This window comes from Myodes glareolus, chromosome 13, assembly GCF_982192425.1.
Source record: "Myodes glareolus chromosome 13, mMyoGla1.1, whole genome shotgun sequence".
Taxonomy (NCBI): domain Eukaryota; kingdom Metazoa; phylum Chordata; class Mammalia; order Rodentia; family Cricetidae; genus Myodes; species Myodes glareolus.
Window position 1 is genome coordinate 71,783,808 of NC_142038.1, and position 276,674 is coordinate 72,060,481.

General features: G+C 45.2%; 1 protein-coding gene across 3 annotated transcripts; it reads left to right on the forward strand.

Moving 5' to 3' along the window:
- The first annotated feature begins 21,607 nt into the window (after positions 1–21,607).
- On the forward strand, positions 21,608–223,392 carry Kctd1 (potassium channel tetramerization domain containing 1). Of its 3 annotated transcripts, none has more exons than XM_085700101.2 (5): positions 21,608–21,747; positions 176,850–177,028; positions 202,952–203,096; positions 217,851–218,156; positions 222,471–223,392. In XM_085700101.2, exons 1-5 carry the CDS (start codon positions 21,739–21,741, stop codon positions 222,627–222,629), a joined length of 798 nt encoding a protein of 265 aa, XP_085556227.1. In that variant the 5' UTR covers positions 21,608–21,738; the 3' UTR covers positions 222,630–223,392. The 3 variants fall into 3 exon arrangements, with proteins under 3 accessions (XP_085556227.1, XP_048303876.1, XP_085556226.1); XM_048447919.3 differs by lacking the exon at positions 21,608–21,747 and adding an exon at positions 119,935–120,266; XM_085700100.2 differs by lacking the exon at positions 21,608–21,747 and adding an exon at positions 120,296–122,402.
- Positions 223,393–276,674: the final 53,282 nt, after the last annotated feature.

The following is a 276,674-nucleotide window of genomic DNA, read 5'->3' on the forward strand; positions in this document are numbered from 1 at the left end:
CACACACACACACACACACACACACACACACACACATGCAATTGGTTAGAAAACAAAAGAAATAAAACCCCAAACAACAAAAAGCTTTCAATGTGTGTGTGTGTGTGTGTGTGTGTGTGTGTGTGTGTGTGTGTACAGTGTAATTGTGTGCGCGTGTGAGAGTGGAAGTAAGAGGCTTTAAGGAGTCAGTTCTGCTTCCCCTCATTGGGGCTGGGTCTCTCTGTCCCAGCACTGGTACTCCAGGCTTGCTGACTAGTGACCTTTAGCTGCTCCTACCTCTGCCTCCCTCTTCTCCATAGGAATACAGATTACACTATCCAGCTTCTTATGTGCATCCAGGGAGAGAGCTCTGGTTGCCAGGCTTTCTCTGGCAAACCCATTTACTTGCTGAGCCATTTCCTTGGCTTTATATGGTTTTCTGAACAGTGTTATACTCTTCTTGAGTGACCTGGAATTCACTATGGACCAGCTCATAACAATCTTCCTGTCTTGGCCTCAGAGTATAGGAATTACAAGAGTAAGCCGTTACATGCCACCAACCCAGGAGTGAGCCGTTACATGCCACCAACACAGGAGTGAGCCATTACATGCCACCAACCCAGGAGTGAGCCGTTACATGCCACCAACACAGGAGTGAGCCGTTACATGCCACCAACACAGGAGTGAGCCGTTACATGCCACCAACAGGAACCTTTTAACCACATCAGACTTTGACAATCTTCTAGCCATCCCAGCCACATGATGTGTTATGAATACTAAAACTAGAGACTCATTGAAGGAAGTCCAGCACAGTCCCTTCCTAAGAGCCCCCACAGCCGGGAGGTTCTGTGATTTTCCTCATCACTTTAGTCTCCACGGAATGTAATGGAAAACACGTACACGCATAGCTGTTCTTTGTCTCAATCTTTCGGACTGTGTGTTCCACAGGAGTCCTGAATCCCTGAGTTTTACTGACATTGACTGAACAAGGCTCTCAACTGTCTTGTAAGAGGGCTAGGTGGAAGCATGAGAGACGTTGGAACTGGGGTGCTTGGGGCTGAAGAGATAGCTCAGTGGTTAAGACCACTGACTACTTTCCCAAAGAACCCAGGGTTCAATTGCCAGCAACCATATGACAGCTCATAACTGTAACTCCAGGATCCAACAACCTCACGTAGATATACATGCAGGCAAAACACAAATAGAATAAAATAAAATAGAATAGAATTGAGGTACTGAGAAGCTAGATTAAACCCAGCGTTGTGAAACACCCACCCCAGGGCCAGGGACCCGAGGTCAGGGGCCCAAGGCCAACCATGTGTGCCTAGCAGACAGAGCTGTGGGTCTATCCACACACTGCTATTTCTAAAATCTATGCAGGCACACTTGGACTTGACAACACCAAGTGGGAGAATGGTAAGAGTCAAGCTCAGAGTACGGTTGCCAACTGATTTAGATTTTTGTGTATGCATGAGATATAAATGAGAGAAACCAATGCCAAAACAAACTAAAGAATGTTTTTCAATAAGTATCTAATGGTTTCAATTTCCAGCACCTACTTTTTCTAATTTAAAAATCTAAATGGGGGACTGGAGAAATGCTTCAACAGTTAAAAACCCAGGCTGTTCCTCCAGAAGGCCCAGGTTCAATTCCCAGCACCCACATGGAAACTATCAACCATCTGTAATTCCAGTTCCAAAGGACCCAGCACCTACTTCTGGCCTCTGCTGGCACCTGGCACACAAGTGGTGCACAGTTGATCATGCAGGCAAACTTACAACCATAAAATAAATCACATACATATACTGGGTGATCATGGTTTACCTGGTAGAGATGTCTTCACAATACTCCTCCACAACCCATTTCCCATCATGAAACACTGCTTCACCACAGACCCAAAGACCATGGGGCTGAGTGACTATGGACTAAAACCATAAACCAAAATAACCCTTCCCCCATGTTAAGATGACTATCTCAGGCATGCATTGTGTCACAGTGATGGAAAGCTGACAGGGAAATAAAATACTGTTATGCCTTAGGACTGATGACATCTTGGATCTCTAATGTCCTACTTTATTACCAGGTCCACAAGGACAATCTCTGGCCCCTAAAGATATTCCCAGACACTCTTGCTCACTTCACAGCTGAGAAGAGGCTTCCAATGAGACCAGAGTAGGAGGCTCTTCAGAGGTTAAAACTTTCACTATTAGGTTAAGAGATGCAGTCCACCGTACACCCATGTAGTGGGTAGAAGCTACGATGGACAAGTTGGTTCATGTGTATTTTGAAACAAGAAGGCAGCCCCCACAACTGTTTGTCTCCCTTTTCACCCCAAAAGTGAGTGTGCAGCTTCTCTGAACCTGCTGTCACAGGGCAAAGGTTGGCCCAACTTCTCTGCCTTACAGCCACATGAGCAAACTAATCGAGAGAAGTTCTGGGCATCACACGGGGACTCCTTCTTAGAGACATTTCACACATAGGGCCAGTCCTAAATGATTCTTTCTTCTGACAATTCTGCTAAAACTTGAGCCCAAGTTAATACAGGATTGAGCTTACCAAGAGAAAAGTAAACAGAACCAGTATTCTTTGACTATAGAGAGGTATATATAACCCTGACCCTTTCCCAAGAGCTGTGGTGCCCCTTTGATGCAAACTTGAAACCATTTATCACTCAATTTTCATTTTTAACTCTGGGGAATGAAACTGAAGGGCTCGCACACGCTGATCAAGTGTTCTACCACTAAGACACATTGCCAGCCATCTTCCAAATCTTACTTTAATAGCCTTACTTGGGCCCTTTCCAGATATTTGTAGAAGCAACTGAAAGAATAAGTAATGAACGAATAAATGAGATCGAAACCATATTCTCAAACCTCTAAAGTCTAGGACGGGGCCACTTTGGAGGAGAATGCCCAGAGTCGGGTGTTCTGGGAATAAGTAACTTTAGGCTGTATATACAAGGCCATGTTCACAACTACTGTAGCTCAAATAGTAAGCTCGAAATTTCCAGAATATTCTCTGGTCCTAAGAATTCCAGTGAAATCCTGAAGAGTGTGTGTGTGTGCGCGCGTGTGGTGTGTTTGAGTAGATGCTAGGATGGCAAGAAACCTTAAGGCTGCTTTGTTGTTGAGTGTCTTCCAGAATAAAAAAGAGTGAGGAACACACCTGGAGAGAAAAAATAGTTCTTTCTCTGAATGAGATGAAATGGACCAGCATCAGGAGAGAAGGAAGTGTACACACCAAAAAGTGACAGTGAAATACTCACTGCTAAAGGGAACGTGGATACCACCCCGTCCGAGTCTCACAAAACATTGGAAAAGAAGGTGGAAAGAATGTTGGAGTGGGAAGAAGGGGTGGAGTTGTGGAACACTGCCCTCCAGGTACGCCTGACTATTGCACTCTGGAATGTGCAGCAGCTCTAATTACCTGCTTAAGAGCTACAGAAGATGAAGCCCATCAGCGTTTCTTCGTGGACTAGGAGAAGGGCTCGCAAGTCCCTGCCCTTCCCCGAGAACCTATAGGCAGTTAATAGTTGCTGGGAGAAGTAATGACATTTTCTTCTGTGGTGCAGCCAGTGGCATAAAAAGGCATAGATGTTAAAGGACTCATGGGGAAAGAGAAGGGGATCATCATGAGGGAGAGGAGAACGGGAGTGGGCCACGTGGGTATGTGATCAAATGCACCGTACACATGAATGGAATGTCATCGTGAAATCCATTGCATGATCCATGTGTAATAATATAAATGTCTGAAAATAACTAAACACAGTTGGGATGCTGAGTGGGGGAGGACCAGCTAGGAGGAAGAGAAAGAAAGCCTGGGGATACTAGAGACACAGCCCCTTCAGAGGAGAGAAGAGAGAAAAGAGGGAGGGAGGCAGATGGAGAAGGGAGGGGGAGAAAAATCCCTGCAGAGCGACCTGTGGTTTTTATTACCCAAGGACAAGTACTCTGAAGACCAGTCCAAGCTGCATGCATCTCAAAGGTGAAAATAACTCCCAAAGAATTTTATCTAAGTCACTGGGTTTCAACCAAATACCCAAAGACACTGAAATAAAGTCTTTAAGGAAAATGCCTCTTTACTGAGTAACAACTGAGGGGCTGTTCTGTTGCTTCTGCTTTATTTGCACCTTTGGGGATCAAACTAACAGCCTTGCAGATGCTAGGCAAGCACTCTACCGCTGAGCTACATGCTCAGCCCTGAAATTGTCAAATCAATAGGGATTAGAATGACAGTCTCTCTGGGCCTTTCCTTGTAAAGCCCACTAGAGGTTACCAAGAACATGATGGATGTATGCTTTCTTTCTTCCTTTTCCTTCCTTCCTTCCTTTCTTCCTCCCTCCCTTCTTTCCTCCCTCCCTTTTTCCTTCCCTTCCTCTCTCCCTTTCTCCTTTCCTCCCTTCCTTTTAGTGTGTGTGTGTGTGTGTGTGTGTGTGTGTGTGTGTGTGTGTGTGTGTCTGCGTGTGATTATGACCTGAAACTGGAATTGCAGGTGGTTGTGACCTGCATGGTGTGGGCACCAGGAACCACACCCAAGTCCTCCACAAGAGCAGCATGTACACTTAATCACTAAGCCATATCTCCACCCCGAGGGATGGATGACTTATAAAGGCTCTCACTAACACAGCACATGTGGATACTACCAACGGAGGGAGGAATCTACAGAATCCTGTAGAGCTGAAGGAGACAGAGGGTGAGACCTGCAGAGGGCAACTGGGTCCTTGCCAGGGTTGAGTAAGACCCACACAGGCTCATGTGTTTGAACACTTGTCCCCGGCTGATGGTGCTGCTTGGAAGGATGTGGAACTTTAAGGCAGTGGAGGCATGAGGAGGCTCACTGGGGAATGCTGTAGACTGCCCGCTTCCTAACTATTCTTTGCATTCTTGCTGCAATGCCTTTCCTGCCACGATGTGCTATACCCTTTTTTAAGTGATGAGCCAATAACATTGTCCCCTCAAGTTGCTGCTTGCCAGGTATCCAGGCTTAGTACTGAGAAAAGTAACTAAGGCATTGCCCCGCCCCCAGCCCATGCAGTAAAGCTTGATGTTATCAGGGAAGATGACTCTCGCGAGAAGCTCAATCATTGTGAGCTTGAGAAAAAGGCGCAAGCTCCAAGAAAAGGGTTAATAGCAGGATGAAGGACCAAAAGGTCCTCAGAGGAGCTGCAGTGGGAGAGAGAGAGCCGGGAGAGTCGTGGTGGAGGGGGGTCTGCCTGCCTCTGAGCACACACCCATGTGTGAATTGGAGGCAGGAAGAGTGCAGGTGGTGTGTAAGGGCAATGTTGGATGTTGAACACTTTATCACAAATGGATCAAAGAGACGGTCCCTTTCCCTCATCTTCCTAACTCCCTATCCCATACTTAATCAAAAGAAAAGATAGGATCCTAAGAAGTGAAGGGTGGGAGAGAGGGGAAACAGGAAGAGAGGTGATTTCTGTATTTGAAGACAGAATCCTACAGGTGAGACTGGCGGCGAGCGTTTCCAATTACAGGGAAAGGTGAGAATGGCAGAGAAGATATGAAATATCATATTTGTGTCTGTTCTTTACCAAAAATGAGCCTCTTCCTACCCCAAGGACAATTTTCACAGAGAGCAAAACACACTGTGAGGGACGATGGTGTCTCTCTACAGATTCTTGCAGCCGCTCAAATAGGAATGCACTATCATAATGGCCCTCCTGCAATACCTGGTTCCTCACCTGCTGGGTAAGGCCCCCAAGACTCCTTTACTCCAGACACTGACATCCACTGCATGCCAGTTAAAACAGACTCCAGCTAGATCAGACCCACAAACACACAGAGAGATGTGTCCATTGGTAAAGGATTGTACCATTGAGCTGTGCACTCAATACTGTGATCTCATTAGCCCCAAACCCCCCACAGGTTCTCCACTTCCCATTTTTTACTCCTTTTCCCAAATCCATGCATGTTCTCGGTGCTTTCTGCTACCCCGGGGAGGCCATGGGCTGGCTGCCTCTAGATTATCTTTGATTTGACATGCTGCTCCCCCTTAAATGACTGGCTTTTGTTCTTCATCCCATCCCATAAGTGTCCATGTATGTTTGTTCTCTTCCTCACTCAAATCTATGACCACATAGTTAGATTTGAGAATCTCCTTTTTCTCCACTCCGGCTTCCTGTCCCTGTCTGCCAATCAAAACAGCACACTCCCTTCGATTTGCCTTGTTTCTGTGTCTCTATGTGTATCTGTGGCGTGTGTGCAGGTGTCCAAAGAGGACAGAAGTTGGATCCCCTGAAACCACAGTAACAGGCAGTTGGGAGATGCCCAGTGTGGGTGTTAGGAACCAAACTTGGGTCCTCTGCAAGAGCAGTACATGCTTTTAACTGTGGAGCCGTCTGTCTGGCCCCCCATATTTTTGGAAAAATTCACTTCTTTCTTGTGTAGATCTATTGAATACATTTTCTGTACTGTGAGTTACTTAACTTTCCCTTTGCTGTGACAAAATCCCCAACAGAACAGTTTAAAGGGGAAGGATTTGACTTAAAGGTCCAGAAGTTTCAATTCACCTTGGTAGGCTACAGCAGAATGCTCAAATCACACACACACACACACACACACACACAGAGAGAGAGAGAGAGAGAGAGAGAGAGAGACAGAGACAGAGACAGAGAGAGAGACAGAGAGAGAGAGAGAGAGAGAGAGAGAGAGAGAGAGAGAGAGGAGGAGGAGGAGGAGGAGGAGGAGGAGGAGGAGGAGGAGGAGGAGGAGGAGGAGGAGAAAAGAAGAGACCAGGGTGGAGAAAGCCTACTCTCTGGTCATTTTTCTTAAAATCTTTTATTTTATTTCGGTCACCAGAATGCGAGCTATCCCCATACACACAGAGGGTAGGTCTCTCCTCAGTTGAACCTCTCTGGAAACAGATTCACAGACACACCAGAGGTATATAAAAGCAGGCTGTTCTAATGTCCCTGGTGCTTCTCACATCAATAGAATTGACAATTAAGATTAAATTTTTCATACTTGATTGCCCATTTAAGTGTTGAACTGAGTGACAGTTAATGCATTAGCAATATTGAGTAAGCACCATCATTAGCCCCTGACTATGACCGTCCATCAGTTCCCACAGAAGCGTGAGTTCCAACAACACTCCTCCCCTGCCCATGCTTCCTCCCTTACTCACCCTGTCCCCTCTAGCCATGCCCTCTGCTCTCTGGAGGATTCACCTTGTCTTAGTCAGTGTATATATCACTTAGTCTATACCATGACCTTGGCAACTTTCATAAAAGAAAGCTTTTAATTAGGGATTGCTTTACAGAGGCTTAGTCAATTATCCTCATCGTGGGGAATATGGCAGCACACAGGCAGACATGGTAGCTGAGAGTTCTGAATACAGATCCGCAGGCAGCAGCAAAAGAGAGAGACACTGGGCTTGGCTTAGGTTTCTGAAACCCCAAAGACCACCTCCAATGACTCACTTCTTCCATTGAGGCCACGCCCACTCCAATAAGACCACACCTCCTAAGCTCTCTCAAGTAGCGCCACTCCCTAAGGACCAAGCATTCAAACATGTGAGCCAATGGCAGCCAATGAAGCCACCACACACCTTTCTTGGACCTTTGGCACAGGTGACGTCATAGACACTGTTCCTGGCTGGCTACTTTTATTCCCTTAGTTTTCAAAGCTCACTCATGTTTCAGCACGTGGGTTTGGTATTTTCCTGACTGCTGTGGCAGAGCACCAGACAAAAGCAGCCTGGGGAAGGAAGGGAGTGTTTGGATCAGGGTTTGAGGGTGCAGCTCATCATGCCGGGGATGGTGTAGTGGCGGGGGAGGGGGCAGCTATCATGTCAAACCTGAAGTCAGGAAGCAGAGAGCCAGATGGGCATGCTGCTGCTCAACCTGCTTTCCTGTCCTCAGGTGAATCTTCCTCTCCATTAAACCTATCTGGAAACAGCCTCACAAACACGTCCAGAGGTGTGTCTTCTAGGTGATTCTACATCCGGTCAAATTGACAGTCAAAAGCCATTATAGTATGCATCAGTACCGCCTTCATTTTTACTGTGAATAATACTCTCCTATGCAGATATGCCACATTTTGCTTGTCCAGTCATCAGCTGGTGAGCATCTGGAGGAAGCCCACCTTTTGGCTGCTGCTGAAGTATTCAGGTTTATGTTTCATATTACACAGAATTTTATTTCTGTGTCATTTTATTATGACACAATTGTTGTGTCAGATAATAACTTGACATTTTGTAGTTCTTAACTTTTGTGTGTCTCTGCATCAGATGCATACCTGAGGCCCACAAAAGTCAGAATCAGCAACCCCTTGGAACTGGGGCTACAGATGGCTGTGAGTCACCATGTGGGTGCTGGGAACTGAACCTGGGTCCTCTGCAAGAGCAAGTGTTCTCAACCACTAAGCCATCTCTCTAGGGCTAATGCCATCCTTAATACATTGAGGAACTGCTCAATTTTCTTTTCTGTCCAAAGCGACTACATCTTTTCACATCCCCTAAATAGGTGTAAGGATTACAGATTTCCTACATTCTTGCCACTTTTTGCTATTTTCTAAGACTTACATTTAGTGAGATACACCATTATGCCATTTTGCCAATCTTTCATTCTAGATCAACACCTGCTTCCCTCTCTCTCTCTCTCTCTCTCTCTCTCTCTCTCTGTGTGTGTGTGTGTGTGTGTGTGTGTGTGTGTGTGTGCGTGTGTGCATTTGTGTGTGTTTCTCTTATTCAATATTTAAAATATACACATATATTCCATATAATTTATCTTGTTTAATCTTTACAATACCTTGAGAAGCAAGCATCTTTTTTCTTATTTCACAAATGAAGTATTAGTGGTTGTCAGAGGCACAATAAACAAACAAACTAGCAGCAATCCTAGAACAATGGTTCATCCCTCTACCTTCCTCCAAAGCCCGTTTCAGGTACCACCCAGGTGCTCCCACAATGCCTTTGCAAGCAGAAGTACTAAATCATGTGTCAGATTTTTTTTTCCTTTTTAAAGCTGAATAATGCTATTTCCTGTGTGAAAGAAAGAACTGTGTATTCAAGAGCAGCAGGGGTGCAGCTCTGCATGTGAGTGCACCCATTTGTGCACATGAGGCAGGGGTGCAGCTCTAGGTGTGAGTATACTCATCTGTGCGTACGAGGCAGGGGTGCGGCTCTGTGTGTGAGTTCACTCATCTGTGCACATGAAGCAGGGCTGTGGCTCTGAGTGTGAGTGTATTTATCTGTGCACACGAGGCAGGGGTACGGCTCTGGATGTGAGTGTACTCATCTGGGCATATAAGGCAGGGGTGTGGCTCTGGGTATGAGAGCACTCATCTGGGCACATGAGGCAACAGAGGAGGATGGCAGGTGCCCTGCTCTATCAATCTGCTTATTCCTTTGAGACAGGGTCTCTTACTAAACCTGGAGCTGGGCTGGGCCTTAACACTCCCCAAGTGATTTTCCCGCCTCCGCCTCTCCCCAGTCTCAGTTCACGTTTGTGTTGGAGTTACAGACACATGAATGGCTACGCCAGCTCCTGATATAGGTGCTGGGATCCACATGCTGGTGCTCACACCTGTGCTTGCATAGCAAGTGCTCTTCCCTGCTGAACCAGCTCTCGGGTACTTTATAAGACATCCTGTGTAGCCCAGGATGACCTGACTATCCTTATGCCATTATCTCCAGGGTACTGGGTTGCCAAGTATGTGCTGCCACCCAGGTAGGCAACTTACTATCCATCCACTCACCTGTGACACTTAGTATCTACCCATCCACCTGTGACACTCAGATGTGGACACTTCTTATCTACAGCAGCTCTGTGAGCTCAGTGTACAAATATACAGCCGAGTCTCTGCCTCCAACTCTTCTGAGTGGGGCCTCAGGTTTTAAGATTCATTCTCAGGACTTTGGAAACCGAAAGCAAAGCCCTGTCATGCCAGATCGTGATATCACCAAATGGCAATGACAGTCTTCCCTGGTCCTTTCTGCCCCATCTAGTCGCTTTCTTGATGACTTCTTTGCTTATGTCATTCATTTTCTCATCTACTCAGTCAATGCATTCCTTCATGTCACATACCGGGCAGCAGCACTTTGCTGAGCCTTATGTTAGGTGCTAGAGCCACTTCAGAGAGAAGGCAGACATTGTTCTTACCTTATGGAAGCGGAGGATGAGCCAATCTCCAAAATTCATAGGCATTGGCTGGTTTCTAGTTTAAATGGAAAAGACTAGCCAACTACACCAGCTGACTGTACTAGAGAGCCCTGAGCTGGCCCCAAGGGGAAGGAATAGGTGTTTGAGCGGAAAGATGGAGAGGAATTCGACAGGGAAGGGGAAGAACAGTTTGTATTCAGGTAAGGCCTCTTTTGTAAAGGCCCTGCGGCAGTGAATAAGGTAACTCAGAAAAGCTATAGAGAAGAAAAGGCAATCCAGAGTCAGGGGGCTAACCTCAAAGAGATGGGCAAGATGAGGCAAAGTCTTGAGAATCTTTAGAGACCTGTTATTAACATCAGGTGCTAAGGTGCAGATCCCATCTATGAGCAGTAGGAGTCCATGTCCTCAGCAAGCATAGGAAGCTACAGTCTCTGTCCCTGCTCTGGGGTGAAACTGTTCCTGTGTGCAAAGGGGGAACTTGACTCCTCTACAGGACATAAATGAAACACGGGCGACAGGCTCACTTTCTATATTGGAAGTCAGTGGCATGGGTGCAGATTCTTCTCGGACTTTCTTTCGATTTCCCAGTGTTAGACTGCCTGGCCACAGATGAGTACTGAGAATCCTATGTCAACAGGGTCCTTTGTCAACCACCAAGGACATTTGGAATTAAACAAGCCACGGGTAATCAATTCGGTTGCTTTAGGCTGTGAGACCACCCGTGGGGCTGCAGAGAGATATTTCCTGTTGTATATAAAATATACAATTGGCTTTGTGTGCCGCTGGGACTTACTCCCCTGGCCCTGACGGATGGCATTGTGGTCTCTGCCGGAGGCAAGTTACCTGACTCCCCAGAGCAGGGTCCAGTTCAGCTTTGGGAATCTTAGATTCATTAAGAAATAATGGAGCTTGTTTTCATTTGTGGGAACAATTTCCTTTTTCTTCTTCGGGAAGAAATGTAAAGCTATGTGTGGAATTCAAAGGGGCATTGCACAGAAAGACAGACTGGACAGAGAAAACTGAGACAATCTTCCGGCTTTTAAAGGGATAAACTTGGACACCCTCCTCGTCAGACTTTCAAGTGCTTTCCACATCTGAAGTACATATAACTGGGCAGAGAATGAAAAGCCTTCCTCTCGCACAAAGTGCAGGTTGAACTGAGGCTGGGGTTTGGGAGCGTAATTGCAAAGGAAAGTGCCTGCACTTTCCTTGGGACTGGGCAGTGTCTTGTGAACACAGCTTGCCTGGGGGAGGCAGTGGCTGCAGTCCCATTAGGGCTTCCTAGTCTAATTAGGAAACATACACAGCTAGCTAAGCTCCTCACAAATTAAGAGCCAGCTAATTAGGCTGTAAAGATCTTTCTCTAGAACTCGCTTCGGTTGGGAAACAGCTTCCTTTTATTTGTTAGGAAGAGGAGGTGAAAGGAAATGACAAAGAGGAAAAGAGCAGGAGTAAAGAGACTAGGAAGGAAGAGAGAAAAGGATGGAGAGGGAGGGAGGAAGGAGAGACGGTAGGAAGGAAAAAAGGGAGGTGAGGAAAGCAAGGGAAGGAAAGAAAAAAGAGAAAGGGAGGGAGGGAGAGAGGGAGAGAGGAAGGGAGGGAGGAAGAACCAGGATGAATGGGTCATCCAGTGAATGCAAACCTGTATGCCCAAGTCCTATCTCCATTCATTCAGTTCCCAGGCACCCTGGTTGGACCTTGGGATTCCATGCAGCCACAGAGTTTGGGATCCAGCATAGCACTGCCCAGGAATTTATTAGCATGGTTACCCTGGGAATGTTTCTGCTCCTCCTCCGCCTGGCTGCCTTCCTGCTCCCTTCCTTCCAGAGATCAGAACTCAACCCCACCATGAAGAGCTTGTTACTCATCCTTCATGGAAAAGCCAGCACTTTGCTGCTCCCAAACAGGACAAAGGTCTTATTGGGGTTCCCAAGGCCAGCTGTTTCTTGCTACATGAAGAGCAAGCAATTCCAGAGAAAGAGACTCTGTCTTCAGAGAGATTGGTGCAAGACAACTAGACGAGGCAAAGTCTTCTTGGAACCAAAAAGAACCAAAAAGGAGCCTCAATCTCCTAACTACTGTTCCTTGACTTGATTGCCCTCTCTTACTTGTTGGGTAGTGTGGTGCAGGTTAATTAATTATTCAAAAACTTGTGTTGACTGATTTAACTTAAGTGTGCTTGCTATAAGAGTCCATTTGCTCTCTGGAAAGCCAAAGATGCAGGAGAGAGAACAGGAAAGCCAGGGGACTGGGTGAGGGCTGACTAGGTATCGGTGTGGGCAGTCCTCTTCTTGGAGTTAGGACGCCTCTTCCTCAAGCTGTGGACTTAGTGAAAGTCACTTTTTCTTCTCACTCATTTCCCACACAGTGGGGATGGGAGCCCTGGGGGAAGTGCACCGTAAAGTCCTGGAGGTAAGATTACCTGCTAATGACTTCTCAGATTCTCCCTCTATTAAAGAAAATCATAAACAAAGAGAGCTGTGCTAACAAAACAAGCAGAACTGAGTGAAGAATGTCAGAGGCAGCCGAGATGAAGCACGTGACAGCTCAAATACAGACTGGGATCTGGGTCGAGACTCATTGAGAGTAAATGTGATCTCGAAAGCTTTGCTTGATGCTGCCATCTTCATCTGTGTCTCTCCAGAGGTAAGAAGTTTTGACACCCCAAATCCCAGAGAAGGGAGTGGTGGTTCTGTATAGTCAATACCACTCAGCCCTGGTCCTTGTCCCCTAACCCTGAAGAAAAGCCGGCTGACTGTGTGTTATCCCTTAAGTTGACAAGTATCTCTTTAACAGTTCTTTTGGTAAGTTTCTACCGTCGACTTGATTCTTCCTAGAAGCCTTCTCAGTCCTTTCAGGGTTTGTTTGATCTTCTTCTTTCCTTTGCCCTTCCTTCATTTCTTACTTTCCCCTTCCCTTCCTTCCTTCCTCTTCTGTATTTTTGAGGGGAGGAGGCATAGCTGGGAGAGACAGGGCCTCTTGTAGCCCAGGATGGCCTAGACCTTATTATATAGCCAAGAATGATCATGAATTCCTGATCCTCCTCCCTCCATCTCCTGAGTACTAGGATTACAAGCACACTGGGTAAGAGGATTTTTTTCTTTCTTTCTTTTTTAAGATTTATGATTTTAATTTATGTGCACCTGTGTGAGTGTAAGCGCAAGTTTATGCTTATCTTCAGAGGCTAGAGGAGGGCATCTCCTTCTCTAGAGCTGGGTTACAGACATATGAGTCACAGACATGGGTGCTGGGAACCAAACTCGGGTCCTCTAGAAGAGCAATAGGTACTCTTAACCACAGAACCATCTCTGCAGCCTTGTTTTTGAGACAGGCTCTCAACCTGGCCTTGAACCTACTGTATAGCCAAGAATAGCCTTGAACTCTAGACTCTTGGCCTCTATATCCAAAGTTGGAACCATAGAAATGTTCTAGTATGCCCAGAAAGTAACAGAATTATGACAATAGTCTATCAAAATCTTCAGAAACCTAACAATAAAATAAAATAAAAAGCTAATGAGTTCCCATCATTCTCCTATAAGCCGCTCATGAAGGTTCTAGAGATGTGCAGGCCAACTTGTGTTTTCCCAGTAAGAAATGCAGTGTGCTTGGTACAACATATTTTTTCCTTTTTAAAGAATTATTATATCCATTATAATTAATTAATAATGGATAATAATAATATCCATTATTACAGAGTAACCTTGCAGGAACAGGCTGAGGGCTGTGTTTTAGAATTTCCTATCTGCTTTTCACCGCCAGACGGTCTATATGCAGTGGAGGGTCCCACCATCACACACAGTTGCTTCTTACAGCTGCTGTGGATGGTCTTCTTAACAACTGTGCTAGAACCGTTTTAAAAGTCCTTGTAGGTCAGCTGCCCCATGCTCACTTTAGCTAATAAGGCTTAGATTCATTAGTCCCGTAGAAATTTTCTTTTCCTCTTAACTTTAAAGAAAACTACATAGATTCCTACTTCCATTAGTGATTTTTTTTATTAAAGGTCTTAATTCAGTTTGGAGATTTATTACTTACTTATTACATTTTGACCAAACAGTCGGTGTGCACATGAAGACTCGCACACGTGTGTGTGTGTGTGTGTGTGTGTGTGTGTGTGTTTTAAACTAGAGTACATTTGCCATTCTTTTAAATAAATTGTGTTTTTAACCTTAACATGATTCCATTGGATAAGTTTTACACATTTTTTTTTGCAGGGGTGGAGCATAGAGAGGTTTTTTAAAAATTGAAATATGACATCCATATCATTAGGGTTTTAAAGTTAGTAATATGCTTAAGGCAGATTTTTTTATGGTTAGCAAATCTGAGAGGTTCTGACACCACGGGGCGCAGGCGGAGATAGCTTACATAAATGTATATGGTCCCCCGAGGGGCCACAATTGTATTGCGGGGCTTCTCATGAACAACCCAGCTTCCGCGGAACAGCCAAGCAAAGCTAAGTAGTTCTGAACCGGATGAGCTGTCCATGAGCCGAGTTATGGGCAAATGGAAGGAGCTTGGATGCCGGCCCCGTTCCTATGAGGCGCTGAAATGGGAAAGCGTGTGCATCTAATGAAATGCGTATCTTATTAAAAGTGTTTCTTTTAAAACGGCCACTGCATGACTTGAAAACCGGTACCCTAACAGATTTACCCAACACAACCGGAAGATGATAAGGTCTAAAGTCTAGGAAAGGAATCATAAACCTGGAGGTGGAACAGAAACTGACTGGTGGGGCACCTTAGAAATTGGAGTCAGTCCCAAAGCTCAGTTTCCCCTAGTTACAAAACTGTACTATCTTTCCTTTTTCTTCCTTTCTTTTTCTTAAGGGGCTTTGTAATTTCTGAAAGGCAAAAGCAAAAAATACAAAGAAAGAAGTTGTGAAAGAATTCTAGTCAAGTCTTGCTTCTTACTCAGTTATACAAAATGCTTAATTAAATGTTTTATGTGCATGAGGCGGTCTTGTCAGAATCAAGTGTGCTCAAAGGAACAGACAGGAAGTGTGCTCGCTAGGAGGCAGCATCATAAAAATCGGATCCTCTACCCCCAACTCTCCGAGTCCTCCCAGCCCTCCACCCTTGCATCCCTGCTCTTGCTTCGTTGACTAGATCTTAGTACACAATCTAGGTTGATCTCAAAGCCCCACCTTAGCATCCTGAGTTTTACATGTATGTGCCACCATGAGTACCATGTATATTTTCTCCTGACTAGGATTTACCTCATGAGGGTTCTCATCATTCCTCATTATGTTTCATATAAAAAGATAAAAGATCATCATGACCTTATTATTTGTCATAATAACCAGACAAAGACAATTCTTCCTTTGTGATTTTAATTTAAATAGTGGCACTTGGCTATCTCTCTCTCTCTCTCTCTCTCTCTACCTATATCTATCTACCTACCTATCTTTATCTATCTGTCTACCTATCTATCTATATATACATTTACACATACACACACACACACACACACACACACACATATATATATATGTATATATATATATACAGGATCTCCCTATATAGCCTTGGCTGTCCTAGAATTCATTATATAGACTAGGCTAACATCAGACTCACAGAGACTACCTACCTCTTCTGAGATTAAAGACGTGCACCACTATGCCCAACCTCTGCCTCCTTCCCAACCACCCTTCAAAAAAACCAAAAAACCAAAAAGAACCCACAGCAATCATGTTGAAACTCTGCTTCAAAAATAAGTAAGTAAATATTTCATTACTTTTTGCAGTGCTGGGAATTAAACCCAAGGCCTTGTGTGTGTTAGTTATGTCCTCTTCCACGGAGACACCCCTTCCCCAGCCTCCTCTATTAAAAACTCTGGTTTTCAGATAAGGTTTGCGATATAGGCAGGCTGGCCTCAAAATCCAGGAAAGCCTCCTGCCTCAGCCTTCCAGGTGCTGAGATTGCAGGTCCATGACACCTTTACTGAATATACATCTCTCTTGTGATCAAGTATGTTTTCCCACTACTACTACTACAATTGGTGGTTTGACCATGATTGTATGTGATTTCTTCTTGCATTATCTGTATTGCTTTATAACGAGAGTTCACATTGGGAAGTCAGAGAAGAAACTCTGACAAAAGATGGCATTGATTTAAGGGCCTCTGTAGGAGGCCTTGGTTATGTGTCAGAAATCACACACAAGTGGAAAATGACCCATCAGCGCATTTATAAGTGGCAGAAGATCCGCCTTGTCAGAGAGAAGCTATCACCAACCGGTGCAGAACATACCCGGAGAAGCAAAAAGCCATGTTGCTTTGCAAAGGCTAATTATAAACAGGTGGTGGCTGGGGCCGAACTCCAGGAATCACAAACGCATTCTGCTCAGTTCATTAATGCTTCTATTCAACTCCAAAAAAAAAAAAAAAAAAAAAGAAAGAAAGAAAGAAAGAAAGAAAGAAAGAAAGAAAGAAAGAAAGAAAGAAAGAAAAAAGCACATTCCACAGCATTACAGGGAGTTTCAGGTTGGCTGATAAAAACCAGGTGATTTCCAACCCCTGACCCCTCGCCGACACAGGGGTAAAATAAAAGAGCAGAACCGCTCTCCCTGTGTGGTAGGACCTCTTGTGGCATCACAGGTGGAGGCTGCCGGAGCAAGATCTTCATCCAGAGAAGGTGCCAGTGAGAAAGGCTGGCCATGCAGCCCCAGCTAGTGAGGTCTCAGCACAAGCAGGGTGAAGACGAGTTTTGAGGTCTGTTTGCATTTCCTAATATGAAATGCAACTGAACTCTTCAGTTCCATCTGGGTCTGGCTGCTTCATTGGAGGGTTCTTCAATTTCACATTTCATCTCGGCAGCTAATGTCCACATCTTGTCAAATCGCCACCAAGAAGGCACCTCGGGGCTGCCCTGGACAAAACTGCAGCATTCTGTGGGAACTTGTGATTTGAGGGCTCAGTGACTATGCTGCGACCAAATGGTCCGCCCCACAGAGACCCTGGGAAGCGAGGCACACACTCCTGAAAGGACATCTTATTTTCTCTCCCACAACCATCATCATGCTCAGTTTTTTCAGCCAAGTTTCTGGCGGCAATTCAAAATAGCTTTTTGTTTTGTTTCATTTTGTTTTATGATTTTCACTACTAGTAGAACTCTTTTGACTCTAAAATCTTGGAATGGTCATGGAAAGGTCTGAGTTTGTGTCCTCTTTGCTTTTTTTTTTCTTTGTATTTTTTATTTTGTTCTGTGTTTTGAGGCAGAGCAGGCTGCTCTCACACTCACAGCAGGTTCTTTAGTCTCCTGACTTTGGCTTCTTGAGCACTGAGTGCATTACAGGTGTGCACCACCACCCTGGCTGTTTGTTTACAAGTGTGCACCACCACCATGGTGGTTTAGAGGTGTGCACCACTACCCTGGCTGTTTGTTTACAAGTGTGCACCACCACCATGGTGGTTTAGAGGTGTGCACCACCACCCTGGCTGTTTCGTTGCTGACAAAAGCAGTAACCATTAGCTGTTGCTAATGATTTGTCTACTGCTGATTTTTAATTATTTGTGGATAGTAAGAGCTTAGGAAGAGTTTGAATACATTCCTCTTTTCATTTGTAATTGAAACACATGTTCACACACATGTTGCATAAACTCTAAAGGAGCTAAAATTCATATATGGTATGAATTACAGAAAAAAAGTATTTCATTTTTTTTCCTCTCCCTATTTCTTATTTCCTTTCCTTTTCTTTTTCCTTTTTTTTCTTTTTCTTTTCTTTGAGACAGAGTTTCCTTATGTAGTCCTGGTTATCCTAGAGATCTTTATGTAGACCAGGTTAGCCTAGGAATTACGGAGATCTACCTGCCCTTGCTTTCAGAGTGCTGAAAAAGGTATTTTCAAGTCATTTTGTGATTGCAAATATAAATTAAATTGGCCTCAAGGTAAGACAGGGCCTGGCTCTTCTCATACTGTTTTATTAGTAACCTGTTTGTTTATCAGGAAACAGGTTTTATAGCCCAGGCTGGTCTAGTGCTCCCTGAGTAGCCTAGGATGACTTGAACTGGTAATCTGCCTGACTCCACCTCCCACGTGCTGAATTACAGGTGTACTCTCATGCTTAAATTTTAAAATTTAAAGTTCATCATCTTCAGAGGGCCTGAAGTTTATTCATCTATTTGCATTGCATAAAATAAAATGCATTTTCAAGGTAATGAAATGAGAATTTTCTGGAGACTGCCTGCCACTGGAACTGCCACAGATTTGGAGATCTGTCCAAGGACCTTGGACCAGCACAATGGCTCAGCAGGTAAAAGGTTCTTGACTGAGTCCCAGAGCCAAGGTGAACCAGCGCCTCACCACTGTCCTCTGACATCCACACATGTGCTTCCCCGCTCATCCGGCACAGACACACGCGATAATAACCAACAAAAGCGAAACCTTTGAAAACAAGTAGACAAACTGCTTTACTTCCCACCTTCATCTCTGAAATGATGATGACGACATAGGAGCCTGCCAAGGAGCGTCCAGCTCTAACACCCCAGGATAGCAGTGCATTGTTCTCCACAAGACACGTGGGGTTGAGAGTTGAGGGGGAAGTGTTTCTGTTTCTTAATTAATATTCCCTCTAAGTCATGGCCTTAACAAACAGGTTGAAAATCCCTGATTCCAAAACTCTGAAATGCTGTGCCTTAGTTTCTTATTCTGTTACTGTGATAAAATGACTTGCGAAAGCAGCTGAAGAAGGAAGGGTTGGTTTCACTGGCAGTTCCAGGTTTGTCTACCATAGGACAGGGAAGTCACAGCATCAGGAATCTGAAGTGTGAAGAAGTCAAATCACATCCACAGTCAAACACAGAGAAAGAAATAGATAAGGAAGGGAAGGGAAGGGGGGAGGGAGGAAAGGAGGGAGGGAAGAAAGGAGGGAGGGAGGGAGGGAGGGAGGGAGGGAGGGAGGGAGGGAGGGAGGGAGGGAGGAAAGCCTGTGCTTGGCTTGCTGTTTCTACTCTGCACAGCTAAGGATACCTGCCTACGAGATGCTGCTACACACATGGGTTAGTCTTCCCACTTCACTAACGTTATCAAAATAATTACCCATGGACATGTTCAACCTGATCTAGACAATTTGTCATTGAGACTCTTCCTAGAAGATTCTAGATTCCGTAAATTGACAGCTAAAGCTATCACATGCTCCAAAAGTTGAAAGTCGTTGAGTAGCACTGTGATTGACGGCGCAAGCGGAAAACTCCACACTGTGAGACTTCGTTTGAGGCACAAGATTCTCGAATATGTTGCACAGTGGCAGGGAGATTGGCTCAGCAGAAACTCTTACTCTTCAAGAACAAGTACAGCAGCATACATGTGTGACACCAGAGCTGAGAGGCCAGAGGTGGGCGCATTCTTGGGGTTTGCTGGTCACTCAGTCTAGCTGGATCCGTGAGCTTCAGTAAGAGATTCTGTCTCAAAAATCTAAAGCAAAAGAAAAACACTAGATGTTGACCTCTGGCCTACACACACACACACACACACACACACACACACACACACACACACACACGAAATTGCATCTGCATACATACACATACATACATAAACACATGCATCGACACCCCACACAAATGTGTGTTTTTACCTTCAGGCTGTTCACGGAAGGTATTACGTAAGACATAAGTGAATGTGATGTTCTGGGCTGGATCCCATCCATTCCTGTCTCTTTATGTATATGCTTTATTTGAAAATCTGAACTCTCCTTATTCTAGGTGTTTCCAGTAAGAGATCCTCACATTGCTTAAGTTTCCATATCAAATGACTGGGCTTTTTTTTTCTGCTGAGGCCTCTTCCTCCTCACTTCTCTATGTTAACAACATTTGAAAAATGAACCATTAATTCTGTTGAATTTAGCTTTTTGTAGTGAAGTTAAACATTTTATTTCAGCTTACAGAATATATTTACCAAAGACAATATGCAAAAAAACTATGGGTCTCTTTGTGTTGCTTTCTAACATATCTTTGTTTTCTTCTTCCAAAGGAATGATGTTTTCAAAGCAAATGCCCATATCAACACACTTTCACACTACGTATAAAAACCAACCACCATCCCTAGTTCTCATCGTAACATCAGTCTCTTGAGTCATTGCAGATTGGTTTGTTGGGGCCTATTAAAAAAAACAAACAAAAACCGTAATCCTTTCTTTTTCTGCTGACATTGAAGCACTTCCTCACCCCATGAGATAAAATGAAGGGTAAAAATCACTTCCTGTAAAACGCTGCCAGCTACAAATATTTGCAAGGCATATCTGGTTCTGTGTCGGTTTTCCTGTTTCTGTATCCTTGGCTGTACAGGCTGTACAACCACCCCATCCCCCTGCCCTCCTCCCTCTCCCTCCCTCCTCTGTGTTTGTGTTTATACACATGCTTATGTATATATACATGTATATATATGAAGTGTCAGCAAAGTCTTTGAATTAATGAACTGTGAAGCACTCAAAAACATACCATTTCAAAATGTGTGCTGCAAAGATTTAACACTAATGGGAGGTGACCCTTGAGTTTACAATCAAATATCCCACTCTAACTGAAAAGAATTACTCTAAAAGACAGTCTTCAGCAAAAGTCTTTGAACAAAGACCTAGAGAGGAAGAAGAGATGGAGGAGAAGACAGTCAGAAGTCAGAGCTGCAGCTGGGGAGATGTCTTTGCCTCCATCAAATAATGAACTCATACAAATTCCCTACAAAGGTACCAGGGGAAGCAGCGAGAGAATACAGGAGGTTTGTTCAGAAGGTTGATAAATAAATCTAAATGGTAGGTATGTTAGGTTTTGTTTTCTGTTAATTTTGCCACTAAAAAAAAAATGCAGTGTAACTCCTTCAATCTTTTTACAATTCTGCATGGTTGAACATTTGAAATGAGTTTGTGTATCACCCTCAGGCACTGATTCAGACTTGATTGGGGCAAAGCAGGCTGCATGTGCTTATTTTTATCCACGTCATTTGGGATATTTATGTCGCCAAAGGAACCAAAACCATGCTGTTCTATGGCCAAATTATCACCTAGCCTTTGATCAGACAGGGCGGCAAGACTCATCAACAAGTTGTGCGACCTTTCTGTAACAGTAACGTCAGGTCAACTCGAGAAAGTGAAGCGAGAGCCCTAAACACAAATAAAAAGAAACAACCAACAATTCTTGTAATTATCATCATCTGCTGCATTTCCCTCTTTTGGCAAAGAAACACTCCATCCATTTGTAGAAATCGCCTGCGGACACGTTACATCAAAACTAATCACAACGATTAAAATCAGCTTTTCTGTGCAAGAGGAGAGTAAAAAGCAAGTTGGGGGCTGAAATGAGACTGTTTTTCCAACAAAAAAATCGGAGGAAAATTTCTATATGTATATTTCTCTATAGTCTATGTAAGTCTTTATTTTTGAAGATCAACTGTGAGCCCTGTGATCGGTTAATTTGATTTAAGTTTTATTTTGGAGATTTGGACTAGAGGTAGAGGCGCGAGCTAATTGTATCCTGATCCTTGCCTTGAGGGGTTTCAAAGCCCTGGAGCAACTCTCCTCTGTATTTTGTTCTGTCTACCTTAGCCAAGCTATTGCATTTCTCTCTGGTGTGGCGAGGCGAGCAGATCGCTGGGAGAGAAATCGGAAAAGGGGGGAGAGGAAAAGGAAAAGGGGACTTGGAGAGAGACTTTGTGCTTCAATGTTTCAGGTAAGATCTGACGGTTTGGGTTTGTTATTATTTGCTAAGGAGGGTATGGCTGGGACTTTGGGCGCAACTCGCTTTTACGCATGTGCCAGGCATGGGGCGAGAGCGCGGCACACTCGCACACACGCAGCCGGGCGCGGACGGCGGCTAGGGAGCCGCTCGCACCGGCTGCGGCTCCTCGGTTTTCTTCCTGGCAGAGGGAGCCGAGCGGGCGCGGGCGGTGGCCACGGGAGTCCGAGTCGGGGCTCCGCGGGGTCGGTAGCCTGCGCGCCGACCGGGCTGGGGCGGGCGGAGGGGGGGTCCCCACGGCCGGGTCCTGAGTCTCGGAGCGCAGCCCCGCGGCTCTCGAACCCCTCGCGGCCCGTCCGTGCTCCCGCCTGCCGCGCAGTCCATTCTTCCCGGGGCGCCCCGGGGCTCGGCGCCTATCTCGTGGGGGTGGGGATCGTCGCCCAGCTCGCAGCCAGCCTTGGCGGCGCCCCCCGGGACACCCGCTCAAAGACGCCATTGTGGCTGCTGAGCGGATCGGGGCCCCGGGGCGCTTTATTTATTTATTTATTGATCCCTTCCCTTTTCTCCCCGGCCGAGCCCTTTTGTGAGCCGCGGCTAGTGCCGAGAGCCGGCCCGCGTGCAACCCGGGTTGATCCAGATTCATCGCCTCCGCCCACTCGGGCGCCTTTAAAGCCCTTTCCCATCTCCTCCCATTTCCCCTCCCCCCCTCTCTGGGTGCAAATGTTTCATTTATTTTTAAAAAGCGCCGGTTCCCCTTCCTCTCCACCTCCTCTCTCGTTAGTGAGCTGGGATTAAGAAGTCTCCTTGGGAGGCAGGCGCGGACTTGGGCGCTGGGGTGGGGGATGGCTGCAGATGCCGCAGGTAACGGTGGTGGCTTTTGGCGTTCACCTCCTCTCCCCGAGCCAGCAACGCCGAGTCCAGAGCCCGGTCCTTCCCTTCTCCTCCTCCTCCTCTGGCGGCCACTGTTGACTTAAAGGGACAGAGTTTCCTGGTCGCCACCGGTGTGCGCGGTCTGAACCGGTGCTCCGGGGCGCATGGGTGGGAGGAAGAGAGTCAGTTTGGCTCTTTTCTGACCTCTTTCCTCCCCACCCCCAGCCTGCCTCCCCTCTTGGTGGAATTGTGGTGTGCGCTTCCTCTCCTGCCCCCAAGAGGGACCTGGCTGGAAAATAAGAGTCCTCACGTCCTGGAAAAAAGAACGGGGAGGGTGACACGTTGTGGTGAATTGCTTCCTAAGTGAGGTGGAGCCTCTGAACGTCCTAGAAGGGTAGGGAGAACCTGTGGTGCGGGGACTCCTTGCCTGGATGCCGGCCTGGCACAGGCGTCCGACATACAACTTTCTAGCGATCGCGGGCCGATAGGGATTGCCTTTGTGCTTTCCAACATTCAGGCTGTCGTGGAAATGATTTTCCAGTGTAAACACGTTTTCACTGTCTCTGTGCTTCGGGGTCCGGCTGGGCCGGAGAGGACAAAGTTAGCAAAGTTTCGATGGGGCGGTCGGCTTTGTACGTGGCGATTGCACGCGGGAACTGTCCAGGACCCCTTGGCTCTGACTTCCTGGCCAGGAGAAACACCGCAGCAGGCAGAAGTAATTTGGTCCAAATATTGTACAAATATTATACTACCGTTTAGACCATAGGACTGGCTGCTTTGCCCACCGCCTCCCGTGTGTGTGTGTGTGTGTGTGTGTGTGTGTGTGTGTGCGCGCGCGCGCGCCTTGATGGCACTCAGAGAGACACACAGTTTAACATACTCATTCTTTAAGAAACGTTTGCCTTCTGTTTTCAATCAACTAAGCTGGCAGCCGGAGATACAAGTTTATTTGAGAATACCCTCTGGGTACCAAGCATGCTTGGATTGTTTTAGCAAATTAAAAATGAGCAAAATGCTTTTACCTTCTCAGCAGTAGACTCCTTAAGAGACCTCCTGTTTCGTGTGTTATGTGTGTGCATTCCAGGGGAAGCGTTTTCTGTGTGGATCTCAAATGTTTTTAATGTGGAAAAAAACGAAAATAAAGGATTTCTAAAGGCTGAGACTGATGTTGTGGAATGATCCATTAAATTTGGACCATGTATGATTCATTAAATCAAGAAATTCACCTGCTTGTCTGGGAGGCTGTGGGAGCTGATAGCCAGCCGGCTAGGCGAATTTTAAATAGCAGTGAGTTCATTTGTCTCGGGGATAATGGGCAAGATGCCGATTTAGATTTTGGTGGCATGTGGCTTCCAAGAAGGGGCTGTCTGTGTAGGATTGGCTGATGCAGATTGAGAAGAGCTGCTGGTGACAGTAAGAATAGCAGTAGGTTAACTGTTTACCAGTGAGGTGACAAAGGTGACCCTGGAACTTTATAACTTCAGATCAGAGAGAACTTCACGGAATGGGACTTTTGTGTGTAAGGAAAATATAACTGACTAGTCAAAAGTGCCGTAGGTTTACTGCGAAGAAATCTCTAGATGCATTAAGAATGAATGATTGTGTATGTGTGTGTGTGGGGGGGGTAATCTCCCAGCACGGCATGCAAAATGACTGCAGTGGTTTTTGCTCTATTAATTATGCCCGAAGCACAATATAAACTCCCCGAGCACACACTAGAGGTCTCTCTTCTAGCTGTACAATTGTTGGCTTTGTAATCCTTTACCAGACCTTGTATAATAAGAGTGTTCAGTGAAGGCCTAGTTCATAAGCAATTTTGCCTTCCTGGTTATTCTCCATATTTGGGGGAGAGTATTCAGCAATTACCGCCCATTTTATGCTGCCCAAGCATTTGGAAAGGAATTACCTTAAGAAAGACTTCCATGGACAGGTGAAAATGTACCACTCAGTTTGCACTGAATCCTGCATTTTAGGCTTGCCTGTATCAAATTATTTACCCAAAGCAATTTCTTTTAAAACACAAACATAAACAGTGAAAGTTGTATTTGTTGGAGAGTGTTCTGAAATTAGACTTTCGTTTGGCTCTGAGTTTAGCAATGCTTTCTAGTCTTTCTAAACTCAATGTGATTGCTGCAGCAGCCTGAAATGTGCTCAGATCTCCCCTTTATATCCTGGGTGAGTCACTCAAACAAGGCTTTCTGAAAGTTACCTTTTAAATTGCATTTCTGAACTTTTTTCAGTTTTATTTATTATTTTCCAATAAGCAAAACATTTATCCTGAAGATGAAGCATCACGGGAATATAATCTTTTGGATATGTGTGTGCGTGCTTGCTAAGTTTGAGAGCTTCCCCATGAAGGCTTGAGAAACAATTGGACTTCCCTTCCCTGGGAACAGCAGCAGCTCCCTGACTTCACATTCATGAAAATGTACTAGACGGAACTAAGGCTTTCTTTTGAAGAGTTTGGTTTAAGAGCTCTGGGAAGAGGAAGATGAGGTTAACTTTTAAGAATCATTTTCTGAAGTGCATGCATTCATTCACCCATTATTTATTAGCGCTGGCTGTACAGGAAACTCCCCACTAGATACTGGAGACACCATGGTGGTTACAGCATGCAGCGCCATGATTGCTTGATTACAGAGACAGACATTCACCGAATAACCGAACAACTGATAAGAGATTAGAGCTTTGGAAGAAACGGGAAATTTCAGTAGAATGAACCAAAGAGGGTCGAAACAGCCAGGACTGGGGTCAGATTTCCAGAGAAAGCTCTAGATTCTGAGATCTAAATGTTGGAGAGGCAGGTGGAAGATCTGGGCTGCAGGATGAAAATCTGGTTTTAAACCCTCAGAGTAACACCGAGGGGTAGGTGGGAGAGGCGTAGCATAGTGCGTGCATTGAAAGGACAGATCTGGAAGTACATAGGTAGATAACTAGACAGCCCAGGGTGGGTGATATGTAACCCTTGCATCGCCTATTACGGTGGTTAGGCACGAGCAGATGTAGCTAGTGACAGAACAGTGGTGAAAGAATTTGAGATCCCCTTAGAAGGTAAACAGTGTAGAACCCAGGGACAGGTTGGTTACAGGACCCCAAGGAGGGAGAAGTGTTGAATGTCGAGATTTGGGGCATGTTGTAACTCGGCTGTGAAGTGCCCTCCAAGGAGACAGCAGCTGGTGCTATAGATTTGGATGATTATGGACCCTTTAGGAGGTACACCTAACTTAAGGAAGCAGGCCACTGAGGGTGGGCTCTGAGCTTCATATCCTGGCCCTGCTTCCTGCGCACTCTCCGCTAGCAGTCCAAACATGTTGTAAGTGTGTGCAGAGTCCACCAGCATACGCCTGCCACCGTAAAGCCATGGCTACCATGCCTCTCCCTCGGAGATGGACTGTACTCCTCACACTGTAAGTCCAAGCAAACCTTTGCTTCCTTAAGTAACACAGCAGGAAACGTAATGGATTCAGGGCACGTTAGTCAAGTAGATGGTGGTGTTCAGGGTGCCGGCTTTGGTAATGAGAAGCCTCGTTCACACCCAGGGCATCTGAATTCACAAAGGCAGCCAAGGCATCTGGTCTGGTCATTCTTCAATTGCTCCGTTAGTTCTGCAGTCCTGTGCAGGGCCTGCGGTCCTTCAGGCCCTCGTCTGCCTGCCCTTCGCATCCTGTCCTCCAAGCCCCTTTTGTCTTTATGGCCTGCCCTGTGAGGTCTGTATAACTAGCTTAATAAGCTGGGAGTCATCGTTGAGTGAGTCTTGTGTTTAACCTACTGGAACAAAATCAGGTCTGTGTCTTATAACACACATTGTGTCAAGAATCTCATAAAGCCGGTGGTGTCGTGACTGGCAAGCTGCCTGTGTTATAAATAACTCCGCATCCATGCCCCTGTAAGCAAATCTAATTCACTTCGTTGGGTCACTGAAAACAATTTGAAAGTAGGAGGAGTGGGTGGGAAGAGGGGAGGCACGGGCAGTAGCTGAGCAACAAGGGAAGGAAATGGGGTGAATAGCATATATCATGTCAATGTATGAAATATGTTATTGCGCATAATACTAGTAATTTTTTAAAACATTAAGGCATTAAATGACTAGAAATGAATTGTTTAGTGACTGGAGAGATTGTTCAATGGTTAAGATTGCTTACTGCTCTTGCAGAGGACCTGAGTTTGGTTTCCAGCACCCACATGTTGGCTCACAGTGACTTATGATGTCTGTCTTCTGTGAGTTTCTACCTTGCATGTGGTGCACATAAACTGTAGCAGGCAAGGCACACATATACATAAACAAAATAAGTGAATAATAAAAAATTAATTTCAACTCCACCTTTTAAAGACATTTACATACAAATGGTATAATCATTGCATGTCATAAGGAAGGAAGGAAGGAAGAAAGGAAGGAAGGAAGGAAGGAAGGAAGGAAGGAAGGAAGGAAGGAAGGAAGGAAGGAAGGAAGGAAGGAAAGACCTGTAACTACACAAATAACCCTTACATTGTCTCCTACTTTGATAGATTTTTGTGCATCTGTCCTTTGTATAGGTGACTGTCTTGGTCAGTGTTCTATCGCTGTGAAGAGACCCCATGACCTTGGGAACTCTTGTAAAAGAAAACATTTAATTGGGACATACTTTTTCAGAAGTTTAGTCCATTATCAGCATGGTGGGAAGCACGGAGACACACAGAAGACATGGTGCTGAAGAGGTAGTTGAGAGTTCTTCATCTGGATCCAGAGGTGGCAGGAAGAGACAGACACTGGGCCTGGCTTGGGCTTCTGAAACCCCAAAGCCCGTTCCCAGTGGCATACTTCCTTCAGCAAGGCCGCACACCCTAATCCCTGTCAAGCTCCACTCCCTAAAGACTGAGCATTTGAAGCTATGAGCCTGTGGAGGCCATTCCTACCACCACAGTGACATTTGTGTTGCTGGGGGAAAAAAAAATCTAAGACAGAAGCAATTAGGAGAAGAAATGTTCATCTTGGTTCTTGGTTTCAGAGGGTTTCAACTTATAATGAGAAAGACATGGTAGGGAGGAAGGTTTGGGAGAGAGGTTCAGTTTGGGCCTGCAAGCTCCTGTGGGGGCTATTTATTTACATGGTGACTAACTAGGAAGTACAGAAATTGGTACTGGGGACTTCCTAGTGACCCATTTCTACCGCCTAGGCCCACCTCCTAAACAATCCACAGCCCCCTAAAATACCTTCATCCACTGGAGAACTCCAGACCATCAACCAGTTGGGGAATATTTTAAATTCAAACTATAATGATCCCTGCATCTCAAATTTGCTCTACTGATCTCCATGCAGCCTTTCGTATTTCTATATAAGTGAGCATTTTGGTACTTCTGATATCTTGGTTTTTTTTTTTTTCAGTTTGTTCTTATTTCTACAAAACGTATTCCTTGATGTCTAGATTCCTAAAAGATAGAGACCTGCTAGGAAATCATTTTGTCCAGTATGTTGTTCATTACCAACACAGCACTTACTACTGACAGTTGGCTGATTTTTAAGTAATTTAGAATTGGGCATTAAGTGATCTTGCTTTCAATATCAAAATATATTAGGAAGGGACTTTCCACTGAAGAAGCCTGACACAGATCTTTTATAATAGTATGTCTCTTTCTGCTTGTACTTCCTCCAAAAAATTCCAGGCTGGGGATCCTTCCAGAAAATTCAGGCTTCAGTTATTTCCAGGAAATAATGTGAATACCATTCTCTTCATGGGAGTTTGATACACAAATGAATTTCTTAAAACATTTTTTTCTTGCTGGTTCGCATGCAGGTAGTCTTGGGGGTGAGCTCTGATTAGATAAACATACATCCTTTCGGCCGTATCACCCGGAGTTCCATTCCAACCTCCCTTGTGTGGTTGCTAAGAGTATGCACATCATCAAACACCCCAAGGCATACACTATTGGAGGAACCAGCCCAATTCTGGAAGCTTACCCCTCTGCATGCTTGAATCCTACTGTGTCCTGGCTTCATGAGTGCCCAGACACTGGGAACGTCCATGGTTAAGAGAAGCAAATCCACCACACCTCACTGAACCCCTGGAATAACACTAGTTACAACACTTATAGGAGGTAGTGTAAGTCTGGGGTGGCGGTAAAGCAGCGATTCTAACCCAGTGAACTCGCTCTCAGATGTGGCAGGTGGAAAGTATTAATGATAAACTCAGAGTCACCAATAAAGTGTTGGTATTGAATTAAGGAAAAGAAATTATTAAGCTTCCCCTTGGTGTAATTTAACCAAGAGTGAAGCTAGATTTGAATCCTTTCTTCTGTCATTCCTGTTGTTGCATGAACTTGAATCTGAGCCTACCCAAATGCTGCCTTATCTGTCTCTCTGTCCCTCTCTCCATACTTCCATGTCTGTGTGTGTGTGTGTGTGTGTGTGTGTGTGTCCCCGTCCGTCCGTCCGTCCGTCCTTACATGTCTGCGTCTGTTCCTCCCTAACAAAGGGCTTTGCTCTGTGTTTACTTAACAGGACAGAAAGCGGGAAGGAATAGGTACCTTATAAAAATCTTTAACAGAGTTTCACAAGTCACTGACTCTAGCAGCGCTGCCCAGCACTATCCAAATGCTGTTTCCAGCGTTTGTGATGAGTGCTCGTTTATAAGGCTGCTTTCAGTCTGTTTTCTGTTTCCAGCATTCATTACCATCACACACACACACACACACACACACACACACACACACACACGTGCACACATACACATATACTTGGGTCTGGAGCAAGGAAGAATACGTAATTTAAGATTACAGCTATGCATTAGCTTAGGTTATAAAAGTTGATTATATGGGAAATCCAAGGAAAGTAAAGTTGGTTTTTACATTGTTCTTTTAAAGGCAGGTTAAATAAACAGGCTTACTATGCAATATGATAACAATCTCAAGTCTTACATGACTTTAAAGTATATTATTAACTTTGACTATGGGGTCCAGCAAAAGCTTTGGTCCCTTTGGATGTGTTATTTCATAATAATGCATTACCACAGCCAACCTTAGCATTAACCTCTTTATTGTTCCATGAACATTCCTAGCTTGCGCTCCAATCTAGGCTAATATGAGAGGCTTTTTGTTTGTTTGTTTCTAAGATGGAGGCTTTCACTATGTGAAAACTATAGTTTCACTAAGTGGAATTCTGTAGATCTGGTTAGCCGTAAACCCAGAGAGAGCCTTCTGCCTCTGCCGCCTGGTTCTCAGCATTCTGATAGGCACTCTGCAGTGTTCTGGCACTGCCATCAGCTCCATTCATTCTCTTCCCACACTTTTCTCCCACTGCTATGCCATTCATAAGAGAAAAAGCAAAGAGTCAAAATGGTTTGAAGTGGTGGAGAGATGGCTCAACAGGTAAAGGTGTTTCCTGCACACACACATGAGGACCTATGTTTGGGTCCCCAGCACCCACATAAAAGCCTAATATGGGGCTTCTCACCCGTAACTCCAGCAGTGAGGGGGGGGTAAGGAGAGGGGAGGCAGATGCTGGGAGCTCAATGACCAGCCAATCTAGCCGAAACAGTCAGCTTCAGATCCAGCGGAAGAGTCTCTCTCAAAAAAGAAGATGGAGAACCATTGAGGTGGACACCTGATAACAGCCCCAGGCTTTCTCACATGCCAACACACATATACACACCAACGTGCGTAACCCTTATATCTAAGTACACAACAAAGTGGTTTGTGATTGCTGCCATCAGAACATCCCAGTTGTAAAGCTCTTGCTGAGCAAAGTATACACTCACACATACTCCTCCAGGTCAATCAAAATGTGGGTTTGTTTTTGTACTCAGAGTGAGCTGCCAGTGGCCCCTGCTGCTGCCACAGGCTGGCACTAGGACAGAGCCTTCTGAGCTGGAGAGAGTGCTATCTGAAGGATTTCAAAGGCTCTCTAGAAGCGGGAGGTGCTTCCTGATGCTTCCTTCCTGTGCTGTCAGCATCACTTACTATTTGGATACTAATCTCACTTTGCTGGAAATCTGTAGCTAATGGAACAGAAAATGTATATTGAACCACAGACCAAGTATCTCTGAAAGAATCAAACACTACGTTGGTCCAGGGCATTAACAATTCTCCCCTAAACCTACCTGCTCCATGAGCCCATACTCACACCTGCCTCCATCAGTTTCTAACTGTATCGTCTTGATGAACTTCACTTTTCTAAGCCTTGGTATTCTGACTGTAAAGGAATTGGTAGCGGTTTCCTGTCCTGTGCCTGAGTAACAGTATGGGCTGACTATAAACACGACAGCAATGGCCTGAAAACTATTCTGAGAATCAAGTGTGGCACGCATGCCCGTCATGTGCTGGCCATCAGAAGAAAGCGAAGTCTAAGAGTAGAGGCTGTGTTTATTTTCCTCACCTCTTTTTGTTAGAATGGGTTTGGTTTTAAGTGTTTATTTATTTTTTTATTTATGTATGTCAATGTGTCTGTATGCCCACAGAGGCCAGAAGAGCTTTTGCTACTCTGTGGAGCTAGTGTACAGGTGTTGTGAGCAGCCCAACATGGGGTAGAAACCAACTTAACTCTTCCTCTGGAAGAGCAGCAATGTACAGCAATGCACCTAACCTTTGAGCTCCTACTTTTAATTTTTCTACAAAGTTTTATTTCTGTCTCTGTCTCTCTCTCTCTGTCTCTGTCTCTGTCTCTCTCTCTGTCTCTGTCTCTCTCTGTCTCTCTCTCTCTCTCTCTGTGTGTGTGTGTGTGTGTGTGTGTGTGTGAATGGATGTATTTGCCCTAGGTGGGGGTCTGTTGCCTGGAGGCCCAAGGAGGGTGTCAAATTATCTGGAATGGAGTTGGAGGTAGTTATGGACCTTCATGTGGGAGCTAGGAACCAAATCCAGGTTTTCAACAAGGACAGCAAATGCTCTTAAGAGCTTAGTCATCTCTGCAACCGTTTTGTTTATTTGTTTCTTCTTCTTCTTCTTCTTCTTCTTCTTCTTCTTCTTCTTCTTCTTCTTCTTCTTCTTCTTCTTCTTCTTCTTCTTCTTCTTCTTCTTCTTCTTCTTCTTCTTCTTCTTGAGTCAGGTCTCACGTAGCCCAGGCTGGCCTCTAACTTGTTACTAGTCAAAGTTGGCCCTGAACTTCTGATCGTCCTGCCTCTGCCTTCAAGTACTGACATTGCCAGGGCTTATGGCCATTCCCAGTTCTTTGAGGCAAACAGCGTCGATGCTCAATAAATAGTTTAGAAGCCAGATGCTGACTTTGCCTTCCTGGAAGCCCTTTCTGCTACTGACAAGAGAATCCATGTTCTGCCAGATGCCCTGACCTGATGGCTTTCGGCATTGTCTAATTAACTAGATCAATCATTTGGGACAGACAAACTTTGTTTAAAAGACAGTCCTCTTTTACTTTTTGCTTTGTTTCGTTTTTTAAAGACAGGCTTTTATGTAGCTCAAGCTGGCCTTAAACTTTGTGTGCAGCTAATGAAAACCTTGACCTTTTTAGCCTCCTGCTCTCACCTACTCGGTGCTGGGACAGCAGGTGTGCCACCACAACCAGTGTAAGACGAGCTGGGAGATCGAACCCAGCTTCGTGCTCACAGGAAATTCATCCTATGCAGATTCCGTAGGGTTACCAAACAATGCAGACAATGAGAGCCGGTGTTGGAAGACGGCAAATAAGCCACCCTGTTTTGACCCCGCCCTGTTCTGAAGTTTGTTACACTATGAGAGTCTCGGGAGCTGGTGCGATACCCATTCCATCCAGCAGATGGCAGTGACGCACACTCCTGATCTTGCCAAGCGTCAAATTTTTTACTTTCTGGCATTGAGAAAAGCTAGATTAAATCAACTTTTAAAACCTGCCTTGGCTGCTCCATGGGAACAACTGAGGCGCAGAGAGACAGCTCCAAGCTCGAAGCATCAGCATCTCCAAGTAGCCCATTTCCTCCTGGACAATGGGCCAGAGAGGAGACATATACTTGTGTTAGCATCCACGACTGTGATTTCCCAGATAATGAAATTATCTGGGACTGGGTTAAGATGGGGGGAAGAAGTGAAAGGGGGGGTGGAGGGGATACTGAATGCCTAATTAAATCAACAGAGGAAAGTGCTATTATGCCCCAGCATCGGACATATTATCACATGCTCCATTGAAAAGACTTGGGATTCATCAGAAATTAAGAATTAAATAAAGATGATAACTCAGTTTTAAGTATTCATGAGCCACCATGAAGGGAAAAGCGCTACATGTTACTGACTAGTAATTTGTAGTTCTGTCTTGTAGGGCACTGGAAACTTGGTTTTCCAGTTGCTCGGAGCCCTGAGTCTGCTGTTAACTCTTTGACCATACACCTCGCTTCATTAAGCACTTTCCAGACACAAATTCTTCCCAGCGACTCTGTAAAATGGGGAGAATAGTTATGTCTTGACCTATAAAAACCACAAGAAAGCCCTTCAGGACATGAGGGTGTTGCTCAGTGAGGAAAGTGTTTGCCTTGAGACCCTGGGTCATCATGAATCGGGGATGGTGGCACAGTCCTGTAATTCCAGCACTCAGGAGGCAGAGGTAGAATTAGAACTTCAAGGTCATCCTTGGTTACACAGGGGCGTTTGAGCCTGCCTGGGATGCAAGAGACCACATGGGGGTAGGAGAGAGAGAGGATTTCAAAAGAAGCATAAATACATTGGCTATATTTCATGCTCAGACTCCAGAAGACAAATCAATGGTGTTCCTACTGCAGAGTGAAAAATGAAGCTCTAATCATGGGTCCTTGGAGAGCCCGGCCTTGATTTACAGACACGGGAAATCAACAACGAGAGTGTATGGGCTTATGTTCTCGTTGTACGTGACACATCACATCAACATTTTAAAAAATCACTTTACATTTTTAATGAGGGGTCTTTGGACATTTATAGCCTTTAAGCTATTTTCAGAAACCTAAACTGCTAGCAGAGACCCTGGATGGCCCCACCCCCTGAGAGACTCCACTCCTAGTCTTGCTACTGGTCTTCTCCGGAGGAAGTAGGGAAAGTCAGGTGACTTGCTGAGTCCCTTTCTTTGCTACAGAGTCAAAGACGATTGAACTCCTGATCCTCCTGCTTCCGCCTTCCAAGTTTTGGCACAACAGGCCCACTCCACCACAGGGTCTTCCCTTCGCTTCTGAGGAACGGCCAGTAGAACAACTCCTACGCAGGCGTTCTGGCAACACACAAGGGTGAAGCAAGCCACCTGAAGCAGGCACTAACTTAGCCCTTCCTTGGCCCGGGGGTGGGGTGTAAGACACTGACCTTGGGACGTGGAGGCAGGAGGATTCTGAGCCTGTGCTACCTTTATCAAGAACCCTCTCAAAAATATACAGACGGATAAAGCAAATGCCCTTTGAAGTTTGGGAGGCAAGGTGGGTTCTAGGAACTGAGCTTTCGCGGGTTTGGACTCTGCAGCCTGTGCTATCATCAAACAAAGCCGTTAAACACATCAGTCTCTAAAAGAAAGCCAAAAATTCAGAATTAAGTCTGCTTTTTGGGTGGCTGAAATATTTCAGAGATCTGAAGGAACGAAGTGGTGAGTCATTCCCAGGTTTCATAAGACACCCTAGCTGCATAAAAAGCAGGGCTTTCTGAAGGAAAAACCAGATCTTGATCTAACCTCTGCCCGGTTCATCTGTCACTGCTGAGCAGGAAAAACCATGAGAGTTCACAACCGGTGGAATCATGGGTACCCTGGCAGACAAGCATGTTGGTAGATGAGTCAGAACTGAGAATGTGAGGTGGAATTGAAGTTCTACAACCTCCCACCTAAAACAATCAGGGCTATTTCTCATCATTTTTGGCCCTTGCAATCAAACCTTTATGTTTATGCAAATCATTGCACCATGCTATTCTTTTGCTTCTGATGTGTCTTTGTGTCCAAATGCATGAGAAACTATGAATATTTCTAGCTGAAGTTCAAATAATTTAAAAAGCACAACCAAGCCAAATAGTGGTGGCACACTCCTTTTATCCCAGCACTCGCGGGGGCAGAAGCAGGGGATTCTCTGAGTTCGAGGCCAACCTGGTCTACAGAGCAAGTTCCAGAACAGCCAGAGCTATGCCAAGAAACCCTGTCTGTTTCGAGAAAGAGAGACATGAGAGAGAAAGAGAGAGAGAGAGAGAGAGAGAGAGAGAGAGAGAGAGAGAGAGAGAGAAACAGAGACACAGACAGAGAGACAGAGGGAGACAGAGACAGACACAGACTAAGTGAGAAGGAGGAAGGAAAGAAGCTGAACTGGTTCATTCTACATAATTACTTAAGGAGTCTTCCATGGTCATCCCTTCACCCCTTCACCTTAAATACTGTGTCAGTCAAAATATATTTTAGGGCCCAGAGAAACGGTGCATGGGGTACAGGTGCCTGCCACTACCAAGCCTGATTACCTGCGGTCAGCCAGGCTGAACCTGGTGGGTGGAAAGAACCAACTCCCTCAAGTTCTCTGAACTTTAGAAACTGCCCTCATGCAAACATGAGTGCACACACCCCTAAAGACACGAGCAAATAAAACATAATACGATTTAAATGCATTTCAGACTTCAGACATAGATTCAGATTTTGCTTTTGAAAATGTGCTCCTAGATTTCTTTTCTTTTCGTTGTACAATTGCAATATTCATGTACTTCAGTTATTTTTGACAGTTCTTCTGCAAACTATAAATGCCTGGGAAGAACATTTCTAAATTACCCCACTAAGGAATAAGACAGATACATTTTTTAACAACTGAAACAAAAGCTACGTTCTGCTAAGTTTCAGCATTAACTCAGTGTCCTTATGGAGAAGGCACAGTGCTTCTCAGCTGTCTGGGGGACAAAGTTCTGCGCACACAATAGTTCCTAACCCTGGATTATGGATTTGTGTGTATGGCTGCCCACATGTAGGATCTGTTTGTGACTCTTCGAGAGCTCATAGTGGGGTTTACAAATGTTCTGTGTTCCAGGGCTGGGATGCAGCTCAGTTGGTAGAGTGCTCGCCTAATATTCGGGAGGCCCTGGGTTCAAGCTGTAGAAATGCATACCCTACACCCTACTGGCACTGCCTGCAGCCCCAGGGATTTGGTGGTACAAGCAAGTGCTGGGGTCATCCTTGGCTACAGAGGGAGCTCCACATTGGTTAGCGTGGCTTTTGCTTCTGCACCTCGCTGCTGCTTCCCTGTTAGTCAACAGCCCCTGCCCCTTATTCCTTCATTTCCTGGATCTCTTGGTCCTTCTTGGCTTTCTAAGGTTTCCTTTTCATCCTAGAGACATGAGAGATGATGGCAGTTTATCATATAATTCTTGAATTGGTGCCATTAAAAAAATTATCTACTTCTGGTTGACAAAATGGGTCTGTGAGTAAAGAACCTTGCTACCAAGCCCAAGGACCTGAGTTCAATCCTTGGGACAAATTCTCAGCAGGAAGCAGGAATCCACTCTCTTCCGATTGTCCTCAGACCTCTGCATGTGTGTTATGGCATGTGCATCCAAGTGCTCATAATCGATACATAAATGTAGTTTTAAACATGTTTTAAAATCATCTGTTCAATTAGACAGGATTTATATGCCTTGTTTTTTGTTTGTGTGGGTTCTTTTTGTCTTGTCTATGCCAGATGCTATCCCTAATCTTACAAAACAATGAGGAACAAGTCAGTGATCCAGGTGTTCATTTTTATTCTTGGGGTGACAGGATAGGAAGTTAATCAAGGTCTAAGGAATAGCACAGTCAGTAACGTGCTTGCTATGCAAGTATGAAAAACTGAGTCTGGTCCCCAGGAACCATATCAATAGCCAACCCCGACGGTACACACTGGTATCCCAGTGACAGGGAGATGAGAGGGAACCACATTAACAGCCAACCCCGATGGTACACACTGGCATCCCAGTGATAGGGAGGTGAAAGGGAACTACATTAACCACCAACTCCAACAGTAGACAATGATATCCCATGTCTAGAACTCACTGGCCAGTCAGTCTGGCCTACTGAGAGAGTCCCAGGCTAGTAAGAGGCCTTGTCTCAGAAGCAAGGTGACTAAGGAAGACCGCGAAGGATGACCACTGGCTCACACACACATGCACATATATGAACATGCATACAGACACATGCAAAAAGAGGTTAAGTGGGTGAAATTAAGTGCTGTGCAATAGTGTCTGGATGGTGTCACTATCACTGGACATAGCGTGTCCCTTGTTATGGCTGTGCTTGGCAGACTCTCTTACTGTCTTACCTCCTTCATAGGGGGGTTCTGATATCAAAATTTCCTTCTTCTCTTCAGTCCCCTTGATCTTGGCTTGAAACTGCTAGGCCATCCACATGTCCATGTCCTCCCAACCCTCAAATCTTTCTTCTTTAAACTCTAGTGTAACTGTATTTGGAGAGCTGGCCTCTAGGCATGCAGTTAAGGAAAAATAGAGTCATAAAGGCCTAGAGTCGTTACCTGGTCAGATTAGCTGTGAGATCTTTTTTCTCTGCTTAGGAGTCAAGAGACAGCATTAGTTACTTCAGACTTGCTCTTACAAATACCTGACAAAAGCAACTTAAGGCAAGAGAGGTTTATGGCAGCTCAAGGAGGTGGAGTTCACCATGGTAGAGCAGGCGTGGTAGCAGGTGTGTCCTGGTCTACGCGGGCTGAAGGGTGAGCAGTGGTCTCGCTTCTTCTGTGTCCAGGGAGCTCAGCACTGCGTGCTGGCTCAGCCTCTTTCCACTCTGAGACCTCAACCCTCAGATGTGCAACACCCACTGCAGGGTGGTTCTTCCCACCTCTGTTAACCCCCCGGACACACCCAGGGGTCTCTAGTCAGTAAGGCTTACCCACCAGAGGCTGCCGAGTACACAGCAGGCAGGTGACTGTCTGTGCACCAGGAACAGAACCCTTGCCAGCTCTTGAGGTGGCCAGCACCTTGATCTTGAAATTCCTGGCCTCCAGAATCATGAGAAATAAATTCGTTTAAATCTAACTGGTCTGAAAGTGTGTAATAGAATCCAAGCTGAATAAAATACACACTCTTAAAAACAAGACAGGTGTGCACACATACATACACACTCAGCTTCCCCTCACTCCTGACTCTTCTTTTCACATCATTTTCTTTCCTCGTGTGTTGTAGTAGCAAGGCCGAGCAGAACAGGATCCCAAACATGGATCTGCAGATGTTCCGCAGGGCTTTCTCTAACTTCTCTTCGAGTAGAGACCTCCCCTGCCTTCCAGTATCCCATGCTGCTTAACTGACCTTACAGGTCACTTTGGTCTCTGCTTGTCACCAAATCTCAGTCTAGTTCCTGATATAGTACTGTCTTTTTCTTTAACTGAATGGTTTTTTTTTTCCTCAAGTGATTTAGAAAAATGGGGAACTATCACTGAATTTCTTAGTATTCCACATAGGTGGTACCATCGGTCATCAGCCTTGTTCCAATTGAAGCAGAAATGCAAGTTTGGAATCAAACTTGGGAAGATGATATAAGGACGTGTTCCCTTCTAGACTCCACTGTGAGCTCTTTGTCTCTCTGTCTCTCTCTCTCTCTCTCTCTCTCTCTCTCTCTCTCTCTCTCTCTGTGTGTGTGTTTATCTCTGTCTCTCCCTCCCCCCTCCCTATCTTTCTCTCTCCCTCCCTCCTTTCCTCCCTCCCTCTCTCTCTCTCTTTCTCTCTCTGTCTCTCCTCTCTCTCCCCCTCATGTGTGTTAAACATCAAGATTTATATATGAAATTAGAATTCCAACCATGTTTATTTAATGGAATATTGTCACACCACAAGCCTGCAAGGTCCTTTAATCTCGAGGATAAATGTCATCACTTCCCCAAGTTAACTGTGACAGTCAAATTCTGGCGCTGTCTATGGGAGATGTGACAATAGGTAGAGATGAGGCTGTAGAACGTTGGCTTCTGTTGCCATGGTGACTTCTAGTTCCATGCTGGTCCTCGGCCCCCAGCACCCCCACAGACAGGACACCCTTTCTGTGTCGTGCACAGTGAATCAAGGCAGGGCCCGGGTTCCGAGCACAGGAAAGGCACCTGCAGGGCAAGGGAAGTAGTGAAGCAATCCAGAATGCGCTGTCCCTGACCTGTGGTCAGGGCTCAGACAGCTGCAGCGATGTCATCCCAACCTCTGTGAGGTACTTGTCACATCTGCGTACACACTCAGGTACACATATGCACAGGTATATGAGTGAGGTGCTTTTGTCCATCTTCTATGTAGTCCAGGCTGTCCTCAGTTGTGGTAATCCTACTGTCTCTGCCTTCCAAGCATTGAAATCACAGGTATGTACCATCAGTCTGGCCTTTCTGCTTCTAAATAGAACCTACTGGTCTGGTTTTATTTGTTTGTTGGTTTGGTTGGCTGGTTTGGTTTGGTTTGGTGTATTCAGTCTCCATAGCAGAGGACAACCTTGAACTTCTGACCCTCTTGGCTAGGGTTACGAGTGTGAGTCACTATACCCAGTTTATGTGGTGCTGTGGATGAAACGCAGGACCTCATGCTAAGCAAGTGCTCTTACAGCTGAGCTACATGCACAGCGCAGTTGTTGAAGGAGCGCAGGATGGAGCTGTGATAACTGTAACACGAACTATACCTCCTATTGAAGTTGTGGTAAAAAGCCATAGTATTTCGTGCCTAAATGGAGCACTGAGCAGAAGAAAGCCCTGGCCATCGTGATGCTGATGAGCTCCTATGGAGAGTCCAGTGCTCCCTGAGCTCTGGGGAGGAGGCTTCTCACAACTCAGGGTAAGGAGACTTGGGGGAAATCACGGTGACAGAGACCAGCAGGAGAATTTTTCAAAAAGCAAAGTGAGCAGAAAAGGAGGTTCATCTGTGGCCGCCCAAGTTACCAAATGCCAGCCTGACAGGGAGAGGGTCTGTCGTGGGAAGAATTCTCAAAGCTGTGACTAAGCTAAAAAGGGCAGAGGAGCTTCTGGTGAGGAGTGGGGTGTATTTTTAAAAATGCAAACTGTACAAGTGGATATTACATATGCTGTCAGTTACAAGCAGCTGATGCAATAGCGGCTGTTACCTGGCACTGCTGGGCTGGGAGAATGGCCCCAGCTCTCCAGGCTTAGGGTCTTGGGGGAAGAGAGTAGATGGCAGCTGGAGAGGGTGATGACCTCCCATAGTGTGGCAGAAGCCCAGCAAGGTCCACAGCTCACTGGAGGGAGCAAGGACCTAGAGAGCTTAGAGATGCACACAGCTGCACATGAGATGCACACAGCTGCACACGAGATGCACACAGCTGCACACGAGATGCACACAGCTGCACACGAGATGCACACAGCTGCACACGAGATGCACACAGCTGCACATGAGACGCACACAGCTGCACATGAGATGCACACAGCTGCACACAGAATGCGCACAGCTGCACACAGCTGCACTCAGCTATACACAGGATGCACACAGCTACATACAGGATGCATACAGCTGCACCCAGGATGCACGCAACTGCACATGGGATGCACACAGCTAGGACAGTGAAGCAGATAAAAGAAGTAGATCAAAGATAAATGTGGCTTTGACAGAGACAGGCAAGGGGTCCCGAGATGCTGTTGGCTCCTTCCTAGGATCTAGAGCCCACCAATTTGTCCAATTTACAGTTCTTGTCTTCTCTGGTTTCCCTGGGTTTCCTTGGAAGATGTCTCCATCCCAGGGAGTGTTGTGTCCCTTGACTCGCATAAGAACTATTTTCATCTGTGTGTCTCCGCCTGCCTTGGCAGGCAGACACTTCTGTGGAATCGTCAGGTGAGCCCACAACCTTCCTGCTCTCTGTGCCCCTCCTGCAGTGGCCTTACCATTCACCCACGTGTCCAGTGTAGAATCCTGTGGCTTTCTTTCTTCCTCTGTTACCCCCTAGACACAGAGTTACACATGAATACAGCTGTTCAGCACAGAAACGCATGCAGTGCTCGCCGACACACACACTAGATGGCTGCTTTGCCCCTCCCCTATAGGGATCACAGGCATGCACCACCACACCTGACAATAACGGTGAGACCCTTTCCCAGCCGTCAAACTGCTCTTGTCTTCGACATTCTATGCTTGCTTTAAAATATTCCAGAAACTCCCATAGCCTACGGGACATGACAGAAAAGCCTAAACCTGACCTAGGATCCATACATCCATTGGCCTTGGCCCAATTTACTGGGGTCCCCTCCCACCACCCCACTTATATGCCAGGTTAAGGCCTCTCTAGAGTCTTTGTCCCAAACTGCTGTGTCCTGCTGCCATCTTCTCTTTATCGTGTCCTTTGTCCTCAAGGACCCTTATCTCCTTCAGCTTTAGTACAGAAGCCATATGCTTGCTCCCTCAAGCTTGGAGAGCTTCAAGCCCAGGCCTCAGGTGCTGGCCTTGAGGGAGAGTGTAGATTGCAACTGTGTTAGCATCTCCCCCTTTCTGTCAAACTTCTCTGGTGTTTAAGGAGGACCAGAGATGGGGAGCAGAGGCAAAGGGAGGGGGGAGGGGTTCCCTAAGAGCATCACTAACTGACAAGGAGAGAATTGGGGAAGATCTTTTTGACTAGAAGGACATCCTGATGAATGGGACTTTCTGGAAGAATGGGTCAGTCGTATAGTTATCCTTGGATTCAGGCGCCAGGATTTTTGCTGGTACCAAGTCTACAGACACCCATGTCCCGAATAGGAAATAACATGGTGTCTTCCGGTAGCCTTCACAGTGCTCCCGTCCAAGTTTCTTCTACCACTGAGTGTGGTGCTGTGCTGTGTCATTTAGGGGAAGGTATTAAGGGGGAAATGTCTGTGCACACTTGTTACCATGCGATAGTCCCAGACTTTCTGTCCATGCTGGTTGGAGAACCTTTGCGTATTAGGGCTGACTTTAACAGGAGCATATATTGCGAGGAGGTAGTTGGCAGTGGTGCTGCAGAGACACATGGAACGGAGCTTTGTGCAGATCCAGCCATTTGCTATGGTGGCATGCTGTTGTCATGCTCCAAGTTCATGTTGTAGAGCTCCACACAGTCAAGTCACAAAAAAGGGAATCTCTCACAGAGTTGTCAGAAAAACCTTGGAGACAGAGTATTTATGAGGCTAGAAGAGTGTGAACTGTCCAGGTGTGGTGATTTAAATGAGAAATGACCCCCTCTACTCTCAGACATTTGAATACTTGGTCTCCATTTGGTGGCACTGCTTGGGAAGGCTTAGGAGGCATGACCTCGCTACAGGAAGCGTGCCGTGGAGAGTTTAAAGACTTGTAGCTTTGTTCTTGAGGTTTGTGGCAGTTTGAAAGAACATGGCCTTCAAAGGGAATGGCACTATTAGGAGGCATGACTTTGTTGGAGTGGGTGTGGCCTTGTTGGAGGAAGTGTGTCACTATGGAGGAGGGATTTGAGGTCTCATACTTGCTCAAGCCAGTATCTTAGTTCACTTCCTGTTGCCTTCAAGATATAGAACCCTCAGTTCTTTCTCCAGCATCTTGTCTGCCTGCGTGCCTCCGTGTCCTTCCTACCAAGATGACAGTGGGTAGCACATCTGGAACTGTAAGCCACCCCAATTAAATGTTTCCCTTTGTGACAGTTGCCATGGTCATGGTGTCTCTTCACAGTCATAGAGACCCTGACTAAGACAGGTTCAAGATGTGAGCACTCAGCTCCCTGCTCCCTGCTGCCTCTGTTCTCCCATATTACTTACTCTGACCCTCTGGCACCACAATCCCAAATCAACATCTTCTTCTCTAAGTTACCTTGGTTGTGGTGTTTTATCATAGCATAGAAAAGTAATTAGCGCAGAAGGACCTTGTGGAAGTGTAATCAGAGTGAATTTGGAACGGTTTGCTATTACCTGTGGAGAAAAGGGACTGAGGGTTAATCAAAGAAGCTCTATTACATAAGGGATGGAAAGACTTTGAACTTGGGGGAATGAAGGTATACAGTGGATACAGAAATTTTGGGTGTTATTAGTGGGTGAATTATCTACAAGCAGTATTTCAAAATATGATATGTATGAGAGAGACTTTCTGAAATAACACTAGGGGCCTGTGGTCCATTAACTCAAGCTGTCCTTAGCTCAACTTTGTGAGAGGAACGTAGTGGTGCCAGCAGCCTGCAAGACCTGGTACTGGGCCTGGTATCAGCATCATGTTCCTCACAGTCCACAGCAGCTACTTCAGGGTTGTTATCCCACCCTTCCGATAAGGAAACAGAAGCACAGAGAGCTGTATTTTATGTCATTCTCGTAGGATCACACAGCTTAGACCACAGCGGAGCAGAGATGCCAATCAGTGGACTCCAAAGCTGGGCTAGTGGACTAGATTATTTCCCGGCTGCTGTAACAAAATGCCCAACAAAAGCCAGGGATGAAAGGTTTACCTGGACTCTGCTTGAGGGTACAGTCCACCATCACAGGGAGGGCGTGGAGGAGTGTGAGGCCACTGGTCACATTGTGTCTACAGAGAGATGTGAATGCTGGTCCCAGTTCATTTGTTATTTAGTCCAGGACCCCAGTCCTTGGATGGGTGCTGTCCACATGTTGGGTGGGTCTTCTTACCTCAGTTTATCTAACCTGGACACTTCTTCAGCAACACATCCTGAGGCTTGTCTCTTTTGACCGTATTGATTGACACATGGATATTGCATCTAGGGTGGACTGGCCACTGCTCTCACACAGCAGCTTCCAGTACCAGGCCTTTTCTGGGTCACCAACCAGCTCCCAAATCAAGACATGGAGGCATTATTGGTCAGACATGCTCAGCTTTAGCGTTAGCCCATTTATGGCTAGCTTTTTTTTCTTTAACTTAAATTAATCTTCTCTTAATCTTCATTTTGCCTCATGGCTTTTTACTTTTCCTTCTTCAGTCCTCTGTGTCTGTTGACAGGTGGTGCGTGTGCGTGTACCACTCTGTGTCTGTTGACGGGTGGTGCGTGTGCGTGTCCCACTCTGTGTCTGTTGACTGGTGGTGCGTGTGCGTGTCCCACTCTGTGTCTGTTGACTGGTGGTGCGTGTGCGTGTCCCACTCTGTGTCTGTTGACTGGTGGTGCGTGTGCGTGTCCCACTCTGTGTCTGTTGACTGGTGGTGCGTGTGCGTGTCCCACTCTGTGTCTGTTGACTGGTGGTGCGTGTGCGTGTCCCACTCTGTGTCTGTTGACTGGTGGTGCGTGTGCGTGTCCCACTCTGTGTCTGTTGACTGGTGGTGCGTGTGCGTGTCCCACTCTGTGTCTGTTGACTGGTGGTGCGTGTGCGTGTCCCACTCTGTGTCTGTTGACTGGTGGTGTGTGTGCGTGTCCCACTCTGTGTCTGTTGACTGGTGGTGTGTGTGCGTGTCCCACTCTGTGTCTGTTGACTGGTGGTGCGTGTGCGTGTCCCACTCTGTGTCTGTTGACTGGTGGTGTGTGTGCGTGTCCCACTCTGTGTCTGTTGACAGGTGGTGCGTGTGCGTGTCCCACTCTGTGTCTGTTGACTGGTGGTGCGTGTGCGTGTCCCACTCTGTGTCTGTTGACTGGTGGTGTGTGTGCGTGTCCCATTCTGTGTCTGTTGACTGGTGGTGTGTGTGCGTGTCCCATTCTGTGTCTGTTGACTGGTGGTGTGTGTGCGTGTCCCATTCTGTGTCTGTTGACTGGTGGTGCGTGTGCGTGTACCACTCTGTGTCTGTTGACAGGTGGTGTGTGTGCGTGTCCCACTCTGTGTTGACTGGTGGTGCGTGTGCGTGTCCCACTCTGTGTCTGTTGACGGGTGGTGCGTGTCCCACTCTGTGTTTGTTGACGGGTGGTGCGTGTGCGTGTCCCACTCTGTGTCTGTTGATGGGTGGCTACCTGGCTGGCCTTGGGCGTCTCTCGCTTTCTCCCTCATTCTCTCCCTCATTTCTTCCCTCCTCTCATGCCTAGATTTTCCTACTTATTTTCTCTATAAAATAAGGATACTTTCAGTCAGATATAGTCACCAGCCCTGACTATCCCTTGCCTGCCTAGCTGTTGGCCATTCAGCTTTTTATTAGACTAATCAGGTGCTTTAGGCAGGCAGGGTGAAACAGCAACACATCTTTACATAATTAAACACATGCAGCATAAACAAACATAACATCTTTTACCTTGTTAACAAAGGCAGCAGAAACAAATGTAACACCTTCACACAGTTAAAGCAATATTCTGCAACATAAACAAATGTAACATATCTTTGCCTAGTTAAAATAGTATTTCACAACAGCTTCCTAATGCTTTTGTGTTCTAGAATCCTCTCCAGAGAGGTGAACAGGCCTCACCTCGCAGGAATGACTGTTTGCCTCGTCTGTTGGAAAGATGATAAGAGAATGAATGGAATTAAATCAGAGCTCAGCTTCTGTCTCGGTTCCTGGAGCTGGTAGAGTGGAGGTGACCACACTAAGTGGGCTGACCCCATAATAGAAGACTTAGCGCACTTCACAGCCCTACCCACATGCTCGCCACCTCCTCCTCACAGCTAACCTCAGCACCACCCCCAGCAATCTGGCTCGGCAGCCTTCTGCGGCCTGTCAGAGAGCTGCCTTCCTTTCCGGAGGCTTGGGGGGCCAGAGAGCTAGGGTGGGAGCTCTGAAGTGTCGCTGCCATCCTGAAACAAAGGGGGACTGAGGGGAGGAGGAGGCTCAGATGGAGCGCGCAAGACCCCCCAACCCCAACCCCAGCCCCAGCCCCAGCCCCAGCCCCAGCAGGAAGCAGAGCTAGGGAGATGGAAGGAACGGGAGAAGTTGTCAGAGAGATGAGTGCAGGTTTTCAGATGCTGGGCAGGAAAAGAGAGAAGGGCCAGCTCAGTGATTTACACACCCAGAGCAGTGCTGACCTCTGTGAACCCTGGTGAACTCTTCAACATTGAAGAGGTCATCATGAACGTGGACAGTAGCAGCTGCCCGGGAGGCTGTGATGAGTCCAAGCCTGGCTGTTGGTGTCCCAGGCAAAGAATTTCCCATTTGTTACAAAGTGTGTGTGTGTGTGTGTGTGTGTGTGTGAGAGAGAGAGAGAGAGACAGAGACAGAGAGAGAGACAGAGAGAGAGTGCAAGCTTGTGGATTCAAGTAGCATACATCTAGAGGCGAGAGAACACGCTCAGGTACCATTCCTCAGGCACTGCGCACCTTGTTTTGTGAAGCAGGGTCCCTCTCTGGCACTTGCCATGCCATCTAGTCTGGCTGGCCAGCAAGCCCCATGGATCTGCTCCTCGGTCCTGAAATTACAGCGCATGCCACCGCCCCTGGCTTTGTAATGTGCAGTGTTGGGGTGAACTCAGGTGTCCGTGCCGATGCAGTTAACACTTTACCAAATGAGCCCTCTCCTTAACTGCTCTAGAAGCAATTTGCGTCACTCCAAATTGTCAAGCCGGGACCCTTCCACCAACTCAATTTCCCACAGTTCTGTATGGGTGAATAGTGGGAACAATCTGGTTGCTAGGCTGTCTTACAATGTTCCGACACAAGGCCCAGAATAGCCATGTAAGCATGAGTCCTCCACAGGGCTTTGATCATGCTTGTGCTCAGTCTCTGAAGGGTGAACAGAACAAGGCCTGGATCTCTGTGTGAGTTCTGTTTGGGGTTTGGATATATGGGTAGGTTGTACCATCAGCCCATACTGGTGCTGAGAAAGAACTTAGAAAACTCCAAGGAAGTTGTTTCGGTCTAAGGAGCCTGACCGACCCAGATCAAAGAATAATACTGGCTGTAGCCTTCCTCAAGAAACACAGGTTTCATTCTCAGAATCAAAACAGCCCCCAGATAAGGTCACTCCATGGCGATGTGGGAACAAACCTACTGACAGAAATGGGTAGCTCAGGAGAGAACAATGCTGCAACACAAACAAAGATGTCCCTCCTGCGGCCAACCACACTCATGCTTCTGTATCAGTGTGACTTCCACCCATCCCTGGGGCTCATTTAGCCAGCCTAGCCCATTTTGCAAGTTTCAAGCCAGTGGGAAACTCTGTCTCAAAGTTAAGGTGCTCAACATCTTGGGGAAACATTTTATAAATGAGTGAATACTCCTCCCAGCCCCCATCATAAGCTATTTGAGTCACTCAAAATGGTCGTTGTGTTACCATTGCCCCCTCAATTCCCCACAGTACTGCAAAAGAAAGACTGTACTGTGGATGGTGGGGATAGCAAACTTGCCAGGCCATCCTACAGTGGGTCCAATCACACAGGCATAAAGAACAACATATTTAGGAGTGCATATGTCATACACATACATAGACACATTCTAAAAGGATGCTCTCTACCGTCCAGCTGACCCTGGTTTTGCATTTTCCCAGTCCGATACTAGCTTCCCTTCTGCTTCATTCTGCTGAGACACCCCCACACCCACCCCATAAATCCTCCCAACCCCCTGCCACCAAACTTTCCTTCTACATCCTTGCCTACCGTGACAGGCTGAGTAAATCTACTTCGTAAGAGGTGTGTTCTCGGTAGTCTGTGGCTGGTGGACATCAGCAGGGCTACTGTACCAAGCCTGGTGTGCAGAGTGCCGCTGTTGCTGGGGTCGCCTTCTGCCGCTCTGGTGACTTCTCATTACTCAGAGCCAGTGAGGCCTGGGGACACACAGCCAAGCCATGGCCTGGAGCTTATTGGGAACACAGGCTTTTCTGTCCCATCCCAGACTCTTGCTCACTAAGCACATGCTCTACCACTGAGGAGTTTGGTTTTGTGTCTTTTGTTTTATTTATTTATTTATTTTTGAAACAGGTTCCAATGTGTCCCCAAACTGGCCCCAAATATCATGTAGCAAGAGTACCTTAAATTTATAATATTACTGCCAATGTTGGGGCTATAGGTGTGGGCCACAGTACCCAGTTTGTGCAGTCCGGGGCACTGGACCTGGGGCTTCATGCATGGAGGACAAACACTCTATCTATTGATCCGCATTCTCAGCTCCCAGTGTGCTTTCGTTTTGAATTTTAGATTTTTGAATGATTTTTAAGTTTTATTGAGTGTTTTGCCTGCTCGTATGTGCACCACAAGCATTCCTGGTGCCCTCAGAGGTAAGAAGAGGGTATCAGATCCCCCGGAACTGGAATTAAAAAAGTTTTGAGCTGCCATGTGGGTGGCAGGAGTCAAGCCCAGGTGTTCCTAACCTCCGAGCCACTTCACCATCCCCCAGAGTGGCTCTGTAACAAGATTGTGGATGCCTGGGTGTCAGGGGGAGGAATCTCTCCTCTGTTCAAGGAAGCACTACTGTGGCACAAGAGACCTCACCTCCTGTCGCGTGCTCAGGCTGGGCTAGAGGGTGTGATTATAGAAATTGCTGCCATCTAAACAAAGACCAGATTCTTGGGGATTTCCCAGAAGTTGGTGTAAGGAAGCCAAGCTTGCTCGAGGAGTGTGTACAAGGCTAGAGGGCCTTACGTGCACAAGCAAGACTTCCGTTCAAGAGCGGTTCTAACATCAAGAACAAAGAAATGGCAGAGGCAATTTCATATCCACATCTTCACAGTTTCTTACCCCAGCCCTGTGAAGCAGCCCGGAGTTCATTGTTGTTGTTCTCATTCTGTGGATGAGAAAACTGAGCCTCAGAGATGTCAGGTTCTGTTCGGTTTCCAGAGGATGTCACTGTATAGGGACGTCAGGTTTGGTTTGGTTTCCAGAGGACGTCATGGTATAGAGATGTCAGGTTTGGTTAGGTTTCCAGAGGACGTCACTGTATAGGGACGTCAGGTTTGGTTTGGTTTCCAGAGGACGTCACTGTATAGGGACGTCAGGTTTGGTTTGGTTTCCAGAGGACGTCACTGTATGGAGATGTCAGGTTCTGTTTGGTTTCCCGAGGACATCACTGTATAGGGACACCAGGTTCTGTTTGGTTTCCCGAGGGATAAATAGGCCAGAGATCAGCACGAAGCAAGTGATGTATGCTAACCACCAGGTACAAAGTTTCCAGTCTGAAAATAAAACCCCCAGAAACTGCGATAAGAACTAAATGTTTTTATCATATGGGGTTGGGGTTTGAACCCAGAGTCTCACACAGGCTAAGTAAGAACCACTGAGCTACATCCCCAGCCCTTTCCTAATTTAACTTGGAGACAAAGTCGTGTGAGGCCTCCAGACCCATTCTTGCCTCAGCCTCCCTGGTAGCTGGGACTTTAGGAAGCCACAACTGTATCCTGCTGGGGATAAGCAATCTTTTAATGCAATGCTTTGGGAATCAAAATTAATGCACAGAAGCTATGAGGAACAAAATATGAAAATAATCGATAAAGAAAGGGTCTAAAGTAGCTGGAATTGGAGGAAGGAGGGAGGCAGGGGAAGTATAGGGTTCTCTTTTGTGTTGCTTTGAGTCGGGTAGTTCAGCCGAACTCAAAACCACTTGTAGTCAAAGATGATTTTGGATTTCTGATCCCTCTGCCTCCACCTCTGGAGTGCTGGGATTATAGGTGTGCACCACCGAGGGCAGTTTTCTACAGTGCTGGAGATGGAACCAGGGCCTCAGGCATGGCAGGCAAGCAGTCTACCAAGTGAGCAATGCCCCCAATTCCTAGAATTCTTTCTCTATTAATAGGGTTTCTGGTAAGCCTAGATTTTTAAAAAAAAATCACTTCATTTTTTATGTGTATGTGTGAGTGCCTGCATGTATGTATACACGTCACACTGCACATGCATGCAGTGCCCATGGAGGCCGGAAGTATGTCAGATCCCCTAGAACTAGAATCACAGCCCACCGTGAGCCACTGTGGGCGCGAGGAAACAAATCCTGAACCTCTCTACAAAAACAGCCAGTGCTGAGCCATCTCTCCAGCTCAGCATAGATATAAAACATAATAATTGAAGTGTTAATAAAAACTCAGAGAAAGAAATTGAGGTTCAACCTGAATATTCGAAAAGCAAAGCATCCAGTCACTGGCTCTTACCTCTACCTCAGTCTGTAATGGTGATCCTGCCTCCAGGAATCTCAGAATGAGACTGAGACTGAGAGCTGTCTCCTCCTGTTTTATAATGCTCTCTAGAGCTGGGATTAAAGACTTGCACCACTGGGATTAAAGGCATTCACTGCCCGGTTTCTATGGCAACTAGTGTGGCTACTGGGATTAAAGGTGTGTGTTACCACTGCCGGATTCGTAAGGCTGACCAGCAGGTCTGTTTTCCTCTCTGATCTTCAGGCAAGCTTTATTTATTAAAATATAAATGAAATGCCACTACAAATAATATTTGTATAGTTTTCAGATTCTCCCTCTTGCTTCCTGAGTGTTTTGAATCCCTCTTAAATATTACCACTGCCATCTCTGCTGCAGCTCTCAGAAGGTGTTGGGTGTGTGGCTTGCGGAGTTGTGCTGCCTGGCTTTAAATCCTGGGGTCCAAACTTTCCCACCGTGTTCTCCTGGGGAAGCCACAGACCACAGCTCCTGCTCCTCTGTAACACCGAGAGGAACGAGGTTCACCTTAGGGGGACAGTGAACACAGCAGTGCCCTTCACCTTAGGGGCAGTGAACACACACAGCAGTGCCCTTCACCTTGGGGGCAGTGAACACACACAGCACTGCTGTTAACCTTAGGAGACCAGTGAACACACACAGCACTGCCCTTCACCTTGGGGGCAGTGAACACACACAGCAGTGCCCTTCACCTTAGGGGCAGTGAACACACACAGCAGTGCCATCCTAGTGCAGAGCTCTGCTGTTCTTGTTCTCCCAGGACCAAGGCTAAAGCAGTGTAGGATGATAGACAGCAGGTTTTTGTTGTTTTGTTTATTCAGAACTCACATAAATTTTAATTCTGTGAATCACAAACACACCGTATCGCTCTGTTGGCTTTTCTCTCAGTGGGACGCCCCATTCCTCCTCTTTTGCTCTCATCCCCATGTCTTGGAACCCATGCTGACATTCCTGAACTGGACATGGCACATGCCTGTAATTCCACTGATGGGGTGCCGAAGCAAAAGACTCTGAATGTTAAGGCTAATCTAGGTTGTATGACAAAATACTTCATCAAGAAATTTGAAAATATGCACTAAAAAACTAAAAAAATCCAATATGTATGGCTTTATATTTCTCCCTCTATTTCCATAGCGATATATAGACATGACATACTAATGTGTATAAAATACACACACTCGGATATGAAGGTCAGGGACTCATGTTGCATAGAACAGGATGGTGTCATAGAGACTATTCTGAATTCTACTGAATTCTACCTAGAAATTCCAGCAGCTCCATCCCTGTCTGTCAGTGGCAGTACACAGGTCCTCAACACAAACTTAACCTCCCATTCCCTGTGGACGAGGCTGTACTTGACTTCTGACAATAGAGCTGCAGTCGCTGGTACTGATCGAAGGTTACGATGCTGTAGATTCATTCGCCCAGCTCTAGAACATGATATAAATGGAATCCCACACAGCCAGGACTCCGCGATGGCTGGATTATTTTGTCAGTGTAACGTTTTAGATTGAACCAATGCTTGTCTTGGTTCTTTGCTCCTGTTCCTGGGATCAAACACCGTGACAAAGGCAGCAAAGTGAAGGAGAAAGGGTTTCTTTTGGCTGACAGTTTGAGGTGACCACCCATCGCGGCGGGGGAGCCGCGGCATAGGAGCTTCAGGCAGCTGGTCACGTGGCATCCCCAGTCAGGAAGCAGACAGTGTGAGAGTGCGCAGATCATTTTCTCCTTATTACCGACCCACGGTCCCAGCCCAAGGAATTGTGCGCCCACAGTGGGAGGGTCTTCTCGCCTCAGTCTCCCTGTAAAGCCAATCCCATTGACATTGCGGAGAACAGCTTCCTAGTGGATCACATAGATGTTCAAGTTAACAGTGAAGATTAGCAATCACACTTGCATATATAATAGTTCTGGTCATTGTTGAGTGTCCTTCCGTTGTACTCATATGTCACAGCTCATTTTTAATGTCTATTATACATAAACATATCTATTCTAATAGATACTGCCTAGATCTTAACCCAAATGCCATAAACATCACACTTCTGACCACAGCATATATTGTAGGAAGTTTTTACTTTGGCAGACTTGGTGGACCTGGTGTCATGTGTCTTTACTCTACATGACTATGGCGAACTATAGCATCTTTTTGTACATGTGTCTGATTTATGACTCTATCCCATTTTCTTTCTTCTTCTGTCATGTCACCAGTTTCTAAAGCCACTTCCTATGTTATATAATTTTTTGTTACTTTAATTATAAATTTTTTAACCCCAAATCTATCATGTGACTTGAATTTGTTTATAATAACATTTACTACAGATGGGGTAAAGATTTTAAATTCTTTATCGTAATTTTCAAATAATGGTTGTATGTATTGTGGGATCATATAAATATGCCATCTTTATCTTTGTATGGCCTCTATGTTTTCCAGTCTTAAACAATTTTCTTGGTCTCCGTGTTATCTGTGAACTCTTCTCAATATTGCTGTAATAATTTGTTTTGTTCACACTTAATACTGTAATCTCTGGGCGATGTGTTTTGCAGAAGGTTATTTTATTTTGAGTGGACAGCCAGTTACACTGGTATCGTTCTGTGCACAATTTGTCTTCCCACTAAGCAGAACCGCTCATTTGATGTGTAATGTATGTTAAATTCTCACATAGCAGACTGTTCCTAGATTCTCTTTTCCTTGACCATTCTTCTTCCCATGCTCACATAACCCTGATTTCCTGTCATCTTTACACTGTGCTCCGAGGTCTGCGGAGACAATTCCCTTCTTTGCTATTTCTTTCCAGGATTTTTGTGCTGATTTTAAACAGCTATTCTCCCATGAAATCTTGAAATCATTTTGTGTAGGCTTCTGTCACCCTGTGGGTCACACTTTGGGAACCATTGCTCTGGACAAATGGTTTCTTCTTTTGCCCTTTGAAAAAACCAATGTCATTCTGACCTCGGACCAGCACAGATGATTCCTCAACGGGACCTCTCCTACAGTGTGCTTCTTCCTGCAAGTTCCCTCTCATCCTTGAGGTTCAAACTTATCTTTCACAGGTCAGTGCCTGGTTCAAACTTCTCTTTCACAGTGCCCCAAGTCAGAGCTGCCATTGTACACTGGACCCCAGTAAACCTCAACCTCACCACAGCTTCTACTGAACCTTGAATTACATAGTACTTGTATGTTTATCCACTGATACCTGCTTCTTGAAGAAGATCTGACCCCAGCCCTCTCTTCTGCTTCATACTCCCTCACTCAGCACATGACTGAACATAGTACCCTTGGTGGATGTTATTGAATAAATCAATGAGTGAAAGGCCTCTATGCCTGGGACCAGTTCCCTCCGCTTGGTTGCTACTGTGCTGAGGTGGTATCATGGGCTGCACTGTGCTGTAGGTACTTTCCCTGTTGCTTGATTAAACCCCTGACATGAACGATGAGGAAATCTTACTCCCCTCAGTTCCAGAGGTTTCCATTAGTGATGAGTGATGGGGAGTTGACGTGGCAGACTGGCAGAGACATTCACCATCACACCAGACAGGAGGCAGAGTGGAGAAGGAACAGGAAGATGTCAGATAGAGGCCCCAGGGCACAACCCAAGAGAACTCCTTCCCTCGATCTGAACGCCCCTTCCACAGTTCCACATCATCCCAAGTCTTTCTCAGGTCAAAGTCTTCAGGAACCAACTGTCTCTGGAAGAGTCCCACATACACAGGAGAGATGCACTTCATTCCCCACTAGACCATTCTCCATTCAATCCTGTCGACTGCCAAGATTCACCATTGTTTGTAGTGGCGCACCTGTCAGCCCCATGTTCGGGGCCACAGGAGGATGCAGGACTCCAGTGTCTTTCTTGGCTATATAGGAAGCTCCAGACCAGCCTGGGCTACGTCAGACCATGTCTCAAAAATAAAAACAGGCTGACCAGATGGTTCAGTAGGTAAAGGCACTTGCTGCAAAACCTGACGACATAAGGTTGACCCCTGGGATGCGTATTGTGGAAGGAGAGAGAATGGACTCCTGAGAACATTGTCCTTGACTTCTACATCCATCATGACCCTTGCACGCGCCCACACCCACCACAGATATAAGTAAACATATTAAAGAGTGTTTAAATAAATAAAGATCAACCATGATAACTCCCCCCTTTCCCTCCGTCTTTCATTCCTGCAGCTTTTATTGCCAACAAAGTGGGGTGGAGGTGACTAAGGGCAAACCCATCGGCTGATGGAAACTGTCCCACACTTCCTTCCTCACACTTTGCCTTGGGCTTCTCATCATCTGCGAGCCAGAAAAACAACCCCCGCTCCTCCTGTTCATCTGGGACAACCTCAGACTTCCTGAGACTATCAAATCTTATTTATTCACTCACTGAAAGTCCCCTGGTCCCTCAGCAAATACACACACTTTGCAAAGCTTGAAAAGTCATCAGAAACTCTCCTGCTGTTATGAGCCACACTTAACAAAAAAAAGGCCCACTCAGAACTCACAAAATTATTATTCCGCCCCAGATTTAAAGCCAGCTGCGGTGACTGGGGTGTACGTTCTGCAGTTCTGGCCAAGAGGGCAATTTAATTAGAAGCCTCTGTCTCTAGGCACCTGTAACTCCATCCCACCCCCAAAAATAATTCTTTAGGATGAAATTCATGCTGCTTCTCAGCCTAAAGGTATATTTTCTTGCAACGCATTGAGTAAGATTTCATTTAGGCTATTTTAAAAATTCTAGTAAAAGGGCAAAGGGGGGGAATTTCACCACTTAAGAAATCACTCAGATACTTTTTTGCTTTAAAAAAAAAAACTCAAAGTGATTTCCTAAGAACTTTCAAGTTGCCTTTCTTTGGTGCCTTTGGCACGTATAAAGAAATTCCGTTGAACCATAATGAAGTTGTTTCTCAAATGTATGTTGTTCCAATAGAGATTCATTTCCACTTTTTAAAAGCAACAGCGTAAAGATGATCCATGGGGAATTAGGCAAAAATCACATCCATGACAAGGGGCTGTATGTGTGTGCATATGTGTACTTGTGTGTGTGTTTGTGTGTGTACATGTGTGTTTGTGTGTACACATGTGTGTTTTTGTGTTCACATGTGTTTAAGGGGTGCGTGTGTGTATTGGTCAGCTACTCGGCTTTTGTATGAAAGCGACCTCAGAAGTCTGTGAGGGTCAGCCCTCATTTTGCAGGTGAGAAAACTCACGCCCAGAGAGTTGCGGGAGTGCCTTGGCCCGAATGAGAACATGAACGATGAAAGGTGTGCTTCACACAGAGAACCCAGTGGATTTTGGAGAGCGCCTTGCCCGGGGTGAGGCTGTAATCACACAGATCCTGGCAATTACGTGAGGGGATGTACCGCCCTGGCAGAGCATGTAAGGGGAGCTGGGAGGGGTCCAGGCAGCCTCCTGGCAGCCTGCCTGTCTGTGTGGGCCTCTAGTTTGCCTTCTTCCAGTCGTTCACTGAAAAGCTTTTCCACCACTCAATTCCCAGCCTCCTTGAGAAGCAGGTGCTTCTTCCCATGTGGGAAAATGAAGCTGAGACTCCCGCAAAGAGGCGCATGCCTGTAAGCCAGCCCTTGGGGGTAGAGACAGAAAGATCTGAAATCCAAGGTCACACTCAACTACACAGTGAGTTTGGGGCCAGCCTGGGCTATATGGGATCTGTCTCAAAAAAGAAAGAAAATGTGAAAATGTCCAAGAGCTAGGCCTAGTGGCACAAGCCTTTAATCCCATCTACTCAAGAAGCTGAGGCAGGAGGATTCAAAATTCAAAGTGTGCCTGAGCTACAGAGCAAGTTCAAGGCCAGCCTGAGCAACTTAGTGGGACTCGGTCTATAATTAACTAATTAATAGTTCTAAGGCCAGGTCACCCAGGCTTGAGTATCCCTTCCTTTTGTTCAACTTTATCACTAGAAATTGGATAGACATAAACCTAAATTAAAATGAAGCCTAAATTGCATAGTATTGAAGTGTTCCATTGTGGTTCTTTTGTTTATTGACCACAACTAATTAAGGTGACCAAAGAAATACAGCTTGATCATAGAGCAACCTTTCCACAGAGAGTTTTTCTGGAGCTGAGAGAATGGTAGCTGTGGACTGTGGTATCATCATACTACAATACGGATAGAACCGTAGGAATTTGCTGGTGTGCGGCTTTCTTCCGTATTTCTAGCTGTGTTATACGGGGTTGCATAAGGCCATTTTCACACAAACAAATGTGAAATGCACATTGATGTTCACACCCAAACCCTGCTACTCTTTCTTACCCCGACTAAGCCCCTTATTTCCCTAAACAGTTTGTTTCTATTTTCATGACGTGTGTGCACATGACTTTATGCATCTGTAGTGTTCAGGACGGACAAATGAGAGGAAGCACACCATGCTGGTTCTTCATAGATGAACTGAATCCTCTTACTACGGAGACCTTGATTAGATGCATTCCCCTGCAGAGAGAGAGAACTGTACTCTTCTGGGAAAAACGTCCAGTGTGTGTAATGCACCACACTTCCAGCAGCAAGGCTGGCACCACAGTGCTGCATGGTGTCCAGCGGCTGACCACAAAGCACATTGCAGCTCCATTTGTTTTATTCAAATGCGCCGTGTGCATCTGGTCGGGAACCTGTGAATCTGATGTGGATTACATACACAAAGATTTTGTGTTGAACAAACCAATAATATGAGATGCTCTCCAAGACCTAAATGTAATAAAACAAGGGGTGCAGCAAAATGGTTCAGTTGGTAAGGGTGCTTGCCTCCAAATCTGACAGCCTGAATTCAGCCCCCAGGGCCCACATGGTAGATGAGTGTACTGGTTTCTGAAAGTTGTCCTCGAATGCTACACCATTGCCATGGCAAGTGTACACTCACTCACTCACACACACACACACACACACACACACACACACACACACACAAATAAGTAAATAAATTTTAAAAAATTAAATCATGGGGAACATATATGACAATAGAAGGTGATACACTACTTTCCACATGAAGTTTGAAGTACAGAGCTGGGTTAGCCTGGAAACACTGTAGCCCAAAGAAGGGACCCTGGGATCAGTCAGAGAACGTCGCAGAAGGAGAGGGGATATAAATTAGGCCTGGAGATCACCAAAAGATGTATGGCTACCATGGAGCTTTCTTTCTGTTTCTGGAGTCTATCAAGTGACTTCCCAGGGCCTGTGATGGCTGCACTCTCTCCTCAGATGTTCTCTCCCATCAGTCTCAGCTCCTGTTTGTCAGTTAACGTCGGCCCCTGAGCAAGTCCCTGCCTGCCCACCCAAGCAGCCTTCCCCAAGTCACACCCTTTCCCCCATTCTGTTCCCTTTTCCTCCTAGACATCTCCAATATGTAAACTGCCTCCTCCAAACCCCGGGATGAGAGCACAACTCATGAACGAGGGCAAGCCTAGCACAGGTTTAGGCAGTTATAAGCAAATGAAACCCTCCTTGAACCAGCTCCAACAATAAAAGTATTTTCTTGGCCACTGATGCCCATTATTGAGGGAAGATCCAGTTTCTCTCTTTCTGTTTGCCACAGTGCCAGCTTTGGCTTAAACCTCAAGGTGGTAAAAGGACTGCAGCAGCTCCAGGCTTCACACTGACACAACATCCTTCATGGTAGAGGGCAACTCTTCCCAAGGATTCAAGGAATCTTGAATGATTGATCAGGCAGACTGGAGTCAATTCATGTGCTCTCTCCAAAGCCGTAGCAGTTGGTTCAGAGAGAAGATGTTGGGTTGTCTGAGCTGGGATAGAAGATGCAGAGATTTAAAAGAAGGAAATGCTGGCCCTGGTAGGAGGTGAACTGTGGAGAAGGATGCCCGCTAATCACACTGAAAACCTGAACACAGGAAGACATGTAGGGTCTTACTGCAAAGAGGCTGTTTTTGCTTTTTCTAAAAGGGTCTTGCTGTGTAGCCCCGGCTAGCCTCAAATTCATGGTAATCCTGCCTCAGCCTCCTAGCTGCAGGGATTACAGATGAGATTCTACACCAGCTGCCGCCGAAGACCTTAGAGGGAGTGTCTAGCCATCATTCAAGGAAAGCTTGATTTCTTCACAGTCTTATGAATGACGTGCCAAGGGGATGTTTGTAGGTAGATGTTTGTAGACTCTGTGACAAGAGGTGTCAGTGTGGGGAGGGGCAGGGTGGATTGTGGGGGACAGGGAAAGTCTGGAGCCAGGAAAGCCAGGTAAGAATAGTCTAGACAAGTGTGGGGAGGGGCGGGGTGGATTGTTGGGGACAGGGAAAGTCTGGAGCCAGGAAAGTCAGGTAAGAATAGTCTAGACAAGCGCACGGGTGAGATCATGAGAAGACAGAGCTGGGGCTGGGTACGTGGTCATGTGGTACAGAGCTTGCCCAGTACTTGACAGACCTGGGGGTCCATCCCAAGCACCCCATGAACCAGGCATGGCACATGCATGTAATCCCAGTACTTGAGAGGTAGAGGCAAGAGTTGAGGTCATTTAGGCTATGTGGTGAATTCAAAGGCATTCTGGGCTACATGAGACCCTATCTTAAAAACAAACAATCCAGAAATGTGTCCAAAACTAGTATGAACCAGTGTGAGAGTTGGCTAGACAGAGAAGCTGGCAAATCTCCTAGAATAAACAAGCTGTTGGGGGCCTGGAAGACCTGCCTGCCACTTGTCCCTGTGTTCCCTCTCTTCCCTGGTCACAGCCACCTTCTTTGTATTCCTGATCTACTCAGCTTGGTTCTTGACAAACCCAAGAGCCTGCAGGCACATTCCCAAATGCCACCACCTGTCTCCTCACAGCTGGTGGGTTCCTATACCTGCTTCAGGTCATACTTAAAAGTCACCTTCTTTGAGAATCTGCCACAATCCCAAATTAGCATGCACCCATTGTTTCTAGTAAGAATTCCCCTTTTCCGTTCTGGCACTCACCCCAGACCATAGTGGAAGGACTCTGGGCCTGTGTCCAGATGACTAGGAGGAAACAGTATGCCCCAGAAGGTTTGCCTAGAGAAATGGCTTTAGGGAAATATGATGGCTTTGATATGGGTGTCATTGATGTGACCGAATCTTGGACAGAAGTAACTTTAACTGAGAACAGGTTAGTTTAGCTCAGTTTCGTGGTAAAGAAGGCATGGTGGCAGAATCAGCTTGGTCCAAGACAGCAGAGCTTGCAAAATATCTTATACTCTTATACTCTATTGGGACTGAGAAACACAGAGCTTTGACCAGAGGTGGGCTATGCTATAACCCTGAAGGCCCACGCCCACCCAGTGACCCACCCGTGCTAGCCTTCCTCCTATCCTGGCATGTTCCAGAAACTTCGCAAACAGTGCCGCCAGCAGGTCACCAAGTGCTCAAACACATGATCCAACTCCCACCCCCTTCCCTGCACACGCCTATGCTGTAGTAGCAATGAAAATGGGGGAAATGACTGTTCTTGGATGCCTGCGGGGTTGAGATGACATAGCCACCTCATCCCTTAAACAGTAAGAATACAAGCCGCATGAACTCAAATCTCACTGGGCTGTAACGGAGAGGAAGTATGATGGACACTTTTCACGTTCATTATTTATTTATCAATTGCAAATATGGAGCACATAGTCTCTTTTACACAATCAGAGACAAAATCTATACAAAATTAAGAAATAAGTACTGCTTGGGGGATTGTTAGTGCTGGGGATTGTTAGTGTTGGGGTTTGTTAGTGCTGGGGGATTGTTAGTGTTGGAATTGTTAGTGATGGGGATTGTTAGTACTGGGGGATTGTTAGTGTTGGAATTGTTAGTGATGGGGATTGCTAGTGCTGGGGATTGTTAGTGTTGGGATTGTTAGTACTGGGGATTGTTGGTGCTGGGGGATTGTTAGTGCTGGGGGATTGTCAGGGACATGCTCACACAGGAAGCTGGCAGTGGGCATCCCAACAGAATCAACTCTACTTTCTCACTGAAGGAGCTGATTAACCTACTTAGCACAGCAAGATTCTCCCATGTTTTGGAATCAGCAGTAATGTGCATGCCATATAGGTCTAGACTGAACTCTGTCCTCTCCACTCATATTGGAAATTAGAGGACTGTGCTGAGCTATACCCTTCAGAGCAGTGTTTACTAGAGGATGGACAAGACTCTGCATTTGATGCCCAGGACTGTAACATCCAAGCACATCCAACCCAAAATGCCGTTCATCCTGTATAACTTCTCAGAGAAGAACACAGCTGCTTCAGTTCTAGTGGGGTAATAAGAGCCCTGATATGCACAACAGAAAACCCCCTAGAAGAGAATGCTAACCAGATCCACAGCACCTCACATTCTGTGCAGATCCACTCAGAACCAACCAACTCACTCAATGCTGAGCTCCCACCCTGTTCACCCTTTTCCTTGTCGTGGGACTTTGTGTGAGGAAGATGGAGATGGAGGTGCTCTGTTCTAATTTCCTTCATTCCTTGACTTGTGATTCCTGAAGAAGCAGGCTGGGTTTGCTACTCCGGTACTCCATGGCGGGGCTCTCCAACAACTCCTGCCTCACTGTCCAGGGACCCTGATGTTGCACAGTGGGTCAGTAGTGCCTATAATCACCGTTAGCATCCGGTAAGCTCAAGATCCCGAGTCTTTCCACTCGGGCCCCACCAAACGACGCCAACACTCATCTGCACAGCTGCATAGAAGAACCTTGTGCCACCTCTTTTGCAGATGAAAAAATGTAAGCTTTCAAAAGATAAAGTGGATTGTTTGCAGTCATATGGCTTTCCATGGCAGAGTCTCACCTCCCCCTCCAACCTTTTAACTTCTTACTCATCCAACTCTAGTGGACATTTTTAACTCATGACTATAGCCTTGATGCCCAGCATAGGAAGGACAAACAGCAAAGGAGGGATTATTTTCTGAGTTGGGGTACAAGCCATACTTTTAAAGTTCACATGGCCAGCTGACTTTCTTGTCTCCTTTTATTCTGTCTTTTCTGCCTCCCTCCCTTCCTTCTCTTTCCTTTCCTTCCTTCTTTCCCTTCCTTTTCTATTCCTTTCTTGTCACTTATTGCTAAGAGTTGAGGTTTAAAGATAAAAGCAAATGCATTAAGTTTTCTCTCCCATCCAATACTATATATATATATATATATATATATATATATATATATACATCGTGTATGTGTGTGTGTGTGTGTGTGTACCTTTCATTTCAATTATAAAATTCGGGAGATCTGCATACCACATTCTAAATGCCAAACCTGGCATAGTTTGAAAAGTCAAAAGCATTAAACTGATACCGTTGGTTAACTTAAAATACCTCTCATCATTTATAAAACATGATCCCTCTCTGCCTTTTTCCTATTTTTAGCTTAATAATAGAAGTATCTAGCAGGGCAAAAGAATCCTGCTTATCTTGATTTTCCTGTCTCATATTTCAGAAGCTAAGTTGTCAGTTCCCTCACTTCTAGAAGCTGTTTCTTCTCAAACAAACAACGTGTTTGGAGAAGCCCCATCACTGACACGCATCTGTGTACAGAGGTTGACAGCACATTCCTCCTGACTGACATGACCAGCCTGCTGGGTTATAGCAATGCCTGCTCACTGACCCCGAGTTCAGCAATACCCAGACATAAGCTATGCTTTGAGTGCTTGAATGGGCTTTGCTAGAGATGTGACCTTGGGGGCTATTTTGAAATGGCCAATTTTTTTTTAAATGGTTGTGCCCACCACTTATAGGTGTCAAGTGAGCAGATCATGACAAGCCCAGACAGTCCTGCCCCCTTTCCTTTCTGACGATGCTCGGCCAAAGTCAGAGAAAAGACACATTCCAGCAACAATCAATGGCAGGTTTTGCTTGTTCTTCGCATCAACAAAATACAGAGTATTGAACTTAAGTATCAAAGTCTGTAACATGAAGGGCCGGCTTGTTGGGGTTTCTGTCCCACCGGGTACCACAACAAGCCAGCAAGCCCCAATGAAAATCACAAGAGTCTATATTAGGTTATAAACTGATTGGCCCATTAGCTCAGTCTTCTTATTAACTAATTCTTACATCTTACAGTAACCCATAATTCTTGTCTGTGTTAGCCATGTGGCTCAGTACCTTTTCCGGGGGGGGGGGGGGTGTTACATCTTGCTTCTCTGTGATCTGGGCAGGAATGGAGGAATGGGCTTCCTCCTTCCTAGCCTTCTCCTGTTCTCATCGCCCCACCTCTACTTCCTCTCTGGTTGACCTGCCTATACTTCCTGCTGGTCAATCAGCATTTTATTAAAATACATGATTGACAGAATACAGATAATTCTCTCGCAAAAGTCTTTCGCTTTGTGATGTTCTCCCCAAAGCAAGCCAATCTCATGACCATCTCCCTGACCATGTGTAAGAAAATAGATGCCGCTGTAGGTTATGTTAGGTGTGGTCCTTTGGAGAAGAGGGCAAGATGGTTCAGTGGGTAAAGCCGATTGCCAAAAAGCCTGATGACCTTAGTTCAATGTCTGGGACCGAACAAACTCAACCCAAGAAGAGCCGCAAGTTGCCCTCTGATTTCTGCACGGCACACCTGTGCATAAACGCAATCAATTAATAAAAATCAATCAAAATGTTATAATTAAAACAAGAAGTGATGCATTAGGGAACTAGGAGGTTGGTAGAGCGCTTGCACAAAGCCCCGGGTTCAGTTCCCAGCATCAGTTAAAAGTCAAGCGTGGAGTCACACGACTATAATCCCAGTGCCTGGAAGCAAAGGTAGAACAATCAGAAATTCAAGATCACCCTTGGCTAAATGATAAATTCAATACCAATCTGGGATACATGACATCCCATCTCAAAAAGAAAATTGCATATTAAACATCAAAATAATGTTTTGGGTGAGCCTGAAAGGAATAATACAGACTTGGAAAAGAACGAGGCAGAGAACCTTACCCTGGTAGCAGTGCACAAAACCTGGCAATATCCCCATGACACTCCCAAGCAAGGTTGCCTGTGATGGGGGAGCGAAGGGGAACGAGGACAAAGACACTCAGTCTACCAATCCCTGCAGCACAAACCCACGGCAGTTCTGTTTGATGGGTTCTGTTGACTGAGAAGCAAGTCTCAGGATGGGGGTCTAGGGAGGGAGTGTTTGCAATAAGCATAATAGTAGTCTTTTCAACATACATGGGAGCTCTTTCATAAGAACGCATTCTATTGACTGAGAAATAGTGCTCAGAAGTCTGGGAAATTGCAGCGAAGTCTGGTTCTACAGAGTAGCAAAGGTCACCAGGTTATGAACGACATCCACTCCCAGCCTTCTGGGTGGAACACAGGTGCACACGTCCATTCCTTTGAAGAGACAGACATGCATGTTTATCATTCCTGGCTTTTCTAGTGTTTATGCATGAGCGTGAGAGCCTTGTGCCTTCTACACCATGATGTCCAGCCTCTAGGCCACTACACAGGCTGATCCCTGCTTCTCCACAGTGAAGAGCAGGGATTCGGAGGAGTCAGATAAAGAGATGGACTGGGACGGTTTTATGGTAAGCTGGTCAATAAGCCTTCTGTAAGTCCTACTCAGACAGGGAGATTATTGTAATTGATGGCCCATGAGTCACTATTCTGCCTTTCCACAGGCCATTTGTGATTTATCTGGTCACATAATCAGATCTAGAAGCTTCCTCAAGTAAGTGTTGAGTTCATTTTTAAACAGAAACATAAATGAAAATATGTGTCTTTTTTTTTAATTACCCAGTGAGCAAGCCATCAGTGAAAGTTTCTCATTATTCTTACAGTGTTGTGCTCTCAATACGTATACCTGCTGGTGGGACAATCAATCTTCATTATCAGTTTGACTGGGTTTAGAAGGACCTAGGTGATCGGGGGTGTCCCCCCCCCCAACCCGTGCCTAAGTGATGTTTTCAGACAAAAGGAACTGTCGGGGAAGACTCACCCTGAATGTGGATGTCTCCATCCTATGGTCCTGAGCAGAAGGAACAGGGAAAAGGAGAAAAACCAGCTGAGCAAAGGCCTTGCCCCTCTGTTTCTCATCTCCCAAGGGAAGACCGACACCTAGCACACATGCTGGCCTCTGCAGTTTGAGCAAATGTATGGGGCCAAGCAACCTCAGACCAAACCTTCTAAAACCACAAGATATGCTAAATCTTCCCCTCTTTAAGTCATTCTCTCAGGCATTTGGTCACAACAACTTAGAAGTAACCTGCTAGAAACACAGCACATTTTAAAATACTAACTTGCCTAACTCCTTTAAGATAAATTTTAAAAACCAACCGCTACCATGATCAGGCCCTTAGCTTCCAATGCAATCTTACCCCATGATCCACCCATGTAGATCCCCCCAACCCCATGTCCACAACATTCTCCCAACTCCTAGCGTCCAAATAGCTGCCCATTTTGTACCTTCAGACTAGACTTGTGCTCCCTTCTCTGCCCATCACCGTCTGGGGCAAAACCACTCTACATTTCCTTATCCCTTTCTCCTTTGTTCTTTGAAAGTATAGGACTTAGTGAGGTCTTCTGCACTGGAGCACCTTCCACAGACTGTGGTGTTTGCCTTCTGCCCAGAGGAAAAGTCCATGAAATAAGGGATGGGAGCCATTCACCGCCCAGCTTCTCCTTGGGCAAGAGCTGGCAGAGGCATCTTCACCAGTGCATCAGGTATCTGTCGAGAGCATCCTGGTGCTGCTCTAGGCACCGAGAAGGCAGCATGAGCTGCTTCCGTTTCCACGAACTACGTCCTGCAGAAGGCAAACGACAAATGCGCTAAACAAACAGCCAGATATATGCCTATGGAATGGTGACTGCCAAGGCAGAAGGAGCAAATGATACGTACAAGAAAAGACAGCAGAGTGAATGAAAGAAATGCCATGTGGATATGAGGGGTGGCTGCCAGGCTCTTAAGGGAAGGGTAGTCAGGAAAGAGTTCACCGAGAAGGTGACCAGCGAGCCTAGACCTGAATGAGTGAGTCCAAGAACCCTGTGGATACCTGGAGGAAGAGAACTCCAGACAAAGGAAGCAGTGTGTGGGCCCTGAGAGAGGAGCATGTCTAATAATCATTGCTTAAATGTGTAAAATGATATTAGAAGTCATGTTATTGTTTGACCTGGGGTGAAACTACCTCAGATGGGCCTTGAGTTGCCAATGCCCAAGGTGAACCTGAGGTTCTGCCCATCTCAGCTTCCCCCATCAGGGTCTGTGATGACAGCCCTGTGTGTTGCTACCACCGCCCTACTTAGGTGGTGCTGAGGATCACACTGAGGGCTGCTGGTAAGCTGGGCTGACCCTCTCCCTACTGAGCTACATGTCCAGAATGTTCTATCAGCAGTTTCTTCCATGAAAGGAAATCTCCGCTCTTTGATAAAAGTAGGGCAAAACACCCACCTTGTTAGTAATGTATTAATATTATGACTCCACCACATGACAGTCTACCATTTTTAACGTGTATAAGTGTTAGTTTGTGTTGTATAGTGTACCATGTGTGACCTGGTGCCCCCAGAGGACCTAAGGGGGCACTGGATTCGCTGGAGCTGTGAGCTGCAGTAGGGATGCTGGGAACCTGCGTCCTTCACAAAAGCACCACGTGCCCTTAACACCGAGCTGCCTCTCCAACCCCACTTGTGAATCTTAAAAAGCCTGTGATTGGCAAGCCCGTTGGTCTCAGTGGGTGTTTTTCTTTAGTAATAGCATAAAACCCCCAGTGAATATGACACTTCTCACTGAAAGTGAGATCGTCTCCAGTGCCCTCGGCACCTCTATCAAGGAAGGCGGGATCTAAAGAGTTACAGGCTTCTTTTAAAGAAGCAAGCAATGGCAACTGGAAATGTAGATGAACCCAGCAGGCTGTTCATTCTGCTCGGCTGTTGGGTGGTTTGAGACCCCAGAGATTCTTCAGGGCCCTGTGCTGTGGCACATGTGACTGTGAATTTTAGAAGTAAAAAAAGTGTCACTTCGTTGAAAACAAGAGAAGAAAAAAAGTATGTTCATTTTGGTTATTTTTCTTCCTGTCTTTTTTTTTCCTCTTTCTTTCTTTTTACTTTTTTATTTTTGAGACAAGGTGTCACTCTGCAGCTCTGGCTATCCTGGAACTCACAGAGATGTACATACCTCTGCCTTCTGAGACCTGGATCTAAGGCATGTACCACCACGACCTGCCCTCAAGCTATTTTTCACACTCCAAAAATATTAAGTGTAACAAAAAAATTTCCCATCCATTGATTTTTTTTTTTTGTCATGAGCTGATCTTTAGTGTGCTGAGCCAAAGAACCAAAAACTACATGTTCAGGTTAGAACTGTCCAGCATCGACTGGGAGCAGGGTACTACTCCAGATGTATTGATTGGTGCAAGGAATTTTATTTAGATATGGCCTCTGATTCAAAGTTTACAATCCCACTGGTGTGCTGTTTTGTATTAAACAGGAAATGCCCCTAGACAAGCTCATGGATGTGACTACTTATCCCTAGCTTTTGGTGCTGTCAGATGTGTGTGAAATCTTTGGAGTGCAGGGCCTCACTAGCAGAAGGTAATACCCACTTCCATTTACAGCCATGTCCCCTCTGAATCCTGTCTACTGAGAGGTGAACAAGCCAGCCCACAGACTCCGGCCACCACAGACCAAGCCATTCCCGCTGGCAGCCTTTCCCTTCCTGGCAGGCTGTATCCTCTCAGGTGTTCTCAGTACAGTTCCTCAGGCTAGGGTGACCTCCAAACCATCAAGTTATTTCGTTGCTACTTCATAACTCTAATTTGCTACTCTAGTGAATCATAATATAAATATCTGATATGCAGGCTATCTGATATGTGACCCCTATGAAAGAGGTCATTAGACGCCCCCCAAAATGGTCAAGATTCACAGGTTGGAAACTGCAGGCCACGAGTCAAAACAAAGCTCTTCTCTTTGAAGCTGCTTTTTCAAATATCTGTCATATGACAAGACGAGCAATCCACACACAAGTCAAAACAAGGTTGGTTCCAGGGTCGCAACTGTGATCAATACCTGGCATCACACAATTAAGAATCAAATGAGTGGGCAGTTCAGTCAATATGGTCCTTGTGATATAGGCATGAGTACCTGAATTCAGTCTACAGAACTCATAAAAAGTCAGGCATTGTAACACACTCCTATAATCCACTGCTGGGGAAACAGAGATAGGGAAATTTCTGGGGCTGGATGGTCAGTCAGTCTAGTAGAATGGGTGTGTTCCAGCCAATGAGAGGCCCTGTCTTAAGAAACAAGATGGACAGCATCTTGTGGAACAGCACTCAAGGCTGACATCCGGCCTCCACACAAAAACACACTTGCAAAGAAACTCATACACACTCAAATGCTAAAGTACACACTACACTGCAAGGCCAGAGGGCAAATCACGAAAGTCGATTCTCTCCTTTCACCACGTGGGCCCCATACAATGAACTCAGATGATCAAGCTTGGCAACAAATGCCTTATCCACTGAGCCATTCCTTGTACTATATATAAAAAGTATTCAGAATAGATTATAAGAAAATCAAAACTAGAACTTCTAATGGGTACCACCCAGGCAAGAGCAAATTGATATATTAATTTCAAAACTAAAAATTGCTCTCTTCAATTAAGACATCTAATAAACAACCCACAGATTAGAGGGTAATATCTGCAAACCATGAACCTGATCAAAGACCGGCATTCAGTGGCCCCCGTCTCTGATCAGGTCCTCAGTGCATGCTTGAGAATGCAGATGGCACAGAGCGTGCCCTTCAACCCTTTCTGTCTTGATTGGGCACCCAGCTCTGCTGGGCAGCACATGTCTCCTGGCAAAGAGAAAAAGAAGTGGTAAACACCTATAATCCAAGCACTTCAGAGGCAGGGGCAAGAGGACCAGGGGTTCAAGTTGCTCTCGGCCACTTAGTGAGCTTGAGGTCAGTCTGCACTGGTTTCCATGAAACAAAAAAGATGAAACACCGCTAACAATAGGGAAATCTAAGTCCCTTCAAAATACTTTGATCTGATCTGAACAAATACTTTACCAAAGAGGACACAAAGATCCAATGACAAAAGGCTCTCAAAAGTGACAAGTGAAAGACTGGCCATGCCAAGAACGGGCAAGAATGCAGAGGTGGAACGCACCTCAGTGCTGGGGACGTGGAAACCACAACCACTTTGGCAAATGATTTGGTAGTATTTCAAAAAGATAAAAAATGTGTCTCACCCAGGTCCCGACTATTTCATCCTAAGTATTTGTCAGAGAAATCAAGCTTGTACTTATCCAAAGACTTGGGCATGAATGTTTACGACAACTTTATTATAAAAGCCCATGCCAAGAATAATCCAAATGACCAACAGCAAGTGAAAATATTTTTAAAAATCGATAGTCTATACACTAGAATACTGCTCGGAGAAAAATGTGTGTATACAGCAATGAGTGACTGATGCAGCCTCATGAGAAGATTTCAGAATAATTAAGTTAGTGACAGGAACCAGACAGACTCGTACTGTATGCTATGTATACTGTTCATGGGACTCTTAAGATGTAGACTAGTTTACAGTGACCTCGAACAGATTAGTAGTTACAGAGTGGGAAGAGGTTCTAAGGACAAGACTACAAATGGGCACACGGAAGCTGGGGGGAAAGGAAGGACAAGCAGCAAATTGTGTGTTTCGCATATGTGCAGTATAGCAAATATCTATCCAACCTCAGTGAAGCTATTGTCTTGTGTTGTGTTTAAGGTGATGACTGTCTGTGTGGGTTAGAAAAAAGACAAGAGCTTGCAGACTATAGAGAACCGGGGTGGGGGGGGGGAGCTTCTTAGAGATGGAACTGACTTGTAGCTGGGGAGGAGAGCAATGACCTAGTGGCTGGGAAGAGACTCCAGACAAAATCATGACATATGCAAAGATCAGAGAAGAGACCCACTTCAGTCTATGTGGGCTGCTACAGATGACTGTAACAGACCAGGGGGCATCGAGATCAAGTTGCCTACCAGTCCAGAATCTGTTGACCAAGCTCATGGACACTTTTTCTTCACTGTGCTCACATGGCTGAGGAGACAAGGGAGTGAGTCTCCTGGAGTCTCTTTGGTAGAGACCCTACCCTTATGACTAGCCAAGGTCCCACATCTAGATTCACTTTGGAGGATAGATTTCAATACGGGGATCTGGCAGAAAGTGAAAGATAGTTTTCACTATCTTCATAGAACTTAGATGGTGTAATATATGTGCCTTCCTAAAGATAGCATTATAATTCACATTTTGTTGTGGTTTATACCTATTTTTAAACAGTCCTCTTTCCCCTTCTATATTTCCAATCTGCTTCTATATAAAGAACTGCCCCCATACTTAATATCTTTACACAGCATGTAACTCAGGGTTCTGCCAGTTTGGTGGCTTCTTCTGCCCTGTGCTATACTGAATGAGACACTGGGAAGGCAGCCACTGGGCAGAAGCATTCAAGATGGTACCCACACATGCAGAGAGCTTCCTGGGGCCTGAGCACCAGCTGCATCCTGATGTAGCATCCTATAGTGTGTGCATGACAGCTAGAGTCTGAGTGTGAACATCCTGAGAACAAGAGCCACCAACAAACCCAATGAAAAGGATACAGGTTCTGCAGCATTCTTTCAGACAAAGTAAGCCAGAGGCTTGGACCAAACTCAAGGTCAGAGGAAATCAACGCTGCCTTTTGCTGAAAGGAAGAATAAAAGATCGTGGCTGGGGCTGGGGAGATGGCTCAACCGGATAAGAGTAGACACTGCACAAGCAAGACCGCCTAAGTTTGAATTCCCAGCACCCCCATGAAAAGCATACATGAACATGCTGCCTTGTAACCCCGGCACCGTGTAGACCAGAGACAGAAAGATGGCCAGAGCTAGCCAGCCTAGGTCCAGGTTCAGTAAGAGAGACTGTCTCAAGGGAATAAGTCAGAGAGAGAGAGAGAGAGAGCAGGACACTTGGTGTGTACATTCTCTCTCACACATGTTCACATGCACCATTGCACCATGCCCACACACATTCACGTGTATACACACACACACACACATACAAGAAGCTGTGACGGTCTCTGATCTACTGCACTTCCTTCCCTGACCTTTGCCAACGTGAAAATCTTTGCTTATCAATGTGGTCACACGGTTAGCACAGATAATATCTTAGTGTCCTTATAAATATCAAGGCCTCCTTCTCTTGCCTCTCACAGGAAAAGTTTGAATGAAGCAGCTTTGAACGAGTGGTTGGATGGGTAGTAAATCCTCGAAAGAGCGGGCTAGTGTAGGGTTAGTCTGCTTCTCTATTCTGTGATTAACACTCTGATGAAGCTGACTTGGGGAGAAAGGGCCTCACAGTCACTGATGGAAGCCAAGGCGGGAACTCAAGGCAGGAGGCTGGAGGGAGGAACTGAAGCAGAGACCACAGAGGAGATCTGCTGATGATTCGCTCTTTGTGACTTGCTCAGCTGTTTTCTCACACAGCCTAGGACCACCTGCCCAGGGATGGCCTCGCCCACAATGGGCTAAGCCCTCCCACACTGATAATTCGCTTAGAAAGTGCCATGAGAGCCTGACCCACAACTTATCTTGTAGAGCCAGTTTCTCAATTAAAGTGGCCCTCTTCCCAGGTGACACTAGTGTGTGTCAGGCCGAAAGAAACTAGCCAGCCAAGTGTGAACGTTCGTGTTTCGCACCTCACAAACCCAACAGTAATGTGGCGCGGTTGTGCACGTCAAGGCGAATGTTTTGTTTACTTTCAGCCACAGCATTTTAGAAGTCTATCAGCGAAATTTTAACAAATTATCCCCCCTTCCTGGGAAACATAATTGAGTTTGCATTTGTAAAATTCATGTCTTGAATTTGCAGCATAGAATGTCACCAAGACAACGGTAAATAGCATTAGCGCTGTTTCAGCTAGAGTGATAAGAATCTGAGGGTTGGTCTAGCCAAGCAATCTTCAGAGTTTAGAGGGGAGGGAAAACCAATTGTCTAAAACATGAATTGAACCCAGAGTTACAAACAGCAAAGAACTGTACAGAAAGGCTTGCCTGTCCCCTGACCTGGGTTTGAGACCTGACTTTGAGACACATGGTACCACGATGCTAGGAACCTTGTAAAAGGACTTACAAGCACAAGTTGGTGCTTAAGAGAGAAGCCTTCTGAAACTCTGCTTTGTTTGACCAGCATGGCAGCATGCTGCATGGGAGGCCGGAGCTGAATTCATATTAAATTCATAGTCTGTTATGGAGAATTAGGCCATGGCGCATGACGGCCAGGCACTTGGGATGTTTACTCTTTTCATTAACTGTTTTTCTCCTTAAATAATTAATGCTTAGGGATTTTTATCTCCATGTAGTAAACAGAATGCAGTGGCTGATACGGCAGAATTTCTTTGTTGCATTGTATGAGCTATTGCTACTGTTTTAAAAGTTTATCCAGAGAGATCTAGTGGGCAGGACACAAGATTTATGACCCCAATTGTGACATCTTCCTTTGGACCCAAAGGCAAGTGCCACTCACCTCCTGCCTGTGTTTCAGCATCTGTAAGGCAGGCGTCACAGCTGCCGGAGCCCCACCAGAACACCATGAAGTGTGACTAATTAGTCTGCATGGCGGCCTGATGGGCGGCGATAAACGCTTTCGTTTAGTCTGTGAAATGATTGCTATCTTAGACTTCAGGAACAGCCAACTTGAAAGACCGAAAAGATTTGCCATGAAATAGAAGTTTGCAGCACACTTCTTGTTACTACAGCTCCTTCTCCAGGATGATTACAAACCTGTGTCCATTGTAAAGGCAGTGAAGCGGAGCTAGGCACAGTGGGGCCCAGGACATGATTTCTGTCGTCTTAGGGTTCCATGCCCACTGACATAACCACCCACAAGTGGATAATATCCCCTAACTCATATGTACGAAGCATGTAAGGACAATTTATTGTTCTTGTCATTATCCCCAAATAACAATAGCTGCTTCCTCAACATTTTCACTATTTAGGTATCATACCCATCTGGAGATTACATGAGACACAGGAGGATGCGCATACATTATATACAAATACTTGGACTTCAGCATTCTCAGAGGGACAGAGCCCACCCTCAGCAGAGACTAAGAACAGCTGTAACTATCAGTAAGATATTCTGAGACTATCATAAATCACACGCATGGGGCAAATATCAAATGCACAATGCGAAAGGCACTGGGAAGCCATGGACGGGGTGACGATGCAGAGGACGGGCAGCTGGCTACTGGAGGGAGGGCTTCTGTGTCTCCCAGTCTCCTCCTAGAATACTTCAATGACTAGCCAAAGGATCACATTGGGCCTCTCTTAGGTCTGACAAATAAGCCTTGGGTTAATGGGACAGCTCTAACTGAAGCCACAGGACACAGAATTCCACCTGGCTTCCAAAAGCCCATGGTGATAACAGCGTCCTTACTTGGAAAATACAATTAGTGAGTTCAATAAGCTGAGAGATCAAACAGAATGGCCGCAATTGACTCTACCCAAAGGGGATGGTCACACTTAAATATGCAACCTTCAGCTGCCTTAGGGAGCAGAACTGAAAAGTAAGTGGAATAATTGAGAAATGTTTAAGAACCCGAAAATCTCAGTCACATGACTACCAAATACAGGAAGTTGCCAATCAAAAACAACGTGGCATTGCATAGTCTCATGGAACTCACTCAGGAAGATGTCTAGTGTGGTCCCTAAAGTCTGTGTTGGAACCTTGACCTGGTGCATAACCTTGACATCCACTAAGAGGGATCTACCCACTGCTCTCATGAGTAGACTATTGTCATTCCTGTGATCATCTGTCCCTTCTCTCTCCAGAAGAGGTTTCTTTTAAAACAAGAACTGACCTCTCTTGACCTTCCTTTCTCAAGCCTTCCCTTCTCTTCTGAGGCATCCAGAAGGCCCTCCCAGGATGCAACCCTTTGGCCTAGGACAGCTCAACCTCTAGAGCCGTGAACCAAGTACATTTCTGTTCATTATTCTAGAACCTGATCTGTAGGGTTCTAGTAAGGAGGCCCAAAATGGATTAAGAAAACAAAAATCCAGCATCTACTAACATAGATGAGGGTGGGGTCCCAGTACGTACTAACGTAGATGAGGGTGGGACTCCACACCTCAGAAAGAACCCAGAAATTCAGGGAATGGCCTTCAGTTCTGAAGAAAAGGAAAGGGAAGAAAAAGGAAAGGAAAGGAAAGGAAAGGAAAGGAAAGGAAAGGAAAGGAAAGGAAAGGAAAGGAAAGGGCATTTAATTTGCTCTACACCCTACAAGTTGAGGGTTCTTTTTTCTAAATTCATGTAAATACTTTTGGTATACACAGTTTTGGGCTGGGCCTTCAAGCCTGAGGAGGAACGCACACAGAATATGATACTGCCTAACAAGCCTTGGCTAGCCTTGTGGCTTACCCCAGCAACTATTTATTATGTTTCAAGGGTCCACATGTCAGTCAGGCCATCCCTGATCTGTGCCTGGCCAGGCCTATCTCACGCAAGCTTGCTCACAGGTCAACAGGTGAGTCAGCTAAGGGCAGGATGTTCAGAGCCGGTTTTGGCTGGGCTGATTCAGCCGTAGCCCTTGCTTTCTCGTGGTCCAGCAGAAGACTAGCTCTGACTTGTGCTAATGACAGACCACATGAGGCTTCTTTAGTCTCAGATTCAAAACCTATACCCAGTTAGCTCTGTACCTGACTAGACAAAGCAAGTCACAGAGCAGCCAGAGTGAAGAAATAGATCTTATCACTTAGCCGAAATCAGTCACATTACAGACTGGGATGGGTAATCTATCTGCAACAGTTACAAAGATGTCAAAGAAATTGATTTGATTTGAGAAAGCAAAAATGTGATCTAGGGGTGACAAACAAGTTTAGGGGTTTAGTTGGTGGGGGCAGTTGCAAGATCATCATAGGATTGGATAATTTCATCTTATTTTAGAAGAGTTATAAAGGAAATATCTCAGAAGAGACTGGAGTTTAAAAACCAGTTAAGAAATTACTTGGGGAGAGATAGCTTAGTGATACAACACTTGCTAAGAGTATGAGGCCCTGGGTTCCATTCCCAGTCTTGGGGAGGGGAGAAGCCTGCGCTAATTTTGGTAAGGAATGATAAGGGTTGTACCAGGGAATCAGAAGTGGACAGAAAGCGGCTATGTAACTTGGGAGTCTGGGGGACGAATGTGTGGCGGTGCCCATTGTTGCTGTTGTCTCCTCACGCCTGCTGAGGTGATGGGCCGTGTTGGCTGAGAACAGAGACCTTGCTTCCCACCTTCCCTTGCAGTTAAGCTAGGTCATATGTTTTGGTTTGCCCTTCAAGTGTCCTAAGTGGACTTGTGTTTGAATACTGTGACCCAAGCTTTAGAAGGCCATAGAACTTTTAGGAGGTAGGGTTTCCCTGGTGGAAACAGTCACTGGGGATAGACCTTCGGTGGTCTTTGCTTGTGGTTCTGGTCAGAGTGTTCCGCTTTCTGGTCTGCAAGACATGACAAGCTTCTGTCACACACTTTGGTCTTTCCCACTGTCATGGAATGGAATCAGTCTTCAAACTGTGAGCCAAAATAAATCTTCACCTCCTTAAAGTTGTTTTTGTCATGAATTTGGTTACAACTAAGAAGGCATTCAGGCTGCAGCCAAGCGTCATGAGGTAGTTTCTCGAATTTTTGCTAAAGCAGAGTTGAGCTCACTGTCTGGCTACTTTCTCCACTCTCTGTCTTATTTCTTAGAACATAAACATTCATTTTGGGGGCCAGAAGAATAAAATCAATACCTGAAATAGCATGGTGAGATGGAGGGAGTCCAGGTTCCAAAAGCCTCTGTCGTAACTCTGCTCTGCCCGCCTACTTCCTGACTTACAGTTAAAAGAGAAACACAGCACACACACTGTCCAGAATGTGGAATCTTTGCTTGTGTGTTAGCCTTCTCTGAACTGCTAGGACAACCCAGGACTGTTAACATTTGTGAGTTCTTTCATAAATCTGGTTTATCACATCCATGGAGATACAAAGATTTTAACCCTAAGGTTCAGAGTTAAATGAAGAAAACCTGGATGAAGAACTGAGGCCTCTTAACCTGATGTGAAAACACTTTTTCATACATCTCTGCTATGCTGTCTGCTTATTTTACCCAAGCATAAATAACCAAATGTTAATACTTGACAAACACTTCTAGGAAATAGAAGAGAATGCTTCCCAGTTTAGCCTACAAATGACATCACTTTGGTATTGTTCAGATAAACACATCCAAGGCAGAAAAATGACATTGACGTTTCTTACAGATACAAATGCACTGATGAACTAGACACACACACATACACAAGTTCGTGTACATGCATGCAAACACACATTTATTTACTTATTTATTTATTTATTTATTTAATTTTTATTACAAATTTCCATCTTCTCCCCTCCTCCCATTTCCCTCCCCCTCCCTCCTCCCCCTCCCTCTTCAGTCCAAAGAGCAGTCAGAGTTCCCTGCCCTGTGGAAAGTTCAAGATCCTCCCCCTCCATCCAGGTCTAGGAAGGTGAGTATCCAAACAGACTAGGCTCCTAAAAAGCCAGTACATGCAGTAGAATCAAAACCCAGTGCCATTGTCTTTGGCTTCTCAGTCAGCCCTCATTGTCAGCCACATTCAGAGAGTCCGGTTTGATCACATGCTCCATCAGTCCCAGTCCAGTTGGCCTTGGTGAGCTCCCATTAGATCAGTCCCACCGTCTCAGTGGATGGGCACATCCATCGTGGTCCTGACTTCCTTGCTCATGTTCTCCCTCCTTCTGCTCCTCATTTGGACCTTGGGGGCTCTGACTCTAATTTCTGTTTTTAGATTTATTTATTTTAAGTGTTTAAATGTTTGCCTGCATGTATGCCTAGTACCCAAGGAGGTCAGAAGAGGACATCAGATTCTCTGCAATTAGAGTTATAGATGGTTGCAAGCCAACTCCATAGGTACTGAGAACCAAACCCAGGTCACCAATGAGAGCAGTACATGCTCTTAACCACTGAGCACATTCCCCAGCATCCACGCATACATTTTAAAAAGCAGTTAGAAGCTAGACAGCTAATAGCACCTGTTGTTTCTTGCAGAGGACCTGGCTTCAGTTCCCAGCACCCATGTCAGGTAGCTTACAGCTGTTGTAACTACAGGTTCTGGAGGACCCGATGTCTCTGACCTCTGCAGGTGCCTACACTCACACACAAGCACCCCTTACCCCATCCCACAAAAATGCATACACATAAACGGTTTTTTGTTTTTAAGTTTTTAGTTAAGAAGAAAAAGAAAATGAAAGCGCCTGGATTATAAGAGATAAAACTGCAGATGAGTCTGTGTGTGTGTGTGTGTGTGTGTGTGTGTGTGTGTGCGTGTGTGTGTGCGCGCGTACACACACACACAGGAATCTGTCTTCTGTCTATCTATGTCTCTGTGTGTAAAACACCAAGAAATCCACTAAAGAGTTGTCAAAAAATAAGTTCTGGAAGGTTGTAAAATACAATTTCCATGTTTAAAACAACACTGTATGCTAACAGTGAACGGTTCTCAATGAAACAATGAGATTAAACAGGAAACACTCTCTTAGTTAGGAACGGTGGCACACACTTACAGTCTTACACTCAGGCAGCGCATCGCGAGTTTGAGGCCAGCCAGGGATACACAGAGAATTTAAGGTAGCCCAGTCTAGAAAATGGAAAACCGAATAACAGAAACAAATGACCCCTAACAATTTCATGTCTGATAGTATCAAAAAGAAGAACTTATCTAGGAACATTTTAGTGAAGGAAATGCCCGACTTGTACATTGAAAACCACAAATGACATGGAAGGAAACGAAAGAAGAAAGAACAAACAGGGACAGCGTCCCATGTTCACAGTTTGAGAGATGTTAAGATGGCGATGCAAACTGACCTGCAAATTCAGTGCACTCTGCCAGAATCCAGCTGCCTTTGTTGTGAAAATTGGTAGTAGGGTCTTGACATGTAGGACAAAATTTGAAGCATCACAGTGATCAAAACTTTTTTCAGTGCTGAGTGTCAAAGCCAGGGTCTTCCACACACAAGGCAAGTGCTCCATCAATGAGAGGTACCACCTAAAACCCCACAGAACCACCTCAGAGAGGAAAGCAAAATTGGAAGACCCAAGTTTTTTCTATTTCAAAACATACTACAAGGATACAGGAATCAAGACATTGGGTGTTAACGTAAAGATTGTGCTATAGTTGGGAGATAAAATGTCCCTTCAGGCTAGGTATGTTGAAGGGTTAGTCCCCAACTGGTGGCACTGTTGAGAGATGGTTGGATCATGAGAGTACTGACCTCATCAAGAGATTAGCACATTGGGGACTTCATGGCTGAATGATCTGTTAGGAGCTGGGGCCTGGCTAGAGGAAGTAGGTTATTGGGGTGAGCCTGTCTGGTCTGCTGTCTCCCCCTCCACCTCCAGTCTCAGCTTGCGGTGAGTCACTCTGCTCGATCAAATATGCCCTATGATTTTTCCGCCTCCCCACCCACCCCCCAAGATGTTATAATGGTCTAGGGATGTAAGCCAGGTGATAGAGTACTATCTATCATTCATGAAGATCTAGGCTAGATTCCTAGCCTGCGTGAGGATGTAGATGCAGAAGATTGTAAATTCAAACTCACAGCCAGATAGCAACAAACTTGCCTCAAACAGGCAGCCTGGGCTACATAAGACCCAGTTTCCAGAAGTCGTAGAGACAAGTGGCCACAGACTGAAACCATGAGCCAAGTGAATACTTCCCCTTTCCATTGTCTCTCGACTGTTTCAGCACAGCAATGGAAGGTGACAAATACAGATTAATGCAGAGATTAATGGAATAGACTCAAGATTCCAGAGGCCTCAACTTTATTATCAATTGAACGTGTATGAATGCCAAAACAGTTGAATGAGGACAAGATATTATTCTCGGCAAATGGAACAGCTATGTCCCTGTGAGAATGAGAATATGACAAGAAAGAGAACTAAGAGTCATTATACATCATACCACCTGCAAAATCACCATGTAAAAAGGTGAATTTAATGCTAGCCAGCAGTAAAACTCAGAAGATGAAGAACAAAATCTTCATGCCCTTATATTTGGTAATATTTTTTGTTGTCGTTGACAACAAAACCACAAATAGAAAAGGAAAATAGCTTTATTAGACTTTCCCAAAATTAAAAATAGTTTTGTTTCAAAAGATATTCTCATGGGCTGGGGATGTAGTTCCGTTAGTTGCCTAGCATTCCTGAAGATTTGGGCTAGATTTCCCAGCACTAAATGCCTATAATCCCAGCACCTAGAAGGTAGGGCTAGAGGAAGGGATTAGAAATGCAAGGACATTCTCAGCTATGGAGCCACAGGAGACCCTGCCCAACTCTCACTCACAAACAAGATATCATCAAGAACTAAACAGAAAACCTATAAAGTAGAAAAACATTTATAAAATATGATCTGGTAAGAGACTTTTTATCCTCATATATAAAAAAACTTTTATGATTCAACAATAAAAAAGATACTTTAAAACATGTAAGAGTTTCATGAAAAATTTAAATTTCAATTTTTCTGGGAAGTCTCAACTCTGGTGTTTTTACTACAGGAAGACCCTTCACAGCTAGCCGAGCTGTTCCTCTTCTTTAGTCTCTTCTGTACTAAAGGTCCTTGGTCAGGGGCCTCCTGAGTCAGAGGAGGGGGATCTGTGTAAATGGGAACAGGACACTGTGAGCTGACAACACACGCTGTCTAACACACATTTTTTTTAGTAATGAGGGGAAATCTTGACACGCATACACATACCCAGTCCTTCCTTGCTGATGTTTGTAAGTTGAGTAGATGTGTTTCTGGTCTGGGCATTTTTGTTTTGTTTGACTTTGCCATTGTATAGCCTAGGCAGGCCCTGAACTCACTATCCTGCCTCAGTTTCCTGGTTCCTGATTACAGATGGATACCACCAAGCCTAACTTAGAAGTGATTTTTATTAGGATCTCTTAAAAATCATAAAGTTTCAACTTAACAAAGACTTTTAAAGGTGAAAATTTGATTTATTATAACTGTCTATCACTGTAAGATGTAGAAAATCACAGTGGGCCTCATGGGGTATCCTCTTCCCCCCCTTCTTCCCCCTCTCCCTCCTCTAACCTTCTTTTCCTCTTCTACCTGATATATTCTGAAACCAAACACCCAGGGCCTTTGTGGCCAAGCTAATGCTTCCGGCAGCTGGGAACAGGAGTGATCCGTGGGAGAGCTGTATTGTCCCAGGGTTGGTACTGACCCAAACCAAGCAGAGCCCAGAGAAGTGAGGAGACTGGAAAGACCAGCCTCGGCTTGGAGACCTGAGAACAGAGTGGGTGTGAGGCAGAGCAAGGGGAGGGAGACCAGATTCTCCAAGCACCAACTGTGCCGCTGGACACTTCCATTCCCACGAATCCCCCGTCATAGTCCCGACAACTCCTCTGTCCCATAGGCAGTTCCGACACATGAAGAATGTGTCTGCGGTGACAGCCAGCTAGGTAGTTTTAGCTAGCTACTAAAACTGTCCTTTCTCTTCTATTTGTTTTCTTTACTCAGCTGCCTCCAGCATCGTGAACAGAGAAGAAAATAGGACAATAAGTAGAAAGGGGATTCCAATCCTCAGAGAGCCAGAGCTAACACAGGAAAAGGCAAAGACAAGAATGTGGCCATGGAACTGAAGGGCCTCATATTGGATAGAATGGACCCATTGGAGGCTGGTGAAATCCAGTTGAGAAGGCAGTTTGGGGGAAGAAGCCAAGAGTAGATGCTGGAAGTATCTACCAGTAGACTGGTAATAATGAGATACTGAACATCACATGAGATCCGAATCCATCACAGGTAGATGATGTTCCCATCATCCACTGAAAATTAGCCATTTCAGGACCATGGATTCCTTCACATCCTTCACTGCTGAAAAATTGAATGATTTCAAAGGTTTATTTGAATTATCTTTGCTGTCAAATGAAAAAAAATTAAAGTTTTATACGGTAAAGTTTATTTTAAAGGGTAGGTTTTAAGAATGACTCAGGTGTGGCGGTCCTCCCCTTTAATCCTAGCATTTGGGAGGCAGAAGTAAGTAGATCTCTGTGAGTTCAAGGCTGGGCCAATCTACATAAGACATTCTGGGCCAGTCAGGGTTACATAGTGAGACTCTGTCTCAAATCATTCAACCAACGAACCAATCAATAATACAGTCAACTTGTAAGAGATAGGAACTGAGAACTCAGTCCTTTTAATTCACACTCCTGTGCAGCCAGCAAGGCCATGTGAGACAGGACAGGTGTTCGTCACCTAGTAATGGGGAGAGGCTATGACAAATTCGTCTTTAGGAAGTGTCATTGCTGAGGGAACATCATACACAGGCCTACATGGTTTTAGTCAGTTCTTCAACTTGACCTCTTAATACACCCAAGAGCTGGAGATGAAGGAGGCTGCTTGCAGTGAGCATCACATTGGTATTCTGCTAGACCCCAAACTTTCTTGATGAGTATGCTCATATATGATAAATCAAAAGCATACGATAACAGATACACAGAGTGGTCACATAGTGTTTGTTATCATCACCAAGCATTGACTACTGCACACAATTCCATGTGTTATCCTTCTTTAAAAGAATATATTTTGCCCTCATGTACACGAGGCTCCAGATTCCATCCCCATTACTACATGGCCTGGGCACAGTGGCACACACCTATAACCCCATCACTGGCAAGGTGGCAGCAGGAAGATCAGAAGTTTAAGATCACTCTCAGCTATGCATAGATTTTGAGGCTGGCCTGCCCTAGATACCCTTTCTCAAAAAGTAAAATTTTATGTATGTATAAAATTTATTATTACTGTTTCTGTAATATTTTTCATCACTGGGGATCGAACCCAGATCCTTACACGTGCTAGGCAAACACTTGCCCACTGAGCGCCATCTCTATCTACGATACCCTTACATGCCCAGCTGCACAACAGGCTTTTTAGGGCACCACCACAGTCACGTGACCTGTGCATTGCACTGCCCAGTAGCTACTCGTCACTAGGTGATGGAAGTCATTTAGCTCTGTTCTTATGGAACTGCCAGTGCATTTGTGGCTGGCAGGTGGCACATGGCTCTAGCGGACATGCCAGAGGCATCATGAGTATGCACAGGTGCCAAAGTTGCCTCTCAAGTAAAAGAATGAGTAGTCATGGTAACTGAATGTTTTGTGGTTTTATATCTGCTGGGAAAACCAATTCTGGGCCCAGGGTTTTCTTTTTATCGCTTTAGACAGGGTGCTAACGTGTTAGAGATTTGCCCAGCTGCCTGTGCTGACTCTGGTGTCTTCCTGCCCACTCCTTATGTGTATCACGTGGGCAGCTTATGCGACGGCTGGGGGCGGTAATTCTAAAGCTAGGACAGAGTGTGGCCCATAATTGTGTTCCAAAGTCAAGTAGACTTGGCATTCAGCTCAGAACCTCTCAATGTGAGCCAGGAGACCTCAAACCACACAAAAGATGATTAGGTGATCCCTAAAAAAAAGTGCAAAAAAAGATTGAAATGGGTTCTCAAGGTGTTTTGAAATACACAGTCTAATCTGAAGCACGTTCTATTTTCCCCTAGCATAGAAAATAAATGACAAAACCCAGCAGTTAACTAGAGAGTATCATTATGGCCACCAAATAGAAACTTTCTTTTTTAAAATCATTAAGTGGACTTTTTAAAATGAGTCCCTGGAAGAGATACAATATGGCTTAGCCAGCATTTGCTAAAGATATGATTAATGCCATATTTTGCTTGTGGGTCACGTCTAGAGTTGTGGAGTTAGGAACACTCAGAATGCATACAGACAATCTCTACCCACAACAGACTATGCATAGTGGACAGAAGGAGGGGATACTTGCTGCTGCAGCCTTTAACACAGCTATGCAAACCCCAGCAGGGGAGCTGTCCTGATGATGGAGATGACAGGAGACTGGCTGAACACACAGCCCTCTGTCTGTCAAGTATCTTTTCAAGGCAGATGCTTCTAGCATAAATAAATTAGAGTATTAAAAATATTCTAAAATGTTTCTAATAAACAATAAAAACTTTATTGTTCCTTAAGAAGGACAGCGCAGGTGAGGAGTTATCTCAATTGGTGAAGTGTCTGATGAGCAAGCATGGGGACCTGAGTTCAGATTCCCAGGCCCCAATAAAGTCTGGGCTCAGGGGCCCTTGTCTGCAACATGAGCAAGAAGAGGGGACCGCACAACAGGAGAATCCCTGGAGCTTGCTGGCCAGAGAGTCCAGCCCAATCAGTAGTCCTCCATTTCCGTGAGACCCTGTCTCAAAAAGTAAGGTAGAGAGCTACTGAGGAAGATACCAGACACTGGCCTCTGGCCTCACACAGACAAATACACATGTGACAGCATGCATACACGCACACCCACACACACGCACACATGTGCATGTGCACACACAGGCACACACACACACACACACAGACACACACACCCACACACCAGCATTTGGTAATTCTGTAGCTTAGAGCAAGGCCTTGTGGAGTCTGGAGTCTGTTGGCATGTGTTTGAGGCCGCACTGGGCTACATAGTGACTTTCAAGCCAGTCAAAGCTGTATAGCAAAATTTTTATCTCAGAAGAAAGTGAATGAATGAATGATGAATAAAAACCACCAGCAGCTCAACAATATTTTTGCCGTCTTTCCATTCTCACTCTCAACATCAACTCTGCGCATGCTCATAAGGCTAATGTAGAGTCGCTGCTCCCTCAACTCTGCGCATGTTCATAAGGCTAACGTAGATTCGCTGCGCCCTCAACTCTGCGCATGCTCATAAGGCTAATGCAGATTCGCCGCTTACTCAACTCTGCGCATACTTGTAAGGCTGATGTAGATTCGCCCGCTCACTCAAATCTGCGCATGATCATAAGGCTGATGTAGATCCAGGTGTTATGTGTAATCGGCTCTATGACATGAGAAGAGGTGCTATTTCCTCCCACATATCTCCTTATTAACAGGAGTATGTAGCATGTTCTAAGGTCTGCCTCAATAGCCAGAATTATCTTGTGTGGCTAACAGGCAGGTAGGCCATTGACAGTAGCTTTCATAATGGCCAAAGCGTGCAAAATAAATACATCTTTAGCAAGCCTTTTCCAAGTTTGCTTAATCCAAACCAAGTTTTTAAAGCTAGTTTTGATTAAAAATAATTTTGATTACGTTTTTTTATTTATGTGTTTGGGTGTGTGTGTGTGTGCACGTGCACACGTGCAACTGTGAACACAGCTGTGTGGCACACAGGGGAGGAGTCAGAGGACAGATTTTGGGAGTTGCGTCTCTGTTTCCACTATCTGGATCCGAGGAAATAAACTCGGGCTTGGCAGCAAACCCCTTTGCCCACTGAGACCTCTCAGAAGCCTTAAGGATACTATATAAACTCATTCAGAAGCCTGTTCCTATATGTACCCTTTGCTGTAGTTACTTAATTTCTGTTTCTGTAAAATGGGGGCGGGGAGGGGAAATAAAACCTCATAAATTTTTTGTGAGGATGAGGCAAGGTTGTACTCGGAGGTTTCATCACAGAACGTCTAGTATATAATAAGTGCTCAGTTAATGCTAATTGTTATACTCCTTCACTCTTTATTAATGTTCTCATGTGCCCAATGGCGACTCCAGGATCTAAGACTGAACCTCACCTTTGTTTCTTTTATTCTTTTATTTCCATCCCAGATGCAATCCGTGGATGTTCTGAGTGGTTCCCATTCTCAGCTGACCCTGTAGCACACCCACCAATGGGCCCAGGAGACAGAGCCTTGGGCATCTGTCAGAGCTCTGGCGATGGTTTGCAGCTAATGGTTTCTTCCCACCTTCTCTGAAGTCTAGAATCTGAGGCCATGCTTCACAGTTGGCTAGGCCAAGATGGGAACATTGGTAACCATCAGTAAGCCAAGCTCCATGGGCCACTCCCCTACCTGAGCCAAGGCAGCCCACTTTCCCACGCTGTGTCTCTCGGGGTTCCCTTTGAGTCTTGTTGAGAAAAAAACACAGTTTGCTCCTAGCACATACTGGATGATCACTGCAGTGGGGTTTCCAGAACTTACAGAACCTTGCTTTGCTCTGCATTTTGTCTCTTCTCTCAAGCAAAGTCCGAAAGTCTCACCTAATGCCCACCCTAGGGCTCCCTGTGGTTGCAGCCTCTTGGGCAGCCAGCTTGCAAGGAAGCAGTTTTTGAGTCTCCAGGGACAATTCTTCCATGATGTATTGGTGCATGCTGGCTGCCTTGTTTCCGATGTCAGCCTGTGGACTTGTCACCACCAACACTTTAGCCAGCACATCTGTCCTTGACTCCCACACGATCTTTCAGGCACTTAATTTCTCCAAATGCCGTGCAGACCAACAAACTTTGACTATGTCCATCTTCTGTTGTCCAGAGCTTTCTTTCTGCAGTGACAGAAGCTCTGAGGCACACGATTCATGGAATACGTGAATCTGATTATCTTCCTAGTGCTGTCAGCATTGTCACTCCATCGCCCTACAGTGTGCAGTGTAGTTTTCTAAAGGACACATCATGTGTGACACCAGGACAGAGACAGTGCAGACGGAAGGGTGAGGGCCCCTCTGTCTTTCTTACATCACACACTGCAGAGACTTAGGGACAACATGATGTTACACTTCCTCTTGTGCATTTGGTTTTGAAAAGTAAAAGCCACAGTTGAGATAAGCATGTTGTGGACCTATAATCCCTGCACTCAGGAGTCTGATGCAGGAGGATTGCAAGGTAAAGGCCAGCCTGGGCTAGCTATCCAGACTTGGCTTCAAAAATAAGAATGAATAAAAGCCAAATTCATTAAGGCACATAGGCATTCATGTAATGTTTTAAAAATATTTTTAAAACTGTATCTTTTAATGGTTTCTCAGCATTCATTTGTTTAGATAATGAATATTGATAGATATATTCCATGTATGAAAGCTTTTGAGGACCTTAAAGGGTTCTTTATAATCTCAAATAGATGGCCTTAAATTTTTTTAAATTAGTTTTGTGTGTGTGTATGTGTGGGTGTGTGATGTGTCTGTACGTGGTATGTATGCATGTAAATGTGTGTGGACACACACAGCACTACAGTGCATGGAGGTCAGAGGACTCCTTCCTTCCACCTTTAAATGGGTCCAGGGGATTGAAAGGACATTTCCAGGCTTTAGCAGCAAGCCCTCCTACCCCCTGAGTCGTCTTACCATTACCATCTGAACCTTTTATGGCTTTTGCTAGTGTGAAGTCATTGCAAGGCTAAGCAGTCCAAGGGCTGCTATTTGACACTATGTTCTAGGATTTCCCATCACAGTGCCTTTATAGTCCCCAGTGAATTCTAGAATTTTCCACACCAAAGTAAATTCCACAACAGGGGTTAAATGTTGGCTCAGGTTGAAAAAGGCTCTGAAGTGAATGGGAGGTCGGTCACGGGTCTCCCAGTATTGGGCTGAGGGTGTGGCCGAGCATTTGAGGCTTTTCAGGTATGTGTGAGGCCCTGGTTCAACCCCAGTGCTACGAAAAGAGCCGCTGTGCCAGCCATGTTGGCTTGGCTAGTATTTTAATTAAAATGCTGCTATTGAAATATAACTTTTACATTTTCAACTGCAGTTCAACTTTTTTGATAGATTTAAAAACTAGTGTCAGGAATGTTCTGTCCCACGATGGCTGGTACTCTCTTGTTTGCCAGTTTTGCATAAAAATATCAGATGCCTCAACACAGCATAATTCAAGAAAACATGATACTTTGAATAATAGTTGCAAAACATGTAATTACTCCTCTAACTTGAACCGTTGAGCTCAATGAAATCTCGCTTTCTCTTTTTTTCTTGCCATTGTACCTAGACATTTCCCACTTAGATAATTCATTGCTGGCTATGTACCATTTATCAGACTCTGTGAAAGTTGAAACCCAAAGAAAACTACAGATCATTGTGAGAAAGCCCTCATTATAAACAACAAAGAGGCACCGGTACATTGTTGTGTTGCTGAAGGTCACTCTTTAAGTAGATGAGGAAGAACTTTTGACGCCAGGATTTATCACAGTTTCTTGGTCAAACACTGAATTCTTTGTCTGGATAAAGGATTCCATTTAGGGCTAACAAGATGGCTGAGCTGTAAAGGCTGTGGTGCCAACCTTGAAGATCCGAGGTCCGCCCAGGACTTCCTGGAAAAGAGCACTGACATCCACTGGCTTCCCTCTGACCTCCAAGTGTGCTCATGCATGCATGCACACTAAATGACGGTAATTTTTCAAAACGAATTCCATTTAAATAGAGGTGTTAGGCTTGACGTAAACTGTGAATACCTTAGCATAATTGCAAAGTCATTCTCCAGTGATCAAAATGAACAAGGAGTGCCTCTCCCCTACAGACAGACGTCAGCTCTCGCTAGGTATGACACATGGGGCAATGGGACTCTAGCTGTCACCTCTTTTTTCTGCCCTTAGAGGCAACTTCTCACATGATAGCAACAGGAAGGAAAAGGCTTAGAGCTGTACTCCCAGGACACTGAGACAGGGGCATTCTGAGTTTGAGGCCAGCCTGGGCTATATAGTAAGGCCTTATTCCGACAAACTAAAAGAAATAGAACAGAGGTAGAAAGTTTGCTGAGGTCTCACATCAAGTCATAAGCAGCCAGTATCTGGGAAGGGGCACCCCCAAGACCAGTCCTCCCTGCATCCCCAGCAGTTGGGAGGGGGCACCCCCAAGACCAGTCCTCCCTGCATCCCCAGCAGCTGGGAGGGGTATCCCAGAGACCAGTCCTCACTGCAACCCCAGCAGCTGGGAGGGGGCATCCCCAAGACCAGTCCTCCCTGCATCCCCAGCAGCTGGGAGGGGGCACCCCCAAGACCAGTCCTCCCTGCATCCCCAGCAGTTGGGAGGGGTATCCCAGAGACCAGTCCTCCCTGCATCCCCAGCAGCTGGGAGGGGGCATCCCCAAGACCAGTCCTCCCTGCATCCCCAGCAGCTGGGAGGGGGCACCCCCAAGTCCAGTCCTCCCTGCATCCCCAGCAGCTGGGAGGGGGCACCCCCAAGACCAGTTCTCCCTGCATCCCCAGAAGCTGGGAGGGGCATCCCAGAGACCAGTCCTCCCTGCCACAGTCTTTGTTCTCTGCTGACAGACTAGAGCCAGGCAGCTTCCTCTGCCTTCTCCCTGGCTCCTACCAGAGGCTCCTCCCTCAAGGCACTTTGCTAACTCGGTCCCCTTCCCAGCTCTTGCTTTGCATTGCATCTTCTCTGGACTTCCTAGGGCCTCTGGCCTGGGTCACCACACCCTGACCACCTGGGCTGGGTCAGGCATCTTTCTGAACATGCACTCAAAGTACTTATGAGGACTTGTCTCCACTTTCTACCTCTGCCCCGTGCACAAAACTCAGTGCTCCTGAAGGCAGGCAGTGTTAGTTCTCACCAGGGCTTCTCATGGGTCCAGCTCTGTGCCCAGTACATGGTCATCTCCGAGAAGATCACTGCTGAAAAGATGCCTGACTGAGCTAGGGATAGTAAGCCTTTAACTTGGTACTATCAAATATAAAAATAGTGCAGGCCCACACATGTAGGTTTTAGCTTCTATGGTCAACCCACAAAAAGCAAGAAGAAGCAAATGAAAAAGATTTTACTCATATCTTTTGTTTAACCCAGGGTTATTGTTTTGTGCTTTTGTTTTGTTTGGTTTTTTGAGACAGGGTTTCTCTGTGAAATAGTCCTGGCTGCCTTGGAACTGGAACTCACTGTGAACACCAGGCTAACCTTGAACTCACAGAGATTCGCCGATCTCTGCCTCCCAAGTGTTGGGCTTAAAGGTGTGTGCCACAACCACCAGCTCCAAAAGTTCTTTTTAAAATTACTTTTAGCATTTAGTTATTTAGTTATCTATTCTGAGTGCGTGTGTATGTGTGTGTTTGTGCGCGCGCGTGTGTGCGCATGCACTCACATGCACGCATGTGTGTAAATCAGTGCCAGAACATCCTGGGTGCTGAGCATGAAGCCTTACATTGAGCTGTACCCACAGCCTACAATTTGTCTAATAAATTTGAGGATCATGTTCCCTCGAGGATACTAAACAACAGATCAGACTAAGAATCCAGGAAGTGGGCGTTCATGAGAAGGGGAAACTGAGCGGCCCTCCTCTCTGTTTACGAAAGAGCTACCATGCCAGGCAAGGTGGGGCACGCTTGTACATCTCAGCACTCAGAAGGTCGAGGCAAGGGGACTGATACAAGTTTGAGGCCAACTTCATAGCACATAGCAAGAACCAGGCCAAGCAGAGCTGTGTGACAAGACTGTGTCCCTGTCACAGACACAGATGGTTCCTCTGGGTGCTTAGGAGCTGGTTTCATAGACTACTAGCCTGGTAAATCCAACAAACTTTCTTAAATAGAAGAAGGGTTGTTTTGTTTTTATTTTTAATTTCCTAAATGAACTACTCAGGAGACTGTGACGAAGGTCAGTGCGAGTGACCTGTAAGTGATCTCGCTGCAGTTCGGCGTGCTGAGGATCTAGACAGTGATCAGGCACATCCACCCTTCCTCATGTAACCTGCCATGGCCAAGAACTGAGACATCTTCCCAGCCTCCCTTTTCTCTCCTGTAACTCATTGTGGTGTCTTTATTTTCAGTGTGCATTCCCTTTAAAACAGTACAGAGATATGTGTGTGTCTTAGGACTCAGTGAATTGAAGCACTTGCCACACAAGCCGTGCTTTAGATAAAAATTGAAAATATGAAATAAAATTGAGTCTCCCTTCCTCCCAGTCCCCAGTCGACCAGTTTCCCTGCTCGCACAAAACTGCCAGTACCAGTTTCAACTGTATTTTTTAAAGGTAATTTGTGTTAGGGACTCCATATAAATCCTTCTACTCTTGCTTTGTAAACAAATGGTGACTGCAGGCATGCGCTTCACACTCCTCCACGGTCATCCAAGTCTCTATGCAGGGAAAGCTGCTTCAGGCTTCCCTAGTACTGTATGGCACTTTTCAGGCCATCCACTGGTCTATCTCTCCTGTTGCGTGACTACCCCCACCCCATAGTATGGAGTTATAAATAGCCCATCCATGCAGAAGCACTGCTATCATTTTCAACAGGGTGTTTCTGTAGGACAGTATTATAGGCTGTCAGAGAATGCGAGCATTCTTGGCTTGGCTAGACAGCTTAGATTTGGCCAAATCGTGCTCCCTAGAAAGTCTGGCCAAGTTACAGTTCTATTGATACAATGTTTGCTCCCTAGCCAAGAGGTGAGGGAGTGTGGCATCTTATATGGTGCCCTTTAGTTTCTCTGTGCATGGGCAGGGCCATTGTTACCTTACGTTCATGAACTTTGCAGTTAACTTTCTGTTGATAGTGTAAGCACACATGTCCATACAGTTCACGACAGTACTATTTGTAGGAACTCATTAAGAGGAAGGCTTCTGGGGATGGACCACTGTTGGTGGATCAGGCTTCTGGGGATGGACCACTGTTGGTGGATGGCTGGGGTAGCGTTCATAAAGCCCTGGGTTCGATCACTTCTTTGCACTTGGGAAGTGGAAGCAGAAGGGTCAGGAATTCAGGTCATCTTTAGCTACATAGAAAATCTGCAGTCAGCCTAGGGTACATGAGATCCTCTCAAAAGAAAGAAGGGAGGGAGAGAGAGAGGAAGGGAGGGAAGAAAGGAAGGAGGGAAGGAAGAAAGGGAGGGAGGAAAGACATGCTCTCGAGGAAGCCAGGTGTGGTGGCGCATGCCTAGAATCTCAGCACTCAGGAAGACAGAATTGCATTTCAAGGCCAACCTCAATAACAGGGTAAATCTTGTCTCAAACAAGCAAAATAGAGATTTTGAAGGCGGGCATGATGGTTTGCAATGAAAATCATGCGTTTACACAACCAAATCTATACATCTTTTCTTTTGTTTTTCTCTGGATGCTTGTGTTGTGATCATTCATTCATTAAATAAGCATTTACTGAGCATGTACCATGGCTGGCAAAGTTCTAAATAGGAGAGACACAAAAGTGAGCTAAGCAGACATAGGATGCTCTTGGCATGATGGGATCCTACTGGTACAGAAGCTAAATGTATTGCATTCAGATTGGCTTTGTTCTTACCAATGCAAATGTTGACCATATAGACACAGCTATTTTCTATGACTGTATAGTGTTCTTTCCCCAGCATGTTAGAACCTCACGATACTCTTACAAAAGATCAGCTCATTTTTCCTCCTAGGATTAAATCATAAATATTTGAGCCTCCATGAAACACATGGTCCAATTCAGCTGTCAGTTCTGCTGATGTGGCACAAAAGCATCCATGCTCAGGATGCTGAAAATGAGTGGGGCCATGTTTCAATAAAACTTTATGAATACCGAAAGTGGAATTTCATAGAATTTTTATGTCACAAATAGTCTTTATTTTATTTTTTGTTTTAAAAATGGGAGAAAAACAATGACAAAACCAACAACAAAAAAAAAATCAAATACTCATTCTGAGCCCACAGTGCCTATAAAATACCAAGAGGCCTAGATTGGTCTGTAGACCTCAGGATGCTGACCTGAAGTCTAAAGCATTTCCACCACACTGTCTCCTGGACGCCCTCCAAGCTCTGTCTGCAGCCTGTAATAGAATCAGGTTTAGAAACGGGAACGTCATTACCAAGGTCTGCAGAGATCAAAGTATCAGTAATAGTAATAACAAAAGCAATTAATCATTCCCTTGTGCAATTGACGCCACAAACCAGGCCCTCTCCAAGATCCCACCTATTGAGCGGTCTCAGTGTGCCTGCCTTTAGCAGAGTGTAGACCACTGTGGGTAACTAAGACCCAAAGTGTTCCAGGAATTTTGTGTAGCCTTGGCTCCTCCCCTTTGGACTGCAAGCCCCGCCTACCTAACAACCCCACCCCCCTCCCCTCCCCCCTACCCCCCATCAGTTGCCTAAACTCTGCTATCCTTTGCATCCCTTGGTCAGGACACCTGACACCATGCCATGGTTGTTCCTACTGGAATCAGTGAGAACCAGGTCCACCTTACCGTTTGGCGGCCGCAGTCCGGAACGTGGCTAGACATCAGGTGGATTGATAGCTGACGCCCTCTCTTCCCACATCAGTGACCTGTCTTTAGGCTGGTGGAGCCTGAACACACATCAGTGTGGAGCCTCACTAAAAATGAAGCTGTGCTGGACCACGTACCGAATTCAAGGCTGACTGCGACAACTTACAAAACCCTCTCTCAAAAGTTCTAAAAGAGTTAAAAGTTAAAAAGCAGGAGTGGTGTGGAGCACTTGGGAGGCAGAGGCAAGCAGATCTCTTGTGAGTGCTAGGCCAGCCTGGCCTACAGAGCAAGTTCCAACCCATCTGGAAAATGCCAGGTGTGGCAGCTCATCCCTGAAATCCCAGAGCTGGGAGGCAAAGTGGAGACAGGTTGATCCCTAAGGCCAGCCAGTCTAGTCTATATGGTGAGTTCCAGGCCAGTGAGAAAGCCTGCTTAATAAGAAAGGAAAAAAAAAAAAACAGAAAAGAAAAGGAAAAAAAGGCTCCATGGCATACCATGCAGGAGAACTTGTCCCCTCTCTCACCAGTGACTGCAATAGGAAAACTGGCCCCAGCTGGCCCCACCCACCCCTTGCTATGCAAACCAGGAGAGCTTGCCCTGACTCTCATCTGAAGGCAGGCAGGCAGTGGCAGTGAAGGCCTGGATTGAGAAACTCTGTGGCCACCCAGACCCCATCCAGGGCTTTGAGTTGGCCCACCCCAACATCCACTCCATATATGTCCTGCTGGAGCGTGAAGGAACTGGTCCTAAGGAACCATGGCCTCAGGATCTCCAGGACTGGGGCAGCAGCAGAATACCTGAGAGGAGTTTCAGAGCGGGTCCAGTGAGGACGGACCAGAAGCCAACACCTCATTGCACTGAAAATTTGCAAATAAAGCTGTTTGGACAAAGAGGTACACTATGTGACACACTGCAGCTCCCAAGGCCACTACAACCGAAGAATTTGGGATGGAGAGGTGGAAGAGAAGGAAGAATTTTTTTAATATTTCCTTTTGCAGGGGAGGCTACCAGAGTAGAGGGCAGATGTGGAAGGAGTGAGGAATGAGTGGGATTGAAGAGCATGATGTGAAATTCCTAAAGAGTTAACAAAAAATTATGTTAATAAAAAATGGTGGACAGCACTTGAAGGACACCTTTCGGTGCTCTGGCTTTTGTGAACACACACACACACACACACACACACACATACACACACACACAAACTCACATACACAGACATACACACAGAGACACAAATAACAAAAAAGACAAATAAAGAATAAATCACATTTATTTATTTATTTTTTTCTTTCCAAGACAGGGTTTCTCTGTGTAGCCCTGACTTTCCTAAAACTCATTCTGTAAACCAGCCTGGCTTCAAACTCAGACATCTGCCTGCCTCTGCCTCCTGAGTGCTGTGACTAAATGTGTTTACCACGACACCAGGCAATAAATAATATTTTAAACATAGAACTCAAAGACCCCCCCCCCCCCACGAAGAACAAGTTACTGCTAGCCACTCGTCAGTATGGCTGAGCAGACAGAAATGTAAAGGTGGAAACGCTTGCATCCTTTGTTGCCCCACTTGCTCTGCGACTCCACAGGTAACCAGGCCCTGCTGGAGCGTGGAGACACACTAGCAGAGGAAATTGCCCAACAGGAGGAAAACTGAACCAAACAAAACCTAGCTGGCCCCTCACATCATCCTTGGCCAGTCCTGAACTACTCATTATTGCTCATGTTTCTTCATGCTAACAGGAAAGAAACAGGAAAATGAGTATTCCCATAGAATTCATCTAGAGCTGATCTTTTCCCCCCAAATATTTCTTCTCTCTGTGTGTGAATGTCTGTGTGGTGCATGAGCATGTGAATGCATACATCCATGAACAGGCCGGTGGAAAACATCGTGTGTCTTGCTCTGTCTCTCATTTTTGGGGTGGGAGGGTCAGGGCTGCTCACTGACCCTGAAGCTAGGCTATTGCCAGCAAGCCCTGGCAGTCTGGCCGCCTCCCCTCCCAGGGCTCTGGGTTACAGGTTTGAGCCACAACCAGCTTTGTGTTTACATGGGTTCTAGGGACCCAAACGCAGGCCCTCACACGTGGAAAGCACCCACTCTCACTCACTGAGCCATGTCCATAACTTTCCCCCAAATGTTTCTGTATAATGTTTTCATTTGAAGAGAATGCTACTAGTATTTATACTAAAGAGAATATTATTAAACTTTCAAAGGGCAGCAAGGCACCTTAGGCGAAACAGTACAAAGCCCAAGCTAACTTGTTGAATTAGCCTAATCACCTTGATTGGAAATCTGTTTTCTCTCCAACACAACGTCTCGTGTTGTCCAGGTTAGCCTTGCATAGCTGAAGATGCCTTTGAATTTCTGCTTCCCCTGCTCCATCTCCAAGGGCTGAGATTCCAGGCGTGTGCTTCCAGGTCTGGTTTACGCAGTGTCGAGGACTGACTGGAGCTTCGTGGATGCTAAATAACCCAGCCAGCAAGTAGAGACCAACTGTGCTCCCTCCTTAGCCTCTGAGTTGTGTTCTATATTGATAAATGTCCTTAGATAGCTAGAGAGGATCTGCCCAATAAGTGCACAGTCAGTTTAAACTATCCCACAGATAGCCTGAGTAACTAACGGCCAAATAGATTTCAATTGCCAAGTATGCAAAGTAACATTTCAGACACTGGCTGGGAGAAGAGAAATAAAGACACATAGAAGAGGTATGTTTGATTTGGTCCTGAGCTGTAGCATATAGTGAAGGGAGAAAAGCGGGGTGTAAGGCTGGGAAAGAGGCCGTTTGGCATAGTGTCACATTGTCATCTAGAACCTTGGTCTCACCTACCCATTATGAAATCAGGACAAGAGAGTCAATCACTAAAGGAAATCCCAGCTCTAAAGCTTTTTGTAAACTTAACCATTATGCTGGCACATTCTAACCTCTGGAGGAATTTTGTGTGTGTGTGTGTGTCAGCAAATAAGAGTTCACATTATATAAATTTGCCTTCCTTTTTACTGTAAGCATTTAAAGGATCCCACAGGTGTGGCCAGGGCGTCCGCAGCAAGCCCACCTTGGTGCTAGAGGCACATCAGAGAGAGATGCAGAGTTTACAGTCTAGCGTGTTTCCTACTTCGTAAGTCGACTTCTGCGTGTGTTCAGTATCTGGTAGAGTAGGGGAGAAACAGGCAAGGACACATCCTGTGGCAGCTACATGGGCCACAGAAAATAAGCCTGGCTTTGTTGGAAAGCATTTTTATTTCCTATGCAGTTGGTGTGTGGTAATTATATTTGCTTTTTCATTCCTAATGAGCACCTCTTAAGTAATTGGCACCCTGTTCCTGCTCCTTTGCACTGAGCATTACACTGGATCACATCCACAAAAGTGTGTGTGTGTGTGTGTGTGTGTGTGTGTGTGTAATTTGATGAATGGGAAGGGGAAGCACCCATTATAATTGAAATCAGTTTCCTTGGTACATTTAATATTGGCATACCAAGAAAGAGACAGGAAATCATAAAACTGATTAAAGAGGGGTTCTCAGCATTTCTAGGGCTGCTTCATATAGTTACCTATAGACAAAAGGGGAAAACCATGACACTCTCATGGCCTAAAGCCCAGAAGTCAACAGTGTAGAACCAACAGGAATCGTCAAGGTGGGTTCTACCATGCGGATCCCAAGAACGGAACGTAGGTAGTGGGACTTGAGGCCCGGTGCCTTTACCAGCCGAGCCACTGCCAGCGCCTTCATAGAGTTTGAGCTTCGACTTCAATTGTAAAAGTATGCCTATTAAAGCAAGTTTGGGTCCTTTACAAACAGCAATGTCCTACCTGTGCTTGTTTACAGGACTCTGAAGTCATTGTTCACATAAAGTACACTGAGGGTGGGCTGCAGTGGCCGCATGGAAAGGAAGGTCTCCAATGGCTTCTTCCCAAGGTTTTAACGTGTTCCCAAACCAATTCAAGCCACAGACACCATTCATTTTATGGGAAATCAGAATTTCTAAAACATGCTCATTAACTTACCTGAAAGGATCACATTCAGGAGAAACTGGGGACCCAGTTCAAGATGGCACTATAAGCTCATGGGACTTTCCCAAAGCCTGTATAACAGCAAATACATCCTAGGATGTGTGTGTGTGTGTGTGTGTGTGTGTGTGTGTGTGTGTGTGTGTGTGTATAATCTAGGATGAATGAACTCCAGGACAGATGTTATTTGCAGACAAGAAATCTCAAAAGAACCAGGCATGGTAACTCACGCTTGTAATCCCAGCTGAGGCAGGAGGATTACCGTGAGTTTGAGGCCAGCTTGTGCTCCTGAGTAAGACCTTAGCTCAGGAACAAACAGGATTAAGAGGAGAGGGCAGGACTGAGGGAAGAAAGAGGGAAGAGGGGGGAGGGAGGGAGGGAAGGAAGGAAAAGTTCCGAAAGTCATAAGCAGAGGTTCTGCAAGGACCAAATGGGAACTGCTAAGGGCCAGATGTAAGCATCGAAACTGTGACAGCGATGAATGGGCTGAGTGAGAGGAGGTCGGAGGCTGGAGGGAGCTTAGCTGCTCTAACATCTGCAAGGCACCCAGCAGGGTACCGGTGGCTGCTAAGGTTGATAGAATGCTAAGTGCTTTGCATAATGTTGCCAATGACACCACCAAAAAAGCTAAACAGCCCAACAGAGAAAGGGTAGGAAGGGAATGGAATTCCCAAATTCTCAGCTCTTCAAGGACCTAGCAGAGCCTGTCGGCTGTTGACACAGAGAAACGGTGTGAGGCTAGAGAGCCGGCTCAGTGGTTTTCCCAGCACCCATGTTAGGTGGCTCACAACTGCCTGCAACTGTAGCTCCAGGCAATCTGATACCCTCTGCAGCCTTTCTGGTTTTTCTCATCCACTGGCATGTGCCATACAATCACACAGACACATACACACATTCCTTTTTTAAAAAAAGGAATAGTTTGAACTTGTGGGGATAAACTAATCAGCACATTAAAAGTAAGCATGGTCAGTATATTGGTTCATGCCTATAACCCCAGCACTTGGGAGTCTGAGCAGGAAGACTGCCCTGAGGCGAGGGTCAAGGCCAGCCCCAGCGACAAGAGCTCCAGGTCAGTCTCGACCACCGTGTACGACTCTCTCAGACAGGCAAACCACGTAGGATTCCAAGCATTTACCCTGAGGTATTGAATGAGGAAAGAGCAGTTACAAGGGCAATTTTATACTTTATTTCATAATGCTGACATTCAAATAGATAAGTAGGTAAATAAATATCAGAATGAATGAGTATTTGGAATGTATATATGAAAAATAATTTATACGTTATTTGAAAAACAAAGGGTGGAATAAAAATATTTAGATGGTATATTAAATACATGCCTATAAAGGTAAAGGAAAGGCTTTTATGGTAGTTTGTCTGTACAGAAAGATCATGGAACTTGTGGAGAAAAATGTGGAGAAATTGTTGTTCCTCTAAGAGCTCTTCTCATTGTTAGAAATCATTGCCAGGAGCACCTATGACTCTTGAAGGTGTAAACACAGCTCATAACAACTAATAAGCTGGTGATGAGATGGCTTGGTGGAGAACAATCTGTCACCAAGCCTAGAGATCTGCGAGCCATCCTAGAGGAGCAGAGAAAGGACCCCTGGCAATGTCCTCTGTCTGCAAAAGCACTATGGCATGTCTGTGCACTCCCAGAAATATGCAAAGTTCTTACTAGTTAAGATAAGAAAAATAAAGAGATGGTGAAAATATTAGTACACAAAAGCACACATGGATTCCCATGCATTCACTTCTCAAGCATATCAGACTCCTCCATCTCTCCCATGATGCTTTGTGCTCAACACAAGAGAAATGGCCATAAATGATGGCATTTCATGCCTTCAAGAAGTTCAAACACTGTGATAAGTGATCTGATAGGTATAGGCACAGAATGTTGGCTAAAAATAAAAATAAAAAAGAAGCTAAATGTGGTAGTACACACCTGTAAGCCCAGCACATGGAAGGTGGGGGCAGGAGGATCAGTTCAAGGCCAGCCTGAAAGCTGCCCCTGGGGAGGCAGTTAGGCTGTTAGGAGGGCTTCCTGACTGTGGTATGTCAAAGGGGGTACAGAGATATTCATGTGGAGGGATAGATATATAGGACATGTCCTTCTGTAGGTATATAACTGAATATGTCTGTGTCTAGGATGTGCAAGCATTGGAATGACACGAAAATGTGCTAAACAATAACCAGGGAACGGCAAACATTGTGACAGCTGTTGATTAGAGCCACCATCTTTGGCACTGGTCCAGAAATTCCAATAATAAAACCGGAAGTTTGTGCACTGAGAGCCTAAGGAGAAAGCAAAGTTCCCAGGCTTGCAAACTTCCTGGGAAGCTGGGAAGTATATTAAAGACTGAACTCCTAAAGAATGATCAAACATCCAGATAATAGCAAAGCATCTTTCCTATAAGGATTCTCCAAGGTTTACCAAGCTAACCCAGGGCTGAGCAAGTCTTCTCCCAGGTCAGAGGGACAGTGAAAACTCACACAAACAGCACGCAGAGTCTGACCAAAGGGACCCACAGGAAAGTCTAAGGAGGCTCTGCCCAGGAGGCTGCCATGGGCGGGAGCCAGCCCTGCATCCCATCCAGGTCCCCACGCACACACCGCGCTGCATGTGGCCTCGGGGGACGCAGGCCTTGGCACCGGCTGGACCGGTTCAAGTCTACACGTGTCTCAGTCACCACAGCCCCAGCAGAGCCTTGCTGGCAGATTCGTTATGCCCTGCAGTACTTTCGGTTGGATTTTTATGGTCTTTTAAAGCCACCGTGAAAGTCAGTGGGCCTGGAATTTAGACTTCTGACATCCTTTTCCCCCACTGGCAGGACTGGAGTGGCCCAACCTGTTTCTTTTTGCAGCAGGAACCTTAGTGTTTAAGACAAGATCAACGTGACGGGACAATAGCGGAGGAAACTGTGGGTTTATGTCTCCAGGTGGGCTGATTTCCAAAAGACACTGGAGAACACTGCTTGTGATCATTTCACAGATTTCCTCGCTGGTTTGCAGGAGCGGGGCTCTCGCACCTGCAAATTTTAATTACACGTTTGTGTTTTTTTTCTCTGCCGCCAAGATACCACGGTAATTGGAGGTTGCATGTATTAGCTGGGCTTGTTTCTTGGGGGAGCCTAAGAGAAGCAGCTCTATCCTGGGTTTGAAGGATGATGACGCGGGATTATCTAGCGTAATTATGCGGCAGAATTCAGGTGACTTCACTTTATCTCCGATGAAATCACCGGTTCAGCTACATGAAGAGTTTTGATGTTCCGTGCCGCTCGCCTGAGTGAGGCCACTCGCTGAGCAGATGGCGTACTCTCGTGTGACCCTTGAAGCTGTGTGTCTGGAAGCACTGGCGCTTGGGTGTTTTGGTTAATTTAAAGAATTTATTTTTAATGTATGCGTTTTGCTTGTATGCGTGTATGTGTACTGCCAGGGAGCCTGGTGTGCCAGAGGCCAGAAAGAGCATGTCCAGTCCCCTGGAACTGGAGTGACAGGAATTTGTGAGCCCCATGTGGATCCTGGACACCAACTTGAGCCCTCTGCAAGAGTAGCAAGTGCTCTTAATTGCTGGGCCATTTCGCCAGCCCTTGATTAATTTAATATCAGTAGCTCACGTGGACAAACTGAATTCATTTCAACAGACACATTGAAAGGAGTGCATTTCTGTACTGTGAGAAGTCCTAAGACAAGGAGAGCCTTCTCACAGCACCTGCACTCTGGGAATGTGTGTGTGTGCTATGTAAATACCAGTGTTGGGTGTGTTCCCTGGGACTGGTTTTGAATGTGTGTTGGTCTAGGTGGCGGGTGCTACCTGAAGGGTGTCAGTGTGGATTCCAATTACAGGAGTACCAAGGACTCTTTTTTTTTTCCCAGCATCAGTTCATTTGTTGATCGCCTGTTATCAAAGGAGATGGGAGAGAGGTGCTGTTGATTGTAGAGTCTCTATCATTTGGTTTTTTTGCTAAATAAGAAAGCTTGTTAAAATTATTAATTATTATCAATAAAAGAGAACAGAATTATAATCATCAAGAAAGGGGAAATTGGGTGGGAAGAGAACTCTAACCAGAAGCTGGGTCTGGCAGAGAGCAGTCCGCCCATGTCTGTGACTCTCAAGAGGGCTGTGGTCTATTTGGGGGCCTTTCTGCAGTCGCCACGGTTGCCGTGACTGTGGAGTGCTACTGGTGTGCAGTGGGAAGGAGTCCCAGTGGGACACGTGGCGGGATGCTAAGGATCCCAAATGACAAAGGCTTGTTCCTGTATCTTTTGTGACTTTCAAATGCAGCCCAATATGGAGGTGGAAAGAAAATCTTACTCCCATGAATGCAGCCTGATTTGCATATAAACATTCTTTCTGTAAGATTTTACACAGCGTCGAGTTTTCCAAAACCTAAACAACGGTGTACATCCAGAGAAAACCTCAGTGGTTTTATGCAGACTTCCCGTGTGTCATTTGGCAACTGGGTCCATGATAGCCCTGGAAACGCGCTTTGGTAAACTGCGTTCTAACACTCATATTCATGCCGAGCCACCGGCACGCCGCCGCCTTGTTACCTCATTTAGTATCGCTGTGCCCAAACATTATTGGTTTTCTTGATTTGTTTCAAAATAGCTTGACTTCCCTTTATTTCTCATTTGCATTATGAATAGGACAAGATCATTACATTTTATATAATGTGTTTTTGTCTCTGTGTGGGGTGCGTGGATGTGTCTGTGTGTGTGTTCCACAGTGAACACGTGCAGGTCAGAGGATAAGTGGTGAGAAGACAGCAGGTTTGTGTACTAATGAGATCGATGCTTGTCTCATTCTTACACAAAGAAGTAAACTTTGGCTGGACATTTGATACTGAAAGTCATGGAGCATTTTCAGTGTCCTTTAGAGGTGGGAATTCTGGGAATTCTGCTTCTTATAAATACATAGTATAAAATGGTAGAAGTATGTCTAGTGCTGCTTCGGAATTTGTTAGGGCCATGCTAGAAAGTCTGTCCTAATCCCCAGTCAAAACTCATGCAATGCTTTTTTTATAAGTGAGCAACTCCAATAAGAGCTTTTAAAACAACCATTCTAACACAATACAGTCTGAAGATATATTACTGTAAGAGCTGCATGCCGAAGAGTAATAGGAACATTTTAGAGTCTTTGATTTCTATAATTTATCATGTTCTATAGAGAAGAAAATGTTGTGTATATAGTAAATAATTTTTGCAATTCTTACAGTGGTCTGGATTCCTAGTCAAGGTCTTTGGGGTAGCTTATTGGTGTGGTCTGATGGCTTGTGCAATGGAGAGTGTGTGTGTTGCGTGTGCAAAACCAAGGCTGTGGTGCCGTTGTGTGGTACAACACAGGCGAGTGCAGCCAGAAACAGGAGACATGTGCGCTTGATTTTTGAATTATTTTTTGTTGTTTATACATTCACAAACCTTTTGCTATCCATGCCCTTTTCTTCAGTAACATGATTGTACATGAAGTCCTCACTCAAATTAAGAAACTGGTCTAATTTATTTAGTATCTTGGGAGCATATCACTATGACGTCACTCCTCAAAAAAAGAAGGTTGGTTGGTTGGTTGGTTGGTTGGTTGGTTGGTTGGTTGGTTTGTTGGTTGGTTTGATGGTTGGCTGATTTGTTGAAAATTCAGTAATGAGAAGGAGCCTGCAGTGGTTGGGAACCAAACCATGAGGTTAGTCCACATTCCATGTGATGGTCTCTGCATTTGGAAAGAGCCAAGCTTTCCACCCGTAGTCAGAGCACCGCATGTTGGTCAGTTCTGATGGGTTTGTTATACTGCTGACAGCCATCACAGAGTTCATATACACTTGCACAGCTGAATCCTCTGGTCCGAGCAGACCCCCTCCCAAAAAAAAGCCAAAACAAACTGGGAAAGGGGATATATAGGTAGATTGGTAGAGTGCTTGCCTTACACACACACAAATGTGTGAGTTCAGCATTTGAAAGATAAAAGGACTGACAGTTCAAGGTTGTCCTGGGATATGTAATCCAGGACTGGGATACATGAGGGAAAAAAGCAACCAAAAAAAAGAAGAGGAAGGAGGAGGAGGAGGAGGAGGAGGAGGAGAAGGAGGAGGAGGAGGAGGAAGAGAAAGAGGCAAACAAACAAAAAATTGTGCCAGTGAATACCATCTGACCCGTGTGCTGCTGAGCTTCAAACCTGTGATGGTTTACTTCCCTTGAATTACCTGAAATGATTTTCTTACACAGAGAGAAATCTTATTTGTCATTCCATAGCAGCGCAGGTTATGAATAAAAAAATCTTACCACTAGCAAGAGGCCAATTTTTAAAAAATGGCTATGAATTAAGTCCACAGTACTTTCCACTCTTACTGAGCAAATTCACTTGGCTTGTCCGAATGGGTGCGCGTTACCAAAGGTTACATTTGCTCCTCTGCAGCTTCATCTCAGGACGTTTGTCTGAGCTGTGACTGTTGGACGACATACACAGTTGTCACACGTGAGTCAAATGCCTGTAAATAGTTGGCTGTGGGCGTGTTTTAAAACTGCAGCCACGTAGTGTTCTCGAGTGCATCTCATCTTTTCTTTCTTGGCCTTAGGATTGTGTCACTTTCCTAAGGAGAGACGACATGTAGTCATCCTCTCCTTATTGATGCGTCCATCCATTCACTGGCATGGGCTGTACAGGTCGAGGAAGGAACAACCCTGACTCCTGCTAATGTAATAATGGTCAGAGACTCCGTCCTGGTCCTCCAGCTAGTGAGAACACCTTTCCACACTTCGTATTTACTTGTATTAGTAAGCCCTTAGATTCTCTACACAAAAGCAGAGGGATTTTAAATGTAATGGCTATGTACCAGCACAACTATTTAATACTTAGAAATAACAATGGAAACAAAGGGAATGCCTAGAACAAGACCAGATGACTGAATTATACCCAGAATGAGAGCAAGACACCTGCAGAGAGATGACTGTGTCTATGACCTGGCCTTTCCTGGAGAGCTATGGAGATCTCTTTAGAGTACCTAAGTGGGGTGCTCAGCAAAAGAATTATAATGACCGGAGAACCAGAACATTCCAGGACAGATATTGAATGGTGTTTAGTGTATGACCGGACCATCCTTGGATATTATGGAATCATAAATCTCTGAAGATTATCGTCATAATAAACTTCTTTATTTCAGTCAACTGAAGCGTGATTTTTCTGTCCTATGTTTTGAGTCATGGGACTCAGAATTCTTCAATATTAGAGAAAGAAGGAAAGATGGCTGTCTCCAGATGATGAGGCTAAAATCTAGAACATTTGATTAGCCTGAAGTCAGAAATCTCATCAGGAAAGTGCTCAAACAAGGCCCAAGTCCTCTTCTGAGGATTTCTGCACTGGATTCTAAGCAAGCACATATTCTAGGACAGACTTTTGACAGTAGCCCTTAGCTCAGGCCTATCTTCACCTCTGCTCTTCCCAGGCATCCTTCTCTGGATTCCGCTGCGTGCTCACAACATGAATCGTCTCAGAACACAGCTCTCTGTGCCTTTAGTACTCCTTGATTTGGTACTGACAGGGGCCTTCCCAAGGTTGCTGAAGACCCCTCCTGTATCCACGAAGCGCCCGCACGCTACTCCAGCTTATTCAACTCTCCCTCTTTGGAACTTAGCTGTCTTACTACCAACAACGTGATAGACAGCATGATTCTACTGGCTTTTATAGTCTTTACTCTATATTGTAGCCAAGGTTCTTTAGTGACAGCCAAGCTCCAAACCAACTGGTTGTTCCACTGGTGAACTTGCCCTTCACGTCCTATGAAATCTTGGTCTGCAGGTGGCATGGATGAGCCTTGGAGCCACCTCTAGGTGTTCTTTTAATTAACAGGTTGTTGCTATCTAATTGACTCAGACTCTTGGACAATATGTGCATCGTCATTATACATTTTATGTGCTGGGTGTCTTTCTATCTAAAATTAGTTTCCAGTAGCTGGTGTTCTGTTTGAAGGCAGAGGATAAAGACCCAGTTTTAGAAACATCTTTCTGATCCTAGGTCAACCTGAAGCTACCTGTGCTTCAAGAACAGCCCTCACGCTACTTCCCCCCAACAATTAATCTAACAGCTCTGTCCTTGTCACTGTCATAAAAACCCAGGCAATGCTGCCTTCCCTCCTCCCCATAGAGTCCCAAGCGCTTTTTGCAAGAAGAATCTGACAGCCTGAATAGAAGAGTGTTACTGGGGGTGGGAGGAAGGCAGGGAGAGGGAGGAGGTGTTTCTTTCCCATGACATTTGAGCTGGGAGTTGTCAGGAAGGGAGGGTCTGAGTGGGCTTCTTTTCCATACTTAGTGAGGCTCTGAGGAGAGGAGGCAGCCAGCGAGCTGATCCGGCCTCCTGGAGCACTTCTGGGGTGCTTGGCAGCTGCAGTGGTGGGGCAGGGCATTTAGAATTCAAACCCAGGCCTATATCCTTCACCCTACATATTAAAAGCAAACAACAATCTTCACATGACATTTATTTATATAATCAGGTGCAAGACCATGTGCACGTGCCACAATGCGTTGGTAGAGGTCTGAGGACACAGCTTTTGAGAATTGATTCCCTTCTCCACGGCGTCTGTTCTGGGGATAGAACTCTGGCTGTGGGGTCTGAGGGCAAGCACCTTCCTTCAGACACTGAGACATCTTGCCAGCTTCCTCACTCTGCATAAGACCTGGGTCTTTGGTGGCAAGGTGCTAATATGCCCTCAGTTTTCCTCAAGCAGAGGATAACAGAACTGCTTCCTCGCTGTGTGTTGTGGAGTGTAGTTAAGTTACACGGGAAAGGGCTTGGCAAACTGTAACCCACCACACAAAGCCCAATTCCACGTTCGTATTTGAGGTGTTTTTGCTCAACCCTTGTTAAGTATTACTTAAGCCATAAGATGGGGTTGGTTTAAAAATATTCAGGAACAATTCCTATCCATTCCCTCCAAGTCAAATCAAATATTTACACCCAAAATTGAAAAAAAAGAGAAGGAAAATACACATGAATGCAGCGTGAGAGTTGTTTAGTTTAAAACAGGGTCTCATGAGGCCCGTGCTGGCCTCAAACTCATTCTGTTTATTTAGCCAAGGATGGCCCCTTCCTCCACTTTCTAAGTGGCTGAGATTACAGGCACTCACTTCTATGCCTGGTGTTATGGTGTTTTTTTCCCAGAGCTGACACAGAGCCCAGGGCTTTAAGTATGCTAGGTAAGCGTTCTACCTAAGCTAAGCTACATTGCTTTCTCTTATATTTATGGGTGTTTGCCTGCTTGACTATCTATGTACTTGTTTCATGCCCAAAATCATCAAGGCAAGAAAGAAGCATCTGATCCCCATGGTTGGAAGCTGCTATGTGGGCGCAAGAATCAAATCTGGGTCCTCTAGAAGGGCAACAATTGCTCTTAGCCACAGAGCCATCTCCCCAGTTCCTCAGTCTTCAACAGAACTGACCTACAAAGGTCGCTTTAGCGTAAGGAAGGCAGCATGGGTACGGAACAGAACCGGCAGTGTTTGCTGTCAGTCTTCAGAGCTGGTATCAAAAGCAGCAGATCAGCTGCAAATTAGCTAGGAAGAGAATGTCAGCCCTGAATGAGCTTGAAATGGATCATGCTAATTTGAGGGTTTTTTTTAAAAAACTTGTATTATTCTAAGGTGTAATCATTGGCTGCAAGGTGACATAAAAGACTGTCTTTACACCCTGTCACAGGTTGGTTTGGGTTTGTTTTTTGTTGTTATTTTTTTAATATCAAAAGTAAAAAATATTTAAGTACAATGTCTGAACCAGCATGCTAAGTGCTTGCTTAGCATGTGCGAAGCCACAGATAGAAAAGACTGAAGCTTGAGCAGGTTGGTCCGCCGTTATTGGCTAAGTAGTCATCTTTCCGGTTGATACTTCTACTTCTTCCTTTTGCTGCATTTGGGCTTTCCTTTATCTAGAATATCGCCATTGTGGTCATTAAGCAGGTGGGAAATGAATTCTCTATTGACTGTAGAAGAAATATATTTTCTTAATATTCTAACTTAAAATCCTGCAAATGTTTCAGAAAACAGGGCTTTGATCTTCTTGGTTGGGATTGCATAGGCAATATTCCTCCGAAAACGTATCATTCCATTGCTGTCCTTCTGACAGAGAGAGGCGCTTTTGTGTGAAAAAGCTGCCTAGGGAGAGCTAGAGAGGCTTTTGAAGGCTATGAAGGGAAAAAGTGTATGTTTATTTCTTGTTTGGATCACCAAATCCCAGGCCTCTGTTTCTGCATGAGAACAGGCTCCTCTCAGACAGGGTCCTCCTTTTGAGCTACACCGATTAATGTATCCTTCCTCTCAAGAAGTCACAAGTAGATACCACAGCCATTGTTACATAATTTTTATGTAACTTTCCACTGAATTGCTAGCACATTGCCTGACGCTCTGAGACATGCCTGGAGTTTCTTATCCCAACATAAGGATTAGCACCAGCTTTGCAGTCCCTGTTCTGGGGGGAAAATTCCCAGAGCAGATACTATACTAAAAGGTAGACCTGAGTGGCATTTGCCAGGACCTGTTGGGAATATGATTTATGACAGATTAGGCAGCTAGTATCAAAGGGAGGATGATGGGAATGTGGGTTCCAGGAGATGAGCTTGACCTTCTAGATCGAGTCCTCTCACCCCTTCCCCTCCAGGGTCCCCTGCAGCCTGCAGCCAGGGAAGATGTGAGCAGCCCCAAGTGGCACAGACCTCCACACTGACACCTCCACCAGCCTGGGGACACCAGGGACAATTCTGGAGTGAAAATTAACAGCTAGTTAGTACCTTTTCTTTCCCTTTAAGATTCCAATGCCCAGAAAGAGATTTGGGGACCACAGCCTAAGGTTCTGGAGCCAGAAGAGAAAATGCTTTTGTGTGGGCTGTGACTTCAGAACGAGACCACAGGGCCTGTGGAGTCAAGTTGAGCTTCCAGTGCCAGACTCTGGGATCTCATGGCATCCTGGCTGCTCCACACAGTGCTCCCGCAGATGCTCCAAGAATCACCACCCTCCCCGGCTGCAAGTTCAGACTCCCTGTCAAGTAAGAAAAGACTCATGAAGCCCCACCATCGCCCTTGGTGGGCAAAGACAGGTTCTCCATGAATTGTTAAGGAATTCAGAGATCCTGCAGCGTGGTGGGAGGGGGCACATCCTATCGGTTTGTTTGGGGACAAAGAGAGCTTGATAGAACTGGCCTGGTGCCTTCGAGGTGCAGGTGTGAGACTGTCAGTGTAGGAGGTACAGCCAGGGAAAACACCAGGCAGGAGGCTGGGCAGAGATGCTGTCCTTGTGGAATCCGCTCTCTGCTCCCTCCATGATGGGGTCACAAACAAAGAACCCAGGGGCTGTGGGCAGATCATGAGACTTTGAAAAGTAAAATCTCTGGGCCCAGGAAGCAATTCAATGGTAGGGCACATGCCTGGCATCTTCCATATCCAGAAGGGAAGGAGAGGGGAGAGAGAAAATGAGCAAGGGAGGTGGGAGGGGGAGAGGAGGAAAAATAGCAATAGCAGCAGTAATAAACAATAATGATAATGGCTTAAAATACCCAAATTTTGCTTGGAATAGTTTAGAAGAAAACAAGATTTTAAATACAGGAATAAAATGGCAAGTCATTAGATCTAATTAGTTACCAAAATGGTTCTTGGTCATTAGACACTTGGTAGGTAATGGTATAAAATGAGACAACAGAACAAACCACAGAGCTCACAAAGGACCAGACATTCTCACCGCTGCTGGGATTCTGCGCTGCCTCTCCCCGTCTTCTCCTGCACAGCTGCTGCTCAAAGGAAAGTTACTCTAACCTGATCAGGCTTGGCCCACACAGTCCTGTCATCTGAGGAAACAGTTCCCAGCAGCGGCTGACTTTGGTGCTCTGTGATGTCTCCTTTTGCCTGGTTTTCAATAAACAGTGTATCATCCATGCCTTTGCAAAATTCCTTTAAATACTCTGTGCCCTCTCGCCCCCAACTTCTCTGTGGATATATAATTGTAAAGTAATGCAGAAGCATTGCCATCGGAGGGTTGGTGATGCAGGTCAGTTGGTGGAATGCCTGCCTAGCGGGCTCAGAGCCCTGGATTCTGTCTCCAGCATGACATGAAGCGTCTAGGTGGCCCAGACCTGCAATCCCAGAAAAAAAAAAAAAAAAAACAAGAGGATTGATCAGTAGTTCATGGTTATTCTTAATTGTATATCAAATATGAAGGCAATGTGGGCTAGACCCAGCCTCAAAAGCAGAATAGCAAAGACAAGTATTAGAGATGGTTTTGTGAAACCATCAGAGTCTTCACAGATAATTAAGAACGTGTCAACTATACCAGACAGTAAGGCACCCAAGGCAGAGTGAGGACCCTTGAACAAAGGCTCCTGACATAAGCAGACATAGATGGCCCAGTTTATAAGGCCACTGTAGTGAGGCTACAGCCCAGGCTTGGAACATGAGTGGAGCTCCTTGAATTGAGACCAGAAAAGTGACTTGAAGGTTACACAGCCAGGAAGTAGCAGTGATTGATTTTAGCAAGGCTGCTGGCTCTGGGTCCCTGTAACTTGCCAGCTCACTGTCTCTCCTTGTACAGAGGAAAAGATAGAAGCAGTGGTTCATGGGCTAGTGGGTAACATGAACAAGTTCAGTTCACAGCTGTACACATGCGTGCAAATCTGCTGAGTGCCTTCTATGTGCCAGTCACTGTGCCAAGCAAGCTCAGTACCAATAAAAAGTAATAGTTCAAGGTAAAGAACACCAAGGCATTCATGGACAACCAAAGACAAGAAGCCAAACAAAGCCTGGACACACTAGGAAGCAGTTCACTCTCTTTCCTCTGCCTCTATATTGCTGAACGGTGGCAGCCTCCTGGATTAGTGGCAGGCATGCTATTGGAACAGGAGAGCATGGCGCGGATGGGACAGATTTGGCACGGATGCAGCAGGGCAAGGAAGAAAGCTTTCATGTTCCTGGCTTGTGAGGATGGGAGAAGAGGGTCATCCCAACCAATTTGTACCTTGGAGGTGATGACCCCCCACCCAGTGTGCCTCTGTTTAGACACACAGTGTTTAAGGAAGTAACTATGATTAAATGAGGTCCTGAGGGTAGGACCCTGATCTGGTAGAGCTGGGGTCTTTCAAACAAGAAAGACAGAAAAAGACACCGGAGATCTCTCTACACCCTTTCAACCAGAGAAGAATCAGCCAGCTCCCGCTGGCACTTCGAATTTGGACTTTTAGCCTTTAGAACTTTGAGAAAATAAATTTCTGTCATTTAAGCCTCCAGTCTCAAGCATTTTGTGACAGCAGTTAAAGCGGACTAAAGCAAAGGCAACAATTCGCTCACTATGGACTGAAGGCAAACCATGCGTTAAGCAGGGTGTGGTACTCGTGTGGAGCAGGGAGCCTGGGAAGGACCTGGCAGAGGAGCAGGGGCTGTTTAAAATCTTAGACAGATGAGAAGCATGGTGGCTTGAGTCTGAGATGCGGCCTGGACGTGGGCAGAGGGTAAAGCAAGAATTAGCATTTCTTAGTTGTAAGCAAGAGAGATTTCGTCAGGAATGATTGACAATACAGGTGCCATGATCTATAATGGAAGCGGAAACCCGAGGTCAGAATCGTAGAGTGAGTCCACTTAGAGGCCAGTCCCCAGTGCTGTCAGCTGGAGTGCACACTACAGGCATCATGGCTGAACTCCTTCATGGACCCATTGTTCCTCCTTCTCTCAACTGGGTGAGTGACACTTAGCCTGATTCCTGAGAGGCAGGCTTAGGTTGGCATAGGGACTGGTGTCCCAGACACCCATTCTTGACTATGTGACAGACCGTGCCCCTTCTCAGTGTCTGTGAGCTGTGGGAGTGACAGGTGCTTTAACAGAAGCATTGAGTGGAGAGAAGGACACTAAGATCATTATTTCGGGTTTTAGGCTTGGTTGATTTAAAGGATGCTTAGTTAAAGACACAGGACTTGGGAAAATCCAGCAAGTTTTTTGGAGATGTAGGTTATTCAGCCAAGCAGGGAAAGTCATGGAGACAGGTTCAGGGGTGATAGACAAACACCCATCTCCAATTAATGAAGCAAGAAGGGATCACGTTTCTTGGATATAAAATTAAAACAATACCAAAGCTTAGTTTCTGGGAAATTAAAGTCTTTCAATACATGTTGAAGGGTACACCCCACCCCAATCCCCTGAATAGGAACAGGACATACCCAGCACCAAACTCTCAGCTCAAAGGAGATTTATTACCCTGGAGAGACAAGTAGGGCATGGGGGAGAGGCCGCAAGGGTGGCAGCAACATCAAGCAAGCAGGAGAGCAAACGAGCAAGAGCGAGAACCAGAGAGGGTGTTTCTGAAGGAACGGGTTTTTAAGAAGGGTGCTGTGGTGAACTGGTGAATCCTGATTGGACATATTGGCCAAATAATGAATTTTGATTGTTGGACCTTGGTGTTTGGTCTCAGGAATGAGTCAGTGGCCAAATAAGGGAATAGACCTTGGGGGCTAGCTTTAGGAATGTAACTTTCTTTAGCAAGGGAGAGGAAAAAGGGTAAAAGGGCAAAACCTGTCTGCAATGCTTGCCATGCTCAGACCTGTTAGAGCCCTCGCCTGCCTTCTCCCCAGACACCACTGCCGGTGGTCACACTTACTCCCGCCACACAGATGTTTACATCTGCAAAGTTTGTCCCTGTCTTGTTAGTTCAGTTTTTTTCATCAAAAGTCTTAGCGGCAAGTCCAGTCAGTACTTACAAATCTACATTATTCGATCTACAGTCGGCATTCTGTTGAGTGGATCAGACACTATTTGTTCACTATCCACTTCCAAAATTAGATTCAGTTTGGCAGTTTTGAACTAGAAGCATTCAACAGCATTCTGGAACATGTCTGAATACAGCCCTGATTCTTAGAAATGAGTTGCTGGGTTGAAAGGGTTAAACATTGTGCCCACTGGTTCCACCCACCATCCATCCTCTAGGGCAGAGCTTCTTGCCCTTCCTAACGCTACAGCCCTTTAACACAGTCCCTCATGGTGTGGGGACCTACAACCATAAAATTACTTTCATTGCTACTTCATAACTGTAATTTTGCTACTGTTATAAATCCGAATGCAAATGTCTGCTTTGCAGGATATCTGATATGTGACCCCTGTGAAAGAGTCGTTTGATTCCAAAAGGTGTCATGACCCACAGGTTGAGAACCACTGCTCTCTAAGGTGGCACCAATATGCACTGCTTGCAATGATGGATGATGGATAATTATAGCCCCACATCTGGACTGCTTAAGCTATTTTGGGTCACGGACTTCTTTAAAATTTTGCTGCAAACTATGGATCTCTGTTCTCGGAAAATATGCCGATGTATCACACACATGCTGCAAATAATGTCTGTGGGTTTTAACCACCCAGAAGCCCACCCACTTCTATGAAGTAACTCTGAATACACACGTATGCATGGGTCTCCATCTTAATTGCTCACAAGAATCACTTACAGAACTTGGACAAGCTCCCAGGCTAGACCATTATTAAGAGTAAGCCCAGCAGGCATCCTTGGAAGGAGCTTTCAGTCTGCAGATTCTGGAATCTCTACATGTGATTTTAACTCACAACCAGACTCAAAAGCTACTGCAGTAGAGAGGCCAGAGGGAAGAAAGGAATTAAAAAGGACCCAGTGACATAGCTCCACAGATCCGTGTGCTGACTGCTGAACTGGACAGCTTGCTTTCTACCCTTGAGGCCAGCGTAGTGAAAAGAGAGGACTGCAAGTTCTTCTTTTGACCTCCATATGTAGACCCTGGCATGCATTCACAGACCCACCCCCCAACACTAATAAATACAATTAAAACAATTTATGTAAAGAATAAAGATAGGACTGGAGAGATGGCTCAGCAGGTTAGGAGTAATGGCTGCTCTTTCAGAGGACCCAGGTTCAATTCCCAGCACTCACATGGTAGCTCACAATTCTCTGTAACCCCAGTTCCAGGGGATCCAACACCCTCTTCTGGCCTCCACAGACACTAGACACTCACATGGTACACAGACATACATACAAGCAGAACACCCATACACATAAAATAAAATAATAATAAAAATTTAAAAATTAATCAATAAAAGAGCAAAGACAATGTGGATCAGCAGAGGAGAAATGAGAAAGAAAATTGGTGCTTCAGGGCAGGGTCAGCTCAGATTTAGGCACCCTACCAGCCTCTCCGCACCGCCTGAGCTGTGAGCGTGGCCTGAAAGACCTTGCTGTGGTCCTGCTTACCAGCACAAGGCAGCTTTGCACCCTTGACCCTTACCCCACCGCCCCTCCTTCGCTGATTCATTCTTTGGGGTGTTGTCTTAGTCCATTATCTGCCGCTGTTACAAAATAACTGAGAGAAGACGACATATAAGGAAAGGAACTGATTTTGACTCATGATTCTGTAGGCTGGGAACCCGCAAACATGGTGATGGCATGGGCCTACTTCAGCCATGACAGAGAGCAGAAAGGCAAGCAGGTTGGTACAGAAGCGAGATGAACAAACACACATGGTGGCCTCACTTTATAACAACCCAGTCTTGGAGTAACTAGTCTAGTCTCTTGAGAAAGGCATTAACAGCCCCTCTGTTTTTCAGGGCTCTTTGTAAAGTGAGCACCTACTACCGAGTTACATCCCCAGACCGTATGTTAAGCCCTCTGGGTGATCAAGTCCTCAAGGCTCCACCTTCCAACATCATCACAACAACAAATATCCACAGGTGCTTCAGTGGGGACACATGGCAGTCCCACCAGAGCAGTTATGTATAGCCGCCTCTCCAGGGCCTGAGCGTCTCAAGAACGATGTGGGCAGCCAGCAGCAGCAGTCCCTGAGAGTGTGAGCCCCCTTGCCCCACCTAGGACTAGCTCCTCCAGACACCAGCCCAGCACTATCAGTTTCTATTGGCCTCCTGGGCCATTGGGAGGCCCAATCAAATGTCAGGATCAGCTGTGACTGCCAGCCGGGATTGTCCAAGTATGTGGACTTTCTAGCATTTTTTTTTCCCCTTTCGAGTCCTCTTACACAGGGGAGATTGGTGCCGAGGAAATCCTATAGACGGTGCTGAGGGATTAGACTGGGGCTAAATCCTGGAGAAGTTAGGCTTGGAGAAAAAAAAAAAAGGAACACGGTTATGTTTTGGCTAGGGAAAGACACGTATTACAGTGCTGTTGAAAATCAGGGCCTAGGCAGCCTTGACCTCAGTCCTTCGTTTCCCTTAAGTGATTGACAGGTCACATTGGTTCAGCATGTGGATCTTCTAAGGAAGAGGTTTCATAATTTTCATCTGATTTTCCAGGGGATTCACAGTTCCAATGTGGTTAGTTACCATTGCTGGAAAGGAAATTGCTGTCTGATTTAGTGAATTATATTAGCTGTAGCAGCAGTGTCTCTTGTGGTGGGGTCAGACTGGTATTAGATTTGTTTGTGATGAGTGTGGCTCGCACATCCCTAAGCCACATTCCCGACCTCTGGAGACACCTGAGAATCTGCATTTTAAACAAATTCTCCAGGTGAATGGGAGATTCTGATGTAGCCTTGGGCTTCAAATCTAAAAGACAGTAATGCTTGCAAGTTCAATTTCCAGAACCCCAAAGAGAAAGATAGATGAGGTGCAACCTGCTTATAGCTAATTCTAGCACTGAGGAGGTAGAAACCCATGGATACCTGTGACATCCTGGCTGGTCAGCTTAGCCTACTCTGTGAATTCCTGGGCAGTGAGACACCCCTTTTCAAAAAACAAACTCGACAGGACCTGATGAATGACACCCAAATCTGACCTCTGGCCTGAATCCTGAATGCATACATACACACACACACACACAGTTCTAAGAAAGCTTAATTAACTGTGAATTTAGAACACGTATTAGTCACCAAAACCATTGTGCTAAGGTCTAAAAGGCCTTGCTATCAAACTCCTAAAGCCACCACACTGGGAATGACACCAGGGAACTCCTTCCCGGTCCCCTCTCCCCCTGGTCATCCCTTTAAATGTTGTCTTCTGAGTGGCAAGAAGGGACCTGGTTTGGATATTGTCTTCAAACCCCAGTAGTTCAAAACAGCCTCCAGGATGGGAGATCTTCTAAGGCATGCAGAATGGGACAGTCAGAAGAAAGGCACAGGAGAAAACTGTCAGTAAGCACAGCGGCCTCCCCAAGCCACAGCCTCTCGAGAGCCAGGCGATGTGTGCCTCCTGGATCATGGCCCCTTCCTATCTGCTCGACCATGTGCTTGGCAGATGGTACCAAAAATCCATCATCATAGAACCTCACAGAACAGGCCATGTACGAAGGAAAGAGATATATTTCCTACAGTTCTGGAAGTTGGAAAGTTTAAGATCAATGAAAAGGACAAAATCTAGTGAGAACCTTTCGTGCAGGTACGGATGATGCCGAAGCCTGCGCAGCACAGAGTATCTGACGCAAGACAGCGCAACTGTGCCAGAGAGAGCCGGCTTTTATGGCAAAGCCACTCCCTCCATTACCCATTAAGCCATTAATCCCTGAGTGCATTAATAGAGCCATGAGGCCCAGGCCCTCGTGACCCAGTATTCTCCTACAGGTCTCACCTCTCAAGTGTCATTGATTTTATCACTTTAGGGATTACGTCTCTAGCACATAAAATTTGTAGGATTCATTGAGACCATCGCCTCTATTGATGACATATTTTGGCTTCTGAATGTTGAAATATTAAATACTTAGAACTTAAACAGTAAACTCTATGCAGTTGAATCTGTGAGAATATACGGGAATACAGATTTTTTTTTCCCATAAAAATAGAAAAATAATCAGAGACCGGCCTAGAGAATCGTTCAGAAAGTGTGTGCTCTGAAGTAGGACTGACTGGCTAGAGGGACATAGGAGGAGCTATTTAAGCCCTCTGGGTTTCCACTCATGCATGACACAGGAACCAGCTTCACATGTACCTGTAAGAAAAAAATTAGTGTTCCAAGCTTGGACCCCCAGCAAACGCTCCCTAAGTATGAACCTGGAACCATACGCGCACGCACGCACGCACGCACACACACACACACACACACACACTTACACGCACACACACACACACACCACCTACCCAAGTTAGATTTTTATAGAATTGCTAATTTTCTCTTATAGTCAGAAAAGAATGCTAAACCCCAGTCTCTTTGTGCGTTTTTTAACTTCAGGGAAGGAACGGAAGAGAGAAATGACAGCGAAATGGCTCTCAGTATTAGAGGAGGCTGGTTTTATTCCAGGAGTCTCATGTGATCCTGGGACGGGTCAGTCAGAGGACAGACTTAGACAGAGTAACAATGCAGAGCCGAGACTCTTCCACCAGTAGGAATGTTGCCCCATCTCCGCCATGTGGCTCACAGGATGGGGGAGCTGGATACAGAGCTTCTGGGTTCCCTGCCCCTCTCTACCACAGCTCTCGCTGGCAGGCTAGAAGCATCCCCAGCATTAAGTTGAAGAAATGGAACAAACTCATCCCAAGGCTTCTTTAAATATTCAGAAAAACCCATGTGCCCCTATCAGTTAAATTAAGCTTTTCTAAGAAAAAGTAAGTCAATTAGTTCAAAATGTGGGTTAGTGCTTCTGGGTATTTAAAAGGGATTTTTTTTTCTTTTTTAGTTCATTAGAAACACAGCCACAGGGCAGGTACATACCAAACTCCACCTCACATCCTGTGAGAAGCCACCAAACACCTTGACCAGTTTCTGATATCTGGAGCCTCAGTGCTGGACCTTAAACTATCTCAGAGCTTTGAATGGATCATTAATATTTAGCCCTTTTATTTAATATCCTTTATCTTCAGTTTCACTATCCATAGTCACTAAGAGGTGCCCAACAACGCTACTGAGAAAGGATGTTTCCTTCTTCATTTAGGAATGCTTTGTGAATTTTTGTCAATGAAGTCATGCCTCTGAGAAATTATAAGATACCATTGTGGAATATGCGTTGAACACAAATTTCAGAATTATTTTGTCCAAATGGCCTAAACACAATGAACCAAACAAAACTAAACAGAAATAAAACAAGATATTTCTTAAGAAAATGGCTTTCTGGAAGTGATTTCTTGACCAAAGACTATGAACGTTTTCATGACTTGTGGTCACCTTCCTTAAGAAGCTGTCCTTCCTTGATAATGATTGACAAAAAAAATGAAAAAAGTTTTATATCAACATTGGAAATAAAATACTTTTAATTTTGTTCTTCATTTTGTTTTGATCTCACTAGTTCAATAAGCTATTTGAATATAGCAAACAGTTCCAGAAATATTTTTATATACTGAGACGATTATAAATAACCTTATTACTCAAAAACATTTATTACATGACATTAATGAATATAATTAGCTCTTCTTCCACTTTAATTAGTATTGTGATGAAATGAAAATATATATTACTTAATAACAGTACTGATGGATGCTTCTGTGGACTCCAAAGATACATGGCTAGAAGAGAAGGAAATGACTCTCCTTGTTAATCGTACGTTTGACGATCTTTACACTGGAATTCTTTATTGACCAAATGACATTCCATTATCAGGATATTATACTAAAGGGAGACGACATGTTTTCAGATTCCACAGACGCACGCTTTGCTTACAGAAAACTATATTCCTCTTGTACGTTATTCATTTAAAAATACCTAGGAAACTGGTCCAGAATTGTAGTCACCTGGTGGTAATTAGAATCTAAACATTCTACTTCTGTCAGTCACTATGTTAACTTTACTGTGACCTGTTCTCTGGCACAGTATGAAAGACAAAAATATGCAATATTCTACCTTGCCCCCCAAGATGCTCACTGAAGAGCCGAGGACTTAAGTAGAGTGTTTAACAGGCTAATCTGGCTGTGTACATAAGCATTCCTTTTGTCTCCAAACTCCTCTAAAGCACAAAAGTGTCTTTACTTCCAATAAACTAGAAAAATAGAACCAATGTCTGGCAAAGATTATGCCGTGTCTTAGCTTGTTTATACCATACTCAAAGTCCAGGACCTTGGCCTAGCAGCCTCCTGCCTTCCAAATTCCCAAGTCAAAGGCACAGAAATTTGAGTGGCAGAGAATTATTTCCTTAAGAGTGAGCAGTATGTGTGTGTGTGTGTGTGTGTGTGTGTGTGTGTGTGTGTGTGAGAGAGAGAGAGAGAGAGAGAGAGAGAGAGAGAGAATGTGTGTGTGGAGAGAGGGAGAGAGAGAGAGAGAGAGAGAGAGAGAGAGAGAGAGAGAGAGGCTGAAAGTGGTCAAGAAGTTTGGCCATGTGCTTTGGAACCAGTCTGCCTACCTAGTGAGGTCTGGAAGACCTGGGTCACATGGTTTAGCTTTTATTTTAAATGTTTCTGCAGTGCTGGGAATCAAACTGAAGGCCTCTTTCCTGCTAAGCTGGTGTTCTTTCACACCACAGCCTACAACAGAACCCTTAAAAACTGTTCGGCCTTGGTTTTCTTCTGTATAAAGAAATCTTTGAGTTTTAATAGCCAAGAGCTAATGGTCCGGCCTTGTGTGGCTCAGTCATTCCAGAATTTGGGAGGCTGAATGAAGCAAGAGGATCTTGAATTTGGGGCCAACCTGTGCTACGTCATGAGTCCCTGTCTCAAAACTCAAAATGACAACAACAGAAACAAAATGACCAATGGTTAAATGTGTACCCTTGTTTCAGATACCATGTTAAATGCTTGAACACATACTAACATATTTAATTTTCAAAAAAACAATCAAAAGTTGTGTCCCAGAACACAGAACAGGGAGAGTAAGACAAAGGAAAAAAAAAAAAAGACTTGGACAGGCTCTAAAGCTACTGAGAAACCCTGTCTCAAAAAACAGACAAACAAACAAGCACCTGGGAAGGTGAAGTAGGGTCCATCCCCCAACAATCTGGATTCAGTTACACAGCACCCTGCAGTCAGTGTCCACTCTCCCCCTGCACGTGAGAGCATGGTCAGTTGCTGTGTTTACTATATGCCAGGCACCTTGCTAAAACACTTGGGGGAAATAAATGGGGCCACAGTCCTAAGCCATGTTTGCTCTTTCAGAGTCATTTCTGTTCCACTTTTAGAGTTAGATTATAGGAGCTCGAATTTCATCTGAGTTCAAAAAGCATTACTCAAGACGATCTTCACTTGCATGCAACAGAATTAATAGTAAAATTTTTAAAAAGACATGTCAAAATAGCTTCAATTTGAATTCATATTTAGCCTCAAAAGCACTTTATGAATCTTTAAGTAATCGAATCAAGAGAGCATGGTTTTCTCTTTTGATTTGTTTTTTTAAAGTGATTAACTAAATGCCTTTTCTGGCCTCTGCCCAAGAGCCCACAAAATCCTGAGGGTTTACAATGTAAATCCTCTCCAACTCACCTCTCATAACACACAGACACCTCCATTCCTGAGACCTCTCTTTAAAGAGTCCACAATAGCTGGCTCCGCTGGGTCAGGGGAGGTGGCCCCTTCCTCTACTGCTGCAGCAAATTACAATTGTTCCACCAGAGAAAAACCCTGGTGATGGACAACACATTAGCCCAAAGCAGTCAATGAGTACTGAGACTTTAAGCTCAAAGGCACTGAGAAAAGTTCCTATCAGATGAACCTCAAGACGACCCGGTATCTGAGTTGTGGAACACTTTGGTGGCATTTGGAAGAGGTTGCCTAGTGGTTTTCTTAGAATGCCCTGCTAACTGATATTGACAACAAAATTATAAGAATCTAAAATGGGAATCCAAGGTTTATAGATCAGGTGTGTGTGAATGTAGGGGCTGTGTGTGTGGAGGATTTCCGCCCCCAAATAACCTTGCCTCTACTTTCTGAGACGGGAAACACAGAGACATGCGTGGTACTTTCTGGTAATGTTGGCAGAGACGGCTCATGTGGTCAAGGCTTCTTGCGCAAGCTGCACAGATCTTCAGGTGGCTTATGAATCTAGCAGTTGAATGACGGTAGCCAAAGGTCCACATTGAACAGGATTGCTGTTTGTACCAGAGAAAGCACATCTTGCACAGTTTTAAGTGGTGAACAGAATAGACTTCCTGATGTGAAGTCAGGTGGAGCTTGGAAAACAGACAGGCTAAACAAGAAATATTGCCTCTACAAAAATCATAGAGCATTTTTTAATTTTTTCGATTTCAGATTGAGTTTATGGAACCACATTATGTAAAAGGTTATTTAATAAACCTGGAATTGAACTCTTTTATGAGTTCAACTACAGTTTCACGTTATTGGGTTTTAAAAACTAAGCAACTCTCCTCCCTTATCTTTGTTTCCTTTGATGGAAACAGTGGGGAAAGATCCCATATTTCTCCTTGTTTGTTTTGTTTGGCCGTTCTGCCTGGTAACTATGTTGGTTACCACCCTGACGAGAGCTTTTCAGCATTTGATGAAGTATTCCTATAGGTATTAAATTTTGGTAGCCAGGCCAAAGCTGATGCGATGCGAGGAAACGAACAGTCCTGCGACAATCAGTCCAAAGCATACTTTCCAAGGTGCGTTTTTCATCCCTAGTTTAAGTTCGGGTTCTGCTCGTCGTTCGCATAAGGTCGAGGCAGTTCCTGAAACTGCTGTTTCTCCTAGTCCGTTAAAAAGTTATTCGTGCCTGGGTGGCATTTCCTCCTCATCAGCTCTGCCATTCCCCACCTCCATCGCCTGGCCTTTGCCAGTAGGGACTTGCCCTGGGGGGTATTTTGTCCTGGGAACACAAAACTATTTTCTTTTCTGGAAATACGTTGACGTCAACTGGAAGCTGTTTTTGGTTGCTTTGTTTCCCGGAGCGTCCAATCCAGCATACTGCCTCCGGCAAACTGCTAGCAATTGGAAGCAGCTCCCCCAGAGGAGAGTGGAGCCGGTGTCTGCGTGGGTGCGGGTTGGGGAGTGGTTGTAGCCTAGCCGGTCTGCTGCAAAAGTGGGTGGGGGGGCGGAGAAGACCTGAAGAACTATTCCCCGCCCCCCGTGGGCCCCAGCTTGGAGCTGGATCCTCAGGCAGAGATCGGAGCTAGGGTGGACCCTCATTTCGTGGTGCTTTTAGAAGTCAAGGTAGTTAGGTGACTTGCCCAACTGAGTTTTCAGCACTGCAACAAGTCTCAGAGAATCCAAAACCTGGCAGCATCCTGGGATCAAAGGCTCGCTCTCCGGAAGTGGCGGTCAAGTGCCACTCATAAGCTGAGCTTCGGAGCAATGAATTTAGTTGCCCACTGCTTAAAGCTCTAGGAAGCTTATACATCTCGCTACACATTTCCAGTGGCTAAGACAGAGAAAAGAACGCGGTGACAAATCCGACCACATCTCTACTACCACCTGGGGAAGGATTCCCCAGAAGTCCATCCCAAAGATCCTCGACTCCTTGGACACAGGCTGCCTGTGATGAGAGGGTGCGTGGGCGTGTGTGTGTGTGTGTGTGTGTGTGTGTGTGTGTGTGTGTGTGTGTGTGTATTTCCCCAAGGAGCTGGAGGAAACCCGAGAGACAGGGACTTGTTACAACTTGTTTCACACCTGGCATGACTTCCCCAACGCTCTGTGGTGTCCATGGCTAAGGAGGCTCTAGCAGGGCGATGAAAGATGGCTGCAGAAAAGCTACGGTCACCTCCCTCCTTAGATGCCCACGCGGCCCGGACTTAACTTTTCTTTCTTCTTACTTAATAGTCCTTGTAAATTAAAATTTGATGGATGGTTTCTATTGAGGCACAAAATGATAAACGCCCTGAAAAAAAAAAGATAGGCAATAGGGAAAGAGAGAACAAATAGTTGAGACAGATTCCCCATAGCTGAATTGAGACTTAGAGGCAAATTCCAATGACGCCTGCAAGGACCCAGTGAGGCTGCCTCCAGGAGGTTCGGCCTGGCACATGGGTACTCTACTGGGATCTGGCTCCCTTGGTTCTTTATGGTCTTGAGTTTCAGACATCGCTGGAGAGAACCTGGGGACACTTGGGCTTCCCAAATAGTTAGGATGAAGTTAGGATGAAGCTCATCTCTGGAGACTACTCTGGCTATTGCCACCAAAGAACAGCTAAAGAGTGGCAGTAGGGTGCTGTTCCCCACCACCACGAGGAGAGAACGAGAATGGGAGGTGGGGACCGAGAAGACATGCCCAGAGCCTAGGTGCATCGGGGGCGGGAGTTTGGCTGGAAGTGGGGCTGTATCTCCTTTGGGAAAGAGGGACCCGGCGAGCTCTTTGGCTGTCTTTCCAGTTTCCGAGGTGCCCGCCCCCGTGCGCCGGAGGCAACGCAGCCCGGGGGGCGAATGCAGGGCGGTTGGCGAACTTAAAAATGAGAACGCCCGAAGATCGGAATTGCCAGAATTGTGGGAGAGTGGGGTCGACCCAAAGTCCAAGTTCACTTTTTCCAACAGCTCGCTCTCCCGCTCGTCCTTTAGGGATCCGTGCTGCTTTAGTGCCAACCTGGCACCCCTTGCCCCGGGGTGTTGTGTCATTTTGCTCTGGGGCAGGAAGGACAGTGTCCGGAATGGGTGGCGAGTGGGTCCCTGGGGTCCCGGAAAACTCCTCTTCCCACGTCTTCCCTCCCACCAACACCTCCCAGTCTTTTCTTCTTGCACTTTCCCGGGGCTGGCTAGACCGGCGCGGACTTGCCCCAGACCTTTGGGGAGCGCCCCAGGTCTTTAATGACAGCTTAAAAGTGGCAGTTGGAAAAGTCTAAACAGATGAGGCTGACGTGGGGCGTGTTCCGCTCCTTAGCAAGAGTCGGGATGGGAGCTGGGAGCCGCGCTGCTGGCCCCAGGCCCCTGCGCCTCGCCGCCAGCAAGTAGGTGGGGGAGCCGCCGCTGCCGCCAGCCCCATCCCGCTCCCAAGCCTCGCCCGCTGCGCCCTGGCCGCGGGCACAGAGAGGGTGCAGGGCCTCGCGGAGCCTCCTCCACCCAGCTCATTAACCTGCCTGCTCCGGGCGGTCCGGACACGGGCTTCTAGCAGCAGCACCCGCGGCCAGCACACTGCCGCAGCTGCCGGGATCCCCCGACTCCGGGGGGCAATGAGGGGGCGGTGGAGGGGGCACTGCTCCTCCGGCATTACCTAGAGAAGCGACACCGCCCCGCCCTGCCGTCGGCCCTCCCTCGTGCCCGCCCGGGCCCGCGCGCCGGCTCTACTGGAGGGTAAGTTGGGAGTGTTTCGCCCCCACCGACAGCTCTCCCTCCCTTTCTTATTTTTTTTCCCCCAAAGTTTTCCTAGAAGTGGGGATTGGGCTGGGGGAGTAAGAAGGTCCGGGTGGCCTCCCTCTTTTACCCTCTCTTGGCCACAGTTACCCCCCACTTCGTCTCCCTGGCATCTCCTCGCCCCTCCCGAGTAGCGCTCCGGAATGACAATTGGAGCGCGGCTCCTTTAAGAGCCCGGCTTTGCCTCCCGGTAGCTGAAGGTCATTAAACACAAAAGCTCTCAGCGCTGCGGTCCAATATAGCGCATGCGCCCTGCCCGAGGACTGGCAGGGAGACGGCAATATGGCGAGAATGCCTGGCAGCGGGGACTGTAACACCAGCGCGGGCGGCAGCGCCGCCGCAGCGGCAGAGAACAATGGGGAGCGGGGAGAGGGCGAGCGCGGGGCCGGGGGCCGCGGACGCCGCCACGGCCGCCCGCACTACTGCAGCGCGGGCGAGGAGGAGGAAGAGGAGGAGGAGGAGGACGAGATCCAGGAGGTGCAGATAACGGGGGACGAGGAGGAGGACGGAGGTGGGGGGCTGGAGGAGGACGAGGAGGAGGAAGAGGAGGAGATGGGGATGGACTGGGAAGAGCCCCTAGAGCCGGAGGACTCGGCCGGGGAGGAGCTGGAGCCCGAGCCGGTCCATATGATCCATATGGACCAGAGTGCCGCGCTGGAGCCCGAGGCGCCGCCGCGTCTGCTGGCTCCCCGGGCCCGCGCGGGGCCGCCGGGGGACAGCGCGGAGCTGGACCCCGACGTGCTGCAGCGCCCCGAGCGGGCCCGGCTGAGCGAGAACACCCGGCTGGCTACCCGCTATGCCGTGCGCATCTTCCGGGAGTACCTGAGCGAAAAGGCTCAGAGCCCGGACTTCGAGACCATGGACAAGGGGGCGCTGTGTCGCGTGCTGCGCTCCTTCTACGCCGAGGCCCGTTCTAAGAGCGGCCAGCTCTACAGCAAGTCCTCGCTCATCAGCATCCGCAGCTCCCTCAACCGCTACCTCAACGAGCCCCCGTACTGTCGCACGCTCGACCTCACCAAGGACCCCGAGCTGCGCAGTGCCAACCTGACTCTAGCCGCAGTCATCCGCAAGCTCGAGGAGCAGGGCGCGGGGCCGGTGGTGCAGAAGCAAGCCATCACGCGCGCCGACCTGCGCAAGCTCTACACCTCCAGCGTCTTCAGCACCAACACGCCCTTTGGGCTGCTCAACAAGGTCTGGTTCGAAACCTGCATGTACTTCTGCACACGCGGCCGCGAAAACCAGCGCGAGCTGGAGGAGGACTCCTTTGGGCTGGCCATGGACGAGGACGGTCGCAAGTTCGTGTACTTCAAGTCGCTGGGGCCTTACCACAAGTCGCGCTCCTCGTCCTGGAGTAAGAAGCGAGCGGAAAGCAGCGACGAAGAGAACTTGCCGCGCATGTACGAGACCGGCACTGAGTTCTGTCCCTATGCCAGCTTTGTCAAGTACCTGTCGAAGCGCAATCCCCTCTGTAAGGCATTCTTCCAGCGGCCACGGGACCACTGCAGCGAGGGCGATGTGACCTGGTACGAGAACAAAGCCATAGGCAAGAACTTGCTGGGCACCAGGATGCAGATGCTCTCCAAGGCTGCCAAGCTGTCCAAGACCTACACTAACCACTGCATCGGCGCGGTGTCCATCGCCACGCTCAACAGCATCGCGGGCATCGGGACCAAGCTAGGCTCCCCGGCCCCGCAGGGCTGCTATACCGAGGCTCTGAACGGGTCATCTCGTCACCACTCCCACCATCCCCCCACCCATCCTTCCCACCACCACCGCCCCCAGCCGCCCTCGCTGGGGAACACTTATATCCTCCCCAAAGACAGCCAGGTCGGGCCCGACGTGAAATCCGAGGCTGCACCCAAGCGCGCACTGTATGAGTCAGTGTTTGGGTCCGGGGAAATCTGCGGCCCTTCTTCCCCCAAAAGACTTTGTATCCGTCCTTCCTCGGAACCTGTGGATGCGGTGGTGGTGGTTTCCGTGAAACACGACCCCCTGCCTCTTCTTCCAGAAGTCAATGGGCACCGAAGCACCAATTCTCCCACCATAGTTTCGCCTGCTATTGTTTCCCCCACCCAGGTAACCAAACCAAAGCCTATGCATGAAATACTTGTCTGTTACACTTCAGGACTAACTTTTGTGCTCCCGTTGGTCGCGGTTGGGGAGGGGATTTTTTTTAAGTAGTCGCTATACTGCACTGGGTTTGATACAGTCCCTAGAAATGTAATTCTTCGTGTTTTGGGGGAAACTCTAGCCTTAACCTTAAAAGATGCCAGGGGGCCTTAGCTTCCAAGTCTCTGCATCGAAGTAACAAATTAACGCTAGAAACCTCAGAGTTCTCAGAACAAAAGGTTTAAGCTCATTCTTGAAGTGCCTCTCCATGATGCCTGCGTCTTATAAGGGAAGGATTGCCAGAGTGCAGAATAGAGGTAGTTATCTTAAGTAAATTAGAATGGAGTTACTTTTAAAATGCTCCATTACATACTCGCCATAACTTCTAAAGGTAGAAAAATAAGCTTCTAAATTATTAAAAAGAAAACATGCCAATTCGACTTCCTGTAGATTGCTTTTGTTGTTGTTAAAGAAAAGGGGCGGAGATGCAGCGGCAGGCAGTGGAGTGCCTGTTTATTCTTTTAACATGCAGCCGCGTGTACTGCGACCTTTGGGGTGTCGCTCCCATTAGCGTTGCTAACAATACTCAGATGGGAAAGTGATGGCTGAGCTACGGACATGATACACAGATGTGCAGTTGTGACGTGCCAAGCTGGCTGTGGGCACTGAAACAGGTCTATTCATCCCTAACCTGTAGAGATTCACTATCTGGAGCCCAAACAAGGAAGAGAGGGGGTGGGGTGGGGGAGGAGTCAGCCCAGAGTAAGTGAATAGCCGGACAAGGCTAAAACTTGGACAAATCAGTTCACCTGTCTGGGCTTTAGATATTGTCCTTGAACCTGAAAGAAACCCACAGCAAAATTCCTTAATCAGTGACAGCAGTGTGTACAGAGATGGCCTGCATGCTAGAGTCTTTCCCCTGCTGCTGTGCCTGGAGAAGCCTGCTCACCAGACTGGTTGGGTTATGTTCCTGTCTTGGGTGCTTCTTCAGAAGGCAGACATGGGAACTCTCTTGTGGCCCCGTTTGTTGGCAGGAGTCACGGGAAGTTTTTGCCTTCTTGACCCCCCCCCCCCCACACACACACACACATACTATCAGCAGAAATAGGAGAAATAGTGAGGCCCATCACTACCTGTGTGCTCTTTCTCCAAAGTGGAAATTCCAGTTCTGGACAAACTGACCCTTTCAGAGGCTTAGGCATGCCTCAAGGCGGCCAGGAGGGCTGTGAGTGGCTTCTAAGCCCACAGAGCCTGCGGCTGTGTGTCCTGTGCTTCTCTGTGTGGTTCATTCTGTCAGGAGTTGTTTCAAAGAACTTTAAGGATGGAGAGTCGAATTGGAGTTTACTTTTTCTTTGAAAGCAAAACAAAAATGTTCACATTCTTCTAATAAATATCCTTCAAGTGCCCTGGGTTAAAAATCACACCTGATTGAGAGTGTTAACACCAAGAATGTATATTAAATATGTATGTATGCTGGACAGTAATGAGATGGTCAGTTCTGGATATTGGTGTCATGTGGGTGTGTGGGTCCATAACAGGTTTTTTTTGTTTGTTTTTCTCCTTTTTTCCTGGCTTTTGTTTTTAGCGCACCCTTCCACCCCCTTCACTGTGTTCATTTACCCTAGTGAGCTAAACCAGCCTAGAAAACTTGATACTGAGACTTTTATTATTCTCAAGTCACTGTCAGGCAGCTCCCAAGTTAAATAGAGATACGGGTATATTTTACTTACATGATTACTAACCATGGCTGTCCAGCAAGGTTTTAGCTGCTAGGCTCTTTTAGTTACAACTACAGAAAAGGGGTTCTATTTGTGCTTTTTTGGGGGGGTTCTAAAGATCAAGCCCAGGCCCCTGTGCATAATAGGCAGGTGCTGTATTGAGTTCCACCCCCAGCCCTGTTTGCATGTGTTTAGTAGTCAACTTTTCAGTTAGAATACAGTAGAAAGCATTTCTGCTTTTAAGAAACCAGCAGGTTTAACAACTGGCTTCTGCAGAACTCACTCGAAGGGCCCCAAGCATTCTCATCACGAAACACATTTGCTTTATGTAGAAAAATCCACCAAACTTTACCTTTGGCATCATTAATCTTTGCAGATTAATGATGGTCAAGGTTAGTGGTCAATGGCAACATGGAAGGATCCATTCTTCTCGGTCACCTCTACCCTTGGAGATGCCCAGACTTTGAACTCCAACTGTATTCTTCGTAATACCACCCTCACACGGCACGGAACCATGGCTATGCCCTCCCTGGTTTTCCTGACGTACTCACCTGTCATAAAGTTTGGTTTAAGCATCAGGCACAATAAGAGATAGACAGTAGTGCCTTTTGGTAAAAGTAGGACCAGTACAGTATCCTACAAGAAAACTTATCTAATACTCATCTTAAAACTTATCTAAAACTTGTTTATTTCTGGAATTTCCCATTTAATATCTTTAGACCGTAGTTGACCTCGGGAAGGAGAACTATGGGTAAAGGATGAACAATCTCCTTGCAAGGGTGTTAACAAATGTCTTCATCTATGGGAAAGGTAGAAAAATGAATACACCCAAGAACGAGTAGGAGGATGGAGTAAGTGAGTTTCGGTGGAGTTGTCTGCTTTGGGAGGGTGATGGTAAGTCTGACAGACAGGGCTACCATCTCCTTAGTGGTGTTAGCTGTCACGCCACTTTATGTCCGTCCCCTCCCCCTGCACAGTGTCGTGATGATCAAGTTTTTGGTAGTAATTGCTCGCTCTGCTCCACCTCATTATTTATTTCAGTGTCTGGGAACTGAACCCAGGGCTTTGCGTATGTTGAAGATCTCCATTTAAAAATGTAACGCCATCAATTACAGTCACACACTGTAATCCCATCACTGGGAAGGTTGACTATAGTGCAATCTTACCTCAAAAATAAAATTTTAAAAATATTAATTGGAAAAATAGGTATAATATTATATCCTATATCTTTATAACTATTATCTTTGCATGAAAATGCAGCATTTATCTATTTAAGTAGATGGTAGAGATTCGCAATTCGTTTTTAGTTATGCTGTGATCGAATCACGATTCTCCAGTGTGCTCAGCAGGCCCTAACACTGAGCTGCACTTGGAGTTTTATTCTTCGTCACTCAAAGGAAGAAGTATTAATAATCTTATGTTCTACTTGCCATAGCTTTTTGTTGATGCTTTGGTAGATGGTTTGTGCATCTAGTGCAAAATACAAATGGGAAAGTCAGTTCACTTTAAAACATACTTGGGGCTGAAGATGTAGCTCCATGTTAGAGCTTTAACTTTGCTGTTGTTCTTTCGTTTTTGGGTTTTTGAGACAGGGTTTCTCTGTGTAACAGCCTTAGCTGTCCCAGAACTAGCTCTGGAGATTAGGCTGCCCTTGAACTCACAGAGATCTGCCCGCCTCTGCCTCTGGAGTGCTGGGATTATACTTTCCATGCCCAGAGCCCCAGGCAACACCCCCCCCCCCTCTTTCTTTCTCTCTGTCTCTCTATCTCTCTCTCACTCTGTCTCTCTCTCACACACACTTTTTCTCTCTGTGTGTGTCTCTCTCGCTCTCTGTCTCTCTCTCCTTCTCTCTAATGTGTGCATGTGTATCCCTCTCCCCCCAGAGTACTCGCAACTTGTGACCAAGGTGTCTGGTTACACTTGCTTGGCTCTAGTCCAGATTAATTCTGGAAATCCTTTTTAAGAAATTCAGTAAGTAGACGTCCAGTAGCATAAAGGTTCGGGTGGGGTGAGTGCCCTCTTTCTGTGTGACCTGCCTCATCGTGTGCTTGAGTTGGTCCTTACAGTACACAAGCTAGACAGAGGAGCAGCCACCTAACTGACACACGCATAGCCCTCCAATCACCTCTGGAAGAAGCCAGAGGCTAGCATCACTGTTGCGTTTGGGGGAAGGTTGTGGTGTGTAGCCCAAACTGCCAGTGGTGGAGCCTTTGCTTCCTAAGTGCTGGGATTACAGGTGTGCCCCACAACGCCTGGCTCCTGGAGTCGGCTCTCGTTCTGTACTGACGTGTTGGAGGAGCTGCACTGTGCCGCGTTTGTATTTGATGGACAGAAGTGTGCATTTGATGTACTGAAACCGACTCCCAGGTTGTATTATGGGTTGGAAGACTAGGCAGGTGAGAGTTTGTGCAGGGGGAAGGACGGTAACGGAAACAAGGCTTCTCACACTGATCACTTGGCAGCACTAGGCTTAATTGCCTCATTAAAAATGGTGTTTTCCTGTTTTTTTAGTATGGCTTGTGGCTACATTCCTTTTTCTAGAGTAAGATGCTTGCTCTTTTAGGGAAATTTCAAACCGGCAGAGGAACTACCTGTCCTGTACAGAAGTACAGAGCTGTTTTGTCATTCAGGAAGTAGTTCCTGAGTGTTGACTATTTCAGCTTTATGCTAGGAATTTATAAACTGATCAGTTTTCTACTTGGCAGGTAGTCTCCTTGGCAAGACTTCAGTCTCATTTCGTATTAAAACCAGATCAAAAGGAAAAAAAAAGTTAAAAGGTGATGGGGGGGGATGCTGTAAGGCCTCATGTAGCCCAGGCTAGCCTTCGACCCCTACACATCCTATCTCTGTTTTTTAAGCACTAAGGTTACAGGTGTCAGCATCATGCCTGGTTGGTACACTCAATGTTTTGCAGCTGTTCTTTGGAAGAAAGTAATCTAGTTTTATATCTCTTCTGTGTACTCTTACATACTAGTATCTCTATCAGTACTGGGGATATCATTAGTATTATTTTCTTTCATGGCTGTGGATGAAGTAGCATCTCACTGTGTTACTTAGGCCAGTCTCCAGTTTTCTGTCTCATTTAAGCAGCTAAAATTACAGGGACACGCCACCAGAACTTTATTATTTTAAGCGTATAGAAATCTATACCAGGGAGCAGTTCACTGCATTAAAGCAGATGTATGAACTAGGAAAAGAAGGATGTGCTGAGAAACAGGACCTTGGGTGTCGTCTATGTAAAATAGGAGTGTCCAGTCTTTGAACTTCTCTGAGCCTCATTGTCATCTACAAAGTTCATGGTTAACCCCCCAACCCCTAAATCTCCTAACATTTTAAGTAAGTTTTTGCTGGATTGCATTCACAGCTCTCCTGGGCCACAGGCTGGATACTTCTAATGTAAAATTTAATGTTTTTATCACTCTGATTTGAAATAAAACACCCCTAAAGACACCCACATGTTAGTATTAAGTAGATTTTGAACAGAGAGAACCCCGCATCCCTTTTGATTTTCTGAGACAGGCCTCATGGGGCCCACACTGGCCCTGCACTGAGGCCAAGAGTAAGCTTGATCCTCCTGAAGTGGGATCACAGGTATACACCGTGTCTCCCGACTGATGTGGCGCTGGGGATTGAACCTACAGCTTCATGCATTCGAGGCAAGCACTCTGCCGACAGAGCCACTTCTCTAGTCCGAGAAACTCTTTTTGGAACTGCTAGTTGAACTGGAGGTCACTTGGGAGGTCACTGGAGGTGGTGTTTCTCTGAAGACCTTGGGTTCAGGTTATCTTTTGGTGTTGTACCTGCCATTTCCAAAGCTGACTGGTATTGGAATTCCTCGTTAACTGTCTATACTACAGCTCCTACAGCAAGCGTGTGAGAGGCTTTGGTTCCTATAAGCTGTGTGATCTCTCTCTACTTAAAGTTCGCTGCGTTAAACTGATTGGTGTAGAACTGGTTGTAAGCTTCTTTGGAGAATACACATAAGGAATGGAGTGATTGAATTCATTGTTTCAGAGGAATATTGATTGATCTTAATAAACTAAAGTGAAAAAACAAAATGTAATTTTAGATCTTTGAAGTGACCCATTGTGTGTGTGTGTGTGTGTATGTTTGTGTATGTGTGCGTGTGGTGTGTGTGTTTGTGGTATGTGTGTTGTTTGCACATGTGTGTTCTGTGAATGTGTGTGTATGTGTTGTGTGTGTATGTTGTTTGTACATATGTGTTCTGTGAATATGTGTGTGTGTTTGTGTGTGTGGTGTGTTTGTTGTTTGTTTGTGCATGTGTGTTCTGTGAATATGTGTGTGTGTGTGTGTGTTAGGCCAGAGGTTGACTTTGTCTTCCTTGCTTGCTCTCTACCTTAATTTTTGAAATCAGGTCTCTCACGGGACCTGTAGCTCATTGGTTTGTCTAGCTGGCCGGCCAGTCACATGTAGCGTTCTCTTGCGGCTGTCTCTCCTCCTCTCCACTGCTGCTGTAGACGTACCTGTCCTAGGCCTGGCTTTTCCAAGGGCTCTGACCATTATGCTCGTGACAAACACTCCACAGAGCCATTCCTACAGCCGAAGTGCCGTTTTATGTAACACTTTTATGTTCTATGATGCTGAATTCAATTCAGTGTCCTACTGCGTGTTACAAAGGGGAATGGGGTCCAGACCGTGTGGTCGCAAACACACTAGAAATGGGTAGACTCTTCAAGCCTGGCTTCTGGAAACGTCTCTTGGACTTTCTTGCCTAGGTAGCTTCCTCTTGGCCTGCTCTTTCCCACCCTCCAGAGAGGACAGACTGAGTGATGTGGAGTGGATTCTGTGTGGTCTGTACAGAATGAGCAGCAATGCCCTGGAAGATTCCTTAGTGCAGCAAATGCCATGATGGTGGGGTCTGCTCGTGCCCGTGACTGCAACTGAGTGGAGAGCTTGATGTCGGGGACTTCAGAAGGCCAGACCCCATCGGGCGAGGTGGCCTTGAGGGCCTCCATAGTTCTCCCAGTCCCTCTGACCCACATTTTCTCTGGCCGGAGGGAGAGCTATCTGTATTTAACAGTGAACTTAGTGGCATTTTTTTCCCTTACATCATAGCTTAAATTTTGCCTGAGTCTTAGATAATGGCTTTTTTTTTTTTGTAATTATAAAAGTAGAAATAGCAGATGGCAGCGTTGAGCAATCCTTGAACCGCTTGTAGGTGCTCCCCTGTTAGCACAGGGCTTTCCACATTGTCAGTCCCGCGGGGGAATCCTCTTGTTCTAGAGACCCTCTACATTCTGAGCTGTGTGACTGGAGCTCCTTCTCTCTGCTAGGCAGTGAGAGTTTTGGTGCTTTTAGTCCTCTGAGGCACAGGACAGTGGGGATGGTGTCAGTCTCTCATGGTGAATCCCTTAGAGACACCCAATAACTGAGAGACCTCGAGTGGAAGGCAGGCTAAAAGAGCTGTTTTATTCTGACTCTCCCAGCCCTTCCAGTCTCCACCTTCAGTTCCCAGCCCATCTCCCCTGAAATCCTGAGCAGGCCCATGCTGGTAGACCCCTCCCCCACCAGGACAAACCTTGTCTGGGAGCACCAAGCCTTGTTCACACCTGGAACTGCAGCTTTCCGCTGCCTGGCAGTGACCTCTGAAAGGCTTGTTGTGATTGGGCCCGAGAGGAGGGGGGCAAGAATGTGCCACAGGAAGGGGCTGACAGATTTAAGATGGCATATGGGGGCAGGGCCCCCGAGAGAAGAGAGGCTGACCCAGGATGTCACTTCCTTTATGAGGTGTTCAGTTACCACATTAAGATGTCAGGACAGTTTGGGAAGCTTGTAATTGTCAATCTTCGGTTTTACTTCATGCCTGTAGTCAAAGTTAGTGTAGTTAGTTCAGTGTTTCCCTAGTTGGTTCTTTCTGGACACAGTGAGAGGGAGCCGCTGTTGACAGCTCAGCTCCATTTGGAGCCTTTTCACCAAGCTAGGAGGCTACATTAAAACATGTATAATATGTTTATAGACTTAACATTAAATATAATAAATATTTAAAATTTTGTATTCTCTATAGATTTGTCTACCTTATTCTTTTATAAAAATTTTCATAATCTTTACACACGTGCACACAATAATTTTGATTGTGTGTGTGTGTGTTTATGATAGGGTTTCACGATGTATAATCCCAAGCTAGCCTGGAACTTTCTGCTATGTGGTCCAGAGTAGCCTCGAACTTGTGGCTATCCTCCTGCCTCAGCTTCCTGAGTGCTGCATTCGAGTTACAGGTGTGCATCACCACACCCAGCTTGCATGTGATACTTTAAAAGAACAATCCTTCTTTGTGTTATAGTCTGGGAAGTAATTACTTTGAGCACACTTCCTGAGCATGGTTAATTCCAATTCCCTTGCTTGCTCCTGTTTCCAACACTGTGTGTTAAGGGCTGACATGCAGGCATTTGAGCTTTTTCCACCTTCCCCCAGTCATGGGTCATAGAGTAGACTAGCCAGCCAGATATGGCAGGAGGCTGCAGGGACAAACAGGGCTCAATTCACGGTGGTGTCATGGTTTAAGAGCTCCCAGCCTCTCACTGAGCAGTCAGTGATGACCAGGGCTTCCTGGAGGCTTTGACATGCTCCATCAGCCAGCACATATCCGTCATCCAGGGGCTTGTGGGGAATGCAGTATATCGGCTGGGCTTTGGGGGTGGGGGGTTGTGACAAAATATCTAAGGAAATAAGGGGACTATGGTTTCAGTCCATGGTCTCCATAGCACGCCGAGCATACTGCTGAGGGGCCCACTGTCCTCATGGCATCTGGGAAGCAGAGAAGACAGGCAGGAATGGGTGGGGTACGATCATAGCCCCAAGGCCATATCCCCAGGGACTTACCAGTACAGCACTACCTCCTGAAGTCCCAGCACCTCCGAAAACCATGCTAAGCATCTGAAGCCTTCAGCTGATGAGCTTAGGAGGGAGGCAGGCATTCCCTACCCAAACCATACAGTGTGGAATGTCACCGTGCTGGCCTGGTCTGCACCTTTATTTCGACAGGAGCCCTAAGTGGTTCCTGTTCACTGGGGGTTTTGCTGGGTACTGAGCTGGTCTCTTGTCTGAGGCTCACGGAGTTATAGCCCTGCTTTACAGTTTACTGCGGTACAGACTATTTATTAGGTGTTGACTGACTTGATGACCATCAGGTAACCTAGCTGGGATTTGAACTCAGAGATTTAAATATGTGGTCTTTTGGTGCCAAATTTCTTATCAACTGTTCAAATAAAAGATGATGGCATACCAAATCATATCTCAGGCTTAGGGGGTTTCCCTTGACAACTTGTTTTTACACAGCACTAAAATATAAGTATATACAAATGTAGGGAATGCAAATATCTTTTCCTATGATTGGCAGACACACGTGGGCTTGTGGGACCTCAGCCTTTGCTGGATCTGGGGACTGGAACAAACCCCTGAGAGACCAAATGACAGAACAGTTAGGAACAGTCCCCACAGCTAGACCCTAGACCTGCTGGCAGCTCTGCCTTCCAGTCCCTGGGGGGCATCTCCTCCTGAGCAAGTAGGATGTCCATTGGGATTAAATTAATTACCATTGGAAAAGTTCTGTTAGGTTAGGGATGTGGCTCCATTGGTAGAATGCTTGCTTAGCACTTACAAAGCCCTGGGTTCAGTTCCTAACAGAGATTAAACCAGGTGTGATGGCACATGCTTTACAAACCTAGCATTCAAAAGATGGAGGCAAGAAGACCAGGGTTCAAAGTTACCCTCAGCTACATAGTGAGTTCAAGGCCAGTCTGGGCTTGATCCTTTCTCAGAAACAAAACGAAACAGCAAAGGAAAGAAGAAAGGAAAGAAAAGAGAGAAGACTGAAGATTTCTTCTCAAGACAGCCATTGTAGAAATAGTTACTATCATTTTGTAAGCACCAAGTATTGCTTGTGGGGAAAATGCAATTTTTTAGTCAAGCCTCCCCCCCCCCCCCCCCCCGCCAGCCTTTGCTGTTCTGGGGCTGGATAGCGACCTCGCACTTTCTTCTCTATGAACTGGACAGGGATTACGGAAGACCGTGGGCCTCCTGATAGACGGTGAAATTTTGTTGTAGCCTGTGACTCTGGTATTCTCTGACATCTCCCCAGTTATATCACAGACACCATCTTTAGTCCCTCTAAAATTTGCCTAGGCGCCTAAGAGGAGTTCACTCTGCCCCCCCTGGGCTTACTCTGCCTAGGTGCCTAAGAGGAGCTCACTCTGCCCCCCTGGGCTTGCTCTACAGACCTCTCCTGTTTCTCTTTTCAGGAACATGGGGATTTTTAAGTCTGAAGGGAGTCAGGGACCACAGATGGATAGAACTGCTGCCCAAACTCCAGTGATTCAGCAACAATGGCTTAGACAAAATCTTTTTATACTATTGGGGGGCAGGTAGAGGTTCATCATACTGAATGCCTTTAATTTTTTTTTAACATTTATCTGCATGTGTGTGAATATGTGTAAGTATGTGTGTATATGCACATATGTGTATGTGTGTGTGTGCGTATGTGTATGTGTGTGTGTTTGTGTGTGTGTGTGTGTGTGTGTGTGTGTGTGTGTGTGTGTAGATCAGAAGAAAGCTTGCAGGAATCTGTTCTTTCCTTCTACCCTGTGGGTTCTGAAGCCTGAGTTCTAGTTTTTGGGCTTGGCTACAAGCACCTTCATCCACTGAGCCCCCTCAGCAGCCCCACACTGGTGATCTTAAGATGTGAAAATTGTGATAGAGATCACTTTTAAAGGTCGACTAATTTCTTACTCCAGAGTCGGGTTTCTATTGGTCTAGACCTCATCTTCTACCGTTGGCATTTCTCAAATGCATAAATGGACTACAGTTTTCTAATTGAGAGTTAGAATTGAAGCCACCTTCTGCACTGGTACAATATAAATGAAAAGAAGTGCATTTGATGTTGCAGTGTCCTGGCAGTGTTGCAAATAGACTCCAGGGCCAGGGTGACTAGAGTCTTAATGGAACACCGCCAACCAATGCGTGACCTCTTGTGCCTTCTTTTAGTGTGACCAAGTGTGCTTATAAAATAGAACTGATTGGTGTGACAGTGCAGGGATTTATTGCTTTCAGTTTGCCCTTCAAAAGTCCATGAAACTCGGCCAGGATAGTCCTTGTAGGAGAAGTTCATGGGCTTTTAGATATTAGGTTTCATTAGTAAGATCTAGAGTATTATTAGCTACTAGTTTTTTTTTATCATACTTTCTGATGAAACTTATCTTAATAGGTTTTAGATATTTTAGGCATTTTCTTCCATCTTGAACAAAAATCTCATTGTGTTTTTTTTTTCCTTCTAGGATAGAGATGGGGGTGCAGAGTTATAGAAGGAAGGAGGGGGAGAGGAGAAGGGAGAGAGAAAGAGGGGGACAGAATATTTATTTTTCGGTGGCTTGAGATAGCAATTCAAAAACACGTTGCTGTGGAAACAGACCAAAATAAAAGTAGCAGGAACTTTGGGAGCTGATTGTGGTGGTGCCATTTCCCCTCCCACACCCCTCAGTGTCTGTCACGTGTTGAAAAGTAATAGCAAGCCGTCCCCAAGACCGGTGACTTCTTTCTCGGAGACTTTTTCAGACTGGTAATAACTAAGTTTCATGAATTTTTCTCAGGTCTCTATTGTTTTAATGTTTTTTTTACATGTGTGTGTGTGTATGTGTATGCACGTGTGCCAGTGTGTATGTTATCACACATATGTAAAGGTCAAAGGAGAACCGATGGGAGTCGGTTCTCTTCTTCTACCGTGTGGGCTCTGGTGGTTAAACTCAGCCCTCAGGCTTGGCAGCGAGGGCCTTTACCCCTGAGCTGTCTCACTGGGCATTTTAGGAAAGGAAACTTAGAGGTGAGGAGAGTCACAGATCCCATTCTGGCGGTGCCCACTGGTGTTGGTGGCGTTCCTTGAAGTGAGAGCTGTGATAACGGAGAGGAGACAGAAGTGATGGAGACGCGTATGCAGCAAAGCGCTGAGAGGTTGGTGGATTGTTTCAAGACAGGGTCCCAAGTAATCCAAGCTAGCCTGGAATTTGCTCGTCGTGAAGGCTGGCCCTGAACTTCCGACTCTCTCTACCCCACCTCCTAGGTGCTAGGATTGCAGTCAAGGCCTCTGCACCCAGTTTTATTTAGTTCTAGAGATGGAACTGAGGACTTAATGAATGGTAGACAAGCACCCTGCCAACTAAACTACACCCTCAGCACCGTGATTAGTTCACAGATGTGTTCATTGAAATTCACCATCTTAGTTTCCATTGCTATGACAGAACGAACACCGTGGCCAAAGAGCAACGTGGGGAGGAAAGGGCTTGGCCTATGCTTCCATATCACTGTTCACCACTGATGGAAGTCAGGACAGGAACAGAGCAGGAACCTGGAGGCAGAGGCTGACGTAGAGGCCATGGAGGGACGCTGCTTACTGACTTGCTTCCCATGGCCTGGTTAGCCTGCTATTCTTCTAGAACCCAAACCACCAGCCAGGGAAGGCCCCATCCACCATGGGCTGGGCCTGCCTCCATCAATCACTAATTAAGAAAATGCCTTACAGCAGGATCTTATGGAGATATTTCCTCAACTAAGGTTCTCTCCTTTCAGATAATGCTAGTTTGTGTGTCATAAGATCAGTGGATATAAGACCAGGCAGCAGGCTTACTATGCACAAGGGTTGGAGGAACTTGGAGAAGAAGAATTTAGATGGCTTAAGAGAAGACACTGGGGGCCACCGTTTGTACTTTGATGTGCCCAGTAGGCTGTTTGGAAAGGAAGGTCACCTCATTTCATGACTGATCACAGTCAAAGAGCAAACCGTTGGTTTGTCTCCAAGAAACATGACGGAAGGTGGCCAGACAGAACTGAGAGGTTTAGCTGTAAGTTTGTACAGTATGTGGAAACTCAGGAAAAAATAATTTGTAAAAAAATATCAAGCCTTTTCTTTGCAATAACACTTCAGCTTAGCACAGGCTGGGTGTCCTTTATTCAGTGAGTTTAGGGCATGTAATATTTCCAGTTTCAGATGTTCATTTTGGGATTTTTAGAGTATGTTTATGTACATAATAGGGTATCTTGGGGGTAGGACAGAAATATATATGTGTAATTCACGTACGTTCCGTATTTTCCTTACACATACAGCCTAGAGCCGATTCTATAGTACTACTTCATGCATTTCTTTGCACTGCGATCCAGCATGTTAAGATGAGGAATTTCCCACTCTGGTGGCAGGTCCGCACTCAGAACAATTTGGATATTTGATAGAGGATGCTTAACCAGTATGTACACTCGAGCTAACGTGCCCCAGTAAACTGGCACATCTCACAGGATCGCAGTCACCCTAGGTCTGCACCATGTTGTTTGGTGTATATTGTATGATTGAAATAAATATGAAATCCTCTTTGGAGGAATTAGTCATGTGTTTTCTGGGGAGTAGTAAGTCCTGACACTGTGATAAGCCTGCGATATTCGGTAAGAGAGGAAATGCCCACAGAGGGGGATCTACCTCCCTCACGACCCCCGATCGGTCCCATTCAACAGGTGGAAAGATCCAGTTTTCTGAGAGTTCAACTTCTCAACTTCACCCACCTCCCACAAAGCAAGGGGAAGGTTGTAGTTCCTGGTTGAGATCTGGGCCTCTTATACGGTGGCACTTTTGAGAGACTTGATAACTAAGGTTGTAAGCATGGTGCAAGTGGACAGTAAAGTGGATGGAGCTAGGCCTGGTGCAGGCCTGTGATCCTGGGGCAGGAAGGTCACAAAGCTCAAGCCTAGCCTGGGCAAAGGAGTTAGGTGCTATCTCAAAATTAAAAGTTGAAAAAGGAAAGTAAAGACTGCCTATAGCTCAGTGGTAGAATACATGCCTAGCATGTTTCAGAAATTATTTCATTCTCTAGTGACAAAAAAAAAAAATGGCGGGAGGGAGGGAGGGAAAAAAGGGAGGAGAGAGGAAGGAGTGTGCAGGCAGGAACGGATGGGCATCAGTCTACGCTCAGCATGGTTCTGGTTTGGAGACTGTAGAAAATAAGCGCCATGAATTTGAGTGAAGTGGTTCAGCTGCCAGTGACTGGAAGCTACCATCTTAGGTTGATTGGGGGTTTTTGTTTTTATACAAAGATGAATATGCACATACCCAACCCCACCTTTTCTGCAGTGGTGGGGTGGTCACTGGTGGGGTGCTCGCAGACACTCATGGTGATCAGGCCAATTCTCTGTTGGGCAATTGAGGACTCACTCCCCCAAACCTTTTGTCTCTTCCACTTCACTCAACGCATTTAATTAAAGGAAAAAAAAATCCACACAGTTCTGATGCAGAGTTGTGACTGGTAAAAGAACCAGTAAAAATGACCATAAAGTTCCTGACAAATAGAAAATGTTTAATAACACTACAGTGCTTTATGGGCAAGGATCTAGCTCCTGGCATGGGATGGCAGGCCCTTCCCACCAAGGCCTTTCTCTTGCTGGCTCTTGGCAGGCATACCTGCCCAGCAGGAACAGGCTGCTGAAAGGACTCAGCCCTCTGGGAGTCACCTGACTTGTTTCTGCTGCAAGAACATCTCTGGGAAGTGACAACCACAGACATGTAGACCTTTCATTGGTGATAACAGTACACAAGGAATAAAGGCCACTTTGGTGACCCAGGAGCCCAAAAGACAACTAGGGAAAGACAGAGTAAAAAGACAAGGCAAGGAAGGCGAGCGGGACGCCCCCTGCAGCCTCGCAGGAAGAAGCTACACCTGTGTGCGATTCCCTATTGATTCAGATAGAATGGCCAAGGGACAGGACAAATTCAAGTCGTGTAAATAACTAACCTTGGTAACTGTAGGAGGGCAAGGCACTTCTCATCCATTGAAGCAAACACCGGGAAGGTAGCAGCCTCCCCATGTATTCAAAGCCCCCAGTGAACGCCACAAACTCGTGCCGAGCTGTTTCTTCCCACACATCTGTGCATGTTTAATGCCTTCTCCATGGAATGAAGTACACACCGGGCACTCTGGCCATCCCTTTTCTATGTGAGATGCAGCAGCAACAGTGATATTCACTCTTTTTCCTTCTGCAGTTTCCCAGAAGCCTCTTCATGTCGGCTCAGTAGCCTCAGTGGATTTCTTTCCCATTATTAAATAAAGCAGTTCTACTTTTACATCCTGAAAACAGAGACAGCACACACAAAAATTAACCAAACCCGAAGTCTATACAGCTGAACAGCTTTGCCTTGCAAAGGACATATTTACAACTTCCCAGCAGCGTGGCTCTCGTGCTCCCGGGTGGTTATTAAGTGAATGGCACTGCTTGGGTTCCTTGGGTTGATCCTATGACTATGAAGTGTCTAATTGTAAGGCATTAGAAGGGGAGGTGCTAGGCGAGGGGATGGCCCACACCTCAGGTGAGAGCAGTGGGGTGGTTGATACAAGGTCTCCGTACGTTCAGTACTTGGAACAATGTGTCATTTGGAAGTTACAAATTGTTTCCTTCTAGAATTTTCCATTGAATATTTTCAGACCACAGTTGACCATGGTAACTGAAATCTTTGAAAACCCTCTCACAGGTGTTGGGGGGTGTACTAAGTTCATAAAGAAACTGGTAACGTGGGTCTGTGGTGGAGTGTTTGTCTAGTGAGCTTGAGTCTCAGACTTTGATCCCCAGTTCTGAAAAATAAAAATCTTGAAGTAAGTGTTTAATAGATTAAAGCTTGAAAATTCTGTTGTTTGGTGGGTGACAAGTTGGGGATCATTTATTCCCGATTTTCAGTATTTTCCTAAGAGTAAGACAAAGGACCCAGGAAATAGCTGGATGCGTGTAAGCCAGCGACCACAACCGTCGGGTCCCAGCTCGAGCAGGTCACCAAAATGGAGACGTTGCAGAGTTTTTGTTCCCCCATGACGTCACGAGAGGCTAACTTAGTTACAGAAAAATCCTTAAAAGATGAATGTTGCAGATTTCACCAGCTAAGCTTGAAAACGACTTCCTGGTACTGGCAGTGTGCCTTTGGTGCTTAGTGGCATGACCCATCTTGCTAGAGAAAAGAGACACCCCGGGGTCTTTTCCTAGTTATTAGCAAAGGGTCTATAGCATCATTTCCCCTCAGGCTGTTTGATACCAGCGAAGCACAGCCTGAATTTGTTTCAGTAAATTAATAAAAACACTTAACTGTCTAGGTTTTTTAAAAAAATTTTCATTAAATTTTTTGTGAATTTTTTGCAATAATAGTTTTAAGAATATTCTCATGGTCATTTAGCCAGAAAGGATCCCGCCCTAGTCTCTAGTGCACTGCATAGAACAGTAGCATTCTGTGTGAAAAACTGCTCAACAAAGAGGCAGGATGTAATTTTCTCAACACTCCCTTTCCTACCTGATCAAAAGAACTTTCTAAGTAGACATAAACCAAGTGAATTCTTATCCAGGCCTTGATTTTGTTTCTAGTAACTTGTTTGGAATTGATGCTAGCATTGTCTCTACCATGAAGTGTAATTCCAATTAGGTTCTTAATTGTCTGTGCATTGCTGGTTTAAAGATGTATACCTCTTCCTGAGCAGCCTGTCCTCATGGCTGGCTATACAATAACTGACTCTTTCTCTCTCTCTCTTTCTCTCTCTCTCTTTCTCTCTCTCTCTCTCTCTCTCTCTCTATATATATATATATATATATATAAAATGTGTGTATACACATATATGTGTGTATATAAATGGTTCCACACACACACACACACACACACATATATATATATATATATGTTTCCATAAAGACTTTGTATATCCTATGTATAATATTCACAAAAAGCTTGTAGGCTAAGAAATGCTGAATAACATGCTCCAGCAGTAGTTAGTGAATGCTAAACTTAGGGCTAGGTTTCTCATGTGTTCATTCATTCAGCAGTTGTTCACTGGGTCCCTACTGTGTACCCAACAAGGGAGACCCAATGGTGGAAGAAGGCTCATTTCCCAAGGACTCAGTATTCTGGTGGGAAAGGCAGACCTTGGAACTGACAAGACTGCTCATTAAAATAGACTGAAGCCACCAAACCTGCCTTATGATGTCCAGTCTCCCCTGTCACTTGGATCCCACGCCACAGAAGCAGGCTCTCACATTGACCACTCTTGTTGACATTGTTACAGGAAAGTTTCATGTGACAATGGGCAGGTGCAGCTGTGACTGGCTTCATCTATTCTTTCAGATAAAGGTGGTTGCTGTTGCATGAGATTTAGAAAATGTAGCATTTCCTAAATTTAAAAAAATGTGTGTGTTGGGGGTACAGGTCCATGCATGGCATGTTATACATGTGTAGAGGTCACAGGACAAGCTCGGTGTCATTCTTCACCTTCCACCTTGTTTGAGACAGAGCCTTGTGTTCAGTGCCCTGTAAACAAGACTGGTTAGTCTATGGACTTGGGAAGCCCTCCCGTCCCCACCCTTTCCCTTTGGGAGCTCCGGAATTACAGATGTAAGCTACTGCATCAGGCTTTCTGTGGGATTTGGAGATCTGCGCTCAGCAAGTACTTCACCCACTGAGCCATCTCTGCAGCCTGCATTTCCTAGTTCATGCTGGTTTAAATCAGGGTGGTGAGCTCTGGAACACGTGTTAGCCAAGCTCCGGAGAACTCAGCAGTCCTGTTGGGGTCAGGAGAGGGAGACATCCAAGATGAAAAGAGGAGTCTGTGCAAGGTCAAGAGTTGGTCCCAGCCATGGAGTCAGGGTTCTCCCTGACGACAAGGCCTCTCTCCTGTGGAAGGTTCTGCATGACCTCAGCGATTCCATGCCACTGTGCTTCATTCAGGCCTCTCTCGCGACATCCCATCATGCCACCCCAAACACTAAATGAGTCAGTCTGGGTGCGGGAAGGGGGGGGCATCTTTGTGCTCTCAGGTGCCTGCAAATGCTGCTTCTTTCTCTCCGACTCTCACGAAGGAGAGCTGAGGCGAACCTGCGGATCAGCAGCCCACAGCATAGGTCTGCACGCCTACCAAATGCTGACTCATAGCTGAGTCATGGGGTTAGCTTCTGAGAAAGAGAGCTTGGCTGGTAGGGATGGAGCTAAGCTCCATCCTGCCCTGCCAGGCCATCAGATGGCCACCAACCAGTTAGGAGCTGACCAGACCCATAAGGATCAAGAAATGATATCTGACCAGGCAGTACGCATAGAATCCCTCTCTTACCTGAGAACCTATGATTCTGTTTTAGCAAAATATCTGCAAATAAAATGCTTGTAACTTAGGTCAAAACAAATACGTGGAGAGAAATTATTTTTTAAAGCTCCGATTTGACAGCTCATGTACTAAAGCTCCAACTTGTGTGTCCCTGGTATGAATCTTAATATTAGGTCAGGTTCTTTAACGTCAAACATGTTTGTGTGTATTCTATAACGTCATATCTACTGCTATTTCTATTTGCCATTTATATGTTAAGAGAGATAGAGAAGGGGGGTCTTGAAGGGTTTTTTTTTTTTTTTACTCTTTAGGGGCCCAACACCCAGCTCCTAAATAAATAAACAGAAACTTATTCTTACTTATGAATGAATGTCCAACCTTAGCTTGGCTTGTTTCTAGCCAACTTTTCCTACTTAAATTATCCTGTTTCCCTTTAGCTATGTTTTGCCTCTGATCTTTTTATCTCTCTTTATATCTTTTGTTCCTTCTTACTCCATGACTGGCTGTGTGGCTGGGTGGCTGGCCCCTGCTGTCTTCCTTTCCTCCTTTTCTCTCTCCTCCCTCCCTCTTCTCTTTATTCTGCCTGTTTATTTGCTCTGCCTGATAGCCCTGCCTACTCTTGTTCCTGCCTGGCTCCCAGCTGTTCAGCTCTTTATTAGACCAATCAGGTGTTTTAGACAGACACAGTCACACAGCTTCACAGAGCCAAACAAATGCAACATAAAAGAATGCGACACATTTTTGCATCATTAAGCAAATTCTACAGCATAAATAAACGTAACACATCTTAAACTAATATTTCACAACAGGGTCTTTTTTATAATATACTTTACATGCATTGGACTTAACGTATTTGAGCCAATGGTTGAAATTTTCTAATTATTTTTAATGTGATGTACACAGAATAGTCCTTAAAAGAATAGTGGTCTGTAATGGTGGTGTAAGCCAATCATCCCAGCGGCTTAGGAGGCTGAGAAAGGAAGATGATAGCTTAAGACCACCTGGGCAATTTAGTGAAACCCTACCTCAAAATAAAAAGTAAAATGAGGGCTGGAGATATAGCTTCATGGTAAAGTACTTGCTAGCATGCGTGAGGCACTGGGTTTAATCCCAAGTATAACAAGAAGGTTGAACATTTTAAAGCGTCGGCATTAACATTTTCATAAAATCCAGTCATTTATTCTTTATTAAAGTCCATCCATGGGTAGGGACATTACTCCATTGCTTATTACTCTCCTTCCCGTGCCTAGTCTATACTGAGAGCTCAGACACATTTACAGAAAAAGCATATTTTGTAGTATCATTTAACATTAATTCTCTGCTGCCACCCCCCCCCCAGCTGAAAGCTAAAAGGTTTCCCCTAAATATTGTATCCTTATCTGAAAACATGAAAACTAATTTCTCGGTTTTACAGATTAGAAGTGAAAAGGTTTCCCAGTAGCGCACACAGGAAGTATGCTGTTCCTTACGCACACGCTGCATATGACTGGGTGCCCGGCACAGCCCTGTCCTCCCTTGGGCCGGGGTGAAGACAGAGCCTGAAGTTTGTCCCGTTCAGTATTGCGTATGTTCCAGCTTCCATTGTTCTTCTCTCAGTTCTTAGTGCACAGCAGAAATCACATACAGCCCAGATATAGGCTTTCCTGGTGCGAGGGCGTCTGCGTGGCAGGATGAATCTATGGCTGTGAAAGTCAGGACTGGCAGGGATTTGCCGAGTAACCAAGACTTCCGGTCTCATGGGCGTTCTTTTCTGTGTCTCTCTAGACATGGCACTTTTCCCTTCCTGTTCTGTTTCCATTTCTCCTGCATCGTTTATTTACTTAACTCCCAGTCACAGAAATACAACCAAGAAGAACTGTCACAAAAGTCATCATTTTGTTTCACCCAGCCACCCAATGTGTAGGATTTTCTCTAAGGATAGGCACACAGCAGTACTGGGAATTTTGGAGGGAGCCTCTACAACTTTAGGTAGGACAGTATTATGATTTGGGTTTGGGAAATACAGCAGTAAGAATTCTATACATGGTGCTTTAGAATACCAAGAGTTAAATATCCCCCGTGCACTGGTACTGGTCCAGGTGACTGCCTGCCCCTAACAGAACTTGGGCTCTAAGTAAGCGCTTTTCTAGAAAAGGGGCCAGAAGGGCCAGGGTCCTTGTCTGGGTTGCTGATCAAGATAAACAATGTGCTGTGTTTCGGAATGTCAGCAATGATGACATGAATCCTGCTTGGCTTCTATGAGCTTTGATCATGGTCCTACCTTTTTGATTTTTCATAACTATAGGAATTAAAATCAGTATTCTGAAGATGATTTAATATTTGAAAATTGGTGCTTTGTTCTAGTGTAGGTACAATCTTAAATAGTTACCTTTTCTCCCCTGTATGTGTGTATGAGTGTGCACACACACATGTATGTGCATGTATGTGTGTACATGTGATTGTATACTCATGGAGACCTGAGGACAGCATTGGTATCATCCTCAGAAACACTATGCTCACTAATTAGGCCAGGCTGGCTAGCAACCCCCGGTTACCCTCTGTGGCCACCTCCTGAATGCTGGCATCACCAGTCTCTGTGTGTGTAGCCACTCCCATGTATTTTTATTTTTATATGGATTCTGGGTATCAAATTCAGGTCCTCAGACTTTTAAGGCAAGTGCTTTATTGAACCATCCCACCATCCAGACCCTTCTTTTTTCATATAAAGATGACATCTGAGCCATGGGAATGGTGACGTTTGTAACCACATCACTAGGGAGGTGGAGGCAGAGAATCAGTTCAAAGTCATCCTCAGCCCTAGAGTGACTTTGAGACCAGTTGGGGGTGCATGGAACTGTCACAACTCTCCTCCTGCATATATAATGTTTGGTATTATATAATATTTAATGACATTTAAATATATTTATCATTTATTGTATTGTTCACATATTACACTTAATTTTCTTTAAGATATACTCTATTTTCAGTTCTGAATGCACAGAGGGAGAAAAGGCAGGAAAAAGGATTTTGAACCAAGAGATATGGTAGACAGAAGGAAGTATGCAAGCAAAGGTCTCCCAAAAGAGAACATGAACATTCAAGGATACTCCAGAACAAAGGACTCTGATCTCGGAGCACAGAGACTGATGGGGAAGTGGTGAGAGGGAAAACCAAGGGTGCTGGAGAGGGATCCCATCCTTATGTCAAGTCCACGATGGAGATTTCAGGTCTTGGGTAGCACCGAAAGCAGGGGCAAAGGAGAGCAACTTGCTCCTCCTCTGGCGTTTGTTGTTTTCTGTCTTATAATTTCTGTCTCATTGACATAAACTGGGTTGCAGAGAGGTCAGGTCAAAGGGCCCGGAGTTACGGTGGTAAGCGAGGGTTAGAAATGGTAGAACTTTAGGCTGATTTTAAGGGTTGAAGGAATGCAGAGTCACACGTTTCTGGCATAACAAGACAGACAGACCAGGAGTCATTTCTAGGAACTGCGATATGTCTGGGATACCCATGTGGGCACAATGCTAAGTGTATGGCATCCAAGTGGGAAGGGGGCTGGGCTAGATGGCCAGATCTGGAGCTCCTCAGGACGATTCCTGAAGCCATTTGCATGGATTGCCCTGCTTGATCAGAGATGGTAGGCGCGAAAGACACAGTGTAGCAACTGGACTTTCAGGAGCCTAGGCCAGAAGGGGAGAGGAACTCGCCACGAAGCTGCAGTGAGGCAGTTTCAGAAGCAAAGCAAGGGGCCCATTTGCTTAATGCAGTCTGGAGTTCTAGGAAGATGAGGTGTACAGTGTGTGTTTGGATTCCCTTAGGGAGACCTGTGGTCATCTTGGCAAGGGAGGTTTCAGGAGGAATAGGTGTACTGAAATATGGGCTGCTGCAGGGGAGCCATAGTGCAGTCCTGGCAGGTAAGGAATATGGGAGGGTGGTGTGGGATGCCCCTCTGTGGCTGTGAATACGTTTTATTACTATTGGTTAATAAAGAAGCTGCTCTGGCCTATGGTAGGGCGGAATATACCAAGGCAAGAAATCCAAGCAGAGATAGAGGAGGAAGGAAGGCAGAGTCAGGGAGATACCATGTAGCTGCCGAAGGACAAAAAAAATGCCAGAACCTTACCAGCAAACCATAACCTCATGGCAATACACTGATTAATAGAAATGGGTTAATTTAAGATATAAGAGCTATCTAGGAATGCTCCTGAGTCGTTGGCCAAACAGTGTGGAATTAATATAGTTTTTGTGTGATTATTTGGGTCTGGGTGTCTGGAAAATCAAAAAGCAGTCTCTGTTTACAGGAGTGTTCTGTACCTTTAAGAAGAAGAAGAACTGAAAAACTGACATAATCTGAATGAGAAATCTGGAGTCAGGACATAGCAGGATTGATTCTGAGGGTAGGTCACCTGACTGGCTATGGATTGTCTTATTAATGCTTTACTGTACTTTTCAAAAGTTACAGGCAGAAAAGATTAGCCCAGGCTAGACCAGTGCTGCACAGCCTTTCCACTAGGCCAGAGGAGACCCTGCCCAGTGGGAGTTGTGTTCCAGAGGTAGGTGGTGGCAGCGAAGGAAGACTAGAGTTCTGTCATTAAAGGATCCTGGCCCCCTGTTTGTTCAAGAAAGCTCCCAATCAACTTCAATTCAACTGGAATTTGAAGTAATCCAGAGTCAAAGCTAAGGCTCCAGTTCTCCATTGCAAACTCAGCTCAATAGGAACACTGGAGCCGGGCGCGACCACTCGTGCCTGTCACCCTACTACTTAGAAGCTGAGGCAGGACGAGGGCTGAGAGTTCAAGGCCAGCCTGGGCTAACGCTGAAACCCTGTTGCTGACCCAAACATGTAAAGGAACACATAAATACAAATAAACTGTTGGAAAATATTGCTGAAATAGAGAAACCCACAGTGGCCTTCTGCATAGCACACCAGGCCTGGGGTTTCTTGGAGTTAAAATAGTCTTTTGGTCATATTACCTGATTTTAAGGAGGATGCCTGTGTGCAGAAAGGGTCACTGTCTAGGTTTCGGGCTGAGCTGGGCATGTGGAAACCTGACGTATGCAAGGAAAAAGACCTCTAGTTGTTCCGCAACCTTTTTTTTTCCTGGCAACAACCGTAGTTTTTTATTTGTTTGTTTGTTTGTTATTTATTTTATTGGTTTTTTATGACAGGGTTTCTCTGTGTGGCCCTGGCTGTCCTGGAACTCATTGTGTAGACCAGGATGGCCTCAAACTCACAGAGATCTGCCTGCCGCTGCTTCCTGAGTGCTGGGGTTAAAGGTGTGCGCCACCACTGCCCAGATTATTTATTTTCTTATCAAGCCCTTTTAAGAGCAACTTTGGGTTCACAGAAAACTGAATGGAGAATTAGCGCCCCCGTGGATTTGTCCCTGTGTAAGAAGAACCTCCCACACTGGGTTTGGGGGCCCCGTCCCAGTAGTTCAGATACAAAAACACGAAGCTTGAGGATTCAAGGCTAGGTTGGGCTGCATACAGAGTTTCCAGGCCAGCCTGAGCTCCCTAGGGACACCCTGTCTCCAAAGATAAGAAAGTTAAACAATGAAGAGAGAAAGAACAAGACAAACCCATCAGTCCCCATGACTGGGGCTGCACACTGGTTTCAGCTGGGACACCAGCTCAGCTGGTATGGGATCTATACACATCAGTGTCCAGAGCTTCCGTGGGGGGTTACTCTTGTACACTTTGTAAGTTTGGATGAACGTGTCCACCAAAGAGGGTCACACTGAAAGCGACGCTGGAGCCCTCCATGCTCCCTCCCCCTCCCGTGCATTCGTTCACTCCTCATCTGCGGTAGTCCTCTTCCGTGTAAACATAACAATTTGTTTTCCCATCTCACCGTTCCGGAAGATCCTGTGGTGCAACCTTATTAATAGGTTTGTTTTGGTTTGAGTACACAAAAGGAAAATTTAGTCACTGACCTGGAATTAATGACTTTAAAGCAGCAAATCCCTTAATTTGTGTAATTGTCCTTATCTAATGCCGGCTTTGTTCTCTTCTCTCTCATTATGCCCACTCCCTTTCTAAAGCTCTCTGTCGTTAATATTTCAGCAGGAACTTCTTTCTCCTTCTTTGGCCAAGAAGGAAAAATCCTGTCCTAGGCCTGCCCCTCCCTCATGACTATAGGCTGGGCACTACCCCTCCTCCCCACCTCTCCACCCCTCCCCATCTCCCCTCTCTACCCCCCAACTCCCCGTCTAGGAAGAGCCCTTGGGCTTTTGAAGATATCTACAACGCAAGAGGCTGGAGGTGGCCACATTAAAGGATTAGCAGAGTCACTGTGTGGGAATAAAGGGTTAAAGCCCCCACCCCGCCCCATGTCCACAGCTGTCCTTGCTGGGTCCACTCTGCACACACACACGTGTTCACAAATGCACTGCTTTAAAGCCAAGGAAAGTGGGCATTGTATGATTGGGTTCTTGGGAAGTTCTTGGCAGAGGAGACTCAAAATGTGCAGGAACAGAACTAAGATGCCAGTTTGTCAGGAAAAGGTCCCCTCTCTTATGCTGCTTCATCCATGAAACTATGAGATGGAACCTCTCCTGGGTTCCCAGTGGCCTTCTCCATGCCTTGAAGCAAAGACGGAGAACAGGGAAATCGGTTCGGGACGCCAGGGCCGCTCTGGTCTGACTTTTGCCATTCTAGGGGGTGTCACTTTTCTGGCAACAATATCGGCAGTTTGGTGTGATATTTAGGCGTTCTAGTGCCCATGAAAACCATGCATAACTATTTAGGAAAACCAGACAGCCGTCCACACCTGTCCTCCCCGCAGCTCTCCTGGGGCGTGAGTCCTACCTGGGACCACCTACCTACATCATAACCTCAGAGGTGAAAAGAACACAGAAGTCCCGGGAAGTTCCTTGTGTGGGGTGATGTGGTCCCCTCCTCAGGTTGCTCCAGAGTCCCCAGGAACGAAAGCAGCAAGTGAAAGGAGTGAAAGTCAAGGCTGGTTTCCAGCTGCTCCCTTTTCTCGCATGTAACTGTCACAGTTTCGCGTGGATTGTGTTTTCACCTGGCCTCATGCCTCGGCAGCATGGGATATGTAGTCCAGGGCAACGAGAGCCTGGAACTGTGGTAACTCAGATCAGTAACTGGCACATTGTTCTCTGCTCCTTATTCACATGTTCACAGCCACTGTGGGCACCAGAAATGATGGCTGGCAGTCAAGGTGACAAGGTCCCCACCCTCTTGGAGCTTAGACCCCAAAGAATTAGATGGAAAGAAGGGCGAAGTAAGCAACAATAAGGAAATATTACAAGGCCGAGAGTGTTCTACAAAAATGAATACAGGGGACCACGACAGGTGGCCAGCAGAGGAGAGGGCTGTGTCCATAGGCTGTTAGGTAAGGAGTCCCACAGTGGTATAGTGGCGGCCTGAGGATGGCCTGATCAGACCGAGGAAATGGCTCATGGAAGCTAGCCTGAGCCCTTCTTCCCGAAGGCTAAGAGGAAAAAGAAAAGTCCATGTGAGAAGGAAGGTTCCCACAGCCAGGGTGAGTCAACTTAGTGCCGCTGTCAAAGCATGTCTTTGAAGACTGGCAGCTGGGATTGGCTTGGTGTCTAGAAGATAGGGGATTTTGTTGTTATTGATTTTGGGGGAAGTGAACTTTGGTATTCAACCTCTTTGTTGAGTCCCACCCCCCCTTTTTTTAGTGCAGCTCACTTGGGCCAGCCATAGATACAATGAGAACAAATTGAGCTTTTTTAGTTTTGTTTTCAGAAGAAAAAATGACCTTTGCAGCTCTTAACAGCACAGGTAGTTTGTATCTTGAATTGTTCACAAATGAAAAGAGACTAAAGTTTAACACACAGACATGTTATAATATCAAAGTATACCATGGCAGATGAGCCTGCCCCTGGGTTCTGCCTGCCAGTCCCCGTTTCCTTCTCTAGAGTCAAGCACGGTTAGTTTCCCGTGGGCTTTTCACAGCTCATTCCCATCACACGTGGTTTCTGGAAGGTAGGTTTTACCAGAAGCTAGGATGGGAGGCCCCTGCTTACAGGTTCGAACCAAGCAGAACTCTACAGAACACGCTAGCATGGTGTCTACGGTGAGTTTGGAGGTTCGTGTAAGCCAAAGCCACAAACAAAGCTTGTTATGGGATGAAACAGAAATAAATGTACTGTGAAATTGAGCTAATTCTGTCTGCAGAGACAGGATGTTTGGAAATGAAACGAGACCTTGAATTTTCTCATCTTATACGCATGAGAGGAATCTTTTGGTGTCCTTTCTTCCTTTTCCGGCAGACTGGAAAGTGAGAAGGGCCTATAAACTCTGCCTCGTGGGGCCCCTTCACTCAGGCGTGAGCACACCCAGCAGAGAAATAAAAGCCCAGGCAGGAGCTGCCCCCAGTGCCAGGAGGTAGGCAAGGCCGCTGTCCTAGGTAAACCCTAGTCTAGCTGCTCCAGGACACACCTCCTCAACCCTCCATGGGATGTACTAGCGGGTGCCTGGGGATCTTTGCATTGGAAGTTGTCACGGTGTAGCAGCCAGTGTCCTCCTTCCTGCCCTGTTTTCTCTAGGACCACTGCTATGGTGTCCCAAACCCTGCTCGGGTGGAAGGGTTCCACAGATCTGTAGGTTCTAGATTGTAATTTGTCCCCTGTTAAAGCTGCGTTGTCACACTGAGCATGCTCAGACCCCAGAGCCCAGGGGTGCTTTGTAATAGTACCCACAGGAGTTTGCTGCCTTGTGCCTTGATGTTGTCCCACAAAGCCTGTAACACTGATGGCAGATTTTCTTGCTTTACAGGACAGGGTATAGAAAGCTACCCACAAATTGATGGATTTTTTTTTCTCACAGTACCACACATAGCTTTCCTTAAGTACATATTTTAAGATTTTCATGTCTTTACACACCAGCCCTGGAAGAATGTGTTGTGGGTGATATTGTTTTCATTATATTGATGCAAAAAAAAAAATAAAATGAGACTCAAAGTAGTCAAGTCCTTTGATGGTTTCAGAGACTAAGTCGTTGTCTGTAATAATTCACCCTGAGTTAGAGGAGACACTAGCACTACTGTGTGTAAAAAAGTATTATTTAATTAAGTGGGATCTCAAGGTCAGGTTTGGGGAATGGCGCCATCCTCTCGGATAGCCCATATCCATCTTGCATGTCACACTGTACACTTGTGATCTCAGAGCTTGTTAAGTAGGGGCAGGATGCCCAGGAGTGGCTAGCCTGGACTATAGAGACCCTGTCTGGAAACAAACAAACAAAACATCCAAAATAATACAATCAACAAAAGAGAGGTGTCGCTTTGACTTGTTCGTAGTGGGCCGTAGTCAGGTGGCGCAGTGGGTGCTCAGCAAACGCAAGCCCTGGGGTCAATCCCTGACAGCAAGGCAGACAGGCACCGCTAACTCTGTGGTTCCCAGATTCCCTGGGTTTTTAGCCCTCCCTCCGTCCCTCACTCCTACTTGGCAGTTTGTAGTATCTCTACTTCTCCTAACATGGTGAGAGACACATCACCGCAGGAAACAGGCAAGTTCTCACCAACTTTCAAAGAGTTCTTTAAACTTGTACTGTTTGAATACAGAAATTCCAGAAGTTCATACAACTGCTAATGAGTGTTTTGGCTTGGCTGAATTACTCAGTCTACATAAACTTCTTCTGAGAATGGTATAGTATTGGTTCATGATACTAGAAGGACAGTCATGGGTTAAGAGCACTGACTGTTCTCCCAGAGGACCCAGGTTCAATTCCCAGCCCCTACACAAGGACTTAGAACCTCTGTGATGCCATTCTCAGGGGATCTGACACCTCGTCAGGCATCCGAAAACCCATACATATAAAAATAAATTATTATACAATTTAGGAAATGGTAGTGTTAGTTCACACATCATGCTCATTGACTGGGTTAGATGGGCCAACTTGCACACAGCCCTTGACCCCATGTCTAACACAGGACGTGCTCAGAAAATGCCAACGTGGATGATGAATATGATGCAATTCCTGACCTCTGAGCAGACTGGCTCTTCAGAAAACTCCCGTCTTGGACTCTGTCTTGACTGAAGACAACAACAAAAAGGTCTGGAAATAAATCCTTCAAGCTCTGATAAGTTTGAGAAAGTAGGTAAAGGTGTCTCACCCTTTGTAGCTGGAGAGAACTCATCTCCCTGACTGTATTAGTTTTCAGACTTCTGTAGCAAAGTGCCACACTGAGTGGCGTTCTGTAGCCAGACTTTTTGTCCCACAGGTCTGGAGGCTTGAACCTGGAGATTGAGGTGTTGGCGTGTGGCTCCTTCTGAGGGTAGCGAGGATGGATAGCTCTCTCCTGTCGAGGAGGAGTTTAGATGAGTTGGAGTTGTATTGCTTTTTTTTTTTTCTCATAGAGTTCGGTTCTTTCAATCACCTTTACTAAGCTACATGCTCGTTAAAATGGACCAATTTTAAGTAAATGCACCAAGTATACAGTTAGTGTATTTTTAAAAATATATGACCCAGTCAAGAAATGCACTGTTTCTACCATTTTAGAGGCTTCCTCCTGTCTCTGCATTGCCTGTTTCCTCCCTCACCCAAGGATCATCCCAGCATCCATTGCTGACCTATATCCTGCCATACATTAACTGAAGTTATGTCTTCCCTAGAGTTTCATATAGACAAAATTATACCACATATATTTATTTTTCTGTTTTTTGTTTATGTTTGCTCTGTGTGTGTGGTGTACAGGTGCATAAGCTTTTCTGGGGACAATTGCACACGTATGCACATACATGTGGAGGCCATCATGTGTTCCATAGATGCTGTCTACCTTGTTTTTTTAACTGGTCTAGAGCTCACCAAGTAGGCTAGACTGGCTAACCAGGGGTTCTCAGTAATTCAGCTGTCTCTTCCTTCCCAGATCTGAAATTACAAGCAAGTACTACCATTCATTCATTTAGTTTTTTATTTATTTGTATATATAGATAGGTGTGCGTGTATAATATATATATATATATACATATACATACACAGCATATACATTGCATATATACACACATACACACATATATTTTAAGCATGGATTCTCAGACATCAAACTCCAGTCTGTGTGCTTGGAAAGCACACACTTTACTGACTCAGCTATGTGCCCAACTTTGTCAAGAGTTTAGTACCAAAGATTCTAGTTACCATAACCCGCCCCTAGAATTCTGCAGCTGCCAGAGCACAACGCTGACAGAGCTTCCTTTAACACATTGCTCCTGAAGTTGGGCGTGGTGGTGCACGCCTTTAATTCCAACATAGAGGAGGCAGAGGCAGGCGGGACTCTCCTGAGTTCGAGGGCAGCCTGGCTTACAGAGCAGGTTCCAGGACAGGTTCTGAAGCTACACAGAGAAACTCTGTCTCTCAAAAACAAAAACAAAAAGAAGAAAAGAAAGGAGGAGAAGGAGAAGAAGGAAAGAAAGAAAGAAACCAACAAACTACTACCACCACCAACAAATCCCAGTACAATTGCTTTTTTTTTTTTTTTTTTTTTTTTTTTTTTACTGTGCCTATGGCTCTGTATTCAGAACCCATGACCTGGGTCTGCCTGCCTGAAAGGAAAGTAGTTCTTTTCCCTGTTCATGAAAGGGGTTGTTTGTTTGCTTGTTTTGTTTTTGAGACAGAGTCTGGACCTCAAATTGATCTTGAATTTGTGATCCTCCTGCCTCAGCTCTCAAGTATAGGGGTTATAGTCTTGTATTTTACAATTGGCTAACAATTTAATTTCTTAAAACATTTAACAATAAGAACTTGGATCATGTCCACCTGGAAAATGAGTTTCATTGAGGGGAATTCAGCTCTTTGCCAGCATAGCCTCTTGAGATATTGGAGCATGCCTGAGGTAGTATTTTCAGTGTGGTGTCACGAGGTCATTGCAGTGATTAAATGAGATGTCATACAATGGCACATGTATGTGGAGAAGTGGAGACAGGAGGAGCAAGACTTTAAGACTTCATTTGAGGCCAGTTTAGGATATGTGAGTTACTGTCTCGGAGAACAAACAAACAAGCAGAGGCCAAGAAGGTTTCACAATGAGACCATGTGGCCAGTGCACCACCAAGCTAACATTCTAAAGGCCAGAGCAGAGGGCGGGGCAGCCAGTGTCTTCAGAAGCCCTTGAATCTGGCTCCCAGACTTGCAGCCTTTGGGAGGGAAAATGAAAGATGGCAGCCCAACACTGAGATAGTCCATGCCATGCTAATTAAAACGGGGGCTGCTCCTACGAGCTCAGGATCTCCAGAACCTGCCAAGCTAAAACAAACTTTCTAGAAGACATAAACCAAAAGCTGGGACATAGTAAGCAATTCAGAACAAATGTGGGAAATTGCCTGGCGCCATCTTTTTAGTAGTTATTTTTAGGATGATTTTTTTTTTTAAAAATTCTCATTTGTTACAGTTTTTCCTTTTATAGTTTTATCTTTTTTCCTTCATATTACTTTAGAAATACACGTGAATTAAGGTCAATTGCATTTGTGTCGACATCTCAAACTAAATCACTAAATTATCTTCATATCAATCATGAAGAGGTAGTAATTTTAGCTTAAGTGTCAATTAAAAAGTAAGAATTAAACTTAATAACCTCCATGGGGTATCTGAGGTCTTCTGCGACAGAACCTTCGCAGATCCTCTCAGTCACCAATAATGTGGGTGTCATCTCCTCCCGTGAAGGCTGACAAGGTCCCACGGGCTCTGCACTGAACGCTGGCAGAAAGAAACATCGGGCATATAATGCATTGAAACCCAGAACCCCACATGCCAGGCGCTTCTCAGCTGAACTCCCTTGAACCTCAGTTTCCCTCTTTTTTTTTTTTAAGATCTCAAACATCTCTTTTCCAGCCTCGCCCTCACTAGCTATTCATTATCAGAATGTTAATATGCAAATTCTGTGTCAGAGCTCCTAACTCAAATGTGGTTCCGTGTTAGGAGCTGAACGTTAATTTCGTTAAGTGTATTGTCAGATTTGACACTGAGGACACACGCATGCTAATTAGAACAGGCCCAGTGAATAGACTCCTGCTCGGGCTGTCTCATTAAAACTGCGCAGAATTGATTTTGATGCTTTCCTACAGATCTTTAAATGAAGAGTAACAAATGGCAGCAGTTAGTTCTGAATACTTGGACTATTACCTAGGGCGGCCACATCCCTTTCCACAGTTACTTTTTACATTTTTAGTATGCTAATGTCTTACCTCCTCCTATATCTCTCGTTATTGTCATCCAACCAAATTACATTAGAGCAACTGAATATAGCTTCACAAAGAGACACAGCCTTCACTGCTTAATTTGTTTAACATTTTAATAGCTGTACATCAAGTACATGGATCAGGATAGCAAGTCTATTATTAAAATTATTCCACTGATAGAATTTGAGTCTCAGTTTATATAAGTGGTAGGCTGAATATTAAATTTTGGGCCATATCCAAATGGTGAAGAGCAGAACAGAAGATTACAGACATTATTATTAACTGGATTAGATTACCTTTTAGCCTAAGACAATTAGAGGACCCTTGCGTGTTCAAATATAAAGCTTGAGAATATTTATAAGTTGGTATCAATAAACTCCTTCTCCAAAAGTAACAGAACGGTGTGTAAGCAAAGGTTTCAGCAGCCCTGGAGCCTCAGCTCTCTTATTTGAGTACAGAGTGCACAGCAAGGAGACAGACAGGTGCTCTGGTTCATGCCATTGTTCACAGCTGGTGGGGGCTGGAGCCTGGAGGATCGTGAGTGTGAGGCCAGCCGGGACTACATGGCAAGTGTCTACTTTCAAAAAGATAGGTATACCAATGAGTTATGTTCTCTATTTCTGAGGTCATTTCGAGTGAAATGAGAATTCTTTATTCAGAGATTATCTAAGGTCATCATTGGTAAGAGTTTTCTGAATATAGACTAAAACCATTACTTATGAGATTTAAGCATAATTCTGGTTTTTAGAGGTGTGTGTGTGTGTGTGTGTGTGTGTGTGTGTGTGTGTCCACATGAGCCCCTGGTGCCTGTGGAGGCCAGAAGAAGGCATCAGATTTCCTGGAGATACAGTGGTTGTGAACTTGGCCCTGTGAGAGAACAGTGTGTGGTCTTAACTGAAGGCCTCCTGAGCTGGATAGTTTTCTGTCAACTTGACACAAACTGTGATCGTCTAAGGGGAGGAAACCTCAACTGAGAAAACTCCTTAAGATATGGCTGTGGGCAAGTCTGTAGGACAATTTCTTAGTTAGTGATGTGGGAGGGTCCAGCCCATTGTTGGTAGTGCTACTCCTGAGATGGTCATCCCGGGTTCTATAAGAAAGCAGGCTGAGCAAGCTACGAGGAACAAGCCAGTAACAACACTCCTCCATGGCCTCTGCATCAGCTCCTGTCTCCAGCTTCCTGCCTTGGCTTCCCTCGGTGGACTGTGATTCTGAATGTGTAAACCACATAAATCTTTTTCTCCTCAAGCAGCTTTTGATGTGGTGTTTCGTCATAACAATAGTGATGCTAAGACGCCATCTCCTGCCCTAGGCATAACTGTTCATTGATAGAGAAGTTGTGTTTGAACAGCTTTGAGGATGAAATAAAAGTCAGAAAAAGCATTACTTCACAACGTATCTATTTATTTAGGTTTTGAAACGGGGTCTCACTGGGTAGTGCTGGGTAGCCAGGAACTTGCCATATAGCTCAGGTTGGCTCATTCCTCCTGCCTCTGATGCCCAGGTTCTGGAATAACAGTCATGTCCCCTTTGTCTGGTTCTACTTGTTGGTCTTGGTGATTAATACTATCAGGAGCTCACTGGTCCACACTCCACAGCAGCCACATAGGGGCTACCTTTCTAGGTGTTTGGGTCGCAACTGCATCCTTTGCAGACCAGAAAATGTTGGGATTGCATAATAGAAAATGGATGGATAGCATCCAAAAAGAATAAGGAAATAAGGATGGTGGGTAAGCAACATATGTAACAACTCTCAAAAGTTGTTATTAATTAAAAAATTATGATCATTTGCAAAATTTTGAAAACCAGTATTAAAAGTGACAAATTTTGTTGTTTTGTTTATTGAATTATATTCTAGGCACTAAAGAAATATTTTCTATAGCTTGTTACTATTATCCATGAGGTTTTTTTTAAAAATAGTAACCATAAAAGACATAATGATTACTATTACCATGAGGGGGAAACTGAGGTATAATGCATGCACTGCACCCAGGGTGGAGGAGCGGCAGCACTCGGTGCAGTGTCGCTCTGCTCTGCCTCCACTCTGTGCTACTCAAGTGTTGGCAACAGTTTTCCAGCCAGAAACTCCTGACACATGGCTGTCAGTTCACCGTATCATACCTGAAAATAGCTCACTTCATCTTAAGATGTTGCTACTTTTATCACAGAGTAAGTGCCCACCTTGGTTCCTTGCAGCCTTTCTCAAAGTCTGGGTGTTTAAATAGCACAAGCCTATCTTGCTACATTTTGTTCCCTGAAGTTCTGTGTCTCTTCCATGCCAGTGTTAATCTCGTGATTCCTCTCTCTGCCTCTTGTAACATGAGGGGGCCGGCTTGTTGGGGTTTCCATCCTGCCCGGTACCCCACAGCCAGCAAATCCCAAAGAGAAATCACACACAGGACTCCATAAGGTTATAAACTGATTGGCCCATTAGGTCAGGCTTCTTGTTAACTCTTATAACTTATGTTACCCCATTATCCTTATCTACATTAGCCACATGGCTCCGTACCTTTCTCAGCTGGGCAAGTTACATGCTGCCTCTTGGGTGGTCTGCGCAGGAGTGACGGAGGGAGCTTCCTGTGTCCCAGAATACTCCCAGTCTCTTTGCTCCACCCCTACTTCCTGTCTGGCTTTCCCGCCTATACTGCCTGCTTGGCCAATCAGCGTTTTATTAAAATATGGTTGACAGAATACAGACAATTCTCCCACACCAGCCTCTGTTCTCTATGTTGAGGTTTTCTGGCTCTATGTGGTGACAGAAGAGATGAAACAACCCCTGTGAAAAAAGATAAATGATGAGGGCCATGATGCAGCCTTATTTTAGTCCCCCCTGGAGTTCCACATTAGGCTGATGCAGCCCACAGATGCTTATTCTGTGCGTACTAAACCCAGCTTTGTGTATAGAGTGTCCGGCAAGCAAAATGCAGAGCACCCCTCCCGGATGAACCCCCATCCTGGTTAATTTCCCATCCTGCTTTTGGATAGTACATTTCCTTGATGAAGACATCCTGGATGAGAACTGGGGTGATTTGACTGCCTTGTTCTCTGTCTCTCTGTTGTAGAGGTGCAGAGTCATCCCTGGCTTGGCCACCACCTTCTTGTCATTTTCTAGGCCAACACAATACTCAGCTTTCTAATATTCTGCTCCATCACCACATCACTCTGGGTGATTCCTGGGGTAGGGCAGACCTCCCAGTTCTTTGTGACAACATTGTTTTTGTCCTGGGAGGTATTAATATCCTAACTTCAATTCCACAGAATCTGAACTCTCATTACTGTTGACGTTTTTGCTAATAGACATGGGAACATGTGCCCCGGGAACACCATGAGACTGTGAAGCTAGTCTTTTTGTTTTGACGGGGGAGATGGGGGTGTGTTGTTGGAGATTTCTGTCCTGCCCAGTTTCGCAGAGGTTCAGTCCAAAGAAACACACAGAGCCCTACATTAATTATAAACTGATTAGTCTGTTAGCTCAGGCTTCTTATTAACTAATACTTACATCTTAAATTAACCCATAATTCTTGTCTGTGTTAGCCACGTGGTTTGGTACCTTTTATCAGTGAGGCAGTCACATCTTATTTGCTCTGTGTCTGGGTGATGACTGCAGACTGATCTATTCCTTTTCTCGGAATTCTCCTATTCTTGTCACCCCTCCACCTATACTCCTGCCTGGCTACTGGCCAATCAGCATTTTATTAAACCAATACAAGTGACAAATCTTTACAGGGTACAAGATCATTGTCCCACAGTAGGGGTGAGACAAGCCTGAAGGCATTTGAGGGCTACTACCTTAGAGGACAAAACACTGTGGTCATTTTTTTGGAAAAAGATGAGAACACCACAGTTGTATCTGGGCTTCTAACTGACTCTTTTATTTGTCAACAGTTCTCCATGAGCCTCTGCTTTAGCAAACTTCCCACTAGGGCCAGAAATACATCTAGTTGGTTTTCCAGAAACTTAGGCTTCTACCCTGTGGTCTTGAGGTGACAGGAGCAATTTGCAAAGCCTGGAGGACCCGAACCTCTCTAGACTGCCCATCACAAAAGCTTGCGAACAAAGGGACAAAATAGGACCTTGCTCTGAAACAAGCAAAAGAGCAGGAGACATTGACTTCCAGGACTACTGGTGAGTTTAGTGCTCAGGAATGCAGCTTAGCTGATGGACTACCTGCCTAGCATGACTTTGATCCCATGCCACATGAATTGGTCATAGTGATGCATGCCTGTAATCCCAGCATTTTGGAGGTGGAGGCAGGGGAATCAGAAGTTTAAGGTCATGGGGTTATGGAGATGGCTCAGTTGGTAGCATATTTACTGTGTAAGCCCAAAGACCTGAGTTTGGAGACTACTACCTACATGAAAGCAACCCCAGGGCAGGAGGGCAGAGACAGGGGGGATCTGGGTGCTTGATGGCTACCCAGTCCTGACAAACCTGTGAACTCCAGATTCACTGAGGGACCCTTCTCAATAAATAATAATAATAAAAAAATGGACAATATAGGAACACACCTGATGGTGACCTTTATTTAGCCTTTGCATATGTAAACATTTAATTGGGGCTGGCTTACAGCTCAGAAGTTTAGTCCGTTCTCATCATGGTGGGTGGCATGGTGCTAGAGAGGCAGCTGAGAGTTCTCCATCTGGGTCCATGTGCAGCAGGGAGAGACAGTGAGCCACTGGGCCTGGCTGGAGCTTCTGAAACCTCACCCCCTCCCCGCAGTGACACACCTCATTTAACAAGGCTATACCTAACAGTGCCAGTCCCTGTGGACCTATGAAGGCCATTTTTATTCAAACCAGCATGACTACACATACACACCAATAAGTTCAAGTCATCCTCAGCTACATAGCAAGTTCAAGTCCAGCCTGGGATGTGTGAGACCTTGTCTCAAGAAAACACAAACAAAGATAAAACTGGTCTATACCAGCACACTCTCCCTCCTGTGCGTATCTTCTTTTCCTCAGTTTCCCTTCCCATCTCTCACCTCAGTCCTTTGCCTCCCTTCCTTTGCTTCTCACTTCTCCTTGCTTCCTTTTCCTGGGCTGTTCTGGCCTTTCCCCTTTATCTAGCCATGGTTCTTTTCATCCTCAAACAAATCACATTTAACCATCACATTGTCCCACTATTTTTTTTTTACTGACTTGTGACTAAATAACTGTATCATAAAACATACATGGAGCTTTTACAAGCAACCACGAAAGACTTCCCATTCTGTTATCTTGAGTGGCAAGGCTCCCTGGTGTCCCTGGCGTGCACAGATAGAAATACAGTGCCGGTCCTGGTGGTCCGGATGCTATGACATCGACCCGACAGAGACAGAGCGTCTGAGATGGGAGGGTGTGAGCATCAATCCCAGAGTCCTTGCCACTGCTGGCCTCCCGGCCCCAATCTACAGATGGCTGTCTTGCTGGTCCTTTTTTGTAAGACAATAACCACCCTTGCCTTCCCCCCAATGACATAAAGGTCATGGCTATTCATAGTGTTTGGGGTTCTTGGCTCTCATAAACAACTACTCTATCTGATAAGTCAGTGTGTAAATAGAAGGCATGGTATTTTCATTTTCATAACGATTTTTCCTTCCCTGTCAGGTTGATCTTTAAAAACATTTTTGCAGGAGGGGTGGTACATCCCTGTAGACCCAATGCTTAGAGTCTAGAGTTACATAGGAAGTGAGGCCAGCCTGGGCTTCATGAGACCCTGTCCCAAAATAATTTTTTTTTTAAAAAAATGGTTCATTTTTTAATCTTTTTGGTATTTATTTTAAGCAGTGTCTTCTAGAACACAGATGTCTCCTGTTCAGTGTGAACCTTGTAAAGAAATAGCTCATAAAGTGTCGAGGGCAGGGATGAGAGCAGCGTGTCCCTTTTCCTAACCTCTACTGGCATTCAGCACTGTCTCCTAAGCCCGAAGTCCCAGAGCCACTGTGCTCTTCAGAGGATCCCTAGACAGGTGCTCCCTCTGTCGACACCAGGGCCGGCGTTCTGTTGTGAGGCTGGCCTCACAGTCACACCTGACTGCCGGCCGACCTATGCCCACCGTATCATGAGAAGGTAGCCGGAGGAGCCTGTTCACCTCCACATTTATTCTCTCATCCCAGGTCCCGTTTGGGGATGAGCCACTAAGGATTGGGATGAGTCAAGTAAACATGGGAAAATGAGCAAGGACCCCAGGCACCATCGGATTCTCATATGAGAAGAATCTTAGCAAAGCACAAGGGTTCAGGCGTGCCTGCCCACAAGGACACATGGCCCATTGGATCCAGTGTAAACATTAACATATCTTCAAATACCCACTTTCCCTGTTTTTAATCATCTGCTAGGTCACTTGGAAAGATAAACACTGACTCTGCTTATAGACTTACAACTCTGCGTGTTATGAAAGCAGATTTCTTGCATTCTGTTGAAGAATTTCAGACAAGCTCCTTAAGACTGCCCTGGGGAGATGGCACCCTCAGTACCGTGCCCACCACACGAGCGTGAGGACCTGAGTTCTAATCCCCATGTGCCATGTAAAAGCTGGGCATGGTGGCATGCATCTCTAACCTCAGCACTAGAGAGTCACACACAGGCTGGGACACAGTGACCAGTCAGATTAGCCAAGGGTTCCGTGAAAGACTGTTTCAGATTCTAAGGCCAAGAGCAGCCCATGAAAATGCCTGACATCACTCTAGCTTTGACACATGTACACACATGTGCACATATACATACACTCCACACAGATGCATACAGATTGCCCTGTGCTTTACTTATTTAAAACATGTTTTTACTATGTAGCCCAATTTGATCTCTCAACTCATAACCCTCCTGCCTCAGCTTCCCAAGTGCTGGAATCTAACACACAGTCCAAGATTTTAGAGCAACACATGATATAAACAATAGTCCAAAACAAGGCTACTCAGAAAAGACTTTCAAGTAGGTAAACACCTTGCTTTAGTAACTGATCACTCCTGTAAGTGAAAGCAAAATCAAAGTAATACAGTGATTAAAATGTAATCTTCCCCATCAGCTGGAGAAAGCAGCGTGGTTGTTGAGAACGCTTTCTAAGCTGGCTTCCTTTTCCGCCTGTGCTATTTTGGGAGTGCCTTTCATTTGATTGCCAATTCATCATTCCTGCAAAGGGATTTAGATCTCTCATTCTGACCTCCTGAAATGCAAGTTTTCTTAAGATGTTTGAGTCTCAAAGTTTTGTACTTTTTAAGATCATAGAGTAGTGAAAATTCAGAACTGGAAAGAGCATCCTAGACCATCTGCTCCAACCGCGTGCATGTGATATGAAGGGGAAACTGAAGTAAGGCTACATGAAGCATTGTGACATGGCTTAGGCTGAAACTTAGCTGCTTCTTCACCATGTCCTTGAGAAAACAGTTCTAAGTTTAGGAGTCTCTATTCGTGCCTGCACCATTAATGGCACCAACTAAATTTCCTCAGTCAGTCAAGTGCTTGTCTTACAAGCTTGAGGACATGAGTTCAATGCCCAGAGCTTACAGAAAAGGTTTGGACATGGTGGCACATGCATGCCACTTAAGAACTGGAGAACCTATAATTGAACTTGTCTCAAAGGAGATTGAATGGCATGCCTTTGGGTGATGATGCGTAAGTAGTTGCCTTCTGACCTGCACACACACACACACACACACACACACACACACGCACACACACACACCTGTTTATTCACACACATACACAAATACACATACCTGTATATTCACACACACATACACACACCTGTATATTCATACACACACACACACACACACACACACACACACACACTCATACAACAAAATACAACAACCAAAAAACTAATTGGGTCAAAGTTGGAATAATCTTGTGATGTGGAAATACTAAATATAGGTATGCTGTATTTTAAAATGACATGCCCTAGATTTATGAAACTAAGAGAAGTGTGTTCTTCTCTGTAGTGAAATATTATTTGCCTTCAAAGGGACTCAGGTAAAAGCACCTAGAAGTAGTCCTCACAGCAGGCATGCCCAACTGTGGGCCATGGGCCACAAGCACCCCAGCATACCTGTGCATATGGCCAGACATTTGGTGATGGCAATGCTGTCATAATGTCCAAAGGCTGGACACCCTGATTTAAAGCGTGACAACTTAAAAAGCGTTTTATCTTCCTAGGCATCTCTTGTCACCACAGAGTTCTGAGCATGTAGCCATTGTTCAAGTGAACTCTCAACTCCCTGAGGAGCTGAGGGCCACAGTACCTTAGCCTAGTCCTACATGCAGTAGCCAGTGAGCATTTTCTAAATGAATGAGTTAGTGAGCTTTTAAGGAATACATAAATTTGTGTGTCTTAATTTTTTATCATTTGAATACAGATAGGGCAAACAGCTGAACATTTTAAGATCTAGCAGGGGTAGGGCATTCCTAGAGACGCAGTTAGGGTTTCAGGAAACACATTAACTTTTGCTGCCCTACTGGGCAAGGGATGGTGATGGTGATGGTGATGGTGTGTGTGTGTGTGTGTGTGTGTGTGTGTGTGTGTGCTGTGTGTGTGTGTAGGTCAGCGGGCAGTGTGAGTGTCATCCTCAGCAATGCTATCCACCTTCACATCTGTGTGTGCCAGAGAAAGACCTATTTGGGTGCCATTCCTTAAGTGTTGTCTGCCTTGTGGTTTGAGAAAGGATCTCTCTTTGGCTGGGAACTCAGCAGGTATGCTGAGGTGGCTGGCTGGTGAGGGCTCTGTCTGCCTGTTTCTTCTCAGTGCTGGCATCGCAAGCACTCACTCCAAGCCCAGATTCTTACGTGGGTTTTAGGGATAGCTCATGGGTCTCCATGCTTCCAAGGCAAGCACTTTCTCAGCTGAGCCATCTTCCTGTCCCTGCGCAAGGAACTTTTCTGGGAACATATAACAGTCAGCGGGCAGTCATAACAGTGTCTATTTGGAGGTAGATGTGACCCATAGAACTAGAAGTTGGGGGTAAGGAGAATGTCACTTTTCTGTAACAGGGAATGTGACCAGTAACGACCCTTAGACTTGCTGTAGCCCTCCCTAGACAGACAGACGGGAAGAATGTGGATGGCACAAATGGCAGATCCACCCCTTCTGGGAAAGCCAGAGCACGTGGGCAATAGGAGAGTGGCAACCTTATCTCACTACACAAAGGCCAGCATGTAAAATACCAGAGTAAATTCATTACTAGGTAATTATAGGCTAAGCCACTTGACCTCAGAGTCAACTTCCTTCTCTGTAAAAGGCGATAATGCTTAGCATCTTGTAGCGGTTTCTGGTTGCAGCCTAGAAGGCCCTCTGTGTTAGACTCTGTGTCATAGCCAAACCCTTATTGCCGCTCACATCCTTCCTTTGAGGCTGGCAGAGCCCTGACCTCCAGGATCATGGGAGATTTTGTCTGTCCCTAGGTCTGAATCATTCTGCCCTTCCTGGGTCTTAGAGCCTGGCAGGCAGGCTTCTGGGAAGAGGGACCAGACAGTCAGATTGGCCTCAAGAGTGTAGCCACCCTGAACTTTTGCCTCTGGCCTTGAGGAGCAAACTAAATAGGCTCTGTGTTTGCTGGGTATGAGCTTACCATGACCTGAGGCCTGTTTGATTTTCTGTTCTGCACATTTCCTTTCTGGCAAGAAAATAAAGGGGAGGAAGCAGTTTCCCGAAGTTCGTTCCACTTCTGATTTCGTCTTCCAGTTCCTTCTATGTTGTTAAAAATCTCTATTGTGGAGGTACGCTGCAGGGCACACTGACAGCCTTCCCAGCTGACGTCATGGAGCGACAGCCTCCTGACTTTCCCCATTAAGAATAGGATTTTAAAAAATTTTCCCCGAGTTGTAGCTGTCCGTTTCTTGTAGTATTAATTTCTTCTACAAAGAGGCCAACAGATATCTCAGTCACTCCAGCGAGTTCCTCCGAGCACGAGGCCTGAGTTCAATCCGTAGAGCCCTTGTTTAAAATCTAGGAACCTTTATTTGTGACCTCGTTGTTGGGGGGTGGAAACATGCGGGCACTCTGGCCAACCAGTCCAGCCCATTGCAGAAAACTGTCTGAAAAAAACATAAAGTCAGAACATCTGGGCAAGGACTCCTGAGGTTGTCTCTGACCTCCATACACATGTGCATACATGTGCATACGTATTCACACATGTGTCTACATTCATGAACATATACATATACACTTTTTAAAAAGGCTTGTTTGTTATTAGGAGTTTGTTAGCTATTCCCAAACTCCTAATATTTTGATGCAATAATTTCTGGGGTTTTATTGTTCATATACTTTAAAAACCAAACAACCAAACAGCCTTTTCCTCTAGAATTGTTGTCCCTGGGCCCCTCTGTCACTTTGGTGCCACATTTGTGTTTATAAAATTAGCATACAGATACAGCTGTTCATTTAGGAGTGACGCGTCTTAAGTATATTACAAATATCTAATCGATATAATTTTATAAATATTCGACAAAATTCCATAAATATGTTTCTCTTAAGTTCATTTTCCTTTTGGAGAAAAAAGAGACAGGGACAGGGAGAAATGCTGATGACCGGGCTTTCTTTCCAGTGTGGTAATCTAATAATGGAACTTTCAGGTACATATTTCGCTATTCCAAAGATAAAGAAACGCACATTGAGGGCATTTAGTCCATATCTGCGAGACACCCTGTGTGTTGCAATATATAAACAGCAGTGGCCCTCTCCCTGGCCATTACAGGAAGAGCAACATGCATGGCTGCAGCTTAGGAAAGAACTGTGCACTCATGTACCGGGTTAGAGGTCATTTCAAAACAGCTTTGAAGCACGTCGTATTTTTTATTTATTTCTTTCAGTGAAATTAAGATTTTTATCTGGAAAGAAAGAATGCATCTCACTCAGGAGCCAGCCATGCCGACTCCCTACCGTTTGTCCAGTGTGTGGTGGCATCTTGATGTTCTGTCCTGTTTGCTCTTCCGCTACACCCGGAAGCACCACACTCAGGGCTGCAGTCCTTGGCCCGGACTCTGCTCAAAGACATTAACAAGTTCCTTATTTTTGTTAGGTCTTCAGAAGGCTCCGGGCATCTGGGCATCTGGGTTACCAGTTTGCGATGTGTGTGTGTGTGTGTGTGTGTGTGTGAGAGAGAGAGAGAGAGAGAGAGAGAGAGAGAGAGAGAGAGAGAGAGGGAGAGGGAGAGGGAGAGGGAGAGGGAGAGGGAGAGGGAGAGGGAGGAAAGAGAGAGGGAGAGGGAGAAGGAGGGAAAGACAGCATCCTTCCATCTGGGATGGTCCCAACATGTAAAATGATGCAGTGTCTTCATGGACCCTGTACACATCTGCCTACAGATGTTAAACCACTTATTATCCCTAATGCAATGAAATTGCTATGTAAACAATTGTTCTATAGTGCTGTAAGGGGTTGTAGAGAAAAAACTTATGCCCAGTGTAGACTTTAAACAATACTGCCAACCTTCCTTTCACTCTTGGGGCGTGTCATCCCAGACATTGAAGGAGCCATAACTGTCACTGTCCCTTCTGTATGCAAAGCACCCGCTGTCCCTCTTCAGAATCCTAATTTCATCTTCCATCATAGTTTTCAGTTTTTCGAGACATGATCTCATGTAGCTCAGTCTGGCCTTTAACTCACCTGTGGCTGATGATGAATGACCTTCAACTTTATATCCTCCTACCTCCAGCTTCTCAGTGCTGGGTTACAGGTGTGTGCCAGCACACCCAACTTCTGCACACGTGGTTTTACCAGTGTTAGCAAGCACGAGTTACATCCCTAGCTCTCCTTCTCCCTGTCTCTGTCACCGCCCTCCCTAACACACACACACACACACACACACACACACACACACACGAGAAGGGGCTTCATTCGAACCTGGCCTAGAGCTCACTATGACCCTAGACGAGTCTTGGACTTGTGGCAGTCCTCCACGGGCTGCTATGCCCAGCCTCTCCTGCTGTCTTTACCCTCCAAAAGGTTGGAAGGGTTATCCCTGTCTGGCCTCAGAGGAAGATGGGCGCATATGGTTTGGGTTTCTCAAGGATCACGCAGAGCACGGGGCTGAGCCGAGTTCAGATCCTCAGACTCTAGATACACAGGTTCTGTCTCGTCGCACTAAATATACCCTATACGTAGAACTTTGCCAGACATATGAAGTTTTGAAGATGGCCTTTACTTAAAAATAAAGTGATTCAGTACAATTTGCTGATGGAAATACGTTTAAACTATACTGTAAGTCTGCCCCAGTCTGGCGTTTGATTTTCAAGTGATAAATGGGCGTGGCTCTGCTAATGAGCTACAAAAACAATACTGAGATCTTTCTTTTTTTCTTTTTTCTGAGGCGGTTTCCCTTTGTAGCCCTGGTTATCTCAGAACTCACTTCGTAGACCATGCTTGCCTCGAACTCAGAGAATCGCCTGCCCGTCTCCTGAGTTCTGGGCTTAAAGGTGTGCGCCATCACTTCCTGGCCTGAGATACTTATAATGTGTAAACTCCAAGTCAGTAGGCCCAACAAGGGTCTGTAGAGACTGTCACATGCATACATGTGTGTGCAAACTTGCATGTTTCACACACATTAATTAAAAATAAAATCTTAAAAATATAATAAATAAAATAGGCCCTATGATTTGAAGGACCCCATTCATTAAGTAAGTGGAAGTTTTGACATGGATCTCACAAGATTTTGGGACCTAATTCCTCACGGTTGAGACTGATGGATATTGTCCCCTAAGTAGATTATAAATACAGTAATCATCAGGTATGAAGCACTCTGGCAGTTGCTGGCCTTTTTAAAAACTTATATACTGATCGAGAAATAATTTCTTAGTTTCTCTCCATGGGTTTAAGTTAAGTCTGTTGTTTATTTAGCATCAGCCAAGGGAAAGCAGCACGTAGCACCGAGGAGGGCCTGGTAAGCAGCGTTGCAGGAATGAGAAGCAGGAGCTCCCTTCAGTACTCGGGCACTGTCTGAGACGCTTGCAGTTGGCTCAAGGGACAATGGCTGGCAACAGTGTGGTTTTAAAAAGAATCCTTGAAAATCCAACAGAGTTGTGTCATTCCTAATATAACAAGTCAACCACAGATCTCCGTCCTAGGGAGCAGGTCCTTGACCATGGGACTTTGATTATAGTTTGCTTGCTACGATTGGCTGTCAGGGTCCAGAAGAGAGCGAGTCAGAGTGCTGCTTTTCCTGGGCTACGTAGTCTGTAGATGTTAGCGGTGTTTGTGAGTGTGCGCACACACGTGCGTGCATGTGTATGCGTGCATGTATGGGTGTGTGCGTGTGTGTGTGTGTGTGAGAGAGAGAGAGACAGACAGACAGACAGACAGGCAGACAGAGAGGTGGGGGCAGAGGAGACTGACAGACTGGTTCATACATCTTAGTTGAAAATGGGGAAAGATTCTAATCTATACCGGTTTCCTTTCCTACTCTGTTGTATACTGTAAATTAAAATAGAAAATAATGCAGGCATTTGCCCTGCACATGCCTTTCGGGAGGTGTCACCAGGAAGCCTGTGTCTTTCGCCAGTGAAAGACTGATAAAGTCCAGCTAGCAAGGGAGGGTGACGGAAGACAGGCGTGCATTCTTAACAGGCAAAGCCATCAGAACTTCCAGTCTAAACTTCAGTTCATTTCTTGGAGGCAGTGCCCTGGGGTGCCTGTTTGAACAGCACATGGCCAGGTTCGACTGAAGAGACAAATGTTTCATTAGCGTCTGTGGGAAGATGCCTGAAGTGAAATCCCTTGAAGGATTCTGCTTCCCCAGCCATTGCCGGGTAGGTGAGACGGATGATGAAGCTACCACGAGGCGGAAAACTGAAGCAGCTGGGAGATATTAATGTTGAGATAAACCGATCAACATGCCGGGAAATCTGTGCGGGCCAGATAGGAGCAAGGGAGGAATTAGAAGTAAAGTCCTGGGGGGCTGCTTCCTTCCAGAGTAGTTCAGTCCTATGAAAGGAAATGATATGTGCATTTTCACCTTGCTCCAGCCACACTGGCTGGCAGGAATGGACCCCGTGGCCTCCCACAAGGAAGACAAGTACTCTGCCACTGAGCTGCATCTCTAGTCCTGGTTGGATTGATGTTGTTATTGTTGTTGTTTTGTTTCTAAGCAGTATTTAATGAAAATTAAGTGTTTGATCAAGAGAGTGTTTTTGACTAGGTTTCTTTAAAGATTATTTTTGGTTAAATTTGGTTGTTCGGCATTTTGCTAGAATTTAGAATAAAGAGAAAAATCTTGAATATGCATGCATCTTAGGTATACCTGTGCAGCACGCAGATTAACACGGAATTTTCTAGCTCTCTGAAGGTTTTCCTCTCCATTCCCAGTGAATAGCCTCCAGAGATTGCCAGTGTTCTGACCTCTGTCATTACAGATGTTTCCTGCCTGTCTGCCTGTCACTTCCCACAGATAGACACACAGTGTGTGTGTTCTTGTCCGTCTGATGACTGTCTGTCCAATCCAGAAGGCCTCATTCTTCCCTCATTTTTTCCTCATTATATGTTTTCTCTCTTTTTGTGTAATAATGCCAATAAAAACGGCACAAATGCTGTCGGAAACAATAAGGGAAATGAATGTATGGTCAGTCCCTGCACTCCTGGGTTCAGTTAAAAAATTCCCCTGCTGCTTTGGAAATCAGTTTGGTGATTTCTCAGAAAATTAGGAAATAACCTACCTCAAGACCCAGCAATACAACTTTTGGGTATATGCCCAAAGGATGCTCCATCATACCACAAGGACAAGTATGTTCATACCAGCATTATTTATTTATTTATTTATCTATTTATTTACTAGCCAAAACCTAGAAACAACCTAAATGTCCCTCAACCAAAGAATGGATAAAGAAGATGTGGTACATTTACACAATGGAGTACTACACAGTGAGAAAAAATAATGACATCTTGAAATTTTCAGGCAAATGGATGGATCTAGAAAACATCATATTGAGTGAGGTAACCCAGACTCAGAAAGACAAATATAGTTGTACTCACTCATAAGTGACCTTTGGACATAAAGCAAAGAAAACCAGCCTACAATTCACAACCTTAGAGAACCTAGACAGCAATGAGGACCCTAAGATATATGGATCTAATCTACATGGGATATATAAAAAGGCAAGATCTCCTGAGTACATTGGGAGCATGGGGACCATGGGAGAGGGTGGAAGGGGAGGGGGAAGGAAGGAAAGGGAGCGGAGAAGAATATAAAAATATATAGCTCAATAAAAAAATAAATTTCTGAAAAAAAAGTTACCCCTGTTTGGAAGACCTTGAATTCCTGGCCCATGCTGAGCTACATATTAGGACCTTGTCTCAAAAAGCAAAAGACAAACAAAAGCCAACCAAGCAAAACCACACAACACTACAAAGATCCACAAAATACTCCCTGCTTCCCTGGCCCACGGATGAAAGCTTCCGATTTGTCATGCGCTGCCCTCCAAAAATCATAAGAAAAAGTCAAGCATCCTTTCTTCTGTTGCCCAAGATGATAGCCAGGGTCCATAGGAACTATTTAAATTAAAATTCAAATGCATTCAAATTCATGAGAATTAAAAACTCAGAAGCTGAGCATGGTGACACACACCTGTGATCCCACAGCACTCGGGAGACTGACGCTGGAAAGTAGGAATTCAGCACCACATGTTGCTTTATGTTGAATTTAAGGCCAGCCTGGACTACATGAGATCCAGTCTCTGCAAAAACGAGTAAGTAAGCATCCATTTCCTCCATGGCACTGGACACACTTTGGATGCCCGGCTGAGGCCATCAGGTATCAGAGTGAGCAATATTCCCACGGTGGCAAACATGAGCCATGGCTCTTCTTCCTCATTTACAGGTGTAAGGATGTTGTATTGAGCTCTTTCTGAGGGCTGGGACAAACAAGTGGTTGAAATCTCTGCTGTACTGAACTGATAACTTCTAGAATGTGCCTTGCACACCTTGGGACTTTAGTGATGCTCTTTGGAGCATTCTTGTCAGTCTCTTAACCCCTGGGTCTCAATTAGACTGTCCCTCCCAGCCCATACCAGGGGCTCAGACTGTCTCCTGGACCTTCCTTCCCGCTGTCCCTCCCAGCGCACACCAGAGGCTCAGACTGTCCCCTGGACCTTCCCGCTTTCCCTCCCAGCCCACACCAGGGGCTCAGACTGTCCCCTGGGCCTTCTGGCTGTCCTTCCCAGCCCACACCAGGGGCTCAGACTGTCCCCTGGACCTTCCTGCTGTCCCTCCCAGCCCACACCAGGGGCTCAGACTGTCCCCTGGACCTTCCCACTGTCCCTCTCAGCCCACACCAGGGACTCAGACTGTCCCCTGGACCTTTCCGCTGTCCCTCCCAGCCCACACTAGGGGCTCAGACTGTCTCCTGGACCGTCCTGCTGACCCTCCCAGCCCACACCAGGGGCTCAGATTGTCCCCTGGATCGTCTCGCTGTTCCTCCCAGTGTATACCAGGGGCTCAGACTGTCCCCTGGACCTTTCCGCTGTCCCTCCCAGCCCACACCAGGGGCTCAGACTGTTCCCTGGATCTTCTCGCTGTTCCTCACAGTGTATACCAGGGGCTCAGACTGTCCCCTGGACCTTCCCGCTGTCCCTCCCAGCCTTGATCAGAGTGAAGTAATCCTCCATGAAGCTGCCATGTCATATGGCCTTCTTGTTCCATTTCCTGATCTTTCCAAGGGACCCAGACCCTGGGGTGTAGTCATTTCTCTCCCACCCACCAGCTCCCAAATATCCACATTGAGGCTTACTATTACTTATAAATCCTCTGCCAATAGCTCAGGCTTGTTACTAGTTAACTCGTACATTTAAATTAACCAATTTCTATTCATCTATGTATAGTCATGAAGGTTTGTGAATTTGATCTGTCATCTAGCATGTCTTGCTTCCTGGGCAGCTGACTGATGTTCCTCTGACTCCTCCCTCCTCCCTCCCATCATCCTCAGTTTGGTTTTCCTGCCTAACTTCCTGTCTGGCTACCAGCCAGCTTTTTATTAATCAATGAGAGTAATACATATTCACAGTGCACAGAAGGATTGTTCTCACTGGGGCTAGGCTTTCTCCTTTGCTGTGTTGTCCAGCACATGGTACCATTCCCGACACTTAAGAGATGTTAATTCATATCAAGGAAGGAAGAGGCTGCAGGCCGCAGGAGGCCAGAACTATAACTGCCTGCTTAGAGTGAGGGCAGAGTTTCTTATCATGTAGTAGAGGCAGCTCCAAGAAAGATACTACTGGAAACAGTTTTCAGTGTGACCATCTTTCAGACTGTGTCTCCGTGCCCTGAGCTGATCCTTCAGCAAAGCAGCTGTACACTGAAGTTCTCTGTCCTTACTCTGGCTCTAGTTTGTGGTTTTCCCGTCTGTAGAAGTAATGCGGACAGACATGTGCACACTACAGGCGGGCAGGTAAATGATCATATGGAGACACCGATGGAAAATAGCATCTAAGAAGGGTGCTAGAGACCTCTGCTGCATCTGTGTCCGGAAGCTGTTCTTAGCATGACAGGCCAGCCTGCCTCAAAGGGAGGCGACAGAAATTACAGATCATATAAAAATCCGTTTACCCGAGTCACATGCACTCCAGAGACAAAGAGGCTCAGCATGGAAAATTCCAGGCCTCAGTTTGCACCCTGGACCCTGGTTTCGTCTTTAGGCTTCGAGGGAGACAGCTGTTGCATGGCGGGTAGCAATAGTTCTACCTAAGTATTCAGTGGCTCCATGAAGAGAAGGGAGCATGTGCTCTGTCACAGCCACCTCTGCTCTGGGTCTTCCTGGGGGCTGGGGAGCTTGCTTGGGTGGTAAAGCATGTACCTCACAAGCCTGGGGACCTGTGTTTCAGTTCCCAGAGCACACAGGAACAAAAGCCCACTGTGGTGGTGGCACACATTTGTAAATCCAGCACCGGGGAAGCTGATACAGCCGGAGCCCTGGGGCTCACCACCTAGTCAGTACAGCCTACCTGAGAAGTTACATAGGCGTGAGAGATCTTGTCTCAAAAATCAAAGTGGAAGATGTCCTAGGAATGACATACCTCAGGGTATGTCAGGGTGATACCTCAGGGTGACCTCTGGCTTCTACGTGTGTCTGTATACACATGTGCACCCTTATGCGTGTACATGCATACAGATACAAAAAGAAACACATTTAAAGGGTCTTATCTAAGGGGGCATGTGCTGGAGGATGCATTAGGATGGGGCAAGAGTCTAGAAAACTCCAGAAGGTTCAGGAGATCAATTCTAATCCTTACCCTGAAAGGCTCAGCCCTGCCCTCTCCCTGTGTCCAGCTGAAGAAATGCTGGCTCCATTTTAAATTTAGCAGTAGCCATCCATTTTTGACTTACAGTGTGAATGGTAGAGATCTGGAGAAGTAAATGGTAGATATCTGGAATCCTTAGCCAATCAGTTATGCTTTGAATTTTTGCTCTTTCTCTGTAGACCTGGCAGTGCTGGAGCTGTGCTGAATGAGGTCACAGTCTAACTACAGTATTAACCCTGCAAATCTGTTCATTTCCTCCCGAGCACCCCCAGGCGGGATACAGAATGTGTCCAATTGAAAAGTTAGTTCAACTCTGCAGTGCAGTGATGGGCTGAATTGTAACAGGGGTGTGTGCATGTATGTGTGCGCACATAGCCAGGGAATCACTCGGGAAGCCATGTCATAAGTATTTTGCATGTGTGTATGCATATATAGCCAGGGAATCATCCAGAAAGCCATGTAATAAGTATTTCTTTTAAAAAAAAACAAAAAACAAAAAACGTAATTTCTTTGTTGATTCTTTGGGAATTTCACATCATGCACCCTAATTCCACTCACCTCCCAGTCCTCCCATGTCCTCCCCTCCCACATGCAGTGCCCCCACCAAAAGAAAATAAACTAAAAACAAACAAACAAAAAGCCTCTTTGCTTCTCCTTCTTTCCTGCCTGTCCAACACCTCTTCACTCATCCTGGTGGCATTGGGAGGTGCAGTGTGTCCAGTCAGCTTTACTAGCAAATGCTCATTGCAATGACTCGTTGGTCTGGTTCAGGGCCTCTGGTTTCTGGTACACCATCCTCACTGGATACTGACCAAAACTCCTCTCAGAGATCCCTTGACCACCCCCAGTCATGGAGATCCTGCAGAGCATTTCACAGGACCAGTCTCTTCATGATCTTCAGCAGGTCCTAGATAGATGTTAGGATGGGCCAACCCAAGGCCTGGCTGTGGGGCCACTCATCTCATGTGAGGAGGCAGAGCCTGCTCCCCAAAGCCCATGCCTTCAGGGTCAGTTCTCCCTTGCCCGTGGTAATGGGGGAGTCATCTCTCCTGAGTGTCAGGGCCAGCTCTCCTGCTGCAGTGTGCGGTGAGGGGCCGTGCCAATGAGGTGTGGTGCTGGCTCAGTGCAGCACTCTGGTTTCACCATGTATGGTCCCTCTGAGGCCAGAGCCGTCAACTTAGATCCAGCTGCAGCAGGACCATGGACCCAGACATGGCCGTTGACAGCAGCTTGGGTCTAACAGGTATTTGTGAAAAGTGCTTTCTTATTGCTTTGTGAGGTGTGTGGGCATGATACATGTATGTGTGTGTGAGTCAGTGAATATGTGTACACACAAGTCACAGCGTACATGTGGAAATCAGAGGTCAACCTAGGGGTTGGTCCTCTACCTTCAATCTTGTTTGTGGCAAGTCCCCTGTGCTGGGTACTTTTATGTAAATGTGACATGGGCTATAGTAATCCCAGAGGAGGGAGCCTCAATTCAGAAAATGCTCCCCTAAGATTGGGCTGCAGACAAGTCTATAAGGCATTTTCTTAATTAGTGATTGATGTGGGAGAGTTCAACCATTATGGGTGGGGCCACCCCTGGGCAGGTAGTCCTGGGTTCTATAAGAAAGCACCTCTGCATGGCTTCTGCTTCCAAGTTCCTGCCCTGATGTCTTTCAGTGATGGGTCACGATGTGCAAATAGAAAACAAATAAACTCTTTCCTCCCCACCGTGTTTTTGGTCATGATGTTTCATCATAACAATAGTAATCCTAGCTAAACAGAAATTGGTACCAGGGTGGTGGGTATTGCTGTATTGTTGTCTTGGGAAGAATTGTGGAAAGGCTTTGGAACTTTAGGCCAAGTCACTGAGTGTTGAGAGTTCAGTGGGCTGTTCCGCAGGGGCTCGGAAGGTAACTATGTTGAAAGCAGTGCAGACCTTGGAGGCCTGGTTTGTGAAGGGAAGCAAAGACTCTGCCAGGCTTATGTGTGAAGAATCTGTGGTTCTGGTCAGCTGGACCTGAAGAATCGGCTGTGATTAACAAGGGCCGAGAATTACTGAAGTAAAACCTTTGCTTTTCTGGGACAATGAAAGCTGGCCAGCTGGGACTGGAGAATCAGCTGTGATTAAGAGGAGGCCAGCATCACTGTGGTGAAATCTGGGAAGGATTTCCTCGGGGCCAGCACACAGAAGCAGTGTTCCCCAGGCAGCTGAAGTCCCTCATCCTGGCAGCTGAACCGGGCAGTGTAAGAGTCATCTGATGCCGAACTTAGTGCGGACCTGATCGGCATGATACACTACAGCCCAGAACCCCTGGACTCAAGTGGTCCTCCTGTCCCAGACTCCTGACTATCGGCGTGCAAGACCGTGCACTGGTTTGAAGGCAGGAGTGGGTCATGGAGAGCAGCTGAGGCTTGGACGCTGTGACAGGGCTGCAGTCCCTGGAGAGAACACAGAAGAGGCTACTGGTGAGAGAGCAGCCCAGTTGCAGCAGAGACCCCAGCATTTTGAAGACACCAGTGCCACGGGATGACCACCAAGAGCAGCTGCGGTGGTGGAGGGAAGCCAGTCGGAGCCCGTAAGACAAGCTGTGTATGCTGCAGAGGGTGCAGCCAGAGAAGTGACCCAGACCCTTTCGAGGAGCACTGAAGATCGTGAGTGAACCCCAGACACTGGATATTGAATTGTTTACACAGTTGGAGTTTGATTATGACTGTGCCCTAGTTCCCGGGTTCTTTCCTCTCGAAATAAGAAAGTATTTAACTTGTTTATTATTATTATTATTATTATTATTATTATTATTATTATTATTTTATAGGATCCCACAGTTCAAAGACTTTGGCTATTAAAAGAATGAGTTTTTAAAAGGGGTTGAATTTGTATGACTTGTGTGACTTTGTAAGTTTAAAATTTTTACATTGTGATGTCAATATTTAATGTATGAGCTTGGGGATGAAAAAGAAAAGAAAGGTCGTGGCTCAACACTGGTGTGTTTGTGTGTCAAATTGACAGGGGTCAGTTGTGCTGGCTAATTTTATGTCATATGAGAGGAGGGGACTCAATTGAAAAAATACCTCTCTAAGATTGGGGTGCAGGCAAACCTGTATGGCGTCTTTTAGTGACTGATGAAGGGGTCTGCTCGGGACTTTGTGGGTGGCATCATCGCTAGACTGGTGGTCCAGGGTTCTATAAGAAAGCAAGTTGAGCACGCCGTGAGGAGCAGGTCAGTAAGCAGCACACCGTGACCTCTGTGACCGCTCCTGCCCCCAGCTTCCTGCCTGCCTTCCTTCAGGAAAGGACTGTGATGTGGAAGTGTGAGCCAGATGAACCCTCTGCACCCCAACTTGCTTTGGCCGCTGTGTTTCATCACAGCAGCAGTAACGCTAGCTGGGGCACTCCCTTTGTTGACCGCGCTTGTGCTTCCTATGCCAGGCCAGCTGACTCAGAAGCTCCGGCAGTCTCCTGCTTCAGCTTCTCACTGGGCAGTGGGCACACGGGGATTACAGACTTGCTGGGCCATTCCTCATACTTACACAGCCAGCATTTTATTTTCTGTACCATCTCCACAGCCCTCAATCACTTTTTAAGGGTAAAGTTTCTGTCTGTCATCCAGAATTAAAAATACTTCTTCTGGCACTTAACCTTAATATGTTCTGCCATCTGTGACTTTGCTTTGTCCCCGCTCCCACCCCATAATAACCCTTTCAACTCCTTCTCTTTGTATGTTCCAAGCACTCCTTTGTGTCTTTAATTTCTATTTTGCATTATTGAAGAATACAGTAAAGAATACTCCAGTGAATACCCATGAATTTGCCACCCAATTTAGGAACTGAGAAACGATCTCTTTTCGAGTGGCATTTTCTGGGCTCTGTTTCCTGCGCCTTGCAGAAGAGCACCACGCAGATGGTAAACATTTTGTGCAAGGCCCCATCACCTCGCCGTTCCTATGGCTGTCTGGGAAAGCTTGCCAGCGGCAGTCTCTCTTGGACTTGGGCTTAACCCTAAGTAGTCTAACAGCTGAGCGCCAGGTAATGCCTCAACCTGTTCCAGGATCAAGAGACCCATGATGCTTTGCAAATTTATGTTATCCCTTGCACTTTAAGCATAAGACTAAGCACCTTCCCTTCTGAAATCTCTATCAGAGACATTTTTCATGTAACCCATTGACTACTTTTGGCACATATGGTGAGTGTGTTTGAAAACAGTCTCTGCCTAAATTTCAAATCTGAGAATGGAGTGTGTTTGTGCATGCGCATGTGTTCAGTCTTACAGAACGCTCTTTTGGTTTGTTCCCCAATTGATCATCAATTGATCCATCATTTGATGACTCTAAGTATCTGACCCTGTGGAGTGCCAGAACCTGGCGTGACCTGCCTGTGGTGTGGAATCACCATGGTGTTTACTCATTTATGTTGCATCCTGGGACAACTGGCATCTTTTCTGCTCTTGAGAGTGCAGTTCCTTGAACGTGTTCCTGCTGCTGCCCGCGCTGCCCGCATCCTGGTCTCTTGCTGCTGCTGCATGTGCCACCAGCGTCCTGGTCTATTTGCTGACATCACACCTTTTGCTGCGGTGACTACACATCATAGCAACAGCATCCGCCTCATCTTCTTCACCTTGGCAACTTAATTTCCTGAGAAGTCAGGCACACAGCAAAGAAGCTTGTCTGGGATCTGTTGTTAGGAAGCATCCCAAACCACAGATTCCCAGGAAGAGAACTGGGGAACAAGTAACTGGCCATTGATTTTTAAAAATCTATGGAATGATAAACCCATGGTGTCTCTTTGTTACAGCTGATGGCTAGACTGTGCAATACTCTTTTGTGATTCAAAAGCTAGAGCCTTAGAGTCTGTCCTATAGAACACACATGGCTTAGTTTCTGTGCATAGCGATGAGGAAGTTTTCAAAGAGAACTATAAACTGTACATGTTTTATTTGGGTGCTTATTGTTTTAAGCATTGATTATCTTTTCATTTGTAATGAATAGGATTTCTCCATAAGCCACTTGTCATTTGCATAATGTGAAAATCCTTTGTATAATAAGCCCTCAGAGTTGTCAATTGGATCCCGGGCACAAGACGTTCCTTTCTCTCTGTGTAGGGTTTGCTTTGCTTATAATACTGAAAACGAAAGTGAGAGGACCTGGTAACTTTCCAGATGTTATTACCAAGTGGTCACCATCGCTGCTCACTCGCTCATTTCTCGGGATCTGTGTTTTCATCGTCATTGACAACAGAACCGTGTCTAACTGTGCTTCTCTCTCTGTAGGACAGTCGGCCCAATATGTCAAGACCTCTGATCACTAGATCCCCCGCATCGCCACTGAACAACCAAGGCATTCCCACTCCAGCCCAGCTCACCAAGTCCAATGCACCGGTCCACATTGATGTGGGCGGCCACATGTACACCAGCAGCCTGGCCACCCTCACCAAATACCCCGAGTCCAGGTAATTGCAAAAGTGGGGATGTCGCTCTCAGAAGTGTGTGTGTTTGATGCTCTTGATTGCTTTTCCTTTGATCAGAAGAACAGTGTTGCCTGACCAGCACCAAGTGCAGGGCATGACCTGCTGAGGCTATTCAGGGCCATGGCTGTTTGATTCCACAGTTGGGGCATGGAGTACTTGTCCAAATGTCACTTTCTGAGTGCCATGGTGGACGCCTGTAATTCCAGAATTCAGGAACCTAAGGAGAAGGATCATGAATTCAAGACAGGCTGGTGCTACATAATGAGCTCAAGACCAACCAGGACTATAGAATGAGGCCCTATCTCAAAATACAAATGATGATGGGGGTTGGGGTGAAATGACCCAGGGCAGGCCTAATGGGCTCAGTTCAAACCATGTCAAGGTGGAAGGAGAGAATCCAGAGCATTGTCCTCTAAGCTCCACCTGTGCGCTGTGGTGTGAGTGGGCACAGACACACGAAAGAGAGAGAGAGAGAGAGAGAGAGAGAGAGAGAGAGAGAATGCTTATAACATAAATAGACAATATTGAGTAAAAATCATAATTATGATAAAATGTTATAAAGTATTTTAGTTTTTTCAGATCTCTCTTGACTACCTAGTACTTTATAAAAGAATTTCAGCCTGGCAGTACTCGGGAAGCAGAAGCAGGTGGATCTCTGTGAGTTTGAGGCCAACCTGGTCTATAAGAGCTAGTTCCAGGGCAGGCTCCAAAGCAACACAGAGAAACCCTGTCTTGAAAAACCGAAAAAGTAAAAGAATTTGAAAATTGGGGTGAAAAGGATAGAAAAGTGTGTTCTCTTGCCTTCCAGGCTTACTTTCCACGATAAAAATGAAGTGATTAAAATACAGATTTGTGAGGTATCCACAGAGCTGTGCATCTACAATCCTGGCTCTCAGCTGTTAGTACAGGTATGACTCGGAAATGTTAAGAAAGCCATACAAATGACATGCTCACGGTGGCTGTAGTCTTAGTTTTCAAGAATGTGACTCTAAAGCTCACTACATAGAAAAGGCTGACCTCAAACCCAAGAGATCTGCTGCCTCTGCCTCCTCGGGGCTGTGATTAAAGGCATTCCCCACTTCCCTGGGCTCATTAATGTTTTATTTTCTTGATGTGAAAATTTAGTTTATAAAATGGTTAATAACTTTTTATACATTGATTTATATTTTCCTTTTGCATATAAACATTTTGCCTACATATAAATATGTATAGCATGCACGGTGGCCTCAGAAGCGAGAAGAGGGCTTCAGTTCTCCTGGATCTGCAAGTATGGATGATTGTGAGCTACCACGTGGGTTCTGGGAACCAAATCTAGTCCTCATTTTTAGTAGCAACAAGTGCTCCTAACAGTTGAGCCTTCTTTGCAGCCCAGGATTACAACATCTTAAGCGACTTGTCCATTCATTAAAAAAAAAATAAGAATCTGGCTCTATAGCTATTATTCTTTTTAAAAAGTGCCTAATTGTAATTCTTCCAACCTCCTGTTGATACTGACATCAGCTACAGAAAACTGCTGCTGGCCCTTCAGATGGGGGAGTTAAATCCAGGGTCAAGTACAATCCATCTACAAAGGTCCATCTCCTTTCCTGGAATGTAGGACAAGCTAGTGATCTGGTCTGGTGGCCTTTGCTTTTGTTTGCATTTAAAACTTCTGATTTAAGGGGGAAATTAATGCAGCCTGAGAGGCTTCCTTCTCAAATACATAGGAACAGAATTATTTCTGATTCGGCGTGTTTTCAAAGTTTAGAATATTTGTCTATGTATAATGAGATATCCAGGGAAATAGGACCCAAGCTGGACATGAAATCCATCTATGTTTCATATATATATTACACACATATTCTGAGGATCATTCTGTGTCATGTTTTTAGTAATTCTGTGTACAAAAAAAGTTTCATGACATGGAATTTTCTATGTAGGGTGTTATATTTGTGCCCAAAAGGTCTTGGGGACTGGGGAAATAGCTAAATTGGCAAGGTGTTTGCCACAAAGGCATGGATCTAACCCCCAGAACTCACAAAAGGAAGCTGGAATGTCCTATAATCCCAGCTGTCCTACTTATCGAGAACTTGACATAGCCTAGTCACCTAGGAAGAAAGAACTTCCGTTGAGGAATTGCCTCGACCAGATAGGCATGCCTGTGGGTACTGTCTTGATTGCTAACGAATCTAGGGAATTCAACCCACCGTAGGCTTTCCAGTCCCTAGGCAGGTGTCATGGGTTGTATAAGAAAGCTAGCTAAACATGAGTCTTCAAGCAAGCCAGCTGGCAGGCAGCATTCCTCTGTGGGATCCACTTAAGGCTCACGTTTGACTTCCTGCCTTGGCTTCCCTCTGTGCTGGATTGTGACCTAGAAATACAAGGTAACTGAATGCTTTCCTCCTCCTTTTCAGGGTGTTTGATCACAGCAACAGAATAAACAGTACCAGGGAGGCAGAGTAAGTGGATCCCTGGGTCTCAGTGGCCGACCAGCTAATTAGGCAAGTCCTAGGCCAATGCAGGACCCTGTTTCCAAAAACATGATAGACCGCTCCTGAGGAATGACGCCCAGGGTTGACTTTTGGCCTCCATACACACGTGCATTTCTCCAAGCCCCACAAACATGCATGAACACATATGTGCACACATTCCAATAGATGCCCACATCAAAGTTCTGGACTTTGGAGCATTTTGGATGTGGGTGGTTGGACCATTGGCCTGTGCCTTAGGCTACTGGTTTTTGTCTAGTTGCTCAGTGCAGCTGCGTGGATCTTTTCCATAGTCTGATGCTCTCTGAGGGTCAACCATTGTAGCACCCTGGATTCGCTTGAACTTCAGGCAGTGGTGGATGATAAAAGGTTGGCCACTCTCTTCATTCTGTTTCTGTCTCTCATAATTTTCCAGTCACCTCCTGTTGGTGCTACATATTTTAGACCTCAATTAATATCTTGTTTGGAGACTTCCTAGTCTATCTTTCCATGAATATTCCTCGAGTATTGTGATTCAGACCCTGAAACATGCGTCAGATTCCGTACATGCCTTTACTCTCTCTAGCTGCTTGGTCTCTTATAGCAGTCAGTTGCCACATGCATGACTGAGCATTCAAAGGGAGGACAGTCCAAATTGAAATCCCCTTTTGATGTACATTACACACTCAATTTTGAGGCATTGAACTAAAAAAAAAAAAACCCTCTAAAATATCTCAATGATTTTTATATTGCTTCCTTTTCATGTTGGAATGGTAATATTCTGAGTTAAGTGGAAATGCATTTCAGACAAATTCTGTCTCTTTTCACTTTTCCCATGTGACTGCTAGAAAATGTGAACGTGCTTCTGCGTCTTCTTTCCTGCATGGCAGCACCAAACTAGGAATCTAGGCTTCTAGGAAAAGCATTAAACCCACCCCTTCCCCATTCTGATACTTGCACACACCACAAACTGACTTTTCTCAGCAGCATATTAGAAAAGGCAGGATTATCAGCATGCCTTCCTAAGTGTCCCTCTCATTCCCAGTCACGCATCGTGCCGTCGCAGCAACAACAACGCAGCAACAACAAAGACATGTTTTGTTTTCTTTGGATGTTTCAGGGATCAAACTCAGGGCCTTGTGCATGGCAAGCACGTGTTCTGCCACTAAGCCTCACCTCCCAAGCGAAGTGATTTGATTCGTTGTATCTGCATTTAGATGCAGGCTTTGCCATTCACCAGGGAGTTCTTTGATGGGTTGTTAGGGTCCAATGGCCGAACACCTGCCTTCCCTCTTTCAAAACAGGTACAGAAATGTCTTCTTACAAAGCTAATAATTAAAGTGATCATAGAAATATCTTCATAGCCCTGTGCTTCATGCAGAGCAAGCTGCGATATCCAGCCATTGTCTCTGCTCAAACTGCCTTCCAAATTCTAAATGGACCCCACTCCTTCTATGCCTATAGCCAAGAGACAGCCTGACATGGGGCTCTCCTTCCTTGTATCTGGTATTGTGTCCTCTCTGGTATACTCGCCCTGAGCTCATCCTTTCTAACAGGACATAGCATTAGACTCATGTCGGGTATCAAAGAAGCTTCCATTCCCATGGCTCATAACTAAAACTAATGGCACTGGTCAGATGCTGGCTCAGGGGGTCACTGGCCACCGTGTGCGGCTCTGCTTCTCCTTGGTTCTTATAACACTGCAGTAAGTAATTAAATATTCATCTCAAAGGAAATTCAGAAAGGGACCCACACTCAGATTTTAGCAGTCAAGCATATTTAGAAGAACAGACATTTGTGATTTTACCCATAGCTCAATGTCCCTTCCAATTTCTGTAAAGATCTCCTACCTAGTCAACCCTCTTTCAATGAACCCAGAAAGCCTGGCTGGGTTACTCGTGACCTTAGAATTATTAGCAGCTCCTCTGGTTAGCATTCTCTAGGTTCTAGGGGCTTGGAACCCTCCTTCCCTGGAGCACTCACCCTGCCCTACCCACCGAGCCCCTGTGAACCCCTGGTTCTTCTCTAGCTGCCTCTTCTGATGGAGTGGCCCAGAGAGAAGAGGCTCTTCGGGAACTATAGGGAAGACTTTAGTTAAGAAATTCTGATTTGTAAGTAACAAATAACCTTAAAAGACATGTAATGTAGGAGGTGAGGCATAGGAGGTGAGGTGTGGGGGCGTGAGGTGTGGGGCATGGGGTACGGAAAGTGAGGTGTGGGGTTTGGGGTGTGGAGTGTGAGGTGCGGAGGGGGGGGGTGAGGTGTAGGGCGTGAGGTGCGGGAGGTGAGGTGTGAGGTGGGGGGGGCGGGTGAGGTGCGGGAGGTGGGGTGCAGTGTAGCAGTTTACAGCCCTGCTCTAGGGAAAGACTTCTCCAATGTAATGGAGCTCTGCTCCAGCAGCAGAGGGCTTCCCCAGGGAAGTTGTAACAGTTGGATTCCAGTGCCCCAGCAGGTACAGTCCCGCTCAGCTTGGCTCTGTCTGTGCTCTGGGGAAAGAAGGTCTCACCCAAACCTCGGTCAAGAAGAGATTTATGGGGAGGGAAGGATCTAGGAGACTGGCTGCATTTGCCAGTGTGGAAAAGGGTGCAGGGCTTACATAGAGCTTCTTAGGGGCAAAGTTTTTCCAGGGGGATTTCTGGGTTGGGAATGGGTCTAATTTCAGTCTCTTGAGCTCAGATTGGCTAGATCTCTGCTCAGGGATCGGTTGATTTTTCTGATTTTCTGCTCAGGGATTGACTAGTTTCCCTTCACAGAGATTGCTTGTTTTCTTCTTGGTTGGTCAGGGGCAGATTTGACTCTGGTTTCTGGGCCATAGTGTGTTTCTTTCACTGGCCCCCTTTTAACCTTTTGGCTCTATTTTCAGAGCCTGGGTACATTTCTGTCACTGACTCTGATTCTATGACTAAAGTGTGTTTCTTTTGTACTGGGTTCAAGGCTAAAGTATTTCTTTCACTGGCTCCGGTCTTAGCACCAGGGTGGTTTCTTTGGCTAGCCCTTTTACCCTGCAGTGGGAACACAGTTTGGTGGTACAGTACACGAGCAAGGATCTGAGTTTAAGGCCACGCACTGGCAAAGAAAGGAAGGGAGGATGCTGTAAGTCTTCAACTACGATTAAAGCTTGGAGTTGCCAGTCCACGAGAACACCTGGTCTCTAACTGTGGTAACTTTACACCAGCAAAGTTTAAAGGGGGAAAAAAACCCACAAACAAACCAGAAACCAGAGAAAGGACAGCGGTGCACACTATATCCTACTTCTTGGGAGGCTGAAGTAGAAGATACTGAGTTTAAGGCCAAGCTGGCCTACAATAGGAGGCACCGTGGGTAAAAAAAAAAAAAACAAAGCAAACCCATACAGGACTAGGAGACAGCCATGGACTTGTTCGCGATCAGAGGTCTGGGAACTAGGACCCATGGATCTGCTGCCTGTTCTTACAAATAAAGTTTAGCTGGAGAGAACAATAAAGAAAAAGTCAAGAAGAATATGTCCCCATCAGATATTTTCAACTGGATTTGGTAGCACAGGCCTGTAATCTGAGCTGCTCAGCAAACAGCCAGGATTGTGAGTTCAAAGCCATTCTGGGCAACTTATCAAGATTGTATCTCTCAAAATATTTTTTAAGAGGGTGGAGGGTCAGAGAATGTAGCTCAGTAGGAGGACACTTGCCCAACATGCCTGATCAAACCCAGCACTGCTGTAAAATAAGCAGACGTCCACAGATGTTCTCATCTGATTCGAAGTGTGAGCATCTCAGGGGAGGTGGCTAGAGACGCTGTGCTCTTCCTCTGGGCTGTGCAGAGCTGAAGGGCAGATCTGATTATGACTGGCTCAAAAACATTGATGACGCCTTATTAACACCATTGATAATGAAAGACTTAAGTATTGCAATATTGTTTATTAAGCCCCATGTCAAATTACAAGGCATCCCGAAGACCTTTGGCATATGTTTGTGATGAACACGCATTCAGTGATCGTTTTAAGGAGGACTTGTCTGAGTTCAGAGTTGGGACTTTCACATCTGTCCCGGTCCCTTCTGGCAAAGGCAGTTTTAGTATGATGTTTATCACACTTGAACTCTCCCACTTGGGGAAGTGGACTAGTCAGGGGGCCCGTGCAGTGATAATAAAGTGAGGGTCTCGGTGTGAAACGCTCACTGTCAGCCAGAGAGCTTCTCAGGTCCCCTGCGCCATCTGAGCTGATGGCTTGACAGGGCTTTTGTATATTTTAAACCCAGACCAAGAGTTAAGTCCCATGTAAGTCGATTATGCTAAATGGGTGTCTCTGAAATAGCTGCGGCGTTCCTTAGCATACAGGGATGTGTGGGTAGCTGCAGAACTCAAGAGACTTCCTTTGCGGCCATGGAGTGGATGCCTATGGCCACCCAAGGGTACATCCAGAGCTTCAGAATGGAGGAGCCAAGCATGTGTGCCCCATCAGCAGAGGTCCGTTTTCTGGAGAACATCACTCTCACACACATTGGCCATTACAGCATCATTTCAGTGGAGCTGCACTGAGGGGGAAGGCACATGGTGTAATATGAGACATTTAGGGAGGCCAGAGCTGTGAGTTCCAGGCCTCTCTACATTACATGTATACGTGCCCTGTCTCAAAACAAAAGCACCTAAAATAGGGAGCTGGACAGAGGGCTCATTGGTTAACAGCACTTCCTGCTCCTGCAGAGGGCCTGAGTTTGGTTCCCAGCACCCATGCCCATGTTGGGTGGTTCTTAACCAGAGGATCCAACACCCTCTTCTCTATTGCACAAACACTTGAACTCATACATGCATACACACACACACACACACACACACACACACACACACATACATATATATATATATATATAATTATAAATACAATGCATATTTTTAAAACCTTGAAATAAAAGGATCTTTGAAGCCCATATTCTGAAGACAAATACAGTGTTTGCGTTTCTGTGCCCTTGTATCCTGGCCTCGAGAACTTTCTGGATGTGGGGATTCTGTGATGGCAAATCTCCTGCCCACATGCTTCCAGTTTTAATGCTGTCACTTGTAGACATGAGCCCCACTGTTTATCACATGAGCCCAGATTTTAAAGACCTTGGGAAATAAATGCTGCTAAAATGAATGCATCTGGTTTGCCAAATGGTTCGCCAAACTTTTCTTCAGAATTGCTGCATGGAGCCAGGCTCAGTGGTGTGTATCTGTAGTCTGAGGTCTCAGGAGGCAGAGACAGGAGGATGCCAGATGAGGCTTGTCTGGGCTGCATAGAGAGAATCAATCTAAAGAGCAAACAGACAAACACAGAAGGTTACTGCATTCTGTGACAAAGCCGTTTTGTTATGCCCTGCTTTTTGAGCCACGTGTTGGATAATTCAGTGCCTATGTGTCACAGGGTAGGCAAGCCAAGAAGTGTCTGCAGAAAGGGAGGGGAGAAGGTACTGCTATCTCCGTGAAATGCCGTGCACCCAATGACTGAGGAGCGAGGCCTGCCAAAGCCTCGGACTTTGGGAGACACAAGACCCTGGAAATGGAGCATGTGGAGTCTCCCAGGGCTAATGCGGAGACTTCTTCCTTCTCTGTCTCCTCTCCTTAGTTTACAGTCTTGCTTTCCCACAGTTTGCCCCTCTGAGATGCAGGTGAACAACTGGAAAGACCTCTGTGTTTAAACAAGGAGCCTGCTTTCTCTGTTTAGTGCTGGGAGACTGGCCTTCAGGAACAGGTACCATACAATTCCTTTTCCACAAGAGAACAAGATGGGCCTGGCTTGCTTTCGGTGTGGTTGGACTTGTGGACTCGGAGAGTCTTGCCTTAAAGTATACTTTAGAGACAAGGTAACTGCAGTGCCTGTACTTTCCCCCGCCACGCTCCTGACGCTCACTGATGGATTACTGTGTTTTCCCTTCCATCCGTGTAACACTCAATGGCCCACAAAAGTCCTTAGTCTCTTACAACCGCCTCTAGCTTGTCAGACAGAGGTAGCAGAGAAAACAGCAAACAGTCAAAAGCAACAGTTCACTAGATAGCGAATTACTACTAAGAAATAGCTGGGTCTGGAGTACACCTGTAATCCCAGCACTTGGGAGGTGGAGGAGGGAGGATCAGGAGTGTATGGCCGTGTCTGTTACACTATGAGTTTGAGCTAGCCTGGGCTATATGAAACACTATCTTAGAAAAGAGTACTCCACATGATAAATAGACACTCTGGAAATTAACATGCCCACTATGTTAAATCTAAAGATAATTTTCACATAGTTATTTCTTTCTCCAAGAAACATCTTTATTTATCTGAAGATAAAGTTAAGCCAAAAGTCCAGTTTGCTTTCCAGTTCACACCTGGAAACAGAATTTCGCTGCTGTGGCATGCTGCGTCTTACTGATCTCTTTGTCTCCTGGGTCCTGTGATGCATCTGCCAGGACATATGGGAATTTCTACTTTGCCCCTCCGTGCCAGTGGTCAGGGACCCACAGGATGTCCACGCTGCAGGCCCTGGTGCGGAGCAGATTCTTCTCTGCTTGATCCGCCACAATGCCGCTTATGACCAGCATTGTCCTTCATTTTTGCGTGTGAAGTTATGTTTGGTGTTGATTGAAGTAGTGAATTAAATCTGTTGAAATAAATGTGTCTAGAGGCTTCGTGGAAGCAAATAATGCTTTAGCTTAGTCCCTATTCTTCCGGGTCAGACTGGGGAAAAAAGGCAAAAGGCCCTTGCATGTATGTACCTGCTGGCACCCTGCTGTTAGAGTCTGGGAATACCAGAGAAGGATGATGCCAGGCAGAACTTCAGGTCATAGCGTGTATGTTAATTATGTCTGAATTTGTCAAGAACCCAGCTTCCTGTTGGACATTTTCCTGTTACCCTACTAAGCTGCCTCCTTCTGTTCCACCCAGTGTCCTTGGGGCCCAGTGTGTTGCAGTAAGGGCTGACACCTGCCTTCCTTCAAGGCACAAAACAGGACTTTTATGTTTGTTTGTTTGTTTTTCAAGATTACTTTCTCCAGTGGAAAAGAAGGAACCAGAATAATAGAAGAGTGACCCCCTGACTTCCTCTAGTTGGTACCTTCTTCCTAATCTTCCATCTCAGGAAGTGTAGATTTCTGGGTATGCTGTGTGCGCGCACACACACAGTGTCTTTTACTGCTTTCTACATTATTTTTAAATCCTATTTTTATTTATAATTCCATACAATATATTTGATCATGTTCTTTCTCCTCCCCCAAATCCTCAGACCCTCTCCCAATCTCCTACCCATCCAACTTCATGTTCTATCTCTCTCTTAAAAAGCAAAACATAACAAAAGAAAAAACCACGGAATTTGATTTTTGCTGGCTGATTCCTCCTGGGTGTAGTAACCACTCTGGAGCATGGGAAATACATCAACTGTCACTTCAATGAACTGACTTTCCCTTATCCAGCAGTGATCAAATGTGCCATGGTTGGGGCAGGGCTTCATGCCTACTTTCCCTTCTGCGCGCTGTCTGGGCGGAGCTTCCGCAGGTCTTCTGTCTGGGCGGAGTTTCCGCAGGTCTTTCGTGTGCTGCCATTGTCTCTGCATCTGCCGACAGTGTCTGCCGAAGTTCTCTTGGAGTCATCCACCCCTGGCTCTTCCAATCCTTTTGCCCTCTCTTCCACAAAGATCCCTGAGCCTTCCAGGGACAGCTATGCTATAGACATCCCAGTTATTGCTGAGCATCCTAAAGTTACTTCCTCTCTGTACATTGACCATGTGGGTTTCTGTGTTAATTACCGTTTGCTGCAAGAAGAAACTTCTCTGGTAAGGGTGAGTGGTACCCTGATCTGTGGGTATAACAATGTCATTAGGAGTTATTTTGTTGCTGTGCTCATCTAGAGAGTAATGGGGGTAGATTTTCACCTAGGGCCCATGACCGATCTAGCCTTAGGTTCTTTGAGACAGGGATTCTCACTGAAGCTGGAGCTTGCTAATTTGGCTCAACCAACTGGCCAGCAAGCCACTTAGATCCTTCTGTCTCTTCGAATCCCAGAACTGGGATTGCAGACATGTGCCGCAGTGCTCAGCTTTGATGTGGGCTCTGGAGAGGAAGCTTAGCTTCCCCTGCTGGCCTCTCCGGCCGGAGTAAATGCTCCTGAGTCCTCATGCATCTCAGAGTTTGCGGACCTGTGTACAGCGACAGGTACGAGTGTCACGGGCTGTTCTGTGCATGCTCTGGTGTGCTCACACACAGTCTGTAAAACCAGCCTTTTCTTACTGGTTATGCTATGACTCACCCCGTTTGGAACAAAAGCAGCTCTCAGTTTTTGTTTGGCATGCTGAATAGTGTCACCGAGAATGCCAAGGTCATTTTTATTTTCAGTATCTTCATGTTTCTTCTCATTATACAAGAAAGACACTTAATAAATGCCCGATCTATTCATCTGTGTGAACAGTCAGTTCATTTGGGTAATCTCCTACACAGTTACCAAGTGGAAGCTGTGCTCCCGATCCCCATGTTTGTGAGAGCAGCTCTGGTGGAGAAGCTCCTGGTTTTTAATTCTGCTTTCCTGCAGCTCAGCCACAGATTTCGGACATTGCTTCTCAGAAACTGGCTGTGGTTTGTACAAACCCTGCCATTTCTGCCGGCCACACACGTGGATTTGGGGAGGGTCCATGGGTTTTTTTTAAAGGTCCAATATGAAAGCATTTAGGAAGGGTGGGGCAGTTCAGGGAACACAAGCTGTGCAAGCACAGTGGCCTGGGTTCAATCCCAGGACCCTCCATGAAGGAGACACCTGACTCAGAAGATGTCCTCTCTTGCAGCCGATAGTCTCTGAGGGAGTAAGAACCACTCTTTGCTGAGGGTGTGGCCCCTGATATGTGCAATACCCTGCACATATGGGCAGCACTAAGTGGACTTGGTGGGTTATAGGTGTATGTGTGTATGTACAGATACACATATACATGTATTCATACTTTAAATATATTTTACATATACATAGTCTATACCTATTATATAATATATAAAAATATATGGTAAAGTTGGGGAAGGGACATGTTGGGGGGATGAGGGGAAATTGGAGAGAAATGGGGTATATATTCTATTGTATATATATATGAGATTCTCAAGAAAAAAGAAAAACAATGTTAAGCTGCCCTCTGATCTCCACACGCATTCAACATGAATGTACATATTCTACTCTCTCATGCATATCATTGCATACAAACATAATAGTAATTAAAAGTAATAGACAAATAAATATTTATATGGGTTTCCAAAAACTCAACTGCCTTTTTGCCATATGGGAACCCTGAATGTAAGAATAATTATAGCCCACAGCCTTAGTCTTGTGTCTTCTGGTGGGTCTGATGTCACCCTCCCAGGCTACCACAGTTGACATCACACAGGGGATCTGTGTGTGGGTGAGCAAATTCATCTATGTCACATGGTCCCTCTGTCATGTGTCTTCATAGTGAGAGTGTCTCACACGTATGCAGGAAACAAATATTTCTTAACGGAAGCACTTATTCACATCCAAACATAACTTAAACTTCATTTAAAATTTGCGTTTCCTAGCCAGCCATGGAGTCGATGCCTGTAGTTCCAGTTTCTCTGGCGGCTGAGACAGCCCAGATATTCAAGATCAGCTTGTGCAACAAAGGGAACCTAGCCTCATGAAAGCAAAGACATTAATTAAGTAGTTAATTAATTAATTAGATCTAATTAATTAGATCACTTTCAAAAAGAAATCTCCCATAGGTAGTATCAAAACGTCACAGTGAAAGGCATCTCAGGGATCCACTGTGTGTGTCAGTGTCTCTGCAGGATGTAAATAGAGTGTTCCATTTACAGACCAATGTATGGTTTCCATCTTTGTGCTTTCTGGATTTTATGTGCATAAAATCATGTATGTGTATATGATAGAAAAGTAAAGGAAAACTGTCTAGAGAAACAGAGAGTACTAACCAGAGCAGGAGTGTGGGGAAAGCAGGGCATGTGGGGTAGTGAGAATGCGTTCAACATGTAGCATATTCTTATGGACAGCATTCTTATGTAATATTGTACCATGCAAAATGAAATTTTTATAAAAGACTAAAGAAAAAGACAAGACCAGAAGGAGGGAGAAGATGAACAAGGAAGTCAGGACCTTGAGGGGTGCGTTCACCCACTGATACAAGGGGACTGATCTAATGAGAGCTCACCAAGGCCAGCTGGACTGGGACTGAACGAGCATGTGATCAAACCGGATTCTCTGAATGTGGCTGACATGGGGACTGTCTGAGAAGCCATTGATAATGACACTGGGACTTGTTTCCTCTGCATGTACTGGCTTTTTGGGATCCTAGTCTGTTTGGATGCTCACCTTCCTAGACCTGGAGGGAGCGGGGAGGAACTTGGACTTTCCACAGGGCAGGAAACCCTGACTGCTCTTAGGACTGGAGAGGGAGGAGGAGAGGGAGTGGGGGTAGTGGGAGGGTATTGGGAGGAAGGGCAGAAGTGGAAATTTTTGTAAATTAATATAAAAAAAAAAGAAAGAAAGAAAAAGACAAGACCAGGCCCATTCAGGTTGTAGGTGGACTTGAGAAAAAGAAGCACCCTATCCGTTATGTCGGCCATATGGCTATCATTTGTCATTCATGTCACCTGGTCAACACCATCTCATTAAGAATTTAGACTGCATTGCATTGACTGGATGCATTATCAGTGCTATGCTTTTGAGATATTAAATGCTTACAAAGTGGCAGTACTTTGTGCCAACAACTAGCAGACGTGGGTACACACTGCCCTCGATGCTCCTGGTGGGATCCCGGAGAGACTAGGAACTCAGGCAAGCTCTTGCAAGGCATCTTAGAGATTCTGTTGCTGTGAAGAGACACCATGACCATGGCAACTCTTATAAAGGAAATCATTTAATTGGGGCTGCCTTATAGTTCAGAGGTTCAGTCCATTATCATCATAGTGGGCAGCATGGCAGCATGCAGGCCGACATGGTGCCTGGGGAGTAACTTAGAGTCCTACGTCTTGCAGACAACAGGAAAACAACTGCAACCCTGGGTGTATCCTGAGCACAGGAAATCTGGAAGCCCACCCACACAGCAACACACTTCCAACAAGGCCACACCCACTCCAACAAAGCCACACTTCCCAATAGCCACTTCCTGTGAGATGATGGGGCAGTTACATTCAAACTACCACATTCTATGTTTGCCAGGAATCTTCATCTCAAGGCAGATACCCAAAAGCTCCTCAATCTGAGGGCAGAAAAAGTCATTGCCCTGCAGCTGTATCAGTGAAGTGTTGAATAAAATCAGGAGACCACACTGGGGACTGGGGAGAGGGATCTATGGGTAAACTGCTGTCTGCAAGCTTGAAGACTTAAATGTGAATCCCCAGAGCTCACATTTAACAAACATGTGGTAGTTTGTATCTCAATCTCAGTGCTTCCCCTGGAGAGGCAGAGCAGAGAAAGGAGACTCCAGGAGGTTGTCCAGCCAGCTAGCCTGGCTTACATAGCAGCAGAGAACAGAAGACCCCATCTCAAAGCAGGTGGACTTGAGCACCAAGGCCCAAGGCTGCCTTCTGACCTCCATGTGCACACTCAGCTCATCCATGAATGCGTGCACATGCTCACTGAAACAAAACAAAACAGCACCATGTCCCTGGAAGTGACACTGGCTCTGAACAATGGCTTCATATTGTTAATAAATGCCAGTGTCAGGGGGCTTAGAAATGGCATTGTGTCTTACCGAGAAGCTCAGCCTCATGAGAACCATGATGTTTTAACAATGCAAAGCGTTCAGGCTGGGAGCTTTATCACAGAAAAGTGTACTGGTGCTCACAACATCTTGTCTTTGATTTGAACTTAGTGAGCTGTGGGATCCACCCTAACCTCATTAAGCTCAGTATGCCCCCCCCATCTAAAAAAATTATCTTTAAAAAGGCCCTGAGGACTTCTGAGCTTACCTAAAACCTGAAATCTCCCCTGGCCTCAAAAGAGCTCAATCCATAGAAAAAGAAAAGAACGGTCCTTCCCAACTCCTCTGTCTTTGGGGCCTCAGGTAAACCAGACTACGTAGCTCGGGACCCCTTCCCCCCCGCCCCAATCTTTCTGTCTCTACCTCAGGTGTTGGGTTTATAGGCACCCCACACCCAGTGATTGAAACTAAGCCCTTGGGAATGTTAGGCAAGCATTCTACCAACTTAGTTATATGCCTAGATGAACCCACCTTTCTTTCCTTTAGTTCTGTCTTTAAGAAATAATGCAAGACTGGCCCATTAGTCTATAATCTTAAGCACTTTAAGAAAGGGGTCTCACCCGAACCTCACATTTTGGCAATATACCATGTAAGGAATGAATGGGCATGAGAGAGAATTCAGAAAGAGAAGTATTAGATGCATTAAATTATTGGACTAAAGGTCCTAACAACTAGGCTAACACGTGAAACTGTGTTCGAATGGGGCATGTTTCTTTCTTCCCACCATGCGGTGTCTGAGATGCTCGGAAAGCTGGACGGGAAAGCAGTGGTGCTGGATGGACACCTCTTGGCAAAAGCACTGCCTCCTTCCTCAGGACTTCTGCATGGGGGTGGAAGAACAAGTAGGGGCTGCTGCCATGTCGACGGACTAATGCTGCCGGCTTCTGTGAATGCCCACCCTAAGCAGGAGCAGAGTAACGACAAGTTCTCGTTCCTAGCTGGAATCGTTTACTTCTTTAGCTGATCTGCAGGTTGGGGCCTGGTTCTTCTGTTTTTTTGTTTGTTTGTTTGTTTGTTTGTTTGCTTGCTTGCTTGTTGGAGAGCATGGGGAGAAATACCTAGGGATACACCTGTTGTTCAGTGCTGAAGGAGTGTCATGGGACCTCTGAGGGAATTCTTGAACTATGTGAACCAAGCATAAGCTCAGCAGGGAGGTGGTGATCACCCCAGACAGACATCTCTGACATCTCCAGAGCGAGAGCTGTTGGCCCTGCAGGTGCCAAAGGCAGAGAGTTGTCAGGAGCCTCCTTGGGAGTTTCCCAAGCACACACCTGTAAGAGTTATCTTGAGATCATGAACAGATCTGAACTTTCTTTGTGAGCAGACAGTTAGCACACGGTCTCAGCAGCCAACTCCTGAACTTGTGGTGAATCTGAGGCCGGCCGAGCACACAGGCCTGAGGCACAGGCCTGGCTCCGCATATTGTTCACATGACACTTGGAGTTGGTGTCCACTAAGTACATGCACAGAATCATCTAGAAATAGTGACTTCAGAGAGCATATAGCCAAGCCGGCACATTCCATGGTGATCCAAAGAAACCATCATATTCTGAGAGGCTGTTGGCAACAAGGATATTCAGTGCACCTTCTGACATGCCTGTGTGCTACTGACTCTGTGGAATGAATTTCAGTCTTCAGCTTTTCTCTTTTCTCTTAAGGAGGCCCACCTTACTGTCCTGAGGTGGTGTCCTTGGAAAGCCCAGTTTCTGGATATGTTTTTAAACTTCATGACTCTAAAGTCATACAGTCACAGGATGAACTCATTTCCATTCATTCAATCATCTTTTGATGCTCTCAGTATTTAAATGAGATTGTTGCTGTATAAACTCTTGAATGACGGTAGTAATAAAGGTGTGTATATGTGTGCGTGCGTGTGTGTGTGTGTGTGTGTGTGTGTGTGTGTGTGTATGTTGGCTAGCTTATGTCAACTTGACACAAGCTAGGGTTATCTAAAAGAAGGGAACCTCAGTTGAGAAAATGCCTTCAAAAGATCAAGTCATAGGGCATTTTCTTAATTAGTTATTGATGTGCGAGGGTTCAACTCACTGTGGATGGTGCCATTCCTGGGCTGGTGGTCCTGGGTCCCATAGGGTACCTGGCTGAGCAAGCCAGTAAGCAGCTTTCCTCCATGGCCTCTGCATTAACTCCTGCCTCCTGGTTCCTGCTCTGTTTGAGTTCCTGTCCTGACTTCTTCTGATGATACAGTGTAAGCCAATAAACCCTTTCCTCCCTAAGTTGCTTTGGTCATGGTGTTTCATCACAGCAATAGTAACCCTAACTAAGACAGTGTACCTGTGTGTGTGTGTGTGTGTATTTGTGTGTCCGTGCATGCATTTATATATATGTGTGAATTTGTATATGTGTGTGTCATGTATGCATGTATATGTGAGCAATTGTGTATGTCTGAGGTGCATATGCACATGTGTATGTGCATTTGTATATGGCATGTATGCATGTCTTTATACATGCATTTATATATGTGTGGTGTTTATGCATATGGAGTATGCATCAGTGTATATGTGTGTTATGTATGCATGTGATTATGCATGCATGACTGCATTATGAAGTATTTATGCACGTGGTGTGTAAGTTTGTATATATGTGTGTTGTGCATGTTAGTATGTATGTGTGACATGTATGTGTGTCCATGCATTTATGTACATGTGTGGTAAATATGCATATGGTAGGTGTGTGCATTTGTGTCTCTGAACATGAGAGATTAAGAAAGCAGTACAAATAAATCCGGGTGGATTCAGTATTCTGTCCATCTTCCTGAAGATGTAAAAAAAGCATTGGCCTGGTCTCCTGGTAATTTCATGTTCTTTTCATTAAACTCAGTTAAGCTTCTATATTTTTCTCTTAAACATACTAAGCAAAAGATTTAAATACTTTCATTATAAGCCACTGTTTTGCTGGCAGGATCACAAGTGGGGAAAACTGTGAAGTTGAAAATAGAAATGTTGGCTTGGCCATCGTCCTCTCGTATGATCAATATGATGTGCGTTTGTGTGAAGCAACGACTGCGGCATATTGTCAGTGATTTCCAACAGTCTGGAATCGTGCAACAACAAAGGAAGCGTGGGCCACTTCACTCCCCAGCCTGTGCTTATTGGTGGTCACAAAGCGTGAGGAGAGAGGGGGCCAGGGCTCACCTGGAAGCCGCAGTTCCAGGGGACAGACCCGGCAGAAGGGCCGAGAATGTTATATCCCATTCTATCATCTGATAATCAGGTTTGTCATGACAAAGAAGCCCAGGAATAAGGGTAGACATCAGGCACAGCTCAGATTCACCCAAAATTTCCTGTCAAAAGGAATGTGAAGGCCCGGGGATGTGGTTTGGTGGTAGAGTGCTTGGCCAGCAGGCAGTGCATGCTGAGTTTGAGGATTTGACACTGTGAGAAGGAGCAGAGAAAGAAAGGAGGGGAAAGAGATGGAAGGTCCAAGAAAGGAAGATGAAAGGAAGGAGGGAGGCAACAAAGGAGGGAGGGAGGGAGGGAGGAACAACAACGGCAAGATGGCAGTCAGGAAGGGGTCAGGAGTTGGGCTCTGAGACAGGTGGGCAGACTCGGGACAGTACTGTAGGCCTGAACTTCGGCTCTTGTCTTGTGTTTGTCTTGCAGTGCTGGGAATTGAACCCCGGCACTTGTACACGGTGAGCAAGGATCAATCATGTTTCTTCATCCCCAGCTTGACATTTAGTGTGCTTGAGTGGTTTTGGAAGTTTAAGGGAAGAAAGGGGCTTGGGACAGTTCAAAGATGGACTGGCCCCCGCTCTTAGGAACGCAGACTTGCTCAGCATCCTCAAGGCTACTTGATGGCACTACAACCCAGTTTCTTCACTGCTGCAATCAAATGGTCCCTATACTAGGCATTTTTCTACTTAGTATTACCGTGGTGAGAATTCAAGCAGATAATCTGTAAAAATTTCAGCCGAGTGTTGAACACACTCTCAATAAATGTTAGCTATTATAGAATTTTCCCCTCTGAATAGGGATTATTACTGGAAAATGGAAAACATATTCTAGAGTTCTTAAATCAAGAGACAAGCCTAAGGAGTGTGTCAAAAATCCCTCTAAATATAGAACTGACTGTTGGGAGGAGGAAGGGGGTGGCTGCGGAGGCAGGCTCACGCACACATGTTCATGCTTGCCTGTTCACACAGAAAGCAAGACAAAAACCTAAAGAGACTGCATTCACTGAAAATACCCAGCTGGGCTCCAGGAAAAGGCCCAATGATTTCGTCCTGGGCTCATCTGAGAAAAATAGCCATTCGTTCTAGAAACATTTAAAATAGACACTCGTGTGAACCAGGAGCACACTCAGGTGATCCAGTTCTCTTTGCCCTATTCAGCCTGGTCCTTTAGATGGGAAGAATTGTGGCTGGGGCACAGAACGCAATCCTCTCAGGCTGACATCTGATTGGGCACAGCACCCAGTCATCTAAGGCTGAGCATCTGCAACAGTTACTGAGTCCGTGGCAGGAGGGCACGGTACTTTACAAAGAGATAAAACAACCTTGGGCAGTAAAGGAGAAGGTCCGAGTCAGGGCCTGTGGTCCAGCTGCCTTGGAAGTTCTGACATGGTTATTTATCAGCCTGCTGCGGCGTCCTCGCCTGTAAAGTAGGAAGCCTCACGAAGTCATGACTTGACACCGTGTGCCCCGCAGAGAACAGTGAATATCTTATCGCGTGTCCACGTGCTCCTTGTAAGAATTCGCTGTCTGATGGGATCCCATTTCTCTAGTTAAAACAACAACAAAATCAAAACTCAAGCTGAAGGGCTGGGGACGGCTTAGTGGGGAAAGTACCTGTTGTAGAAGCATGGGGCCCTGAATTTGGATGCTGAACACCCGCATACAAAGCCAATGTGCTGCTGGTGCACACCCGTCATCCTCTGGAGGGTAGAGACAGCAGGTGCTGGAGCCTGCTCGCCAGCCAGGGAGTCTGTGAACTCAAGGTTCCGTGAGAAACCGTGTCTCAAAAGTGAGGCAGAGAGTAAGTGAGGAAGACTCCCGGCATTGCCTTTGTATTATTACACCCACTTTGCAAGTGAGGACACTTTAGGCACATGTGTGCATGTGAGCACAGACACACAACAACAATAATAAAGCATTTAACATTTCCTGTAGATTCAGTGGCCTTGGCCTGCACTGAGCCGTGCGTCTCTGAGCCGAGCTCCCGTGTTGGCACTGCACACGCTCCATCGTCCTTCCTCCCTGCTGTCTCCAGTTCCATCGATCACAGCAAACGATGCTGCCCTCGGGAGCAGGTGCTGGAAGCATGGCTTCCCTAAGTAGATACAATTTGCTTTGGTTTTTACTTAAGAAATTATTTTCTTTCTTCCCTTAAATTACTTCTATCCATTTTTATAACAAGATCTAAATCAATTTTTATCTGTAGTCACAAAACATGAAATTTCCCAAGACTGGAGACATTAAAGAATTATATCAGAACCCTGGATGATCATAAACAACATTTTATTTGCTTGAAATTAAATGTTCTTTTATGATCATTCAGGGTGTTTTTTTTTCCTCCTTCCTTATTTTTGTTCACGGTTTCAGGAAATATCTTCTGTCATGGCAGAGAAGGTATCATGGAATCCCTCGATTGACCTAATGCTATGTTGTAAACATATTCATTATTAATGTATCATCTCTCTTCATTTACCCCTTTCTCCTTCCTCTGTAATCTCAGCAGAAGAGAGGAAGGAACCCCTTGATCACAGTCATCTCTGCCCATGTGTACTCATCTCACTGATGTTCCAAGGCCAGCCAAACCCTGTGGTGACAGTTCTCCCCACACCTATCACACACACACACACACACACACACACACTGTGCATGGACACACAAGTGTCCCTCCCCATCCCTCTACCATGTCTACCATCTATCTTAGGTTAGGGAAGAAATTTGGTTGGGAAGCCAAAATAGAAGACATAAAATAAAATATCTAAAGGTGCATGTCCTTTGTGCCATCGGCTTCAGCTGCCTGACAGAGCCATCTCATAGGATGAAGGCTTATTTTCTCTTACAGCAGCCAACTCCATTGTTTTTAGGCTGACAAGAGGCACATAATCGTAGGATCACGTGATGGAACAAAACCGGTTACCTCATGGTACCCAGGGATGCAGAGAAAGAAGAGGAAAGGCCTAGGGACAAATATACAACTTCTAAGTCACATCCCCAGTGACCTGCTCCTCCTAATAGGTCCCACTTCTGATAGCCCATTGGCTGGAAACTCATTAATATCATTAATATGTTGATGAAGTTAGCACTCCATCCATCCAGTTACTTCTCAATAGTATATCACCAGTTGGGGACCTTTGGTGGCACAGGTTCTCATGCGTGCATACGTGTGCATGTGCGTGTGTGTGCGCGCGCGCGTGTGTGTGCGTGCGTGCGTGCATGTGTGCTAGTTTGCCCCTGAATCTGGTAGCCAGCAAAAAAGTCTGGACCGGAAACTAAATGGAGTCTCTCTCCCAAGTCTAAGCCATCTTTCCCTTAGAACGGAAAGGTGGAGGCATTTATTGACAAAAGGCAACTTAACATCTGGGCTTATTTCCATACCTGCAAGATGAGAAGTTAAGGCCACCTGTGGGGATCAAGAGGGATGAAGATGACTCTTAAGACACTGAGTGAGGGGACCTACTCCTAATAACTAGCCTTAGAGTGGCTGCCCTCTAGGGGCTGGAATGTGCCTGTCTCCGCTGGCCACCACAAAGCAGGAGATGAAATTTAGAGAAACTGTTTCCGCCCACCTGTGTCTCCTGGAGAGTCTATCCAACAATGTGATTGTTGCTACATTTACAAAACAAAAGGTTGAACTGGGTCACTTCTTTCATTTCTAAGAGCATGGTTGGCTATCAGAGTGAGGGCTGTTACAGTTTAAGGTGACCAGATGACTCAGTAAAACACTGCAGGTGGATGGGGCTCGCTCTGAGTCTCTGGGCCCTGCTTTATACTCCTGCTTAGTGAGAGCACTGTGGTGCGCACACCTGGAATCCTAGCATCTGGGAGATGGGAGAAGGAAGGGGGAGACAGCCAGAAGTCCAGGGTTGCCCAGTGTGGTTGTGGTGGCACACACCTTTAATCCCAGCACTTGGAAGGGAGGCCAAGGCAGGTGGGTCTCTGTGAGTTCAAGGTTAGTCTGGGCTGCATAGTGAGATCCTGTCTCACAAACAAATGAATACACAACTTGGAAGACTTTTTAAAACTACAGCCATTTAGGCCTTATTCCTAACTGCATTAGAATAACTGGGGGGGTGGGGTGGGGAAGGGCTGAGATTTGTATTTTTTAAAGGCTCCCCATGAATTTCCATTATCATCCAGGGCTAAGAGATACCACACCATGCCCATGACATAGTCAAAAGCAAGCACGGGAGACAGGTGTGGATGAGCCACAGCTGTGAGATGTGACTTCAGACATGGTAGCATCTTACTTTTGTCTTGCTTCTAAATTTACTTTCTCTTAAGATTCCCAAGAGAATAATCTGCCATCAGTTCCCATCACCCTCAGAACCATCTGCGGTCCATCACCTGATGTACCGGGCCCCTTGCTGTATATCTTCTGCTGCGTCAGCCTCCTTTTTCAGTCAGCGTGATTCAACATAGCAGTCGCACGAGAAGCTTTTTCCAGCTCTAGCCCCTTCATCTCCTGTGCCCCGGCCTGCCCTGACCTCCTAGCCATGTGCTCAGCTAACTTCCCCTCCTTCTTCACCCCAGAGAGCCTTCCCTGATAACCCCCGCTGAGTTGATGTAGGCTGTACCTCCTTTGCATTGTTACCGTCCACTCCACACATGATGATTCACTCGTCATGCAGCAGTTGGCCCATGCGTCCAGCCCCGTGGACTACTAAATTCCACAAAAGCAAGGTCTATGTCTTTTTCAGACACCCACACCCATTACTGGTATAGACGGGCTCAGTGGATAGTGAATGAATAACTGAATGATTACACAAGGATGGAAGAAAGGGAAATTCTTGAGAAACCAACTCAGTACATTACAGAAACCAGATCTTAGAGATGGATGGCTGCAGAAGAAAACAGTGGTTAAGACAGATTCATACAGGGGCAGGTAAATCAAAGTTTAGCCCTTTCATGTTTATATGCACGCTGTGTCTACCACAACTATGCCAGGTTTAAGGGGAGCCCAGTATAGCAGGAAGCCTGGCCAACTTTTCACCCAAAAGAGCCTGGTCGCCGCAGGTTCTGCCCTGAGCAACAAGCAAGAAGACTCAGCACCGCTCGTGTGAAAAAGCACAAAAGGAGGACAATATTCAACATGACCTACGTCTGATTCTAGCAGACCTTTTAATGCTAGTAATTAATGAAGTATTCAGATAAAATGATGTGATGTTTTGGGATTTAGTTCAAAGGGGCAGTAAGGCAGGAAGGTGGACCTGAATGAAACAAGATCAGTTAAGACTTCATGGGTTTTGAAACCAGGGTGACGGTGTCTTTCTTCACTTAGATTCATTTTATTATTCTGTCAGTTTTGGTGTGAGGTTGAAATTATCCAGAATAAATTAGTTAGAATAGTTATTAGCCTTTAAAACATCGTGGAAGTCTTTCTCAGCGTTAGTGAAGATATGTTTTTAAAAGGGAGAGAAAAAGGACCTCAGCCCTCTATCATCTGGAGCCGGCTTGGTCTTGGTCAGTTGGAAACCAGGAATGTTCTCCAAGGTCTGAACACTGTAATCAGTCCACATAGTTTCCAGGCAGCATCGTTTACACAGCACCGCCGCGTGATTTGTAACTCATTCATATGTCCGCGAGAAGTATAGTCCTGTTGATTAGCCAAACAATACTTCTCCACAGCAATCTACCGCATCTCAGAACCAGCAGGCGACAGCATCTTCCGGCTGTTGGCACCTCCTGCCTTTCTTTTCTGCCCTGTTTTCACAGGCTCCTCCTTTAAGGTGGGCAGAAAGTGGAGCACTGAGATCCTATTTCACTTCTAACATTTGCTGCTCAGATAGGGAAGGGCGCTCACCTCGGTCAGGAACGTGTATCCGCCACCCCAGGGCCTTGACAGTCCTTTCACTTTCTCCCTACTTTCCTGGCTCATTCTCCTCAGCCCATTCTGCCCCAAGCAGCACAGGATTTCCCACTACCTTCCTCCCCCTGGGAGAATGTCAGTCGGCCTAGTCTTTCCTTGGGGTCATTCCTGCCCAATCTGGTCTTTCCCCGTAGTGAGCCCATTTCTCCCTGGTTCTGCTTGCCTAGTGTCACTCCATACATGGTCATAGGTCTGGATAAAAGGTCCAAGGCCAGGATCAGATGACTTGACCACTGTGGGGTTTCATTAAGGAAGAGAGCATCAGTGCTAGACTGGGGTCTTCCCCTCGGCCCTTGAAGCCCTGGCTGGGATCAGTCCCTCCTGTTTCCCGTGGAGATTCTGTCCCACTGTTCAGGCCTTGCCTACAGTCCAGCTGCCTGGCTGACTGGAGTTCTTCCTCATTCTTACTTTTTATAATTTCTCATGTTCCACAGACACTTTCTGTTGAATACATATCACATTTTATGTCTTGGTTTCACACCGTAAAAACCATTTCAGCAACACCCTCATTTCAGTGACTAAACCCCCATTTTAGCGACACCCGCATTTCAGCAACACTCCCATTTCAGCAACACCCCCATTTAAACGACAAAAACCCCATTTCAGCAACACCCCCATTTCAGCGATGACACCCCCATTTCAGCAACACCCCCATTTAAACGACAACACCCCCATTTCAGCAACACTACCGTTTCAGCGACGACTCCCCCATTTCAGCAATAACACCCCATTTGAGTGACACCCCCACTTCAGTGACTAAACCCTCATTTCAGCGACAACACCCCCATTTCAGTGACAAAACCCCCATTTCAACGATACTCCCATTTGAGTGACACCCTTTTCCTAGTCTGGAGAATTCACAAGCCAACAATTTCTTAAATCAAGCTTAAGAAATTTATGTTGGCTCCCATGGAATATCGCTATTCCTTTGAACTCAGAATGACTTGTGGGATTTTGCTCATAAACTATGAGGGGGGAAGCTTATTTTAAAAAAGAAATGGACAGTTTTATAAAAAAAGAATGTAGATACAAGGGAGGCATCCAGATGACAGCTAGTAAGTGGCCCTTCACATGGCTCTGCACTCTCCTTACACAGGAGCGAGTGGTTCCTTTCTGCCCACTCAGCACATATGCACTAGTGGCTCGTCCTGTGCCCTGCACTGCCACGTATAGGCTCGGGAGTGAGTATCTGAGAGTACTAGAGCATAGGAATTAATTAAAAATAAAATACTTTTCATTTCTGTTTAAGGAAGTGATGAAACCATTGATCCTGGCCCCTAAATTAATCAGTATCAGGGCTTGTATTTCATCATACAGTTCTTGTTTAGCAAATATAGATAAAAACAACTCTCAACAAAAGCTCTCATTGCACAGTGGCTATTTTTTTTCATTCTCATGAGGGGAAGGCTGTCCCTTTCCTATCAGCAGCCAAATCCCCCATTGCTACTTAACTCGTTGGGCCAGTTCTTCATATTTTCAAGCTGATTTCTTCATCATTAAGATGAGGATAATGGATTTGTCACCTGTAGAAAGTGCTGAGGCTGGTGGAAGATGCCTGGGAAGCATTTTATTAATACAGCCTGCTTTCTTCCCTGTCAACCATACATTTATCACGTTATTAAGTGAAGAGTAAAGCGTTTCAGTAAGAGGCAAGCAAGCGTCATTCCTCCCCATCCTGCAGCAGGCTGTCCTGGAAGACAACGCACAAGTGACGCAATGGACTTGTCTGTTTGATTGATGTGTCGGTGTGAAAAGAACGAACAGTAACAGAGAGTGAAGGAACCATGGGGTGATTACAATCTGCGCCCTTAATTATCACGCTCAGTTCATGGAAAGTTCAGCAAAAAACTTAACTGGGCTTGAGAAGTGCAGCCCCACGGTGGCCTTCGTGGATCCACCTTTGGGTAGGAGATGAGTTTTAGAATTACCTTTGAAATATTTCTGTTGAAACAGAAGTTCACACGTCTGATTTCAGAGAAGGGAAAAATATGATTTGTCATGTTTAAGAGTAGAATACTTGATTTTCTGTGACCTTTGTCACATTTCAACATAGTACTAGACAATGCATTATTTCAAAATAATCTTTAAGCAATAAATAACATTCCAAAACCAAGACGGACAAGTTATGACAACATTTAAAAAATTGTATTTAAAAAATGGGGCAATACATGCACCTGTACTATTAATGAGACGTCAGATGAGCCTCTGGGGAGGAGTGTACTGCCTGCCGCTCCAGTGCCGCTGGCCGGCCCTCACTCGCTCCTAGTATGGACTCTAATGCCGTTTTTTTTAGAAGCCTGGGACTCATCAGTGGGAAAAATGCTGAAACACATTTTTTAGAAACAGAGCCCATTTATAAACAGTAGGATAGGTTTAAAAGGCACACGGGAGAAATGACAACTTCTCAGGTGGCAGAGAGCAGGTAACACTGGGGAAGGCTCCCGTCCCAGTGATCACCACGTCAGGAACGTTTCCTTTACAAGTGGCAGACAGGGAAGACAGGCACGTGTCTGAGCAGACCTCAGACTATCCTGAGTTTTCTCGTCAATAAGGACCAGCACGTCTCAGACCCGTCACTGCTGAGTGGATGATGGGAGCAGTCAGCTGTCCGTGGAAGCTTTTCACAGTGGCACAAGCTGAAGCTGGGAGTCTTCGTGGCCAAACAGTTGATCTAATTGTCCTCACTTTTCCCTCTTTTTTGTTTTATCACAGAATCGGAAGACTGTTTGATGGTACAGAACCCATTGTTTTGGACAGTCTCAAACAGCACTATTTCATCGACAGAGACGGACAGATGTTCAGATATATCTTGAATTTTCTACGAACATCAAAACTCCTCATTCCTGATGATTTCAAGGTGAGGGAATCCATGTTAATAGTAAATTTGTGATTTGTCTTGATGTGCTCCAAAAAAAACACCCCTATTTCTAGTTCTACCCCCTTGTCATGCATAGCAACTCACATGGCACCAGCAGCCCCTTAGCATGGCTACACTGTCTTTGTGGAGCAGAGTGCATGGCATTTACGTAGGATCAGGAAGCATTCACTTTTTATTTAAATAACTGAATACTTCATTTTAGGAAATTGAAAAGAAGTTGGTTAAATTCAAATTTAATTTCTGCTATGTCTTAGCAATCTAGATGTAAAAGGAACTTAACACAAGGAAAATTTGCCTCTCAGAAATTTAAATATGCCTTTAGAATTGTTCCTTCTAAATGGAGTAGCCAGTATTGGCATCAACCACAGTAAAGGCGTCCTGGTAGGCAAAGGAATCTGACCAGAGAGACATAAAAAGTGTTAGTATTAGAAGGGAATGTGTGAAATAAAATTTTTATGACTGGTAATGTTTCTCTAAATAGAAGATTTTTAAAGTTACTAATTCTGAATACTATTAGAACTAATAGAGAACTAACTAAAACCTCTAAATGCAGAACCGATGCCCTCCAATCAATGGAATAACAAGTATCACTGATATCTTCTAACAGAAAAAAGCACAACAAAAATTGTAATGTACAGGTAGCAATAGATTTGATGAGAAGTGGGCAGAATGTATTTTAAAAAATGAATTTCTATTTTGAGACAGAAAGGATATATTTAAGACTTTTATACACAAAGGATTTTTTTTAAAGATCCGTATGAAGCAAAGAAGATCATATTCAAATAGAAAATGTCTTAGTGGAAGAAATATTTGCAACAAGAGATTAATATCCATCATAAAAGAGTTCCTCCAGATCTATGAAGGCAGATAAACAATTGAGGAGAAATTTTTAGCTATATACAACATTTTCCCAAAGGGAAAAAAGATATTGTCAGTAAATATTTAAAGTGATATTCATTCTCTCTTTAGTAAAAAAAAAAAAGGTACAAGACTAAAATGGCATAAACCTTTTTATAAATTAGTTTGAATAAAATTGTAAAGATTTATGGACACAGTGTTGGGGGAATTTACAGTATGGTTGGGAAGGAAAGTAATTAAACCTTTTTTGGAGGATAATTCAGCAATAGCTATTAAAATTTCAGACATTCATGCTGTCTAGCAATTTCATGCTTATGAATTTATCTTCTATAAATATTCACAAGAGCATGCAAACATGTGTGTACGTAGGATGTCTGGTAGTTGTGTTTATAATAGGAAAACATACCTAAAAGGTGTTCAGAAACAGCAGATGGTAGAATATAATATAGAATATACATATAATGAAATAATTTTAAAGAGTGTACTCAGGCATATCTATTGATATATGGGGCCAAAACCAAACTTTTATGATTTGGTGAAAATAACAAGTTATAAAAAGATATGCAATGTGTTTCTATTTGTGTAAAATATCATGCGTGTTATAATATCTGAAATAGCATCTTCCCAATACACAGATGCAGTTCACTTACACTGCAGAGCTGTGGTGTATTAGCCAAGGCTTTAGAGCCTGGGATAGAAAGTGAGATGTACACTCTTGAGAGGGCCAGAACTTGTTGCTGGCCCAGGTCAGCAGGCTCCACAGTCTTCCTCACGTCCATTGCAGAGGTGCAGGGGACTTGCACATCCCAACAGCAGCTCTCACTCGCCTTAGTTTCTTACTAAAGGTGATAGATTTTCATGTAAAACAAACATGCCCTGACGTAACTCCTCTGTACTTGATTGCGTGTGAGAAATAACCCTTGGCACATGCGCAGTGCTTCAAATTCAGGAAAGAGAGGGTGACGGAGAGGCCCCTGAGCCCCTTAGTAATTTGGGATCTGATGGTTTATAGTGGTTCACTAAAACTTGGTCATATGGGTTGGGGAGGTGGCTCGGTGGGAAAAGTTCTTGCTGTACAAGCATGGGGCCTGAGGTCAGATCCTCAGTTTCCATGGAAAAGCCAGGCAGAGAGAGAGGTGGACCATGGGGGCTCAATGGCTAGTGGTCTAGCCACAGTGGTGGGGAATCCCAAGTTCAGTGACAGACCCTGTCTCAAACGCTAACAATTACAATAATGTAGAGATTGATAGAAGGCAAGCATTGCCCTCAGACTTTTGTATATTCACCAACACGTGCACACCCACCCATACATACCCACTCCCATGCCAGCAGGAAATAAATTAACAAATTCCAGTCATATAACCTTCTGAATCTGACCTAAATATGCTGTCCTAACCTGAGTGCTGCATGGTAATATTCTTACAGACAGAGACACACACTTTTCTAAAGAATATTGTGTACTGTGCCCAAGACAATCGCTTATTTAGCTACAGATGTCATAGGAGACCAGATGTTGAATATCAGTAGACAATGCATTTCTCTTAACTCATCTAGAACTAACCTGACAACAGAAAGCTTGCGTGTATATAATCTCATCATGTATAACTCCTGTTTCTAACAGGGATGCCACTCCAGGGAACCGTAAAATAGTAAAATGGTTATTATTGTTAGAAAACAAATATAGCCATTTGTTTTTAATGGTAGCATATTTCAAGGAAGGAGCTCGGTATTTTAAACATATAGTTTGTCTTACTCAGTCACAACTTTCCTGGGAGACACTGCTCTGTCTCAGGAAACATTCAGATTAGATGCTGATATGGGCACTTCCAGCGGCCATGCTCTGGGGGCTCACCCAGTCAACCAGGACTGGGCCATTTGCCTAACCACACCTGTGGAGTGTCCCTTGAGGATTTCTGAACCCCAAATATCTGCTGTTCATCAACTCTAAGTACAGAACACATCCTTTAGTTGATCGTAGCCCAAGCTTGGGAGGGGAGGGTCTAAAACCAACCAACCAACCAAACAAACAAAAAAACCTTAAAAAAAAAAACTTGGTCAAAAGAAACCCACACATCTGGGGACCTTCAAATGCTTCCTTTGAGGCTTCTGGGAGATAGGCTTACACCACAATGTTCTGGGACTGAGGTGGAGCAGCAGGAAGAAGAAGGGTGGAAGCTGAGATGACCACTTAGCTCTGTGGCCCTTGATGGAATTAAACCACGAAGAGAAGAGAAGTTCGTGGGAACCACACATGCCCATGTGAGCTGTCGGAATGCCAGAATTTTCATTCTGACCCTGACAATGGGACATGGCTTTGTCACATTGCAGGAATTGCTTTGCAGGTTTGCCACGGAGAATGATCTTTGATTGCTTCCTTCTGTCTCCAGCATTTAATGTGGGCAAGCAAGGGTGTGAAGTCCTATAATATTAGTATCCTGTGCCCATCAGCATCCAATTCCACAAATATGTTGTCTGTGCTAAAGCCCACTTAAGAGTTGATAATGTCCTATTTCAAAAGCTTGTGTACTGGTTTCCGTGGAAAGTCAGTTTTCAGTGTATGTGAAGGCAGAACTTCTCTTGAGTATTTTTATGTGGATCTAACTGCCTTTCCTCTCGATTCTGTCCTCAATCATAACGATTTGCTTATTGCTACTTCAGACCCCACGTACAAACGCCAATGCGTGTTCGTAATTCCCAGTACCCCAGAAGTCTGATGCTTTGCTCTTCTCCTCTTCAGGACCCATAAGACTATCTTTCCCTCCTGCTTGTTATTTTTAACACTCTGAAAACAGACCTCCTGTGATCACTCTGTGAATATCCACCAGTCCTAGATCTATACAAACCACTACCAGGCAGGCTTATCAGTCTACACTGTATCTGAAACTCTAATACTTTTCAATATTATAGAAGTATGCATCTACTGTAGAAAAACTGGAAACATAAAAAAGCAAAAAAACATTTATGTACGATCTTTCTACTGCTCAGATTGTCAGGGTTAGAACTTGCCCAGGATTGCTTCTCTGTTGCTGGTATAAACTGAGACCAAAAGCAACTTGGAGCAGAAAGGGTTTGCATGGCTTAAAGTTACAGTACATCATGGGCAAACCAAGACAGGAAGCCAAGGCAGGAACCTGCACTAGGAACTGAAACAGAGACAGTGGAGGAATGCTGCTTACAGGCTTTTTTCCTCTAGCCTGCTCAGCATACACATCCCCAGAACCATCCACCCAGGAATGTCACTGCCCATAGTAGGGTGGGCCCTCTTGTATTAATTAGCGATTAAGAAAATTTTCCCAGCCCAAAGGTCTGTCTGAGGGAGGCAATCTCCCATGTGAGGCTCCCTATTTCCAGATAGGAAGAGTGGACAGCCGAAGAAAAGGGAGCTATCACAGAACCTTGTGTAGCCTCTGGAGCTTTTCCTGTACTTACTGTTAACAATTTTCTACTTGCCCTTTATACTAAATTTTATTTCATGTAATGCCATAACTATGCCGAAGTTTACTTGGTTGATCTCCAAAGTACCCTGTACAAGTAGTTTTCCTGAGATACTACCTGGCCACATACTGAGTGAGCGTTTACAATGCTCTCTAAACTGTAAGTCCGGTTCCTGTTCACTTAGCGATGAGGCTGGGCCAGCTATCCCACAGAACGGCTTGTCATCTAGATTTGCCCATTTGCCATTCACACCGTTTAGCTCATCAATCATCTCCCGATGTCGTTTGTCACATCTGAAGACTGTAAGTTCCACATCTTTCCAAGAACACATACCCTGTGGGATTGTGTACTCCGTATTACGGCACATAAGCAAGCTTGTGCCAGCCTAGGATGCTAAGGTTGAACTTTGCCAGATAATGAGGCATATGCCCTTGGACTGCAGCAGAAATGAGTTCTGTGCAGCCTACTTTTCAGCCTCAGCATGGCCAACATTTGTGGCCAAATGATTCTCTGGGGTTGGGCTGTCCTGTACAATGTAGGACTTTGATCAGTTTCCTGGCCTCTTCCCCACCAAAGAGGCAGCAGTGCCCCACCCCTAGTTACAGCTACAAAGAACATCTCTAAGCCTTGCTAAGTGGCCTCAAGCGTTAGAATCAGCCCAGCTGAGAACCAGCAGTCTAGCTTATGGAAAAAGAGTGTTTATGGGGTGGGGTAGAGACTTTGGCCAGTTTATCTCATGGAATTAGGGAAGCCTTCTTTCATGGGTAGAAACAGTAGGACAGTTCTGAGGATCACGGCTGATAGACTTTCCTGACGTCTCCTAAATCACTGTCGCTACCCTGGGTCCAGCCAGCAGTGACCAGAGTCTCTCCTCTCCTCTGGTTCCACTGAGAGACTCCTTAGCCAACTCTGACAATACAAGCATAGCTTCTAGTCACTTCAGTTGTTAGGACTTACTCAGAGTAGAAAACCTCACCCCAACTCAAGGTCCCTGTGTCAGCCCTGGACCTCACCCCCACTAGGGGTCCCTGCACCGGCCCTGCATCTCACCCCCACTCGGGGTCCACGCATCAGCCCTGCACCTCACCCCCACTTGGGGTCCATGCGTCAGCCCTGCACCTCACCCCCACTCGGGGGCCCTGCGCCAGCCCTCTCAGTTGCTGCCACCTGGCATTTGGCTTCCCCTTCCAGAGACTATGTTACTCTTGCCCATGCGTACTTCTTTCCTCACAAGGATGCTCCCTCAGAGGCAGGAAAGGAGCTGCAGCAACCTAGGAGGACAAAGAGCCGGGCAGGCAGCCAGTCCCAGCCCCAGTCCTTTCTAGACAGTGCCCGGAGCCCCTCCCTTCACCAAGTCCTAAATCAGGCCTGTCTCCCATAGTGCAATGTTCATGTGACTTGCAAGCCTGATTGTTGCTCCAGCGTCTCTACCTTCAGGGCTGTCATCAAGCGTCAGGTCACTGTCAGCTGTGCTTGGTCTAGTCTTTCTCTGCAGGGTGTATGGGGGGTGGGGGGTGTGGAGACACAACAAAGCGCAGAAGGGACACATTGCTGCATCCATTTCCTTTAATAGTCATCAAAGATAAATGTGAAGTTGGGTGCTGTTGCTCCCCAAACCTAAGAGCAGTCAGGAGAAGCTGGGAGTTCCCTTCCACTGGTGAGGGGCGAGGACTTCTAGTAAGAAGCTGTGTGGGTCAGAGCAGAGTAGGAACAGGTGAGCCAACTTCTCTGGCTCTGAGAACGGGGAAAGCAAGCCCAGGCCTGGAGAGATGGCTCCATACGATGCTAAAGTGTTGGTCACACAAGCACCAAGACTTGAGTTCCATCCCACATGAAGAAGCGGAGCATACTCTTGCAGTACCAGCTCTGTGGAGATAGAGACATTCAGGTCCCCTGGGCTTACTAGCCAGCCAGCCTTAGGCTTAGGCTAAGGAGAGATCCTTGAAAAGCAAGGTGTAGAGCAACTGAGGAATGAGACTGTGGTTGATTTCTGGTGTGTGTGTGTGTGTGTGTGTGTGTGTGTGTGTGTGTGTGTGTGCGCGTGCTCACGCATGCGCATGTGTATGTGTATGCATACATAAACACATGAAGAAAACACCAGAATGCCAGCCTAAGAAAGAATTGCAGAGTGAGGAAAATGATTAACCTTAGAGGCCCAAACACTGCACAACCATCTTGGCCACCCTACCCCTGTAGAAGAAAGTCCTTAAAGTCAAGTGACGGTAAGTCCTGCAGAGGTCTGTCACTTCGAATGGCTGGGTGCTGCTTTAAAACAAAGAATGGTACCCTCTGTGGCCTCCCGGTGATGCTGCGCTGTCAGGAGCCAGGGCCCCAGGGTCCCAGGAATACAGTCCTGAGTCCTGACTGCATTCCCCAGGGTGTTTGGCACAGATGTGGCTTTTAAAGTGAATGGGTCAGTGGGCCTACAAGCAGAAGATGTGTCAGCGAGTGTAAAACATCAAGTGTATCAGAAGCTGAAACCTTTGAGGCCTCTGAAGACAGAAGCTCTGTGAAAAGCCAAGTCCCAGGGCGCAGGTCCAGTGCACATGCTGCACATGTGGCGAGCAGGACTTTGCATAGGAGGTTAGGTTCCAGGGGTAGAAGGATTTTTCTGGAGAACCCAGGTGGGCCCTCATAGGAGGGGACAAGAGGCTCGAAGTTAGATTGTGACTGAACAAAGCGCTGTGATGGCTGGCCACCAGGAAGCAGCTGCCCCCAGCATCTGGAAGAAAGGGGTCCTACTGACCCCTTGGTTTCAGCTCAGTGACATCCATTTCTGACTTCTGACCTCCAAAACTATAAGAGAATGAGTCTGTGTGGATGTAAGCCACCGAGCTTGCAGGCATCTCTTACGGCAGCAATGAGAGACTAATGCATGGTGTAGTTACCCCCTACCCATGAAACATGTAATTAACAAAAACATTTTTTTAAGATTTATTTTTCTATATGAGTGCATTACTGTGTAGGTGCATGCATGTGTGTGTGTGTGTGTGTGTGTGTGTGTGTGTGTGTGTGTGTGTGCATGTGCACACGTGTGCCTGCAATGTGTATGTACAGGTACCTATGGAGGCCTGAAGAGGGCACCAGATCTCCTGGAGCTGGAGCCACCCACATGGGTGCTAGGAACTGAACTTGGGTCTTCATGAAGAGCAGCAGGTGCTTTTAACCACTGAGCCATCTCTCCAGTCCAAGAAATATGTTTTTGAAACATGCTTCATTTGCAAGTTTACTTGGTCTCCTGTGTGCTGGTCTTCAGGTCTTAGAGTAGTTCACCTATGAAGTGGGGTCACCCTCTTTCTAGCTCAAAAACTGATTTACATTTCAAAAAATTAAATACATAATCTCGGAAGCTAAAATCACTGAAACATGGTAAGTTTCTGAAAAATCGTTTCCCTTTACCAGTGCAGGGGGTGAGCAGTTGAGGAAGTGGGCCTTGGGTTCTCGCTGCTGGGTTGGCCTCCACATTCCCTAGTTGTCATAATGGAAGCTCCTCACTCTTGGGTGAGGAAAAGCAGATGCTGTGGCTTCATCTTCCCCAGAGGGGCTGGAACCCAGCCCACTGCTGCACTGACATCGGCCCTGCCCACTGCTGCACTGACATCTGACTATTCCTACCAAGTATCTTCGGATGAAGAGAGTGGGGTTATTTAATCTATACGAGGTGAAGAAATGTCACTTCCCGATCAGAAATGGGGTCATAAGGAAGATTTGAAAAGATTTAGAGGCAACAGGGGGATGAACCCAGGACCAGCAAACCCCAAAAGAGCCATGCAAAATTCTCAAAGCAGGAAGTTAAAATCATGGAATTAAACAGGCCTGCTAAGGGATAAGGCCAAGGTTTCTAAAGAAAAAGCCAACAGTGAGCCAGAGCTAGAACTGTGAGCTAGGAAGTACAGAAAGACAAACAAAAAGGATATTGACAAGAAAGTGAATGGTCAGAGTAATCCTAACCATGCAAAAAACGGTGGCATAGTGAGAAGAACCCGTGCAGTGATCAGGCAGGTCCATGTTTAAGGCGTGCAGGCATGACGAGCCGGGAGTGAGACTCAGCTCGTTTCCAGTGGTACCCTTCATCTCCTCCAGGAGAGCGTCTGCCTAGGAACCAAAGAGCTGTGGGATAAAGGAAAGCACAGCCAGGATAGTTAAGAGGGAGAAAGATACCCAGTTGTGTGGCACCGTTCAGTGTGAGGCCCACAAAAGGCCACCTAGGGCTTAAGATGAAGGGGTGGGGGCATTCTAAGTCTTCATTAGCAACAGAAGTTACCAAGAAAGGCCAGAAGTCTCAACACAGCCGTTGCTTCTCTTACATTCCAAGAGAAGGTGATGGTAATTATGAATGAATTCAAGCATTAAACCAGGAGATGCGCTGTCCACCCATGAGATGAGTTGTCCATCTGTGAGATGCTCTGTCCACCCATGAGATGCACTGTCCACCCATGAGATGTGCTGTGCATCCATGAGATGTGCTGTCCTCCCATGAGATGCGCTGTCCACCCATGAGATGAGTTGTCTATCTGTGAGATGCTCTGTCCAACCATGGCCAGGCTTCAGAGTCACTTATAAAATATGTAACCTGTATATTTAAAGAAATAAAAAAGGTAAGGGCTTAATGAGCAAAGAGGGACTCTAACCCCAAGTCCTTCTAGGCTCATTACCTTTGATTTTATTTGTGTATGTATATATTTGTTATTTACTGTGCTGGGTGTTGAACCCAAGGTCACATCTTGCCAAACACCATCAACTTCATCACCTTTGGTTATGAGATCTCTAGCCTATCACAGCTGTGCTGGAGATGCAGCATTTTACAGTGGGAAGAAGCTGTAATATGATTTGTCCCCGTGTCTTCAGACAGAGGCTGAGGTCTGAACAGTGAGGAGAAGCCTGGGGCAGTGGGAGGGTGTGACCCCATTCTCGAATGCCATCTGTCCCCTCAAAACCCCACTTTAAACTGTAGCATTCCAACAAGACCCCTACCAAATGCCACTACTAAGCTCAAGATCTGAGAATGATGGCTTCGTTGCTGCTGACAGCCAAAGTTCAGTGTTGATTTATTGCCTGAACCCCACAAAGTGTTTTAGCTAGCCCTGTTGTCTTGTTACTTTGTACAGTGATTCACATAGGAACAGACTGTGCAGTTCAGAATGACACCGGGTGTTGGGTGAGGGAATCAAAGTTTTTAGTTAGAAAAAATTCAAACCCCACAGCATGGCAGTTACGGTGGTGTCAATTACGGTGACTCTCAGGACACTCCCAGACATCACATGAGGACCTCGAACACAGCAGCCCTGGTGAAGGGGACTCAGAGATGGAACGGAGAGCTGGGGTGCCAAGAGAGGAAGACCTTTGCCCTGGGGGGCGGGGCAGGTAGACCAGCAGCCCTGACAGCTAAGCCCTAACTCCTGTACATGATAAAGAAAGACTTTCCAATTTGATTAAGCTAGGCACTTGAGTTGCGGAGATGACCCCATATTACCTGGGTGTACTGTGTTATGGGGGTTCTTAAAAATCCAAGAGGAGGCAGGAAGGTCAGAGTCAGAAAAAGACGTGTGGCAATGCAGGCAGAGGATGGAACGGCTGCGGGCAGCCTCTGGAAGCAAGACTTGTCCTTAAGACGCCAGCATAGACCCCGACGCTTTTGACCAGGACTTTGAGAATCACCTTTATACAATGTTTGCTACTTTTGTTGAGGAAAGGTTTACTTTGGCTCACGGATTTAGAAGGCTGCATCCAATGTGCTGGAGAATGCGTGGTCCAGTTCACATCACGCAGGCTGGGAAGGCGAAGGGGATGCTGCCAGCCATCTGGCTCTTTCCTTTCACCTCTTCCATTCTGACCGGCAGCAACTGGAAACATGGTGTCCTCAGCAGCAGCGAACCTCTCGCTGAGCAGAGGCTGCCCTGAACGTTCTTGAGTGACACCTTCAGTGTTGTGTGCTATTGGGGTGTTAGGGAGCACATCAGCAGTGTCATGTACAAGTGGCTGATGAAGCCCCTCAGAGACACGACAAATGAGAGCGAGCTGGAAGGTTAATTCCAGCCAGCATGATGCAAGGCCACAGTGTTTGAAGGGCGAGTCAGCGAAAGGTAAAATCACAACAGCTCTGGCCCTAAGGACGTGGAACATTTTTTTTTCTACTTTTCTGGTCATTTGTTTTTCTGCCTTGGAGAACTCGGTTCATCAGCCCATTTGTTGATTTGGATTTGGGTTATTAAATTTTTGTAATTTTTTTAAACCGATTCTAGGTATTAATCCTCTACCAGGTGTATAGTTGCCAAAGGTTTTCTCCTACTTCGTGGCTGCCCCTGCTGTCTTCTAGCCTGTACAGAAGCCTTTAGCTTCAAGAGTCCTCTTGATCAGTCCAGAAAGCCCTTCCGAGGCATATCTTAAAGTGTTTAGCCTATGCTTTCCTCTAGCAAGTTTAGAGTTCCAGGTCTTACAGTCGGATTTCATGCATTTTAATGGATTTTTACAAGATAAAAGATACTCTTTTGAAATCATGTTCGAGATTGTGAGGTGTCAGGGAAATGCAGTTAAAAATTGCTTTCCAGTTTCATCCCACCCCTGTGAGAATGTGGGTCAATAAGAGAGCTAATGACGACAGGTATTGGTGAGAGAGGGGGGGAGGGGAGCTCTTACACACTGCTGGTGGGAAGGCACACTGGTGTGACCACTGTGGATATCACTATACAGGTGCCACACACACGCACACACAAATACAAGTACTGGACTTGTGTAAGCAGCCGAAGGGATCTAAGGCAGCTTCCCACAGGTACTTGCTCATCCATGCTTAATGCCTCCCAGCTGCCAGGATACACAGCCAGCCCAGATGCCCATCACAGGACTGATAAAGTTCCATTCTCAGACCCGCTGCCTGCACAAAGTTGTTCTGATACCCACACACATCATGGCACACATTGGCCCACAATAGTAAATAATAAAATTTCAAAAAGAAAGTATAGTATGTATACACAATGGAATTGTATTCAGCAGAAAAGAGGCACAAAATCATGCAAGTAGCAGAAGAGATGGAACTAGGGGGTCATCATGTTAAGCAAATTAAGCATTAATATCACATTTTCTTTTTGTATGCAGGATCTAGGGGTGTGTGTGTGTGTGTGTGTGTGTGTGTGTGTGTGTGTGTGTTTTGCAGGGCTAGGGCTTAAACCCAAAGCCGTATACATATTAGACCAGCGCTACTTAGTTACATCCTGACCCTTACTTAAGTTTTCCTTTTCCTTTTTTAAGACAGCATCTAATTGAGTTGCCTGGGCTGGCCTTGAACTTTCAATCCTCCCTTCTCAACCTCCTGCATAGCCACTATGATTGATTCTAGGTTTTGTCTGGGGAGTGTACGTGTGTGTATGCACAGGAATATGTGTACTCACTTGGAGGCCAGAGATCGGCCTCAGCACTCCATCCACTTTGTCACTGCGACAGGGATCTGCTGCGGGAGCTCCTTCTGCTCCTTCAGCCAATAGCCTTTAAGAGACCACACCCAAGTTGTCTGTCCTGGAACTAGCTTCTTAGTAGACCAGACTGACCTTGAATTCACAGAGATCCTCCTGCCTCTGCCTCCCAAATGCTGAGATTAAAAGTGTGCACCCCACACCTACCCTATTCTTTTGTTCTTATGTCTTTAAACAGAGTCTCCTGTAGCCAAGACTGGCTTTGAACTCCTGATCCTCCTGCCACTACCTCAAAAATGCTGTGATTATGTAAACATACCTAACTTGAATTTGCCCTATCTTGAGAGTGGACACATCTCAGCTAATTCTCAATTTCTTAAAACCAAACTGTGTTCCCAGGGTCAGGAGGCCATGCAAACAGAGCCACGGGCAAGGAGGATTGGCAGAGACACGTCTTCCTTTGCTGGGGAGGTGGAAGGCTGAGTAAAGAAGTACCAAATTCTGTGAGATGGGTGTCCATGACAGCATCTTACATCTGGTCCTTATTTCCCAATAGAGGAAGTGGACTGTCCAATGAGAGGCACACTAGTATAAACCATTGTACCATTCTTCAGGTCCCAAAGATGTGAATGAAGCTGCTACCATGGTTACTGCTTCCTTGGAGAGGAGGAGGGAACTGTAAATGTAGTTCTGGACCATCCTCTGCTTCTGATCCGTCCCTTGCTCTTAGAGTCATGAGGCCATGTATTTACAGAGCTAGCTCTCATGTGAATAGCAACCACCACCTGTCAGCTTGGGTTCATGGAAGGAAGGCAGAAATGACTTTGTCAGTTGATTAAAGTGTTCTCAGTCGACATGTCTGGACAAGTATCCACTTATCTCACACCCAGGGATGATTGTGGCCATAGCTACATTGAGACATAATATTGACCTGCTTGTCAACACCGCCTCTCCTGCTGCCTCTCCATCCCGTCCTTGGCCCCATTCTCTTTGTCTCCTCTTTCAGTAGCTCCTGTGTGGATTTTACTACCTACTCCCTGGATTTGGGGCTTTAATTCAGGCCATCTGTGTATGGCTTGAGGCAGAGAATGCCTAAGTCTTTCAGAAATGGAAAAGGTCCCCTTTCTCACCCAGTTCACAGAAGTCAGAGTTGTGTGCTGTTTGCATCTTTGCCTTGAGACAACAGTGACCGGCAGCCAGGGGCAGGGTGAGAATCTTCCAAATCTCTATCAGCCTCGCCTAACCCATCACATACCAACACCCAAGTTTAAATAAAAGCCACATGCGCATCCTCTAGACACCCACTCAAGCCTGTCCCCAGGCCCTGCTGCTGCCTACACCTTCCCACCATGAGTTCTGAAGGTGGCAAGCACGGAAGGCCCCCGTGAGTATATCTGCAGCTGAGCCTAAGCAGAGCAGACTAAATTTGGATTCCCACCAACACCCTCAAGCTTGAGATCCCCGGGTAGATTTTTGAACTGAAAGAGGAAGGTGAATCCTTTCACATTTCAGTTTTTCATTTGTGAAATGGGAGTAAGGATGGGGCCTGATTTCATAGGTGATCTGAGGGCTTAACTCATGAAAATCCCTTAAGCAGGCCTATCTGCTAGCCCTTAATCCCCGGTATCATTAACGAAATGAATGAATGCCTTGCTTAGGGTTTCTGTTGTTGTGATGAAACACCAGGGCCAAGGCAACTTGGGGAGGAAAAGGTTTATTCGGCTCACGCTTCCATAGCATTGTTTTGTCACCAAAGGAGTCAGGACAGGGACCTGGAGGCAGGAGCTGATGGAAGCCGTGGAGGGGTGCTGCTTGTTGCCTTACTCCCCATGGCTTGCTCAGCCTGCCATCTTGTAGAACCCAGGACCACCAGCCCGGGGACAGCACCAATGTGCTGGGCCCTTCACATGGATCACTAGTTGGGAAAATGCTCTGCAGGCTGCCCCACACCCCGATCTCATGGAGGCATCTTCTCAGTTGGGGTCCCTCTTCTCAGATGATTCTAGCTGTGATAAGTTGACAGAAATCTAGCCTGCACGAAGAGTGAATGAGTTAGTGCAAATGGAGTCTCTACAAATGTGTTGTACGTGAAATGTTTGCATTGAGATTTGATTACTGAAATACAACAGAAGTGAACAGACATCAATTTCAATATAACACTTAAAGTTAGTTATATGATAACTTCATACATGCATACAATATTGTATTTTGATCCCCACTCCTTCCCCCAACTCCTCATAAATCTACTCCCTAATCCCTACTCCAATTTCATTTCTTCTTTCTAAAAATTAACCCACTGAGTCTGGTCTGTGTTGAGCACATGCTCATGCAGGCAGAGCCATACCTGCTGCCCAGGCGGCCATCCCTGGGGCGTGGGCAGCCCACTAGGGCCACTCCTGTAAAGAAAACAGACTCTTCCTCTCCTTCCAGTCATCGGTTATCAAAAGCTCCATCACTAGGGGAAGACTTGTGAGCCCTTCTCCCTCCTTGCTGGAATGTGCAGAGGGCCATGGCTGCTGTGGGTTCATGGCTACAGTGGCTCTGTTGTGCCCAGAAGTGTCACACACAACTGTATCCCAACACTGGGGGGGATGGACCCTGAGTTCAAGGTCACACACCTGTATCCCAACAGTAGGGGGGATGGACCATGAGTTCAAGGCCACACACCTGTATCCCAACAGTAGGGGGGATGGACCATGAGTTCACACACCTGTATCCCAACACTGGGGGGGGGGGAATGGACTATGAGTTCAAGGCCACACACCTGAAATCCCAACACTGGGCTGGAGCAGGAGGACCGTGGGTTCAAGGACACACACAAGTCGACTCAACACTGGGGGGGGGGGGGGATGGACCATGAGTTCAAGGCCACACACCTGTAGTCCGAACACTAGGGAGCATGGAGGACCATGAGTTCAAGGGCAACCTGAGCTATCTTGTAAGAACCTAAGCAAAACAAATCAAACAAAGCACAACTATTTTGGCACCTCATATATGTGTTTCCCACTGTGAAATGCCTTTTAATCCCCCCCAGGACTATACTTTGTTATATGAAGAGGCAAAATATTTTCAACTTCAGCCAATGTTGTTGGAGATGGAACGATGGAAACAGGACAGAGAAACTGGCCGCTTTTCACGGCCCTGTGAGTGCCTCGTGGTGCGTGTGGCCCCGGACCTTGGAGAAAGGATCACCCTCAGTGGGGACAAGTCCTTGATAGAAGAAGTCTTTCCAGAGATCGGGGATGTGATGTGCAACTCGGTCAATGCAGGCTGGAATCACGACTCCACACATGTCATCAGGTTTCCACTAAACGGCTACTGTCACCTCAACTCAGTCCAGGTATGTCGGCGTACACCTTACGGCACCAGCGCCGTTCTCGGTGCCGTCGCTTAACCTTTCTTCCATCAGTGCCTTTCCTGCAGGGAGCTGAGGAACTGTCCTAGGCAATGCTTACATTGGGCTGGTGGTTTCTCAGCATCCATCCCATAAATCCACAAGTCTTTGTTGAGCACCTACTATGTGCCCGATACTATGTGCACCTATTGTGAGTACAGGTGATGCAGAAGAAAACAGACAACGTTTTGTGTTTGTGGAGTTTGTGTCTCAAAAGTGGGTGGGGAGAGACATTAACCACCATAAACCCTGAGCATAGTAAGAAGAGGACGTCTGGGGCAGTCTTTGTGTTAGTGTTTGTCACTGTAACAAGCACCTGAGAGAAACAACTTCATTTGTTTTGGCTCGTGGTCTCAGAGGTGATCACTTGGTGCACATTGGGCTGCGGTGAGGTAAAGCATCATTACTAACAGGTGTGGTAGAGGAGAGTCGCTCATCTTATGGTGACCAGAAAAAAAAAAAAAAAGAGGGCAACAAAGGGAAGTGGCCCCGGCATGATGTACCCCTCAGAAGTACATCTTCAAGTGAGCTACTTCCTCCAATCAGGCCCCACCTCCTGACAGCCCATTTACTATGAAGCCATCAGCGAATCAAGGAATTGATTCAGTTAGTGTCCTCAGTGACTGAGTCCGCCAGCTGCAGAACAGGCTTTCTACGCCCAGCCCTGTGGGGTATACTCCATACCCAACCCCTAGTGGTCTTCCACACAGAAAGATCAAGTTGCAAGGAGCCCACAGCAGAAGTGCCCTCACCTTGTTGAGTGTTATCAGGAATGTCGCTTAAAGGAAAGGAACCAGAGTGAGTCTGTATAGCACTTGAGGGCAGGGATGACGCGAGACAGTCGTGGTGAGCCTTGGCGAGATTTTCTGCTTTAGTGGGGAGAGAAGGGTTGCGGTGTTTGCTGATAAGTTCATTCGCTTGTGGGAGACGAGAGGAAAGCCAGAAGATGGGAAGATGAATTTGAACAGAAGAGGAAGCTGCCGTAACTTTGTTCTAAAATAAATACTCCAGAGTCCAAGAATGCAGATCAGTTGGGCTTACCCAGCATGAATTGGGCACTGGGATTCTTAGTACCCAATGAGCTGTGGTGCAAACCCTATATAATTCTACCACTTGGGAAGTAGAGGCAAGGGGATCAGGAACTTGAGGTCAGGGCTAGAGAGATGACTCCATGGTGAGGACCACGTGGGTTCAGTACCCAACATCCACATTGGTTTTCTCACAAGTGCCTGCAACTCCAGTCTGGTGATCTCTCCTGGCCTCCTTGGATAACTGCACACAAATGATGCTCATCCTGACAAGCAGTCACGCGCGCATGTATGGGTGTGTGTGGGTATGTGTGTGTGGGTGTGTGTAAATGAAATAAAGACATTCAAGGTCAGCTTCAGCTCATTAGCAAGTCCAAGGCCAGCATTATCTACATTGAGACCCTGTCTTCAAAAACAAAAACAAAAACAAAAACCCAACAGTAGATGATAATGGAGAAGGAGGAGGCAGGTCACCAAGCGGTGGTCTCGGTCTGAGTGTCCCAACTGCTGGTTTGACAAGCTTTTCCGACTGTGGCTGGGAGCTGTAAGAAGCCCTACAGGTTTCTGACAGAAGTGGAATGGAACTGTCATGTTCTGTGGTGGAGACACCTTTGGGAGAAGAAAACATGGGGGTGGGATTGATGATTTGGTGCTATGTGCCTTAGATGCTGACAGGTGCTGTGTCCATCTTAGCTCAGGGTGCTGAGTCTCTGTTCTGCATCCCCCAGTCCCGACTGTGGCCAGTGGGTCACTGTCTTCTGACAGCAAGCTCTGCTAGTGTGCCTGTCCTGTGGTGAGGACACAGAGGCACACCCGAGTCTTCCCCAGAGCCCTGCAACACTGAACGCTATTAGAAGGCTGTAGGCGCCTGCTCTCTTTAGTTGGAACTGGCCCATGACTTTGTTCACTATGTAGCCATCAGTGGGCTGGGACATAGCTCAGTGGCAAAGTGCTCACCTAGTGAATGCAAGCCCTATCTATATTCCATCCCCAGCACCACTAAGTGCTCTCCAAGAGTTGAAAGGCTAGGGCCTGGAGAGATGGCTCAGCAGTTAAGAGCATTGCCTGCTCTTCCAAAGGTCCTGAGTTCAATTCCCGGCAACCACATGGTGGCTCACAACCATCTATGAGGTCTGGTGCCCTCTTCTGGCCTGCAGGCATACATGCAGACAGAATATTATATACATAATAAATAAATAAATTTTTTTTAAAAAAAGTTGAAAGGCTAGAAACACTCATGGGATTATGCTGCCTCAGGGAAATTGTTCCACACTGTTTATAATTTTTCAAATGTATGAGCAGTTATCATGGAGCAGAATAGCAGGAAGCTCAGAGGAAGGGACCCAGTCTTACTAGGGTTCCAGAGGGCAACAGTTTCATTCTCATCTTTGTGGATGGCACCCACTGGAGGTATGAGGTGATCGTACACGGCCACACACACACAAGAGAGAGAGAGAGAGAGAGAGAGAGAGAGAGAGAGAGAGAGAGAGAGAGACTGTGTTATCTCTAAATGCGTGTGAAGCCTCAAGCCTTTCTCCTCCCATTCACCCTTCTAGGCGCCCCTTGTGCTGACCACAGCATCCAAAGGCAGAGTAAGAAGGTCTCAGCCCCTCCCCTTATCCAATGACCAGATCAGCTGTGGGAGTCCCACCTGTTCCACCTTCATCACTCACACAGCCATTCTTGCTTCCCACTCTACCCACCACCAAGAGGCAGACACCTGTCTGTCAGCACACAGAGACTTAGGGACAGGGCATCAGATACCTGCAGATACACCCAGTCATTTAGACGTTCCTAAAACCAAGGAACTTTGCTATGGACTTCATGTCTAACCACCCCGTGAGTTAGCTCAGCTGGTAGACGTGCTTGCCTTTAAGTCTGAGGACTTGAGTTCAGTTGCTGGGTCACTCACACACACACACACACACACACACACACACACACACACACACAGAGAGAGAGAGAGAGAGAGAGAGAGAGGATACAGATGTAAATAAATAATTGAAAAAATTAGAAAACAAAGCAATGTCTTCCTAAGCAGTTTACGAGGCCCTGTAACAAGTACTGGGCCACACCAGATACTCGGCACATTCTGTGTATGAAAACCTCCATGACACCCCTGGGGAAATGAGCATGAGAATGAGGTTGTTGCTGTCCAGTGGCTCCTCGTGCCCATATGTCCTCTCCTGATGGGGTAGAAGATCCTTCCAGAGCACAATGAGGTGACTGTCCTTAGTCCCATGAGTGGATGTGCAAAGTGAGTTCACTTGTACCAGCTGAGTGCTGTGGAGAGCGCTTGCAATTGTTCTCAGTCCGGGCCTTGTATTTGGAACACATCCTCATTTTTCCAGTCTCTCCTAGTACATTATTTTACTTCTATATTCTGTGTAAAAGTTGGTGATAAGAACTGATAATTAAGAAACTGGAGGCAATGTAGCTCAGTGGTAGAGCACTGGTCTAGCATGCACAAGATGCTGGCTTCAGTCCCTAGCACTGCATTTAATTAATTAATTAATTAAACTATTAATTATAATTAGGATTGCCTTGCTTAGTTATAGTTAGGGTTGTAGCCCAGGCTGGTCCCACACTCTTGATCCTCCGGCCTTTGCCTTTCAAGTGCTGAGCATGACATCAAATATGGTCCACTTTATTACTGACAGCTGGAGAGTTAGTTAACAGCATTTCACTCCACTCAAAACAGAAGAAAGTTGAAGCAAGCTTATCTTTTAAAGTTATGGTTTATGGTGTCCCTTTCCTTTAGAGACGTGTGCAGTCTGATTTTATCCAGTGAACTATCTGTTAGATTGCCAAAGAAACAGAGTGCGCGCAGTTAGCTCCATGTCTCCTTATCTCAGAGTCACAGGGTGGCTTCCCGTACCCAAGTGTCCAGCATACAGCAAATGCAAGGATGTGGCTAGCATTTAACTTTGAAATTAAACAACATTTAATTAAACAGCATTTAGGGTAAAGGAGACCTTTAAAGTATTTTCTTGTTTGTTTGTTTGTTTGTTTGTGGTCCTAGGGGTCAAAACCAGGGCCTTGTGCATGCTGGGCAAGCACTCTCCCACAAGTGACAGCCCCAGCTAGAAATAGCTTAATTTTCTAGCGATAAACCATTGCCTTCATTCTTGAATGTACGAGAATTGAGCTTCGGAACACATCTTTGATGTGTTTATGTGGCCGATGCACTTGCCTTGCCCCTAAGTAGATGCCTGTCTTGCTGTCTTCACAGGTCCTCGAGCGGTTGCAGCAGCGAGGATTTGAAATTGTGGGCTCCTGTGGGGGAGGAGTGGACTCGTCCCAGTTCAGTGAATACGTCCTCCGCCGGGAGCTGAGGCGGATACCCCGCGTACCCTCAGTCATCCGGATAAAACAGGAGCCACTGGACTAAACAGACATATTTCTTATGCAAAAAGAAAACATACACAACCTAACAATATGCGAAAAGGAACATTTGTGTGCAGCTGGGGCAGTAAACCAAGCTCTGCAGCTACCACTGAATAAAAGACGTTTCTATGCTCTGGAAATCACACCTGTATTCATATGGGAACAATTGGAATCATGATATCCTGAAGATGTAAAAAAATATATAAATATAAATATATATATATATGTCAAAAGGTAGGAAATGCAGAGAGAGAGAGAGAGCTACAGTGGGTGCTGCGATGGCCACGCGTGCCCTGGGCCTCTGAGGTCTCTGTCCAGTAAATAAGCCATGACAGGGAGGACAGAGTCTCCTTGTGCTGCCAATTGCCAACAGTCATCCGTTGTTTCTCTTTTCCTTTATCTTTCTTCCTTTTCTTTTTTTTTTCTTTTAAACAAACAAAACAAAACACCTCGGCTGGTGTTTCTTTGCAAGTGGAGGTGTCATGTTTCATCAGGTAGGGACCAGGAGGGAATCCGAGGACCACTGGAGCACACGGCATCGGACGTACACAGACAGGACACTTGAACTGCGGTTTTTACAGGAGGGGCACTTTTTTGTCTGCCTCCCAACTGTGACCTTTCCTTGTTTTTATGGTGATTGTTGATCATTTGGCAGAGGGGCCAGAGCTATTTCTTGCTAGAGATCTCCAGTTTCAGTCTGCTGCTTTCCTACAATTTTTTCAGATTTTATAATGTATTAAATACAATAAACTCTGTTTAAAAAATGAGTCCTGTGTAGACCACACATGTTGGGATAGGATGGATTGAAATGAAATTTTTCCTTTGTCCCTATGTTGAGCGTCAGAAAGAGCTCTTGGCGGCTGGAGCAGCTCTAAAGGTCCACAGACACATAAGGCTGTGGCCTGTTCTCTTCCTGCTTGGCCAATGCTTCCTGCTTCCCTGGCTTTGTTATTCTGCCTTGTTGAATAAGATAAATCACTTTGTTTTTTTCTTGATGAGGAGGAAGAGGATGGAAAGCAGGACCTCATTCAAGCTAAGCATGAATTCTAAAACTGCTACTTCCCAGGCCAATCTCTGTGTCTCTTCCCTACAGCCCTCTTTCTCTATACAGCCCTCCCTCCCTACACCTTCCCCTATACAACCCTTCCTCCCTACAGCCCTCCCTCCCTACACCTTCCCCTGTACAACCCTCCCTTCCTACAGCCCTCCCTCCCTACACCTTCCCCTGTACAACCCTCCCTTCCTACAGCCCTCCCTCCCTACACCTTCCACTACACAACCCTCTCTCCCTACAGCCCTCCCTGAGGCTCACGTAGTCCTTGCAGGGCTCCTAGTCAGTGTGTCACCCATCCAGGTCCTAACTTCTGATCCTCATGCCTTCACTTCAAAATCTGGGGCTACAGGTTTGCAGCACCACGCCTAGACTCCAGTCTTTATTCCTACAAGCTTCTCAGTCACGCTTAGGTTATCTTACTGCAGAGGGAACCAGACCCAATATTATGTGGCTTAACAAGTGTTCTTGCTTGTGGTTCTGGGATTCTCAAGTGCACACTGGCCCTGGCTGGTCTGCTCCTGTTCTATGATGTCATCCAGGGGGCAGCAGAGCCATGATGTCTTACCAGGTGGCTGCCAGCCCTCCCTGCAGCTGAGACCCCTTCAGCAAGGTGCTACTGTAAGTGCTCTGAGAAGCAAGCAATGGAAAGTGCAGTCCTGTAAGAGGCCACACCCCAACCTGTGCCGTGGCTGCGGTCTGTTTTCTGAGCAGACATAACCGGTTCAGACTGAGGCAAAGTTCATAAAACCCACCTAATGAAGATGATAACAACAAATTTGTGGTCAACTTGTATCAGCCAAAGATCTTCAAAGAGAGGTGTTACAGCTTTACAACTGATACACGCCCGAATAATCACCTCACCAGTCAGAAAGGTACAAACCCTGAGGTATCCATCTTCCTTTAGAACTAAATCCCCAGCTTTTTCAGGACACTGGGTCTCTCTTTCCTGATACCTTTCTTCCACCCTCCTTCCAGCCACCCCAAACCACCCTGCATGCTGCTAAGATTGGCAGGTAAGGTACGCTGTGTTTTGGTGCAGCAATGCTCCTGCGGTGCTGGGCTATTGCCATCCTGAACTTACCTTCCTGGTTTAAATTAAAAAGCCTGTGCCTGAGGACACCGGTAATGAAAATATCATTGCTACTGGAACTCAAAGTAAGCTGCTCATGTCTGCCGCCCGCTCTGACACAGAGGCAGCTTGAACGTTTAATTTCTTTAGTGACTGCCAACCAGGCTGCCACAGTCTTCCATAATGTCCCCTTATATCAGACTAATAAACCACAGACGTCGACGGAGACCGCCAGGGCTGCTCCTGCCAGCTGCTTCGCCATCCCTGTCCCACTAAAAGAAGAAATTTCGCCACGGTTTTTAGAGCAATCTATTTTCATTAGTCAAGGTATCCCTGGATGAGTAAAATGAAGACCGTGCTCTGGGTTCCACGGGCTACAATCAACTTCACATTTAGTGCTGCGGAGATGGCTTGGTCAGTAAAGTGTGTCTTGCAAACACAAGGATGTGTTTGAGCTCCAGAACCCATGCGAAAAACTAGGCTCAGGACAGTGCTCACTGATAAGACGGGAAGTGGAGACAGGTACTTCCGGAGCCTGCCGGCCAGCTACTCCACCTACTCAGCGAGGTTCCAGCCTATGCTGCAGCTCTCAAACAAAAGGCAGATGGTGCCTGAGAAATGACCCTCTGCCTCCACACACAGCACACACGTGTAGCTGCACACACAGGACACAAGAGAAGAACTTTATCCAGCACCCTCTTTGTGCAGTTAGAACTGTCCCCCCAAAATGTCTGTGTTCTCCACTGACTGAAACTATTTGGATCAGCCCAGTGGAACAAATCTCCATGTAATGTAACCTCCGTGTTCAGACACTGAAGCACTTGAGAAACAGTGGGTCAATCACAACCTAAGTGGGCCACAGGCTCAGCTTCTCATCACTTTTGCACTGTCCAGTATGTAGTTCATATGCAAGTATGGCCAGCTGTGCTTAGAGCAGCCAGGACAGCTGTGCTCTTTCCCTCTGAGGATCTGATCAAGGACTGCATGTGATGGTTATAATAATATCTCTTTAGCTCCTTCTGAGAAGTTTTCCTTTGAGAGGAGGGTGTCCCCAAGTGGATTCATCTAAAGAGTCCAGCTCACTTGTTTTTAACACAGCACAAATCCTTGGGTTTGCCTAACTGCTCCCTTGTCGGTAGAGTCCAAAGAGGGAATTTTCTGTTTCTGCAGGAACACTGCAAAGCTAAAGTCATGTCCTTACTGCCTCACTTTCTAAGAGCTGCTTTGGTCCATGTTAATTATGACATTTTTTTTATTATTGTTCTTGTTATAGTTTGAGACAGGGCCTCACTATATAGCCCTTGCTGGCCTGGAACTCACAATGTAGACCCTGCCCCTGGCTCCTGAGTACTAGGAATAAAGACATGTGCCAACTTGGCTGGTCAGTTTTTTGTCTCTTGCATAAAGTGACTTCTACCAAATGTAAAACTTGATTTTTCTTCTTATAATTATTAATTAGTCCATAGGGTGATAATATAAGACTGTGAATATCTTTTTCCTCCACATATATGTCTGCTGGTTTTACCATTCATTGGCAGTATTTTCTTCAATTAATTTTTACCTTGTTGGTTATAACTTAAAGGTGTTCTTTGAATGGCTAAACCATTGATTCTTGAAATAACTTTTTTTAAAAGAAAATATATTTTTTAAAAAACCTGGGACAGATAAACCACAATCTCTGGACCTGCTCTTTCTTAAGAAATACTTTGGAAAAACAGAGTAAGCCTCAACTGGTTTCCAAATCATGGGTAAGTTTCCACATAGGAAGAAAAGCCATGCACAGGTGGGCACCGTGTGCCAGGAATATGAACAAAGCGGGCACCGTGTGCCAGGAATATGCACTGAGCAGGCACTGTGTGCCAGGAATATGCACCAAGCGGGCACCGTGTGCCAGGAATGTGCACAGAGCGGGCACCATGTACCGGGAATATGCACTGAGCAGGCACTGTGTACCAGGAATATGCACTGAGCAGGCACCGTGTGCCAGGAATGTACTGACCTTTTAACTCTAGTGGTTTATTTCATCTGGATGAGCACACAGGTGTTACCTTGTTTCTCAAATAACTGAGACTCCAAGAAATCGAGTAAACGGCATAATGGAAGTTAGTGTTCCCCGAAGTGTTTACAGGAGAGACAAAACAAAACCACACCATTGAGGAAGAATAAGTCTCAAGTTGTAACAGCAAAGAAGTATAGATTCTTTTTAAAACTTATTACATTTTTTAATTTATTTGTATGTTGTTATTGTATGCACACCTGTGCCATGCTGTGTGGAGATTGGTGAATAAATTGTGGGAGCCAGTTCTTGCCTTCTACTATGGGATTCCTGGTGATTGAACAGGACCTGGGTTGTCAGGCTTGGTGGCAAGTGCCTGTCTGTTGATCCAACTCTTTGATCTTAAAGTAGATTTTTTTTTTAAATTTAGTGTGTGTGTGTGTGTGTGTGTGTGTGTGTGTGTTATGTGTGGAGGTGCCCTGAAAGGCCAAAAGAGTTTCAGATCCCTTAGAGCTGGAGTTATAAGCAGTTGTAAATCATCTAACATGGGTGTTGGAAACCAAACTCTACCTTTTTGCAAGAGTAGAAAGCACCCTTAACCACTGACCCATCTCCCCAGTCCCTGAAGTAGATTATTAATACATCTGCTCCTTAGATTAGCAATGTATTCCCAGAGACAGATACTTTGAGCATCTCATACCATACTGGTCCCTGGTTTGGGTTAGACCTTAATGACTATGAAATGGTTTCTGCCCTGGGTTGCTAGGGTGTAGTGAGCAGGGTTTTCACATCCAGTGGCAGAATGAGGTTATCTACACATCTAAGATGTAGATATGCACATACTAAGATGTGCATAACTTCTTATTTATAAACCCTGGACTAGAAGAAGGTCAAACCATCAGGGGTCATATCTAGGGGGAAAAAAAAACCCAGGGAAGTATTACTTGGGAAGCATGGGCTAGCAGGATTGGCTAAGGAAAGAAAGAAAAGCTGTGTCTTAGCTTGGGATAAAACACTGTGCGGGGTACAGCTCAGCTGAACCGGAAACAACACATATGGTAGAAAAGATAAGTTAAATCCACTGGAAGAGGTGGAATTGAGCTTGAGTCCAAACCCCACCTGCTACAGAGTCACTGAACATGGCTCACAGATACCCATCTAGGGGCTCTGCAGGCATAACTGACTGGGAAGTCTGTTGATGCCTTCTCCACCCATACATCTATAATCTACAAGACAGGCTAAGAGCTGGCAACTATTAAGATATATTAGGAAAGAAATCATTACCTTGAATGTCTGGGCAACACGTAGATGCCTTCAGGGGCCAGGCAAACCACATCAACTGTTAGCAAGAAGCAAAAACCTGTGGCATGTATTCCCCATTCAGAGAGTCAGAACCTCCCCAACTCCAGGAAGCCACAACTATAGAAGAACATGGGTGCACATCAAACGAATTTTCTGCAAAACCTAGAAATCAGGACTGGAGAGACTGCTCAGCAGTAATAGTACTGGCTGCTCTTCCAGAAGACTCAGGTTTGATTCCCAACACCCACATGATGGCTCACAATAGTCTGTAGCTCCAGTTCCAGAGGGCCTAACTAACATCCTCTTCTGACCTCCACAGGAACTGCACACACATGGTACACAGACATACATGAGAGTAAACACACACACACACACATACATACACCACCCCCATTAGATGTTGTGTGCCATGAAAGGCGCTATCTGGGGGATTTACATATCTCTGCTCCTTTATTTAGCTTTATCACTTCAATTTTACATGTGAGAATAAATAAAATAATACTAAAATACCTCAAAGCACTTTTAAAACCAAAAAAATTATTTTTGTGTGAAATATCTAGATAAGTAAATGTAGGAACAAACTATCCTTCAAAATAAACACACCAAGTAAGACATCTGCCAACTACCAGTTCGTAACTCAGAGTTATGAAATAAAAAATTTACACATTCCATAAAAATGCCATTTAAATGGAACTCATGGTGATAACATAAGAACTAACTTGTTTAAGGCCATAAGTTTCATAAAAAGATGAAAATTTGATGCTAACTTTTTATCATGCTACATAGATTTGAATCCTGGCCTAATATTAATCTGTCACCCCATGAGGTGCTGGGTGTCATGAAAAGCACTAAGTCATCAAAGTCTTCCAACCAAAAAAAAAAAAAAGAAGAAGAAGAAGAAGCCCAGGATCAGATGGTTTCAGTGTCTGCAGAATTCTACAAGATTTTCAAAGAAGAACTAATATGAATATTCCTCAAATTGTTCCACACAATAGAACAGAAGGAACATTGTCAAACTCTTTTTATGAGGCTACAATTACCCTGATACCCAAACCACAGAAAGACATTACTAAGAAAGAGAATTACAGACCATTCATGTTCTCATTCATGAACACTGATGCAAAAATACTCAATAAAATACTGTCAAACCGAATCCAAGAACACATCAGAAAAATCATCCACAATGACCAAGAAGACTTCATCCCAGAGATGCAGGGATGATTCAACATACAAAAATCTGCCAATTTAACCAACCATATAAAACTGAAAAATAAAACCACATGATTATCTCATTAGATGCTGAAAAAGCCTTGACAAAGTACAACATCCCTTCATGATAAAGAGAGAGCAGGGATACAATGGACATACCTAAACATAATTAAGACAATATACAGCAAGCCAACAGCCAATATCAAACTAAATGAGAGAAACTCCCAGTGATCTCACTGAAATCAGAAACAAGACAAGACTGTTCACTCTTTCCATATCTATTCAATATAGTACTAGGGGTTCTAGCTAGAGCAATAAGACAACCAAGGGGATACGAATCAAAAAAGATGTCAAACTTTCACTATTTGCTGATAATATAATAATTTACATAAGTGATCCCAAAAATTCTACCAAGGAACTTTTACAACACATAAACAACTTTACTAATGTAGCAGGATACAATATTAACTCAGAAAAATCAGTAGCCTTCCTTTACACAGATAGCAAAGAATCAATGGGCTGAGAAAGAAATCACAGAAACATCATCCTTCACAATAACCACAAATAACATAAAATATCTTGGGGTAACTCTAACCAAACAAATGAAAGACCTGTATGACAAGAACTTTAAATCTTTGAACAAAGAAATTGAAGAAGACATCAGAAAATGGAAAGATCTCCCTTGCTCTTGGGTAGGTAGAATTAACATAGTAAAAATGGCAATCTTACCAAAAGTAATCTACAGATTCAATGAAATCCCCATCAAAATATCAGCAAAATTCTTCACAGACCTCGAAAGAACAATACTCAACTTCATTTGGAAACAAAAAGCCCAGAATAGCCACAACAATCCTGTACAATAAAAGAACTTCTGGAGGCATCACAATCTCTGACTTCAAACTCTACTACAGAGCTACAGTACTGAAAACAGCCTGGTATTGGTATAAGAACAGACAGGATGCCCAATGGAACTGAATAGAAGACTTGGATATCAATCCACACACCTTCAAACACCTGATTTTTACAAAGATGCAAAAAAATTAAAATGGAAAAAAAAGCATATTTAGCAAATGGTGCTGGCATAACTGAATATCAACATGTAGAAGAATGAAAATAGACCCATACCTGTCACCATGCACCAAACTCAAGCCCAAATGAATCAAAGACCTTAACATAAAACCAACCACACTGAACCACATAGAAGAGAAAGTGGGAAGTACACTTGAATGCATTGGCACAGGAGACTACTTCCTAAATATAACCCCAGCAGCACAGACACTGAGAGAAACAATTAATAAAAGGGACCTCCTGAAACTGAAAAGATTCTGTAAAGCAAAGGACACAGTCAATAAGACAAAACACAGCTTACAAAATGGGAAAAGATCTTCACTAACCCCACATCAATCTGATCTCCAAAATATACAAAGAACTTAAGAAATTGGCCATCAAAAGAACAAATAATCCAATAAAAAATGGGGTACAGACCTAAACAGAGAACTCTCAACAGAGGAATCTAAAATGGCTGAAAGACACTTAAGGAAATGCTCAACAGCCTTAGCCACCAGAGAAATGCAGATCAAACAACTCTGAGATTTCATCTTAAACAAATGCCTCCTGAGACCATGTGTCTAAAAGCCATGCTGCAGCTGTGCCATGTTGGTTTGGGTGGTCTGTGCTGCCACCAGGGGCCATGGTGTCATCCAGGCCTGAGCTGCTGCTGCCCAGGGCCATGTCTGGGTCCATATCCCTAGGGAAGCCAGGGTCTAGGTTGATGTCCATGGCTGCTGTTACCACCAAGGACTGTGTGAATGCCTGGGGTCTGGTCAGCTACCTAAGACCATATTGGTGTGCAAGAGCCAGGCTGCCACTGGAACAATACAGATCTGGGTGATCTGAGCTGACCCAGGGGCCATGGACTGAGATGCTGCTGACGGCCATGTCTGGGTCTGTGGCCCTGCTGCAGCCGGGATCTGTGTTGATGTCTGTGGTTCATGTCACCAGACAGCTTTAAGAACCATGAACGATGAAATCTGAGGGCAAGAGGGCAGGGATATATGTGGCAGGCAGATGGAGTCCTGCTATAACCCAGTCCTGGCCAGCTATGTAGTCCAGAGCCATGTGGGTTCCTGGGAATGGAAGAAGTCAGGCCAAACTGACAACTAGGCCAGGCGGGATTTAAACAAAGATTTCCTGGGTCCACAGAAGTATATCTAACACTTAAATGACTTTAACACATTTCAACCCAAATGTTTCTCAGCAACAACAAAGAATCTTGTTATTTTATCATTTGGTAGATGGATTTTGTGATACATTTATTTTGTTTCTATTTTTCTGCTTACTTATTGTAGTAGTATATATTGTAGTATATTGTAGTATATTGTAGTATATTTTTGATTTTGTTTTTAAAATCTATCTATCTATCTATCTATCTATCTGATGCAGGAGAATTGTCTGTATTCTGTCAATCATATTTTAATAAAACGCTAATTGGCCAGGCAGGCAGTATAGGCGAGAAAGACAGACAGGAAGTAGGGGTGGAGCAAAGAGACTGGGAGTATTCTGGAAGCAGAAGCTCCCTCTGCCAGTTCTGCCCAGACCACTGGAGAGGAAAGATGTAAGCTGCCCCGCTGGAAAAGGTACTGAGCCATGTGCTAACGTAGATAAGGATAATGGGGTAACATAAGCTATAAGAGCTAATAAGTAGCCTGACCTAATGGGCCAATCAGCTTTATAACTTATAGAGTTCTCTGTGTGGTTGATTTTCTTTGTGACTTGCTGGCTGTGGGGTACTGGGTGGGAACAGATACCCCAACAAGCCGGCCCTCATGTTACATCAATCTTACACCCTGGTCACAGTTTCCTCTCCCTCGTCTCCTCCCAGTCACTCTCCTGCATTCCCTCCCTGTTCCCACCCCACAATTCACCTCCCCTCTGTTTCTGTTTAGGAAAGGCCAGGTCTCCCATGAATATCAACAAAACATGGCATATCAAGTTGCAGTAAGTCTAAGCACCTCCCATGTATTAAGGCTGGGAAAGGTGACCCAGTACGAGGGGTAGGGTCCCAAAACCTGACAGAAGAGTCAGAGACACCCCCTGTTCCTGTTAGGAGTCCCACAAAAGAACCAAGCTACATAACTATAACATATGCAAAGGGCCTAGTTCAGTCCCACACAGGCTCCCTGGTTGTCAGTTCAGTCTCTGTGAGCCCCTGTGAGCCCAGGTTAGTTGATTTTGTGGGTTTTCTTGTGGTGTCCTTGACCCCACTGGCTCCTAAAGTCCTTTCACCCCTTCTTCAGCAGGTCCCCCAAACTCTGCCTAATGTTTGGCTCTGAGTCTACATTTGCTTTCCTCAGTTGCTGAATGAAGCCTCTCTGGGCTAGGCACCAACCTGGTCACAGGAGATGGCCAGTTCAGGCTACAAATCCACTATTGCTAGGAGTATTGGCTGGAGTCATCACTGTAGATTCCTAGGAGAGTCCCTGGTGCCAGGCTTTTACCCGACCCCCTTTCTAGAAGTCTCCTTCAGTACTCTCCCTACACGTCCGTCCCCACACAACCTTATCACTCATGTTCCCATCCACTCACGAAATCTCCTCTATTTCCCCTTCCCAGGGAGTTCTGGACATCCCCCCATGAACTCTCCTTGTTACTTAATCCATTCATGAGTGAGTACTGGGATGATTTTTTTCTAGGTCCATCCATTTGCCATCAAATCTCCTAGTGTCCTTGTTTTTAACAGCTGAGTAATACTCCATTGTGTAAATGTACTACATTGCCTTTATCCATTCTTTGGTTGAGGGACATCTAGGTTGTTTCCAGGTTCTTATTCTTTTAAATAAAGCTGCTATGAACATGGCTGAGCAGGTATCCTTGTAGTATGACTGAATATATTTGGGTATATGCCCAAGAGAGGTATAGCTGGGTCTTGCGGTAAGTTGATCCCCGGTTTTCCAGGAAACTGTCACACTGACTTCCAGAGTGGCTGTACACATTTTCACTCCCATCAGCAATGGAGGAGAGTTCCCCCTGCTCTGCATACTCTTCAGGATGAGCTGTTGCTTGTTTTGGACTTAGCCATTCTGACAGGTGTCAGAAGGGATCTCTGAGTCGTTCTGATTTGCATTTCCCTAATGGCTAAGGATGTTGAACATCTCCTTAAGTGTTTCTTGGCCATTGGAGATTCTTCACTTGAGAATTCTCTGTTTATGTCTGTACTCCAAGTTTAAACTGGATTATTTGACTTTGATATCTAGTTTCTTGCATTCTTTCTATAATTTGGAAATCAGTCCTCTGTCAGATATGGGGTTGGTGAAGATCTTTTTCCATCCTATAGGCTGCTATTTTGTCTTATTGATGGTATCCTTTGCCTTACAGAATCTTTTCAATTTCATGAGGCCCCATTAATGAATTGCTGATCTTAGTGTCTGTGCTACTGGTGCTATATTCAGGGAGTTGTCTCCAACATGTTCAAGGGTACTTCCCACTTTCTCTTCTATCAGGCTTAGTGTATCTGGACTCATATTGAGGTATTTTACCCACTTGGACTTGAGTTTTGTGCATAGCAATAGATATGGATCTATTTGCATTCTTTTACATGTCAACATCCAATTATGCCATTTGTTGAAGATGCTTTCTTTTTTCACACCAAACTCAAGTTACAGGTGTACAGGCCCATCCCCAGCTTATCCACACAGTAAACAATGTCTGGGAGGGGCTTTTCAATGGAGCCGTCTGTAAACTGTGTAGCGAGCTCTAGGGACCCAGGTGCCTGAGTCAGCAAGCTTCCATAAGTTAACCTTCACCCATGCTCCTACAAGCAACTCCATCAGATTTATGGGCACAAGCTAGATTTGGGGGAATCACTTTTTTGGTCTATCATCAGTACCCTATCTGGAGTCCTGGAGTAAAAAGATGTATGTTTACAACTCCACAAGAAATGTCCCTCAACAGAAGAACATATGGAAACAATAGCAATTCCTCAGCAGAAACATGTTCAGACAACTCTGGAGACACGGAAGAGAGGTCAGAGAAGGCCTTGCTGGGGCTAAGGTTGAATCTTAGAATGATCCTATCAAGAAGACAAGGGGAGATGACTGGGGAGCAAAGGATTTAGAGACAACAGCTCATGTAGAATACAGATGCTTGAACACGCATGGTACAAGTTCCTTGTGAGGTTGGAGAAGTCAGGAAGGGAGCCATATCCCAGAATATGGGATATTGCCGCTTTTTACCAATAAACATTAATTAATCATCTTCCATTTGTTGAATGCCGTGAGGCACTGGAAAATCCAAAGAGTAAACGTCACTGTTCCTGGTTTCAGAGTACTCCACATGCGGGAAGACCCACGAACAGATGAGCTGTGGTATGAAAACAGAGCAGGAAGAGAGGAGGAGAGTTACTGGTAAAACAACTCGGCTATATGGGAAATTGTACTAGTTAGCTCTGTGTCACGAGGACATAATACCTGAAACAGGCTTCTCATAAAGTGAAGAAGACTTAGTTCATGATTTTGCAGAATTGAGTCCAAGTCAGACAAGCCCATTAGTTTGGGACTCGCACTGCATTATGATATGAGTATATTATAGAGTACCTTGTATATTACTGATTAGAGAGAGACCTTAGGGGAAAAAAATGGAAGAAAAGGGGAGTGGGGAGGGAGGGAGGAAGAGAGAGAGAAATAGAGAGAAGGAGAGAGAGAGAGAGAGAGAGAGAGAGAGAGAGAGGAGAAGGAGGAAGTGGAGGAGGAAGAGGAGGAGGGATGAATACATGGAGAACGAAGGGCAAGTGGTTAAAGGAGAAACAGTCCCCATGATTCCCTTTCAGAGCACATCCTCAGTGACCTCAGGATCTCCCACCAGGCCCACTTCTCAGTGGTCTACAGTATCTCCCAATGTTGCTGCCCTGGGATGGAGGCATTATCCATGGACATCTGGGACACTCATTCCAGTAACTTGTTGAGAAGGCATCACTGATGTTTAAGCTTCTGAGAATGAAGAAGCTGAGGTCAAGAGCCACAGGATTGGGATTAAGGATAAACCAATCACTGAAAGTGCAGGCAGATCAAGACAACACAAGAAACAAGCCCTGCCCAAACTCCTATCCAAGATCTCAAATCCCAGAACCCCAAACTTGGCTCTCCTTCCCAAAGTGCATAGCCAAACAAACTATACTATCAAGCAATGCCAAAAACATCCATAAAGCCCACCCCTACACCTGAAAACCCACAAAATGGAAGTTCAGCATGCATTTGTCCTAAAAGTAGAATTTCCACAACAGAAATTAGCTTCAGGCAATAGAAACATATTTCGAAGCACATTTTAACTAACACAACAATGTTAAAAACAGTCACAAAAGCCTGTTCCACAGGTAGAAGCCTCCAGCAGTCAACAGTGGGTTTTATCTGCCAGTTTCTCTCTTATCAAGGAGCACACTCAATGCTGAATGCACCTCATAGTCTTGCCAGTGATGGATATCAAAACAAAGCCAGCTCTAATGAAAAATTAATGAAAATGTGCACTGTCATAAGAAAATGATTTTATTCCACCTTTGTATTGGTTTTTAACCATACCCATAATTAGAAATGTGTAATCTTATCCTCAGGTCTCAGGCTAAGGGGACCCACAAAGGAACTAGGGCAGCATGGGCAGACCTCAGCTTATAGCAAATCTTTACCCAGCAGGCCAGCCTACCTCCCTCCCCACTCTTGCCCTGGCACCTGACTCTCCCAAGCTTTGAGTCCTTGGTCCCTTTGAGGCTCATAGTGAAACCCTACTTACATACACACACATATACATATACACACACTCACACACCTGTAATCCCAGCACTCCTGAGGCACAGGGTCAGCAGCTCAAGACCATTTCAGCCATAAGTTCAAAGCCAGTCTTGTATACATGAGCCTCTGTCTCAAAAAAGTTCAACAATAAACTAATAGGGAGTATCATTGTTTTAATGATATTCCCCAGAGCAAGTCTCTGTGTTTCTAAATTATATACATGTGTTTCCTTATTAGTCTCTTTAACTAGATTAAATATATGCTTCAAAGTAGGAAATATTTTATAAAAAATACAGATGGAATTTCTAACTTTACCCTCTTCCTAGTTGAATGTGTTTGGGATGCCGTCCCAACCACCCTACCAGCTAGACATTTATGAACTCCACTGTACTGCATACAAACTCTGAGGACAGATGTTCAGTTTAAGTTATTTTTAAATTCAGAACCTTAGCCCTGTTTTCCTATGATTGCTTATTCAGTTTTTCCCCCTGTGGTAAAATATTCATAAGACAGAATTTAATTCCAATATTTTGAAGCAGGCAGTCCACGGCATCATCACACATTCACACACCGTGCAAGAACCCCTTTCCACCTCTAAAACTTTATGCTCTCCTAGTGAAACTCCATGTCATTAAACAATAACTTCCCTTCTCCCTGGCCCTTCCTAGCCCCTGGCAACCCCTTCTTCTTTCTAACTCTGTGAAGAGATGGTGATGAATTTCCCCCATCCACATTGATATGTTGACATTCTGTATGTTTTTATAAGTGCATAAAATACTGAAATATATCATTTAAAGTCTATGAGTCTGTAGAAGATAGCAGGCCCCTGTCCTTGAATCAGGTAACCTCACTTAGCACAGGAAGTATAATGCCCTCTGCCCTAGTATTCTGGAGCCCACGCTACCCAGACTTCCTTCTGATTGATAAGGAACGGTACTCTGGCAGTCTTCTTGGGCTGACTCACCTTCTAGATGGGAGGTGGCAAAACACCATCCTCCTCAGCAAAGCATCCGACCCCGCCCTCTCTGATGGCTCATTCCTCCAGCTTCTAAGAAGGGCAGGAGTCGAGAGAACCAGCAACTAAGAAACTCTTGTCTTCTCAAGCTGCTGTCTCACAGATTTTCATCCACATTCTGCCCTAGGAGTATATTAAAATGGCATTATTCTTGAGATTCAATAGGTGATGTCCAATGTTCACACTGCTATCATAGGCCACACTCTTCATGGTCCACAGATCTTCATGGTAGAAATAGGCTGGGCCAGAAGTGGAGAGCAGACCTCCTCCTCCGTTGGTTGGCTGAGAAACCTCGGCAGATAAACTGACAATCCTTCACCCTGGGTTTCCACTGAAAATTGAAAACAATCAGCGTCCAAAATCCTTAATTTATAGTACTTTAATAATAACCACAGACAAAATGGGATGTTAGAATTGAATAGAACCACTTGAAAGGGGGATCCAGAGTCACCAGAGACCCTCTGTGCCTCTGGGACGAGGAGGAGACCTGGCCTGATTGAGAGATGACACTCTCTGGGCACACCTATGGTGTTCCTAGTGGGGGCTGGCAGGCTACGACACTCTCTGGGCACACCTATGGTGTTCCTAGTGGGGGCTGGCAGGCTATGACACTCTCTGGGCACACCTACGGTGTTCCTAGTGTGGGCTGGCAGGCTATGACATAACCCATCCTCATCTCTGCTCCTAGCCATTCACTTTCACACTTGCTCAACACCAGGCAGGTTGGGATGGAAGTATCCTGGCTGAGATTCCAGCCAGATACCACAGCTTCTTCGTGATGAAGCAGATAGCAGATCTCAGTCCCAAAGTTTCTCTGTTGCATAGCTGGCCTTTGGCTTGAGGGAGGCCCAGCCAGGGAAGAGTGTGGCAATCTGCTTCTGCTGCACACACCAGGGCTATGAGTGGGTAGTAGGTATGAGGATGTGCAGGTAGAACCTGGGGCACCTAGGATGTGGAACACTACAGAAAGCCCTAGAAGGAGGGCTACAGGCACCTGCCAGGGAACGGGTGTGGCTGCAGTGACTTGCTAAGTCTGATTTAGGAAAGCACAAAGCAAGCACAAGGCCGGTACCAACTACATCCAGAGCTCTGTCTTATGGTTCGGGACTAGAGTTTAGAGACCCAGCTGTCTTTCCTAGTCTGGGTGGCCAGGTTATACCACTTCCTCGGGTTTCTAAAAACTCTCAATTGGTGGAGCTGGGGACGAATCCTGATTCTCCAATGAGCACATCTAACCCCAGCTTTCGAAGTGATGACAAACTCCAAATGACTCATCCTCCCAAGAACGCTGAGTTTACTTGGGAGTTGGGGGGGGGGCAGTTCTTCTTCACAGCAGTTTATGAGTTCTAATTCACAATCCCATACGATCTGCTCATTGAAAACAGGCAACCAAATGGTTTCGAGAACTCTGCCAGTTATGTGGCCATCACCATCATACCACGATCTGTTCTGGTTCAGAGCTGTTACTCCTCAAAGGAACGATGACTGTGCCCTCACCACCACCTCCCAGTGCCCTCCCTGCCTCAGCAACCACTAATCTACTTTCTGTCTCTGCAGATTTGTCTGTTTTGAACATTTCATACAGATGGAATCATGCATATGTGGTCTTGTAGGGATAATTTTTACATTAAAACAAATAGTTCTGCAATGAGAAGCAGGCAGGAATTTAGACTCATTTTAAATCACAAAAGATTTATTTCAAAGACATCCTCCTTGCATCTGTCAGCTTCCTGCTAAGTCTAACTTTCCTGCAGGGACAGTAATTCATTCTCCCCTCTCCCTAGGGCTGCTTTGTGGATGAAAGGATTTTAATGATCTTTTACCCCCATTCTAGCTCCAATCTTAGAAGACCCCAGAGCCCAGTTTGGTAAGCTCAGAGAACACTTGCAGAAAAATCTATTAGTGATTTTTTTCTTTTCATCACCTTCCTTCACTCCTTATATTCCAATCATATGTACACACACCGAGCCTGTCCTTAGTGATGAAATAATATCACGTCAGTGTTTCAGACTTCTATATCTTAGTAAGAGGCTGACTGAGTGGGGCTGTTCCCGGTTTAGCTCACATCATCCTCCAAGCCTCATGGGAGGGGCTGCTTCCTGTTTATTTACTGAGATACAATATTTGAACACCTTTCTGGAGTACAGCGTGATGAATTAATCTAAGCATCGATGTGTATGGGATGGTGGGGTCAGATGGGAGAATGTGTTCGGAACTTCTGTTCTTGCCTGATTATTGGAGAGGAACCTCCTACTGTTCCATTCACTGCAACCTGGAACAGCGCCGTGGAATGGCATGGTGTGGACTGTGCCAGCCCAAGGAGTATTTTCTGGAAGCAAAGAAAGCTGTGAGAGAATGAAACACAGAGAAGGAAAGAGAAAGGACGGGGAAGGGGGAGAAAGGGAGCAAGAAGTGGGCAGCAGGAAAACAGGCTAGAATAGAAATCTGCCTTCCGATGATCAACCACCGATGAAATGTAACTCCCGAACTTGCTTTTTCACGAATCACTCCTGCCCCGAATCAGGAGGGCAGAACCCAGACTCGAGAGCAGAGGTGAAAGCAGGTAGGAGGGGTGTCAGGCGGGGCTGAGCAGAAGTTACTAACCTGACAGGGGTACTTCTCACCAGAGGGCATCTGCACCCCTTTCCTCATCAGGTCTTTCAAGAGGGCAAATGAGGACTCTTGAAGCTGCTGTGTGTTGAAGGAAACCCATGCATGCAGTACAAAGCTTCAGCCTGCACTGGGTCCCTTAGAGCTGTGTCCTTGGAACACTGTTCAGCCTTGATTATCTAAGGGACACAAGCAACCAGTGGGCATCACAGAGAGAAGGGTCAGTGAAGGTCAGGGTGCTTCTGCCTTCTCTCTGGCATTCTTCTTAAGACACTGCCTGGCAATGTGCCATAAATGTACCCCAGACAGAGATTCCACTACTGTCTCTTCCTTTCTATGGACTATAAAATGAGCTGGACCAAGAACAAGAAACAAACCTTCAGGGCAGGGTACTGGGCAGTCTGAGTACAGACAGAGGCTGTTTCTCAAGGAAGTGGGTCTGCCCCAGGCAACTGGAAGGTCCGACAAGGGGCACACGAGCACCTCCCTCAGAAACCTGCAGTGACAGCAGCGGGAAGGTGTCCAGAAGCTCCAAGGCACGGGCTGCCCACTCCTTCCACAGCTAGATGCGCTGACACCGGACCTTCAGCCACAGCGTGGTGCTTATCCAATGCCCCCTCGGGGACACAAGGCTGTCTTGCTGTGCCCAGTGTATTGTTGGTTATTCAGTGGACCTCAGACAAGTTTTCTGTCTCACGAGTGGATATCCATCCCAAGGCATCTGCTACTTTGGGGTGCAGGAGAGCCAAAGGATTTACCCATGAGGCACGGAGAACCTTCACCACCCAGCTCCTCCTTCTCATCTCAATATCCCAGGGGTTAAAAGGAAATTTTCTTCTAAAAAATGTGCAAAGATGAAACATAGTGCTTGCACATACTGCAGCAAAGACTCTTGGGAGATGTTTGGTTCCTTAGCGGAGAAGTGCTTTCTCTGTGCCTCACCAGCAAGCTGTATGGCTCAAGAACTAGTCACAAACAACTTAAGGAAGAGAACGGGTGAGTGGGGCTTAGAGCTGGAGGGCACAGCTTGTGAAGGCTCAGGCAGTAGACCACTGGTCACACTGCCATCCACAGTCAGGAAGACCACTAGCCACACTGCCATCCACAGTCAGGCAGTGAGGAAGATGAATGCTCTTGCCACGCTCACATTCTACTTTTTGTGTGACATGGGACCTAAGTCCCTGGATGGCGCTGCTGCACACATTCAGGGTTACCCCTCCTAATCTAGAAGTTTCTTCACAGTCCTGGGCATAAAGATTATCCCTTAGGGGCACTAAGCCTGATAAAGCTAACACTAATACTAAGCAACACAATCCCTGCCTGCTGTGTGCAGACCACGCTGCGCACGGAGGGGCGGCGCACTGAGGGGCGGTGCACTGAGGACACACACCTGTGAGGAGTCTGCAGCGGCACAGGCAGTCTCTTCATACGGTTGCTGTGGGGTGGGAGTCACAGGGCTCTTTTCCCATCTCATCTTACCAAGCCTTCAACACTGGTGAGCTTAGCTCTACGCTAATGAGTTTGAGGCAGAAGTTGTGAGGTGCCTCATACCATGGGTAATGGTACACATATGGGCCCCACAGACTTCTGGGAACTCAAATCATCTTTACTAATTTGCCCTTCCTCGACTAAAAAAAAAAAACTTGTGAGCACACGTGTGCTGAATATAATGAATTTGGTTATGACATGACATACAATGAATATATGAACTATAACCATTTTATTTCCTGGACTGAAAATTAAAACAAAGATTTCTGTAGGCCCTCAGCTATATGCTTACTGATGCTGAAGAAGTTGGCCCTGAGACCAGACCACTCAAAGTGCCTAGGAACAGTTCACAGTCCAATCCAGTGCTTCTGAGACTGAGCCAACCATTCACCCTTGGGTGTACAGCTGCTCACCCAAAAGAAACCCTCTGTGCAAGAGTCTGCTAGGGCTGAAAAAATAAATTAGAGAGGAACTCTTTTAACAGCAACTGAACTCTCCTACAAGCACAATGCCAAGAGACAAGAAGGAAGGAGGCAGGGCTGAGATACGATGTTTTAAGCCCATCGGTCCTATGAACACTCACAGATATGCCCAGGCACAAGAGCCTGCTATTTGGTGATTGCTCTGGGCTAGGAGAAGAATTTGGCTTAGAAAGGCATGAGAGAGAGAAAGAGTAAGCTTCCAATTTAGCTAGACAGCGTGCCTCTGTGTGGAGCTCTCCCCAGGTCTCGCACATGTGGGGTGACCCTGGACGTGTGTCATGGGGGATGAGGGTAGCTGACTCTCAGAGCATGTGTCAATGGGCTCCCAGACTGGCGTGTGTCTATGCAGTGAAGGATTATCCACATGATCCATGGGCCCAGAGCAAACGGAACTACAAGGCCTTCTTCAAAAAGTCCAGCACTTCATAAGAGTGAGAGGGTAGATCAAAAATAGTCAAAGCATGACTGAATGCCCATGAAGTCACCTTTAGGGGTGACAGGGAATTAGTGTAGTCCAATCAATCATTACTTTCTCTGTCTAGACCAGCACAGGCCTTACATTTACTTGTATTGTTATATGACTGCCATTTTACTTTTTTTTAAGTATGTGATAAGACTAAATATTTATATATTTTAAAAGCAGTATTGCCATATTTCTATTCCTTTACTGTTAAATGTCATCCCATCTACAAATCAGTCAGCTGACAAAAACAAGCTCCACAGGGAGCTGGAAAGCAATCAAGGAAAACTTCAGACACCAACCTCAAGCCTCTACGTTCATACACATATACACCTGCGCACACATGTGTGCCCTCTACACACACATACACTTGCCCACACATGTATGCCCTCTGCATAAATATGCACCTGCACACACATGTGTGCCCTCTACACACACATACACCTGCACACACATGTGTGCCCTCTGCACACACATGTGTGCCCTCTACACACATATGTACCCGCACACATGTGTGCCCTCTACACACATATATACCCCCCACACATATGCACCTGCACACACATGTGTGCCCTCTACACACATATGTACCCACACACACATATGCACCTGCACACACATGTGTGCCCTCTACACACATATGTACCCGCACACACGTGTGCCCTCTACACACATATGCACCTGCACACACATGTGTGCCCTCTACACACATATGCTTTAAAAAATCCCTTAGAGCCTCATGTCCAGCACACGTGGAGAAAAGCTATGTTGGCTAACTCAAGATTTGTACCTTGTTCTATAATTAAAGCAAAGAGCTAGATGTCCTAGATTACGTATGCAATCCCAGCACTTAGAAAGTTAAGCAGGAGGATTGAGAATTCTGGGCCATCTTCAAATGCAGTAAGTTCAAGGTCACTGTGAACTACATGAGACACTGTTTCCTTTTTTTTTTCTTTTTTTTCAAGAGGCAAATAACATCAGACAAGAAATTAGCAATGGTACATAAGAAAAGTCAGTTTACTTTCTTATTCCCCCACAAACCCTTCTGGGAGATGCCTGCCTGTAGAGCCAGGAGAGTACTCGTGTGAATATACTGCCACGTCGCTGTGCTCTGGGCCTGGGATGAGGCTGTTGGGGAGTTCCCAGAGTGCAGCTGCTGTCCACCCTCCACTCAGCGGTGCAGCGACAGAAGCTGCTCCCAAACACGCTGCTTTAGGTGACCATCACTAGACTTCATGCTATTGTCGAGCAGTCGAGGTATGTTCAACAACACACAACAACAAACTTCTCAACTACTGTGGTGAGGAACGAGTAGAGAAGAAAGACACTGAGATTTTAAGTGTGCATGTCTAAAGCCAAGTAGCCTGGTTCTGACAGCCATCTGCTAAAAGGCATGCTCGGTTTCTACTATTGCTGCTCTCCATAAGCCTCCAGGAACGGCAAGCTCCCACATAACGATAATGATGATGATGATGTTGATGATGATGATGATGATGGTGATGGTGATGATAATAACACATTCTTTGTGTTTTGCCTGGGGGTTTCTGAGAGACTGGAGGAGAAGCCACCTTAGCCACAGATCCAGGGGATTTGAAGCTAAGCGGGGGGGGGGGGGAGCACAGCTCCCAGCCCATGGAGCCTGAAGGTCATTAGACCAAAGCCATGTAGCCATGAGTCAAAGAGCAGGATACAGGGCTTCAAGCAGCAAGGTGCAGGCATGTGTCACAGACAGGTGTGCCTTCCCCTACCTCCTCTCTGCCTTCTTTCTACAAGTGTGGACAGAGCACTCTGCTACGCCTTCATCACACCAGTTCTGTGTGAGGCACTAGCTTTGTCAAGTTACCAGACGCATCTGTCACCACCTGAACCTGGGACTAAGGTTGATCATTGCGTAGAGTTTTTCAAAGCAATGTCCTAAGGGACAAGATTTATAGCTTGATTTTCTTTATCCCAGTGCTGGGAACTGAACTTGTACCTGCTGGGCATGCTCTCTGATGCCTAAAAAATCCTATATAGATGGACTTTTTATAAACCAATAAGCAGTTTCAGAGAAAATGAATAATTTCCAAATCCCAACCCCAAGATTTATGGCTTGAAAGTTATAGTTGCCAATATCATAAAATGGGGTTTGGCATCACCAAAGACATTCTTTTAGCTATCCAACTTTAAGAAACCTTCATTAAGAGTGAGCTTCCCTGGAAACTCAGGGATGAAATCTCCCCAACACCATGAAAACTAGCCCGTGCCCACCTTCTCCTCAGTGCCAACCACGAAGGGAAGGCCCTGCTGTACCACACCTCCTACCTGAGTTCTCCTCGGTGCCGACCACGAAGGGAAGGCCCTGCTGTACCACACCTCCTACCTGAGTTCTCCTCGGTGCCGACCACGAAGGGAAGGCCCTGCTGTACCACACCCTCCTACCTGAGTTCTCCTCCAGTCCTGGCATCACTGGTGTCCGCTGCAGCTCGCCCTGCCTTGCCTTATGCTTATCCCAGATACTGACCCCATTGCAGTCAGTGTCGTTCTTCCTTCTCTTGGCTCTGAAAGAACTGAGGGATCCAGAATAGTTTGTGGCCGTTAATTAATTTTCATTAGTTGATACAGATGAATTAAAAGCTTAGGGCTTGTCCTGTGAAATATGTGGAAAGTCCACTTTGCTTTGTAGGCTGTGATTCTGAAAAATTATTCAATTTTTTTAGAACTGCATATTGCTTTATAAAAACTTTATCTATATGGTTTTTAAATACATCAGATACATGATGGGTTTTTATCAATTGCCAACTTGACAAGATCTAGAATCACATAAGAGACAAATTTCCAAGCATGTCTCTTGCTGTTAACTTGGAAAAGACACACGGTAAACAGGGCAACAGCATCCTGTGGGCTAAGGTCTTGGAGTGAACACAAGGAGGAACTGAGCTGAGCACCAGCGTTCTCTACGCTTTGCTTCCTGACCGCAGGTACAGTGTAACCAGCTGCCTCATGCTCACACTGCCATGCCCTCCCCACCACGACAGACTACTCTCAAGCATGGAGCCAAATAAAACTCTTTCTCTTAAACTGCTTGTATAAGGCATTTTGTTATTTAAATAAGATAATAAATGTAACACTATAGTATAACTACATATAGGTAACTGTATTATCTTGCTTAATATTCACACCAATCCTATGAGAGGAGCGACATTACTGTCACAGAGACAGAGGACAGCGATAGCATCCACTCAGTAAGTAGTGTGAGTGAGATTCAAATCCCAGTTAGATCCTAAAGTTCATAGTTTTTAATGGGCTTCCACCACAGTCTAAGGATTTGCTTAAAGAAATATGAAGGTAATAGAAAAGTGCCTGGTGTCAGAGGCAGGGAATGGGGGGCCCCAGGGCAAAGGATGAGCCCTGAGCCAGAGCAAAGCAGCTGGAGTCAGTAGAGACTGTGAAGGTGGAACCAACTGGGAGTGGCTGAGGTAGCAGGAAGGAAGACATTGGGAGTTGTTTAGCGAAGCGTACGTCTGAGTCTAAATGATCAAGGTGATGCAAGAGATGAATGCATAAGCAGACATGAGAGAGCAATACAGGCACCAGACAAACATAGCAGGGAAGAGCTGACAGACACACACGGTTTTATAATAGACCATGTGGGAAATGAAGGTGGAAGCCACAGTCATAGCGACTGAAGTACCAAAGGCAGGAAACCTCCCTACAGAGAGAGGAGCTGAGAGCTGAGACGAGGTTGTCAGAAGCAGGAGAGCACGGATGGAGGGCCACTGAGGGCAGGAGGGCATGGGTGATGAGTCACCAAGGACAGGAAGGCATGGGTGAAGAGCCACCGAAGGCCAGGGGAATGAATGAAGAGTCACTGGAGGGCGGGAGGGCACACAGCAGCTAAGAGGGCTGCTCAGAAGACTATGGGTAGTAAAACTGAGGACGTATGGTGATGATTAGAAAGAAAACCTACGTTTCATTTCACTCAGTGCTACAGGTTGGTCTAACAAAAATACATATACAGAAAACCATGCCGAACAATTTTGTTGTTTATAATATCTCAGTGACAACAGAGCACCCCCACCTCAATCTTAAGAGATTTTAAGTATTAGCATCTTACAGACAACCTTCTCTTATCACAGTGGAGCTAGTATAGGACAACTCAAAGCCCAAGACACCCAGGAATATAGATGCGGGCAATGCGTAATATAAATTTTAAGATATACCTCAGTACTTTAATATTATTTAGGGGCCCACCACCCAGCACCCCAAAAATTATACAGAGACTTAGTCTTACTTATGAATGCCTGGCTTAGCTTGGCTTGTTTCTTGACAGCTTTTCTTAACTTAATTACCCCATCTACCTTTCGCCTCTGGGCATTTACCTTCTCTATTCTATATTCCTTTCTTTCCTTCTTACTCTGTGGCTGGTTGTGCAGCTGGGGGCTGGCCCAAGGAGTCCTCCTCTCCTTCTCCTTTTCTCGCTCATCCCCTTTTTCTTCTATTTATTCTCTCTCTCTGGCAGCCCCACCTATTTCTCTTTCCTGCCTTTAGTGGCCATTCAACTCTTTATTAGACCAATCAGGTGTTTTAGTCAAGCACTGTAAAACAGTTTCACAGAGTTAAACAAATGCAACATAAAAGAATGCAACACACCTTTGCATCATTAAACTAATATTCCATAGCACAAAAAATGTAATACATCATTAACTAATATTCTACAGCAATATGCTATTTGGACCATTGAGATCGCTCAGTGGGTAAAGGTGCTATGCCTAACCACCTGAGTCTGAGCCATGCGGTCTACATATGGGAGGAGAGAATTGGCTCAGGCAGTTGCAGAGCCAGTGGGTGGCTGTGCAGATGGCAGTGGGAAAAGTCCTTGGCATGAAAAGCTGGTGACCCATGGCGGTACAGTATTGTCACCATGCTACTGTGATACTGTGATTTCTTTTATCGTTTTATTAAAAAGTAAAACTCAGGGATAAATATTAAGGAATAAAGCTGAAAGATCCACAGAGCGCTGGAGACACAAACACCTGCTCCCTACTCCACTTCCAGGATCTACAAGACCATTCAACCATTCCACTCCTCCACCTCCTTCTCCATGCGTCATTCTGTCTCCCTCTGAGTCGGCCAGGAACCTCTATGTTCCACTTGGACCAGCTGATGGGAACTCTGTCCTCTGATCCAAGGTCAGACTCAATTGGTGGTCTCAGAGCAACCAACACAAACCTTCTCCCCAAGCAAGTTCCAAGCCAGTCTGGGTTTTAGAATGAGACTTTATCTCACTCACTCACTCACTCACTCACTCACTCACTCACTCACTCCTCCTCCTCACTCACTCATTCACTCACTCACTCACCCACTCATTCACTCAATCAAATCAATTTTAAGTGGCTTAAGTCACTAAATGGAAAAAATGGAACTATAGAACTTTTGGAAGCTATGAGAGATGGAGAGACAGCTCAGTGAAGAGAACATGCTGCCATGCCAGAGGACCCATACTAGATAGCTAACAACTACCAGTAACTCCAGTTCTAGGGGATCTGATGCCCTCTTGTGGACAACATGGGCACCCACACATGTGCACATATTAATATACACACATACACACATAGAAATCTTTTTAAAAGACATTTGAATGGATAAAGAAAATCATACACATACATCACACACATATACACAGATACACAGTTTTACTCAGTTTAAAAGAAGAATTAAATTATATCATTTGTAGGAAAATTAACAGCATAGGTTAATCAAATAAACCAGACTCAGATATATATCATATACAGAATACAGATTTAAAAAATATGTGTGAATGTATATATGGCATAAAAGTAAAAGGGGGACTATGTGAAAGTTGGATCCTTTTAACGGAGGAGGTAGAGGCAGTATGAGAAGGTACTGGAGAATAAGAAAGGCAAAATATCGTACGTATTATTTCACATGTATAAGGAGAACCACTTGCCAGGAGAAAGAGAACCAGTGGGAGAGGGGAGGATGGACGGGGAGGACTATGGGGGAAGTGATATATATGGATGAAAATGGTATAATAAAACCCATATTTTCAATAGCTACAAAAAATTAATGGGAGAAAAAGGAAAGCACAGAGTGTGAACTTATGTGTTACCGGTTGGATCCCAAAACCAAACAAAATTGTATAAACTATAAGGGGAAATTAGAGAACTTAAATATCAAAATCAGTAACTTCTGAAACAATATGCCAGATTGAGAGCACAGTTGTTCCTCCATACCTGGGAGAGACTGGTGCCAAGATGCTCCCCACCCCACAGTGACCAAAGTCAATGGGTGCTCAAGTCCCTAACAAAAAATGGTTTGTATACTGGGTGCAGTGGTGCTATCTGCAGTCCCAGCTATTGGGGCAGCTGAGGAAAGGGTTCAAGACCAACCCAAGGAACATAGCAAAACTCAGCTCAAAAAATACTAAATAAAATGGCTTAGTATTTGCAAATCTACACACAATACCCTTCCGACTTTTAGTCACCTCTAGGCACTTGAGTACTATAGGACTCAAGTGGGTACTATAGGACTGAACTCAAACTCACTGTCTTCTGCCTCAGCCTGCCTAGTTCGGGGACTACATTCATGTGCTTGCTCAGCGTGCAGTGTTTTGTTACATAAATTTATATTCTACACAAAAAGAAATGTCGGGGGCACTCATGATATCCAAAGTTAAGTTAGAGAAGTGGCTTTTCTGGTGCACACCTGCAATGTCAGCACTTGGCCGACTGAGGTAGAAGGATCACAAGTTCAAGGTCAACCTAGGCTACATAGTAAGACTTTGTCTTAACAAGCAATGACCACGTATTTACAGTGGATTCTGGATACTCAACATGACTCAGGTGTGCACTGAGTCAGGATTCCCAGAACTGGCAATTGGCATGACCAGAAGTGCCACTACAGGACACCCCTCCTTGTTCTGGTCCAAGCATTGCCAGGAGGCCTCGGGAGCCCAGCAGCCCAGGGAGTCAGGCAGCCTTGGGAGTCAGGGGTTATGGTATTCTCTGTTTGCCTCTCAGGATCAAGAAAAGGTCCATTTGTTCTCTCTTTCTTTGTTTCCCCTTTCTTCAACAAATTTCCATCTTCTGTATATTCAGAGAAACTCCGTGATTATTCAAGGACGATTTGTTTGAATGTATGTGATATCCGCGTGCAGAGCTTGTTAAAAAGAGAGAGACAGAAAGAGAAGATGGGATGGTGACATTGGCAAATGCCCCAAAGACCAGGCCCAGGATGAGTGACGTCATGAGAAAGCTCACCATTGCACCCCCTAAAAATGAAGACTTCTGCTCACTGCTGCAGCAGCTAGGGGAGCAGAACCATCTTCCCTGGCACCCAGGAATGCGCCTGGTAGATAAACAACTGGGCAAAAAAGATCAAGGGTGTGGCCTTGATCACACCTTTATACCCTTGCCAATCATTTCTTGAATGAATTACAAATGCCTCCATCCTGTTGGGCCTGTCTGGAGGGTGTTTGCCTCACCTAATGCCAGGCATTGCTTTGCTTTAATTTGTCTGAAAGCAAAACTTGGCATCTGTTCTCTTTTGGCAGAAAGACAAGCCCACCTCTCCTAGGCCGTTCATTCTCCACAGGCTGGAGTGGGGCTGGGAGGTGGTTTGTGAAGCACCTCAGGGAAGCCAGGCCTGCTTGACTTCTCAGTGGAGGGTTTGTATATGTAACAAAGGGTGCAGGAGCCATGATGACTCCAGCCAGCTGCCCTCAGAGTTCCAGCTGTCAACACTCTTTGTTTGTTATTTATTACATTAGCCTTTGAAAGAAAAAAAGTTTGAATCAGTAAGAATCAGTGTCCACATGCTTTATTATAAATATCTCCAGGCAAATCTAAGGTTATTTCATAGGACTACCAAAGTTATAAGCCAGCTTTGTTCCATCTCAGCAGGAATCTGGGAGGAGCACCAGGCAAGAAGCTCACTCTCTCTTTGCTTTGTTTAAGAAGCCCGGCACTCATTCACCTAAGAGAGTGACCAGATGGGCAAATCACAAACCCTTAGGGAGTAAAGACAGAAAAAGAAACTACTCATCCACACTTCTAACTAACAGTTATGGGTTTTGGTGATCCCAATGTTTACAACAAATTTTCAGAGCTCCAGAGCTCCAGGCTCCAAGTAGGGCCTCGACTCTAAAGAAGACAGGAATCTGCTGTATTAAGGTGTCACTCCTTTCTCTCATGAGAAACAATCAGATGGAAGTCTGAGATCGTTAAAAGCAAAGATGAAGAAGAAACCAGGATTCCGTTCCAGCTGTTGGGCTGGTCTTGCTCCTTCAGACTCTGCAGAGCTGCAGCGATAGCACTGAAGGTGAGTTCTCTGCAGGCCAAGTGTTTCTGCTCTCTGCTCTGCAGACTCACAGCTCAGGTCTTCAGCTAGGTTCCCAGCAGTGTGTCTTCCCTGCAGGATGTCCCCTTCCTTCCCAATGCCCTCCCTAAGGTTGCAATTCCTGAAGCCCAAGTCTGTCTTCTGTGAGGAGGAAACAGGTGTAGGGTGGTGGGATCAGTAAGGTTGGTTGTTTACATACTTTGGGGTCTGCTGGAGGATCAAACTGGAAGCCTGAGAGTCTGGATTAGGAGGGTCTGAAGGAAAAAAATCTGTCAATATTGACTGTAGGTCATGTGGCTTTGCTTGGGGATTGAGGGGTGGACCAATGGGTGTAGATGGAAACTGAGTTTATGTTTCCTAGTTGCCAAGACTTGAATAATCACACAGAAACTATATTAAATACAACAGTGCTTGACCAATGACCCAGGCATATTCCTAGCTAACTCTTACATCTAAATTAACCCATTTCTCTTAATCTATGTATACGAGGCTATGGCCTACCAGTAAGGTTCCAATGTCTGTCTCATTCAGCAACTACATGGTGTCTCTCTGACTCTACCTACTCTCTCTATATATCTCTTTTCAGATTTCCTGCCTGGCTTTATTCTGCCCTGTCAAAGGTCAAAGCAGCTTATCTATTAACCAATGGTAATTGTAACATAAGGGGGCTTGCTTGTTGGGATTTCTGTCCCACCCAGTTTCCCACAGCTGGCAAGCCCCAAAGAAAATCACAGAGTCTACATTAGGTTATAAACTGATTGGCCCATTAGCTCAGGCTTATTATTAGCTCTTGTAGCTTATATTAACCCATTATTCTAGTATATGTTAGCCACATGGCTCAGTACCTTTCTCGCCAGGCAGGTTACATCCTGCTTCTCGGTGGTCTGGGTAGGAGTAGGGGGGAATGGGCTTCCTTCTTCCAAGAATACTCCTGTTCTCAATGCCCCACCTCTACTTCCTGTCTGGTTGACCTGCTTATACTTCCTGCCTGGCCAATCAGCATTTATTTAAAATATGATTGACAAAATACAGACAATTCTCCCGCACCACTCCCCTCCCCCTTTTTTTAAACAAAGGAAAGTATCCATAGTCCATTTTTTGGGAATGTGGGCATAGTTTTCCAGGCTACTTCCTGCTGGTTGGGGTACTGATAATCTTATCGGGACCTAAAGAAAATTTAGAATTATCATCAAGTCCTGACTGGAGTATCCTGTGACTCTTGATCATCTCAGGCAGCAGTCTTGAATCTGTTCTAGATGTAGAACTCAGACATCCAGGCCATCTGTTCCTGCTGGAGATGTTTCAGGTGGTCTTCCTTGATCATACTGAATTTTTTCTTATCTCAGAATGAATCCACATGTAAGAGTCTGCACTTCCCAATGGATACCCACACCCGGTTCAGGCTGCGCGCTTGCCCGAACTTGAGCCCACGAGAATGGACGATTGTCCTGAGGGTTGGAAAAGAGACACACACACAAAAGAGACCTTTGCTCATTTACCAGAGTAAATGGCAACTTTATTAAACTCAAGTCAGGTATTTATACCAGTGGGCTAGAAGGATGAAAACGCAAGGCCTCCTCCCATCCAGGAGCAGGAGAAGAAGATTAAAGCTTCCCGGCCCCTCGGGCAGGGTCAGCTAGGGAAGGCAGGATATCGGCCCACTGCTAAGACCTTGAATACAAGGGGAATCACCATAACAAAGAGAACCAGGTTCTTGCTAAGTTATCCCCTCAAGCCAGAGCTAGTGCAGAGTCTCCAGGGAGCCGGAGGTCACACGGCCCTGCGAATCGCCAGGAGAAGGGAAAAACCTTGGTAGCCACATCCACAGTCTCTCATTTCCTGTGGAAACAAAAGCAAAATCTCTTCTCCAAAGTAACATACCTTTTGACTTCAATTTTGAAGCCAAGGTATTTTCAAAATACCTATCTTGGATTAGTTCAGCAGTATTTATAAGCAAATATCTTTTAGCAACTGTTGCTCCTTTCTCAGCATTCAAACAATTCCAAGAGAGCATAATAGCATACAATATCAAGATTCTCTGTGTATTTTCCATCTTTGTGTGGCTTTATTTTAACTCTATTTCTTTTATTTTTACTTTTACTTTTTAAGACAGGTTCTCTGTATATCTTTGTCCTGAAATAACTCTGTAGACCAGGCTGTGCTTGAACTCACAGAGATCTATCTGTCTCTGCCTCTCAAGTTCTGGGATTAAAGGTGTGTGTTACCACACCTTGAACTCAGAGATCTGTCTGCCTCTGCCTCCCAGGCATTGGGATTAAAGGTGTGTGCTACCACACCTTGTAATCACAGAGGTCAATCTACCTCTGCCTCCCAAATGTTGGGATTAAAGGTATGTACCACCACACCCAACTACTCTCTTTCTTTCTTTTTTTATTTTTAAGGACTTTAACCCTTTTTCTTAAGCCTGCATATATTTTTAACACACTGTAAACCATTTAGAGTTTTTTTTCTTTGAATCTGTCTTTACTGTATCTCTCTCTCTCTCTTTTTGACCACATGAGCCTTTAATTTACTAAGCAGTATGGAGAGGATTAAAGCCATGGCTTTGATGGCTAGATCCAGCCCATTTCTTAGCTTTTCAAGATTTCAGCCTCATGGCTGAGGTACGGACTGTAGCCACATTTATTGCCACAACTCTATGTTGTTTCAAGGTCTTTGCCAGCAAGCAAGCTGCAACGGTGTTAAACAACACTCAAAAGCTCCATAGTAAGGACCGCCTGCTTGAAAGAGTCAGAGTTTGCCTGGTAGGACAGCCCAGAAAGCTGGCATTTTAAAACAGCGCAGTTTTTTTCCTGCTATGGCTGAAAACTGAAAAGCATGCGTTCAGCTTTTCATCAACACTGTTTAAGTGTTCACGGCAAGACCTCTTAAAAGAGCTGCAAGGTTTCACAGCTAAAGCTGAGTCAGGAAGCCTCTCTTAGATGAGAGCCTTGCTTGCCTCTAGCAAACAGAGTCCATCTGAGAAAATGTTGCTATCAATAAGCCATGCTTTACTCTATTCTTTCCCAAGCTTTCTCAGGCTTTCTGTGGATGTAGTTATCCACGTGGGCACCATCCTGTAACATGAGGGCCAGCTTGTTGGGGTTTCTGTCCTGCCCGGTACCCCACAACCAGCAAGCCCCCAAGAAAATCACACAGAGGACTCCATAAGATTATAAACTGATTGGTCCATTAGCTCAGGCTACTTATTAGGTCTTGTAGCTTATATTAACCCATATTCTTATCTATGTTAGCCACATGGCTCAGTACCTTTCACAGACGGGGCAGGTCACATGTTGCTTCTTTGGTGGTCTGTGCTGGACTGGGAAGGGAACTTTCTGCTTCCCAGAATACTCCTGTCCTCATCACCCCACCTCTACTTCCTGTCTGGTTGACCCACTTATACTTCTTGCCTGGCCAATCAGCATTTATTTAAAACATGATTCACAGAATACAGACAATTCTCCCGCACCAGGTAATAAAACATATGCACAGCATACAGAGGGCAATCCCACATCATCTCCCCTTTTCTGTATAAATAAAAACAAAGGTTTTAACTTTAACATAATAAAATTACATGTCACAAAACAGGTATCAAACAAGAATTATAGTTACAATATTTAGTCTATATTTATCTGGCAAAATTAAAGAAAATATTTTATCATCATTTTATCTTTGTGAGTCTAAGGTTTCATATTTAATTTATCTCTTATCATAACTAAGAAAAACTATAACTACCTGTCTTCCACTCCACCAATATACATATCCAGAAGGATATAATATTACTTAAGTAAACAGAAAGTACATTGTAAGCAACTTCAAAACTCTAGAATTGATAGAGACATCTCACTGCCTGGACAGTCAGTCACCCAAAGTTCTTTTGAAAGTTGGGGCATCCATCTTTAGACTACAGAGTTATAGTATCTGGAAGACTTTTCCATGAAGCAGGAAATTTGAAAGACTGTTTTGCCTATATTGGCAGTTTGTCAGTCACTTTCTTCTGTAACCTGCAGAATGTCTGGCAGACTCTTTCATGAAGTAGGAACCCTGAAGAACACTCACACATTCTTTAGGCAAGTTCAGCAGTCATTCTTCTATGGGTCCTGCATGTCCAGTTCATACAGCATACTGTCAAGCAGTCCAGGCAAGAGCAGCTTCTATTCTTGTCGCATTGAAGGCAAATTCCATATTGAGTTTCTTCAATGCCCATAAACCTTTATGAAGTAATTGGTGCAGCCAGAAGCAGACATATTTCACTGTCAAGAAAAGTCTAAGTTCTTAAAATATTTTAAATGCCATATTCTGTAAGTTTTTGAAAGGTTTAAAGAATACCTATCCATCTGAAATATATCTCTGTACATCTAGAAAATCTAACTAACAAGACTATAAAATGTTTGACTGTTATAGATGATTATCTATTAATCTGTATTTTCTAATTATACATGTATTACAAATGCAAGCAGAAATACATATACACAGTGTAACAAATCAAACAAATTTGTATCAATAGACAAAGATCCATACCAATGCCAAGTATTCATCTTTATATCATATTCCCCTTCTTACTTTTTTTTATAAATTGACTGTGACCATTAATCATTTATAATCAACCCCCTTTAAGTGAAAATAAACATTTATAGACATCTATTTTGGGAATTTGGGCATTGTTTTCTCTACACTGCTTCCTGTTGTTTGTTGGGTGAAGCATTTTTAGGGTTTACAGAGACCTTTCAGGGGCTCTTGTTCCATCAAACCAAACCACATTAATCTGGAAAGAATCCACAGGTTCTAATCTTCTGTGGAAACAAAAGTAAAACCTCTTTTTTAAAATAACATGTCCTTAGGCTCAAATTTTGAAGTCAAGAAACCTTTAAAATGTATATGTTGGTTTAGCTTAGGAGCCAACACAATGAAATGTCTCTCTCTACTCAGTACATTCACAGTCAAAAAATTCAAAGAAAACACAATAATATACATAATCCAGACTCTCTGCGTATATTCTATCTTTACATGACTTTTATACTCTATTAATTTTTAATATTTAATCTTATTATCTTTACTCCTTTAATCTATGACTATCTGTACCCTTTCTTTTCTCTGTCTTAAGCCCATGTATATTTATCCAACACTGTAGCCCATTTTTCATCTGAATCTGTCTTACTGCATATCTGTAACCATTTTCTGACTACATTGGGTGCCAATTTGTAGTAGTACCAAAGAATTCCATAGTAGCCCAGAATGGAATAAAGCAAAGCTTTATTTATTTGGGGAAAAACTCACAGTAAGGGTAGTGATACACAGTGCTCTGCATGTGCTGGGAACTCGAACTGAATCCAGCAGAAAAGAGGACCATGAACACTATGCATCTGCACTTATAGCACATGAGACCATGCTCAAAGTGGGCTGGTATCTTAAGGCTATTGGCTAAAGGAGTTCTCACAACAATTGGGAGTCTTTCCCCTGCAGATACATCTGGTCCTGTGTGAGGTGAGGACTAGGGTGACATATTGCCATGGGAGTGTGACAAATAGAGAAGAAGGGTAGCAACATCAGGGGACCAATACAGCCTGTGTTCTGGGAAGTACAGCTGTGATTGACGGGCTTACGAGACAGGGGAATCTTACTACAGAACTCACTGGGAAACATAGTGATATTTTATTTATGTTTTATAAATAAAGCTTGCCTGGAAACCAGAAGATAAAACTAAGCCACTAGAGGCCAGGATGTAGTGGTACACACCTTTAATCCCAGAATTTGTGAGAGAGAGGCAGATGGATCTCTGTGAGTTCAAGGCCACCCTGGGCTACAGAAGATCAATGCAGAAAGAGACCCAGGTGGTGGTGGGTCACACCTTTAATCCCAGAACTAGGGAGGAATATAAGCCAGGATGAGACAGGAACTCTTTTGCTCTTTCAGTCTGAGGATTTCTTAAAGGTAAGAGCTTTCAAGTGGCTTGACTGCTTTGCTTTTTTGATCTTCAGGTTTGTATTATTCATGTTATAGGAAAAGGCTTCACTGAGGAACATGGTTTAAATGGCTCAAGTGATCTTGCTCTCTGAGAGGCCTATAAAGGAAATAAAAATGGTTTTGCATTTGAAGTTGCTATCCAACCATGCTGAGGAGGCACCCGGTGGGGGATGGGAGACAAGCATGTGACTCAAAAGGTGGCCTGTGCTGCCAGGAGCAAACAGCCAGGCCCTTCCAGTGCTGGTTTGATTCCTGATGACTTAATGAGTCCCTGTTGGTGGACTCTGCATCAGTCTCCATACTTGACAGTAAGGGGCTGAGAGCTCTGGGAGGGACCTTAAAGGTGCTAAGACCTCTGACTTGATGGGGAGGGACATAGTCCATGTCTTCTGATCTCTTACTGTGGGGTTAAAGTGAAAAATGTATCCATTGTATGTTACCAAACACCCAATGTGAGACTGTAACCTCACCCTAACCCCTAAAGAACTCAGAAGGAGAAGACAGAGTAGAGTGGAAGAGCTGCAGAAAGAAGATCAGGATTCTATGATGCCATGAGCTCCGAAGGGCATCCCTTCAAATCCTGACTCACCTGGGGATAGACTCATGGAGGATAGTAAGTGGGAGCAAACGAATGTCACATAAAGACTCAGTCTTGAACAAAGGAACTAATAAAAAATACTCTTTTGTTTCTGAAAGAGAAGATGCTTCCAATGATAGCTGAGAGAATTGGCATAAGGAATCGTTTGGAACAGCCTGCCCCAATAAGAATAGGGCAGCGGTGGACATGGAAGAAGGGATGAAGATTGAGACCACCGAGGGGGGAATAAAGCACCAGTGTCCTCCAACAACACATCAAACACAATTACAATCTTATCTGACCTTCACACAAACACACAAAACACATCTGAGCTGAGATTTCTTTGAAAATTGGTTAAAACCTTCCCGCATCTCCATCCTTCATCTTTACTGTGGTGACTCTGAAGATTACAGCTCTGAATTCAAGCCTTAGTCAAGGGCTCAACTTTCCTTTTTCCTGCTGAGGTCATTGAATAAGCAAAAACGTGTTGCTTTCTGACAGGTTGGGAGGCTGCTGGGAAATGTCCTGCCATTATTATTGAGACTATCAAAGAACAGATCCACTGAGTGACCATAGCAGCACTGGTAGGAAATCAGAGGACAGAAAGGACACTAGGCTCTGTTCCTTGTGATCAGCAGAGATCCATCTGCCTCTGCCTCCCGTGTGCTGGGGTTAAATGAGTGCAAATACATTTTTGATTGTTTTAGGGTATATGTGAAGAGGGATACACCTATGCCACATGTGTGTGAGGTGGTCAGAGGAGAACTCAGGGATACACCTGTACACAGTGTGTGTGAGGTGGTCAGAGGAGAACTTGGGGATACACCTGTGCCACAGTGTGTGCATGACGGTCAGAGAACTTGAGGGAGTTGGTGTTCTTCTTCTACCATGTGGTTATTCCACTCAGGTCATCAGGCTTGACAGCAAGCAGCTTTACCCACTGAGCACAGGCCTAACTTAGTAAACCCTCATTCTGTCGGAAGAATAACTGAAATTTTAAAAAAAAAGGACATACAGTCACAGGGATGGCAGTCAAGACAAATAGATCTCACAAAGTGCTTGCTTTACCCTTGACATACTCTATTCTAGCCACCTGCCCAGAGACCTTCTCCACTGTGAGAGGAGTTCCTGAGGAAGATCTGGTCTTCTTTATCCTGGGCTGTTGTATGAGACGTACCATCTGGTGTGGTACTCAGAGTATGCTACATGGATGTAAAACCAGTGAACATGAGAATTTGTGAGATGGGAATGGAAGTCCCGCACTTTGAGGGTGAATGTAAGAATGGTGTGAAATGGATACAACTTAACAACCAGGAACTCTACGGACTGCAAGTCGCGGGGTAGGGGGACCGCTAAGCTCTGTAGCTGGGGAGTGGGAATCAATGCCTTACCAGGAAGCTCAAACAAATGCTCAGGTTCAGACAGCTTCTAGGCTGGTCCTAAGGGCTCAGGGGCATGTGAGTAGTCCTAGGTGATGACCCAGACTTTGCTGAGCCAGTTTCTGCTTTGTTGTGGCCATATATAGTGCTTGGAGTTGGATCATTGCCCCCACTGTCCCATGTGCTGCAGGCTTGTTAGCTAGCATGTGATGAGATTAGTTGATATAGTCTTTAAGAGACAGGGCCTTCCTTCTAGTAGGGAGTTAGGTGATGGGATCTGCCCTTGAAGGGATACTGGAACTTCACTCACCCCATTCCTGTTTTTCTTCACTTCATGTCAGACATAAAGTGAACAGTGCTCCTATTATATACTCCTAGCACAGAACCTTGCACCAGTCCCAAGCAACAGAACAACTAATCTAGACCTGAAACATGAAATATGAAGCGCTTCTGATCAGAAAATAATTACAGATATGCAATAAAGACAAATCCAGATTAAAAAGACCTATAAATGGGTCACAGTGTTGTATAAATGTATGTAGGCTTGGGAGAGAGAAGAAAAAGAGTATAGACAGTTATAAAAAGAAAAAAAGTCTTTAAAAAGACAGAGTACAGATCGTCATAGATTAAAGGAGTAAAGATAATAAAATAAATATTAAAAAGTGATAGAGTAAAAACAAGCCACGTAAAGATGAAATATTCACAGAGAGTCTGGATTATGTATATTACTGTGTCTTCTTTGAATTTTTTGACTGTGAAGAAGCTAAGTACAGAGAGAGATTTCATTGTATGGACTGCTAAGTTAAACCAACGTAAAGGTATGTGAATTCCAAAATTTGAGTCTAAGGATGTGTTGCTTTGGAAAAGAGGTTCTTTTATTTTCACAGAACATGAGAATATGTGGATTGCTTCCAGACCAATATGCTTTGATGGAGCAAGACACCCCAAAATGTTGCTGTGAACACCCCCCACAAAGAAAATACTTTGCCCAATAAATAGCAGGAAGAAGTTTGGAGAAACTATGCCCATATTCCCAAATATTGTTTATAAATGTTTGTTTCCATTTAAAGGGGGATAAGCTATAGAGATTTGCATTGGTATGGATCTTGGTTTATTGATGCACATTTAAGGTCAATTTTGTTACACCGTGTACATGTATTTCTGATCTTGATTAAGATATTGTGATTGTGTAGTTCGTTTAAAAATGTAACGTATAATTAAGAAATATAGGTTAATAGATTATCATCTATAATAGTCAAGCTTGTAGTCATATTAGTGAGATTCACTAGATGGACAGCTATTTATTTCAGATGGATAGGGATTCTTAAAATCTTTCAAAGTCTACAAAATATGGCGTCTAAATGTTTTAAACTTTTCAAGACAATGAGACACATCTGTGCCTGGCAGCACCAATCTATTTCAAGAGGAAGATGGGCATCAAAGATGCTCCTTATGGAGTTTGTTAGATGAACTAGACATGCAGGATCCATATAAAAATGACTGCTGAACTTGCCTAAAGGTGAGATGATCCTTTGGGGTTCCTGCTTCATGAAAGAGTCTGCAGAATACAGAAAAATGTGACAGACAAACTGCCAATATAGATAGAACTGTCTTTGAAATTTCTTCCTTTGTGGAAAAGTCTGCTGGATCCAATGGACCTATGGATTGAAGATAGATGCCCCAACGGCACAGAAGAACTTTGGATGACTGTCCAAGCAGCAAGATGTCTCTGTCAATTTTGGAACTTGCTTACAATGTAATTCCTGTTCACTTAAGTAATATTATATCCTCCTGGAGTCTTTGATGGAGTTGAAGAATAGATAGTAACAATATAATTTTCCCTAGTTATGATAAAAGATAAAATAGATATAACTGCAATTTTTGTTTGATACCTGTTTTGTTATATGTAGTTTTACTAAATTTACTATGTTAAAGTTAAAGCCTTCTTTTTTGTTTAAACAGAAAATGGGAAATGGTGTGTGAGGTCCTTCTGTCTATGTGTTGCTTTTATTGGTTAATAAATAAAGAACTGGCTTGGCCTATAGCACGGGAGGAGAAGCACTGAGTCAGAGAGACACCATGGAGCTGCTGTCAGAGTCAGACATGCCAAAACTTTGCCGGTAAGCCACTGCCACATGGTGATATACAGATTGGTGGAGATGGGTTAAATTAATATATATGAGTTAGCTAATAAGAAGTTAGAGCTAATGGGTCAAGCAGTGCTTTAATTAATATAGCTTCTGTGTGATTATTTTGGGGCTAAGCTAGCCAGGTGGCCGGGAACCAAATAAATGGCTTTCTCCTCCAAACCTGGGATAGGAGTGGGGAGGGACAGGAGAATCCCTGGGACATGCTGAGCTTCACCAAGAGACCCTATCTCAAAGGAATAATGGACATCTTCCCTTGGCCTCCACACAGGCCCAAAGGCATTTAGATAGACATTTAGATAGAAACAGAGTAGGTGAGATGGCTGAGTGGGTAAAGGCACTTACTGCCAAGCCTGATGATCTGAGTTTAATCCCTAGAACCCACAAAGTAGACAGAGAAAACCACCTCCCACAGATTGTCCTCTGATCTCCATGGCAGGAACATACACACACAAACACACAGATACACATAGACACATGCAAATATATATGAGAAAAAACAGAAACTGAAGATATAAAAGATGTGTGAGGAATTGTTTAGAAATGAGGTGGATATTGTTAATGTCTTTACTGACAGAAAGATAACATGCATGGCTGAGTGTTGAGCCCTCTAATTTTCGGTGGGCAGTATTTCTCTTTGTGAGATGGTCCTTCATCTGAGCCCTCATTGCACTTTAAATGCAGGTGAAGAATGCAGTCAGTCCTTCCTCCCCCCATCTCATTCCCCCACACCATCCCCAATCCTCCCCCTCTCCCTTCTCTCTAACCATCTCCCCTTACTTCTACCCCCCCTCCGTGCACCCAAGTTTGCCTTGCAATCTTGACTACTTCCTATATCCAGGAGGATAACTATATGATTTTCTTCAGGTTCACCTTCTTATTTAGCTTCTCTAGGATCACAAATTATAGGCTCAAAGACCTTTAACTATGACTAGAATCCACTTATGAGTGAGTACATACCATATTCCTCTTTTTGGGTCTGGGATACCTCACTCAGTAAAGCGTTTTCTATTTCCATCCATTTGCATGCGAAATTCAAGATGTCATTGTTTTTTACCGCTGAGTAAAACTCTAATGTGTATATGTTCCACACCTTCTTTAACCATTCTTCTATTGAGGGGGCACCTAGGTTGTTTCCATGTTCTGGCTATTACAAATAGCACAGCTATGAACATTGTTGAACAAATGCTTTTGTAGTATGATAGGGCATCTCTAGGGTATATTCCCAAGAGTGAAATTGCTGGGTCCTGAGGGAGGTTGACTCCCAGTTTCCTGAGAAACCGCCACACTGATTTCCACAATGGCTGCACAAGTTTGCATTCCCACCAACAATGGATGAGTGTTCCCCTCACTCCACATCCTCTCCAGCATAGGCTATCATTGGTGTTTTTAAGTTTAGCTATTCTGACAGGTGTAAGATGGTATCTCAAAGTTGTTTTGATTTGCATTTCCCTGATCGCTAAGGAGGTTGAGCATGACCTTAAGTGTCTTTTGGCCATTCGAAGTTCATCTGTTGTGACTGATGAATATTTTGCATATCACCATAAAACCTTCATCTGGCGATGGAGGGAGATGGAGACAGAGACACATATTGGAACACTGGACTTAACTCCCTAGATCCAAATGAGAAGCAGAAGGAGGGAAAACGTGAGCAAGGAAAGCAGAACCAGAGGAAATCTTCATCCGACGATGGATGGTGATACAGACGGAGACCCACATTGGAGCACAGGACTGAGCCCCCCAAGGTCCAAATGAGGAGCAGAAGGAGGAAGAACATGAAAAAGGAAATCAGGACCGCGAGGGGTGCATTCACCCACTGATACAAGGGGACTGATCGAACGAGAGCTCACCAAGGCCAGCTGGACTGGGACTGAACGAGCATGTGATCAAACCGGATTCTCTGAATGTGGCTGACATGGGGGCTGACTGAGAAGCCATTGACAATGGTCTTGTTTCATCTGCATGTACTGGCTTTTTGGGATCCTAGTCTGTTTGGATGCTCACCTTCCTAGGCCTGGAGGGAGGGGGAGGAACTTGAACTTCCCACAGGTCAGAAAACCCTGACTGCTCTTTGGACTGGAGAGGGTGGAAGAGAGGGAGTAGGGGAGAGGAGAGGAAGTGGGGGGAATGGGAGGGTATGGGGAGGAGGGGAGGAAGTGGAAATTTTTATAAACAAACAAATTAAAAAAAAGAAAAAAAAAGATTTCCCTTGTACTGCAAAAACAAAAAACAAAAACAAAAACAAAACAAAAAAGAATGCAGTCAGCTATTTCATCCTTTGCTTTTGGTTTAAAACCATTTCTTAAATATATCTGGCTTAGGAACTGACTTGTGTGCCAGGCTGATAATGAATATTTTTAATAGTACCAGTGTTTCTCGAATTTGTGCACAAATCAAAATGCATTCTAGTGCTACGTCTTTAAGTCAATGACCTTATCTTCTGGGTTTCAGTTTTGGATTTTCAGGAATCTTATTGTGGCCAAAGTTCAGTTGTGCTTTAGATTCCTAAGCTGGGATGTGGTCTGATCCATGAGGCTATGCAGTTACCAACAACTCCTTTATACTGAGAAGTCACATATAGTTTATTTACTATATTAGAAAGAGTGTATTTGTACTGAAGTTCTTATCACTTAAAACGCACATGCCACCACCCAGTGTTTACATTTGTAACAGGTTTCTAGGTGACACTCAAGCTGCTGATCCATGGGTCATTAAGTAACCTGCCTGCTCGGCAAAAGGCTCCCTCCACAAAATATTGTCAAGATGCACCCTTGCCTGTGTTCAGCCTGTCCTTATGTCTGTGACACTGCCATCTGGCCAGATTGTTTGCAATGGGGACAGTCCCTTAACTCCAAAGCAGCCAACTCTATCTTGGCAAGATGCCAAAAAGATAGTTTAGCAGAAAAGCACTTTCTAAAGCATTGGTATCCAACAGGTCCAGGACTAATGACAATATGGGCTAAAAGGAACCCTCAAGAGAGAACAATGGTGGCACAAAAAGCTGGCTATAGACACAGAGACAACTGGAGCACCAATTAAAAGGAAGAGCTTCTGATACTGCAGGGACAAATGATAGCCAGTGAGCAAGCTGGGCTAGCAAGATGGCTCAGCAGGTAAAAGCACTTGCTACCAAGTCTGAGGACCTATAAAGCTTCACTCCTCAGAGTCCACAGTGGGAAAGGAGAGGACAGACCCCCATCGGCTGTTATCTGAGTTCTACATGCTAAGGTTTACAATACACTAAACAAACAAAAACATGACAGGTGTTGGGTGTGGTGGCGCACACCTTTAATCCCGGCACTCAGGAGGCAGAGGCAGTCTTACGTTCTGTAACCTTCCACTAAATCCCATGAATGCCAATACCTTGACTATCCTACTGTGCTTAACAACCCCAATGAAGGGCTTCTTTACTGTGAGGCAAGCTTTTACTTTAGCCAGGAGTTTCCTATAGAATATAGGGCAAAAATTAAATTTAAAAGGTAGTTTAAATGTAGAATGGTCATGTTTACCTCAGAGATGGTATGATATCATTCCAGATCATCTTGCCTCATTTAGGATGACTGTGGTAGTTTGAATGAAATTGACCCCAACAAGTTCATAGGGGAGTGGCACTATTAGGAGATGGGCCCTTGTGGAGTAGGCATGGCATTGTTGGAGAAAAGTGTGTCACTGCAGGGGTGGACTTCGTGATCTCATATATGCTCAAGCCACACCCATTGTCTCAGTCCCTGTTGTCTTCAGATCAAGATGTGGAATTCTCAGCTCCTCCAGCACCATGTCTGCTTGCACAAGACCATACTGCTCCATGATGATAATAGACTGAACCTCTGAACTGTAAGCCACGCCAGTGAAATGTTTTCCTTTATAAGAGTTGCCATGGTCATGGTGTCTCTTCACAGCAACACAAACCCTAACTAACACAGTGGTCAATGCCACTAAAAAGCAACAGAGGAAGAATGGAAGGACCACAGGGCTGACAGCTTAACACCAGCCATCAATTTCCTCCAGTTCTGGAGGCTAGAAATCCAAAGTCAAGACCCCAGCTGGGCTAGGATGAACCATCCCAGCTGTACTCAGCCTAAGATGGCCATCCTCCCCTTATCTCCCTCTGACCTTATTCTGTATGTTTGCACCCTAATCTCTTCTTGAGAAAATATCAATATATTAGGGTCCATCCTCGTGGCTTTATTTTAGCTCTACTTTTTAAACCCCTACCTCCAAATGCAAACAGATTTTAAGTTAGTTAGGGTTAGGACTTCAACATAGGAATGGCTGTGTGTGCCACAATTCAGCCCCTAACTTTCCCATGTTCTTCTTTGGGATGGCTGCTGAGCTGGTTAGCCATGGCTAAGTATCACTATAGCAACTTCCATGACAACTCTGTGAACTCTGCAATTAGATACAGTCTCAGTTGGTCATGATAGGAGAGCAGAAATTAATGTTGGAGGGCAATGACATGCCTTGTGGTTTTATTGCTGGCCCTGTATTGTTCAACACATTTATGGACAAGGAATGAACATAGATTTGCTTATAAAGTCTTTGAAGACATAGGCTAAAGTGGATGAGGTGATACATGCTTGCAATCTTAGCACTCAGAGGGTAGAGAGGGAAGATTAGGAGCTCAAGGTCAACCTCAGCTTCACAGCAAGTTTAAAGTCAGTCTGAATTCAATGAGACTCTCTCAAAACAACCACAACTTCTGGCTGAGAGAATTAATGAATTTGCATGTCCTACACATTTGTAAAAGCATGAAGAAAAACAATAAGAATAGCCATAAAAAGAGTTTAAATACAGGCACTCCATAGGAATGGGAAAAGGTTGTTGGATGGAAACCCTAATACCAAGGGAAGACTATCTCCTGCTAAAAATTCATAAGTCATAAAAATAATGACATTGCTTATTGGATTCTGACAGAACTAGGTGAACCAGTACCTGTTGCTGAAGGCACTACCAGCTTTAGCTACAGGACATTTTAAAAATCAACCTAAAACTGGAAGTTCCCATCCTACTGACTAGCTTCCATGAACACCATGCAGGTTGCTCAGGGAGACCTGTCACCAACAGTTCTGCTTGGCTATGGGCCCTGTGTGATGATAGCAGTATCATGGAAGGCAAGATGTACCCAGTGGTGCAGCAGTGGCATGACAGCCTTGGGTGCAATCAAGAATGTTCTTATTAGAGTCAACACTTGATTCTAGTCACATCTGGTACTCTATTCAGGGCATAAGTGTAGCACGACTAATAAAAACCCAGAGATAGATATTGGTGTTCAAGATGAAAGATTAGAGAAGCCAAGCAGTCAAGACACTGGAGAGCTCTTACCTCTACAAAATCTTCAGAGTGAAAGAGGGCAAGTGTAACATGAAGGTCTGCTTGTTGGGGTTTTTCTGTCCTGCCTGGTACCCCAGCCATTTAATCCCAGAGAAAATCACACAGAGATCTCCATAAGTTATAAAACCGATTGGCCCATTAGCTCAGGCTACTTATTAGCTCTTGTAGCTTATATTAACCCATAATTCTTATCTATGTTAGCCACATGGCTCAGTACCTTTCTCAGTGGGGTAGCTCACATCTTGCTTCTTCAGTGATCTGGGCAGAACTGAGGAGGGAGCTTCCTGCTTCCCAGAATACTCCTGTTCTCATCGCCCTGCCTCTACTTCCTATCTGGTTGACCCAACTATACTTCCTGCCTGGCCAATCAGTGTTTATTTAAAGCATGATTGATAGAATACAGACAATTCTCCTGCACCAAGCAAGTTCCTGTCTCATCCCACCTTATATTCTTCTCTAGTGCTAGGACTAAAGGTGTATACAACTACTGCCCAGCCTCTATAGCTAACTAGTGTGGCTGCTGGGATTAAAGGTTTATGCCACCACTGCCTGGCCTGTATGACTGACAGTTTCCAGACAGCAAAGGTTTACCATGAATATGCCTTGTTGATGATCTACATTCATTAGTCCAAAGCCTGCCTTCACCACACCATTTTCATTATCCAGAAGGGAGGGGCATTCTGCTTGGATTATGCTTAGTTTCTAGGAATGCTCTATTTGCAATCTTTTTTTAACATGGCCTTGTTTGCCACAATTATAACACTTGATATTTGGATTTTTCCTAAAATTTCTAGAAATCACCTCTCCAATCCAAGCATCATCATAGTCATGAGATATTGATTGTATCTTGAATTTATTCCTCCAAGGGTGCTGTCCTTGTATTTTAAAATACAAATCTTTTTGTATTGAGAATTAGCATTTTCAAAAGCCATAGATTCACTTATTATTTATCTAGCTTTTGAATTTGGTATTATTCTATTTACTGCGGAAGTCACTCTTTGTAAGAAATCCATGAAAACTTCCTTTGGGCTCTATATAACTTTAGTAAATGACTCAATTTTCTTTCCTAGTTCTCCAGTTCTGTTCCAAGCATTCGAAACTGCTGCATCACATAAAGTCAGGGCGTGGTCATCATACAAAGATTTTTTTATTTAGTAGCTTAAAATCTCCTTCTCCATGAAGACACGTCTTGATTTCCACTATTTATTTGTGAAGTCAGAAACTGTAAAGACCTATTAGATATACAAAATCATATACAATATGATTTCTGTAGTTGAGGAAAGGGTGTTCTCCCTAAATTTGTGTCCACTGGAGTCTCAGAACACATTACTGGGGAAAAAAAAGTAGTAACAGAAGTTATTTCTAAGAGTCAAGATGAGGTCATACTGTACTAAGCACAAACCCAAATCCAATGACTAAAGTCCTTTTGGGAGGAGAAGATATAAAGACACAGAGAATCCATGTAAGGACAGAAAAGTTCTCCTGTCATAAGCCAGGCCCTACCAGTAGCCAAAAGACAATGAAAGGGTTTCCTCTAGAACCTGAGGAGGGAGTGTGGTCCTGCTTGGAGCCCTGCATTTGGACTTCTGCCTTCCAGAACGATGAGAGAGTAAGTTTCTTTTGCTGCATGACTTAGCTTCTTTTCCTGTTGCTGTGTAAAATATTCTCACAAAAGTAACTTAAGGAAGAGTTTATTGTGCACACAGTTCAAAGGGGTAGCCCACCACAGCAAGGGTGCCAAGAAGGCAGTGTCTTAAAGCAGCTGATCACATCTCATCCACCATCAGGAAGCAGAGAGCCAGCAATGAACTCACATTGCTGCTCCACTCCTCTCCACTTACAAGGGAATGGTGCCATCCACAATGGGTGGGTCTTTCCATCTTAATTAATGCTATCATTATAATCCCCACAGGCACTCCTCAAGCCACATCTCACAGGTGATTCAAGATTCTATGAAGCTGACAATTAACACTAACCATCGATGGTGGATGGATGAAACGTATCTGCTATACTTTTAGGAATATTTCTTAATGTGCGCTCTCTGCTGACGCAAATTCCCAATCAAGCCAAATCAAAACAAGCCAAATTAAGAAATATCCAGATTTAATGGGATTCCTGCACTCTTCAGTGGCCCCGAGGGGAAACCAGGAGTCTGCAAACTCGACCACTGGGAGGAAGGAAAAGAGACCAAGTGTTCCTCCTTTGGGAGTTCATTTAAATACTGTGTGGGAGTGGTCCTGACCACTGAGGGGGAGGGGTCAGGACCTGGCCTGCTGGAATTTGGAGTCCAGACCAATATAACTCTTAGGCCTGGGGGCTGGGATAGATGCTAGGGGCTGGGGCCTATGCTCCCAATTTAACAATAAGCACAGGTGTTTGAGCACTTAATCCCCAACTGGTGACATTATGGATGTTTTAGAACCTTTTTAAAATAATTTTTTAAAAAACAAACAAACAATATTTGTCCGACAACAGATGGGGAACAGAGGCAATGACCCACATCAGAGCACTGGACTGAACTCCCAAGATCCAGTTGAAGAGTGGAGGAAGTGAGAGTATGAGCAAGGAATTCAAGACCATGATAGGATCATCCACTGAGACAGTTTGCCTGAGCTAATGATAGCTCACCAGCTCCAACTGGACTGGGAGTGAATGAGCGGGGGGGGGGGGGGGGGGGACAACCAAGCCACCCTGAAGGGGGTTGACAGCTGGGACAGACTGAGGGGCCAGTGATAATGACACTGGGGTCTGTCTCTACTGTATATACCGGCTTCATGGGATCCTATTCTCTTTGGATGTAAACCTTGCTCAACCTAGACATAGTAGGGAGGGCCTTGGACTTTCCACAGGGCAGGATGCATGGCACTCCCTTAGGGTTGGAGGGGTGGAGGGAGGGTCTGTGGAGGGAGAGGGAGGGGACCAGGAGAAGGGCAGGGAGTGGGAATTTGAACTGGTATTTTTTTAAGTAATAAGAAAAAGTAAACAAACAAACAATCTTTTCTCATTTTACATACCAACCCCAGTTCCCATTCCCTCTGCTCTTCCCACTTCCTTCTCTTCCCCTCACCCCACCCCTATCCACTCTTCAGAGAGGGTAAGGTTTCCCATGGGAATCAACAAAGTAGAACATTGATTTGAGGCAGGACCAAGGCCCTCCCCCCTATATCTAGACTGAGCAAGGTATCCTTCCAAAGAGAATAGGCTCCAAAAAGCCAGTTCAAACATTAGTGATAAATCTGGTCCCACTACCAGTGGCTTCACAGACTGTCTCAGCCATACAACTGTCACCCACATTCAGAGGGCCTAATTTGGTCCTATCCTGGTTCCCCCTCAGTCAGTCTGGAGTCAGTGAGCTCAGGCAAGCTGTTCTGGCACTAGGGAAATTCCCAGGAATCCACAAGGATGACCCTAGCTAAGACTCTAAGTTGTGGAACTTTTAAGACCAGGAACCTTGCAAAACGAAGTCACAGAAAGGACTTTATTGACCATTTATCAATTGTCTCCCTCCCTTTGGGAGTAGAGGTTAGCATATAATTTTATAAGAATTAATATTATTAAGAGCTGTGTGATGAGAGATATCTGTAGGAGGAGGCTGCTTGTTCATCCCAGCTGCCCAGAGCCTAAATAATCACACAGAAATGTATTGGCTCAGTGATTAAGAGCACTGGCTGCACTTCCAGAGGTCCTGAGTTCGATTCACAACCATCTGTAATGAGATCTTGGGCTCTCTTCTGGTGTGCGGCATACACGGAGGCAGAATGTTGTATACATAATAAATAAATAAATCTTTTAAAAAATTTAGGACATTTCTATTAATCTGTATATTTCCACGTGGCAGTGGCTTACCTGCAAAGATTCAGCATGCCTGACTCCAGTGGCTCCATGGCATCTCTCTGACTCCGCCTTCTTCCTCCCAGCATTCAGTCCACTTTTCACTGCCTCCCTAAGTTCTGCCATATCAACAGGCCAAGGCAGTTTCTTTATTCTTTAATGGTACTCACAGCACACAGAGGAGACTCCCACATCAGATATTTTTATCATCAAATAAAAGTTAAAGTTTCTTTGAATAGTGTCTTACTTACTTGTAGGCAAACAGGGTGCTGTGGCAATAGGCAAGGACTTACACTGTATCCACAGTATAAGGAAGGGAGATCAAGATAATTTAATGGCTTGGGCTTTTGAAACCTTAAAGCCCCTGTTGATACACCTCCTCCAAGAAGGCCACACCTCCCAATCCTTCCCAAACAGTTCTACTGAGGACCAGTTATTCAAACATGAGCTTATCCATGCCAATCTCATTAAAATAACCACAGAGAGAGACCCCGCTCAGCCTTAGGATAGGAGTCCCAATATAAAAGGCTCCAAGAAGTCAACCAGCAAGTCCCTTCCTTTTTTCTTCTTCACGAAAAACCTTCACTAGTGTTACACACAGAAAAATTCTGAGTCCCTGGTATCTACCTCAAGGCTTACATTTCTATACTAGCTATCAATCTGCTAAACAATTTGCATAGAATTGTAATTTTTCTGCCTCATTACCTCAGCATGAAAAGGACCACTGTTAGTAATGGAACAGGAAAGACATATTATTCTTGACCATCAGGTCAGCAAGATGAAGTAGTTTAAGCAATCCATGTGTTCCCTGAGAGAATGAGAAACACGGCCTTCACACCACACTGAGTGATGGAACAGCACAGCTTTACTTCTCTCTCCCACTGGCGCTGCTCCTCACTCCCCCTGGTGGCTTGTGGGGCATGTTCACAAGGACAGAGTGCTGCATCAATAGATTGAACCTATGGTCAGCACAGAAGGAGGCTGGAGAGAAAGGCACCAAAGTGCATCACAGTGATGTATTCTCCTTGTCTTATAATTTTAATTTGCCAAATTTCCTAAGTAAAATTGTATAGTTCTTATTACCAAGGAAAAATCTTACAGGTGGCACTTTTACTAAATTCCCTTTCAGCAACTTCTTTGAAACACAAATTGTGAAGAATTTATCTACCAAGGAGGATACCAGTTTCAGAACTCTTTGAATTTTGGGACAATTTGGACAGTATGAAAGTATGACTCCCCCCCCCCATTGCCAATGTTATCTCCATTACTCCCCTCCATGGGTCTCAAAAATTAGCAAAAAAATGTTTTCTTCATTTTAATTATACTTAAGTTCAAGTAGCATGCTTTTATACCTCATGCTGTTTCTCCTAAGGCTCTAGAATATATGACTTAAAACACTTACGAGGGCCAGTTAAGCTAAGCAAACCTTGACAACTTGAGTTTGATACTCAGAACTAAAGTAAAGATGGAAAGAAAGGATGTGCTCCTGGGTGTTGTCCTGTGATCTCCACATGACCACTGTGGTACACATGTTTAAAGATGTCTTTTTCCAAAGCCAAGATCAATATTTATTTCTTCATTGAACACGAGTGGTTCACTTAGTAACATATTTCTTCTCTAAAGATTCTATGAAACCTATTTTCAACATTTTTGGTAAAGAGTACACATGGCCATGTGTTAGTATTTATGCAGTTATTCTGTATTTCCACCAGGAGCACCCTTTCAGGACACACACTACATCTTATTTCTTTGTCCTGCAGATTACCTCACTGACAGTTTTTAGAGACTTGCTGAGTAGTTTGGGTACCTTAAGCAATCCCATTCATCACACCTAGGAATGCCAAATTCACATCATCCCTGTTCTGACTCACTCACTGTTTTAATTAAGAAAATAAATCACACAAAGAAGTTGGAAGTGATCTTGAAGCCAGGTTGGTTCATGTGGTTTGATGATGCCAGTGAGGCTTCAGAGTTATAGCTGACATAGTCTGTCATTCTGAGAGATGACTTTTCTTCTTTTCCTGTAATATGCATAGGATATCTCTCCTCTCCTGTGTCTCTTACTGTGCTCATTTGGTAGAGGACTAGAGTAACCCACAGACATATTTTGGTGGATTTTTTTCTAGTAAAACAATACAACTTACAAAATGGTAAACAAACATATACTATTTTTTTTAAAAAATTTATTTATTTATTATGTATGCCATATTCTGTCTGTGTGTATGCTGCAGACCAGAAGAGGGCACCAGACAACATTACAGATGGTTGTGAGCCACCATGCAGTTGCTGGGAATTGAACTCAGGACCTTTGGAAGAGCAAGCAATGCTCTTAACCTCTGAGCCATCTCTCCAGCTCCCAAACATATACTATTTACAAAATAGTAGATAAACTAAATCCTTCAAGGGAAATTTGTTTTCCCCTCAAGATTACAGCAAGATTCTACTAGCACAGTTGGCCTGGAAAATAGGATAGGTGGAATTAAGAATAATAGAATTGTGAAAATCAGTTAAGATAAGTCAGTATGCAGTCATATACAAGTAAGAGGGTAAGAACATAGGAACTGCATATAGTGATATGTGTGAAACTGATAAAAATGGACAAATCTTGAGAAATGAATGGATGCCCTAGGGGAACTATAAAAGAATTTTGGTGTGCCATTTGATCCTGTTTTAATGTGCCCTATAAGTTTCTGTAACGTTTTCAATTAAAAATATGGAAGGAATGGCTATTACTGCTCCCAACCCTACAGGAAACGTAGTAGACAAAGTCATAAATGTGGATGTCTTAGTTATGGTTCCTATTGCTGTGATGAAATATCATGACTAAGAGTAAATTTGAGGAGTGGGGAAAGGACTCATTTGGCATATATTTCCAGAATCGCATTTCACTGAGAGAAGCCAAGGCAACCAATACTTAACACAAAGTATCCAGGAAATCTGGGACACCATGAAAAGACCAAACCTAAGAATAACAAAGATAAAAAAAAGGTAAAGTCCAGCTCAAAACACAGAAAATATATTCTACAAAATCATATAAGAAAACTTTCCCAACCTAAAGAAGGACATACCTATAAAAATACAAGAAGCTTACAAACATTAAACAGACTGGATCAAAGAAAAAATCCTTTGCCACACAATCAAAACACTAAACACACAAAATAAAGAATGAATATTAAGAGCAGCAAAGAAAAAAGGCCAAATAACATATAAAAGCAGACCTATCAGAATTACACCTGACTTCTCAATGGAAACAATGAAAGCCAGAAAGTTCTGAACAGGGATTATTTAGACACTAAGAGACCATGGATGCCAGCCCAGACTACTACAACCAGCAAAGTTTTCAGTCACCATAGATAGAGAAGACAAGATATTCCAATACAAAAATCATTATTTAAATAATACCTATCCACAAATCCAGTCCTACAGAGAGTACAGGGAAAAAAACCCTCCAACCCAAGGAAGTTAGATACACCCACAAAATCACAGGCAATAGATAATCCCACATGAGGAATTTCTGAATAAAGAGAAACACACACATAACACCACCAACAACAACAAAACAAAAATAACAAATAGTAATCACTAGACATTATTATCCCTTAATATCAATGGATTCGATTCACCTATAAAGAGACAGTAAAACATATTGAAAACAGAATCTATTCTGCTGTTGCATATAAGAAACACACCTCAATTACAAAAACAGACATTACTTCAGATGAAAGGGTTGGGAAAAGATTTTGGTTACATGGTCCTAACAAATAAGCTGGTGTAGTTGTCCTAATATATAACAAAATAGACTTCAAACCAAAATTAGTCAAAAGAGATGAAGAAGATCATTTCATATTCATTGCGATGAAGTCTCAATTCTGAACATCTATGCCTCAAACACAAGGGCACCCACATTCGCAAAAGAAGCATTACAAAAGCTTAAATCACATACCAAGCCCCACACACTAATAGTGGGAGACTTAAATACCTCACTACCACCACTGGACAGTCTGCCAGACCAAAAAATAGACAGATGGTATAACTTAAATGCGTATAGCAGATATCTGTAGAACATTCTACCCAAACACAAAAGAATATACCTTCTTCTTGGCACTCCATGGAACCTTCTCTAAAATTTACCACATACTCAGTAACAAAGCAAACCTCAACAGATACACAAAATCCTGTATCTTATCAGATCACCATGGCTTAAAGTTAGAATTCAACAACACTAATTATAGAAAACCCATAAACATATGGAAACTGAACAATGCTCAACTGATTCACCACTGGGTCAAGAAAGAAATAAAGAAATTAAAGACTGCCCAAAATTCAATGAAAATGATAGTACAACACACTCAAACTTGTGGGACACAATGAAAGTAGTGATAAGAGGAACGTTCATAGCACTAAATGCCTACACAAAGAAACTAGAGAAATCCTATACTAGAAAATTAACAGAACAACTGAAAGCTCTAGTACAAAGAGAAGCAAACATGCAGGAGAAATAGATGGCTTGAAATAATCAAATAGATGGATGAAATCAATAAAATAGAAACAATACAAAGAATCAATGAGACACAGAGTTGATTCTTTGAGAAAATCAACATGATTTTATAAAAACTTTCCAAACTAACCAAAAGACAGAGAGAGAATATCCAAATTAATAAAATCAGAAATGAAAATGGGGACATAACAACAGACACTCAGGAAATCCAGAGGATCATCAAGTTATACTTTAAAAAAAACCTGTACTTCATAAAATTGGAAAATTTAAAGGAAATGAACAAGTTTAATGACAAATATCACTTACTAAAATTAAATCAATACCACAAAAGCAAATTAAATAGAACTATAACTCCTATGGAAATAGAAACAGTCATCAAAAGTCTCCCAAACAAAAAAAGTCCCAGGCCAGATTGTTTTAGTGCAGAATTCTTCCAGGACTTCAAAGAAGAGCTAATACCAATACTCCCCATACAGTTCCACACAATAGAAACAAAAGAAACACTGCCAAACTCTTTTTATGAGGCTACAATTACCCTGATAGCCAAACCACAAAAGGACACAACTAAGATAGAAAATTACAGACCAATCTCACTCATGAACAGCGAAGCAAAAACGCTCAATAAAATACTGGCAAACTGAATTCAAGAACACCTCAAAAAAAAAAATCATCCACAATGACTTCATTCTAGAGATGTAGGGATGGTTCAACATATAACAATCTATCAATGTAATCCACTATATAAGCAAACAAAGAAAAAAAACACATCATCATCTCATTAGATGCTGAAAAAGCCTTCAACAAGATTCAATACCCTTCATGATTAAAAAAAAGGGGGGGGGGCGCTTGGAGAGAACAGGGATACAAGGAACATACCTAAACATAATAAAGGCAATATACAGCAAGCCAACAGCTAATATCAAACTAAATGGAGAGAAACTCAGTGATCCCACTGAAATCAGGAAGAAGACAGTTGTCCACTCTTTCCATATCTATTCAATATAGTACTCAAAGTTCTAGCTGGAGCAAAAAGACAACAAAAGGAAACTAAGGGGATACAAATTGGAAAAGAAGTGTCAAACTTTCACTATTTGCTGATGATATAGTATCTTTAAATAATCCCAAAAATTCTACAAGGGAACTCCTACAACTCATAAACATCTTCAGTAATTTAGCAAGATGCAAGATTAACTCAAAAAATCAGTAGACTTTCTATACAAAGATGATAAAAGGGCTGAGGAAGAAATCACAGAAACATCACCCTTTCACAATAGCCACAAATAACACAAAGTATCTTGGGGGTAACTCTAACCAAACAAGTGAAAGACCTGCATGACAAGAACTTTAAAAGTTTAAAGAAATTGAAGAAGACACCAGAAAATGGAAATATCTCCCATGTTCTTGGATAGGTAGGATTAACATATTAGAAATGGCAATCTTACCAAAAGCAATCTGCAGATTCAACACAATACCCATCAAAATCCCAACAAAATTCTTCAAAGATTTCGAAAGGACAATACCCAACTCCATATGGAAAAACAAGAAACCCAGGATAGCCAAAAGAGTCCTGTACAATAAAGGAATTTCTAGAGGTAGCACCATCCCTGACTTCAAGCTCTACTCTACAATTATAGCAATGAAAACAGCTTGGTATCAACACAAAAATAGACAGGTGGACAAATGGAATCAAATTGGAGACCCTAATATCAATCCATACATCTATGGAAACCTGAATTTTAACAAAGAGGCTAAAATTATATAGTGGAAAAAAGAAAGCACAAAACAAACAGTGCTGGCATAACTGGACGTCAACATGTAGAAAAATGCAAATAATTCCATATCCATCCCCATGCACAAAACTCAAGCCCAAATGGATCAAAGACATTAACATAAAACCAACCACTCTGAACCTTATAGGAGAAAAAGTGGAAAGTAGCTTTGAACACATTGGCAAAGAAAACCACTTCCTAAATATAACTCCAATAGTATAGACACTGAGAGCAAAAATTAATAAACGGGACCTCCTGAACCAGAGAAGTTACTGTACAGCAAAGACACAGTCAACAAGACAAAACGGCAGCCTACTGAATGGAAAAAGATCTCCATCAACCCCACATCTGACAGAGGGCTGATCTCCAAATTATACAAAGAACTCAAAAAATTGGTCATCAAAAGACCAAATAATCCAATAAAAAAATGAGGTAGAGAGCTAAACAGAGAACTCTCAACAGAGGAATATCAAATGATTGAAAGACACTTAAGGAAATAATCAACATCCTTAGTCATCAGGGAAATGCAAATCAAAACAACTGTGAGATACCAGATACCAGTCAGAGTGAACAAGATCAAAAACTCTGATGACAGCCTATGTTGGAGAGGATGTGGAGTAAGGGGAACACTCCTCCATTGCTGGTGGGAGTACAGTCTTGTACAGCCACTTTGGATATCAGTATGGCCATTTCTCAGAAAATTGAGAATCATTCTACCTCAAGACCCAGCAATACCACACTCTTGGGCA

Coding starts and splice junctions, on each gene's coding strand:
- Kctd1 (XM_085700100.2), top strand. CDS start 120,609: ATGGCGAGAATGCCTGGCAGCGGGGACTGTAACACCAGCGCGGGCGGC. Junction 122,403..176,849: donor CTATTGTTTCCCCCACCCAG/GTAACCAAACCA, acceptor CTCTCTCTGTAG/GACAGTCGGCCCAATATGTC. Junction 218,157..222,470: donor GTCACCTCAACTCAGTCCAG/GTATGTCGGCGT, acceptor CTGTCTTCACAG/GTCCTCGAGCGGTTGCAGCA.